The 288358-nt window shown below is 45.8% G+C and overlaps 1 protein-coding gene, 1 long non-coding RNA gene and 2 pseudogenes across 11 annotated transcripts; 1 reads left to right on the top strand and 3 right to left on the bottom strand.

The window, feature by feature from the left end:
• The first annotated feature begins 132307 nt into the window (after positions 1 to 132307).
• Positions 132308 to 262377, top strand: PPP2R5C (protein phosphatase 2 regulatory subunit B'gamma). 10 transcript variants are annotated; one of them, XM_067725331.1, is made up of 17 exons: positions 132308 to 132517; positions 133450 to 133515; positions 146312 to 146474; positions 209273 to 209472; positions 229278 to 229388; positions 230372 to 230464; positions 230553 to 230683; positions 235203 to 235262; positions 237054 to 237162; positions 238561 to 238614; positions 244455 to 244625; positions 246027 to 246154; positions 246832 to 246933; positions 248895 to 248967; positions 254239 to 254355; positions 257257 to 257328; positions 257438 to 258006. In XM_067725331.1, exons 1-16 carry the CDS (start codon positions 132482 to 132484, stop codon positions 257302 to 257304), a joined length of 1662 nt encoding a protein of 553 aa, XP_067581432.1. In that variant the 5' UTR covers positions 132308 to 132481; the 3' UTR covers positions 257305 to 257328; positions 257438 to 258006. The 10 variants fall into 10 exon arrangements, with proteins under 10 accessions (XP_067581432.1, XP_067581443.1, XP_067581422.1 ...); XM_067725342.1 differs by lacking the exon at positions 257257 to 257328; XM_067725321.1 differs by having other exon boundaries at positions 257257 to 258006.
• LOC137218479 (uncharacterized) lies at positions 138289 to 170309 on the bottom strand. The gene is made up of 5 exons (XR_010940714.1): positions 170192 to 170309; positions 147229 to 147331; positions 144858 to 145106; positions 143992 to 144190; positions 138289 to 139835 (listed from the first exon to the last, which is right to left on the bottom strand). It is a non-coding gene; the product is annotated as an uncharacterized lncRNA (long non-coding RNA).
• Positions 141008 to 143487, bottom strand: LOC137222264 (ATP synthase subunit g, mitochondrial pseudogene; annotated as a pseudogene).
• A 16549-nt stretch (positions 262378 to 278926) lies between the features above and the next one.
• On the bottom strand, positions 278927 to 279027 carry LOC137207343 (U6 spliceosomal RNA; annotated as a pseudogene).
• Positions 279028 to 288358: the final 9331 nt, after the last annotated feature.

Genomic DNA, 288358 nt, shown 5'->3' with positions numbered 1-288358 from the left:
AGACCCCTCACTCCCCAGCCCCTGCCTGCGCAGGGGATCTTCAGGGGACACGGATCCCACCGCCTCCCAGCTGCTCCCCACAGCTCAGGGTCCTCAGGAGCCCCTTGCCCCTCTGGGCCTCAGTTTCCCCAGCTGTGACACAGGAACAGTAGGCCTTGCCCTGCCCGAGGATGACCCAGGTTTGGGAGAGCCCTGTGGCCCCGCCAAGGGTGGCAGCCCCGCCCCTTGCTGCCAGACTCACCCTGGTGGAGGATCTCAGGGAAGGACGGAAAGCAGCAGGCGGGACCCAGGGCAGCCTCCTGGCTCCCTGGCCCTGGGACGATCAAGGGAGTTGGCTGGTTGCAGGAACAGGGCAGGTAGCCCGCTGGAGCAGGGGATACAGGAGAGCGCGGGATAGGGGGCCACCTGGGGGTCCTTGGAAGCCCTCCTCGAAGCTGTGCTGCTTCCTTGAGTTGGGGGAGGGCGGCACAGAGGTCACCACGGCGTTGACCCAGTGACTCCTGACAGGCAGGCGCCCCGGCGGGAAGCCCAGCTCTGCGGCTTATCTGCTGGACGTGCCCTTCCTCCCCTGTGCTGCGTCCCGTACCCTGGGGCAGTTACCCCCTGCCCGTGCCCATCACTGCGGGAACAGGATATGCTCTGTAGGCCTCAGCGGGGTGGTACCAGCAGCTCGATCCCAGGTGCTCACCCTGAGCCCGGTAGCCAAGTCTCCAGGGGCCTGAGAGGGAGGAGAGAGGAAGGGAGCAAGCGACTCTGTGCGCATTTTATGAACGAGGACACTGGGCCCCGAGGGGCAGCGACCCAGCAGGGCTGCCCCGGGACCAAGGTGACTAGAGATCTTCAAGCACCACGCATCTGCCTGCGGCCTCCTTGCTCAACTGAATCGTCGACGTGGCTCTGGAAGGGAACAGAGGCCATCTGAGGGCTGCCAGGGCCTCTGAAGTCCACGTCCTGCGGGGTCCTCCCACCACTTACGTCCTGCCTTAGGGCTGACCCTCCAGACACGGTGTCCTTCAGCCTGGTCTGTGGTATGCCAGTGGGACTGAACCCTGGGTGTCTGGCCTCATGGCAGGGGCAGGCCTGTGCAGAGAGAAGAAGGGGAAGGCGGGGAAGAGGGGAGGGAGGGAGGGGGGAAGAGAGGGGAGCGCACCCTATGCTGAGGGCCCTTGGGAGCGCCCTGAGGGCCAAGCCCAGAGCTGACCCCTCCCAGGACCTGCCCCAGTCATCCCCAAGACTCTGAGCTTTGTTCACACCAAACGCTTCCCCCAGTCCTCCCTTCCCTGGAGGATGGGGCTCAGCAGGGTGCTAATGGGCTTTAAGCCTTCCCTGGAAAGGCCTTGTCACTTTTTCTTCTCTTCATTCTAGAGGGCAGGGAGGCTCCCTATTAACCAGGGCAGGTGGGTCTGGGGCCTGGTGAGCAGAGGTTGCTCAGGCAGGAGCTGCAAGCCACACCTGTGACAAGTTCCTACCCAATGACTGCTGTGTCCTCTGCCCCCGGGGAGATGGGGGCAGAAACCTGTGCTCTGGGAACTAAGCACTCCAGGCCCACTGCCTGAGGTGAGCCAGGCCATCCATCCACCCATCCATCCATCCACACATCCATCCACACATCCCTCCATCCACCCACCCATCCATCCATGCATTGAATCAATAAATATTCTCTAAACACCTGCTCTTGCCAGACCATCTTGGCCCCAGCAGCTTCAGAGCACCAGGAACACACAGAGAAGTATTAACACGGTCCTTTACTGACAACAGACACATCAGCACATAATGATAACACAGGGCAATGCCTGCTGTAGGAGAGCTGTATATCCAGTGTAGGGGGATCTCAGGGGAAGAATTAAAAATACCACATAGGAATAGAGAAGGCTTACAAGAGAGGGAGAAACCAGGCTGGGCTTTGAAGGATGTATAGGAGTTCATCCAGTAGGCCAAATGGAACTGGACATTTGAAGTGGAAAAGTGTGAGGGATAATAAGAAAGGGCATGTTTGGTAAGTCTGGGTGGTAAGGCTGGGCATGGGGGGCGGTGGGGCAGGCAAGTCTTCAGCCACTGGGCCCAGATGGGGAAGGGCCTTTATCCTGGGCTGTCCCTGAAGTACAAGGTTCCACCGAGGAGTCTTTTAGAAGGAGTGGCCTGTGGAAAAGGCAATGTAAGCAGCTCTTCTCCCTCCCAGCCCATCAGAAATCCCATGTCTTACCTGCACTATGAGCTTCCAGCTACAATTTCTTCTGGGGAAAACAGCGGGTGGGGGAAATTGTGAAGAAGGAAGTTTGGGACTCTGGGTCAGGGGAGGGGGAGGGTGCTGGTAGACTGGGGTAGTACTGTGATCCTCTTAGGAGGACCCTGTCACCCGGCTCTGAGATCCAAGCCCCTGAGACCTGCCTAAAGAAGCTACAAATCACAAGTTCCAGATGTGGGGCCCTGCTGGCCACCCCACCCAACCTAGAGGTGTAAGCAAGACCTTCCCATATCCTGGACTCTTCGTCCACAGAGCCCTCTCCATTCACTCCTCCAGTGGCAAAGATCTCATACCTCCAAGGGCCCAGAGGCACATAGCCTCTTGGCTCATTCTTCACAGATAAGAGTTTTTCCTTTGGCTAAGTTAGGTCCGCTCCATAACTCTCCCACCCTCACCCCAGCCCTGGATCTTGTCCACATGGGCAATGGAGAACAAGTTGGATCAGCTTGTCCCTGAAGGTTTAAACACGTCTAGCTTTTCCAACCTCCCTTATTGACTTTCTGTCAGAAAGTCTCCCAATGACATGTCTAACATCTCTCTCCAATACCATGTTTAAAATCATTCACAGTGAAGTTACTGCTGTGGCTCTTATTTGAATCAGAAAATATAAACCCAAATTATCAGTCAAAGCATACATTCAGCGGAGAAGGTGAGAGAGTACATAACTGTATAGTTTTACTGCTTAAACTCACTGCAGGATTTGAGTCCCCAAATTCAAGACCACCCCTCCAGTGGTCTCTTTAAGTCATTTTAACTAGCTTTATTCTACAAACATAATGACCACAAGATCTGAAGTCCCAACCACGTACCAACATTCATCCGACAGGCAAACAAGAAAACATGAAAATAAGTATAAAGCTAAAGGGGAAAAGCAAGGTAGGTGATGATAGTGATTCCTTCTAACCTGAGTAAGGCCTGAAGGGCCATTTGAGGTGCCCCGGCTGCAGCTGGAACAACAGGGGCACAGGTCCAGGGTCGGGACAAGCTCAGCTGTCCCAGCAAAGAGGTAGTGAAGGTGGGAGCGGCGGCAGGGTGGGCAGAGGCTGCTGGAGAGGTAGAAAAAGTGGGTGTCCATTGGAGGTCAAAAGTGCACATCGGGCTTCCCTGGTGGCGCAGTGGTTGAGAGTCCGCCTGCCGATGCAGGGCACGCGGGTTCGTGCCCCGGTCCGGGAAGATCCCACATGCCGCGGAGCGGCTGGGCCCGTGAGCCATGGCCGCTGAGCCTGCGCGTCCGGAGCCTGTGCTCCACCACGGGAGAGGCCACAACAGTGAGAGGCCCACGTACCACAAAAAAAAAAAAAAAGTGCGCATCTCCAGAGCGGGCCTTCTCATTCTCGGAGCAGAGAAAATGGACTAAAGGCTGCTCTGGGTGGGGGATGGGCGCGCTGAGGTTTGCAGAAGGGATGTGTCTGCGGGCAGAGGACAGACACCAAGGCCTAAATCAAGACCCACCTCTTGACTGCTCTGGCTCACACATACAGGCTCAGGAGGCACCCCCAACCTCTACCTGGGGGTGCAGGGGGCCCAGAGGGTGCCTGGAGTTGAGCCCAGACTCCTCCCCTCAGCATGAAAATGGGGCGGTGGTGGGAAAGACCCTGGGGTGGGCCCTCGTCCTCCTATCTCTCAAAGGCGGTGGCCTGGAGCACCCCATGCCCGGCTTCCTCCACCCAAACCTCCTTGCTGCTGTTTAGTGCCCTGGGTCTCTGGTCCAGGTAGGACCTCACTGCTCTGGCTTGAGCACCCCACACTCCAGGCCCAGGAACTGTGGGATAGCTGTACTGGCCTCAGGTCTGGTCACCACCTCGTGGAACCGAGGTGGCCACGGCGCCTGGGACGCAGAGTCCTACATCCCCAGCCATGCCTGCTCCTTGGCCTCCAATCGCCCACTAAGTGCAAGTGACCCTTAGACAGCCCCCCAAAGGCCTCCCTACACTCTCCAATGCCTGCCTCGGGGACAGCAGCCCACCCTCCACCCCGAGCCCCTGGCCGCCCCTGGCTCCTGAGAACCATCCCAGCCTGTTCTCTTCGTGTCCCCCACCTGCCCTTCCACCCTCCTGACCAGCAGCTCCATCTGCCCAGTACTCTGAACCAGAGATGGGGGACAGCTCCCAACTTCTCCCCCAAACCTCGTGCCAAGTCACAAAGTCTCGCCTGTTCTACCTCCTTCATTAGACCTGAAGACAGCCTCTGTCGGACCACATCACCAGATCTTCTCCCACCCTGACTGTCCATCTTGTATTCATAACTAGCACTTTCACTTCACAGTGCACCTGCTCAAGAACCATCCATGGCTCCCTACTACTTAGAGGATCACATCCTCGCTCTTCAGCCTGCCTTTCTGGCTGTCTCTCTTATCACTGTTTCTCATGTATTTGTGAGAAACTTGACGTGCATATGACTCTTTCCACACATTTGGTCAGGCTGTTCCCACAGCCCAGAATGCCTGTACCACACCCTCGTCCCCAGCAAACTCCTATTTATTCTTCAGAACCCATCACCTCCAGATAGTCCTTCTCAATCCCCACCACCCCAAACCTCCCTCCTCGTGCTTCTCACAGGTCTTATGCATTCTGTTCTGACAGTTGTGTAAGTGCTTAGAAGCCTGTGATCACTATATAAATGGTAGCTATTATTGATCACTAATTTTTCCAGTGAGGTTTCCAGGGTTTTTCTTGTAGTCTTTGTATATTCTAGACATTAACCCCTGGTCAGTTTTAGATGTTGCAAGTATGCTCTTCGTCTGTCACTTGCCTGTTAAATTTGCCTGTGACACAGATGTCAGAATTATCAGATCAAGAAATAAAAATAACTATGTTCAATATGCTAAGAGTGCTGGCAGAAAAAGTAGACAAAATGCAATAATCGATAGATAATGTAAGCAGAGAGATGGAAACTCCAAGAAAGAATCAAAAGGAAATGCTAGTAATTGGAAACACAGTAACAGAAATGAAGAATGCCTCTGATGGACTCATCAGTAGATTGGATGTGGCCAAGGAAAGAATTAGTGAGCTTGGAAAATACGTCAATAGAAACTTTCCAAATTAAAATGCAAAGAGGAAAAGAATGAAACAAAGAGAGAACAAAACATCCAAGAACTGTGGAACAGTTTCAAAAGATGTAACATGCACATATTTGCAATAGCACAAGGAGAGAATGGAGAAGAAGAAATATTTGATGTAAGAATGGCTGGGAACTTTCCAAAATGAATGACAGATAGCAAACCACAGGTCTAAGAAGCTCAGAAAACACCAAGTAGGAAAAATACCCAAAAAATCTACACCTATGCATTTCATATTCAAGCTAGAGAAAAAGAGAAAATTTTGAAAGAAGCAATAGGAAAAAGACACCTTACCTAGAGAGGAAAAAAGGATTATAATTACATCGGATTTCTCTTCAGAAAGCAAGCAAGAATAGAGTGAAGTGAAATATTTAAGTGTTTAAAGAAAAGGCCCACCAACCAATATATACCTCTATCTCCAGAAAAACTATCCTTCAAAAATGAAGGAGAAACAAAAGCTTTCCAGACAAATAAAAATTGAAGGAATTCATCCTCAGACCTGCCTTGCAAAAAAAATATTAAAAGAAGTTCTTCAAAGAGAAGGAAAAACATATATAGGTCAGAAACTTGAACCTACATTTTTTTTTAAAAAAGGGAAAGTATCAGAGAAGGATTTTTAAAAGGTAAAATAAAATATTTTATTTTTCTTATTCATAATTAATCTGATAGATAAATGTTTATTTAAAGTAATAATAATAAAATCATATTTTATGCTAATAGCATATGAATAAGTGAAATTAATGCCAACAAATTTAAAAGATATAGGAGGGAGAAATTGGGAATACTCTGTTATAAGGTACTTTCCCTACATGTGAAGTAGTATGTTATTTGAACATGGACTTAATTTAGTTATAAATGTAAATTCCAAACTCTGGGGCTACCACTAAAATTGTTTTAAAGTATAATTGATACGCCTAAGAGAGGAGAGAAAATGGAACCATTAAAAAATGTTCAGTTGGGCTTCCCTGGTGGTGCAGTGGTTGAGAGTCCGCCTGTCGATGCAGGGGACACGGGTTCGTGCCCTGGTCCGGGAAGATCCCACGTGCCGTGGAGCGGCTGGGCTCGTGCGCCATGACCGCTGAGCCTGCGCGTCCGGAGCCTGTGCTCCGCAATGGGAGAGGCCACAACAGTGAGAGGCCAGAGTACCGCAAAAAAAAAAAAAAAAAAAAGAGTAGATTAAAGAAACAAGACCCAGCTGTATGGTAACAATAAGAAACCAACTATAAATATAATGACACATATAGATTAAAAACAAAGGAATGGAAAAAGATATACTATGCCAACACAAATCAAAAAAAAAAAGCTAAAATAGCTTCATTAATTTCAAGCAAAGCAGACTTCAGAGCAAGGAAAATTATCAGGGATAAAGAGGGACATTACATAATGATAAAGGGGTCAATCCTTCAAGAAGACATAATAATCCTTAATGTGTATGTACCTAACAATAGAACTTCAAAATACACAAAGCAGAAACTGATAGAACTACATGGAGAAACAGACAAATCCACTATTATAGTTGGAGACTTCAACACCACTCTTTCAGTAATCGATAGATGAAGCATGCAGAAAATCAGTAAGGATATCAATGACAGGAACAGAACTATCAATCAACTTGATCTAATTGACATTTCTAGAATATTCCAACAACAGCAGAATATACACTTGTCACAAGCTCACGTGAAACATTCACCAAGACAGACCACATTTGGAACCCTAAAATACACCTTAACAAATTTAAAAGAATAGAAGTCATACAAACTTTCATCTCAGGCCACAGTGGAATTAAACAAGAAATCAGTAATAGAAAGATAGCTGGAAAATCCAAAGATATTTGGAGGTTAAACAACACACATCTAAATAACACACGGGTCATGTAAGAAGTCTCAAGAGAAAATTTTAAATATTTTTAACTAAATGAAAGTGAAAATACAACTTTCAAAATTTGTGGGATGCAGTGAAAGTAAGGCTTAGAGAGAAATGTATAGCATTAAACGCATGCATTAAAAAAGAAACATCTAAAATCAATAATCTAAGCATTCATCTTAGGAAGCTTGAGAAAGAAGAACAATTGAAGCCTAAAACAAGCACAAGAAAAAATAATAGAAATTAGAGCAGAACTCAAACCAGGAAGCAAAAACAGGAAAACAGTAGAGAAAAATCAGCAAAACCAAAAGCTGGTTCTTTAGAAATATCAATAAAATTAATAAACCTCTAGCAAAGCTAACCAAGAAAAGGTGACAGAAGACACAAACTACTAATGTAAGAAATGAAAGAGAGTTAATCACAATTGATCCCCTGGACATTAAGAGGATAAGGATAATAAAGGAATACTAGAACAACTCTATGTCCATAAATGTGAAAACTTAGACGAAATGGACCAATTTCTTGAAAGACACATCTACTAAAATTCACATAAAGAGAGTAAGGTCGTCTAAATAGGCCTACTCTTATTTGTCAATTACATCCCAATAAAGTTGAAAAAATTAAGTAGGCCTATTCTATAGACTTGTCTATTAAAGAAATTGAATCAATAATTAATGATCTTCCAAAAAAAGAAAGCACCAGGCCCATATGATTTCACTGTTGAATTCTATCAAACAATTCTCTATGGTCTCTTCCAGAAAATGGAAGCAGAGGGAATGCTTCCTAATTCATCTATGAGGCCAGCATTATCTTAATAACAAAACCAAATAAATATATTATAAGAAAGGAAAATGACAGACCAATATGTCTCATGAACATAAATGTTAAAGTCATCAATAAAATATTATCTAATTGAATGCAATAATACACAAAAGAATTATATAACTTGACCAAGTGGTATTTACTCCAGGTATGCAATACTGGTTCAATTAACTGAAATCAATTGAAATTGAAAATCAATTAATGTAATCCACCACATCAACAGACTAAAGAAGAAAAATCATATGAACATACTAATTAATGCAGAAAAAACATCTGACAAAATCAAATACTCATTTGTGATTTTTAAAAATTCTCAGCAAACTAGGAATAGAGAGGAACTCTCTCAACTTGATAAAGAACATCTGTCAAAAAAAAGTTAACATCATACTTAAGAGTGAGAAACTGATGCTTTCTCTCTAAGATTAGGAACAAGGCAAGGATTTCCCTCTCACCACACCTATTCAACATCATACTGGCAGTTCCAACTATTGCTCTAAGAAAAGGAAATAAAAAATGTACAGACTGTGAAGGAAGAAATAAAACTGTCTTTGTTCATAGTTGACATGATTATCTATAAAGAAAACCGCAAAGAATTCACACACACACACACACACACACACCTGGAACTATAAGCAAATATAACAAGGTCAAAGGATACAATTTTAAAATACAAAAGTCATTTGCTTTCCTTATGAAAGCATAAGCAATTGGAATTTGAAATTAAAAACACAACATCATTTACAATGGCACCAAAAATGAAATACTTACGCGTAAATCTAACAAAATATGTTCAGGATCTATATGCAGAAAACTATAGAACTCTGATGAAGGAAATCAGAGAATATCTAAATAAATGGTGGATGTTCTGTGTTAAAGGATCAGAAGACTCAGTATTTTGAGATGCCAATTCTTCCCAACTTTATCTATTGAACCTACACAATCCAAATCAAAATCCTAGCAAGCTATTTTGTAGATATTGAAAAATTATTCTAAAGTTTATGTGAAAACACACCATAATGGAAAAGAATACGAAAAGAATATGTATATGTATGTAAAACTGAATCACTTTGCTGTACACCAGAAACTAGCACAAAACTGTAAATCAGCTATACTTCAGTAAAAAAATAAAGAAAAAGAACTTTGAATAAAGTTTATATGAAAACACAAAAGACCCAGAGTAACCAAAGCAATGCTGAAGAAGAACCAAGTTGGAGGACAGATACTACCTGACCTCAAGACATGCTATCCAGCTACATAATCAAGACAGCCTGGTGTTGGTGAAAGAAAAGACAAACACATCAATAGAATAGAATAGAGAGCCCAGAAACAGACTCACACAAATGTGATCAACTGACTTTTGACAGAAGAACAAAGGCAATACATTGGAGAAAGTATAGTCTTTCATCAAATGGTGCTAGAACAATCGAACAGTCAAATGTTTAAAAAAAAGAAGATAGAAATAGACTTTACACGTTTCACAAAAATTAACTCAAAATGTATTCTTGAAGATGGCACTTTATCTCTGGTTTTCCTCCCAAAACCCATAACTCCAGTATAATCATCAGGAAGACATCAGACAAATCCCAGTTAAGGAACATCCTACAAAATACCTGACCAGTACTCCTCAAAAGTACCAAGATCATCAAAAACAACAAAAGTCTGAGAAACTCTCATGGCCAATAAGAGCCTTAGGAGACATGAAAAGTAAGTGGGATAAGATTCTGGAACAGAAAGAGACATTGGGTAAAAACTAATGAGGTCTGAATGAACCATAGTCATTAGTTAATAATGATGTAATAATATTGGTTCATTAATTGTAATAGAATGAAAGAGGAAAGAGTGAGTAACCTCAAACTTACTCACTCTAGATTAATAGAAATTATCTCTGAAGGACAGAGAGAAATAGGATTGAAAAGAAATGAACCTTTCAGGGACCCATGGGGTGATTATCAAAAGGTCAAACCATAAATGTAATTGGAGTCACAAAAAGAGAGGGAAGAGAAAATAAGGAAGAATAAATAGTTAAAGAAATAATGCTCAAGATTTTCTTAATGTGGTGAAAGGCAAAAATTTAAGGATTCAAGAAGCTCAGCAGACCCCAAGCAGAATGAAAAAAAAAAAAGTGACTAAGCACACAATAGCTGAATTGCTGAAAACCAAAAATAAAGGAGAAAAATCATAAAAGCAGCCAGAGTAAACCACAATTATATACAGTAGAACAACGATTCAAATAACCACTGATTTCTCATCAGAAGCTACAGAGATGAGAAGACAGTAGAATAACACCTTTAAAATGCTGAAAGAAAAAAAATTTTCAACTCAGAACTCAGATATAAATCCAAATAAAATACCTTTCTAGATCATAAGTGAAATAAGAACATTTTCAGATCAAAGAAAGCTAATAGAATTCATATTTAACACACCTGCACTGCAAGAGAACTTTTAAAACGTTCTTTAGATTGAAGGAAAGTGATACTAAATGGAAACTTAGATCTTCAGGAAGAAATAAAGAGCCTCAAAAAATGATACATATCTGGTAAATATTTTTTTTTAAATCCTCTTATTTCTTAGAAGTAGATAAGACTTTTAAAAGCAAACCCCACTTTCCTGTGGGGTTTATGATACGTGTTGATATACTACATATAAAAACTATAACATAAGTGGAGTGGTGATGGTGGACATACATGGTTGCAAGATTTCTAGATTTTACATGAAGTGGTAAACTATTTACTCTAAGTAGGCTGTGAAAAGTTAAGAATGTACATTTTTTAACACCTAGCACAATTACTAAAATTTTTAAAAATATAAGAAGGTATAACTAAAAATATCAATAGATAAATTAAAATCAATCTCTAAAAGATATTCAAATTATCCAAAAGAAGACAGAAAAGAAAATCAGAGGAACCAAAAACAAAGGTGACAATCAGAAAACAGATAATAAAATGAGAGACATAAATGTACTAAACACTACAATTAAAGGCAGATATTGTCAGAATGGATAGAAAAGCAAGAGCCAACTGCAGGCTTCTACAAGTGATATTCTTTAAATATAAAGAAAACAGAGTGGTTGAAAGTAAATGGATGTGAATAGAGAGAGGTGGGAAAACTAGTAATTATAAGAAGACTGGAACCATTATATTAATATCAGGTAAAAGAGACCTCAAGACCAAGGGTTTTACTAGCGATAATTAAGACCAGTTCATAGAGATAAAAGGATCCATTCATTAGGAAGACATAACAAACATAAATGTGTATTCATATAATAGTAAAACTTTAAAATATATAAATCAAAAGATGAGAGAATTAAAAGTAGACAACTCTTTAATCATCATTAGATATTTTAAGTCCACTCTCTCAATAATTGATAGAATAATAGATTGAAAAACTAAGTTCATACATAAATGACATAGATGATCTGAACAGTACTATCAACCACATTGACCTAATTGATATTTATGCACTGCTACATCCAACCACTACATAGTCCGCATTCATTTCAAGGGCATTCACCAAGGTAAACCATATGCTGAGCTATAAAATGAGGTTCAATAAATTTAAAAGGACTGAAATCAGAGTATATCTGACAACAATGGAGTTAAATCCAATAACAGTACAATACCTAGGAAAGCCCCAAATGTTTTGGAATTAAACAACACATTTCTAAATAATCAACAGATCAAAGAAATCACAAGAACTGAATAATAGTGAAAACACAATATATCAAAATCTATGAGATGCAACTAAAACAGACCTTAGAGGCAAATCTATAGCTTTAAATGCTTGAAAAAAAAAGAGGAAAAAGATAAAATCAATGGCCTAAGGTTACACTCTAAGAAGCTATAAAAGGAAAGGCAAAGTAAAGTGAAGTGGAAGGAAAGCAATAATAAAAAAAATCAATAAAGTAGAAAAATATAGAGAAAATTAACAAGGTCAAAAGTTGGTTTGGGGCTTCCCTGGTGGCGCAGTGGTTGAGAGTCTGCCTGCCAATGCAGGGGACACGGGTTCGAGCCCTGGTCTGGGAGGGTCCCACGTGCCGTGGAGCGACTGGGCCCGTGAGCCACAATTACTGAGCCTGAGCGTCTGGAGCCTGTGTTCCACAGCAAGAGAGGCCGCGATAGCGAGAGGCCCACACACCGCGATGAAGAGTGGCCCCCGCTTGCCACAACTAGAGAAAGCCCTCGCACAGAAACGAAGACCCAACACAGCCATAAATAAACAAACAAATAAATAAATTAAAAAAAAAAAAAAGTTGGTTTGTTCTTTGAAAAGATGAACAAAATTGATAGGAAGACTGATCGCTACAAAGAGAGAAGATACAAATTACCAATACCGGAAATTAAAAAGAGATTATCACTACAGATCCTGCAGACAACTTTATGCCAACAAATTCAACAACTTAGATGAAATGGACAAATTCCTTGAAAAATGCAACTTACCAGGGCTCCCCTGGTGGCACAGTGGTTGGGAGTCCGCCTGCTGATGCAGGGGATGTGGGTTCCTGCCCCGGTCCGGGAAGATCCCACATGCCGCAGAGCGGTTGGGCCCGTGAGCCATGGCCACTGAGCCTGCGCGTCAGGAGCCTGTGCTCCACAATGGGAGAGGCCACAACAGTGAGAGGCCTGCGTACTGCAAAAAAAAAAAATAAATAAATGGTGCTGGGAAAACTGGACAGCTACATGTAAAAGAATGAATTAGATCACTCCCTAACACCATACACAAAAAATAAACTCAAAAATGGATTAAAGACCTAAATGTAAGGCCAGACACTATTAAACTCTTAGAGGAAAACATAGGCAGAACACTCTATGACATAAATCACAGCAAGATCCTTTTTGACCCACCTCCTAGAGAAATGGAAATAAAAACAAAAATAAACAAATGGGACCTAATGAAACTTAAAATCTTTTGCACAGCAAAGGAAACCATAAACAAGAAGAAAAGACAACCCTCAGAATGGGAGAAAAGATTTGCAAATGAAGCAACTGACAAAGCATTAACCTCCAAAATTTACAAGCAGCTCATGCAGCTCAATAACAAAAAGACAAACAACCCAAATCCAAAAATGGGCACAAGACCTAAATAGACATTTCTCCAAAGAAGATATACAGACTGCCAACAAACATATGAAAGGATGCTCAACATCACTAATCATTAGAGAAATGCAAATCAAAGCTACAATGAGGTATCACCTCATTCCAGTCAGAATGGCCATCATCAAAAAATCTACAAACAATAAATGCTGGAGAGGGTGTGGAGAAAAGGGAGCCCTCTTGCACTGTTGGTGGGAAGGTAAACTGATACAGCCACTATGGAGAACAGTATGGAGGTTCCTTAAAAAACTAAAAACAGAACTACCATACGACCCAGCAATCCCACTACTGGGCATATACCCTGAGGAAACCATAATTCAAAAAGAGTCATGTACCACAATGCTCATTGTAGCTCTATTTACAATAGCCAGGGCATGGAAGCAACCTAAGTGTCCATCGACAGATGAATGGTTAAAGAAGATGTGGCACTTATGTACAATGGAATATATCTCAGCCATAAACAGAAACAAAATTGAGTTATTTGTAGTGAGATGGATGGACCTAGAGTCTGTCATGCAGAGTGAAGTAAGTCAGAAACAGGAAAACAAATACCGTATGCTAACACATATGTATGGAATCAAAAAAAAAAAAATGGTTCTGAAGAACCTAGGGGCAGGACAGGAATAAAGACTCAGACCTACTAGAGAATGGACTTGAGGACATGGGGAGGGGGAAGGGTAAGCTGGGACGAAGTGAGAGAGCGGCATGGACATATATACGCTACCAAATGTAAAATAGATAGCTAGTGGGAAGCAGCCACATAGCACAGGGAGATCAGCTCGGTGCTTTGTGACCGCCTAGAGGGGTGGGATAGGGAGAGTGGGAGGGAGGGAGACGCAAGAGGGAAGAGACATGGGAACATATGTATATGTAAAGCTCATTCACTTTGTTATAAAGCAGAAACTCACACACCACTGTAAAGCAATTATACTCCAATAAAGATGTTAAAAAAAAAAAGAGAGAGAGAGACCCTTGGCTGCAAGCTGATGGGCCTGTTCTCTACCCCTTCGGGACCCCAGCATCCTCATGGGCACAGAGGGATAAGATCTCTGCCCTGCGGGATTTGAGAGGATCAGGGGAGTGGAAGCACAGCCTGTCTACTCCTGAGGACAGGGCACTCAGCCATCTGTATTATTCTTTCTCTTACCCTACTGTGTGCCAAAACCAGGGCACGCCTGAGAGAATCAGGCACAGCCCTCAGGCTGCTCCTGGGATGAAAATCAACCAGACAGTAACATGAAGTGTGAAAAACACTGGGGGCTCCACAGAGGGCCTCAGGCAGCCATGGAGGGCTTCTGGAAAGAAGTGACACCTGAGCTCTGTTTTCTTATAAATTAATATTTATTAGTCACGTGTGTCAGACACTGTACTACCCAAACCAGGTACATCACTTCATTCATGCCTCCCAGCACCTGTGAGGCAGGTACAATGATTATTACCCTCGCTTTACAGATGGGGAAGCTAGGGTTTGGGGAGGAGAAGTCCCTTGCCCTGGTCACACAGATGGCACGCTCAGAGCCAGGTAGAAGAAAGCGGGGCGGGGGTGGGGCGTTCCAGGTGGAGGGGACAGAGGGAATAGCAGTGTTGGAAGCAGGAAGAGGCTGGGTGCTCGTGGGGCAGTGCGGTGTGGGGACTCCAGGAAGTTTGGCCAGAGCATAAGTGAGCAGCAAAGTGTGGAGAGAGCAGGGGCTGGAGAAAGCGCAAGGGCCTTGAGGACCTGTCTGGTAACAAGGGCAGCAGGGAGCCACAGATGGCACTAGGCAGGGAGGCATCTGGTCAAATGGGTGGTTTAGAAGGATAGTTCTGGGCTGAGAGGGCAATAGATGCAGCCCCTAACCCCGCCCTGACCTCATCTCCTACCACTCTGTGTCCCCTCCACAGCCTCCTTGGCCTCTTCAGTGGTCCTCAAACTCACTAAGTAATACCTGCCTCAAGGCCTTTGCACTTCCCGTTCCTTGCCTGGAATGTTGTCTCCCGACACATTCACTCTGTTTAAACATCACCTCTTCGGCTCAGCTGGGACCTCCCTTCCCGTTATTCTCGGTCCCCCCCCCACTCCCCGATTTTCTTCATACTACTTAGTCCTCACATTGTATTAGGTAATGATTTGTTTGTTTGGTCAGTCACTGCTGCCTCCCTCTCTAGATGGTCAGTGCCCTGCGGTTATGGTCCTGACCTTATTCACGGCTGGAACCCCAGTGCCTAGAAGGGGCCTGGCAGAATATATGTTCGTTGAACGAATGAATGACAATTTCAGTTGATGTTCCTGGCACTTCCCCGCTCATAGCTTTCTTTCACATCCACGGTTTCCCTGGCTCACCCTCAGGAATGGGAGGCTCCGAGAGGGTGACATGCTTGTACAAAACCACACAGTTCAAGCTCTGTCCGTGAGTCTGTCTGAGCTCGCCCTCCTCCCCTCACGGGTTCAGGGTGTGTTTGGCAGACTCCTGTGGAGTAAGGAGAAACATCTCACACTGGAAGGAGGGAGGGAGGACCCACAGGTGCGATTCCAGGGACTCATGGCAGTAGGGCCTGAAAACTGCCAGGCTGGGGGTCCCACAGGCCTGAATTATTCACTGGGTCCCTGGGCAAGTCAGGTTTCCTCATCTGTAAAATGTACATTCCTGCAATAAGAACAAGAAGAAGACACGCACGTATCGCTATAGGGTCAAAAGCATAGGTTCTGGTGTTGGGCTGCCTAGTTCAAATTCCAGATCCCCACCTCCTGGCCGCATGACCCTGGGCAAGTTACATCACTACTCTGTGCCTCAGTGGTCTCGTTTCTAAAGTGGCCATAGCAGTTTCCACCTATCTGACTGGGCTGGTGGAGGGTTAAATGAATTAATACATCACAGCATAAGGCCTGGCCCATGATAAAAATTCAGAAGGTAGTAGTAGTAATAATCACAGTAATGATGGAGAGCACGTGGCCCTGTGTGAACTGAGCCAGATGACACCTGGCACTGACCCCTAGTCAGTTCCCGCTAACGCTTCAAGAATAACCAGCACGCAAATGCCAGCCAGAGAGCTGTACCCCCCACTCACTCCCTGACCTGCCCCTTCATCCTCATTGTCCTGACCAGCCGACCTCCCAGCCCACAGGTAAGCTGAGGCTTGTCTCCTCCATGGCTCAGAGTAGGAAGCAGGGTGGGAGGCAGGGGGACTCACCCAAGGTCACATATAGAGTGTCAGTGGGGGGCCAGGATTTATCCTCCTCAGAAGAGTCCCCTGCCCCCTGCCCAACTAGCTCTGGCTTCTCTATCATATGCTACTGTAACAGCCTAACCCTCACCTTGCAGATAAGTCATCACACCTGTGGTCATTTCTTTCCGGTCCGCCTTCCCTGCAAGAGCCAGAGCCGTTCATGCAAAATTCCCTGCACCTGGGCCTGAATCAGAGCTGGTTCTCAGTAAATATTTATTGAATAGATGAGTGGATGGATGGATGGATGGGTGGTTAGTGGATGAATAGATGGATGGATGAGAAGATGGGTGGATAGGTGGGTAAGTGGGTGGATGGATGGATGGATTTGTGGATGGATGGATGAATGAATGAGTAGATGGGTGGGTGGGCAGGTAAGTGGATGGATGGATTTGTGGATGGATGGATGAATGAATGAGTAGATGGGTGGGTGGGCAGGTAAGTGGATAGATGGGTAGATGAATGGTTGGATGGATAGATGAATGAGTGGATGGGTGGATGGTTAAGTGGATTGGTGGATGGATGCCTGGGTGGGTGGAAGGGTGGGTGGGTAGGTAGAGAGGCAGACTCCAGAGACAGTGCTCTCCCTGTCACGTCTCATTCTTTCACCATCATCTGAAACACAAGGAGGCTTTAATGGTCCCTGAGATCTAAAAGACACTCTAAAATCTTCTGAGCCAAATGTACCTGACCTCAACGGTCTTGGTCTCTCCATGTATGAAATAGTGAGAACACGCCCAGCCTGCCTACATTTCCAGATCCCCAGGATAAGCCAGTGAAAGGACAAGTATGGCAGCTCCTTGAAAACCGTGTGTGCTGCAAAGAGCTCGTCAGAAGGTACTGTCAGCTTTGGCAAGGGCACCAAGGGCACTGTTGTGACACGGGCCCTGCCAGGCCTGCGCTGGGAGCATGCGTTTGGGTGTGCCCTGCTGGCAGGCATGCTGGCAGAGGGAGCCAGCAGCCTTCAAGGCACTCGTGCTCTCTGACCCAGTAATGCCACATCTTGGAATGGACCCTAAGGAGGTAATCAAGGATTCCCACAGAGGAATCCTTACATACAAGGATGGTGGTTCTAGTATCATTGCAAAAGGGAAAGATCGTCTGGGTAACAGAACTCAGCCGGGCACAGCACTCCGGTGGAATACTATGCAGCTGAGCAAATGCAGGCGTTTGGAGACTGACCCTGTGACATGGGAGAATGCTTGTAATAAAACAGTGAAAAAAATCAAGATAGGAAAGTGCGTGTGGAGCTCTTCTCCGGGGGGGAAAGAGCCTGTCTTGGAGCATTTGCATGGAACAAGTCCCAGATGGACACATACCCAATGCCTGGTGATCTCTAGGTGGGGGAACTTCCTGGTAGTTTTCCATATTATCCGCATGGGGTCCAGACCAGAGGGGTGGCCTGGGTGGGCCTCCATCTCTGACCTTCTTTTCTTGGGGGCCAAGCAGGGAAGCCCCTGCCCTCCCAGAAGGGGGTGGGTGTCTAAGGTCAGGGGAGGGGGGAGAGATGTGGCCCCCTCTTCCCAGCAGCTCCTCTAGGAGCCTTGCTCTTTCAAACGTCAGGACGCAGAAGCCCTCCAGGACCTAGGCTGCTTCTAGGGACGGGATTACGGAGACTTGCTTCCTTGTCTACTTCGCTGTCTCTCTATCTATCTATCTATCTATCTATCTATCTATATATTTTTTTTTTTTTTTTTTTCTTTTTCAACCTTTCACATTTTCTACAATGCACAAGAACAACTTTGCTGACTGGGGAAGAAGCCAAGCCATGGTGAGCCAGCCAGGGGCGTTGGCTGGCTCTGCATCTGTCCAGACCCCCACTGCCCTCACGCCTCTGCCTGCACGGGGCCTGCTCCAACCTGCTGGGGCAGAAGCAAGAACCAGCGCTGGAGCCAACAGACAGTGTGGAGCTGGCTCCGGGGCTCTGCGCCGCACCGGCTGCAGGTCACGGAGCTCCTCTGGCCAAGACTCAGTTTCCCCATGTGTGCAGTAAGGACCCTCACACCCCCAACCCTCATTGGTAGGGTGGAAGGAAGGAATGAACCAGGGGTGGGGGAATGAACTGGGGAGGGCACATCCTTCCTGACTCTCCCAGGCCTGGGGGAGACGTTTCTTAAAACCCCCAGGCTAGCACGGGGGAGGAGGAGGGCACCGAAGGTTGGAGGAGGGGGGACAATGGCCCTGTCCCTGTGGGATTCCAGGTAGCTGAACGGTAACACCTCTGGGGTCTGACGCTTGGGGTCCTGGGGAAACTAGAGCGGGGTCAGCGGACCCACCCCCTCTCCCCTGAGTGCCGGAGCTGTAGAAGCCGGGGGAGCAGCTGATCCAGACAGAGACAGAGACGGGATCAGGACCCCCCGATCAGAACATGGTCCGTGCGTGAATCTCTGTAATTAACGCTCCGCTGTCTCAATTTATGAGAAAATATATGACATGTAATTGCCTTTGTATGTTGGACACTCATTAGGAGAATAATAAATGTTATTATTTATTAATATGGTAATGAATCATTCAGGTTTTTAAATTAAACATTAAACCGCTCACAAATTAAATGTAAATTATGGGGCCCGGCGTTGATGGAGAGGGCTCCCCGGGGAAGGGCCGCCCGGCGCTCCCTCCGCAGAAATGAGCCTCGTGGCCCTTTAATGAGGCGCGGGGGCTGGAGGCGGCGGGGTGACGCGAGGACATGGTCGGCTCGCGGGGACATCCTGCCCCCTGCCGGCCGCGCGAGGCGCCGCGCGAGCTGCCCATCCCCGGCGCCCCTGCCGCTCTTTCCAGAAGCAGTTAATCCGCTCTGGCAGACAGCCCCCCGAGTCACGCATGAATTCCGCGGCACAAATCTATTAGGAGTGGGGTGTTTGGTGCTGGAAAAGCCTGCTCCCCTAAGGGAAAAATACAGCTCCTGCTTGCGTCAGGCTGGGGCAGGGCTCCTTGCTGTGCGATCGGCACTAATCCCCGCTCCAGCACCGGGGAGAGGAAGGAGCTTCCCCACTTGACACGTGAGCAAAGTGAAGCTCAGAGATGTTAAGCGACTGGCTAAGGTCGCACAGCCAGAATCTGGTGGGCCCGGAATTCCAGCCCAGCTGTGCTGGGCGCCAAAGGCTGTTCTCTTCTCCTGCCGTGTGGTCTCGGTGGCATTTAGGTTCCCAGGCTGGCCTCCCAGTGCCTGTTCCAGGCACACAGACATGGTATAAATAGGGTAAGGTTATTATTTCCTGAGGGCTGACTCAGTGACAGGCATCCAGCCAGATACCACCTCAAATGCAGTAGGCACATTTCCCTCTGCCCATCTGACAGATGAGACGACCGAGGCACGGTAGGGCTTCGGTACTTGCCCAACTCAACAGCAAGGAAGTGGTTGTAGGAGTTAGAACCAAGTTTTGCCAAGTCCAGGGTCTGAGTCTGGTCTTGACCACTCCAAGGGCAGCCCAGGTTCTTCTGGTTCCCAGAAGAAGGAGGGAACACCCCCCCACCCATGCCCAAAACACGGGGCACGGGGTCAATGGCTGCACCTCTGGCAGACACCTGAATTAAAGAAAATGAATCATTATTGACTTAAGCCACGCGTGATGTGGGGCAGGGAGGTTGTTTCCACTCCTGCTGCAGAGTGCATCTTTGGGTTTAGGACTATTTCCCCAGGAAAGATTCCCAGAAGTCAAACTACTGAACCAAAAGTTGGGACAGTTTTAGGTTTGGGATGCATGCTGCTCAATTGCCTTCTAATAAGTGTGTCCCAACTTACACCCATTTGGGGAGGGCCTCCCACCCAGCCCCCAAGAGACAGCCTGTGACAGGTCCTGAAGCGCCCCCCTTCCTCTTCACCCAGTCTGGCGTGCTGGAAAAACCCAGCTTGTCTGTGATTCAGCTCCTCGGCTAGTCATCCCAGATCTTTAGGGATGGGCACTGCCCCTTGAATCAGCCGCCCCCCCACTCCCTCGGGGTCGGAGGTGGCCAGGCGCAGCCACGGGTGGTCCCTAATCCCCTCACCTTGTCCCGGCCTTGCTCGATGGGGAACCCCAGCCCAATGCCATGCTGCTCTTTGGTCCTTGGACACAGCCTCCTCCCCGTGTTGACCCTCCCCTGCGTCAAACTTCAGGATTCAGTACTTGGTGAGTACCTTCCCTCACCCCGTCAGACTCTGCCCCTCAATCAGGTTATTGTCATAGCAATGGCCATCGAGTCCTCATTATTCCCCGGGCCGGATCTAAGGCTTCATTACCCTAACACGTTACAGGTGAGGAGCCGGCCAAGTGGCCGAGCTGTGAGCTGACCCTAGGGTCATGCTCCATCCACTTGGGTCTCCGCTGCCTGCCCAGGCCAGGGCACAGATCCTCAGACATGCCCTGGCGGGGAGGCCCTCGAGCACACGCGAGGTTGGGTTCACTGCTGGAGCCCCATCACTCCTGCAGAGAGCTGGGGCTGGGACCGGAGCGGCAGTGTGCCTGCAGGGACTCATAGCTCCTCTCTGGACTGGCGGTGCCCAGACCCCGGGGTCTATCCCAGCTTCTTCCCACACAGCCTTCTGTCCCCCTGCCCCTGGGAGTCCAGGTCCCCAGTCTTGTCTCAGGCCCCTCTTGCCCCAGTATCTGCTCTGGGAAACAGTTTTCCTCAGCCTGATATGACTCCGTTCTCTGCCCTGCATCCCAGTCCTGCCTCCGCCTGCCTGGGCCCCCAGTCGCAGGAGGGGGACAGACAGAACGTTCCGTGTTATTGCTGTTATCTCTGGGGCCCTCAGACAGCAGCTAATTTGTTTCAATCTTGCCCCTCCCTGATTGATCAATGCTTTAACCAGAGCGTTGTGTTACACGACTTGTTCCCATGGCAACCATCAGATAAACGCAGGAATCTGATGTGTCTGTTTCCTGAGCCAGATCTCCTCCTAAGAGCTCAGGGGAACAAATCTCCTTTCATATCCGCTGTTTTCTGAAAGCACGCGATATTGTTCAGAACAACTCATTTTTTAAAAAATATTTTAAAAAAAGAACTTAACCAGGTTTCCCAACAGATATAAAGTTGTTTCATAAGGTGCATCATACTTAAGAAATATGAAATCAGATTTTTTAAAAAAACCTTTGACCAAGTTCGTCTTTCTTCTGAGACTCTCTCCTTAGGAAATAAGCTAAAATCTGCAAGCAGCCCTCTGCATAAAGATATCAGCCCCATCATTTATAAAGAGAAAAATTGAATACAACTTGGAAGTCCAGCAACAGAAGATTCCAATGAACTGTGGTTCACACACTTACAAGGATATTATTGAGAAGTTTAAAATGTTACCTGGAAGAGGGAAGCCTGTATCGAATGATGTGAAGTGAAAGAAACAGGATAAAAGCTGTCTGCCCAGGAGACCATAATGAACGTGAACAAACCTCAACTCTGTGGTGGAAAAAAACACTCACAGAAAAACACACACCAAAACGTTGACAGAACTGTTTCTTGTTGGTGGACCCGTACTCATTTTTCTCCTTATTCACTTATTCAACAGATATTCATGGGCCACCTGTTCGATGCACTGGGAGCACAGCAGTTATTGCTACTTCCTAATGTGTTTAATGAGGATGTGTTACTTTTTAACGGAAAAACAGTGTTTTTTGTTGTTTTCTTTTAAGCCAGGGTATATGTTTCATCCATCAGGCTGGCACGAAAATTATCTTTTCCATCCGCGAGGAGAGCTTGTGGGGGAACGCAGGCCCCCTGCTGGCAGAAGTAGGACTTACGCCTACCTATTTGGAGAGCAATTACCCGCTCCCCCAAGCACCATCTCCACTTCAAGTAATGTGAGCGTGAAGCACCCCCAAGTTGATATTTATTTCTCCCCTTGGAGGCCTGAGCCCCAACAAGCCCCCTCTGCAGAGGAGGAGAAGAAAGTGCTAGAAACCAGGCACCGCCCAGAGTGTATCCTGCATGTTTAATCTCAGGGTGGGGAGGCTGCAGGGGGAGATGGGTTTGGGCAGATTCTCAGGGGCTCCAGGCCACGTGCTTCCGCCTCTCTGGCCCCAGTTTCCTCCTGTTCACAAAGAGGGCAATGGCGCCTCCCTGGCAGGCTTCCTGTGAGGAATACAGGAGGTATGATGTGGGACATGCCTGCCACACAGGTACCCAACCCCCTCCCCTTCTCTTTTTTTTACAGCCAGCAACTACACCAGCCTGGCATTTTCTAGTTCTGATGTACAGGGTCTCAGGGAAAAGAGTTCCTTTTTATTCCCAAGGTTGCCCCCCTTTTCCTCCAGTCCCAGATCCCAGGTCCACCGGCTTCCACCCCAAGCCCCTCTCCGCTCAAACCCAGACAGCAGGGGTCACCCCAGGGCCCACTTTCATGCTAAGTTTGTTCAGTTGTTCCAAGGTATTTGAAAACTTATAAACCCTTTGCTTTAAAAAAAAAAAAAAAGCAAAGTCCCATCTTTAATGGGAATCCAATGTTTTCTTAATAGTGCTAACTCATCAGCTGGAAGAATTTTCCAGATTTGAATGAAGAGGAGAGAGTAAAAAAAAAAAATTTTTTTTTAATTAAAAAAAAGATCATTTCTGATGGAACAAGCATAATCCTGGCTAGATTCTGGATTTAGACCCAGGGAGAAATGGGGCAGGGAGACAGATTCTGGCTTCTGGGCCAATGCTCCACCCTAGAATTTGTAGGACAGCCTCCCGAGCCTGACTGCTTCGGGGTTGTGATTCAGCTGGTGTGAGCCTCAGAGGGGAACAGCGCGGGGGGGCTTGGAGGACGGTGGAGAGAGAAGATGGTTCCTTCCGAATTTTCCAAGTCTGTTCCACGTAACTGCATGTCAAGGATGAAACCCAGGCAGGTGGGAGGTGCCAGCTGATGCAAGGCAGCGGAATGGGAGTGTGGGTCCCTCTGCCCTTCCTGGAGGGCTCCGGCACCACCCATCCCGGGTCTTAAAGCCTTGCGTGCCCTTGCCCTCAGCAACTCCACCTCAAGGAACTGATCGCAAGAAATAAGTACAGACAGGCAGGACCACTTAGCTCCTCCAGTGTTTATTGCCGCAATCTTGTAAATGGTAAAGTGGACGAGCGCCTAACGTTCACAAGAGGGGCTGAGTTGAGCAAATCATGGTTCAGCCATACCCTGGAATATGAATAAAAATATTATCATAGATGGGTCCTTGAGAAGGTGGTCTCACTAAACTGTCCAGTGAGAAAAGCAGATTACAAAGTGCTATGGAATGTCGCCAGTCGTGTTCAACAGAATAGCAGAGACATCTAAAATCTATATCTAATTTAGGCATAGGAAAAAGTCTAGGAAGAAATACGCCAAAATGTTAATGGCGGTCCCCTTTGACTGACTTCTCTTTTTTAATTCTCTGCATTTTCTGATGTTTCCCACAACGAAGAAATGTATCTTTTTGTTTATTGCTGAGCATGGCCTGGGAGACAGACAGCCTGGGTCAAACCCTTCCTGTGTACCCTTGGACAAGTTACTTAACCTCTCTGTGCTTCAGTTTCCTCTCCTAAACAATGAGGACAGCACCCATCTCATGGACTTGCTGAGGTTAAAACAAAATGCTTAGCTCACTGCCTGGAAGATAATAAGAACCCAAAATGTTAGCTGTCATTATTCGCTTGTTTTTCTACATATAAACATGTCACCGTGCTGGGTACTGAGAATTCAGCAGAGACAGCTGAACTCCAGTAGAGAACAGACATTAAACCAACTCTCACACACGATTAAGTCACTGCATTAGGAGCAATGATTAATTCATTACAATGAGGAGCGATGCTGTACAGGCACTTCGAGAGCACTTACCAGGGGAACCTTGTTGAGGATTTTGATCATTATCTTAGGAGCAGTGGGAAGCCTGATATTGAAGGGTTTCAAGCAAGGCGGCGAGATCAGAAGTGTGTGGTTTAAAAACTCCCTGTGTCTTCCCCGTAGACTGAGAGGGACCCTGGAGAGGTGCCTTCTGAAAAGGCTCTGGAGGTGTGGCCCAGGGAGAGGATGCGTTCTGGATTCCTCAGGACCAAGGTAGAAGGAGCGAAGTGGAGAGACCCCAGGGCCCTTGAGGAGGTGGTGTCGGAAAAACCGGGACACAAACCTTGAGTGACGACTTCCGCGAGTGGCGTTTGTGTTGGGGGTGACCCCAGGCTTCTGACCTGATGAACTGCGTGGATGGTTCCCAGATAAAGGGGACAGCGGGGGAGGAACAGGTTTCAGGGCTGTGGAGTGCTGGGTTCGGGATACGCTGGGTTCGAGGTGGAGGCGTCCAAGGGGAGAGGTGCTGAAGGCAATTGCTTTGAACTCGGGATTCCACGAGAGGCCAGGCGCACTCACCACTGTAAAAGAGAGAAACCCCAGGTTCTGGGGATGGTGACGTGCCAGAGCCCCTAGGACCGCGATCCCAAGCCAGTTGGTCGGTAAGAGCCCACCGGGGCAGGTGTGGCCGGGAGGGGGCGCGGGTAGGGCCCCTCGGATGAGGCAGGTCAGGTTCCAGGTGCGCGGGTGCGGCGGCTCCAAGGGCTTCTCCCTCGGAGACTTCTAAGCCAAGGGGACTCACAGGGCAGCTCGACCCAGCTGGGTCCCTGCAGGTCCGGACCCCTCAGAGCAGGAGGCCTCCAAGGTGGGCATGTGGTCCTTATTCCACCTGGCCCGCGACGCTGTCTCCAAAGCCCCCATCCCCTGCGCGCCCGCGTTCACGCTGGGAATCCGCTTCTCTGCCCGCCCCGCCCCTCCCCTCCCCTCCCCCTCCCCTCTCACCCCTTCCCCCTCCCCTCCCACCCCTCCCCCTGCTCCAGGCACGGGGCCACTTGCTGCCCCTCAACCAGCCGCCCCCGCCGCCAAGCACACTCGCTCGTCAGGTCCTCTGCTCGGGCAGCTCCCTCCCCCAGGACGCGCTTCTCCCAGGGTCTCCCACGGCTCCCTCCAGTCTCATTCAGACCCTCCCAAGAGGCGGCCCCCTGTCCCCCACCCCCGCCCCGCCCCTGTGCGGTGCTGTACCCGTTCCTGTTTTCATCCCCTCCCTCTCTAGACCTACGCCCAGGAAGGCAGGGACTCCACCCGTTCGTTGCATCTCTATCGCGGAGGGACAGTGCCTGGGATATAGTAGGTGCTCAGTAAATGTTGGTGGACTAAACGGAACGTAGACACAGGGGGGAAACGGAGATGGAGAGAGAAGAAAGCTAGGAAGAAGGGAGCCCAGGAGGTTTTCATCTCTCCTCTCAGGGAGATGATGAGTAATTTTATGTTCTAACTTATAAGCTTCAGCGCTTTCCAAATTTTCTGCGGTGAACTGGCATTTCTGTTGGAGTCAAAAAAACATGAATTTTCAATCCCTTTTTTGAATATGTGTTGAATACCAACTGAATACGGGAGCGCTCTGGGGAGGGGACCAGCCAGCTCTAACTTTCCCAGGCGAGGGGCATCGTGTGAGGGCCTGGCCTGCGCCTCCCCTTGCTTGAAGGTGTTTGCCTGCCCCAGGGGCTCCTGGTCAGCCTCCAACACATCCTCCCCAGCCCGTGGGAGGAAGAAACAGGGCCCCTGTCACACCTGATCACAGGCGAGTCATGGGCATTTGCTTCAACTACCTGGGAACAGGCCTGAGCCCAGAAAATGCGAGGCCCCTTCCTCTTTCCTGGGAACGTGTTTATTTGTATCGTTGCTGTTGTCAATATGTGTGTGTCACACACATACACACACGAGGGACCGGCCTCTTCTCTCCTGGCTGCCCAGGGCCCAGCATGATGGCCGCTGGTGGGAAAGCAGTGTTGAGTGTAGCAGTTAAGAGTGTGGACTCTAGATCTGTACTATCGGCTGGTGACATCCAGCTGTGTCATGTCTGGGGACATCCCTTAACCTTCCAAGCCTTCTTTCCTTTAGATGGGGCTCATCCCCTATACCTCCCAGAGCGGTTATAGAAATTAAGCGGCAAGAGCCTGGTGCAGTGCTCGCATGCAGTAAGCGCTCAGTGTGCGCTAACTATTGTTGTTCTTGGTAAAGTTCTAGAACAAGGTGAATAAAATTGGATTAAGCGCTGACCATCCCTTCCCCAAAATTTCTGTTCTCGGGGCTTGTGTGACCTCACATTTTGGCCTGGCCAGTTTGGAAGTCACTGAGATAACCTGTGTCCTGTGGGAGGACATCTGACAGGCTGAGACAGCTCTGACAAGTTAATGAATTCTGCCGCGGTTACCCAAGGCGCACGGGGGGCCACGCGGCCCGCCTGTCTGGGTACTGACCTTTAAGGGTGAGCTTTTAATTCCCACCTATCATTCATGGTCTGATCGAATGTTCGGAAGATGAAACCTGTCTCAGAGAAGAGTGATCACTCACTCCCTTCTCGCCACCACACCAAAACACTGCCTCTCCTTTCTGAATCATTTTAAAACTTGACAAACCGTTTGGTTCTCTCACCAGCCCTGACTGTGAAAATTGCGGCGCTTTCTGACATAGCTGCTGCTGCTACGCGCCAGCCTGGCAGGGCTCCATCACCCACCAGAACCCACACCAGCCGTCACCCCAGGGAAGGGGAACTCCAGCCCCCTCTCTCCATACAAAGCTTGTACTTTAATCCCTTAATAATCTTCTCATTCAAGTTCCCATCTATCTACTGAACAAACATTAAGTTGGTTCACCTCAGTTCAGATGTCTTTGGCTACAAAGAATAGAAAACACCCTGACTCAAGCTTCAACAAAGAGAACGTGAATTATTTCATTTAACAATTCAGAGGTGGAGCAGGTTTCAGGGTGGGTTTATTCAGCAGCTCAGAACTGTCCTCACAGACCCAGGTGCTTTCCATCTCTCTGCTCTGTGTTCCCGTCTCTCCACCTTAGCGTGGGTTTCGTCTGCAAACTGGAACCAAGATGGCGGCTGCCACCCCAGTCATCAGAGTTGGACCTGACATCTCTTTCAGCAAGTCCTTTTCTTGAGGAGGAATCTAAGCTAGATTCAGTCTAGCCTAACTTCCTAATTCAGTCCTTATTATTCTGGCACCTAAGATTGTCTGTACAGCCCCTCCTCCAGAAAGTGCCCTACAGGCTACACCCAGTGGCATGACCCTGGCCTTCCCATCAATCCATCAGCAGGTCACATTGTGACAGTGGTCACCACCGTTTATCAGTGAAATTTTTGTTTTGCAAAGGTATGAAAATATTTCCTTTTCCTTTTGACTTGCTTTTTGTCCCCCCACTTTTTCATTCTATCATTGGAGGTCTATAGTATTTTTTCCTTATCTTGATGGTGATGAATCTTGGTATTAGGTGTTTCCAAATAAAGCATAATTGGCTTTGCCAATTTGCCTGATTGCTACTTCATTTATTTTTTAAAACTGATGTTTACAATGAGCCAAAGTCTGATCCTTAATGAAATTTCATAATGAATTATTACTTGGTTTTAGATATCAAGAAACAATGCTTACACGTTTAAAAAATAATAATTTAACATACTTTAAGTAAATCAGTTCATTAAACAGGACTGTGGGCATTTACAACGTGAGGAAATCTAGCTTTTCAAATGTATTTACGATGCATGTGTGTAGGTAATAGTCACACTTTGTGAATTTTTCAGAAATTTAATCCCAAATTAAATACAAATCAACATTTTAACACATCCTATTTTGTTTATCTCAAGCCTAAATTTATTTTAATTTTTATTTTTTTAAACGTTTAATAATGCAGACAGCCCTTTTTTAAAACCCCTGAAAAGTTGATCTTCAGAAGCTGCAAAGGCCTTGGGTCCTTAAGCATTTCATATCTAAATGGCTGTATTTTGCAGGTATTTATATTCCCTCCATAATTGACAGCTTTTTAATTAAAGCTGGAAAGTTATCACAGTCACAAGACAAGCAGTTATTCCCCTCAAAAGTCTAAGTCGTTAATTGGGCAACATAATGAGAATTGTTGCACATTGGGATTCGTGTGCCCTGACAATTATCCCCCCCTTGGCCTAAATGTCTTATTTGGCTGGAAGAAGTAGGAAGCAAGCCAAGCGGACCTTGCCAGCACCTCACCGCGCACCAGGCGTGTTGGGCAGAAAAAAAGCAGTGACCTTTTATCAGCATCCACAAGCATGAATTAAGGAACAAAGTTCTCTGCTGAGATCGATTGCCCTGGTCTCCGATGGAGCCCAAGGAGCTGGTTACAAGGTCGAGCAATTAAGAGCTAAAATCGAAATGACTCACATAATTGCAGAATTGCTCATTTTAACAGCCTGATTGGAAATTGTCAACACTGTGTCTGAGACTAGTGAAGCAAAGGAAATGGAAAAGGTGACATTTTCAAATAATGTTATTAGTAAACGAATTGACGACATGTCAGACGACACAGACGACTCCGACCCGGGGGTTTATTAAGTCCAAAAAAGTTTTCATTGCTGATGGATGAATCTGTATATTAATGCAGCACTAATTGGACTCAGTTAATGGCGTTAATTGGAAACCCTGAAGGAAAGAGACAGGGGAGACGCGATTGGCTCTTTGGAGTAGTCGCCAAACAAATTACTGGGAATGAAGCATTCAAACTGGTAAAATTAATACTTTGAGATGGAGAGCTCATTCTGGAGGCCCTGCTGTGTCGTGTACAGATGTGCTGGAATGATGAAGAGTGTCACAGCTCCACATCAAGAGTTGGTACTGGAAAACCCTGAGATTCAAGTCATGCACAGCATTCTTCACAGCCCCTTGTATCAAAAGTTTGCATGCAGATCTGACTTCCACACTAAATGACATGACCAAACGCGTGACTCTAATCAAATCCCAGCCGTGACAGTACTGTCTGTGTCAGTGTTATGTGTGTGTGGGGGGGGAGGGGGAATGGCATCAGAATACCAGGCTTGACTGTTCCATACCGAAGCAGCTATCCAAAGAATGAGATTTGTCAAGAGCTGAAGCACTAAGAGAGAAGATGGGGGTGGAAAAGTATAAATGACTCACTTAGCAGATTGCACTTGGCTTCAAAATAAAAATGGTGTACTTAACCTGACATCGTGGACACCTGAATGAACTTAATGGGAAACTGCAGGGATTATCAGGCCGAGCTGTCCTTCAACCATCCAGGCTATGAAAAGCAGATTCAAATGGGCAAGAACCCAGGGAATAGCCTACTCTCAAGCCTCTCCCGGGAAATCTACTAGAAGCCTGGTGGCAAGCATTAGATGTGTTTAATTACAGATCTGAGACTAACATAAAGACAGAGACCAGAGGGGAAGGATAACACACAAATGTTACGTGTCTGACAAAATAGAAAAAAAAAATGCAACTAAAAGTGGAAAGAGAAGGGAGAGAGAAAGGAGGACACAGAATAAACTCACTGATTGTCACATAAATGATAGACGGAAGACACAGGATGTCACTTCATGCTGACAGGCCAAATAATATTAGTTTGCACCGTCTGAAATGGCCGATATCTGACCATCTCTGACCTAGAGAAATGCCAATTCGGTATGACTCAAGCTAATTAAACATTGTAAAAGATACTAGAATAAAGACAGCCAATCAAACGAAAACATAGACTTCCCAACTTGCAAATGAAATGCAAAAACAAAAGCATGCTCAGATGGGGTTAAACCTTGAAAGACATTATGCAGAGTGAAACGAGGCAGACAGACATAAAAGGACACGTTCTGTATGATTCCATTTGTAAGAGGGACTGAGATTAGTCAAAGTCCCAGAGGCAGAAAGTCGACGAGAGGTTACCAGGGGCTGGAGAAGGGGGGTGGGGACAGAATTTCCATTCGGGGTAATGAAAAAGTTTTGGAAATACATAGGGATGGTTATTGCACAAAACCATATTGCACAATATTCACGCCACTGAATTGTACAAGTCAAAATGGTTAAAATGATAAATTGTACATTATATATATTTATCACAGGTTTTAAAAATGAATAATATAATATACCAAAAACCACTGAACTGCACACTTTAAATGGATAAATTGTATGGCATGTGAAATAGATCTCAATAAAACTGGTTACAAAAAGAAAAAGAAACATAATAAAGGAAGGTGTGCCTGAAAAATACGAACAAAGAAAACAGGACACAGAGAGAGAGACATAGAGTAAATGTAATACCACATGTACAGTAAATATTACATAAAATAATAGGCAGAGCGCGGGCCAGCCTATCAGTCACAGCAGTGAGTGTGAATAGGCTTGAGTCAACTGTTAAAAGAAAAAGATTTGCAAATCAGCTCACAGAGCTGCAAGCCATGACTCTAGAGAGAGTGATTTTAAAAGACTGGAAATCACAGGACGAGCAAATGGAAAAAATAAACAAGCAGGCGTTCAACCTGATGTTAGACAAGGTAGAATTCAGGCCAAAAAGCATTAAATGTGACAAAGGTGGTAGGTTATTAGGCCTGAGGGGATTTAACAGGAATACTATGCAACTAATAACACAGCAGCCACCTTTATAAAGAGAAGGCTACAGGACAGGGAAGAAAAAATGGACAATACTCACAGGAAGCTAAACACACTGCTCTTGGTCAAGTGAACAATAACTATAACAACAACAATAAACCAGGAAGGTTATAAAATAACTAAGCAATGTAATCAGTACGATAAGGGAGACCTTATGGTTTTGTATGAAATTTACAACACAATAAAAGAGAATATACCTCTTCTTAAACACATGGAGCATTCACCAAAACACACACACACACACACACACATTACATCACAATACTTTTTCATAAAGTAGAAATCACACAATTGAACTTTGTTGAATATAATGCATTAAAGGTGGAAATTAAAAACGAATTAAAAAAAAATTTTCTTCCTGCTTGGAAATTTAAAATCTCGCTCAAATAACTCTCAGGTGAAAGGCAAAACACAAATTGAAATTGCAGGATTTCTTTAAAAATAATGACAACACTACCTATCAGCATCTTGGGATGCTTTTAAGACAGTTATCAGAGGGAATTCCCTGGCAGTCCAGTGGTTAGGACTTGGAGCTTCCACTGCCAGGGACACGGGTTCAATCCCTCGTCGGGGAACTAAGATCCCACAAGCCACATGGCATAGCCAAAAAAAAAAAGGCGATTATCAGAGAAAATTCATGACTTCAAATATTTGTATCAAGCAATCTACAGAATTAATGCAATCCCTATCAAATTACCCATGACATTTTTCAGGACTAGAACAAATAATCCAAACATTTATATGGAAACATGAAAGACCCAGAATTGCCACAGCAATCCTGAGGAAAAAAAAAAAAGCAGGAGGCATAACTCTCCCAGACTTCAGACAGTATTACAAAGCTACAGTAATCAAAACAGTGTAGTATTGGGACTTCCCTGATGGCACAGTGGGTAAGACTCTGAGCTCCCAATGCAGGGGACCCAGATTTGGTCCCTGGTCAGGGAATTAGATTCCACATGCATGCCGCAACTAAGAGTTTGCATGCCACAACTAAGAAGCCCACCCACTGCAATTAAGACCCAGCGCAACCAAATAAATAAATAAAATAAAAATAATTTTTTAAATGCAACATAACAATAAAATAACATTAAAAACAAAAAACAGTGTGGTATTGGCACAAAAACAGACAGACGGATCAATGGAACAGAATAGAGAGCCCAGAAGTAAACCCACACACCCGGGGTCAATTAATCTTTGACAAAGGAGGCAAGAATATAAAATGGGAAAAAAGTCTCTTCAGCAAGTGGTGTCGGGAAAGTTGGACAGCTGCATGTAGATCAATGAAGTTAGAACACACCCTCACACCATGCACAAAAATAAACTCAAAATGGCTTAAAGACTTAAGCATAAGATATGATACCATAAAACTCCTAGAAGAGAGCTTACGCGAAACATTCTCTGACATGAATTGTTCCAACGTTTTCTTAGGTCAGTCTCCCAAGGCAATAGAAATAAAAACAAAAATAAACAAATGGGACCCTAATCAAACTTACAAGCTTTCGCACAGCAAAGGAAAGCATTAAAAAAAAAAAACAAAAAACAGTGAAAAGACAATCTAAGGAATGGGAGGAAATATTTGCAAATGATTTGAATGACAAGGGCTTAATCTCCAAAATATACAAGCAGCTCATACAACTCAACAACAACAAAGAAACACAACCAATTGAAAAATGGGCAGAAGACCTTAATAGACATTTCTCCAAAGAAGACATACAGATGGCTGGTAGGCACATGAAAAGATGCTCAACATCTTTAATTATTAGAGAAATGCAACTCAAAACTACAATGAGGTACCACCTCACACTGGTCAGAATAGCCATCAATGAAAGGTGTACAAAAAACAAATGCTGGAGAGGGTGTGGAGCAAAGGGAACCCTCCCACTGTTGGTGGGAATGTAAGTTGGTGCAGCCACTATGGAAAACAGTATAGAAGTTCCTCAGAAAACTAAAAATAGAATTAAAATATGATCCTGCAATCCCACTTCTGGGCATATATCTGGACAAAATTATAATTCAAAAAGACACATGCACCTCTATGTTCACAGCAGCACTATTCACAATAGCCAAGACATGGAAACAACCTAAATGTCCATCAACAGATGAATGGATAAAGAAGACGTGGTACATGTATATAATGGGATACTACTCAGCCATAAAAAGAATGAAATAATGCCATTTGCAGCAACATGGATGGACCTAGAAATTACCATACTAACTGAAGTAAGTCAGAAAGAGAAAGACAAATACCATATAATGTCACTTATATGTGGAATATAAAATATGACACAAATGAACTTATCTATAGAAATAGACTCACAGACATAGAGAAGAGACTTGTGGTTGCCAAGGGGGTGGGGGTGGGAGGGATGGATTAGAAGTTTGGGATTAGTAGATGCAAACTATTCCATATAGAATGGATAAACAACAAGGTCCTACTGTGTAGGAATAATATGCAATCTCCTGGGATAAACTATAATGGACAAGAATATTAAAAAAGAATGTACATATGTGTATAACTGAGTCACTCTGCTGTACAGCAGAAATTAACACAACATTGTAAATCGACTATATTTCAATTTTAAAAAGCAAATACTTATATCAATAAAAACAAAATAATGAAAATAAGTGAACTAAATTCCCAACTCAAAAGAACTAGAAGATGAACAACAAAGTAAACCAAAACATGCAGAATAAGGAAAAATGGAGATAAAAGCAGAGATTAATGAGGTAGCGGGGATGGAAATGATGCAGCCACTTTGGGAAAACACTCTGGAAGTTTCTCAGAAAAGCTAAACCCAGAGTTACCATTCAGCTGAACAATTCCACTCCTAGGAATCTACCCAAGAGAAATGAAAACATATGTCCACACAGAAACTTGGACATGGATGTTCATAGCAGCATTATCATAATAACCAAAAGGTAGAAACAGCCCAAATGCCCGTCAACTGGTGAATGGATAAACAAAATGTGGTCTAGCCACACAGTGAATACTATTTAGCCATTAAAAAGGAACAGAGTACTGCTGTATGCCGCCACTTTGATGAACCTCAAAAAACATTATGCTAAGTGAAAGAAGGCAGACACATTATTTGACTCCTTTTATATGATGTATCTGAAATAAACAAATGCATAGAGACAGAAAGCCAATTACCAGAGGAAGCAGGGAGGGCAGAATAGGAAATAATTACTTAATGAGTACAGGGGTGAGGAAAATTTTTTGAAACTAGAGAGAGGTGATTACACAACAAGGTGAACACCAAGTACTACTGAACTGTACATTTTTAAATGGTTAATTGTTCAGTATATGACTTGTACCTCAATTTTCAAAAAGAAAGAGAAAAACAGAAATTAATGAGGTCAAAAATAGAAAAGCCATAGAGCTAATAAATTAAAAATCTGATGTTTTGAAACAATTAACAAAATAGAGAAGCCTTTTGTTATCAAGTAAAAATAAAGTACATGTATACAAAATAAAAAACAGTAAGAAAGTAACACACATTCAAAAGAGGAGTTTCAAAAACATCATAATAGACTACTTTGCACAACTCTATGAAAATAAATGTGAAAACTTAGATGAAATCGATAGTTTTCTAGGAAAGTACAATTCACCAAAACTGATCTCAGCAAAGACAGGAAGTTTAAACAGCCTAATTTCACAAAAGAAATAGAGAAAATTATGGGGATCCACAAAAGAGGTAGGAAGAATAAAACAGAAACCAATGAAATCAGTCAGCTATAAGAGTAGAAACCTTAAATATATTTTTTAAGTGCTTAGATTTGCTCAGATTAAGGGAAAGTGAGGGAGAATAAGAATGCTCTGAATATACCTTTTTAAACTATTTTGACTTTTGAACCATGTTAATATATTATACATTTTAAAAAATAATTAAATCAACAAGATTTGGGGGAATACCCTGAAACTGAATACAAACAAATGGATATAACTGTGTATCAGTTTGATAACATAACCACATGGAAGAAAAAAGGAGTCATCCAAGTGCTTTCTGAACACGTCGCTCTGTCCTTGTAAGGATAAGAAGAGCTAAAAGGGATCCTGAACTTTACTGAAAAGTTTGTTGGTGGTGGTGGATTTGGGGCTGCAATTCAAACTATTTTCTGTGTATTATAGGATTGAGCAAAAAGTAAACAAAAAGGGATGTTATTGAAAACTAGGCTTCCTTGTAGGAGAAAGGAGATGCAAAAATGGAATAGGGGAGGATGTTGGGATAAAATTAGAAGTATCAGTATGAACTAATTTTTAAATATTTGCTTTTTAGGTCTCTGCACCAAACTGGCCTAGAAGTTGGTAACAGGCCTGGGGAAAGAAAAGTCAAAATTATTTGTGCCGGAAGACAAGGAAGCATTCAAAACTGATGGAGACGTCAAAATTTCACAAGAACCAGCTTGAAGAGGCTCCCACCAGACAAATTTGGGGAAATTTTATCCTCAGTGAGTATAATGCATTGAATTTTAAAAAGAAATGTTAAAACAGAAGGGAATTCCAGCTCCAGCCATAATAGGATGCCTTGTAGAGCTAATCCTCTCACTGATAACAACCGGAAAAGGTGGATAAAATATATGAAATAACCACGTGAAGGCATTGGAGAACAACCAAGGTAGACAGAATTTGAAAGATTATTCCCAGTGGGAGGAGAGAAGTACATGATGTGAATTCCACAAACATCCCCACTAGTTCCATAAGGGCATTTCTACTTCCAGATCCTGGGACACCAAGTCCAAGCAGAAAGCCTAAGACCTCATGAGTTGAGCACACAGAGGTTAGAGCTGCCAAGTCCCGTGAGACTCGAGGGATAAAGTTCTGAGGTGGAGAAGACCACGAAGAAGTAAACATAAAATCCTCGAGGGGAATCCAAATTCCCCTCAAGTCACTGTCCCACCTGGTGGTTGCTTAGCATGAGATGGAAAGAAACCGCGCCAAACCCATCCAGGAGGCTTAAGAGCTAAGCCACGATGCCCCAGCCCTGGAGGACAGTGGAGACAGAATCTGGAGTTCACACCTGGCAAGACTGAGGGGCTTTGGAAGACCCCCTGGGCTTTCAGGTGAGGCAGCAAAAGAAACACACCTTAGAGGTAAGGGTGGTGCTCCAGGAGTTTAGGACCACAGCCAGGGAGTACAGATTCTATACGAGGGGTAAGAGGAAAATTAAAGTAAGTCAGCCCCACTAGAGCTTGGTCTACCCAAAAGTTTGGCCAAAGCAAGCTCTTGAAACAGAAAGGGAATAAAAGAAGGAAGCTTGGAACATCAGGAAACAACATGAAAAACAAACAGTGAGTAAGTACAATAGAGTCTCCTTCTCTCTTGAGTTTTCTAAATTATGTCTGATAATAGAACCAAAAAGTAAAGCATTGCCTGATATAGATTTCTATGTACATAGGAGAAATACTTAAGACAATTCTATTAAAAATGCGGGAGCTAAAGGAACTCAAAGGGAGGAAGTTTTCTCTGTTTCACTCAGGCTGGTAAGATGTTGATACCCATAAGTCTTTGTGATGATGGAATAGTTCTATATCTCGATTGCAAGAGTGGTTAAATGAATCAACAAGCATAATAAAATGGCACAAAACTATACATACAGTTTGTACCAATGTCAGTTTCCTGCTCTTGCACTATAATTATATAAGATATAACTATTGGGGAAACTGAGTGAAGAGTACATGGGATCTCTGTGTGGTATATTTGCAACCTACAGTAAATCTATAATTATTTCAATATTAAAATTTTTTAAAGAAAAAGATGAAGGTGAACTAAAGACATTTTCAATTTTCAGAGAAACACAAGCTAGGAGGTTTTGTCACCAGCCGACCAGCGATACAAGAACTAGTAAGTGAGGCTTCCCTGGTGGCACAGTGGTTAAGAATACGCCTGCCAATGCAGGGGACTCGGGTTCGATCCCTGGTCAGGGAAGATCCCACATGCTGTGGAGCAACTAAGCCCATGCGCCACAACTACTGAGCCTGCTCTCTAGAGCCTGTGAGCCACAGCTACTGAACCTACGTGCCACAACTACTGAGCCTGTGTGCCACAACTAGAGCCTGTGATCTAGAGCCCGTGCTCTAGAGCCCGTGCTCCGCAGCAAGAGAAGCCACCACAATAAGAAGCCCACGCACCGCAACGAAGAGTAGCCCCTGCTCGCCGCAACTAGAGAAAGCCCGCGTGCAGCAATGAAGACCCAATGCAGCCAAAAATAAAAAAAAAAATTTTTTTAATTTAAAAAAGAACTAGTATGCAAGATTTTTTTTAAACAAAGAGAAGTAGCCCCAGATGGAAGCACAGCATTATGGGAAAGAATGGGAGAAATATAAGAAAAGGTAAATAAGTAGTTAAAAATATATTTACATTACTTTTCTGAATGCATGTTGACTGCTTAAAACAAAAATAGCAATGTACTCTGGGGTTATAAAAGAGAAGTAAAAATATATGGAAACGGGCTTCCCTGGTGGCGCAGTGGTTGAGAGTCCGCCTGCCGATGCAGGGGACACGGGTTAGTGCCCCGGTCCAGGAAGATCCCACATGCCGCGGAGCGGCTGGGCCCATGAGCCATGGCCACTGAGCCTGCGCGTCCGGAGCCTGTGCTCCGCAACGGGAGAGGCCACAGCAGTGAGAGGCCCGCGTACCACACACACACATACACACACACACACACACACACACACACACACAAATATATATATATATATATATATATGGAAACATTAAAATAAAGGGCAAAAGGGGATAAATGGAGCTAAACTTTTATAAGGTTCTTGCACCGTTTGGGAAGTGATGAAAGTACTAACTTAAGGTAGACTGTAATAAGTCAGGAATTCATACTGAAATCTCTAGTCCATGGAAACCACTAAACTGATATAAAAATACCTAACTAAATATCTAAATAGATCAAATATACAAATACTTGATTATTCCTAAAATAGGAAAGATCAGTTAAGGAACAAAAAACAGATGGAACATATAGAAAACATAGTAGGATGGCAGACTTAAACCCAACGACATCAGTTCATTTTGTTAAATGTAATGGAATAAACACTCCAATTAAAAGACGAAAATGGCAGACTGGAGGAACATCAAGACACACCTGTATGCTGTTTATCAGATATACACTTTACATATAAGGATAACTGATAGATACAGAAAGGTTGGCAGTGAAAGGATGGAAGAAGATATACTAACCAAAAGGAAGCTGGAATGACTATAACAGCACAAGGCAAGGTACATTTTAAGGCCAGAAGTATTCCTAGAAACAGAGAGAGTTAACCCATAATGATTAAAGTGTCAATTCAACAGGAAAACATAAAAAATCCTAAATGTGTATGCACCACATAATATAGCTTCAAAATATACAAAGCAAAAGTTGGCAGGAATAAAAAGAGAAATAAGTATCTGCAAACTTAACTGAAGATCTTTACACTCCTCTCAAAGACATTGACAGAACAAGCAGAGAGAAAAGTGAGTAAGTAGGAGAACAACATGATTAATAACCTAATTGACATACCTACACCACCACTTCCAGAAACTTCCAAATAAGTGTTCTTTTTAAAGGCACATGGAATATTTACCAAAACAGTCCATATATTGGGCCACAAATCAAATCTCAATCAGTTTTAAATGATTAAAATAATATGAAGTATGCTATCTCATTACAGTAAAATTAATCTAGATATCAATGACAGAAATATAACTGAAAACAATTAAATGTTTGGAAATTGAGCAATGCATTTCTAAATAACCCATGGATCAAAGAATAAATCACCATGAAAATTAGAAAATACTTTGAACTGAATAATAATAAAAGTGCGAGCACAAAACTTTTGGAATTCAGCTAAACCAGGGCTTAGAGGCTTTAAGTGTGTGTTTTAGAAAAGAAAAAAGATTGAAAAATCAATGATCTGAACTTCTCAAAAAATAATATCAAATTAAATCAAGAAAGTAAAAAAAGAAAATAAAATTCCAAAAGGAAGAGCTGAGATCAAAAAATATAAAACAGACATACAGTAGAGAAAATCAGCAAAGCCAAACATTGCTTTCTTGTATACATTAAAAGTTTAACCAGGGCTTCCCTGGTGGCGCAGTGGTTGAGAGTCCGCCTGCCAATGCAGGAGACATGGGTTCGTGCCCCGGTCCGGGAAGATCCCACATGCCGCGGAGCGGCTGGGCCCGTGAGCCATGGCCGCTGAGCCTGCGCGTCCGGAGCCTGTGCTCCGCAACGGGAGAGGCCACAACACTGACAGGCCCGCGTACCGCAAAAAAAAAAAAAAAAAAAAAGCTTAACCAACCCTTAGCAAGCCTGAGTTTCAAAAAGAGAGAGACACAAATAATGAATTAAAGAAATGAAAAGAGGGACACCGCTGTAGGTCCTACACACTTTAACAAGATAATAATAAAATATTGGAAATAACTTTACACAAATAAATTTGAAATTTTAGATTAAATGAATAAAATTACATAATATGAAAAACACAACATCAAAAATGGCCCAAGAAAAAATATAAAATTTGTATCTATTAAAGAAATTCTATCCATAATAAAAAACAAAACTTCCCACAAAGAAAACTCCAGTCAAGAGGTTCCACTCAAAAATTCTTCCAAATATTTAAGGAAGGAAAATACCAAAACTGCACAAACTTTTTAATAGAGAAAGAGGGAACATTTCCTGATTCATTTTTGAGGCAGCATAACCTTTGTACCAATATCTGAAAGGGACATTCAAGATGAAAAATTACAGGTCAATACCTCCCATGAACATACATCAAAAAATCCTGAAAGAAATATTAGCAACTCAAGAAAACTAGTGTATATTTTTTAAAAGGATAATATGTCAAGACCAAATGAGATTTATCCCAGGATTGCAAAGTTGGTTTAACATTCAAAAATTAAGCAATGCAATGTAATTCATTGCATTAACAGAAAAAAGTAGAAAACCATATAAACATCTCAATAGAAACACAAAAGGATTTGATAAAATCTGATACATCGGGCTTCCCTGGTGGCGCAGTGGTTGAGAGTCCGCCTGCCGATGCAGCGGACGCGGTTCGTGCCCCGGTCCCGGAAGACCCCACATGCCACAGAGCGGCTGGGCCCGTGAGCCATGGCCGCTGAGCCTACACGTCCGGAGTCTGTGCTCTGCAACGGGAGAGGCCACAACAGGGAGAAGTTCACGTACCGCAAAAAAAAAAAAAAAAAAAAAAAAATCTAATACATCTTTATGATTTTTTTAAAAAAACTCTAAGTAAACTAGAAATAGGAGGGGACTCCCTCAACCAGATAAAGTGTGTCTACAAAAAAAAAAAAAAAACCTATAGCTAACATCACTCTTACTGGTAAAATACTGAATATTTTCCCCCTATGTTTGGAAACAAGACCTGAATACTCACTGTTGCCACTTCCACTTAGTGTCATTCTGGAAAGCCCAGACAGTTGGCCCTAGATCAGAGCTGGAGGCTGGTAATGGGTTGAAGAAGGACACCCAAATATTATATATATAGCTCCAATTCCAAAGCAGTCTGTCAAGCACTTCTAGACAGAAGACCAACAAGTAGATGAAAGGTTTGAACAACATGGCAAACCAACCACATTGAATGGACGTTGACAGCACTCCACCAAAAAGCGGCAGAATATACATCCTTCTCAAGTGCACGTGGAGCATTCTCCAGAATAAACCACATGTTAGGCCATAAAACAAACCTCAATAAATCTAAAAAAAGTGAAATCATACAAAATATGTCCTTTGACTGTGATGGAATGAAACTGCAAGTCAATAAGAAAGAAATTTGGGAAACTTACAAATGTGGAAATTAAACAACATACTCCTAAATAACCAACAGGTCAAGGAAGAAATCACAGGAGAAATTCAAAAATTCTTTGAGATGAAAATAGAGACACGACATATCCAAATACATGGGAATCCACTAAAGCAGTGCTTAGAGGGAAATTTATAGTTACAAATCTATATTTAAAAAGAAGATGTCAAATAACCTTCTACCTTAAGACACTGGAAAAAGAAAAGCAAACTAAACCCAGAGCAAGCAGAATAAAAGGAAAAGATAAAGATTAGAGAAGACCTTAATGAAATAAAGGACAGAAAAACAATCAACAAAACTGAAAGTAGTTTCCTTGGAAAAATCAACAAAATTGACAAACCTTTAGACAGAGTGACCAAAGAAGAGAGAAGACTCAAATTACTAAAATCAGACATAAGAGAGAGGACATTACTACTGGCACCATAGAAATAAAAATGATCATAAAGGAATCCTATGAACAATTGTATGCCATTAAATTAGACAAGTTAGATTAAATGGAAATTTTTCTAAAAAGATACAAACTAACAAAATTGACTACAGAAGAAATTTTAAAACCTGACTCTACCTATAACAAGTTAAGAGCTTGCATTACTAACCAAAAAACTATCAACAAAGACAAGCCCAGGCCCAGATGGCTTTACTGGTGAATTCTACCTAATATTTAAAGAAGAATTAATACCAATTCTTTACAAACTCTTCCAAGAAAAAGAAGAAGAGAGAACACTTCTGACTCATTCTATAGGGTTACTATTACACAACAGTATACCAAAATCAAAGACATCTCAAGAAAACTACAGATTAATATCTCTTGTGAATATAGATGTAAAATACTGAATCCATCAGTATATAAAAAGGATTATATACCATAACCAAACTGAGTTTATCCCTGGAATACAAGGTTGGTTTAACATACGGAAATCAAGTAATACAATACACCATATCAATAGAATTTTTAAAACTACATGATCATCTCAATAAACAGAATAAAAGCATTTGACAAAATCCAACACCCTTTCATGATAAAAACATGATATAAACCAGGAACAGAAAAGAACATTCTTAATCTGATAAATGACAACTATGCAAAACCCACCTTTACTAATAGCATCACACTTCATGGTGAAAGACTAGATGTTTTCCCCTAAGATCAGGAATGAGACAAGGATATCTGCTCTCATCACTTCTATTCAACCTTGTACTGGACATTCTAGCCAGGGCAACTAGTCAAGAAACACAAATTAAAGGGATCCAGAATGCAAGAGAAGAAGTAAAACTATCTCTATTTATAGACAACATGATCTTGTATATAGAAAATCCTAAGGAACCACTAAAAAAACTATTAGAACTAATAAACAAGTTCAGCAAGTTTGTAGGAACCAATTGTATCTCTTGCAATGAACAACCCAAAAATGAAACTAAGAAAACAATTCCATTTACAATAGCATCTAAAATAATGAAATGCTTAGAATAAATTTGACCCCAAAAGTGCAAAATTTATAATCTGAAAACTATAAAACATAGATGGAAGACATTAAAGACAACCTAGGGGCTTCCCTGGTGGTACAGTGGTTAAGGACCCACCTGCCAATGCAGGGGACCAGGGGTTTGAGCCCTGGTCCGGGAAGATCCCACATGTGGCGGAGCAACTAAGCCCGTGTGCTGCAACTACTGAGCCTGTGCTCTAGAGCCCGCGAGCCACAACTACTGAAGCCCACGCGCTTAGAGCCTGTGCTCCACAACAAGAGAAGCCACCGCAATGAGAAGCCCGCACACTGCAACGAAGAGTAGCCCCCGCTTGCCACAACTAGAGAAAGCCCGCGCACAGCAGCAAAGACCCAACATAGCCAAAAATTAAAATTAAAAATAAAGACAATCTAAATAAATGTTCGTGGATCAGAAGACTTAATACTGTTAAGATGGCAATATTCCCAAAACTGATCTACAGATTCAATGAAATCTCTATCAGAACCTCAAGGCTTCTCTGTAAAAGCTAAGCTGATCTTAAAGTTCATAGGAAACCCAAGGGTCCCAGAATAGCCAAAACAATTGTTATAGAGAATTATGGGTAAGCATGTACTGCCTATCGGCAATTTAAAGATGCCTTTCTATTGTCTCTGGTTTCCATCATTTCTGTAGAGAACTCATACTTCAGTTTTACTCTTGCTCTTTGGAGGTCGTCCATCTTTTGTTCTCTGGCATCTTTTAATGTTTTTAACTTTATACTTGGTTTTTAGAAGTTTTGCTATGATTTGTCTAGGTGTAATTTTTTTCCCCTTTAAGATTTTCACAGCTTCATAAATCTGTAAATTCTTTCATCAGTTTTGGAAAAATGTTTAAGCAGTATCACTTCAAATATTACTTCTTTCCTGTTCTCTCTTCTGGGACTTCAGTTAAATTTATACCTTCCATTCTCTCTCACATACCTCTAATCCTCTTTCTGTATTTTCCTCTTTCTTTTCCTCTGCGTGCACATTCTATTAATCTGTTCACTAATTCATTAATCTTATCTTTTCCTTCATCTAATTCCTTGTTAAATCCTTCTAGTGAGTTCATTCATTTCAGATCCTGTATTTTTTGGTTCTAAATTTCCTGTTTGATTCTTTTTATGGATTCCAGTTCTGTCTTGAAACTCTCCACCTCTTCATGGGTTTTCTCAATCTTTCTTTCTGTTTCCTTGAGCACATTGATGATGATGATTCGTTTGAAGTCCATATCTGCTAACTCCACTATCTAGATCAACTTGGATTCTGTTTTTGTCCAGTTTTTGTGTTGGTTCCCAGTTTAGAACTACTGTAAATGTTTTCATCAATGTGTGTGTACGTGTGTTTAATAGGCTCTTATCTTTCTGATTTAAGGTAGAAGCTAAGATTATTGATTTGAGACTTTTCTTCTTTTCTAATTTATATGTTTACTACTAACGCCTTCCCCCTAAGTAGTGCTTTTATAGCATCCTACAAATCTAATATGCTTTCATATGCATTCAGTTCCCAACACTTTCCAATTTCTGTTTTGATTTCTTCTTTGATCTACAGATTATTTATAAGCTATTTATTTTTCAGTTATATGGGAATTTTTCAGAGATATTTCTGCTACTGATTTCTTATTAAGTTCCACTCTTATCAAAGCTCATATCTGATGACTTGAATCCTTCTAAATGTACTGAGATTTGTTTTATGGTTCACAATGTGGTCAATCTAGGTAAACATTCTGTGTGCATGTGAAAAATTTGTGTATTCTACTGTGGTTGGGTAGAGTGTTCTACAAATGTCAATTAGGTCAAGTGAATTGACAGTACTGTTCAAGTTTTCCGTATCCACACTGATTTTCTGTCTAATTGCTTTCATAAATCATTGAGGAAGAGGTGTTGAAATCTGAGTTTCATTGTATCTATTTGTTTTTGCAGTTCTATCAGATTTTGCTTCATGTATTTCAGATCTCTGTTATTAGCTGCATAAATGTTTAGGATTATGTCCTCTTGATGAATTGAAACTTTCCTCATTATGAAATGAGCTTCCTTATCCTTGGCAGTATCCTTCACTCTTTTTTTTTTAAATGAATTTATTTTATTTATTTATGTTTGGCCACCTTAGGTCTTCATTGCTGTGTGTGGGCTTTCTCTAGCTGTGGTGAGCAGGGGCTACTCTTTGTTGCAGTGCATGGGCTTCTCATTGATGTGGCTTCCCTTGTTGTGGAGCACGGGCTTCAGTAGTTGTGGCACACGGGCTCAGTAGTTGTGGCTCCTGGGCTGTAGAGCACAGGCTCAGTAGTTGTGGCATACAGGCTTAGTTGCTCCGCGGCATGTGGGATTTTCCCGGACCAGGGCTCCAATCCGTGTCCCCTTCACTGGCAGGCGCATTTTTAACCACCGCGCCCGCAGGGAAGCCCTCCTTCACTCTTAAATCCGCTTTGTCTTATATTGATTTAGTGACTCCAGCTTTTTTTGATTAGTGTTAGCATAGACACTACTTCCCATTCTTTTACTTTTAATCTATTTGTGGCTTTATATGTAAAGTAAACTTCTTACAGACAGAAAATAGTTGGCTCCTACTTTTTTATCCAATCTGACATCTCTGACTTTTAACTGGGTGTTTAGATCACTAACATTTAGTATGATTAGAGTTTTGATTAGGTTTAAGTTTATCTCGTTATTTGTTTTCTATTTGTTCCATCTGGTCTCTGTTCTTTTTATCCTCTTCTTCTGCCTTCTTTTGGATTTCTTGAGTATTTTTCATAATTCCATTTTATCTCCTTTTTTGACTTATTAGGTCTCTTTAGTATTTTATGGTTGCTTTAAATGTTACAGATACATCTTTACCTTACCACAATCTACCTTTAATGATATACCATTTCATGTATAAAATAAGAAACTTAATAGTATATTTCCGTTTCTCTGCTCATGAACTTTGGGCTATTGTGGTCATACATGTTTATCTTATAAATGTATAAAACCAAAAATATATGGTTATTATTTTTTAAGATTTAAATAATTTTTTAAATCTTACATATTTACGGATGGAGTTATCGTTTCAGTTACTATTCATTCCTTTTGTAGGTCTGCATTTCCATATGGTACCATTTTACTTCTGACATTTCCTTTAACATTTTCTGTAATACAATTATGCTGCTCATAAATTTTTTCAGCTTTTTTATTTTTGAAAAGGTCTTTATTACACCCTCATTTTTTTTTTTTTTTTTTTTTTTTTTTTTTTGCGGTACGCGGGCCTCTCACTGTTGTGGCCTCTCCCGTTGCGGAGCACAGGCTCCGGACGCGCGGGCTCAGCGGCCATGGCTCACGGGCCCAGCCGCTCCGCGGCATGTGGGATCTTCCCGGACCGGGGCACGAACCCGTGTCCCCTGCAGCAGCAGGTGGACTCTCAACCACTGCGCCTCCAGGGAAGCCCACACCCTCATTTTTGAAAGATATTTTCCCTAGATATAGAATTCTAGGGTTGTTTTCTTTTTTTCGTACTTACAGATGTTGCTCCACTGTCCCCTTGCTGTGATTGCTTCTGATGAGAAAGAAGCTTTGTTCCTCTGTACATAAAATGTCCTCTTTTCTCTGGTTGATTCTCTCTTTACCACTGGTTTTGAGCAATTTAATTATGATGTGCCTTAAGGTAGTTTTACTGAAGTCTCCTGTGCTTGCAGTTTGTTGAGTTTCTTAGGGGCTGTGAGTTTACAGTTTTCATCAAATTTGGAAACAACTTTAACTATTATTTTTTCAAATATTTTTTATATTCCCCCTCTCCCTCCTCTCCTTCCAGGATTCTAATTACCATATATTAGGTCACTTGAAATTGTCCTGCACCTCACATATGCTCTTTTCATTCTTTAATTCTCTTTTCTCTCTGTCTCTTTTCTTCTGCAATGTCCAAACTTCTGTGAGTACCATTCCGTGTATTTGTCATCTCACAGATTGTTGTTTCATCTATAGAAATTTGACCTGAGCCATTTATATCTTTTATGTCTGTACTTAACTTCTGAACAAATGGAATACAGTTATAATAACTGCTTTAATATGTCTGTCTGCTAATTCTAACATCTGTCTCAGTTCTGGGTTGGTTTCGATGGATCGATTTCTCTCTTCATTGTGGGCTGTATCTTTCTGCTTTTTTTCGTGCCTGGTAATTTTTGCTTGAATGACAGACACTGTGAATTTTACCTGATTGGGTGTTGATATTTTTATATTCCTATAAATATTTGTTCTGGGATGCTGTTAAGGTCCTCAGAAATATTTTGATCTTTTGGGTCTTCCTTTTAAAGATCTCTTAGGTAGGCTAGAGCAGTGCTTGATCTAGGATTAAATATTTCCCACTACTGAGGCAAAACCCTCCTGTGGACTCTACCCAATGCCCCATGAATCTCAAATTTTCCAATAAGGCTAGTTGGAACAGGCTCTATTCCCAGCCTGTGTGATCACTGAGGACTCTTACCTCTAATCTCTAGGTGGTTCTTTCCCTAGACTCAGGTAGCTTCTTACGCCTGCACTGATCACTATTGAGCTGAATACCTGAGGAAGACCCTATGCAGATCTCTAGGGGGTCTGTCTCGGTGCAGCTCTCTCCTCCCAGGTCTTCTGTCCTGCAAACACTAGGTGCCCTGTCCTCCACTGACTCTCAGCTCCATCTCCTCAACTCAGGAGTCCACCAAGCTTCACCTCCAAAATTATCAACGCATCAAGCTGGGGCGACAAGAGAGCTTTGCTCATTTATTCCTCATCCCTCAGGAATCGCTGCTTCTTGCTGCCTGATTCTCCGTGTCTTGAAGCCATTGTTTCATCTATTTTGTCCATTCTTTGGTTGACTCAGGTGATAGAGCATATCTGATCCTTATCTCCCCATGTTGGTTAGAAGCAGAAGTCTCTATTCGTTCATATACAATGCAATTACTGATATATTGGGGTTTAAATATACTAGTAATTACTGACATACTTGGGTTCTTTGCACTTGATCTATGTTCCTTTTTCTCTCTTTTACTATCTACTTTTGGATGAATTATTTTCTATTATTTCATTTTTTTACTCTGTGAGCTTAGAAATTATGCAGTCTTTTATATTCTTTCAGTTACCCTAGAGATTATAACATGCTTCCTGAACTTATCAAAGTCTAATATTAAATGCTGTTTTTATGAACAATACAAAAATCTTAGAACATTTAACTTTATCTCCCTTCTCACAAATTATAAGCCAATGTTGCCATGCATTTTCTATTCTATCCATATTTTTAACGCAACAAGATGTTACTGCTGTTCTATACTATTAAGACTGATTTATATTTACTTACATATTTACTGTTTTGTTGCTCTTTATACCTTCGTGTACCTCTCACCTTCCTTCTGAGGTTGTCCTTTGGCCTGAAGAATACCTTTTAGTATTTTCTTTAGTGTGGATCTCATGCCAGACTGTCTGTTTTTGTCTGCCTGAAAATATCTTTATTTAAACTTTAGTCTTTTTTTTAAATTGAAGTACAGTTGATTTACAATATTGTGTTAGTTTCAGGTTACCTTTAATCTTGAAGGATATTTTCTTTGCATAGAAAGCCCTAGTTCAGCAGCTGTTTTTCTTATAGCATTTTAAGTCTCTGGTTTCCTTTATTTCTGTTGAAAATTAGCTGTAAGCTTAAGCGCAAGGGGTGGGAGTCCAGGACCCCCAGAGGTAGGGATCTGGGACCCACCCCTTTGCTCTGGGTGGGGACCAGTGGCTTGGTGTAAGTGTAACCCAGAAGCATTCAGCCTTTTGCTGGTGAGGAAGTAAAATTCACGTTTTCCTCTTACTTCCCAGAACTGGATTCAGGTGACCATAGAGTTCTGGCGCCCCCTGATGCCCGGAAGAGGCAAACCTAAATCTCATAGAGAAAGACTTCCTCCCAAGTCTTAAAGTATTTCTTTCTTTTTTTTTTTTTTTGAAGTTTTGAATTTTATTTTATTTATTTTTTTATACAGCAGGTCCTTATTAGTTATCTACTTTATATATATTAGTGTATATATGTCGATCCCAATCTCCCAATTCATCCCACCACCACCACCCCTGCCACTTTCCCCCCTTGGTGTCCATACGTTTGTTCTCTACATCTGTCTCTATTTCTGCTCTGCAAACCGGTTCATCTGTACCATTTTTCTAGGTTCCACATATATGCGTTAATATATGATATTTGTTTTTCTCTTTCTGACTTACTTCACTCTGTATGACAGTCTCTAGATCCATCCACGTCTCTACAAATGACCCAATTTCGTTCCTTTTTTATGGCTGAGTAATATTCCATTGTATATATGTGCCACATCTTCTTTATCCATTCGTCTGTCGATGGGCATTTAGTTTGCTTCCATGACCTGGCTATTGTAAATAGTGCTGCAATGAACATTGGGGTGCATGTGTCTTTTTGAATTATGGTTTTCTCTGGGTATATTAAAGTACTTCCATAATGTGTCAAATACAAGGGCTGTTCCAGAAGAAGCCAACAAGGAGACAAGACAAAATATGTGGGAAAACAAGCCCACAGGCCCCCAGATATTGAAATTATTATACACAGATCTCAAAATAAATATGCATTCTTTGTTTAAGGAGGTAAAAGACAAGATTAAGAGTTTTGGCAGAGATCTGAAAACTGCAAAAAGAAAAAGAAAAAAAAAAAGAATTTTATCACGTGCTTCTTAAGACCTGTGCAGACTCTCTTGGCCTCACCCGTTCCAGAGTCTTTGGCCATTTGTTTGACTTCAGCTGTCAAGGCTGTAAGCGGTTCTAAGTGGGCCCACCTGACTCTATGCAGGTGCAGTGGGCAGCACGGCACCCACGCTGGGGTCGCTTGGCTTCTGCCCAGGTCTTCCCTGTTACCACCGAGGCATGGAAAAGCCCCAGGACTTGCTCCGCACTCATGTACGTGCAACACAGAAGTGCAGGGACTTAATGTTCCGTGGGGTGAACCACTGATGAACAGGACTTGGGAACTGACGGGTAAATGAACTATCCACGAGCCTCCTCCTGAAGAGCCTGTGCCACTCAGTCATTCTACAGCCTCTTGGAAGACGCTGTTATGAGAGAAAGTGACCCTCACGCTCACCCCCAGCCCTGTCTCTGTCGCGCCCCGGGTCACTCCACCTTTTCTCACTCCTGATTGACTGAGTTCACTCTCTAACAAACTAATAGCTCTAAGCCTCTGCTTTCTAGCTGTGTGTGTTTCCTGGGGCTGCCATAACAAAGCGCCACAAACCAGGGGACTTAAAACAACAGAAACCCATTGTCTCACGGTTCTGGAGGCGGAAGTCTGCAAGCAAGGTGTCAGCCAGGCTGTGCTCTCCCCACAGCCTCTAGGGGAGAATTTTTCCTGGCTCCCCCCAGTGTCTAGTGGCCCCAGGCATTCCTTGGCTGGTGGCAGCAACACCCCATCTCTACCTCCCTCTTCACATGGCCTCCCCCCCGTGTGTCTTCCCTCTGTGTCTGCCAGTCGCCATGTCCGCCAGTCTCCATGTCCAAATTTCCCCATTTTAAGACACCAGTCATACTGGATTAGGGCCCATGCTAATGACCTCATTTTAAATTGATTACTTCTGTTAGGACCTTATTTCCAATTAAGGTCATATTCTGAGGTGCTGAAGGTTAGGACTTCAATATAATATTTTGGGGGTACAATTCAACCCATATCGCTAGGGAACCCTGGCTATGATAAAAAAGAAATAAAATCTTCAGTAACTAAGTAATAATAGACAGCAAACCCATTTGATGGGCTCAAGAGCAAATTAGATTGAGCTAAAGATGAGTTGGAAGAGAATATCCAGAAAAAAGCACAGAGAGAGAAAAGAATGGAGGGGAAAAAAAAAGAAGAGATGCTAAGATCTCACTACTCCTATTTAACATAGTACTGGAAGTTCTAGCCAGAGCAATCAGGCAAGAAAAAGAAAAAAAGGCATCCAAATCGAAAAAGAAGTAAATTGTCTGTTTGAAGATAATATGATCTTATATATAGAAAATTCTAAAGAGTCTACTGAAAAACATTAGAACTAACAAACAAATTCCATAGATTTTCAGGATACAAAATCAACATACAGAAATCAGTTGCATTTCTATATACTAACAACGAAATATCTGAAAAAGAAAGAAAACAATCCCATTTACAATTTATAATGCATCAAAAAAAATAAAATACTTAGAAATAAATTTAACCAAGGAGGTGAAAAATCTTCACAATGAAAATCATAAAATTTTGATGAAAGAAATTGAAGGAGACACAAATAAATGGGAAAATACCCTGTGTTCATGGATGGAAAGAATTAATAGTGTTAAAATGTCCATTCTGGGGCTTCCCTGGTGGCACAGTGGTTAAGAATCCACCTGCCAATGCAGGGGACACAGGTTTGAGCCCTGGTCTGGGAAGGTCCCACATGCCATGGAGCAACTAAGCCCATGTGCCACAACTACTGAAGTTAACACACCCAGAGCCCGTGCTCCACAACAAAAGAAGCCACCACAATGAGAAGCCCACACACCGCAACAAAGAATAGCCCCTGCTCGCCGCAACTAGAGAAAGCCCAAGTGCAGCAACAAAGATCCAACGCGGCCAAAAAATAAATTAAAAAAACTTTTTAATAAAAAATAAATTAAATGTCTTGGGACTTCCCTGGTGGTCCAGTGGCTAAGGCTGCACACTCTCAATGCAGGGGGCCCGGGTTCGATCCCTGATCAGGGAACTAGATCCCACATGCCGCAACTAAAAAGATCGCACATGCCACAACGAAGACCCAGCGCAGCCAAACAAATAAATAAATAAAAATATTTTTTTAATGTCTAAATGATGGTATTAAAGCGTTCTCGGCCCAGAGGGCTTTACAAATTAGTGTTAGCTAACACTCACATAAGGATCAGTTCTACGTTAGTCAAAGTATGCCAAGTCTTAGAAAAAGAAATTTCCTCAATTCAGCTCATGAAGTTAACATATCCTTAATATAAAAGCTTTCTTAAGTTATTCTAAATGGAGAAGTGAAAATTTTTCATTTCTTAAGATAGATGGAAAAAATACATAAAACACTACAACATTAAATCAAATATGTACTAATACCCTATGATCAAGTAGTTTTTATTCCAAGAAAACAAGAATGTGTCAATATTAAGAAAACAATGGATAGGACTAATTAAAACAAGAAATTAGAGGATTAAAACTAAATTCGAGTAGAAGGAAACATCCTAAGCTTGATAGACTATTCACACAAAGCCAACAGCAAACATCTTATTAAACAGTGAAACTCTAAGGCTGTTCCTATAAATGTCAAGGAGAACAGGAGAATAGCTCAGTATCACCACTGTTATTCAATGTTGCTTTGGAGGTGGTAACTAAGTTACAAAACATGAAAACTAAAAGCAAATTTCTGCTTCTGGCATCACTTTGCAGAACAAATTCCTGAGGCATAGCTGATCTCACAAAAGACAGGAGAGGAAATAGCTATGACCTAGAACCTGAGCACCAGGTGACCAGGAGGGACAGGAGGGCTCTGAGGACAGATAGTGACAGTGTCCCTGGGGATGTGGAGTTAGCCAGTGGCAAGGAGCTCAGCTGAAAATGCTACAATGATGGCAGACCTTCAAGTGGGGTTAGTGATCCCAAACTGGTACCATCCCTTGGCTACTCACAAAAGATGAAACAAATCATCTCTGGAGGAAATTATCCCCCATTCAGATGGAAGACTCCTCTAGAAGAAGACCAAGCAATGAGTTCATAAGCAAAGGTCACCAAGCGTGTGAGGAGGCACGTGGGTGAGAATAGAAGGAAAAGCAAGCAGCACATCCAGACTCACAAAGATACTGGTGTTGGGCTTCCCTGGTGGCGCAGTGGTTGGGAGTCCGCCTGCCGATGCGGGGGACGCGGGTTCGTGCCTCGGTCTGGGAAGATCCCACATGCCGCGGAGCGGCTGGGCCCGTGAGCCATGGCCGCTGAGCCTGTGCGCCCGGAGCCTGTGCTCCGCGGCGGGAGAGGCCACAGCAGTGAGGGGCCCGTGTACGGCAAACAACAACAACAAAAAAAGATACTGGTGTTGGCATATCAGCATATAGAAAAATATGTGCAAAATGTTTAAAGGAATTAGGACATCATCACAACTAATCAAGAATAATTGGGGAAATATCAACATGAAGGATCAGGGAAAGGCTACAAGCGATGATACCTCAGTTACGGTGAACACACCAAGCATCCAGATCTTGGTTTCTAAACGCCGTTTCCCTCCACAGGGAACCTCCTTCAGGCAATAACTGATTTGTGGTCTGGCGTAGAGAATGATAAGATGAGGCTGGAACATCTGTGCTAAAATCAAGGAAAAGTTCGAAGATTATTAGATTCTTGCCAAGAGACACAGAAGCCAGCTTGACACGACACTAAATTAACATTTTTAGTGAATAAAAGTTTATGCATCCATTTTGACATTCAAAACGAGAGAGAGGGGGAAGAAAGGGAGGAAGCTTCTCCTCCCCAGAATGGCAGCCAATTCGGCTAGAAGAAGTAATAAGTTTAGGAAGTCACAACTTTGAAACCACCAATGACTGATTAATAGCTGATTCATTAATTGAGTTCATGGTAGTAATAACTGATTCAGGTGAGAGTCATCAGTGAATAACAAAACCACTAGGTGAAAGGCTGTTGAGTGAAGCAAACCTTATCATTGCCCGCAGACATTACATTTCGCCATGCTCCAGGTGACCTCCAAGTGCCATTTCTGCATCTCCACCCCAGGGCTTTCTGCCCACAGATGGGACAGGCCAGAAGCTCTGGTGCATTGAATTAGGCAGAATTCCCCAAAGAAAGAGAACCAATCAGCGACGGAGATAGAGATACAGAAATAGATACAAATACAAATATAAAAGGAGATTCATTACAGGAACTGGATGACACAATTGTGGAGCCAGAGAAGTACCACAACCTGCTGTCTGCAAGCTATAGACTCAGGAATTACTTGGACTATAATTCAGTCCGAGGCCAAAGACCAAAGAACCAGAAGAGCCTATGGTGTAAATGCCAGTTCGAGGACAGGAAAAGATGAGATGTGATAACCCAGCGCAAGCAGTGAGTCAGGACAAAAGGGGCAAATTCCTCCTTCCTCCGTGTTTTATTCTATTCCGATCTCAGCAGATTGGATGATGCCCACCCACAATGGGGAGTGTGATCTGCTTTACTGAGTCCCCAGTTCAAATGCTAATCTAATCCAGAGACACCTTCACAGGTATACCTGGAAACGTGTAATCTGGGCACCCCATGGCCAGTCAAGCTGACACTAAAATCAACCATCCAATGTATTAACAACTTTTGGGGCTTCCCTGGCGGCGCAGCGGTTGGGAGTCCGCCTGCTGATGCAGGGGACGCGGGTTCGTGCCCCAGTCCGGGAAGATCCCCCATGCCGCGGAGCGGCTGGGCCCGTGAGCCATGGCCGCTGAGCCTGCGCGTCTGGAGCCTGTGCTCCGCAACGGGAGCGGCCACGGCAGTGAGAGGCCCGCGTACCGCAAAAAAAAAAAATAAAAGAGCATCGTCAGTAATGGGACAAATTGCAGTTATGTGCTAGTGATAAGAGGAAACAGACAAACCCACATTGGGGGACATTCTACAAAATGACTGGTTTTAGTTTGCGACAGTATAAAGGTCATGAAATTAAGGGGGCACTGAAGAATTGCTGAAGACTAAAGGAGACCAAAAAGACATGGAAACTAAGTGCAACATGTGATTTTGGATTGGATCATTCTGTTCTATTAGTAAAAGTGTCCGAACTTGAGTGGGGTGTAAGGATTAGATGGCAATGATGTATCCATGATAGTTTCCTGATTTTAATTGTTGCATTGCAGTTATGTAGGAGAATGTCCTGAGTTTGTAGAAAATACGCACTGCAGTGCTAGGGGTGATGGAGCCTTATGAAAGCAACTGACTCTCGAATAGTGCCGAAAACATTTAGAATGTTCATATTGCACTATCAGCCCAGCACTAAACAAATGTCTGTCTGCTGGAGGGTGAATAAATCAGCTATGTTCTAATCACACAAGGTGATACTATGCGGCCACAAGGAAGAAGGAAATGCAACCACACACACAGGATGGATGAATCTCAAACCAGTGAAACTGAGAGAAGAAGCCAGACATAGACGAATAAATAGAAATGGTTCTATTTAAGTAAAGCCCAAACAGACAAAACTAATCTGTAGGGTTCAACATCTATAGAGAGGTCACCCTTGGGGCCGCGGGAGGTATTAATAGCAGAAGATGCGTAGGAAGGTCCTGGAGGGTTTGGTAATGTGATCTTTTTTGATCCATGTGTTGTTCATTTGGTGATAATTGATCAAGCTCTACATTTATGTACAGCTTTATGTATACTAGACTTCAACAAAAACTTTTTTATATAGGGGGTGACCTATATAATCTCTGAGTACTTCCGTTTAATGTGTAATGACTTCAAGAGAGGTGGCCTAATGTGATGGTTCAGGGCACACACTGTAGAGCTGGTCTCTTAGTCTGAAACCTCATTTCTGCCAATGTCTAGCCATTTGACCAGGGAAGAGCTTCTTAAACTCTGCATGTCTCACTTTTTTCATCCTGTGGGCTTTTTTAAACCACTTCAAATATTGTTTCAAAGATTAGGTTAGGTATCCTGAATGATACCTGGCGCAGGTTTATTCATTTGCTAAAATTTAGTTATTTCTATGACAAGTTTTGCATATTCTCAATAGGAAGGAAAGTGTCGTTCTTCCTGACTGCTCAGCAGCTGATCCAGGCAATACTCACGAGTTACCAGGCCATTCATTCCTTCACGAATACATCTTCATCATCTACTGTTTATCAGACACTGAACTAGGACTGGGAGGTCCACAACTGAACACGTCAAGCAACGTAAAAATTTTAACATTTCCATTCATCTTTTAAAAACAATTTTAATATACTTCTGAAGAGCTTGTGGTTCCAAGAAATGATAGTGGAAATCTTAAAAATTAATATTGAACTGTAACAAAATGCTATATATCAAGGCTCGTGCAAGACAAAAAAAGCAGTACTTAGAAATTTAAAAGCTTAAATGCATATATTAGTAACAAAGAAAGACTGTCCATTAATGAGCTGAGTGTCCACTTTAAGAAGATGAAAAGAAACTACAGAACAAATCTAAATAAAATAAGGGAAAATAATAAACATAAGAGATTAAATAAAAAAAGAGGGAAAAAGCCAAATTGGTTCTTTGAACAGGTTAATAACTAAGACAAATCTATGATGAAAACAATATGAAATAAAAAATGCACAAATTTTAAAAAGCTTCAAATGTAAAAAGGGCTATAGCCAAACTAAGTAAAAATGAAAAGCAGCATACCAAGATGAGTGGAATATAGTTAATGCCATGCTTAAAAGGAAACTTATAGCATTACATTTTTTATTTTAAAAAAAAGCTTTCAAGTCAATCATCTAAATCTCTGCCTTAAGAAATAAAAAAAAAAAGAAAAGCAAAACCAAAGTCAAAGCAAACAGAAGGCAGGAAATAATAAATATAAGAGCAGAAACCAATTAAGATGAAAACAGAAAAAAAGAGGGAAAATATCAATGAAACCAAAAGCTGATTCTTTGAAAAGATTTATAAAGTTGATATATCACTAGTCAGACTAACAAAGAATAAGGAATATAAAAGATACAAATTACCAGTATCAGAAATGAAAGAGGGGAAATTGCTACGCTCCCCACAGACATGATAAGAATAATAAAGGAACATAAAAACAACTCTCTGCAGATGAATTCAACAATTTAAGTAAAATAGACCAATTCCTTGAAATGATGCAATCTACCAAAACTCACTCAATGAGAAATGGATAACCGGAACAGTCTTATAGATATTAAAGAAGTTGAATTTGCAGTTTAAAATGTTCCAGCAAGGAAATATCAGGCCCCATTGTTTCACTGGCAAATTCTACTAAACATTTATGGAAGAAATAGCAAGGGTTCTACACAATCTCTTCCAGAAATTAGAAAAGGAAGGAACACTTCCACACTCATTGTATGAGGTGAGCCAGTATAAAAAAAGAAAAAGAAAAACAGACAAGGATGGTACAAGAAAGGAAAACTATAGGGCTTCCTTGGTGGTGTGGTGATTAAGAATCTGCCTGCCACTGCAGGGGACACAGGTTCAAGCCCTGGTCCAGGAAGATCCCGCATGCCACAGAGCAGCTAAGCCCATGCACCACAACTACTGAGCCTGCATGCCACAACTACTGAAGCCCACAAACCTAGAGCCCGTGCTCTGCAACAAGAGAAGCCACCGTAATGAGAAGATCACACACTGCAATGAAGAGTAGCCCCCGCTCACCACAACTAGAGAAAGCCCGCCTGCAGCAATGAAGACCCAATGCAGCCAAAAATAAATTAATTAAATAAATAATTTCTTTTTAAAAAAGGAAAACTATAAACCAATAGCCCTCATGAATACAGATACAAAAATCCATAATGAAATATTGGCAAATAGATTACAGCAATATACATTTTTAAAAATCACAACCAAGTCAGTTTTATCCAGAAGTATAAAGCTGGTTCACTATATGAAAATCAATCCACGTAACCCACCATATTAAGAGACTAAAGAAGAAAAATAACTTGACAAATTTCTATGACTGAAATCATTCAGAGTATGTCCTCCAACCACAATGGATTTAAATTAAAAATAAATTATGTAAAGAGAATTAGAAAATCTCCAACTATAAGTTAAACAATACATTTTAAAATAAGTTAAACAATACATTTTAAAATAATCCTTGAGTCAAAGGAGATATCAAAAGAGAAATTAGAAAATGTATTTGAACTACCTTATAATAAAGATAGTACATCTCCAAATTTGGGGAATACAGTTAAAGCAATACTTAGAAATAAATTTATAGCTTCATTGCATAAATTACAATTTTTAATTGGCTCAGAAGTAATTATTAAGTTTTAATCTCAAGAAAGCTGGAGGGAGAAAAACAAATAAAGTGAAGGAAAGTAGAAAATATAAGAAGAAATCAATGCAATAGAAAATTCACATATAATCAATAAAGCCAAAGTTGATTCTTTAGGAAAAAAATGAATAAAATTTTAAACCCTATCAAGAGTGATAAAAAAGAGGGAGAAGTCAAACTGTCAATATCAATAAATAAAAGGGGACAGCTACAGACCCTACAAATGTCAAAAAGAAAATGAACATCATGAAGAATGTACCAAGAAATTTGACAATTTTGATTAAATATACAAATTCTTCAAACAATTCACCTTATCAAACTGACAGAAAAGGAAAATTAATAATCTCAATAGTCCAAAAAAGAAATTGAATCCATCTAAACTTCTAACAAAGAAGATCCAGAACCATGTGGCTTCACTTGTGAATTCTTCCAAATGTCTAAGGAAAAACTGACACTAATATTACCCAATTTATTCTTAGGAATAGAAAAGGAGGAAACATTTCCCAGATCTTCATGAGGCCAGCATAATTTTTATAAAGACGTTACAGGAATTTTTTAAAATATATAGATCAGTTATTTTCATGAACAGAGATGTAAAAAATTTAAGTAAGATTTTAACAAATCAAATTCAGCGATAAATTTTAAAGGGTAATAAATAGCAATCAACCAGTAAGGGGTAATCTATAACAACCAATCAGTGTTTATTCCAAGAATACAAAAATGTCTCAACACTGGGGAAAAAAAGAGTAATTCACCACTTATGATAGTTAATTTCATGTATCAGTTTGACTGGTGTACAAGGTGCCCAGATATTTGGTGAAAACATTGTTGTGGGTTTGTCTGTGAGGGTGTTTCTGGGTGAGATTAACATTTGAATCAGTAGACTGAGTAAAGCAGGTTGCCCTCCCTAATGTGGATGGGTCCTCATCCAATCCAAATAAAACAAAAAGACTGAGTAAGAGAAAACTCCTCCCACTTGTTTGAGCTGTGACATTGGTCATTTCCAGCCTTTAGACTCTGACTGAAACATGAGCCTTTCTTGGGTCTTAAGGCTGCAGACTTTCAGACTGGAACTCATCACTGGCTTTCCTGGTCCTCCAGCCTTCAGACTCAGACTAGAACTAGACGTCATCTCTCCTGGCCCCCAGATTGCAAATGGCAGATCTTGGGACTTCTCAGCCTCCATAATCACGAGAGTCAATTCCTTATAATAAATCTCTTTCTGTATATACATCTTATTGCTTCTGTTTCTCTGGAGAACCTTGACTAATACACCACATTAACAGAAAAAAAAAAGAGAGAGAGAGAGAGAGAAAAAAAAATTCTATGATAAACTCAATAGAGGCAGAAAAAATACCTAACAAATCTAATGATAAAAACTCTTAGCACTCTAAGAATGGAATGAAACTTTCATAATCAGATTTTTAAAAAATCTATAAAAACCATCACACAAGTGGATAAAACATTGAAAGTTCCCCCCTAAATCAAGGACATGGTAAGGATGTCTACTACCACCACTTCTATTCAAATTGTACTACAGGTCCTACTCATTCAATAAGTCAGGGAAAATATGAGCAGCATCTAAATTGAAAAGGAAAATATAAAACGTCATTATTTGTGGATAACATAATTGTGTATTAGAAAACCCAGATGAACTACAGACAACTGATTTTAAGTATTAAGTAAATTTAGTACAAGGTCAATATCAAAAATCAATCGTAGGGACTTCCCTGATGACACAGTGGTTAAGAATCTGCCTGCCAATGCAGGGGACACGGGTTCGAGCCCTGGTCCAGGAAGATCCCACATGCCATGGAGCAACTAAGCCTGTGTGCCACAACTACGGAGCCTGCACTCTACACCCTGCATGCCTAGAGCCCGTGCTCCACAACTAGAGAAGCCACCATAATGAGAAGCCCGTGTACCACAACGAAGAGTAGCCCCAGCTCGCTGCAACTAGAGAAAGCCTGCGCTCAGCAACGAAGACGCAGCCCCCCCCCAAAAAAAACTCAATTGTATTTCTACCAGCAACAAACAGAACATGAGATGTTAGAAATGATATCATTTTTAAAAATTTTTAAACATAAAACTCCTAAGAATAAATATAGCAAAAGGTATACAAGATTTCTACAATGAAAGCAACAGAGCATTATCAAGAGAAATTGAAGACCTAAATAAATAGAAGAATATAACTGTTAATCATTAAAGATCAACATGTTCACCTTTTGGAAGTTTCAATTTTTTAATGTCAATTCTCATCAAAATAATCTAAAAGTTTAATACAATCACATTAAAATCCCAGAAGAAACCATTATTGGTGGAAAACGATAAGCTAGCTCTGGAATGTATATATGAAAATGCAAAGAGCCAAGAACAATCAAAGTGATATTGAAGAAGGAAGAGGAGGGGCAAGAAGGGGAAAGCAGAATAATTAGGACACGTGATGTTGGTACAAGGATAGAAAATAAACCAAAAAAGAAGAGTTTAGAAGTTGATTCACAACAAGGTGACCTAGAAGGACAATGGCACAGTGACACCAGATGATTCTTATCAAGGTGACCTAGAAGGGCAGTGGCAAGGTGACACCAGATGGTTTTTACCAAGGTGACCTAGAAGGGCAGTGGCACGGTGACACCAGATGGTTCTTATCAAGGTGACCTAGAAGGGCAGTGGCACAGTGACACCAGATGGTTCTTATCAAGGTGACCTAGAAGGGCTGTGGCACGGTGACACCAGATGGTTCTTACCAAGGTGACCTAGAAGGGCAGTGGCATGGTGACACCAGATGGTTCTTATCAAAGTGACCTAGAAGGGCAGTGGCACAGTGACACCAGATGGTTCTTATCAAGGTGACCTAGAAGGGCAGTGGCACAGTGACACCAGATGGTTCTTATCAAGGTGACCTAGAAGGGCTGTGGCACGGTGACACCAGATGGTTCTTACCAAGGTGACCTAGAAGGGCAGTGGCACAGTGACACCAGATGGTTCTTATCAAAGTGACCTAGAAGGGCAGTGGCACAGTGACACCAGATGGTTCTTATCAAGGTGACCTAGAAGGGCTGTGGCACAGTGACACTGGATGGCTTTTATCAAGGTGACCTAGAAGGGCAGTGGCACGGTGACACCAGATGGTTCTTACCAAGGTGACCTAGAAGGGCAGTGGCATGGTGACACCGGATGGTTCTTACCAAGGTGACCTAGAAGGGCTGTGGCAAGGTGACATGGGATGGCTCTTATCAAGGTGACCTAGAAGGGCAGTGGCACGGTGAAACTGGCTGGTTCTTGTCAACAAATGGTGCTGGGTTAACTGGATATTTATTGGGGGAAAATAATTATCTTTACCCCCAACTCCATCCATGCCCAGCAATGAAGTCCAGATGGATCACAGATTTAAATGTTAAAAGTAAACTAATAAAGTTTTGTTTGGTTTCGGTTTGTAATTTAATTGGTTCCTACATTTGCGATTGTGATTTTCTTCTTTCTGTTTTCTTTGGCTTTATTTTGCTTTTCTTTGTCTAGTTTCTTAATGTAGAAGCTTAGATTGTTTATTTGAGACCTGACTTTGCTTTTAATACAGGACTTTAAGGCTAGACGTGCTTAGAGGGAAATTTACAGTGGTAAAATGTCACAATGTCTACACAGTACTTTCAAATTGTTGCGGGGGTGTGTGTTTATACAAAAAGAGCCAAGAGAGCAGAAATGCAGCAACGTGGAAAAGGTTAACAATTATGAAGATTATGATGGATATCTAAGCATTCCATTCTTCTGTGGATTTGGAATTTTTTGTCCAGTCCCCAAACATAACCATGTGGCAAGCACACCTGTGCTCTGGGGCTGTGTGGTCTGTGCTCATTCATTCACTCAGAGAGCATCCAGAGCGTCCAGACCCGGGCTGGGCAGAGCAGAGAGGGTGGTGTGCCAAACGGGACCAACTTGGAACTGGGAGCGCAGACGGGCCTCAGACTCCATCCCCGGTGGTGAGATGGCTCGTGGCATCTCGCCTGCAGCTTCAGATGGTTCGTCCACGAGATCTACCCCACGGGCAAAACATGCCCTCCCAGGGACTGTAGGACCATCTGCAGCCCCAGAAAGCAGGGAGGAGCTGGGTCCTCATCCCACAGGGCCACCATCGTTCTCACGTCTCCTTTGGAGGCACTGGCCCTGCCCCTGCCCTCGGTCACCCTCCTGTCCCCAGTCCCCCAAGCACCACCGAGTGGGCTCGTCAGAAGCAGCACGGGCACTGCCTCCCTTCTGGTCTGGGATCGGGAAGGCAACAGGAACAGGGCGTCGAGAGAGGGACCAGCTCCTCACGCTGAGTCAGTGCGCTAGGGCAAGGCCTGGCTTCCTGTCCTGTCACCTCCTCTTCCTACGCCCGTTCCCCAGCAGGGCTCATCCCTGAGCAGGGCCAGATGGTGATGACGCCAGGATTTCTGCTCCTAACCGCCTACAGGAGGAACTGAATGATGCCGGAGGTTGAGACAGGAGGTTCCCAGCAAATAGGGAGAGGCAGGAGGGGGCAGTGGGACTAAAAGTTCAGGCCAAGGGCCAGAGGGCAGAGCACAAGAGGGAGTGGCCCCCTACTTCCCCTCCACCCCTGGTACCATAGTCCCCAGGGCCCTGTACTTGCTGCTGCACCACTTTACAACCCCCCAGACAGCCCTCCCCCTCCCCAGGACTCAGGCCAGCATCTCCAGGCCTCCTCCTCTCCTCCCTCCAACTTATCACCCGCCCCCGACCTCTGCCCTTCTCACCACCATCACACCTCTAGTCTGAAATCCAAAAGGTTCTGAGAATTAAGAACCGGTTCCTATGTTTGACACCAAAACTCATTTTTCAATAAAGCCGGACCTGGTGTGAATCTGTTCATAGATGTCACTGGTCCCATTTTGTGCAAAGAGTTGCACATTTGCACTGACGCTGGTACTGCCTGGACCTTACTGAGGGCGTTGTTACACTGTCCAGACAGGCGCTCTGGGGCCTCAGAATAAACCTGACTGATTGAAAGGGGGACCCCTTTACAGGAGGAACAATCTCATTTCATCCTGCCGGCCCTCTGGGTAGGTGCTACCTTATCCCCATTTCACAGAGGAGGAGACTGAGGCACAGGGTGACTGAGTCACTTGCCCAAGCTCATGGGGCTAATGTGCAGCCAGGCTGTGACCAGTCTGCCCCATTAGCCCCCCAGTCCTTTCACTCTATTCCGTTCTCTGGTGTCGGCGCCACAGGAGGGGTCATGGTCACATTTACCCCACACCTACTATGGGTTGCCCACTGGTTACACATGTTACACTTGAGGACCAAAAATCCCACTCACCCTGTCACATTTGGTCCCTCTGTCCTTCCAGGCCCTCCAGCCCCTTTCCCAGGACACTTATCATGGGCACCACCAGAGTACTTCTTTAAAAGTAGCAGTGGGTGCTGAGGGTGGTGTAGTCTATTTCCCTTCTGTCTGGTCTGGTTCAAGTTAGACACACACCTACCACCTAACCCAACCATCCCACATCTAGGCACTTACCAAGAGAAATAACAGTACATGTCCAAAGACTTGGACACATGTGCAAAGCAGCCTTATTCTAATAGCCTAAAACTGGAAACAGCTCCCAAGTGTCCCCCAAAGGGTGGATGAATAAACAAACTGTGATGTGCCTTTGATGTGTATTTGGCAGGGTTCTCCAGAGAAGCAGAACCAATAGGAGATGATCAATAGATGACAGATAATAGGAATTCGCTCACGCAATTACAGAGGTGGAAAAGTCCCACAATCTGTTCTATGTAAGCTGGAGACCAGGAAAGCTAGAATAATTCAATCTGAGTTTGAAGTCCTGAGGACCAGGGCAGCTGATGGTGTAAATCCCAGTTCAAGGGCAGGAGATGAGATGAGAAGTCCCAGCTCATCAGTGAGGCAGAAGAGCGGGGGTGATTTCCTCCTTCCTCCACCTTTTCTTGTATTCAGGTCCTCAGTGGCTTGGATGATGCCTCACCCTGATTGGGGAAACTGACCTACTTTACTGAGTCCATCTACTCAAATACTAATCTCATCCACAAACACCCTCACAGACCTATGCAGAAATAATGTGTAATCTGGGCACCCATGGTCAGTTAAATGAACCCATAAAATGAATCATCACATCACATAATTGAATACTACTCAGCAATAAAAGAGAAATAAAGGGAAACATAACACAGATGGATCCCAAAATCAGTATACAGAGTGGAGGAAGCCAGACAAAACTGAGTACACAGTCTAGGAACCGTGACTATAGAATGAAATGCATCTATGTGACAGCAGAGCAGTGGTTGCCTGAGAAATTCAAAACTATCTTGAGACAAATGAAAACAAAACCTACTAAAAGTTATGAGATTCAGCAAAAGCAGTCCTAAGAGGAAAGTTTATGATGATAAATGTCTACATTAAAAAAGAAGAAATATCTCAAATAAACAACCTAACTTTACTACTTAAGGCACCAGAAAAAGAAGAACAAACTAAGCCCAAAGTTAGCAGACAGAGAGCAATAATAAAGATTAGAGCAGGGCTTCCCTGGTGGCGCAGTGACTGAGAGTCTGACTGCCGATGCAGGGGACAGGGGTTCGTGCCCCGGTCCGGGAAGACCCCACATGCCACGGAGCGGCTGGGCCTGTGAGCCATGGCCGCTGAGCCTGCGCGTCCGGAGCCTGTGCTCTGCAACGGGAGAGGCCACAACAGTGACAGGCCCGCATATCACAAAAAAAAAAAAAAAAAAAAAGATTAGAGCAGAAATAAACAAAATAGAGAATAGAAAAAAATCAATGAAACTAAGAGTTGAGTTTTTTTAAAGCTAAATAAAATTGACAAACCCTTAGTTAGGCTAAGAAAAAAGAGAGGACTCAAATAAATAAAATCAGAAATGAAAGAGGAAACATTACAATGGATTCTACAGAAACGAAAAGGATCACAAGAGACTACCATGAACAATTATACACCAATAAATTGGATAACCTAGAAAAAAACAGATAAATTCCTAGAAACATATAACCTACCAAGAGTGAATCATGAAGAAATAGAAAGTCTAAGAGACCAATAAGAGATAAGGAGGTTAGTCAGTGATCAAAAAACTCCCAACAAAGAAAACTCAGGACGAGAATGGCTTCACTGGTGAATTCTAACAAATATTTAAAGAACTAATATCAATCCTTCTTAAACTCTTCCAAAAAACTGAAGCAGAAGTAACACTACCAAACACATTGAATGTAAATGGATTAAATGCCCCAACCAAAAGATACAGACTGGCTGAATGGATGCAAAAACAAGACCCATATATAGGCTGTCTACAAGAGACCCACTTCAGACCTAGGGACACATACAGACTGAAAGTGAAGGGATGGAAAAAGATATTCCATGCAAATGGAAATCAAAAGAAAGCTGGAGTAGCAATACTCGTATCAGATAAAATAGACTTTAAAATAAAGACTGTTACAAGAGATAAGGAGGGACACTACATAATGATCAAAGGATCAATCCAAGAACAAGATATAACAATTATAAATGTTTATGCACCCAACATGGGAGCACCTCAATACATAAGGCAAATGCTAACAACCATGAAAGGAGAAATTGACAGTAACACAATAAAAGTAGAGGACTTTAACACCCCACTTACACCAATGACAGATCATCCAAACAGAAATAGTTAAGGAAACACAAGCTTTAAATGACACAATAGACCAGACAGATCTAACTGATATTTATAGAACATTCCACCCAAAAGTGGCAGAATACACTTTCTTCTCAAGTGCACATGACACATTCACCAGGATAGATCACACCTTAGGTCACAAATCGAGCCTTGGAAAATTTAAGAAAATTGAAATTGTATCAAGCATCTTTTCTGACCACAGTGCTATGAGATTGGAAATCAATTACAGGAAAAAAAACCTGTAAAAAACACAAATACATGGAGGCTAAACAGTGCGCTACTAAAAAACCAAGAGAGCACTGAAGAAATCAAAGAAGAATTTAAAAAATACATAGAGACAATGAAAATATGACGACCCCAAATCTATGGGATACAGCAAAAGCAGTTCTAAGTGGGAAGTTTATAGCAATACAATCTCACATCAAGAAACATCTCAAATAAACAATCTAACCCTACACTTAAGACAACTAGAGAAAGAAGAACAAAGAAAACCCAAAGTCAGTAAAAGGAAAGAAATCATAAAGATCAGAGCAGAAATAAATGAAATAGAAACAAAGAAAACAATAGCAAAGATCAATAAAACTAAAAGCTGGTTCTTTGAGAAGATAAACAAAATTGATAAACCCTTAGCCAGACTCATCAAGAAAAAAGGGAGAAGACACAAATCAATAAAATTAGAAATGAGAAAGGAGGAATCACAACCGACAGTGCAGAAATACAAATACAAAGGATTATAAGAGACTACTACAAACAACTATATGGCAATAAAATGGACAACCACAAAGAAATGGACAAATTCTTAGAAAGGTAGAGTTTTCCAAGACTAAACTAGGAAGAATTAGAAAATATAAACAGACCTATCACAGTAATGAAATTGAGACCATAATTAAAAATCTTCCAACAAACAAAAGTCCAGGACCAGATGGCTTCACAGGCAAATTCTATCAAACATTTAGAGAAGAGCTAACACCGAACCTTCTCAAACTCTTCCAAAAAATTGCAGAGGAAGGAACACTCCCAAACTCATTCTATGAAGCCACCATCACCCTGACACTAAAATCAGAAAAAGTTATCACAGAAAAAGAAAATTATAGACCAATATCACTGATGAACATAGATGCAAAAATCCTGAACAAAATACTAGCAAACAGAATCCAACAGCACATTAAAAGGATCATACACCATGATCAAGTGGGGTTTATCCCAGGAATGCAAGGATTCTTCAATATATGCAAATCAATCAATGTGATACACCACATTAACAAATTAAGGAATAAAACCCATATGATCATCTCAATAGATGCAGGAAAATCTTTTGACAAAAGTCAACACCCATTTATGATAAAAACTCTCCAGAAAATGGGCATAGAGGGAACCTACCTGAACATAATAAAGGCCATATATGACAAACGCACAGCAAACATCATACTGTAGTGAAAAACTGAAAGCATTTCCACTAAGATCAGGAAGAAGACAAGGATGTCCACTCTCGCCACTCTTATTCAATGTAGTTTTGGAAGTCCTAGCCACAGCAATCAGAGAAGAAAAAGAAAGAAAAGGAATACAAATTGGAAAAGAAGAAGTAAAACTGTCACTGTTTGCAGATGGCATGATACTATACATAGAAAATCCTAAAGATGCTGCCAGAAAACTACTAGAAAAAATCAATGAATTTGGTAAGGTTGCAGGATACAAAATTAATGCACAGAAATCTCTGGCATTCCTATACACCAACAACGAAAAATCAGAAAGAGAAATTAAGGAAACACTCCCATTTACCATTGCAACAAAAAGAATAAAACACCTAGGAATAAACCTGCCTAAGGAGGTGAAAGACTTGTACTGAGAAAACTATAAAACACTGATGAAAGAAATCAAAGATGACATAAACAGATGGAGAAATATACCATGTTCTTGGATTGGAAGAATCAATATTGTAAAAATGACTATACTACTCAAAGCAATCTATAGATTCAATGCAATCCCTATCAAACTACCAATGGCATTATTCACAGAATTAGAACAAAAAATTTTACAGTTCGTATGGAAACACAAAAGATCCCGAATAGCCAAAGCAATCTTGAGAAAGAAAAACAGAGTTGGAGGAACCAGGCTCCTTGTCTTCAAACTATGCCACAAAGCTACAGTAATCAGGACAGTATGATACTGGCGCTAAAACAGAAATATAGATCAATGGTATGAGATAGAACACCCAGAGATAAACCCACGCACATATGGGCACATAATTTACAACAAAGGAGGCAAGAACATACAATGGAGAAAAGACAGCCTCTTCAATAAGTGGTGCTGGGAAAACTGGACAGCTACATGTAAAAGAATGAAATTAGAACACTCCCTAACACCATACACAAAAATAAACTCCAAATTGATTAAAGACTTAAATGTAAGACGAGGCACTATAAAACTCTTAGAGGAAAACATAGGAAAAACACACTTTGGCATAAACCACAGCAAGATCTTTTTTGACCCACCTCCTAGAGTAATGGAAATAAAAACAAAAATAAACAAATGGAACTTAATGAAACTTAAAAGCTTTTGCACAGCAAAGGAAACCATAAACAAGACAAAAAGACAACCCTCAAAATGGGAGAAAATATTTGCAAATGAAACAGCAGACAAAGGATTAATCTCCAAAATATACAAACAGCTCATGGAGCTCGATATCAAAAAAACAAACAATCCAGTTAAAAAATGTGTGGAAGGCCTAAATAGGCATTTCACCAAAGAAGATATACAGATGGCCAAGAGGCACATGAAAAGATGCTCAACATCACTAACTATTAGAGAAATGAAAATTAAAACTACAATGAGGTATCACCTCACGCCAGTCAGAATGGCCATTATCAAAAAATCTAAAAACAATAAATGCTGGAGAGGGTGTGGTGAAAAGGGAGCCCTCTTGCACTGTTCGTGGGAATGTAAATTGATGCAGCCACTATGGAGAACAGTATGGAGATACCTTAAAAAACTAAAAATAGAACTACCATACGACCCAACAGTCCCACTACTGGGCATATACCCTGAGGAAACCATAATTCAAAAAGAGACATGTACCAAAATGTTCATCGTAGCACTATTTACAATAGCCAGGACGTGGAACCAACCTAAATGTGCATCAACAGATGAATGGATAAAGATGATGTGGCACATATATGCAATGGAATATTACTCAGCCATAAAAAGAAATGAAACTGAGTTATTTGTAGTGAGGTGGATGGACCTAGAGTCTGTCATAAAAAGTAAGTCAGAAAGAGAAAAAACAAATACCGTATGCTAACACATATATATGGAATCTAAAAAAAAAAAAAGGTACTGATGAACCTAGTTACAAAGCAGGAATAAAGAGCTAGACATAGAAAATGGACTTGAGGACATGGGATGGGAGGGCAAAGCTGGGGTGAAGTGAGAGTAGCATCAACATATATACACTATTGAATGTAAAATAGTTAGCTAGTGGGAAGCAGCAGCATAGCACAGGGAGATCAGCTCGGTGCTTTGTGATGACCTAGAGGGGTGGGATAGAGAGGATGGGAGGGAGGTTCAAGAGGGAGGGGATATGGGGACATGTGTATGCATATGGCTGATTCACTTTGTTGTGCAACAGAAGCTAACACAGTACTGTGAAGCAATTATACTCCAATAAAGATCTATTTAAAAAATAATGTATATATACATATATATGTTTACATATATTTATATATATATTTAACTGAATCACTTTGCTGTACAGCAGTAATTGACACATTATAAATCAACTATATTTCAATTAAAAGATAAAAATTCTCAACAAAATAGGTGTAGAAGGAATTGACCTTAACATAATAAAAACTATGTATAAGAAGTCCACAGCTAACATCATACTCAACAGTGAAAAATTGAAAGTTTTTCCTCCAAGATCAGGAAGAAGGCAAAGATGCCCACTCTCACCACTTCTATTCAATATAGTAATGGACATTCTACCCAAAGCAATTAGGCAAGTGAAAAAAAATAAAAGGCATCCAAGTTGGAAAGGAAGAAGTATCTGTTTGCAGTTGACACAATCTTATATGTAGAAAACCCTAAAGACTCCACAAAAAGAAAAAAAAACTAATCTATGAATTCAGTAAAGTTGCAGGATACAAAATCAACAAGGAAAAATCTGTTGTGTCTCTATACACTAACAGTGAACTATCCAAAAAGGAAATTAAGAAAAGAATCCCATTTACAATAGCATCAAAAAGAATAAAATATTTAGAATAAACTTAACCAAGGAGGTGAAAGACTTGTACACTGAAAATTACAAGACTTTGATGAAAAACATTAAAGAGGACACAAAAAATAGGAAAGATATCTCATGTTCATGGATTAGAAGATTTAGTATTGTTAAAACATCCATATTACCCAAAGCTAAAATCCCAATGACAAAATCCCAATGACATTTTTTAATGAAATAGAAAAAACAATTCTAAAATTTATATGGAACCACAAAAGTCCCTGAATAGCCAAAGCAACCTTCAGGAGAAAACAAAGCTGAAGGCATGACACATCCTGATTTCAAAATATACTACAAAGCTACAGTAATTAAAACAAGATGGTACTGACATAAATCCAGACATAGAGACCAATGGATCAGAATAGAGAGTCCAGAAAAAAACCGATACATATACAGTCAACTGATCTTCAATAAGGGTGCCAAGGATACACAATGGGGAAAGAATAGTCTCTTCAACAAATGATATTGGGAATATTGGATATCCTCATGCAAAAGAATGATATTGTGATGCTTATCTTACACCATAGACAAAAATCAACTCAAAGTAAAGAGTTAAATATAAGACCTGAAACTGTAAAACTCCTAGAAGGAAACATAGGGGGAAAGCTTCATGACATTGGTCTGGCAATGATCTCGTGGATATGACACCAAAACCACAAGAAACAAAAGCAAAAATAGGACTACATCAAACTAAAAAGTAAAAAGCTTCTGAACAGAAAAGGAAACTATCAACAGAGTGAAAAGGCAAACTACAGAATAGGAGAAAATATTTGCAAACTATGTATCTGATAAGGGGTTAATATTCAAAATATATAAGGAACTCCTACAACTCAATAGCAAAGAAACAAGTAACCCAATTAAAGAATGGGTAAAAGACTTGAATAGACATTTCTCAAAAGAAGACATACAAATGGGCAACAGGTGCATGAAAAGATGCTCGACATCACTGATCATCAGAGAATGCAAATCAAAACCACAATGAGATGTCACTTCAGACCCATTCGAAAGGCTATTATCAAATTTTTAAAAAAGATAAGTGTTGGCAAGGGGAGAAATTCCAAGCCTTGTACACCGTTGGGAATGTAAAATGGTGTAGCTGCTATTGAAAACAGAACTAAAAAAATAAAAAACAGAACTACTATATTATCCAGCAATCTCATTTCTGGGCATATATCTAAAAGTACTGAAATCGGTATCTCAGAGACATCTGCATTTCCAAGTTCATTTGCAGCATTATTCTCAATAGCCAAGATATGGAAACAATCTAAATGACCATTGACAGATGAATGGATAAAGAAAATGTGTTACTAAGGTAGACTTCATGTTAAGTGAAATTTTTTAAAGAAAGGACCCCTCCCCTCCCACCAGCCACATGGTGGACCACGGACTGAGAGGGCAAGATGGAGTTGGTGAGGTTAGCGACAGGTAAGGTTTTGGGGGTCATAACCAGAGAACTGGAGGGCCCAGGAGATCCACCTAGTGTCACCCCATCCACCTCTGCCTCCACCCTGGCTCAGCCCCAGTCCCTCCCCTCTGGGAACAGCATCGTTCCTTCAGCCCATCTTCCCCCGTCCAAACCCACCATCCACACCCTCATCAGCCAGGAGAGTTGGCTCCATGTTCGAAAATGTCATGGGACTTCCCTGGTGGCACAGTGGTTAGGAATCTGCCTGCCAATGCAGGGGACACGGGTTTGAGCCCTGGTCTGGGAAGATCCCACATGCAACAGAGCAACCACGCCCGTGCACCACAATTACTGAGCCTGCGGTCTAGAGCCCGCGAGCCACAACTACTGAGCCCGCGTGCCACAACTATTGAAGCCTGTGAACCTAGGCCCCATGTTCAACAACAAGAGAAGCCACCACAATGAGAAGCCCACGCACCGCAATGAAGAGTAGCTCCCACTCGCAGCAACTAGAGAAAGCCCGCGCGCAGCAACGAAGACCCAACGCAGCCAAAAATTTTTTTAATTTTAAAAATTAAAAAAAAAATGTCGTGGATCCAGCTCTCTGACTAACTAGTCTTCCCAATGGCCTGGAAAATAAAGTCTCAAATCGCAGGGAGGGTGGACCTCGTGGTGAATAAGGAAAGAGCTACTGGCAGCCGTGTGGCATCTATGGGGCAGTGGGGGAGCCTGTCTGCCATGAGAGTCAGAGGGAGAGGAAGAAACCAGGACGCGGACATGCACTTGAATGCTGAATCAAGCCTCACCTGAAGGCAGTGCCTGAACCAGTGGAGTCCTTTTATTGTTTGAGTCCGTTTGAGGTGGTTTTCTATCACAACAGAGAGTTCTAACAGATATAACCCCTGCTAAAATACAAACTCCAAGAGGGCAGGACTGTGTCAGTCTTGGTGGTCCTGTAACTCTGGCACCTAAAACATAGTAGTTGCTAAATAAAAGTTGGTGGCATGGGAAGGTGCCCGGGAGGGAGGAGGGGTGAGGGAGGCCCATGGTGCTGGATAATGTGTGGGAAACGAGCTTGCCCACGTCCTGACACACCCCAAGGCCTGGCCCATCTCTGGCCACCCTGGAAACACTGCCCAGTGCCCTGACGCTGGCTTGATAACGGACATCCAGACATGTCGTCATAGTGGGAGCTTGTTAGGATTCACTTTTAAATTTTATTTTTCCCCAAGCAAGATACGCTAGACTCCTGCTACTCAGAATGGGAAGTACAGACTCTCAGGCCCCCGCCAGACCGCTTGAATCAGAATTGGCGTTTACCACAACGCCCGGGGCCAGTGGATCCCCGCGTACCTCAGGGTTTGAGGAACCCAGCCACACTGTACAGTTTGGGTTCTCCTTGGCCTGGGGAGTGGGGTGGCAGTTGGGTACCACCTGATCCTGCCCAGGGGCTCTGCGGCCCCATGGGCCCAGGCGTGTGTGGTGGGGCTCGGGGGCAGGTCTCAGGCTCCTTCCCTGACCTCCTACCCACCTAGCCCCTGGCCCCTGGGCTGTGGGGATCCCCACAGGGATCCCACACGTCAGGCTGAGACATCGGGAAGCCCGTCCCTGAACGGCCTCCCAGGGTGGGGACCCAGCGGCTGGGGGCCAGCCTGGCCCTGCCTGTGCCCTTCCCCCCTCCACTGCCCCTGCCCAGTTCAGTCCCCCAGAGCCCTGCCTCCTGGTGGGTCCCTGGCCTCTGCCCCCATCCCTTCCAGGCTGACCTGCTTCAGGCTGCCCAAGGGAATGTCCCTGTGAGCCCCTCCCTCCCCAGCTCTGAATCCATCAGTGGCTCCCATCATCCGGGAGAAGGCCCGGCCGCTCAGCCTGGCAGTCTGCAGCGGGCCGGCCTAGCCCCTGCGCTCGGCCCCGGGGCACCCCACCTCCTCTTGACTACTCTCTAGGAAGTGGCCGAGGGCACTCCTCGGGTCAGTGACCTCACACTGCTTCCCAGCAGCATGGAGACTTTGGGGCCCACCTGCCACCTACATACAGCACAGCACAGCCGGGTGCCTGCTCCAGGTTCAGGGGCACCGTCGGTGGAGTGACCTGTGTGGCAGCCCCATCAGGAGACCACACACACACACACACACACACACACACCCCACAGCCTGCAATTTCTCCCCTTAGACCAGCGGTCCCCAACCTCTCGGGGGAAGACAATTTTTTCCGCGGACGTGGCAGTGTGGGTGATGGTTCAGGCAGTAACGCGGCGATGGGGAGTGTTGGGGAGCGGCAGAGGACGCTTCTCTCTCTCCGTCGATCACCTCCTGCTCTGCGACTCGACTCCTAAAGGGCCGAGGACCAGTACCGGTCCGCGGCCTGGCGGTCGGGGACCCCTGCCTTAGACAGTCCCTCCTTTGTGTTAAATTCTCAGCCCCTTTAAAACGCAGCTCTCCTTGGGGGTAGCCACACATTCAGGCTGCCGTCTGCAAAGTTGGGGGCAGGAAACAAAGCAGGACACGCCCCCCAGGGGGACATAGGGAGGTCAGGGCCTCGCTGGGGTGGGCTTCCAGGTGGTCGCTGGTCCCCGGGCAGGAGAAGGCTGGTGGGATTTGGGGCCACGGTCAGGTTTCTAGGCACTGGGATTTGGGCCCCAAGGGTGGCTTGGGGTTGGGGAAGGTGGACCCCAGGAAGATGGTCCCAGATACCCCCCCCAGGGGAAAGCCAAAAGCATGTGTTGCCCCTGCCCTTACCATGGGTACCCAGAAGAAGGGCCGTTGGGATCTTGCCCTGGGACTCAAAGCAAGCTCTGGACAAGGGGGCAGATGCCTGAAGGGCCCCAGCTGCCCCGGGGGACAGCTACCATCCCAGGGAGCCATCTCTCTCAGCATCGTGGCCGCCAGCCACCTGGGCAGGAGGGGGGCATGTCAACCACTGAGGAATGGGTGTCAATGAGGGGCGACCTCCAGCCCGCTTGTGGGGTCACAGCCCCGACCCAGGACTGACTGTCACCCTCGGCCACTCTCTCTCTGCTCCCCGTCCGTCCTCCAGCCCAGACCCTCCATGTTCTTCTCTGCCCCACCCCAATCCCAGGGCTTTCTCTCTCCTTCCAGACCATTGGAGTGGCCCTTGCCTGACCTCCCTGGGACCCTACAATTCAGCCTAGACCTCCCCTGCTCCAGGGTCGGACCCCTGTCCCACGGGCAGGATCTGGAGGTCGGGAATGGAATCCTGGCCCCCATCAGCCTAGGGGTGTCCTCGTAGGACCAGAGGGACCCTATGGGCCTGGGATCCATGTGGAAATGTGGCTGCAGCAGACGGGGAGGGATCGTGAGGGAGGGAGGAGGGGCAGGACAAACTAGAGGGAGGGATATCTGGGTACCTGGGGAAATTGTGAGTCTGCGACCAATAAGGACCCCACTCACTCAGCAAATGTTCACTGACAACTCCTGGGTGCCAGGCCCTGGGCTGGGTGCTGGGGACACAGGGGTGGAGAGTGCCCTCAACGGGAAGGGACAGACCAGAACTCAGACTTTCCTTGAGGTCAGAAGGCCCAGAGGAGGGCTGCCCTCTAGGAAGATCAAGGAGGTCATCCTGGAGGAGGTGGCACCTGGTCAGCCCTCACAGGATGGGAGTGATTTAGCCATTATTATTATTGCTGTTGCTGTTTTTTGCCAGGCACCAGGCAAAGGGCTTCCTCTGCGTTGCTGTAACCGGTCCTCCTGATGACACTTAGTGGGTCACTGCCCCGTTTTGCCAAGGAGGACAGTTTGGCCTGTGCAGGACCACAGAGCATGGAGGTGGGTGATGGACCAGGTCGCCCACCGCTCCAGGGCCCAACGTGGGTGGGGCTTCAAGAATGATCTGCCCACCTGGCCCCCCTGGGAGCAGGAAGAGGGTATGTGGTCTGTAGAGTTTAAAAACAGTAACCAAACCAACTAAAAGTCTTTCCAGAGTCTGAACCTCGACATAAATACCCATCCAGCCCCACCGCAGCCCCCAGGCCACGCTGGATACAAAGGCCAGAGCAAAGACACTGTCTCCACCCTCAGTGACCTTCCTGGCGGTGACGGCATAGATTCTCCATGCCACCTCCTCACAAACTTCCCTTGCAAAACACAGGTGCCGAGTCTTCTAAGATCACGAATCAGCTTAAGTGCAGCCCTCGGCGGTGGGCGGTTGGGGTGGGGGGGGTCACAGCACAGGAGGCGGAGCCCAGTGGAGGCGCACACCCGGGTGAACCTGACCTCTCTGGTCCAATAGCCTCAGCACAGAATCGAGGGACGGTGCCGTCTGTAGGTCCTGAGGCCCCAGGGTCCTCGTGAGACACGAGGAAGCACCTGTGACGGAAGGCACGTGGACAAGAGCAGGGAAACGTTGGCTGTTACCACATGACAGCCACAGGGAATGTGGCACAAGGGTTCAGGCCTCATCGCCAGTCCGGTGGACACGGACAGGATGGTGGAAGGGAGTGGGACCCTAGCAACCACCCTCTGGGACCCCAACCGAGGGCTCCCACGCCTGTGCCCAGCGCTCCAACCCCCATGGAAGGCCCAGTGCTGGGCAGAGACCCAGGCCATCACCGTCCAGAGAGACACATGCATCAGGGCTCTGGCAGCCCCAGGCCCCCCCAAGCACCATCCATCTTCCCTCCAGAAACTAAAACCCACGTCCCCCGCTGTCTCCCCAGCACCCAGCGCAGGGCCTGGCACACAGTAGGACTGTTGCCCAGGACAGGGACGGGGGGTCGGGAACCCACAGGGGTAGCAACAGCTGGGTTTAGAAAGATCTGGAATGAGGGCCATCCCGGAGACCTGAGGCTGGATCTCACACACACACACACACACACACACACACACACACACACACACGGGGGGGGAGGGGTGGAACCATCTCTAAGGCTCCTTAACCACCTGCAGTCCCAGCCCAGCTGCTATACGGACCTGCTTTGTTAATCAGCCCTGTGAGGACCTCACCAAGGCATCAGGGACAGGAGTTAGTTCTCCAGAGTCCAGGACAGGGTGGGAGAGAAGAGGCCTGTCCAGTCAAATCCCTGAGGAGGCTGCCTCTTGCAGGGTCCAAGGGGTCGAAATGGATGAAGGAAGGCCAATGACCAGCAGCTGCTGGTGGGTCCACAGGCCGCAAGTGAAAAATTACCCACCTGTGCATAATATAGGGTGTAATGATAGACTTTGACCACCAGAGGGCGGGCAATGATCATCTTTGCTTTTAGTATCGCAAAAATTGCCACTTACTTATACAGCAGCAGAAAAGAAAGGTTTACACTTACTGATCATTCAGCACGTGCAAGGCACTATGCAAGTGCGTTTCTTTATTAACTCAGTCTTCACAACCACCCTATGAAGTACTGTAGCCATTTTACAGATGATGCATCCAAGACTCAGAGAGATTGAGTAACCTGCCAGAGGTCACACAGCAGTGACTCACAGATGTGGGATAAACCCAGGCCTTGTTTCCAGCGTCTGCACTCTGCACCCACTATACTGTTTCCCATTTGCCCTGTATGATTTTTCATGCATTCAAGTTCACGGTCTAGCAAATTCTCTCCCCGAGATGTCAAATTTTAACTTGAAATGTTAGGGGCAACACAAAGGAAGGTCCCTTGTGCCACAGGGCACACAGAACCCTCCAGGCTCCCTCTTCCCCAGCAGTCTTGCAGGTTCCTGACTGCAGGAAGGAGAGTTGTGGAGATCGAGGAACAGAGGCGGTGTGAGTCAGACAGAGGGCAGCAGGAACAAACACAGCAAGGTCCATTTGGGGACCAACACGTGGTTCCAAGGAGCTGGCCTGGGGCATGGCAGGAGCTGAAGAAGGTCGATCTGTGGCCGGCAAGGGGCCGCAGGGGGGAGCTATGGGAGTTTGAGGTTTTCCCTGCAGCCGTGGAGTGCTTATCTTGGCTCTTGACAAGAGCTGACTATTGCATTTTCAGGAATTTCTAAGACCGATTGTTACACACACATTGTTAAAAAGTAAGTTATATAACTTACAACTAAATTATATTAAAAACAAATATTCAAAACGTCACCTTGTTATTTTACTAAACTTCGCTCTGGTCTCTGCTCTCGAGGTCACTTCTATCTGTTTATCGGTAGAGTGGAGACAGCGTACAATTTACTACTGTGAGTCTCTTCCCCAACCCAGTTGAATAACTTCAGGTCGGTGGTTTGAAATTGGCCACGGTGAGTGTATTTACGCCAGTGAAATTGGCCAGCGTTACAAATCAGGGCTTTTTACCCAGAGAGTCAGTTGTTACACATTTACACAGTGAACCCCTGCCTGTAGCGGAGGGCACAGCGTGGTAAGAGCTGCACTTTGCAGAGATCTTGAGGTCAGGAGAACAAGAGACAACGTGCAAACAGGGAGCGCAGCAACAAAAGGATGCGCAGCTCAGCAAGTGGGACCCGGACACATTTGAAGTCCCAAGTACTTTCTGAGAGCCACTGGCTGACGTCCAGACACGGGAGATTAAGCCACCCCAAATCGGGTCCTCTGGCTGGGCTCCAAGGAGATAGTTCAGACAACTGGTTGGAGTTTTTTTGTTGCTGTTTTAAATTTTATTTATGTATTTATTTTTGGCTGCATTAGGTCCTCATAGCTGCGCGTGGGCTTTTCTCTAGTTGTGACGAGCGGGGGGCTTCTCTTGTTGCAGATCACGGGCTCTAGGCACGCCGGCTTCAGTAGTTGTGGCTCGCGGGCTCAGTATTTGTGGCGCACGGGCTTAGGCGCTCCACGGCATGTGGGATCTTCCCAGACCAGGGGTCGAACCCGTGTCCCCTGCATTGGCAGGCAGATTCTTAACTACTGCGCTACCAGGGAAGCCCCTGGTTGGAGTTTTAAACCCCCCAGCGGCAAGGGGAAGTTACCGCCCCACCTGCTCCGTGGTCCATCTGCTGCTTCAAATGCAGCCTGGGGAGGGCGCTCTAGGCGGTGCAGGCAGCAGCGCGTTCGTCTGGGGAGAGAGCACTGAGGGCCGTGACCGCTACCTTCCCCTGCCCAGATGTGGGCAGCTGTGCTGGTCAGCAGTTACAGGCGGAAGCCAAGGTCTCCGTTGCGCAAGGACACCTGCCAGGTGCCCACACTCGGACTGGGTGAGACCTGGACGGAGTCCCCACCCCCTTGGGCCAGGACAGCCCGGAGGGGAGCTGGAGCAAGGGTGGGGTCACTCCATCCCTCCTCCACCCCCTTCCCACCCCCACCCCCGTCCCGCATCCCGTGGGGAGGCTGGGCGCTGGACCTCTAGCTCCACTTCTGCCTCTTGGCTGTGGTGTGACTCCTCTCTCAGCTTCAGTTTCCTACTCTGTAAAATGGGAAGAGTGTCGTTTTTAAGGGTTATTTTTCTTGCCAGAAGGCGTTACCAGGGTATCTGAGATGCGTCGGGTGGCATTTGGTGGTGTCTGTCTGGGGGACCCCGTTATGCTTGGGTCCTGCTCCCTCAATCACCTTTGGCCTTTCTGGGAAGACACCCTTGGGAACAGTGGACAAACAGGACACAGAGAGCCCTTGGTCAGTGTCCAGCAGGGCCTCTGGGACAGCTGAGCTGGGGAACACCACTGGCCTGAAATCTGCAGATGGCCGTCGTGTGGAGCTGAGGGAATGACTGGGACACTCTGGGGGTATTTCTGGGGTGCAGGCAGGCAGTAGGGGGCAGTCACTGAGTCCACTTGTCCACTGCCCCGTGGAGACTGGCAGCAGCCAGAGAGGGCAGTCACCAGGGCTGGACATGACCCTCTTAAGGGAAGAGCAGAGATGTGGACAGGGCAGCAATGCCCCAACATTTGCCCCTTTTTTAAAAATAGACTTTATTTTCTACAGCAGTTTTAGGTTCACAGCAAAATTGAGCAGAAGGTACAGAGATTTCCCATATGCCCCCCACCCCCTCCCCACACGGCTTCCCCCATTATCAACATCCCCCCCCAGAGTGGCATGTTTGTTACAGTTAACGAACCTACACCCATACCTCATAATCACCCCAAATCTGCAGTTTACATCAGGGCTCACTCTTGGTGGTGTACATTCGATTGGTTTGGAAAGTTTATAATGATATGTACCCGCCATTATAGTATCATCCGGAGAATTTTCACTGCCCTACAGATCCCCTGTGCTCGCCTGTGCACCCCTTTCTCCCCACCCCAACCCATGGCAACCACAGATATTTTTACTTTCTCTACAGTTTTTTTCTTTTCCGGAATGTCCTATAGTTAGAATCATACAGGACGCAGCCTTTTCCGATTGGCTTCTTTCACTTAATAAGATAAAATCAAGTTCCTCCGTGTCTTTTCGTGGCTTCATAGATCATTTCTTTTTAGCGCTGAATAATATTCCATTGTCTGGATGGACCACAGTTTATTTGTCCATTCACCTCCTGAAAGTGAACGGACAGACTTGGCTGCTTCCAAGTTTGGGCAATTATGAATAAAGCTATTGTAAATATCCGTGTGCAGGTTTTTGTGTGGACGTGAGTTTTCAACTCCTTTGGGTAAAAACCAAGGAGCACAATTGCTGCATCGTATGATGAGAGTATGTTTAATTTTGTGAGAAACCACCAAACTCTTCCAAAGTGGCTGCACCGTTTTGCAGTCCCGCCAGCAGCGAGCGAGAGTTCCTGTCGCCCCGAACCCGCACCGGCGCTGGGTGTGGTCAGTGTTCTGGATTTTGGCCGTTCTACGAGGTGTGTGATGGTATCTTACTATTTAAATTTGTATTTCCCTGATAACATATGATATAAAGCAACTTTTCATAAGCTTATTTGCCATCTGTATATCTTCTTTGACAAGGTGTCTGTTAAGATCTTTGGCCCATTTTTATTTATTTTTAATATTTATTTTAGTTAGTTAGTTGCACTGGATCTTAGCTGCAGCCGGCAGGCTCCTTAGTTGTGGCATGCAAACTCTTAGCTGCGGCATGCGTGTGGGATCTAGTTCCCTGACCAGGGATTGAACCTGGGCCCCCTGCATTGGGACCGTGGGGTCCTAACCACTGCGCCACCAGGGAAGTTCCTGGCCCATTTTTAATTGGGTTGTTTGTTTTCTTATTTTGAGTTTTAAGAGTTCTTTGTATATTTTGGATAATAGTCCTTTACCATGTATATCTTTTGTAAATCTTTCTACCAGGTCTGTGACTTGTATTTTCATTCTCTTGAAAATGTCCTTTTGTGTGTGTGAAGTATATTTGCTTTGCAATTTTGTACTAGTTTCAGGTGTATAGAATTGTGATTCAGTATTTTTACAGATTATATTCCATTAAAAGTTATTACAGAACAATGACTATAATTCCCTGTGCTATACAATATGTCCTTGTTGCTTATCTATTTTATACATAGTAGTTTGTATCTCTTAATCCCATACCTTAATTTGCCCTTTCTGCCTTTCCTCTACCCACTGGTAACCACTAGTTATTTTCTGTATCTGTGGGTAGGTTTCTGTTTTGCATATACTTCATTTGTATTATTTTTTTGATTCCACATATAAGCGATACCATACAGTATTTGCCTCTCTGACTTATTTTACTAAGCGTAATACTTTCTAGGTCCATCCACGTTGCTGCAAATGGCAGAATTTCATTCTTTTTTATGGATGAGTAATATTCCTCTGTGTGTGTGTGTGTGTGTGTGTGTGTGTGTACACATATACATATGACATCTTTGTCTATTCGTCTGTTGACAGGCACTTGGGTAGGTTCCAAATCTAGCTATTGTAAATAATGCTGCTTTGAACATTTGGGTGCATGTATATTTCTTGATGCTGTCTTTTTTAATTTTAATGAAGTCCAACTTATCGATTATTTCTTTTATGGATCAACCCTTGGTGTTATATCTAAAAAGTCATCACCAAACTCAAGTTCATCTAGATTTTCTCATGTGTTGTCTTCTAGGATTTTTATAGTTTTGCATTCTACATTTAGGTTCATGATCCATTTTGAGTTAATTTTTGTGAGGAATGTAAGGTCTGTATCTAGATTCATTTTTTTGCATGTGAATGTCCAGTAGTTCCAGCACCATTTGTCAAAAAGACTATCTTTGACCCATTGTATTGCCTTTGCTCCTCTGTCAAAGATCAGCTGACTGTATTTATATGAGTCTATTTCTGGGCTCTCTATTCTGTTCTTTGATCTATTTATCTATTCTTTCATTAATACCACACTGTCTTGATTACTGTAACTTTATAGAAAGTCTCGAAGTTGGGTAGTGTCAGTCCTCTAACTTATTCTTCTTTTTCAATATTGCGTTGAGTATTCTGGGGTTTTTTGTTTTTTGCCTCTCCATATAAACTTTAAAATCTGTTTTTTAATATCCACAAGATAGTCTGCTGGGATTTTGATTGGGCTTTCATTGAATCCATAAATCAAGTTGGGAAGAATTGACGTCTTGCAATATCGAGTCTTCCTATCCATGAACATGGAATATCTCCCCATTTATTTACTTCTTTGATTTCTTTTATCAGAGTTTTGTAGTTTTCCTCATATAGATCTTGTACATATTTTGTTAATTATAAACCTAAGTATTTCATTTTGGTAGGGTGCTAATGTAAACAGTATTGTGTTTTTAATTTCAAACTTGTTCATCGCTGGTGTATAGGAAAGTGAGTGACTTTTGTATATTAACCTTGTATCCTACAACCTTGTTATAATCATTTATTCCATTTTTGGTCAATTCTTTCATATATTCTACATAGATAGTCATGTCATCTGCAAAGACATTTTTATTTCTTTCGTCCCAATCTATATACCCTTCACTTCCTCTTCTTGTCCTATTGCAGCATTAGCTAGGACTTCCAGTACAAATTGAAAAGGAGTGGTGAGAAGAGACATTCTTACTTGTTCCTTATGTTAGTGGGAGAGCTTCAAGTTTCTCACTATGAAGTATTATATTGGCTCTAGGTTTTTGTAGGTATTCTCTATTAAGTGGAGGAAGTTATCTCTCTGTTCCTAGTTATTACTAAGAGTTTTTATCATGAATGTGTGTTGGATTTTGTCCAATGATTTTTCTGCAAACACTGAAATGGTCATGTGATTTTTCTTCTTTAACCTGTTGATGTGATGGGTTATTTTAATTGATTTTCAAATGTTGAACCAGGCTTCCATACCTGTGATGAATCCCACTTGGTTGTGGGGTATAATTCTTTTTGTACATTGTTGGATTCAATTTGCTAATATTTTGTTAAGAATTTTTGAATCTATGTTTATGAGAAATATTGGTCTGTAGTTTTCTTTTCTTGTAATGTCTTTGTCTGGTTTGGGTATTAGGGTAATACTGTCCTCAAGGAATGGGACAGGAAGTATTCCCTCTGCTTCTATCTTCTGAAAGAGTTGTAGAGAATTGGTGTAATTTTTTCCTTAATATTTGGTAAGAGTCACCAGTGAACCCATCTGAGTTTGGTGTTTTCTGTTTTGGAAGGTTATTAATTATTGATTCAATTACTTTAATAGGTATAGTCTTATTCAGAATGTCTATTTTTCTTGTGTGAGTTTTGGCAGACTGTGTCTCTCAAGAAATGTGTCTATTTCATCTAGGTTATCAAATTCATGGTTCATAGTATTCCTTTGTTATCTTCTTAATGTCCATGGGATCTGTAGTGATGTCTCCTCATTCCTTTCTGATATTAGTAACTTGTATCCCCTCTCTTTTTTTCTTAGTTAGCCTGAGTAGAGGCTGAGCAATTGCATTGATCTTTTCAATGAACCAGCTTTTGACTTCATTGATTTTCTCTATTGATTTCCTGTTTTCAATTTCATTGATTTCTGCCCTAATGTTTATTATTTGACTGCATCCTACACATTTTGATAAGTTGTGCTTTCATTTTCATTTAGTTCAAAATATTTTTAACTTACCTTGAGATTCTTTCTTTGACCCATGTGTTATTTAGAATTGTGTTGTTTAATCTCCAAGTATTTGGGGACGTTACAGCTCTCTTTCTGTTATTTATTTCTAATTCAATTCCACTGTGGTCCAAGATCGGACCTTGTATGATTTCTATTATTATACATTTGTTAAGATGCATTTTATGGCCCAGAATGTGGTCTTTCTTGGTGAATATTCCATGTGAGCTTGAGAAGGATGTGTATTTTTCTGTTGTTGGATGAAGCAGTCTATAGGTGTTCATTATATCCAGGCAATTGATTGTGGTTGAATTCAACTACGTCCTTATTGATTTTTTGCCTGCTGAATCTGTCCATTTCTGATGGAAGGGTGTTGAAGTCTCCAACTATAATAGTGTATTCATCTATTTCTCCTTGTAATCCTATCAGTTTTGCCTCACATATTTTGACACTCTATTGTTAGGCACATACACATTAAGGATTGTTATGTCTTCTTGGAGAATTGATTCCTTTATTGTTATATAATGCCCCTCTTTATCCCTGATAAGTTCCCTTGCTCTGAAGTTTACTCTATCTGATATTAATATAACTACTCCTGCTTTCTTTTGATTATTTTCACCATGGGATATCCTTCTCCATCCATTTACTTTTTTTTTTTTTTGCGGTACACGGGCCTCTCACTTTTGTGGCCTCTCCAGTTGGGGAGCACAGGCTCCGGACGCGCAGGCTCAGCGGCCATGGCTCACGGGCCCAGCCACTCCGCAGCATGTAGGATCTTCCCGGACCGGGGCACGAACCCGTGTCCCCTGCACCAGCAGGCAGACTCTCAACCACTGTGCCACCAGGGAAGCCCCCATCCATTTACTTTTAATCCCTGTGTGTTTTTATATTTAAAGTGGATTTCTTGTAGACAACACATGGTTGGGTTTTGTTTTTGAAGCCACTCTGACAATCTCTGTCTTTTAATTGGTTCATTTAGACCACTGACATTCAAAGTGATTACAGATGTGGTTGGACTGATATCTACTATGTTTGTTACTATTTTCTATTTGTGCCCTTATTCTTTGTTCCTATTTTTGTCTCTCTACTCTTTTCTGTCTTTTTGTTGTTGTTTATTTGAGCCTTTTATATGATTCTATTTTCTCTCCTCACTTAGTGTATCAGTTGTACTCTTTTAAAACTATTTTTTGTGGTTGTCCTAACATATGCAATATATGTTTACAACTAATCCAAGTCCACTTTCAAATAACACTGTACCATTTCACAGGTAGTGCAAGTACCTATAATAACAAAATAATCGTAATTCCTCCTTCGCATCCCATGTACCGTTACTGTCATTTATTTTGTTTATACATAAGTACACATTATGTATCAAGTAAGATGAATTAAGAATTAGGTTGATTAAGAAAAATAAAAGGTTTTTATTTTACCTTCACTTTTCCTTCTCCTATGCTCTTCCTTTCTTTATGTAGATCCAGTTTCTGACCTATATTATTGTCCTTCTCTCTAAAGAGCTTCTTTTTACATTTCTTGCAAGGCAGGCCTACAGCAACAAATTCCCTCAGTTTTGCTTGTCTGAGAAAACCCTTACTTCTCCTTCACTTTAGAAGGATAATTTGGGGGAGCCCCTGGTAGCCTAGTGGTTAGGATTCCAGGTTTTCCCTGCCATGGCTGGGGTTCAATCCCTGCTTGAGGAACTAAGGTCCCGCATGCTGCCCCATGTGGCCAAAAAAAAAGGAAAAGAAGAACTCCACCTTCCTATCCATACCGCCTCCCATATTTACCCAAATTCCTTGGTATACTTCTGGAACCAATGAGATGAGCCCACTCCAAAGCCTCTGAAATGGATCAAAATAAGGGAACCCTTATCTTACCTCTAAGCCACAAGAGTGGCTGTACCCAGGCTTAACGCCCCCATTCTATTTCCCATTTGAATGATGCTTAGCCCTGGGGCCAGGCAAGCTGCTGGGAGAGTCAAGGGACAGCCCAACCCATAGGGTTCCAGTGCCAACATTATGCAAGATGAACCCCTGCGAAGCCCCTCCCATTAGTCAGTTACCATAAAGAAGCTGAAAAACAAAAATCCCCCACAGAAAGTAAAGTTCCAATGGAATGAAAGCACCCCATCTCCCGCCCCGCAAGCCGGCAGACTCAACGGTCAGGCTCCAAGTGTGGTGAGGCCAGTGGGGGGCTGGGGGGGGTTATCCTTCACTAATCAGGTGGGTCCCCAGCATCACTTCCACAGGAGGAATTAATCCAGCCTCGAGAGTCACACGCTCCCCACAGGTCCCCAAAGTGGCCAGGATGATAAGGACAGGCCCCCATACCCCAGATCAGCCCCCACAAAGACTGAGTCTCCCCTCTGCTCACCTCCCCCCACCCCCAGAGCAGGGGAGGGACTGGGCACACTTGGGCGGAAGCAGGGAGCCAGGAGGAGGGAATTCCTGGGCTCCTCGGCACCAAGATGCTGGTTGTTCTTAGTTTACAGCTTAAGCTGAAACTCAGAAAAAATCTCCCACCAGGATGCAAACTGTGGGCCTCTCTCTGCTTCACAGATTGTCAGAGGAGCCTCCTTCATACGGCTGTTTGTCCCGGAAAGCAGGATTCGATACATTCCTCACCACGATGGAGTGGTACCTCATGCCCAGGTTTACCTCAAGTCCTCTGGCTGGGGGTGTCTGCTGCTTTCGTGCCCCAGGGTCCATCCTCCCAGCACGTGGACCCCACTTTCCCTGGAGGAACGCCCCTCTCAGCCATGTCAGCTGTGAGGCCACCCCCAGAGTACAAGGCGGTGATGATGCAGGGATGACAACCCAGAACACACTGTTGGCTTGGGAGGAGAAGGGGCACAGGACCCTGGGCTTCAGTTTGTAAGAGCCTGAGAATCCCACTGACCTCCTGGAGCTCCAGTCATGTTGCACCTGAAGCCGGATCTAGACTTTTCCTGCTTTTGTGAACTGATAGATTGATTCCCTTTTCACTTAAGCAAGGCTGAGTCAGATTTTCTGCACATCCTACAACTAATGAAGCCTTCTTCCGCTTAGAGTCCTGGGCATTTAAGAATTCTTTGCTTTTATTTCCCCTTTGACACCCCCTGCCCCACACACAGTGTGTCACATACGTATATGCCCACAGTGGGAAAGTCTCCAAGGAAAGTTCTAGACCTCACGGTCCCTGCTCTGACCCTGCTCTGCCCTGGGCCTGGAGCTATTTGTTGCCGTCTCCTCTTCTAGAATATTCCTTAGTGGATGAGGCTGCTCCCAGGCAGGGTTCTCCCAGCTCCCCAAGCTCATCCCAGTTGGGAAGGGACCCTCTGTGTACTGGCCAGTCCCCACAGCCTGGTGGGTCCTCTGCTCCTGAACTTCCCTTGAATCTCCCAAGGGCAGCTGAAGCCTCCTCCCTCCAGCCCCCTCTTCTTCCTGCAGACCTGGGCTTCCCTGGTGTTCCTCACCCTCTGTCCCCAGGCCCCTGGGGTTCACTGCTCACCAGGTCTCCTTCTGCCCCTGTGCTTGCAGGGTGGACAGATGAGGTCTCATCCCTCTGTTCCCCATCCCTGCTTTGCCTGCAGGACCAACTCCTGTTTTTAAACTTAGACCAGGTCCCCCAAGGTTGATGTCCTACTCCCAGGGACAAGCACCTTCTGAGGCCTCTCCCCCTCTTACTTAGCTTCTCCACCCCCCATTCTACCCACCCCCACCCCCCACCTCTTGGTGCACCTGATCCAGAGCCCATGGGTTCCAGCTCTAGGCCTTTTGAACTCCCTTCTTATCTCCTGAGATGGTCCTCAGGCTCAGCTGAACACGAAGATGAAGGGTCAAAGCTGTCCTTTCCCTTTACCTGGTCATTAAACACACACCACCACTGTTGAGAGTGAGTGTAGAGGGGCAAAGGCAGAGGCCAGGACCCCAGAGATGTTGCTGCAGGGGCGGCGAGTCGTGGTCAGATTCTGGATCTATTTTGAAGGTGAGTCCAGTGGGTTTCCTGGTGGCTTCCACAAAGGATGTGTAAATAGAGAGGGGTGACTCGGGGTTTGGGCCTGAGCACGTGGAAGGGTGGGGCTGCCATCCATTGCCCTTCACTGTCACAGAGGTGGGGGCAGAAGACAGAGCTGAGTCTGGGGCTGAGATGTTTGCCACCTCATCAGCTACCCTGAGCAACAGCTGGGGGTGGGCGGGAGGTGCAAATCCGGGAGGTGTCGGCATGTGGATGAGACCTCCAAGGGGTGAGTGTAGATAAAGACAGGGAGTGAGGATGGGGAGAAGCTGAAAGTGCGTGCTGGGGACACAGCTCGATCCCTGGCTGGAGATGTGCACCAAACAGAAGGGAGGACTTAACTGGGGGGGGGGGGGTAATCTTGTGCCATCTGCACTTGGATTCCAAAAGCCCCAAATCTTGGGTGCCACAGACCACAGTCCTGGCGGAGAAAGGGGTGTGGGAATACAAATACAAGCGTTCCCACTCACCAAACAGCCCACACCTGAGTTCTGCGTGTATTCGAATGGGGTCTCCCTGACCCCATGATGTGACGTGGGCCCCCGCTGACAGTCTTTGCTCGACCACCTGAGGCTGCAGCGGAGGGCTGAGTGGGAGGGAAACGAAGATCTGCCCCAGTTCCCACAGGTGAAGTGGCCCGGCCACCTAGGGCCTGCCAATAGCCCTTGGGAGGGACAGCAACCCAGACGGAGCTGACACGTGGGAAAGGCCAGGCCAGCTCTCGGGGACCTGCGTCTCTTCCACCTGTCAGCACAGGACCAAGCGGGTGGAGAAGACTTGGGGCCTTTTATGCAATGACTGGACTGCTGACCACGCCCACCGCGAACTGCGGCGCCACCAGCCGCCCACCTCCGCCCGTGCAATCCGAATTTGTGCCCCCATGGGACGCACTGGGTAAGCGGTAGGCTCAGAGCTCCCTCACCCCACCCCACCCTGCTCCAACCCCAACCCAAACACCTCAGGCGGGACCCACACACAAGAGACAGAAGCAGAGCTGCTCTGGCTGAAAGGGTCGGGGGTTCAGAGCCCACCTGCTTAACCCTTACCTCACTGGGACCAGTAGGGGGGCACGCCCGCGAGAACACCGGGAGCCCACTCAATCCTTCAAACCGCGCTGAGAGGCCAGTGTCATAGCTGTGCAGAAGAGGAGACCGAGGTTCAGAGAGGACACAGGGCTCTGGAGTAGCACCCTTGTCAGTCTCCCACGTGGGGCCGGTTCTTCATGTGGTTTTCCTGCGCGTTCCTCCCCAGGCACAGGCTGTCTGTCTGGGAGACCTGGTTTCCTCTAATTATTTGTCATTTTACGTTCTATTTTGTTTAATTTTACATTCTATTTTATTTCATGTTATGTCTTATTATATTGCATTATATTATTTTGAGCACCAAGAACCTGGAGTCACATCCTGGGCCTACCTGCGGTCACTGCCCAGGTTGAGACACCAGGAGTGGGGCTGGGATAGGACCTCCCCGCCCCCACAGGTCAGCTCCTGCTGCCTCATAATGGGTCATCTAGTCACTGGATGGAAATATCATCAGAACCCGCCCCTGGGCCCCCAGGATGGGTGTAAAATAAAACAAATTTTTAAAATGTGTATGCAGCCAACCAAAAAGATGCCAGTGACTCAAAGGAAGCCGGACTCTCACATCCCCCAGGAAGTTGCGTTGGAGGCCAGTCGGCCCGGTGCTCCGGATGTCCACTGGCAAAGGAGGAAAAGCAGGCTCCCAGCACCCAGGAGATGCCCCGCTGGTTCTTGCTGACGTCTCCATGACCTGCCTCAGAGGGATGCCCAGAGGCCCTGACCTCCCCAGCCTCCCTCTTCCGGACTGATAGGCCTGGAATCCCATGTTCCCCAGGGCTGCCCGTCCATCCTCTGGCTCCACTGGGAAGACGTAGTGGCCTGGCCCCTGCCTGCCCTGGGAGCCCAGGCTGATCATCTGGTGGGCAGGCAGCCACCCACACTGGTCTGTCTGTGATGCAGGGGGAAAGGGAAAGGTCTTTGATTGAAATTCTCCTCCCCGTGAGGCTGACCTGGCCAGGCCATGGAGAATTTTAACACCACTCCTCCTCCTCGATCCCAGGTTTCACGCCCCCCTCCCCTTCGTGAAATGACATCCCTCGCTTCTCTTGTTGCCGCCATCCCCCTCCATGCCCTTTTGAGCATTTCCTGCACTGCTGCATCCCCCTGCCTTTGGGAGCTCACTTGACATTTCCAGAAGGAAGAAAGGAAGGGAGGAAGAGGGGGAGGGATGAATGGATGAAGGAACCGAGTAGAATGAAATCCACTCTGAGCGTGGTGTCCAGGGCCAGATGGGAGACACTTCTCTATCTGGTGAGGGGTGACAGCTGGGGGGTTGCACAGGGGAGCAGAAGCTGGGGCTTAGAAGAGGCTCAGCAAGTGTTTGCCAGAAGCTTCCGTCACGTGTGGGGTGGCCCTTCCTGCCACCTAGAGCGTCAAATGAACGGGGAGAGGCGCAGGGCTGGGGAGAGGGAACAGCTGTCCTCAGCACAGCCTCACCGTAGTCTCGCGCCCCATTTCCTTCAGGCTTCTTTGAACAAGTCCCTGAGAAGATGCTGGGGATCCCCAGGGGCCACTTGTGGGGATGAGAAGGTTCTGGTTTCGGGTTGGCTGCCTACCGCCTCCTGGGTAATCTTAGTAAGCCCCTTCCTCTCCCTGATGGTCCGGAACTGCACTGTCCTTGTGTGGCTCTGAGCTGAGCTGAGCTGTAAGTGCAACACACACCCTGGAAAGTAAAGACAGCGGGAAAAATAGAATGCAGAATATATCGTTGGTAAGTTTTATACTGATCGCATGTTGAAACGATGCTTCGGATGTGTTAGTTAAATCAAATATATATTAAAATTAGGGTTACCTGTTTCTTTTTACATTTTCAATGTGGCTACTAGAACATTTTAAATTACATATGTGGCTCTCATTCTATTTCTACTGAAGGTGCTGCTCTAGAGAATTCTAAGGCCTCTTGGTGTGAGTGCTATGATAACCCCCCATACACACACACAGCAAGGAGGATCTTGACCTTGTTTGCTGGTCGATTGATGAGTTGAGTAAGTGTGATATTAAGGTGGGGAGGTCCAGGCAGCCCGGGGAAGCAGGGGCTTCGGGAGGATGTTGCTTAGACAGGATGGGGAGGGGCTACTTGCCTTTCTTCCGGATCTTCCAGTTTCCCTGGGAGCTCCAGTGAGGGCTGGAGCAGAGAGAAGCCTTCTGTTCTGGAGAGCTTGCCACCCCCAATAGCGCCCACTCTTCTTCCAGGGGGTCAAACGATTTAACCTTCCGGAGGAGGTTCCCAAGAGGGTCACTTCCTTCCTCAAGTTCTAGAGCTGGGACGCTGCCAGCCACTCCAGGACTTGCACCCTGTCTGACCCACGGCCTGGCCGGTGCCAGCCTTACAGGGGCCGGAGGTCACCTCCTGTCAACCCTGGATTCATCCCAAAGGAGGCTGGTGGCTCATCTTGACGGATGCACGTCCCCAGGTCACAGTGACCCAAGGGTGGTGGCAGGAAGTGGAGCTCCCCCTGGGAAAAAGCCCAGTGCAGGGGTCAGGGGATCTGGGCTCGTGGAGGACTGGCTAGGGAGAGGACCCAGGCTCTTCCTCCCTCGGGTCAGCACAGTCCCCTCTAACCAGGTCACCGGGGCTCCATGCCTCCGCACAGGTGCTGGCGACAGCGTGCGTTCCCACGCAAATTTACTTCAAGGCTGTGGTCCTCTCTACCTTTTGAGCTCTGGAATACTGAATTTACAACAGGCTGGGTGGGACAGCGTGGTAACCCCCTTGCCACCCTCTGCATTCCCTCCCCCGCAGGTCCCCCCTGCTGGACCCGTCCCCCCATTCCTCCCACACCTGAGCCGTCCTCTTGTTCCCAAGATGCTGTTTCAGCTCAGCTCACGACTGTCCTGTTTGTCCCTCCACCTTCCAGAGCCCCCATCTGCCCCATGCCTCCCAGCTGTCCCACCATCCCTCCTTCCCAAATCCCCTGTGAGCGCTCCAGCTGCCCACCACCACCAGGCAGGCTCCCCCAAATGAGAAGCTACTCAAGACCCAGCCCTGGGGAGCCTCCCTCAGCTTCCAGAATGCCCGCCTCCCCCTGCCAACGCCTTGGCTGGCCTACAGGGAGTCTCTGTGCCAATTAGGAAAAGGCGCCCCTGGATGGTTGCAGGGGAGGGAGTGTGGCCTCCAGCAGCAGTTCCCACACCATCTGCAATCTGGTCTTCACTGGCCCTTCTTCCCTTTCCGACCGTGAGCTCTGCCAGGACAGTGACGGGTCTGCTGTGCTCACCACTGGGTCCTCAGGTGATCAATCAGTGCTGCTTCTGTGATGGAAGCGCCCGGGGGTGATGCCGCAGAAGAGGGGATGTGCAGGCGCCTGTGTGTGGACCAGCCTGGGAGGGGCTGGTGTGTGGCCGGGGTGAGGAGAGAAGCAGGGAAAGAAGGGGGCCCTTGGCAATGGGGGGATAGGTGGACAGCCACCTTGAGGTCCTGAGATGAGGTCCAGAGAGCACTGTTTGGACTGCGCAGAGCTGGGACCAGTGACCAGACAGTTCGATACAGATAAGTTAAAGACCGTGTTAGTTTCCTAGGGCTGCCATGACAAGTACCAGAAACTGAGGGCTATTATGGACTGAACTGTGTCCCCTGAAATTCACGTGGTGAAGCCCTTACCCCAGGAGCTCAGAAGGCGACTGTATTTGGAGACAGGGCCTTTAAAGAGGTGATTAAGGGGCTTCCCTGGTGGCGCAGTGGTTGAGAGTCTGCCTGCCAACGCAGGGGACACGGGTTCGTGCCCTGGTCCGGGAAGATCCCACATGCCGCGGAGCGGCTGGGCCCGTCAGCCATGGCCGCTGGGCCTGTGCGTCTGGAGCCTGTGCTCCACAACGGGATAGGCCACAACAGTGAGAGGCCTGCGTACGCAAAGAAAAAAAAGAAAGGAAGAGACACCAGAGATACCCTCTCTCTCTCCACGCACACACTGAAAAAGGTTACGTGAGGACACAGCAAGAGGGCGATGTCTGCGAGCTCGGAGGAGAAGTCTCACCAGAAACCAGCCCTGGAGGCACATTGACTTTGGACTTCCAGCCTCCAGAACTGTGAGAAAATAAAATGTTGTTGTTTAAGCCGCGCAGCCTGTGGGGTTTTGTTATGTTTTGTTTTATGGCAGACCGAGCAGACTAAAACACAGCCCATAACAAAGCCTTATCAATTAAATCATTTTGTTACAAGTGACAGGAACTCAAACTAAACCACTTTATTTTTTTAATATTTATTTTTTATTTATTTATTTTGTTTATTTATAATTACTTTTTTTTTTTTTTTTGGCTGCATCAGGTCTTAGCTGCAGCATGCGGGATCTTCGTTGAGGCATGCGAGATCTGTTGTTGTGGCACGTGGGCTTCTCTCTAGTTGTGGCGTATGGGTTTTCTCTCTCTAGTTGTGGCGAGGGCTCCAGAGTGTGTGGGCTCTGTAGTTGCAGCACACGGGCTCTCTCGTTGAGGCGCACGGGCTCAGTAGTTGTGGCACACGGGCTTAGTTGCCCCGCAGCATGTGGGATCTTAGTTCCCCGACCAGGGATCGAACCCGCATCCACTGCATTGGAAGGTGGATTCTTTACCACCGGACCACCGGTCAGAAAGAAACCACTTTAAACCACTTTAAACAAAAAGAAAATGTCTTAGGTCGATAACTGAACAGACCAAGACCCGAGTACCACAGGACCCAGGAGTTGTCCGGCTCTTTCTGTCCCTCTTTCTGCATCTGCCTCTCCTGGCTCCTGGCTCCTCGAAGTGGCTCTGTCCTGGGGTAACTTCTCACCAGCATGGGGGCTGAGGCCACGCCAGGTGAGCTCGGCGTCCCCTTCAGCAACTTCTGTGGAAGGCGAGCACCTCCTGCAGGAGGTCAAGGTGCAGAGGGGCTCAGACGCCAAGGCCACACTTGGCGTGGGGAGTGGGCAGCTCAAAAAAAAGAACCCCAAATGAACACAAAGGCACCCAGGAGCCAACTGAGAGAGCTCCCAATGGCCAAAGTTGGAACAAATTGGGCAAGAAAATAAATAACCTAGCGTTGGATTGTAACCCAAAGTAGAACATAAAGATCCATGAGTCCATATGGATACAAATAAATGATTGAATAAATAAATGTGGGGAAAGAAACAAATCTCCCATGCAGAAGAATTCCAGATAATTGACGTAGCTGCTCCACCCTCAAGGAGGCGGGGCACAGCTCCCCACTCCTCAAGTGTCAGCTTCACAGCGACTTCCTGCCAAAGACCACGGTGTGGGAAAGGGGGAGGACATTTATTTTTTTTTGTCAGGAGAAACCTGACAAACATTATCTCAGCCGGTTTATCAAGGTCCACGTCAACCAGGATGTTGATAGCATGTACCCTGGATACGACGTGATGGAAGTGAAACTTTACCTCCGTGGTTGTCCTTCCCCAGTCCCATAACACTTGTGTCATCATGAGAAAAACATCTAACAGTTGACAGATACCTTACAAAATAGCCAGTCATCCTCAAATGTCAAGGTCATAAAAACAAGGAAAGTCTAAGAAACTGTCACAGCCAAGAGGAACCTAGGTAGCCATGACAACTGAATGTAATGTAATGTCCTGGGAGGGATCTTGGAATGGGAAAAGGACATTAGGGAAAAACTAAGGGAATGTGAATAAAGTATGGAATTTGGTTAATAACAATATGTCAATATAAGCTCAATAATTGTGACAAATGTACCATGCTGATACAAGATGTCAAGAATAAGAGACACCATGTGGAGTTTACAAGAACTCTCTGGACGATCTTTTTAATAATCCTGTAACTGTAGAACTATCCTCAAATAAAAGGTTTATTTAAAAGTTTCAATAAAATGGGGACCAGTCGGGTTCTGTGATGGTTAATTTTCTGTGTCACCCTGACTAGCCAGGAGGTGTCCTGATTAAACGTTCTTTCCGGTGTGTCTGGGAGGGTGTTTCTGGATGAGATTACCACTTGAATCAGTGGACTCGGTCAAGCAGAGTTCCCTCCCCAGTGAGGGTTGGGCATCACCCAATCCGCAAAAATGACCTAAGAGTCTCCACGTGTGCCCTGAAGGAGATGGTCACGTTCCGGAGCTGCAGGGCTGGAACTGCTGAAACTCAAACAGCAGTTCATCCTGTGGTTGGCGGAATTACAAAGCAAATTGAACTCCCAGCCTCACAGGGCGTCTCCTTTCTGTTAAAGCGAGGGTGTTATCACTTTGCTGTACACTTGAAACGGACACAACATTGTTAATCAGCTATACTCCAATATAAAATTAAAAAGTTAAAAAAAAAGAAACAGAAAAACCACGAAGCCTTGTTAATATTGAATGTAGAGATGATTTACATAATTCTCTTAGACAACAATAGAAAATCATTCTATAATAATGTTAATATATTTGGATATTGTGCAGTCTTTATTTAAATAAAGATACATTCTTAAATGCTTTCGAAAAAAAATAAAGTGAGGGCGTTGACTGGGGGAGCATGAGGACGTGTGGAGAGACCCTGATGAGCTAGGAAAACTGAACCCCCAAATTCTTTTGAGTCTTCTCTACCAGTGGCAGGGTCTGCCCACCTTGTAGGGGTATTGGACTCTCCAGGCTAGAGGTAGCGAACTTTCCACCTCCATCTGAGGGGATGAAGCCTACATGCCTAGGAAACTACCAGCTGCCTGATTCCCCTCAGGACCCACCCCATCACCCCTCTTTGCTTCTAGACCTATAACTAGACTCTAGTCCCAATGGGACCCTAAAGATGGGGTACAAAGCGTGACTCATGAGGGGGTGAGCTGCGTTCCAAGAGAACTACGTGAGTTTCCTAATTTATAGACAGAAACCAGGAGCACGTGTGGGAATCGATACTAAGGGTGTGGGCTATGGGGGAAGGAATATAAGGTTGTTCAGGCTGAATTTTTTGACGTGGACTCACTACGCAGACATTCCGCATTTATGTAGCAGCTTAGAATGTTAGAAAGGGCTCTAATGGCTCCAACACGGACCAAAAGGTAGCCCAAACCTGAGGGAGTTAAACTATTCTTTGCTTGAATGTACAGAAAGGGACTCAAAGGCCTAGGCAGACTGGGAGGTTAGAGTGGCTTTATCATTTAAGATATACTCACCCACATGGGAGGGTCAGAAGACAGCTTTCACCGAGACTGTGAAGAATCAACGGGTGACAGGAGCCCCACCATCCTTGCAGGGCTCTGTGATTGTCCTTCTCTGTAGACCAGACCTCCCTGGGAACTGGGGTCACTAAGTTGGGAAATCTAAATGCAGTGGGAAGTGTTGGACCCAGGGTTGCCAGGGGCCAACGGCGGCACTCACCAGCCCCTGGCAAGGGGGGCGTGGGGACCACAGGGGACGCAGAGTCAAAGCCACGGTGAGAATGGTCTGACTCGCAAGACCTACAGGCTGGCGCAGAGATCATGACGTTCCTAGAAGGGAAACAGTCAGGAAGCCCTCGGTTCTTACTTGGTCTCTATCAGCAGAACATTTCTGGGTCAGTACTTCCCTGGTGGTCCGGTGGTTAAGACTCAGCGGTCCCAATACAGGGGGCACGGGTTCAATCCCTGGTCAGGGAAATAGATCCCACAGGCATGCTACAACTAAAGATCCCATGTGCCACAACGAAGACCCTGTGTGCTGCAACTAAGACCTTGGGCAACCAATAAACGAATGAATGAATGAATGAATGAATAAATAAAACATTTCCAGGTCAAGTGAATACACGTCTGACCACAATCATAAAAGCAGAGTTATGGCCCCTAAATGGATTCCCAGACTTGAGGCAGTTTACAGACCCAGGACCCCCTGAATGAAGGGGAGGCCATATCCCCGTGAGGAAGGACGCTGTGCACTACTGAAATGTAGCACGTTAGGCTTTCTCCCAGCCTTCCCCCAGGTAAATACACACTGGGAGAAGGGAATAATCAGACCTTTTGAGGACTACTGGACACTGGTTCTGGACTGATTCCAGGAGACCCCAAATGTCACCCTCCCATCAGAGGAGGGGCTTGCAGAGATCTGGTGGTCAATGGACCTTTAGCTCAAGTCTGTCTCACAGCGGGTCTCCAAGCCCATCCTGTGGTTAACTTCCAAGTCCATGCGTAATTGGAAAAGACACACTGAGCAGCAGGCAGAATCCCCATGTAGGTTCCCTGGCCTGTGGAGTGTGGGCTACGAGGGTGGGAAAGGCCAAGCGGAAGACACCAGAACCCCCTCTACCCAGGAAAACAGTGAACCCAAACCACCACCCATCCCTGGAGGGATGCGGAGATTGATGCCATCATCAAAGATTTGAAACATGCTGGGTGGTGATTCCCACCACATCCCATCCAGCTCACCTATTTGGCCTGTGAGAAGACAGAGGGATCTTTTTATATAGATATAAATTTATTTCTCTTGGCTGCATTGGATCTTCGTTGCTGCACACAGGCTTTCTCTAGTTGCAGCGAACATGGGCTCCTCTTTGTTGCAGTGCACAGGCTTCTCATTAAAGTGGCTTCTCTTGTTGTAGAGCACGGGCCCTAGGCGCAGGCTTCAGTAGTTGTGGCACATGGGCTCAGTAGTTGTGGCGCACGGGCTTAGCTGCTCCGTGGCACGTGGGATCTTCCCGGACCAGGGCTCGAACCCGTGTCCCCTGCATTGGCAGGCGGATTCTTAACCACTGCGCCACCAGGGAAGCCCCAGGACAGATGGATCTTGAGAACAGCAGTGGATTGTCGTTGGCTTAGCCGGGTAGTGACTCAGTCGCAGCTGCTGCACCAGATGTGGTTTCATTGCTTGAGCAAATTAACACCTCCCCGGGCACCTGGTGTGCAGCTGTGAACCTGGCAAATGCCTTTTCCTCCATTCCTGTCCCTGAGGTCTAGCAGAAGCCAGATGCTCTCAGCCGGCGAGGGCACACACACACCTGCACTGCCCGACCTCAGGGGTGGATCAGATCTCCCACCTGGGTCGTAATTTAGTTCACAGGGACATTGCCTGCTTTTCCTTCCACAGGACATCACACTGGTCCATTATATTGCTGACATTATGCTGATTGGACCTGGTGAGCAAGAAATAGCAACTTCTCTAGACTTATTGGTAAGACATGTGCATGTCAGAGGGTGGGAAGTCATTCCAAATAAAACTCGGGGCCTTCTACCTCAGTGAAATCTCTAGGGGTCCAGTGTGATGGGACATGCTGAGATATCCCTTCTAAGGTGAAGGACCAACGGTTGCATCCAACCCCTCCTGCAACCAAGAGAGAGGCACAATGCCTGTGGGCCTCTTGGGATTTTGAAGTCCACGTAGTCCTCATCTGGATGTACTGCTCTGGCTGATTCACCTAGTGACCCGGACTCTAGTTCTGAGTGGGACCCAGGACAAAAGAAGGCTCTGCAGCAGGTCCAGGCTGCCATCCGGGCTGCTCTGCCACGGGCCACATGATCCAGCAGACCCAGGGGCACCTCAAGTGCCAAAAGGTGATGCTGTTCGGTGCCTTTAGCAGGTCCTGTAGGTGAATTGCTGTGCAGGCCTTTAGGACTTTGGAGCAAGGTCCTGCTATCTTCCGCAGATAACTACTCTCCTTCTGAGAGACAGCTCTTGGCCTGCTGGGTCCTAGTGGATACTGAACGCTTGACCATGGGTCACCAAGTTACAGTGTCTTTCGAGCAGCCCATCATGAACTGGGTGACCCACCAAGCCATAAAGCTGGGCCTGCGTAGCAACACGCCATCACCAATTGGAAAGGATGTATAGGTGATCGGGTCTGAGCAGGCCCCCAAGACACAAGAAAGTTACGTGAAGAAGTAGCCCGCGTACCCACGGTCCCCACTCCTGCTACACTGCCTTCTCTTCCCAGCCCGCACCTGTGGCCCCATGGGGAGTTCCCTACCACCAGTTGACAGAAGGAGAGGAGAATCCAGCCTGGTTTACAGATGGGTCTGCACGAGATGCAGGCACCATCAGAAAGTGGGCAGCTGCAGCCCTGCAGCCCCTCTCTGGGACGCCCCTGAAGGACCGGGCAAAGGGAAATCCTTTCAGTGGGCAGAACTTCTGGCAGAGCACATGGCCGTGCACTTCGTTCGGAAGGAGAGATGGCCGGGTGTGTGATTATACACCAGTTCACGGGCTGTGGCCAGTGGCTTGGCTGATGGCCAGAGACTTGGAAGGAATAGGATTGGAAAATTGGCGACCAATTCGGGGAGGAGGTATAAGTGTAGTCCTCTGTGAACGGGCAAAAAGCATGCAAATATTTGTGCTTCCTGTGAATCTCACCAAAGGATGACTTCAGCAAAGGAGCATTTTAATAATCAGGTGATTATATTTTAATAATCAAACGGTGGTCTCTTTCCCCAGCCACCCCTGTCATCACCCAACAGGCTCATGGACAGAGTGGCCATGGTGGCAGGAAGGGAGGCTCTGCGTGGGCCCAGCAACATGGAGTTCACTCACCACAGCCAATCGGGCGACAGTCTGGCAGAGTGCCCAGTCCGCCAGCAGCAGAGACCAACACTGATCCCCTGATGTGGCAGCGTTCCCTGGGGCGATCAGCCAGCGGCTCCCTGTGGCAGGTTGACTACATTGACTCACTTTCACTGGGGAAGGGGCAGTGTTTTGTTCTTACTTGAATAGACGCTTACTCTGGATACGGAATTGCCTCCTTTGCATGCAATGGTTCTGCCAAAACTACCATTGATGGACTCACAGAAAGCCTCCACACAGCATTGCTTCTGATCAAGGAACTCACTTCACAGCAGAGAAGTGCAGCAGTGGGCCCAAGCTTATAGGATTCACTGCTCTTACCACGTTTCCCGCCGTCCTAAGACAGCTGGCTTGATAGTGGAGTGGAATGGCCCTTTAAAGACTTAATCACGGTGCAGTTAGGTAGCAGTATTTTACGGGGCTGGTGCAAGGTCTTCCACAAGGCTGTACACGCTCTGGGTCAGCATCTAATATGCAGAGCTCTTTCTCCGGTAGCCAGGATTCACAAGTCCAGGAATGAGGGTGTGGAAATGGGAATGGCATCTCCCACTATACCCCTAGTGATTCGCTAGCAAAATTTTGTTTCCTGATCCCACAGCTTTGTGACCTGCTGGCCTAAAGGTCTTACTTCCAGAGGGAGGAGTGCTTCCACCAGGAGGCACAATAATGATGCCACTGAACTGGAAGTTAAGACTGTCGCCCAGCCTTTTTGGGCCCCTCCTGCCTCTGAACCAACAGGCAAAGAAGGGAGTTATGGTGCTGGCTGGGGGATTGATCCTGACCTCAAGGGGAAATTGGACTCCCACTCCACAATTGAGGTGGGCAAGGGTATGTCTGGAACACAGGGGATCCCTTAGGGGGTCTCTGTGATTAGTGTTCACGGAAAACTGCAACAACCCCATCCAAGCAGGACTACCAACGGCCCAGACCCTTCAGGAATGAAGGTTTGGGTCACCCCACCATATAAAGAACCATGACCAGCTAAGGGGCTTACTGAAGGCAAAGAGAATACAGAACGGGTAATGGAAGCAGGTCATTATAAATACCAGCTGTGACCATGTGACCAGTTACAAAAACAAGGACTGTTACTGTCATGAGTATTTTCCCCTTCTTTTGCTGTGAATATGTGTGTGGGTTTTCGTTCCTCTCTGATTCCCTTATCATATATTATAAGATGTATTGACTTGGTGTCACAGTAGTGAAGTATTGTTCATTTTACATTATAGTATGTAAGTTACAGGGTATCAAGGAGAAGAGTGAGCATCACTCAAGGACGCTACCTCCTCTTCTGGGGAAGGAGTTGGTTTTTCTGTTGTATGCAGGATAGTTATATTGTGTTAGGCAGAATTATGACCTTGTTATTATTTATTTGGAGATAAAGTATGGTTTTAGGAGGTCTGTGTGGTGCCTGGTTGACAAAGAATGAACTTGTGATGGCTAATTCTGTGTCAACTTGACTGGCCCGGATTAAACATTATTTCCAATGGTGTCTGTGAGGGTGTTTCTGGATGAAATTAGTATTTGCATCAGTGGACTCGGTAAAGAAATTTGCCCTCTATAATGTGGAGGGTCATCATCCAGCCCATTGAGGGCCTGAATAGAACAAAAGGTGGGTGAAGGAGGTGTTTCTCCCTTTTCTTCGCCTGACTCACTGTTGAGCTGGGACATCCCTTGCCATCTCCTCCTGCCCTCAGACTGGGATTTACACTGTCAGCTCCCTGGTTCTCAGGTGTTTAGACTCGGACTGAATTGCACCACCAGCTCTCCAGCAGACTGTGGGACTCCCCAGCCTCCAAACCTGGGTGAGGCAAGTCCTCATAGTAAATCCCCTTTCATGTACATAAATATCCTATTGGGGCCAATTCTCTGGAGAATGCTGATACAGTTCCTTAAAGAAACGCTGGGCGCCCAGGAACTATGTACCTACACACAATCTCATACCTCACATCAAAATACACTCTGGATTCTGGATGGGCATAAAATTTTAAATGAAACCATAAAGTGCAGCTAATAGAAAATGGTGGTAAATATTTATATAATCTTAAAATAAAGAAGCTTTTCCTGAATATCACTTCAAAGGCAAAACCCATAAACGATAGCTTTTACTACATAAAATGTGATCTCTGTATGGCCAATAAGAAAAACATAATATAGATACTAATAAGAAAGCAAATAATTATCTCATATACATTGTATTCCAGGCACTGTTATGAGGACGTTATTAACTCATTCAATCCCTAAAACAAACCTAAGGAGTATTAATATCATCTCCAATTATAGATGTAAAATCAAAGGCTCTGGTATGTAAAGGAAGGTACCCGAAGTTACACAGTTAGGAAGTGGTGGGTCACTGTGACCAAGTCTGTGCTCTTAGCCACGAAAGAAGCACACGCCATAGACTGGGAAGGCTGAGAACATGATGTGAAACACAAACAGAAAGCAAAGATGCGTATCTTTACGGCAGTAACACACGTGGGCACTCTCACCCCTAAAAAAGAGACACACACCTGAATAGAAAAACAGGCAAATGAAGTAATAATTCAAAAAGGCAATCCACAAAGGAAGTAATTCAGCCAATGCCTTTTAGAAAAGATTCCACCCCCCAGTGATCCAAGTGGCAAATTCATACGAGGCACCTCTCCACCCTATCAAACGGGCTCTTTTTTTTTTTTTTGCGGTACGCGGGCCTCTCACTGTTGTGGTCTCTCCCGTTGCGGAGCACAGGTTCCAGACGCGCAGGCTCAGCGGCCATGGCTCACGGGCCCAGCCGCTTCGCGGCATGTGGGATCCCCCTGGACCGGGGCACGAACTCGTGTCCCCTGCATCGGCAGGCGGACTCTCAACCACTGCGCCACCAGGAAAGCCCAAACTGGCTCTTTTGAACTCGTCCCTATGGGGTGAGCATGGCCAGGAGGATTCTTTGGAAAGCAGAGTCTGAGATGGGATGTTTATTAGGGACTGGGCTTGGGATCGATACCTGTGGATGGGAGGGGAGGGAAGCTCAGGGCTCGGGGAGAGGGAAATTGCAAAGCAGACACAGTGGCGGCTCCCACAGGGTATGCGCGAGCTGGAATGGTCCCTGGAGAGTCGTCCTGAGGTGGGTGGAGTTGGCTGACGTTATAATCCCATGCTGATGTGTCATTGCATAAGGCTGCCCGAGAAGGGTCGGGACTTTGGGCAAGGTGGCTCTGCAGCTGAGCAATCCCTGCAGGACTGAGCTGAAGGCATTCCCAGCAGCTGGGGTGAAGGTCCTTCCAGGAAGAGGGATCTGTGTGACTCATCCCAAAGATACAGTAAAATGCATATTAAAAGTCAGTGAAAGATGCAGCCCGCTTCTCCAAACTCCATGAGAGAGTTTCAAAGGCAGCTCGAGTTCTCCATCATTCTTGTAAGACCTCCATGCCTCCCACCCCCCACCTCCAGCCTCTGCTGTCACATCCTTCCATGCCATCTGCTTTGGAGACCACCAGGATCTATCCTGCGTGCTTTGGAGACCACCAGACCCTGTATCCAATGATCTGCTGCCAGAACCGGTTCGTACCAGCTTACAAGAGCCGATTGTTCAGTTTTGGGGCCGGCATTCTGCAAGCCGGTTGTTAAACCATGGGTAATTTGAAACAAGCCATGGTGAGAGTACTTACACCACAGAAACGGGCAAATGCTACAAATCAAGCCAAAAGACAGTGTTTTCATCCCTGTTCTCCTCATCCACCAAAGAAGCCCAGGACTCCTGGGTCATCTCTTGGGGAGATGGGGCTGGATTAGGAGATGAGCACAACCTTATGGGAGCATCTCTCCTGTGCAAGTTCTCCCCATCTTCGTGGTCTGTGTCCAGACAGACCAGCTCTCGGTAGTGTCCTCCTCGTTCCTCATGTTTACTTTCAGATTATCCCTCCCACCTTCCCCAAACACTCCAGGTCCTGCCTGTGCTTATCTGCAAATCCCTGGTCCCTCTTACTTGTCCGAGAGATTTTCACTCATGGTTCATTTTCAGCCACTCTAAGCCTCTCCTGTCCTAATTCTTGGTGATCTGAAATCCACAGAGATGGTGTCTCCCTTGCTTGGCCTCCGCTCCTCCGACGATCTCATCTCCCACTCCTCCTTGACCTCTCCCACCCATGGTCATTCTCTCTGTCCAAGGCAGTGGCCGCAACGCCTGAAACACTGCTGGTCCAAAATGAGATGTGCTGTCAGTGTGACATACACACCAGATACACATCCAGATACAAAGATTTCAAAGACTTAGTACAGAAAAAAATGTAAAATATCTCACTAATAATTTTTTTAACATCTTTATTGGAGTACAATTGCTTTACAATGGTGTGTTAGTTTCTGCTGTATAACAAAGTGAATCAGCTATACATATACATATATCCCCATATCCCCTCCCTCTTGCATCTCCCTCCCTCCCACCCTCCCTATCCCACCCCTCTAGGTGGGCACAAAGCACCGAGCTGATCTCCCTGTGCTATGTGGCTGCTTCCCACTAGCTATCTATTTTACATTTGGTAGTGTATATATGTCCATGCCACTCTGTCACTTGGTCCCAGCTTACCCTTCCCCCTCCCCGTGTCCTCAAGTCCATTCTCTACGTCTGCGTCTTTATTCCTGTCCTGCCCCTAGGTTTTTCAGAACCTATTTTTTCTTAGATTCCATATATATGTGTTAGCATATGGTATTTGTTTTTCTCTTTCTGACTTACTTCACTCTGTATGACAGACTCTAGGTCCATCCACCTCACTACAAATAACTCAATTTTGTTTCTTTTTATGGCTGAGTAATATTCCATTGTATATATGTGCCACATCTTCTTTGTCCATTCATCTGTCGATGGACATTTAGGTTGCTTCCGTGTCCTGGCTATTGTAAATAGAGCTGCAATGAGCATTGTGGCACATGACTCATTTTGAATTATGGTTTCCTCAGGGTATATGCCCAGTAGTGGGACTGCTGGGTCGTATGGTAGTTCTATTTTTAGTTTTTTAAGGAACCTCCATACTGTTCTCCATAGTGGCTGTATCAATTTACATTCCCACCAGCAGTGCAGGAGTGTTCCCTTTTCTCCACACCCTCTCCAGCACATATTGTTTGTAGATTTTTTGATGATGGCCATTCTGACTGTTGTGAGGTGATACCTCATTGTAGCTTTGATTTTCATTTCTCTGATGATTAGTGACGTTGAGCATCCTTTCATATGTTTGTGGGCCATCTGTATATCTTCTTTGGAGAAATGTCTACTTAGGTCTTCTGCCCATTTTTGGATTGGGTTGTTTGTTTTTTTTGACATTGAGCTGCATGAGCTGCTTGTATATTTTGGAGATTAATCCTTTGTCAGTTGCTTCATTTGCAAATATTTTCTCCCATTCTGAGGGTTGTCTTTTTGTCTTGTTTATGTTTTCCTTTGCTGTGCAAAAGCTTTTAAGTTTCATTAGGTCCCATTTGTTTATTTTTGTTTTTATTTTCTCACTAGTAATTTTTTGAAGGCTCAATTAGTCTCAGATTTTAAAAATTTTTTCCACCTTTATTGAAGTATAACTGACAAATAAGAATTACATATATATATACATACAGTGTACAATGGGATGTTTTGATATATGTGCACATTGTGAAATTGTTACTAAAATCAAACTAATTAACACATCCACCACTCCACATAAATTTCGGGGGTTTGGGGGTGTGTGTGTGTGTGTGTGTGTGTGTGTGTGTGTGATGAGAACATTTAAAATCTACTCTCTTGGCAAATTTCAGGTACACAATATAGTATTATTAACTAAATCAGACTTATTCATCATGCATAACCAGAACTTTGTACCCTTCAACCAACATCTCCCCATTTACCCCATTCCACAGCCCCTGATAACCACCCTTTGCTCTCTGCTTCTATGAGTTTGACTTTCTTAGATTCCACATATAAGTGATATATTGCAGTATTTGTCTTTCTATGCCTGGCTTATTGCACCTAGCGTAATGTATTCCAGGTACATCCATGTTATCACAAATGACAGGATTTCCTTCTTTATATGGCTGAATTTTATATACATACATATATATATACGTAAACATATGTATATATATATGTATGTCACATTTTCTCTATCCATTTATCCTTTGATGGACACTTACACTGATTCCACATCTTGGCTATTGTGAATAATGCTGCAATGAACATGGAAATACAGATATCTCTTTGAGATACTGATTTCATTAAATTTAACTATATACCCAGAAGTGAGATTGCTGGATCACATGACAGCTCTATTCTTAATTTTTTGAGGAACCTTCATACCGTTTTCTACAGTGGCCATACCAATTTATGTTCCCACCAACAACGCATGCCAACAACTTTCATATCCACTGAGCTCTACAAGTCATTAGTTGTTCTCCCCACTTTTTAACTTCCCCTCCTCCCTTCCCCTCATACCCTCACTCCCCTTCCTCCCCAGCTGGCACTCAATGGGCCACCATTGCAGCTCCTGTCTCATGCAGATCTTCAGATCCCTCTCCTCCCTCTCACTTTACTGTATTTGCCTGGGAAAACCTTGAACTTGGTTAAGGATAACATCATGGCAGCACCTGTTAAGTTGAATGAGGATGAAGGAAAGCTTGCAAACATTGCGACTGGTCTCACTCAAGTACGCCCTCAGTGCAGACTGGCAATCCTACATGTCCACTCCATTCCCCCCAAAACCCCAACACCTCCTTCCCCATTGCAAGACTTTGCACTCAGCTGATGAACTTATTTCCTATTTCAGTGAGAAAGGGAAGCCATCCAAGGAGAACATCTAGCCAGCTGCCTGTCCTACCATACCCTGGCTGTGCCCTAAGCCCAACCCCCCACTTACGTACCAGCTACCCACACTTCAGCAACTTTCCACCAGCCCTCATTCCCCTCTCTATTGGATAACTCCCATTATTTCCCATTAAAACAAAACAAAAAAACTCTTGATTCCTCATTCCACTTCCCTCCTCTTTTCAGTAAGACTCTTTGAAAGTATCCATTTTTACTGTTTCCAATTCCTTTTCTCCCATTTTCTCTTGAATCCATTTCAATCAGGATTTTATCTCTTACCACCGCAGAGAAACGCTCCAGTGGCGCCTCTGTTTCACTTGGGATAAAAGCTAAGGTCCCTACAATGGCCCACAAGACCCTTCATGATCCCTACGTGAGCTGGTCTCCTATTATTGTGGCCCCTCAGCAGCCACCATTCCACGGAGCAGGCAGGGCAACTATTTTGCAGTCCAAACCAGGGAGAACCTGGAGAATAGGTGTAGACCAGAGGACCCCTTCTTCCTGGCTACCAAGAGGACCCAGACATCCTACAGCCCTCCCCTCAAACACCAGCTACAATCCCGAGTAGAGGAGTCAAGGATGGGAGCAGTAAGAGATCTGAGTGGTCAAGCACTTCAGCCTAAGAATGATGAATTTCTCAAAGAATTGTTTAAATTATTGTGAGACTAATGTTATTAGAATGGACTCCTGTTTTCCCCGCCTCTTATTACCCAGCAGATGGTACCTCTGAGGAAAGCTCAGATTAATTCAGTGGGAAAATAAAGAAGCTCTGTTTTCTTTGCACATCTGATGTATTGTGAGTGGTCTTGTGACCCTGCTACACGCACACATGTGCACAGAAAAAAGATGACAGAATACAGACCAAAACATTAACAGGGGTTACGGATGAATGATGACATGAGGAGTGATTTTTATTTTCTTCTTTATATTTTTCTTATTTTCTGATTTATTTTTCAATGAGTGTGAACTCATTTTATAACTGGAAGAGTATTTTCAACTTTAAAAGAAGGTGGAAACTTTCACTCCCAAATGAGATTGAGAAATAGAAACTGGATTTACCCTCCTGCTTGAAACAACCAAAATAAACTGGACCAAATATAAGAAATAAGAGTTCTAAACTCACTGGATTTCGGGCAACAAAACACAATAATCCTTGAGAATGTGAGAACAAATGAAGTGAACCCCACAATTACCCTAGCTTATTTCCTCTAGAGGGTTCCCAGGCCATGGCACAGAAAGGGGTACCCAGGTGGAACTTGGCATTCTTGTTGAGTTGAGAAAACAGAGTTGAGAGTCCAGGGAGACTAAGATGGCTAGAATTCTCAGGACAGAGTTTGAGAGAAGAGAGAGCTGCATAGAGACAGAAACCAGAGATCTGCAGAGAGTCCCCCTCAAGCATTCCGCAGGGAATTTTATCAGGACTTGCCTCTGAGAAAACAACCCAAGGCTGGGGGAAAAGCCATCTGAAAGGATTAGTGGTGACAGTGCCTGGCACTCACATAGGGCTAGGAATAGTGTCTGTTCCAACCAGCCAGACTGGAAACTTACAATTCATGGGACATTGGGTAAAGTACTCAGGAAGGACTTTCCCTCCTTGGGAAATAATTAGTCCTAAAATAAAAGCTACCATGGAACCCCTTAACATATCATAAAAGCAAGCCCAGAAAGGATCAAACTGTGTCTAAGCAACTTAACTGTATTCCAAAAGAAAGTTCAACAATATTTGTAGCAATACACGATATCTAGCACCCAACAAGATAAAATGGACAGCATCTGGCATCCAATCAAAAATTTCCAGACATGCAAAAAAGCCAGAAACCATAAAGAGGAGAATACTCAATTAATCAAAATCAACTCAGAACTGAGAAAGATGTTAGAATTAGCGGACAATTAAAACAGTTATTAAAACTGTATTCCATATGTTATACAGAGGCATGAAAGACATAAAAAAGACTCAATCAACTTTTTAGAGATGAAAACTATAATGCATGAAATGAAAGGAACATTGGGTGAAATTAACAGCAGATCGACCTTAAAAAAGAAAGATTAGTTCATTCAAAGACATAACAATAGAAACTATCCAAAATAAAACACAGAGGAAAAAAAAGTTTTAATGAAAAGAGCATCAGTGACCTATGGGACAACTTCTAGTGACCTAACATACATATAATTAAAGTCCCCAAAAGACGAGTTCAGAAAAATATTTAAATGGCCCCAAATCTTCCAAATTTCATGGTAACTATAACCCAGAAATCCAGAAATCTCAACAAATCTGAAGTCCAAAGAACATGATGAAAACTCTATCAAGACACATCATAATCAAATTACTGGTCAAGACCAGTAATAAGGAGAAAATCTTAAAAGCAACCAGAGGAAAACAAATACATCGTGTACAGAGGAACAAAAGTAAGAATGGCAGCAGACTTCTTGCCAGAGATAATTCATGCAAGAAGACAGTAGAGCAACATCTTTAAAGAACTGAAAGAAAGAACTGCCAGTCTAGAAGTCTACACCCAGAAAAATTAGATTTTTAATAAAGAAAAATAAAGATAATTTCAGACATACACACAAGCTTAAAGAATTTACTAGCAGATGCGCACTATAGGACATGTAAAAGGATGTCATTTATGCAGAAGGAAAATGATATCAGGTAAAAATATGGATCTACGGAAAGGAATGAAGAGCACAAATGTTAACTACATGGGTTCATAGTTAAGTTTTTTTGTATTCTTTAAATTTTTAAAAAATATAATTTATTATCTAAACAAAATCAAAATGATGTGTTGTAGGATTTTGTAACATATGTACAAATAAAATGTACGACAACGTAAAGGCCATGAGGGGAAATATAGTGATATATTATTATGTTTCTCATAATATACATGATATAACACCACATGAAGGTAAATGGTGATAAGTTAAATATGTACACTGTAAGCCAAAAACAGCCACTAAAATAACAAAACAAAGGCTTGTAGCCAAAAAATCAACCAAGGAATTAAAATGGAATTATAAAAGCAGAAACCAACCCTAATGGCACCTTGATCTTGAGTATCCAGCTTCCAGAACTGTGAGAAAATAAATTTCTGTTTTTAAGCCACCCAATCTGTGGTATCTTGTTATGGCAGCCTAAGCAGATTAATATACCCTTAAAACAGTACTTCGGGGGAAATGTATAACATTCGATGCCTAGACTGGAAAAGAAGAACAATTTTAAATTGATGCCTTCAGCATCCACTTTAATAACCAAAGAAAGAAGAGCAAATTTAACTTGAAAGAAAGGAAACCATATGGTTAAAATGGAAATCATTGAAATAGAAAACAGAAAAAAAACATAGATAAAATCGATGACAGGGCTTCCCTGGTGGCGCGTGGTTGAGAGTCCGCCTGCTGATGCAGGGGACACGGGTTCGTGCCCCGGGACGGGAAGATCCCACATGCCGCGGAGCGGCTGCGCCCGTGAGCCATGGCCACTGAGCCTGCGCGTTCGGAGCCTGTGCTCTGCAATGGGAGAGGCCACAACAGTGAGAGGCCCCGCGTACCGCAAAAAAAAAAAAAAAAAAAGTCAATGACACCAAAAGCTGTTCTTTGGGAAGATCAATAAAATGAATAAACCTCTCACCAGACTGATCAGGAAAAAAAAAAAGAAAGAAGATACAAATTACCAAAATCAGGAATGAGAGAGGCGATATCACCAAAGACTCCACAAATATTAAAAGGATAAAAAGGGAACGTTATGAACAACTTATACCCATAAATTAAACAATTGAGATTAAATGCACAAATTTCTTGATTGACACAAACTATCAAAGTTGTTTAGGATAGGATTCATTTAATTTAGAATTAACTAGAAATCCCTTTATTTGAATGCTGTCTATTGAAAGACTTCGATAATATAGATGCAAATATTTCTGTCTCATAAAGGAATATTTTTTGTTGTTGGATGACTTGGATCAGTCCCTCAATATTTATTTAATACCATCTACTTAGACACCGGATGTTTCCAAGAAATAAAAGATTAAACATCCTAAAAAAAAAAAGTTGTCTCAAAAAGAAATAGATAACCTGCATAGATTTGTCTATTATCTATCTATTATCTCTTCATTACCTTCATCTATTAAAGAAATACATTTATAGTGGCAAACCTTCCCTCAGGGGAAACTCCAGGCCCAGATGTCTTCACTGGTGAATTCTACCAAACATTTAAGAAAGGAACAATATTCATTCTACCAACTCTTCCAGAAAATTGAAAAAGAATATTTCCCAACTTATATGAGACCAGTATTATCTTGATACTAAAACTAAGATATTTAAAAAAAAAAAAAGGAAGAAAGGAAAGGAGGGAAGAAGGAAGAAAAGGGCAGACCATTACTTCTCAGGCATATGAACACAAAAATTCAAACAAAATTGTAGCAAATGGAACGAACGACGTACAAACAGGATGCTGAAAGTTGGATGAATCTCAAAATCATGATGCTGAGTGAAAGAAAGCAGACATAAAATACGTACACACTGCATGATTCCATTTGTATGCAATTCTAGGACATGCTATGTAATGTATAGTAACAGAAAAAAGATCAGTGGTTGCCTGGGGGTGTGGGCACCAGGGAAGCGGGAGGGAGGGCTCCGAACAGACACAGAAAACTCTGAGGGTGCCGGGTCTGTCTTATCTGGATTGTGGTGAAGATTTCACAGGTGGGTGTCTATGTCAAAACTTATTGTACACTTCAATTATGTGCAGTTAATGTAGTCGATTAAACCTCAGTAAAGCTGTTGTAAAAATAAGATGAAGAATCCCACACATGAGAAGTTGCTCTTCTCTTGTCCAAAACCTGCTTCCTGACTATCTGCTCTTGAAAGATGAAGCGCTGGACAGGCGGATGCTGAGACACCTGCACCATGCCCCACGGCCCCCTCCCACCCCCGGGATGCCTGCCTTCTGAGAAGTTCAGAGTTTCCAGAGAGATGGGGGTTGGAGCCGGGGAGCACACGGGCCCCAGCTGCAATTTGGTTTAATAAGCCAGAGTTGGGCTTCCCTGGTGGCGCAGTGGTTGGGAGTCCACCTGCCGATGCAGGGGACACGGGTTCGTGCCCCGGTCTGGGAGGATCCCACATGCCGCGGAGCGGCGGGGCCCGTGAGCCATGGCCGCTGAGCCTGCGCGTCCAGAGCCTGTGCTCTGCAATGGAAGAGGCCACGGCAGTGAGAGGCCTGCGTTCCGAAAAAAAAAAAAAAAAAAGCCAGAGTTACTTATTTCTAAGAGGCCCCAAGTGGGAGGCTGCCGTGCTTGGAGACACACCCTTTTCTCCTTACTCCCTGTGCCTTTTCATTCTGGAGCTCCTGATGGCTTTGCACTTCCTCCCAGACAGTGCTTTTGGTGTCCGTGCAAAAGAGCCCAAGCCTAGTCCTCGATGCTCTGAGCAATGGTTCAGGTCAGGGGTTCTCAGACTTTGGTGCACATCTGCCTTGAAGGCGGGGTGGCGGGGGCAGCCGTTGAATAAAAAGCTCCAGAGCAGACTCAGGAATTTCTGTTTTAACAAGACCCCCCGAAAGATTCTAACACCCACAACTGTTTGCCAACCCCTTGCATAGGGCCTGGGTGACAAAAAGAGTGATCACAGTATTCTCCCTGCGCGCAGTGTGGAAATACGCTCCACTTCCCCGAATTCTCCCGCAGAGGTGGCTCAGTGGAGGAGCCAGAGGAGGGCAAATGTCCAGCAAGAAAAGAAAGAATTGCTTTTCATGGAGGCGGGAATCACGGACCAGGGGTGTGGCCAGGGAAGCGTGGGAGGAAGATAGGCTTCCCGGCGCCAGTGGTGCCCTGCGGGGACCAGACAGCCACGGCCAGACCAGATGGATCCTGTTTCTACTTTCAGAAGGAAAAGAAGGCCCCCTGTCAATAGCAGAACCTGCCAATAACGTTTTCCCTGCCTTTCTCACTTAAATGATTTCAAGGGGTAGGAGGAGGGAACTAGAGGCAGGAAGGAATACCCTTTGCCCGCCTGCGAAAGCAAAAGACAGCAGCCTGGGAGGGATATGAGGGGAGTAGGATGGAGCCGTCCCCAAGAGGCAGCGACCTGCCAGAGGATCCCCATGATGGGGCAGGTGCCCTGGAGATACCGCGATGCTGTCAGCAGCCGGCCACCCTGCAGCAGGCACGCTGAGAGCAGAGGCCAGCTCGCTCTGCCCATCCTGCAGACGCAACTCCTTGGAAAGTGCCACATCCCTAGTTTAGACTTGGCCTGCTGTTCCCCATCAGACAGGAAGACTGGCGTGTCACAGAAATACCTTGGACTTTGCATTGGACAGGAGTTCAAATTCCAGTGTTACCATTTACAGGCTCAAAGGTCCATTTAAGGGGAAGCTAAACAGTTCACCTTTGGGGTCCCTGGCTCCCAAGGCCCTGGACCTCACTTTGTATTCGAAAATGTATTCTTTCCCTTCAAGGAACCACCCTAATTTAAAAGTTTTAGGACTCATAAAACTGGACCCACCCCTGAGAGGTGCCCAGGTCTAGGGCATGGGGATAATCATTACCATCTTGCAGGGTTGTCCTAGGGATTTAATGAGGTTGTGAGCAACGGCTGTGCACCCAGAAGGCACTGGAGCGCTGGTGCCTGGTGTCATTACAGAGCACATTGCATCACCCCTGACCACAAGGACCTGAGGCATTTGGATTTCTCTCTAAAACTTAGGGCTCTGGAGAGAAAATCATGTTGCCAGTACATCTTAGCAGCTTTTGGAAGCACAGAATTTCAATATTTAGACACTGCAGTTCTCTGATTGGTGTTGGGATTAAAGTAATAAAAACTCAGTCTGCAAAAGGAGGAGGATAGAAATCAGCAGATTTATTATTTCACAGTTGTTCCTCTCAGGTAAACACAACTAATAATATCTGCTTAACTAATTAATGAACACTGCATTGTCTTTGGGGCCTCGGGCTCCGCCGATGCTCTGCATGTCTACAGCACCCCACCCCGACCCATCTCAGAGCGCTTCGTTGATAATTAAGTGGGCGGATGTAATTATGCCTCTAATAGGCAGTAGTATGTGTGCATATTCAAGCATGTTATGTGCAAAAAACAGGGTGAAATCAACTGTGTTCATTCGGTCAGTTGCCTCCCGTAAGCATCGTTCATATCTCTTCCAGTTACTTATTGCCGTGAAATGAATCACCCCCAGAACTTAGTGGCTTAAGACAACAATAAGCATTTTCAATGAGTATTGTATCATCATCTCCCCCGGTTCTGGTGGCTGACTGGGCTCAGCTAGTGTTCTTGCTGGTGAGTTGCAGTTGGCATCTTGGGGTAGAGCCATCTGACGGCTTCCTCACTGACACAGTTGGGCTTGGTGCTGCCTGTCAGCTGGGATCTCAGCTGAGGGTGCTGCCAGGACACCCACACACAGCCTCCACATGTGCACTGGGCTTCCTTCTAGCATGGCAGCTGGGTGCTAAGTATAATGCAATGTCCTGAGAGAAAGTCTTTTTTTTTTTTTAATATTTATTTATTTATTTTTGGCTGTGTTGGGTCTTCGTTGCTGTGTGTGGGCTTTCTCTAGTTGCAGTGAGCGGGGGCTACTCTTTGTTGTGGTGTACGCTGGCTTCTCATTGTGGTGGCTTCTCTTGTTGCGGAGCACGGGCTCTAGGCACACGGGCTTCAGTAGTTGGGCTTGCGGGCTCTAGAGCGCAGGCTCAGTAGTTGTGGCGCATGGGCTTAGTTTCTCCGCTGCATGTAGGATCTTCCCGGACAAGGGATCGAACCCGTGTCCCCTGCATCGGCAGGTGGATTCTTAACCACTGCACCACCAGGGAAGTCCGAGAGAAAGTCTTTTATGACCTAGCCTCGGTGGTCACCCAGCATTACCCCCACCATAGTCACAGACCCACCCAGTTTCAAGGGGATGGAACATAAGTCCCACGTCTGGATGGGAGGAATGTCACCGTCACATTGTGAAAAAGGGAAACCTTGTTGGGACCACGCTGGAATGTGCAATCTGCCACACAAGCCTTCCGAGTACAAACAGTAAATCATTACATTTTCCTTCAATTTAGACTCTAGGGAGGCCTGCTAGATGATTCTTTGTGAATCTGGTTGTCATCGCTGTCTATATAAGGAACTTACAACTACAGCTAATGAGCATGCATTTCTTTGAATGATAATAATCTACAATTCTGACTCTGCACTGTTCAAATTTATCTTCTTCCCACGTTTCCCAGGGAGAGCAGCTCTGCCGTATCTCGGGGCATGTTTGCCACCACCCCCACCCCCCAGCCCTGGGTAGCTGTTGCTGCCCCTGAGGCCGGTAGATTTGCTCCGCGCAAGGCCTTCTCCGATCATACAGGTTACTGCTAGCTGGGGCGCCTCTGCGGGAGCATCTCTGCGGGAGCATGGGGCACAGCACACACCTGGGATTCAGTTACAGCAGCCCTGGGCCTTCGCCTATTTGACAGTCGAATCAGCAGAGGTGTGGGGAATTCCCTGGTGGCCCAGTGGCTAGGGCTCAGTGCTTTCACTGCCATGGGCGCGGGTTTGATCCCTGGTTGGGGAACTAAGATCCCGCAAGCCACGTGGTGAGGCCAAAAGAAAGAGAAAAAAAGTAGGAGGGCCTACAGGTGCTCTGTGGCCCCAAGGCCATTCTGCTTGGGCTGCAGCAGACATGGACAAGGAAGGCTGTCTGGGCAGCAGCGGGCAGGAGGCCTCTCCCAAGAGGCCTGGATGCTCCTCTGCACGCTGGGCACCCCCGGCTTGCTGAGCTGAGGCTGCCCTTCCTGGAGGGATGACTCACAGTTCAGGCCTCCCAGCACTCTCATCACACAGGAAAAGTCCTTTCTGCACCCCACTTGTCACCTCCAGAAAACCTCTCTCCACAATCCGGGTCTGCGACTTTGAACTCCTTGAGCCCTGCAGCACATGGGATTCAGGGAGTGACCCTTTCTCTCATAAGCCACACCACCTCCACCTGTGGCCTCCTAGTCAATCCCTCCCCACCTTCTCTCCCCTTTTATTGTAACAGCCCCGTTCCTCCCGCCCAACGCCCCACGGTCACACATTTTAGAACCCGAGCCAGGTCACCCCAACAATCTCGATTTCAGCATGAGCTTGTCCCAAAGCAAGGCAGGGAATTCCATGTGGACCCCACGGCTGGGCCTCCTCTCCATGAGGTCATGTTCCCTCCAGGCCCACCCTTCTCTCTGCTCTGCATTTCCACAGCCCTGACTGTCCCTCTACCTAGTCTGCGTGGAGGGGGATTTGGGGGACAGTGGGGAAAGCATGGGGTCCTGAAGCGAAAGGCTCTGATGTGGGCTCATCCTTGTCATGTGACCTGGGCAAGCTCTTCACTCTCTTTGCGCCCCCCAACCCCACCCCTGCTCACAGGGTAGCCGCTCCTGTTGTTAGAGGTTGAACTGTTTCCCCCCCAAGAAAGCCATGTTGGAGTCCTAAGCCCCAGGACCTGAGAGCGTGACCTATTTGGAGATCAGGCCTTTGCCGAGGTCCTCAAGTTAAAGTGAGGTGGTCGGGGTGGCCCCTAATTCCACATGTGTCCCATGTATGGGACACATACACACACGCACACACACACAGGGAACACAACATGAAGACACAGGGAGAGGATAACCGTCTACGGGCCAAGGAGGGAGGCCTGGCTTCCTTCCCTCGTGGCCCTCAGAGGAAGCAACCCTGCTGACATCTTTGTTGTTGTTGTTTTTTTAAAGATTTTTTTGATGTGGACCATTTTTAAAGTCTTTACTGAATTTGTTACAATATTGCTTCTGTCTTACGTTTCAGTTTTTGGGCCGCGAGGCATGGGATCTTAGCTCCCCCGCCAGGGAATCGAACCCGCACACCCTGCATTGGAAGGCGAAGTCTTAACCACTGGACCACCAGGGAAATTCCTGCTGCTGACGTCTTAAGACATCTTTCAGACTTGTAGCCTCCAGACCTGTGAGGCAATAACTCTGTTGCTTCAGCCTCCTGGTGTGTGGTCCTAGGACGGACACTAACACACCTGCCCGGTTGACTTCCCAAAGCGAGGTAACACACGGAGGTCCTGCGTGAAGTGTCGCTGACTCATTGAAACCATGAGCAATCATTGAGCGCCTATGGTGTGCCGGGAGCCACGCCTGAGTGCCAGGGGTCTGCGTGACCAACTCTTCTTAGGTCTTCGTTTGCTTCTTTACATGAGCAGCCCCCTTTTAAGTGGAATCAGTCTCAGACTCTTACAGTCCTCACAGCTCCTAGTTAACCATTAAGCACACAGTAGGCACCTCATAAATGCCTATCGAATTGATTCAGCTATGGATGTGTAATAGCTGCAAATTATTATTTTTTTTTTAAGGAAGATGTTGGGGGTAGGAGTTTATTAATTAATTTATTTATTTTTGCTGTGTTAGGTCTTCGTTTCTGTGTGAGGGCTTTCTCTAGTTGTGGCAAGCGGGGGCCGCTCTTCATCGCTGTGCGCGGGCCTCTCACTATTGCGGCCTCTCTTGCGGAGCACAGGCTCCAGACGCGCAGGCTCAGTAGTTGTGGCCCACGGGCCTAGCTGCTCTGCGGCATGTGGGATCTTCCCGGACCAGGGCACGAACCCGTGTCCCCTGCATTAGTAGGCAGACTCCCAACCACTGCGCCACCAGGGAAGCCCTGCAAATTATTTAATGTACAAGTCTGTGTGTGGGCATGCTGAATAGTTTATCGTCTTCAGCGACATCCAGAACAACTAATCATAGTTTAGGTCCAAAATGGCCTCATTGATTTCTCACCACGACAGGCCTGCCTTGTTCTGTGGGGCGTGGCATCTGAGCCCGAAGGGGCAGCATCTCCTTTGCTTTCATGGCCTCATCTCACCTTGCATGGGTACAGATCATGGCTTTGGAGGGTGTTTTGAAACGAGGTTACCTTTTCTGGGCATAGCCGACTGTAGGTAAAAGGCATTTCATGCGACGCATCGCACAGAATTTTTATTCTAATAACCCTGTAGGTCATTTAAAACTGGCCGAAGGAAGGAAGGAAGGGAACGGGAAAGGCGAGCAACACATCTGGGGTGAAAGCAGCCTCTGCAGCGTGTGGACATCGAGTGATGCTGGGCAGAAGGGTTTTCCGCACGACTCGGAGAATGCCAAGCGCATAAATTAGAATGCCACCTTTTCCCTTCAAAGAGTGAATAATTATAGATGCCAAGTGTCTCAGGGAAAATCTGCTGGGCATATGGCCCCTTTTTCCTTCGTGCCACTTTTCTTTGCTCCTCCAGGGTCCAAAGAAACCAGCATGAATTAGCAGCTGGCCACAGCATCCTGACCCATGAGAAATAAATGAGGACATGTTTTCAAGTTCAATCTAAAACGCATTTACTGATTGCCTAAAATGTGCCAGGTCCCGTGGGAATACAGGAAGGGTCCTTCACAAAAGGGGTGTATAATCTTGCCTGACAGTCCAGTTCCATGATCGTTTATTGAGTGATTACTGTATACCAGGCACTGTGCTCAGCTGGGGCTGGGGGGAGGGGTGGAGACTTCAAGACAGATGTGCCATGATTCCTGCCCCTAAGGAGACTGTAGAGTTATGGGGGAGAGCAACTCATAGTCACTATTTTCTCTTTCATTCTCATAGCAATCGATAAAGGAGGCACAATCACTACGCCCATTTTACAGATGGGGCAACTGAGGCATAGAGTTCAGTGGCTTCCCTGCAACGGGGGTTGGAAGTGGAGAAGGAGTGTGGACCTAGCCTTGCTCTCTGCACCAGGCTCAATGGTAATCCCAGCAGAAGAGACACGAGAGATCCCAGGTGAGAGATGAGCGGGATACACAGTTGAGCAGCCACCAAAAATGCACGAGAGGGGACTTCCCTGGTGGTCCAGGGGTTAAGACTTTGCCTCGCAATGCAGGGGGTGCGGGTTCGATCCCTGGTCAGGGAGCTAAGACCCCACATGCCTGGGGGCCAAAAAACCAAAACATAAAACAGAAGCAATATTGTAACAAATTCAATAAGGACTTTAAAAATGGTCCACATCAAAAAATCTTTAAAAAAGAAGAGGACAAAGAAAATGTTTCTCTAGGGGTGCTGAGACGGCGTCCTTGGAACCCAGAGGAGGGAGTGACTCCAGCAGGGAGACTGGGAGAGGCACCAGGGCTGGGGTGGACTTTGAGCTGAGTTTGCAAATCGAGGAGGACTTTACTAGGCAAGGAGGTCGGGGAAGCGCAGAGCAGGCGCGGGCTAGAGCAGAGGCAGGACTGTGTGGAGAGGGGGTGCCGGGAAGACACGAGGGAGGCAGAGGAAGCAGAGGCAGGGGCAGAGCTCAGAGGGCCCTGCTGGCATGCTGAGGAGTCAGATCTGTCTTGCTGGTGCCGTGGAAAGTCTGTAAGGAGGAACGTGACCTGATCCAGCCCGTATTTGAGGAAGGTCACCAACGGTGAGCAGAATTGACCAAGTCAGAAATAGTTGGACATCTGGGGGCCATTTAAAAGGCTACTGATGCTCCAACACCTTCTTATGGGGAGTAGATGACCAAACCAGGACACTGACCCAGGGAGGCTGGGGCTAGGCCCCCGGGGCCAGAAAGGTGGCAGATGTCCACCCAAGGCAGCCAGTGGCAGAAATATCCAGAGGAAGGGTCCAAGGCAAGGCTAACAGGGACCAAGAGTGAATCAAGGAATCCACATCTAACAGTCCAAAGACAAAAGGAGGAGACCCTGGGCAGAGCCAGAAGACAGGCAGAGCTGGGAGACCACCCTGGACAAGAACCCCACATGAGGGTGGAAGGTCTCTGCCTTGTGTTTACTTGTCCTCGGCAACAGTGGTGCAACCCGGCGTCCAGGAGAGAGAGAGAATAGGGACTCAAAGGAGGGAGGGGTGTGAAGAGGGTGGCAGTGACGCTGACACCAGGAAGGGAGATTAAACAGAAGGACCAATTTCCTGGGTAGGAGTACCCACAGAGCTATGCATAGGAGCAAGGTAAGGTACCAAGAAATTCAGTTATAAAACTGCAGGTTTCATTGTTCCCATTTGTGTCAATGAAAACAAAAATACATATATATATATATAATATATGCATATGCACAGAAAAAATGGAAAGATATACACAAAGCATGAACAACAACTGCCTTTAGAAGATGGGATTATAATTTGTTTTAACTCTTCTTTCTCTTATTTACCAGTATCTGCTAAAATCTGTGCAACAAATATTTTACTTTTGGAGTGAGTTAGATTTGCAAAACATGGAGAAAATGCAGACCTCTGTAACCAGGCCTACCCCACCATGCAGACACCTGTAACCAGGCCTACCCCACCATGCAGACACCTGTAACCAGGCCTACCCCACCTTGTCAAAGCTGAGTCAAACAGCAATCTGTGAAACGCAGTATTATCTTGCTGGTCGGTGTCATGTCAGTAGCAGAACGGCCCAAAGATAATGAGAACATGAGGTTATCCAGATCAGTACAAGCTGTAATTAATGATGGAGAAAACAGCCCAAGTCAAATGTACATCCAGCCAGGACCACTGTGAAAGCTGCCAACGAGCATTCTGGCTTCCTTTGCCCACCCCCACCCACGCCTCTATCCACCCTCATCCATCAGCTGGAGCAATCCTTTCAGGGTCTAAGTCAGATTGCATTGCCAATGTCTACTCATGCCTTAGGGCCTTTGCACCAGGTGGTCCTTAGGCTGCAAAGCTCTTTCCCAGTGTCTTACATGGCTGACTCCCTCATCGGGTCTAAGTTCAAATTTTAGCTTCTCAGAGAAGCCTTCCGTGATCATTGCAGCGAAAGTAGCCACCACCCACCCCTAACCGGGCGCTTGATGGAGTCTAACCTAGCTAGCACTGTCCATAGAACTTTCTGGGATGATGGGAATGTTCTGTATCTATGCTGTCCAATGTGGTAGTCCCTAGAGATATGTGGCTACTGCACACTTGAAATATGGCTAGGGTGGCTAAATAGTTGAATTTTATTTCATTTTAATTTAAATATAAATGTCCATGTGGCTAGTGGCTACTGTATTGGACCACATAGGCTAAAGCATGACTCACTTTGTTTTGGTTTTGGTTTTCTTCATACCCTATCAATAACCGAAATGACCTCACTCACCTGTTTGTCTACATATTCATTGTATGTCTTCCCCCATTAGGATGTAGGTTCTATAAGGGAAGGGGCTTGTTTATCCTCTTCACTGTTATAATCCCAACTCCAGATACACAGAGTAGGAGTGCCATAAGTGATGCACTATAATAGGAGAAAAGGTGGACTTTGAAGTTCATTATCTTTACTTTGATAGTTCGGTTAGATCTTGTATTGTACAGCTATTGCCCAATATGCTGCATAACAAAAACACCCCAAAACCTAGTGACTTAAACAGACATCGTTTCATCTCATAGATCTATGGGTTACCTGAGGGTTACAGGACGGTGAGCTGATCCATGCTGGGCTTGGTGGAGATCACTCCCACATCTGTGGCTGCTTGGGGTGGATAATGCAGGTAGAGTTTGCAGGGACCATGCACCTCCAAGAACCGGAAGCTGGCCCGGGCACCTTCTCCCCATGGTAATGGCAGAAGCACAGAGGCTAAGGGGAGCACTCAGGCTTGCTGAAGATTAGGCTTGGAACTGAAACACCTTCACTTCTGCCTCATTCTACGGGCTGATGCAAATCCATGGTCGAACCCAAAGTCACAAGGCAGGGAAGCACGCTCCACCCACAATAGGAGGGCCCTGCAACAGTCACATGGTAGAGGGTTTGGGTACAGGGAGGAGTGAAGAATTAGGACCATTAATGCAATCTGCCTGTATTACACGGTAGAGGGTTTGGGTACAGGGAGGAGGGAAGAATTAGGACCAGTAATGCAATCTACCTGTATTATTTTTGTAGCAGTTTGGGCTGCTGTAATAGAATCCCATAGATTGGGTGGCTTAAGCAACAAATGCTTGTTTCTCACGGTTTGGAAGCTGGGAAGTAAGTGCAAGATTAAGGCCCCAGGAGATCTGGTGTCTGGTGAGAACCTGCTACCTGGTTCATCGAGTCCTCAGAGACAGGAAGAGACAGAGAGAGGGGAAACAAGCTTTCTTGCATCTCTTATAAGGGCACCAAGACCATCATGGGGGCTCCACTCTCAGGACCTAGTTACCTCTCAACGACCCCATTTCCAGGCACCGTTATGCTGGGAATTAGAGCCTCCGCATATGAATTTGAGGGGGATACAAATATTCAGTCATAGCACTACCATTAGGGCTTTTGGCTGCCAGGACAGAAACTCAGTCAGACTAGCCTGAAGAATAGTCCACGGCAAGCTACACAGAGGACAGACTCACATGGAAAGCCAAGGACAGAGGCTCTGACGGGGCCTGGCCTCCGAGAACCGGGGCTAGAGGACAGGTGTAGTTCCAGGGTGGCTCTGACCTCTGCAGTCCTGACTGCTTCCAGCGTGCCTAGGGTTTTCCATTCCCTTTAGCAGCTGGCCTCCTTGGCCTCTAATCTCTGTATCTTTCCTCTTCCTTCTGTCCCTGGTAAGTTTGGCTTAAATGTGGCCAAAACAGCCTCCCCAGCTCCCCGTCCTTCCTGATGTTCCAGCCTCAGCCCCTTTGACTTTTTGCTGCATTCTCTCTGAATTTCTTAGATCAGATGGCCCAGCAAACCTTCTCACATCAAAACACACCCCAAATTGTCGCCCAGACCACAGATTGGCCCCCCTTATCTGAGTCCCCTACATCTGGGCCGATTCGCTGTGGCTACGGGATAATGTGGCAGCAAACGTGCCTGAGAACAAGGCAGCCCCACGAAGGGCCCAGCACTCACGGGTCAGCAGCACAGAGGCTTTGCTGGTGCCTTCATGAGGAGAGAAGCAACGGGGGTTCAAAAGGCCAAGAAAACGGTGGAGTGTTGGCCACTGGGTATCTGCTGTTCTTCCATTTGTCCTGAATCTTCTCCTTTGGGGAACCCTCCTTCCCTAATTCCATGTAACTCAGGGGACTACGGGCTGCCTGTCAAACACAGTTCCCATTCCCTTCCCCCGCAGCTCTCTAGAGAGTCTGCACCCCAAAAAGGAGCACCCCGGTGGAGGAGCCAGAGCTGCGTCCGGCAGAGAGTGACGCTCTGGGTGCTGCATCCGGCACCCAAGAGACTGCCCAGGGCTCCTGCTGTGGGGACCCAGGCCACCCTCGTTTCGTGTTTGTGTCCCCCAGGACCCTGCCAATAAACCTCCGTATTTCGCTCAAGTTAGCGTGGAGTGCCTCCTGTTGGTTGGAACCAAGGAATCAATATTGTGAGCGTGCTTGGACAGAGCTCATCAGGGATGAAAGAGGCAAAGCACACAGAGGGTTTTAAATGGTCTTATTTCTATCTTGGTGTGAATGGTTAGAAAGTCTTCTCATAGATCAGGTTTGCGTTAGGGTTATCTAAGCAGGAAAGAAAGGCACAGAGGGAGATTAGGTTCACCCAGAGAAAACTTCCTCTTGCTTCCTCAGTTTGACTCAGACCAGCATCTGGAGTCATCACTTAAAAGCTGAGGGTACTGGGACTTCCCTGGTGGTCCAGTAGTTAAGACTCTGCACTCCCAATGCAGGGGGCAGGGGTTCGATCCCTGGTCGGGGAAATAAGATGTCGCACAGCGTGGCCAAAAATAAAATAAATAAAGTAGTATCCTATTAAAAAAAAAAAAAGCTGATGGTACTGCTGTCTTCCAGTGTGTTACTCCAAGACAGACACGAGAATGCACAACCTCAAGCAAATCAAATGCACAACCTCAAGCAAATCAAACAACAAAAATGAGGAATGTACCATTTTTAAAAAGGGAAGGGGGAGTTGTACTCTTTAAAAATGTCAATATCAAAAAAAAGAGAAAAGAAAGATGGGCTTCCCTGGTGGCACAGTGGTTGAGAGTCCACCTGCCGATTCAGGGCACACGGGTTCGTGCCCCGGTCCGGGAGGATCTCACATGCCGTGGAGCAGCTGGGCCCGTGAGCCATGGCCGCTGGGCCTGCGCGTCCAGAGCCTGTGTTCTGCAGCGGGAGAGGCCACGACAGTGAGAGGCCCGCATACAGAAAAAAAAAAAAAAGAAAAAAAGAAAGAAAGAAAGGGCTGTAGAAATATTCTAGATTGAATATTCCAGATTGAAGAAGGCTAAAGAGACATGACAATTTTTTTGTTGTTTGTTTGTTTGTTTTGTTTCAATTTATTTTATTTATTTATTTATTTTTGGCTGCATTGGGTCTTCGTTGCTGCGCGTGGGTTTTCTCTAGCTGTGGCGAGCGGGGCTACTCTTCGTTGCGGTGTGCGGGCTTCTCATTGCGGTGGCTTCTCTTGTTGTGGAGCATGGGCTCTAGGCGCATGGGCTTCAGTAGTTGTGGCTCACAGGCTCAGTAGTTGTGGCTCGCGGGCTTAGTTGCTCCGTGGCATGTGGGATCTTCCCAGACCAGGGCTCGAACCCATGTCCCCTGCATTGGCAGGTGGATTCTTAACCACTGTGCCAACAGGGAAGCCCCGAGACATGACAATTTAATGCAATACCTGACCTTAGGTTGGATCCTATAGTGGAGGGGGAAAAAATGCTCTAGAAGGTATAATTAGGTCAACCAACAAAACTGGAATAAGGGAAGTAGATTACAATACTGTATCAATGTAAATTTATGCATTGTGCTTATGTAAGAGAATACCCTTGTTTTTAGGAAATACAAACTCTAGTATTAGGGAGAAAGACCATAATCTAAGCAACTTACTCTCAAATGGCTCAGACAAAAATTATGTCTGTAGATAGGTAGATAGATGATTGATAGATAGATAGATAGAACAAATGGGGTGAAATACTAACAATGAGTAAATCTGAGTATAGGGCATATAGATGTTCTTTATACCATTTTTATTTTTTCAACTTTTTATAATTTAGAAAATATTTACAAATACATATTTAAAGGAAAAAGCTGTTGAAATGGTTATAGAATGGCTTTGATAGATTAAAATATAGCTTGCTTTTAATATTTGTATCTTGCTTCCAATGGAAGTCACTGATTCACACACACACACACACACACACACACACACACAATTGGTTAAACGGCAGCTGATCGAATTGGTATTGTTGTGGAGTTCTTTAAGCACCTCCTAACCCCATGCCAGGCATGTTCATATATCATTTAAGCTCCACAACAGTCTAGAGGAATGGCTATGATCGTTTCCATTTTGCGTGTACATAGGAGGCCCAACTTCAGTATAAGCCACTGTCATGCCACGGTTCAGATGTGCTCCCACGGACTCATGCCCATGGCCTAAGGAAAGTAACAGTCAGAAACTCTTCTTCCCTAAAACCTTTGTGAGACCCCAAGAGCCCCAGGCAGAGAGGCAGCCCTGCTCTGAAACTGGGAAGCAGAGCAATGAAAAGAGAGGGTCTGAGTCCTCACCACCCCAGGCAGGACGAGGGCTCCGAGACCCCGCGGGCATCTGACACCTGGTGTGTATATGCTGTGGCTCGGAGTGCAGGTGCCTCCCAGGAAGCCTCTCAGGACTCAGGGGGCTCCAAGGGGAGGGGTGGGAGAGGACCGGCGGGTACCGGGTGGTACAGAGAGGGCAGGAACGACCACCTCCTCCACCACCACAGCAGCTCCCACCATGCAGCAGACACAGGACCGCAGCGTGATTCGTGAAGCCCGGTGCAAAATGAACATGAGGGGCCCCTTGTTCAAAAATATTAATAATTTCAAGAAGATAATGTCCGAGCATCAAACAAAGCCTGCGGCCTTCTGCATTTGGGCCCAGCCCAACCTCACAGGTCGCAGGCCTGTGAAGCCCTGACCAGACTCTGTCTTGGAACTTTATTTTACAAAGCCCTTTGGGGGGTGGGGCATCTTTATCTCCACTCAGTTGATGAGGAAGCTGAGCCCCGGGGCGATTAAGTGAACAAGACATAGCTGGTGCGGCTCAGTAAGGAGTGAATGGAAAATGAGTGAACTTGCTCAAGATACACAGACAGCAAGTGGCAGAACTGGGATTCATGCAGGACGCTCTGCATGGATTCTCCGTCCTGCCCAGGAATTCACAGCTGTAGACACCTCAACCTGGGAGCTAACCATGTGAGGGACCCATCTGTCATGAGTCCTAAATTTAATTTACTGTGAGTCAGAACTCATACCGTTATAAGCCTGCAGCACCTTCTATTAAATACCTGAAAGGGTGGCATATCCTCTTTGCCTTCTGAGTGTGGATTTGGTATCTGGAAACGCCAAAAGTCATTTTATGTCAAATGTGGTGAAGTTGAGAGTAATGTCTGGGTTTGCTTCTTTTTTTTTTTTTTTTTTCCCACTTTAAGAAGAAAACAAACTATGGCAAAAAAAAAAGTAAAGTCTCTAGAGTTCATTATTCCAAAAAAGATGTTTTATAAATCTTCTGAGAAAAGTACATAGCTATAAAAGGTACATACTCCTCCAAAGTGAAGGACTATTCTTCTGAAGGGGAAATTTTGGGGATGTAAAAATTGTAGCATTCATTCTAAAAGGCAGTCTCACTGAATCGGTAACCAAAACCTCTCAACAAAGAAAAGCCTAGGGCCAGATGGCTTCACTGGTGAATTCCACCAAACACTTAAAGAAGAATTAACACCAGTTCTCCTCAAACTCTTGCAAAAAATTGAAGAGAACAGAACACTTCCAAACTCATTGTATGAAATCAGCATGATACCAAACTAGACAAATACATTATAATGAAAGAAAGCAATAGACCATTATCTCTGATGAATATCGATGCAACAATCCTCAACCAACTACCAGCAAAAGGAATTCAATAGTACATTAAAAGACCATATACACCACAACCAACTGGGATTTATTCCTGGATTACAAAGATGGCTCAACATGTGAAAATCAATTGATGTAATACACCACTTAACAGAATATCGGGGAAAAAACACCTGATGATCTCAACTGACAAAGAAAAAGCATTTGACAAAATTTAACACCCCATCATGATAAAAATACTCAACAAGCTAAGAACAGAAGGAAACTACCTCACAATAATAATGGCTATGTATAAAAAGCCAACAGCTGACATTATACTCAATGGTGAAAAACTGAAAGGTTTTCCTCTAAGATCAGGAACAAGAAAAGAATGTCTACTTTCACCACTTCTATTCAACATAGTACTTGAAGTCCTAGCCAGAGCAAGTAAGTAAGAAAAAAAGGCATCAAAATTGGAAAGGAAGAAGTAAAATTACCTTTGTTTGTAGACAACATGATCTTATATGTAGAAAACCCTAACAATTCCCTTAAAAAAAAACTGTTAGAACTAATCAATGAATTCAGTAGTTGCAGGATACAAAAATCAACACACAAAAATCAGTTGCATTTCTATAGACTAACAATGAACAATCCAAAAAGGAAATTATGAAAACTATTCCATTTACAATAGCATCAAAAAGAATAAAATACTTTAGAATAAACTTAATCAAGGAGGTAAAAGACTTATACAGTAGAAACTACAAAACATTGTTGAAAGAAATAAGACACAAATATATTGAAAGACATCCTGTGTTCATGAATTGGAATGCATAATAGTGTGAAGACATCAAAACTACCCAAAGCAATCTGCAGACTTAATGCAATCCCTATCAAAATCCCAATGGCATATTTTGAAGAAATACAAAAATCCACCTTAAAATTCATATGGAATCTTAAGAAATCCTGAGCAATCCAAAGCAATCTTGAAAAAGGAGAACAAAGTTGGAGGTCTCACATGTCCTAATTTCAAAACATAGTACAAAGCTACAGTAATCAAAACATTATGGTACTGGCATAAAGACAGACATATTGAACAACGGGATAGAATAGAAAACCCAGAAATAACCCCTCGCATATATGGTCAAATGATTTTCAACAAGAGTGCCAAGACCATTCATGGGGGAAGGACAATCTCTTCAAGAAATGGTTGTGGGAAAACTATCCACACGCAAAAGAATGCAGTTGGACACTTACCTTACACCATATACAAAAATTAACTCAAAATGGATCAAAGATCTAAACATAAGAGAGCTAAAACTATAAAGCTCTCAGAATGAAACATACGAGAAAAGGTTCATGACACTGGATTTGTCAATAATCCCTTGAACATGACACCAAAAGCACAGGCAATAACAACAACAAAAAATGGATAAATTGGATTACACCAAAATTTAAAATTTCTGTGCATCAAACGACACAACAGAGTGAAAAGGCAACCTATAGAATGGGAGAAAATATTTTCAAATCATATCCATAAGGGGTTCATATCCAGAATATATAAGGAACTTCTACAACTCAACAACAAGAAAACAAACAACCCGATTGAAAAATGCCCTTGACTAGATATTTTTCCAAAGTGGATACACAAATAGCCAATAAGCATATGAAAAGATGCTGAGCATCACTAATAATTAGGGAAATTCAAATCAAAACCACAGTGGGATATCACCTCACACCAGTTAGGTTGCCTACTATCAAAAAGGAAAAAAACAAGTGCTGGTGAAGATGTGGAAAAATTGGAGCCCTTGTGCACTCTTGGTGCGAATATAAGATGGTGCAGCCTCTATGGTAAAAGTATGGCAGTTCCTCAAAACATTAAAAGTAGAATTACCATATGATCCAGAAAGTCCACATCTGGGTATATACCCAAAAGAATTGAAAGTAGGGTCTCAAAGAAATATTTACACACCCATGTTCATAAGAGCCTTATTCACAATAGCCAAGAGGTGGAAGCAATCCAAGTGCCCATCAAGGGATAAATGAATACACAAAACGTGGTATATCCATGCAGTGAACTATTATTCAGCTTATAAAGGAAGGAAGTGCCGGCACATACTACAACATGGATGAACCTTGAGGCTGTTATGCATAAAATGAGCCAGTCACGAAAGGACAACTACTGTGTGATTACACTTATATGAGGTAACCACAGTAGCCAAATTCATAGAAACAGAAAGTAGAACGGTGCTTGCCAGGGACTGGGGGGAGGGGAAAATGGGAAGTTGTTTCAGTTTTGCAAAAGGTGAAAAAACTCTGGATGTGAGTATACTTAAGAGTGCTGAACGGTAATTTTAAAACGGTTAACACAGTAAATTTTATGTTATGTGTATTTTACAATTAAAAAAGTTGTTTTGAAAGTCAGTCTCATTACCTCTCAGTTAAAACTTGGATCATGGTTCGTTCAGAAAGGCAGTCTTTTCAGGTCTCCCAAGACGGAGTCATTGCCTGTGAGGGAATTACCACGGTTTGTGCAGAAAGGCAGTCTTTTCAGGTCTCCCAGGACAGAGTCATTACCTAGAAGGGAATTTTGCTCACTAGACAAGGTGTTGCTCTCCTCTCTCTAAGGCACAGTTGAGGTTTTCTCTTTCTCTGTGTAAAGGGCAGAAAGATGGCAACAACGTGTGTGTGTGTGCGTGTGCGTGTGTGTGTGTGTAAGTACATTCAGCAAACTGTAGAGTTCTGTTCAGATGGAGAATTTCTTCTTAAACGAAGTCTGTAGACACAGTTTCGGCCCATTATCTCCTATGGTGCTCACAGTAACCATGGAGGGAGCAGGGCAGGTTGCATCATATCCATCCTACGTGGGTGTAGACCGTGGGTTCTCCATCTTGGCAGTGTTGACGTTTGGGGCAGGCGGATTCTTTTTTGTGGGGCTGCCCTGCTCACTGTGGGATGTTTAGCAGCATCCCTGACTTCTAACCACTAGATGCCAGTAGCACCCACCCCCCACCCAGTTGTGACAAGCAGAACTGTCTACAGACATTGCCAGATGTCCCCTGGGGGGCAGAATCACCCCCTTTTGAGAACCATTGGTTTAGAGGGTCTGAGCTCAGATCACATGGAGTCTACACATAAACCTGAGTCTTGTGATTCCAAGTCTCCCATTCCTCTGCAATACAAGGTTTGCCCACTTAAGGCCCCTCCAGAGCACCAGGCCCCCAAGCACACACACACACCCTTCTTTGCCCTGCTCCATGCCCTGGAACGGGACATCCAAGGAACACATCACTGGTTCCCTGGCCCTCTCCCGGCCTCCCTCCCTGCACACAGGGCTCTGACAGTGACTCTGGCAGGCTCTGGGAGCACCACGGCCTCCCTCTGCCCAGGCAGGCATAGGAATGGGGGCGGCTCCCAAGCCATCACCCCAGCCGTGCTTTGCTCTCTCTCAGTCCTTTGCTTGGCCCCTGCCTGCCTCAATACACAGATCCTTCATTCATTTACTTCTAGTTAGACCTTCTTGACAGGGCCATCTCTTTCCTCCCTGTTAAAGCCAGTAACCCCAAACTTAGGACAAGAGCTCAAATTCAGCACTGAGCACGCTGCAGCTACTCACCAACGCCTTGCCTTCCTGCAAGCGTTCTGTGCCCGTCACCCCTCCTCTCTCTGAAACCTCCTAATCCTGGGTCTCTAATGCTCTTACCGTGTTCTTCTCTCTCCACCTCCGGTTATTTCTGTCCTGTCTTATCTCCTCCACTGGACTTAGGGACTTAGGAGGAAAAAAGAAAGGGATTGTATTTACATGAAAATGAAATATTTTGTGTTGTTTGCCCATTTTTCTTCGATACCAGTTATGAAATTTATTAAAATATTTTTAGAACTTTTTATGACTTTCATAGATTGTTTTAGAGCAATCTACAAAACTTTAAGTTTTTAAAATCTTCATAAATATCTCACCTTTTGGCTTCCATGGGGAAAGTACTCCAGGCATGCCCTGCAGAATTGGGTGGTATTTATCCCCAGCTGGTGGGACCACCTGGCCCATGGCACTTATCAAAGCTCTTCAGGGGCTAAGTAAGAGGCTTTTCTTAGTCTAACGAATACTCTGGGTGCCCTTGGGCCTTAAGTTGGTGACTTTGGGGGGCTTCCTTGGATCCTCAGAACTGAAGAGCACCTCATATCAAATCATGGTCCCCTTGGTGGCAACCAAACGGAGTGCTCGTTATGTGCCAGGCTCTGTGGCCAGCACTCCACACAGATACTTCATTTTATTGTAATCTGACTGAAATTGATTCCCCGCCCCTCAACCCCAAATCTGCAGGCAAACTTGTAGTGCGTGAATAAATAGATCCAAATTCAACAAGAAATGAGTGTTTAATGACAGTTCTCTGGAAATGAAGGGAGGAAACGGTAAGGGAGTAAATGAGTTGAACTCCTAGGGTGGGGAAGGCCTGAGGGGTAGCCTTGAAGTTACTGTCCAGTCCAGGCCATGGGCAGCCCTTGCCAGGAGAGGGGAGGAGCACAGGCTGGGAGCCTAGTGGGCAGAGTAGAGGGCCTGTAAGCACACCCCAGGCTGAGGGGGAGACAACACGCAAAGAGAGGCAGTGGGAGGTTGTACAACAGTCTGAGACCATGAGCCAAACCACAGAAGCAGGGGGATCAGTCTCTTCAGCAAACACTAGGCCCTGGGAAACACAGAATGCCTGTGACGTGATCACTCCCCCAGGAAGCTCAGCTGAAAGCCCAAGTATGCGAGACCACCTCAACGCCCAGAGAGCCCAGAGGGGCAAGGACATGAGAAACTCAGGCTGGTGTCCAGAGAGCCGACAGAGGGAGCTCTGGGTCAGGGAGGCCAAAGCAGCAGCATGGCAGGCAGGACCAAGGCAGGCCAGCCTCAGAGGAGACGGCGAGGGTGAGGCCCCTGCGTCACAGACGACTCTGAAGGTGAGAGAGTGGGAAGCACTCCTGAGGGTGAGCGCACAAAGGGGCACCACGGCCGATCCCAGGTCGGAGCCATCTTCTCTCTGCCCTGCTTTTCTGCACCAGCCTACCCCCGCCCCCGCCCCGAGTGAGGCAGCAGGACTCTGCGGTCCTATGGCTGACGACTGCAGTGCAGCCAAAGACCTAAGTCCTCTGGGACCTCTCTGAGCCTGAGAGAGACCTCGGGGGCACAAATGAAGCAATCCACTGTACAGAGAAGCCGGATGTGGAAAAAGCATTTCTAGGTTACCAGGGGCCACCTCAGAGAAGTGTTCCAGAAGGGCCGGGGGTGTCTGAAGAAAAGGGCTTCTGTGGAGTATGGGCAGTGTCTTTATGAACGCAGAAGGTGGGGCATCTCAGGAGAGGTAACCTTCAGGCACACGTGCACACACTCACCACACACATGCACAGATGTTGAGTAGGAACGTGTGCGCAGCATCTCTACGGCCCTTTGACGGCCTATTTCGAATCCCTTCTTCTGAGAGCAGGAGCTGCATCTGCCTTTAGCGTTCCTGTAAACGCCACAGCAGCCAGGACACTGCACGGTCCCCCGGGTCCCCCGTGAACATTCTATAACTAACTGTTGGCTAACACTGGCTATGGGATGGCCCTCTCTAATGTGGACAAACGAAAACCAGTTCAGTGGCCATTAAGGAACACATGTGCCAGGTGATGGTGCTGATTCCAAGTTCTCTGGTAGCTATGGCGTCAAGGTCATTGGGTGGTAACTGGCAGCTTTTCTGGTATCTTGTCCTATACTTTCCCTCAAACTCAAACCGACCTGATAAATACGTACCCTGACATGCACGGACACTCTGAGTGTCAGATCTGCATCTCCATTTGCCAACTAAGACACCCCTGCTGGCATGTTGCAGATGCAACTCAAACTCAGCATGTCCCCAAACGGAAATCACATTCCCTCAAAAGCCTGCTTTCCACTCGTGGCCCTTCCTCGTCATGACGTTGCCCAAACTACAAACTCGAGCATCAGCCTTTTATCTTCGATTCTGGCTCTCCCACCTGAGCAAGTCGGCCTCCAGTGTATTTCTGATCCTTCCTCCTGTTATTGCCACAGAGATGCCTCGCTGGCAGGCATCTGGACCATAATTAGATCCTGGTTGTTCCCCTCCCCCAACATTCCTGCCACAGTGTCTTCTAAAGCACAATGCGCAAGTCACTCCCCAGCTTAGTATCCTTCAGTGACCCCGAACCAGAGTCAAAAACAAAGTCCAATTTCTCGCCAAGGAGTACTAGTCTTAATCGGAAGTCTTCGCTCCTTCACTCTCAACTCCGGCCATAACAGAATACTCCTGTGTTCTTTCACGCTTATGAGCCAGACCACTCTCACTCCAGACCTTGTAGACTTGTCATGTTGCACGTCACGCCTCGCGATTGCTGACTTTCTTGTTTCCACCCCAAGGACGTGGAGTGCTTGAGGACAAGGGTCGTGCCTTGTCTCCCCACAGAATCCCTTGCACTGGGCTTTGCACATAGAGGGCATCCAACAAATGTTTGTTGAATGAATGGATACTGGTGGCATAAACTTGTCTCAGGGAAGCCCCTGAGCCCCCTTAGAGCTCCATGGTCATAAACTAATAGTTTCAGAATTACCCTTTTTGATACAGACTTATACTGGGTTTATTAAATTGTCAGCATATATTTTATTTTAAAAATGAAAGGTTGAACTTCCCTGGTGGCGCAGTGGTTGAGAGTCCGCCTGCCGATGCAGGGGACGCGGGTTCGTGCCCCGGTCCGGGAAGATCCCACATGCCGCGGAGCGGCTGGGCCGGTGAGCCATGGCCGCTGGGCCTGCGCGTCCGGAGCCTGTGCTCCGCAACGGGAGAGGCCACAGCAGTGAGGGGCCCGCGTACCGCAAAAAAAAAAAAAAAGAAATGTTATTAACTAGAGGCATTGCTCTACCCCCCCGCCCCCCACTATTTTTCACTATTTGTTTTGGAGAAACTATTAACCCACTTAAAAGACTAATCAAAAACCGTTTCTTCTGCACAAACAGCTGTTTGAGCCTGTGCAGTTTACCTGAGGATATTCTTCTAAAAGCACACATTCAGACACCTGCAGGCACAACTCACTTTCAGGACCTCACACGACACTACTCACTTTAGATCTTTTTTTTCTTCTTTTAGCTTTCCCATGGCAGAGCCACACAGAATAATCAAACTGCTTTGCCTGGCGCCTTTCAGGAGTGAAAACTGGGGCCTAAGAGAACACAGTGGTTTCTAAGTGCCCAGTAAGACTCAGCACCTAATCATCACAGGTGAGACACCAATGCTTCCCGCATGTGAAATCCGCTCACTGTTGGGAGCCTTAACACCTAATGTATTTCTGCACTAGACACACTGTGGAAGTAGTGTATCCAACAGTTAGCCTTCTTTCCTTGGAAAACTCATCTCCCCAGAGCTATGAGCGAGGCGAAGGAAATCACGTGACTCCTGGTCATGATGCAGAGGTTTCCTCACATGGTTTATGATCAAACCAAAATAAAGAAGAAAATAAAATCCCATTGGCGAAGCTGGAGCCTGATCTGCGGGGCGGGGCCAACAAGGAGGAGGCGGGCCTCGGAGGGCGGGCTGGACATCGGGGGCGGGGCCGACGGAGGAGTAGGCGGGGCAGCCTCAGTAGGTAGGGCCTAGCGAGAGCCCGTGAAATCGCCGCTCGCGTGGCTGACTGGCCTCTTCAGCCGCTACCGGGCACTTTCGAGCTCGGCAAGCGCCGCGGCGGCGAGGGTACGAGGCCAGAGGTCGGCGTTCGCACCCCGCCGGCTGCAGAAGTTGTAGCCATCCGTTTCAAACGTGCCTGTTCCACGCCTCACTTGCCCCCTGCTCTCTCCGTCCCGAACCTCCACAGCGGTCCCCGGTCTGTCGCCTCAGTTTGCAGCTCCAGGTTCCCTCCCCCAACTCGGCTCGGCTCACCCAGCCGCCACCGCCCCCGCCGCTCCACCTGAGACCGACTCCAGCCGGAGCGCGGCGGGGGACATCGAGGCCGCGCAGGGGCGGGGATACAGGAGAGCGTTAGGGCACGTGAGGGTGCCTCGGCCAATGGCGGGGTGTCTGGAGGGCGGTGGGGCGGGGCCGGCGCGGGGGCGGTGCGGGCGGTGCAGGAGGTGCAGGGGCGGGACCGCGGACTAGGGGCGGGGCGCGGCAGAGGGCTGGGGAGCGAAGGGGGAGGGGGAGAGGAGGGCCGGGCCGGGCCGGGCCGGGCTGGGCCGGGGGAGGGGCGGAGAGACGCCGCCGCCGCCGCCGCCGCCGCCGCCGCCGCCGCCGCCGCCGCCGCCGCCGCCGCCGCCGCCGCCGCCGCCGCCGCCGCCGCCGCCGCCGCCGCCGCCGCGAGCCTGGGAAAGGAGAACCGTGAGCGAGCGAACGATTCAGTCCCCGGGCGGCGGCGGCGGCGGCGGCCGGGGAGGCGCGACGGCCGGGGCGGGGGAGCTGCTGCTGCGGGGGGCAGGTGGCGGGAGCGGCGGCGGTGGTCCGCACCAGCCATGCCGAATAAAAACAAGAAGGAGAAAGTGAGTCAGGTACCGCGCCGCTGGACTGGCCGGGCGGGGAGGGCAAGGAACCGCGCGGAGGGCGGCGGGGAACTGCCCGGGAGCGGGGCCCGGCGGGGCTCAGGGGTGCTGCGAGAGCGGGGGCGCTCTCTGCCCCCTCCCGGGGTGGGGGCCGGGGGCGGCGGGTCGCGCCGGGGCCGCGGAGCCCAGGCCGGGACGGGGGTCCTGATGGCCCTGGTGGCGGCCAAGGTGGGGGGCGGCGTGGGTGCCCGCCTCGGGGCAGCGCGCGCGGTGGGCGTGAGGGGGCAGGTGGGGCCGCGCAGGTGGTTGACCCAGCCTCGCAGACGCCTGGGCAGGGGCTCCAGGGGTGAGGGTGCAGGCGCCTATCAGGGACCCCCGGCCGGGGAGATGGGCAGCGAACGGACTCCGCTTAAGGCTTAGGAAGAATCGTCTGCCTTCCGGAGGGACGCTCTGGGGCTCTGAAATACTATTATTATCCTGGGTGGCGGCGGCGGCGATGCATGTGAGTGTGCTGCGTTTGCATTTGCGGGGGGGGGGTATGTTTTTGCTTCAGGTGGAGCTCTGTAGCGTTTCAGAATCACCCCAGAAATCCTCGCTCGCAGGGTTTAGGGTGGGAAGGAAAAAAAGGGATGTGGTGTGGATCTTTCAAGATGCTGAGAGCGCTGTATAAATGTGGGTTTACCTGTTTCTGCTTAAAGTTGTCAGTGCCACATAATGCAGACGAAGAACACAAGGAGAATCTGAATTTGGGTGGGTGGGTGTCGCATCACAATATTGTATCTCTAAACCATACGATGTAGAATTTCTTGATGGTATTGATTAAAACTATCAAAAGTCATTGTTAAATTGTATAACTATTTGTAAAACTGCATTTTGGTTTATCTGATGTTTAGCAGTCTAAAAATTGAGAAGCTTAATTGATTCTGCTTTATGTTTCCCAGGAATCGCCAAAAGCAGGGAAAAGTGGAAAAAGTTCAAAAGAAGGACAAGACATAATAGAATCAGAGGTAACTATTCTTAAATATTCACTTTACATTTTTTCATGAACACCTTTTAACTTAGGGTAGAAAAAATGAGGGTGAGAAAACCTAGGGTCTTCTAAAATGTTTCCCTGTATGAGATTTTTTTCTAGTGTCTTTCATAATCCTCCATTTTAGTTATTTGGGTTTGTATTATTCGCCTTTGGGGAAATATAAATGTTTTAATGAAAGTTGTGCGTAACTGTGCTGCTAGTATTTTTAAGTTCATCCCCCACCCCCCAAATCTCAAATCTAGCAGCCCTCCTGTGGAGACTGGTTTCAGGGGCTCTCTCATACTGGAGTTGTTCAAGTTCCTATTAGTTTTCCCATCCTCCCTCTTCCTTTACAAGGGGCCGGATCTGTCTCTCAGCAGCTCAGCCTCTTTCTCCTGTCACCCTTGCTTTCCTGGATGCAGTCTCTGCTGCTCGTGCCCTGTGCTTTTCTCTGTTGATGTCTGTTCCCCTTAGCCTCTTTCCCCAACAATGTTGGTATATTTTGGCTTATCTAGTTTTGCTATTTTTGTGCAATCTTCTATCATCTTTCACATTTTTTTCTTTGTAGTGGCCAATTCTGACCACTTTTGCTTCTTGCCTTTGGGCTCATTGAGGAAACAGCTGGGGTGCTCCATGAGGATTGTGTCTACCTGGTGGGATTGGGCTTTGATAGCATTTGCAGAGCCAGCACTTGGCTTTGCCTTTTCTTCCTTGTGACTAGTTGTTGAACTGGAGGACCTTGGGCTACGGGTCTAGGAGCTGCATGGACCCAGGCAGAGCTAATAGGCCCTTTTGAATCACTGGTAGCAGAGAAGCTGCTTAATTTGGTGTCATAGTTCTCCAGAGCTGGATTGTTGAAGTCCTTTGTCTTATCACAGATGACAGTAATTTATAAGTGTCAGACCCTTTCCTATAAGCCAAATTAGAGTAGAGTTCAGTTCTGTCTGGCAGATAAGACCATTATCTGCAGTAGCCTTTTTTTCTTTTTTTTTTTTAAGCCCCAGGTTATCTTTTCCTTATCATTTGGTACATTCTAAGCCTCCCTCCTCTTCAGGAGGTGGTTTATTCCAGCAAATCTGTTGCCCTCCCCAAAGCAAAAAACAGAAATCCGAAAGGTTCCTTAATTATCAATATTTTTGTGCCAGTCTTTCCCTGCCCTTTCTTTATAGCAGGCAGTCAAGCTTTACTGTGGCATTCTTGCATTTGACTTGATTACTTCCCTGTCACTCTTTTGACTAAATTGATTTAAATGAAATTTAGTTGCTGCGCAAGGGTGTATGCCTTTCCTTTTCCCTTTTTTGGTTTATTGATCTTGCATTAAAACTGCTTAGACTTCCTAGTGCTCCCCCGAACCTTTCTTGCTCACATACCTGTCTCTCACTGTTCGTGTCACACACACAAAAATCAGCGTGTATGTTTCATTTATTCCTGTTTTAGTGGAAAGAACCTGGCTGTAAGGATGGGAAAATGTTAAGTTTGAATCTGAAGAAAACCTCTCAGTAACTCAAAGATACCAAAGCCAATGATAAGTAAAATGTGTGTTTAAGGTGGATTGGGTTCTTAGATGGTCAGTTGCTTAAGAGTCTTGAGGTGTGGCCTGCAGTGTCTTGAGTGTGATGCCCCACTTGTCTTTTTGTATCTTTTCTAGCGCTACTGTCTAAGAGCTGGAGCTACAGAGCTTGAAATTACCACTGAAAAATACTGAAATGTTGGGCCCTTCACTACTTCCTCCTAAGGATCCCAGAGGCAACATGGCATATTAACATGACAGTTGGCAGATCACTGTGTATATTTCGCAGGCGCACAAATTGAGGCACTTCCGTTCCTTTGAACTTGGAGTTGACCATTGCTTTTCCATTGTCTCTCTCACCTCAGTGTTCCTCTCTGTTCTTCATTTCTAGTCCCACCCCCTTACCAAGTGTGATGGACTCACGCAGGTGAATTAGACCATTACACACACTCGCTTCCTCTACTGTCTGCTGATACTACTCTGAACTCGAATATTTTAACCTGAACCGTTCACATAGGTCTGCAGTCCCACGCTGCTTTTCAAACCTTTCTGATGTCACGTCACCTTCACAGTCAGCGTTGGTTCAGGTTACCCTGTGGACACCCCTCTGTTAGGATAGTTAGCATATCCAGGGCTGCCCAGCCCAAAAGGTGCAGAGTAGGTGCTCATCCGGGGCAGAGAAGTAATCCCAACAGAGAAAACGTTGAAGAACTTGGCCTATGGTTGACTTAAATAATACACCCCTTCAAATGTGGGGAAGGTCCTTACACAGAAGTCCTGGCCGGTGATAATCTGGCCTCACGGAAAACAAAGGAGCAGGTGGCTAACATTGCAGACCACTTTGTGGTTAGAACAGGGGGACATTTGATGGCGTGGGTTTTTAGCAAGAAGTCCTGCAGTAAAGGATAGAGTGCTTCAGCCAGGGGCTTAGTGAATAAAATGCTGACTCCTGATGGCCATAAACGATGGCACCTAACTTCTGTGGCCCTGTTTCCTCTTCCCTAAAACGACTTGGTGAGTTTCAGGTTTGGCCATTTTTAAGTTTATGGGATAGATTAGGCGTGACCTCTCTTGAAAGTTTTCCCTGCAAGATATCTGGCAGGATATGTCTTCCCATGTAACAGAATACCATTAAGAGTCGTAACTGCTGCTGCGCAACTTTTGTCTTTTGGTAGAAACTCCTATTCCTTGAACGATGTGTATTGGAACATCTTTCTTTGCTTTTTTTCTCTTTCCAATAGAATGTTTAATGTTTGATTTGCTTATCCATACGTGTCCTGGGAATCTGTTTCCGCCCAGTACATCCTGCTGGTTTATTTCATAGCACACTTTTAAGGAGTGAGGATGCAAATGGGCTCACAGGTAACTTGACCTTGGAAAACTGTGGAGATGGACAGAGGGAACTCATCTTTGAGCAGCTGTTCTCAGTGCAACACTCAAGTCTGTAGAAACATAGCTAGGCTCATTGGATGCACACTTAGAATCCTAGTAAATTGCTCAGAGATTCCTAAAGTCCATTTTAGGGGATCAGACCATGCAGCCGTGGGTTTTGATACCGTTATTTTAATTTGTGTACTGTGTCCAAAGTTACGTTTTAAAAAGTGTTCGCGCTTTTTGTAAAGTGATTCGTTGTAAGCACATTAAAGGTCGTTGTGTGTTTTTCTCCAGTTGTGTATCTTACTTATCCTGCTTCAGCTCAGTTTTGTTTGAAAGTCTCTACAGCAACTCTTACGTAATATCTGTTGCTGAAAGGAAAGCTGAACAATCCTCTCTCCAACTTGTTAGCTTATTTTGACCCCTTCCACCTTTAGTGGTAACTTTGCTTTCTCTTTATGACCTATCCGTTTACAGTCCCCTGGCCCCTTGCCCCCAGGGTTCCGGAGACAGGGAGCCAAGTCTTGCTGGGGTCTCATCGGTGTTGGAATTGTGTCTTAGAAATTTAAACTGAAATTTTAGAAATATTTACTAATTCATCTAGTAGTAACAGTAACACCCGTTACATGTTAATGGGAATAACGTTTTTATGAAAGACACCTTTCCATGAAACATTTTTTGACTCTCCAGTCATGTGACTCTGTAGCAGGCGTTTTAAGCTGAGTGAGTTGGAGGAGGACGAGGAAGTGGTTGTGTTGCTGTGTGGGTTTTCTGGGGAGGCGGCTGTGACTGTCCCCTCCCGAGAAGAGAGTCCCCGACTCCTGTCCCCAAACACCAAAAGCCTCTGTCTGGAGGCTGAATTCTGAGCTCAGGCTCTCACTGGGGGCCTCCCATGCCGCTTTTTCCATCGTTCTCTTCCCGACTTTTTCCAGTACAACCCTAAACTGGACTCCGGTGAAACGCAGAGAGGACTCAAAGGAATAGTACTTTAAGAACTTTTGTGGTGGGACTTCCCTGGCGGTCCAGTGGTTCACTCTGCGCTTCCACTGTGGGGGGTACAGGTTCGATCCCTGGTTGGGGAACTAATCCCGCATGCCACGCAGCCAAAAAAAAAAAAAAACTTTTTTGAAATTCTTACGTAATTATTTTATAGGAAATGGGAGTTCCCTGCTTTTAATTGCCATTCTTCCAATCAGTCCGCATCATCTTTGCTTAGAGCCACGGTGTTCAGGAAGGATGGCTCTGCAGAGAGGACAGTCCGCTGCTGACTGGAAGGACTTGGGGTCCGGAGGTGCCGTGAGCTCACTGTCCTCGGGGGAGTGAGGCTTCCCTGAGCCGCCCCCTCTTTGGCGCCCACTCCTGCCCTGCGCTACAAGCTGGATGCTTGGTAGGCCCTGAGTGTCTCCCACGGGTGACACCGCTGCCCTTGAGCGGCAGCCCACCCTCAGCACCATGGCCAGGTGTTCCCTGCGGGGCCGCCCTGTGATCCTGTGCATGTTCCCCGGCATCCTTGGTCAGCCCCACTAGATGCCAGTAGCTCCCCGTCCCCTCCAGTGGTGACAACCAAAAGTGCCTCTCGACGTTGCCCAGTGTCTCCTGGAGGGCAAAATGGCCCCGTGTTGCAACCACTGCTCTAGAAAGATCCCTCCACAGAGCACGTGCATTTGCTTGCAAATCATGCCTGCCACGTGTTCGTGAGAAGAGCAGTGCTGCTGAAACAAAAGGGACATCAAAACTCATGAGGGTCCCAAAGAGCTCTGATCTAGGTGGGCTGTAGCTTTCAGGTGTTTTTCATATTAGAAACTAAAATTGAAAATTTTTAAATATGCATTAATTCATCTAATAACACACCCATTACATGTTAATATAAATAGAGTCTTTTTTTTTTTTTCGGTACGCACTCACTGCTGCGGCCTCTCCCGTCGCGGAGCACAGGCTCCGGACGCACAGGCCCAGCGGCCATGGCTCACGGGCCCAGCCGCTCCGCGGCATGTGGGATCCTCCCGGACCGGGGCAAGAACCCGCGTCCCCTGCATTGGCAGGCGGACTCTCAACCACTGCGCCACCAGGGAAGCCCTAGAGTCTTTTTATGAGAAAACTATTTACAGAAGTTCACGGAAAAAATGGCATTGCTCTATATTTTTGCAAATCTCTTTAATGTCTGGCTTAATAAAAGACAGCTGGCCTCTCAGGTCTGCGCCTGCGTTCAGTCTGTTTTGATACCACATCTCTGGTAGCCTTGAAAAATCAACATAACAATGGTTATAAAGGCAAAGCGTGTCTTGGTGTTATCATAAAAATAGTAGATCCCAGAAGGGGCCTAAGGGACCCCACTTTGAGAACTGTTGTAGAATACTTTTTCCCATCCTCTTTCTTGTTTATCTGAATCCTTTCATCTTTTTAGCTCCAACTCAAGTTCATTTTTTCTAAAATTTAAAGGAAGGTTTTTCTCACCATCTTGGAGCGTATTTTTTCCATATTTTCAGTTTGAATAGCAGTCATTTGCTGCACCAACTATTTATTATGTATAGTGCCTTGGACAGCCTTTATTTCCCTGTGAGAGAGAGAGAAAGGTTTGTTTTGAGCGTCTCTCGTCCTGTGCAAGCACTGGTAAGATAAAGAGTATGCTATTGTCCTTACTCGTGAAGCACTGTTTTCTGTTACTTGTGAAGTGTCACATCTGTTGAGCTTGGACATTCAGGAGACTTGGGAGTAACTTGCCCCCGCCCCCCGCCCCAGTCAGTCACACGTGCAGCCGCTGAATAGATGGGACAAGATGGAGCACGTTCTTGTAAAGAGCCACCTGGAGCTTTGAGTGAGGAAATCAGATGTCTGAAAGCATCTAAGCAAACACAGGATCGCCATTAAATTGTGGAGTTCCTGAGTGCGTGTTGGATGTGGCGTGTGTGTAGCAGGTAAGCTGGCAGATAAGATCAGTCAGCATCCCTGTCCCTCTTAAATAAGAGCTCCGTTACATGATGTGTAATTCTAGAAAGAGTCCTTCAAGCGACTTACGTGAAATCACGTGAAGTGTTGCAGTTCGTGGAAGCAGCTGCGAGCGAATGCAAGCCTTGAGCCCTGCCCCACGGTGGTGGCGAGGTTTCCACCTGCGTGTGGGGAGCTGGGAGAGTCAGTCTGCACCAGCATGTCATGGGGACATTTTCCTAAGTCACAGGGAAAATTCCTCTGACAGATCACAACTCGAGAAAGTCTTCAGTGTTTCCTTGAATGTTGGGCACCTGCCCAGGTCAGGGAGTGATGCCATCTGGTTTGGCCCAGCATTTTGGTAACAGCCTTGCATCTTGCTGTCAGTCTGTCGTGTGGAGCGGAGACTCCCCGGGCCGTGCTTCTCCCTCAGGTTTGAGAACAGCTGATGCTGGGAAGGGCTGCTTCCCAAACGCCGGCGACAGTGTCATCTTCGTCTTCTCCACCTGGGGGAGTGAGAGAACCGGCCTAGAAATTTAACTCTCCAAGGGTGGGAGGAAGAAAATCTTTGTTAGTTGGAAGACTTTGCGTTTTCCTTTATCATAAGTGTTTTTTAAAGATGAACTTGAGCATGGCTCTAAAGGGGCGTTAGCTCCAACCTAAAGCTGGTTTTGCGCAGTGGGTACCTGGCGGCTCTGAGGTGCTGGACCTGCGCCATCCAAGAGGTTAGTTAGCCTTTAGCCACACGTGGCTGTCTAAGTTAATGAAAAATACATTACATTGAGAAATTCAGTTCCTTGGTCACACTAGCCACATTTCAAGTGCCCAGTGGCCACACGTGGCCAATGGCTCCCCTGCTGGACAGTAGATAGGGAGCATTTCCCACTTCACAGAAAGTTCTACTGGACAGAGCTGCCTTAGACCCTAGCAGTAGCTTCCAAAATAACTCTAATGTGAGCGCACTGAACTTAACTTTGTTAGCTATCACTCTTCTTAATATGAAATATCAAATTTAAGATTAAATTTAAGAGAAAAGACATAAATTGGGAAAAGAGAAGGAGATGGGTAAAATAGGGTAAAGAAACATGTGAGAAGGGGCTTTGGTGGTGAGGTGGGAAGGAGGCCCTGCTTACCACTTGGTCCAGGACCCGCCTACGTTCTAAAGACCCCACCGGAAACACAGAGGAGGCCACGCCAGTCCCCACAGGAGTGGACCCAGAGAGGCCCCAGGGAGACAGCCACCTTGTCTGCTTCTCGTCTTCGTCTTTCTTTTTAGACGTATATCTTTACGGCGGCGGCGGGGGTGCGGGGGGGGGGGGTGCGGGGGTCAGAACACACATGGTTTAAAAAAGAAAGTAGTGCGAAGTCTGTACTTTCCCATTTCACTTGATCCACTCTGAGCCCTGCATGACAGAGCAAACCTCTCTGGACTGTTCTGGTTTGGTCCGGATCGCACCGGAAGCAGTACGGTGTGGTCAGAGGGAGAGGATGGGCTCTGTAGTGGGAGGGAACATTCTCTCTCCCAGAGTCATCTTCCTCCCTTCATCTGGCCTTTCTCCTTCTCCCTCCCTTCCTCCCTCCCTCCCTCCCTCCCTTCCTTCCTTCCTTTCTTTCTTTCCTCCCTCCCTCCCTGACTTCATTCCCTTCTTCCTTCCTTCCTTTTTTTTTTTTGACACATTGCCTTATTTTATTCAAAAAACTGTCTGCTCATACATGGTCCAAGAACACCGAAATAATAAAGCAAATATAATCACATGTGAAAGATTGGTCTTCAAACATCATAGCCAATGATGCCACACATGCCTGTGATCGCTCCGGCATGAAACCACGTCCACACCTCAGTGGCCACCAAACCATTCAGCAGAGCTTCCTTAACTGTGAGCTGTTTGAAGCTACCAGTTTGAGCACCACTGACAATTTTTTTCAAGCTCTGAATAGCTGTAGGGATCTCAGCAGGGGTTGGAGGGACCAGCTCAACCTTGGCATAGTGCCAAAGTATGGCCAGTTGAGGCTTCAGGTAAGTCACAGCAGTGTCGACCTGCGCTAGGGCCTTTTCCGCGAGGTTACGGACAAACTGGGCTGTGGTTCTAGGACAGAAAGTCCGTTGTCCCGACTGGCCGGTTGAATGGGTCATTCTCTTTCACGTTGCAGGCTTCCCTTCAGTAGATTCACTCACTCATAGTCATCCAGCAGGTACGTTCTGAGGTCCTACTATGTGCTGAGCGCCATCGCAGGTGCTGGGGATTCAGCACGGGACACAGCAGGGCCCCTGCCCTCAAGCAGTATGCATTCGGTGAGTGCTGTGTGCACTCGTGTTTCCAATTTCTCCACATCCTCCCTAACACTTGTTTTCCTTTTTCTCTTTTTTTTAAAATTATAGCCACCCTAGTGGGTGTGAAGTCTTATGCCATCGTGGTTTTCATCTGCATTTTGCCTAATGGCTAAAGATCTTGAGCATCTTTTCATGTGCTTATTGGCCATTTGTATATCTTCAGAGAAATGTCTGTTCAAGTTCTTTGCCAGGTTTTTTTTTCCCCGGATGCACTGGGTCTTTGGTGCTGCGCACGGGCTTTCTCTAGTTGTGGCAAGTGGGGGCTACACTTCGTTGCAGTGCATGGGCTTCTCATTGCAGTGGCTTCTCTTGTTGCGGAGCATGGGCTCTAGGCGCGCGGGCTTCAGTAGTTGTGGCCCGCGGGCTCTAGAGCGCAGGCTCAGTAGCTGTGGCACACGGGCTTAGTTGCTCCACGGCATGTGGGATCTTCCCGCACCAGGGCTCAAACCTGTGTCCCCTGCATTGGCAGGCGGATTCTTAACCACTGCGCCACCAGGAAAGCCCCCTTTGCCAGTTTTTTAAATGGGTGTTTGTCTTTCTGTTGTTGGAGTTCTTAACGCAGGCATACCTTGTTTTATTGCACTTCACTGTGTTGTACTTTGCAGATACTGTTGTTTTTATAAATTGAAGGTTTCTGACAACCCTGTGCTGTCAGATGATGGTTGGCATTTTTTAGCAATAAAGTATTTTTAATTAAGGTGTGTACATTGTTTTAGACGTAATGCTATTGCACACTTAATAGACTACAGTGTAGTGTAAACATGACTTTTATATGCCCTAGGAAACCAAACACTTCACGTGACTGCTTCATTGTGATGTTTGCTTTATTGCCGTGGTCTGGAGCAGGACCTGGAATTCCTCCAGTATCTCTGATATTGCCTGTACATTCTGGGTACTAGACCCTTATTACAAAAGTCGCAGATATTTTCTCCCATTCCATGGATTGTCTTTTCACTTTCTTAATAAAAAGTGTCTTTTGTGTCTTTGTGTGTGTGTGTGTGTCTTTGATGCACAAAAGTTTTAAATTTGTATTAAGTCCAATTTATGTTTTTTCTTTTGTTGCTTGTGGTTCTGGCGTTATATCTAAGAACCGACTGTCAAATCCAAGGTCATGAAGATTTACCTCTGTATTCTCTTAAGAGTTTTATGGTTTTAGCTCTTAAATTTAGGTCGTGAATATGACTGGTCATTGATCTGTTTTGAGTTAATTTTTGTTTATAATTTTTGTTTATGTGTGAGGTAGGGATTCCCCCCCCCCCCATTTCATTCTTTTGCATGTGGTTACCCAGCTGTCCCAGCGTCATTGGTTGAAGAGACTGTTCTTTTCCCATTGAGTGGTCTTGGCTCTTAATTCTGTTCCATCCATCTATCTGCATGTCTGTCCTTACGCCAGTACCACACTGCTTTGATGGAAAGGCATGCCGCTATGGGGTTTCAGCTACTGGTTAGTGTGATACAGATAAAGCAGCCGTGGAGGGAGCGGGAGATGCGTTGAGTTCCGACTCCTCGCCTCGTTCATGTGGAATCGCCACCCGGGTGCCGCAGCCCCTTCACCGTTGGGCTTATTTCTAGTCGTTTTCCGTGCCACATCGGTGACTCGTCCCACCATCCGCCATCTGCGGGAGCCTGGGTTCCCAGAGACACCCCCCCCCCGCCCACGCGCCTCCGCTTCCGGGTCTTGACCTCCTGTCTAGACAACCAAAAGCCTTCTTGTGGGCCCTTCGGCTTCCACACCTGAGCCTGAGGGCCTTTTAAAAAGGGAAAGCTTTCTGTGTCATCGCCCAGCCCGAACGCTCTCCATGGCTTCCAGCTCCTTCAGATAGAGGGGGGCTTCCTAGCCTGGGCGCCTGGGGCCGCGTCGGCCTCGGCCTCACGCCGGCTGCACGCGGGCTCTCAGTGCGCGCGCGGGCGCGCACGCACGCACACATAGAGCTCCTCCCCTTCGGGTCCTCGCACGTCCTCAGAGCAACCCTCAGACTTCGCAGGCGCCTCAGCTACGGGTCCCTGTGCGGGGACGTCCCCTCGGGGTTGGCAGAGGGACGGAGTTACAGCCGAGGGGGCCAGGAGCGACGCCTGGGCAGCGGGGAGGGCCTCGCCAGGACCTGAGCGTGGAGAGCGGGCCGCCAGGCCCAGCCCGAGCAGGGAGGTGGTGACCGCGGTTGCGGGAGTTTGGAGACAGCCCTTAAGCTGGAGGGGGTGATGGAGCCAGGTTTTCTTTGCTAGACACTCACTCTGCCCGTCCCGTCCCGAGGAGAGCGCTCTGGAGGGAGGCCAGAGGGAGAGGCGGCAGGTGTTCGGGTAACTGTTGTCCCGGACGTTGGAAGCCTTACCTCAGCGTGCGCCCTGTGGTGGCTGTCGATACCCCTGGCCTCGGTCTGCTCCGTGTATTGGCCGGATCACCCAGTCCTAGTGCAAAAAGCTTCGTTTGGTAAGACGCACAGTCCATTCTCCTGTCTGGGTAGGAGCAGCGGTGTTGTTTTTGCTCATGTCTGTACCCAGCTGTTTGTCACGGTCATTATGTGCATGGCACTGGGTTCGGCATTACAGGAGAATAAAAAGGAAACGGACTTTAGTGTGCAGGACGTGTGTGTCTGTAACAACATTGGAAACGAGTACGTCTCCTAGGAGGGGCTGTTTGAGACTGTGGAGTAACCGCTAGGGCTTTCTGGGGGCATCTAGAGAAAGCTGTGCAGGATGGTTTTAACTTGGGGAATTCCGTGGAACAGGAGAGTTATGGACGGTGTTTGTAAGGAAGAAAGACCCATGCTTTCATGATTAGGTGGAAAGAACGACAGACATCGTGGTCAGAGCCCAAGAAAGCACATTTCGAGGACGGAGCTGTTGGCTGTAGGAGAAAAGGGAACCCAGGCCCTGGCTCACGGTTCAGAGTTCTGTCTGTGCGTGGCAGTATGGCTTCTTGGAAAACTCTTTCCAAATATCCTTAAGCACCTTATTAAAAAATAAAGCAGCTCTCACTTCTTAGTAAAAATCCCATTCAAGGATGAGAGCATATAGTTGGGGGCTCAAGTCAGTGTGTCTCTTTGGCGCTCTGTAATCGGAAGGGAATTGGCAGTGTCGTGTTTCTAGGACGAGTTTGGTGGGCTTTTTAAAAGAGCCTGTGTGCACGTACAGAGTCCATCCTTGAGCAGACAGGAGGGAGTGTGTTGCACAAAGAATCTTGACAGCGGACACTCACCTCTGTGGCTGTCAGCCGTCACTGCTGGGGCCGAGCACAGCCAAGCTCCACAGGGCTCCTGGGCAAGCTCGACCCGTTAGCCTGCACGGATGACAGGGGACCCCCGGCTCTGCTGCGTGTGCCCTCACACTCATCCACCGCCTCTGCTTGAGTGCTGGCAATGCTCCTCACCTTGCATGTCAACTGCGCGTCGTGGGACAGCCTAGTTGTCACGGAGCAGGCTGGAGATGAGCACACAGAATCTGGAGCCTGGAGACGAATGCAAGGAAAGGCTAGAAACAAGGGCATTTCCTGTTGCTCAAGAGGAAAGCGCCTTTCGGTAGCCTTTACTGGTTTTTGAGGGCTGAATGTGAGCAAACAGGGAAAGCTGTCATTTATAAGGTATTCAGCTATACTAGTTTCTTGTTGGTGCTGTACAAATGACCACAAGCTTAATGGCTTAAAAGAACACAAGCTCATTATCTTAGAGTTCTGGAGGTCAGAAGTCTGAAATGGGCTGAAATTAAGGTGTCAGCCTGGCCAGTCCTTTCTGGAGGCTCTAGAGGAGAATCGTTTTCTGGGCTTTTCCAGCTTCTAGAGGCCACCTGCACTCCTTGGCTCAGGGCCCCTTCCTCTGTCATCACAGCCAGCAGCGTAGCATCTTCCGTCCTCTGACCTCTGCTTCGTGGCCTCCTTGCCTTCTCTTGTCTCGCAAAGACCTGTGTGATTACGTGGGGCCCTTCCTGATGACCCAGGATCATCTGCCATCCCAGGATCCTTAACCTCATCACACCTGCCGAGTCCCTTTTGCCAAGTAAGGAAACATATTCATAGGATCCAGGAATTAGGATGTGAACATCTTTGGAGAGTCACTATCATCAACCTATAAGGAAGAAGTTTGAAAGAAGATACGGGAAATTAGGTATATCTGTGAAGTCTCTTGAAATGTAGCATTGGTAGGGGTGGGATGTAGCCTCAAACTCCAGCAACTATAAGGGGTTGAGTTGTTTACAGTAGCGTGAAGGAGACTATCCCAGAGCAAAACTTGCATTTTAAAAAATTTTTATTTATTTTATTTATTTATTTATGGCTGCGTTGGGTCTTCGTTGCTGCGTGCGAGCTTTCTTTAGTTACGGCGAGCAGGGGCTGCTCTTCGTTGCGGTACTCGGGCTTCTCATTGCGGTGGCTTCTCTTGTTGCGGAGCATGGGCTCTAGGCGCGCGGGCTTTCAGTGGTTGTGGCACATGGGCTCCGTAGTCGTGGCTCGTGGGCTTAGTTGCTCTGCGGCATGTGGGATCTTCCTGGACCAGGGCTGGAATCCGTGTACCCTGCGTTGGCAGGCGGACTCTTAACCACTGTGCCACCAGGGAAGTCCAAAACTTGCATTTTTATGTGTATTTTTTGCCTATGCTAATTGTGCTATAAAATACAACCATTTGACGTACTCATTTGTTTTTGTTTTCATTTTGGAAACAGATTCCCAGCAGGAAAAACAGCCTTGTTGCTGCCCCGTCTGCAGTATCTAGTAAAGTAAAAGTGCCAGCCCCTCAGCCCGTAGTGAAGAAAGACAAACGGCAAAATTCTTCCAGGTTTAGCGCCAGCAATAATAGAGAACTTCAAAAACTACCATCTTTAAAAGGTAATTTTTATTATTCATCTTTCAAAAGTTAAAAGTTTCCCCATTTAGGGGGAAAGAGTAACTTTTTGATAGTTTGCTAGTTTCTTGTACCTTTGCTGTGTTTAAATTCTGTAGGGTTATTTTTTCTTTATTCAGTTTTTTTAGATTGAATGTCACTAACTTAACCAACTAATATTTCAAATTCCAGAGCCATTTAAGATAAAAATGTAATCATGAGTACATTACAGGTACAAAACACTTAAAAAAAAACACACACATGCAGAGGAAAGACTTTAAATCTTTTCCTGTTAATTGTAATTAAGCTAGCCAATTTTCTTTTAAGTAATTCTCCTCTTTCATTTGCTTAGAGCTCCAGAAATTCAGAAAGGAGTAACTACAAGTGGAGTAATTGTAAAAACTGTGGTAGAAGCTCTTCATTATTCTGGTGTTGGGGAAGTGAGGGCTATAACCATAGTCCCCTATGGACTTGCTCCTTGTGAGTCATTTGGGGAGTACCTCTGCCCAGGGTTTCCTCCTTGAGACTAGTCAGGGAACAGTGCTCTTTGCTTCAAACGTCCCCCCAAACAGCACAGCCACCCCTTTGCGTCTGAGGGTGTTCAGCCCCTAAAAGTGCTCCTCTAGGAGATCTTGAAGTACATGAAACCTTATTGGGGAAATAGGGTAAGGACCCCAAAGTCAAATGTGAACCTCTGAACACTTCCACGTTTACTAAAATATAAGCCTAGTGTAATGAAACATCAGACAGTTTTCATACCTTCAATTCATAGCAGTGGGTCTTCTGCAGTCAATTTTCATCACATATGAGATTGGAGCAGGAAGCTTGTCATCTCTACAGGTGTATTCCAGCGCCTTCCGCACTGCAGGGCAGAGAGCCAGAGCTCAGTGCAGGTGTCCGGAATTGCTGGACAGGGGGAGGGGTAGATGGAGAGAGGAAGAGGTGGAGGGATGGAGTAGTGGATAGAGGGAGGGATTTATGGATTCACGGATGCATTTCTGGCCCCTCACTTGCTAGGAATCCAGGCTCTCCTCTCGCTGCATTTTACAGAGCTTGTATCTGGCGTATATTTGGTTTAGCTTTGTAGTAGATGACATGCATATAGGTCATTTTTGAGGAGTCTCCCCTCCCAGATAGTCCATACCTTTCTGATGCTGTTCATTCATTCATCAGATACTGTGTGGAACGCCTGGAAACCGGCCCTGCTCTCGGTTCGGGGGGACCAAGAGCCTGCTCTGCTGGGGCCAGCACCCTCGCCCACTGGCCTGCTGTCACTCCTCCCCAGTGCCCTGAGGAGGCCCAGCCGCAGCACTCAAATGTCTGGGGTGGAAAAGGCTTCCCATAGCTATTGCTGAGCCTCCAGGGTCCAGGCCCTGTCCCTAGTGCCCATCAGGGATGTGCTCTGCCAGGCAGAGCCTGTACTTACACTGTGCCCGGAAGGAGCACACCCACGTATCCAGAATTTCCCACTGGTCAAGGCGTGCCCCTCACTGGCCTTGTCTGGCGCATCTTTATGCATGTTAACGTGATTTTGTCTGGCTCAGACAAGAAAGGACCTGATTGGAATTACATTAAAGGTATATTAACTGGGGGAAGATTCATGTTTTATGATACTCTTTTTCCATCTAGGAACCTGGTGCATCACCTCCGTTTTTCGGGTCTTGTTTTCTGACTTTTTAGAAGGTTTTATGATCTTCTTGGGAGTCTTTACCTTTGCATTAAATTGATTCCTAAGTGCTTTATAGTTTTTGTCACTCTTGTGATGGGGTTATATTTTTTTCATTTCTACTTCTAGTTAGTCCTTACCAATCTAATGAAATGCTGTTGGTTTTTTAAATATTTTCTTATTCTGTCACCTTATCAAATTTTCTTATTGCTCTTAGTAATTTTTTACTAGCATCTGCATATATAGTCCTGTCATTTGTAACTAGATACTTTTCTCTCTCTTCCAATATTTATACCAACACATACTGGTGGTTTTAATTTTATTATGCCGTTAGCTAGGACCAGTAACACAGAGATAACAGAGGTGAGAGCAGGCCTCCCTGTTACCTCCCATTTTGGTGAAAGGCTTCAGCATTTCCTCGTTTCATGTGAAGGTGGCCCTTGGTTTCTGGTAAATCGCCTTCACCCAGCCTGCTCCTGCTCCATGGTTCACATTTGCTTGGCTCTTACCAGCACCACCCTGGCTGGTTGGTCTTGAGCTAGCACTGCTGCTGAATTTTATCAGGTGCCGTATGGTTTTTCTCCTTAAGATGTTAATTTAATAATTGCTGTGTTGATAGATTTTCTGGTTTTGAGCTATTCTTGCATTACTGAGATAAACCTCAATGTTGTCACAGTATGTTAATAACTTTTCTACGTGCTGGGTTCAGTTTATTAATTTTCATTAATCTGCTTTCATATCTACTGTGTGAAGCTGGGCCAGAGTTTTCTTCCTTTTTTGTACTACTGTATTTTGTCAGATCTAAAATGTGTTGATCCTGGCACTTCGTGATCTTTCCTGAGGATGGTCTGTCCGTTTTTATGCCACTCTCTCGTGCTGCCATCCGATGACAGGGATTGTAAAATGCACCCGATTTTAGCAAGAACCAAATGTGGAATAACAGATGCATCTTACAGTACCTGACATAGGGTGAAAAGGTTGCTTCAGAACTCAGCTGGGCCTAGTGCTTTGCTCGGCGATAAATCTGCAGATTCCTTCCACGTTAGGTCAGTTTAGAGTAGGTCACGTATTGAGTGGTACATTGTGTTCTTTAATGAATCTTTTAATTTCTTTTACCTCTGTGGTGGTGATGTCTCTTTATGAGTTCATTTATTCTTTTGATTATTTTGTTTTCAATATATTTCACTTCCACTTTTATCTTAATTACTTATCCTGTTTTGTTTTATTTTATTGTTTTCCTCATTTATTAAGTTAAATACAGAGTTCACTTAAAGCCATGTATTCCTCTGAGTATAACTTCAGCTCTATCCATAGATTTTCTTTTCTTTTTTTTTTTCAAATCATAGCCTTTTTTTAAGAGTTTTATTGAGGCATAATTTACATACTGAAAAATTCACTAACTGTAATTGGAAATTTTGATTATTTCAGTAAACATGTAGAGTTGTGCAACCATTACCACAATACAGTTTTAGAATATTTCCATCGCCCATCAAAAAAATTACCTTATGCCCATTTGCCATCAATCCCCACTCCTATCCCCAGCTCCAGGCAACCACTCATCTGTTTTCTGCCTCTAAATTTGCCTTTTCTGGACATTGCACATAAATGAAATTGGCAATATGTACTCTTTTACATTTGACTCTTAATATAATGTTTTTGAGGTTCCTCCACTTTGAATGGTTTCTTTCTAATGCTGAATAATATTCTCTATTATATGAATATCCTACATTTTATTTATCCATTCAACAATTGATGGATATTTGAGTTGTTTTTTTAGCTATTACGTATAACGCTGCTCTGAACATTTGAATACAAGTCTTTGTTTGAACATATATTTTCATCTTTCTTGGGTAGATACCCAGAAGGGGAACTGCTGGCTTGTGTGGTAAGTTTATGTTTAGCTTTTTAAAAAAACTGCTGAACTGTCTTCCAGACCATTTTAAGTTCCCACCAGCAATGTATGGGGTTCCGATATACCCACATTCTTGCTAACACTTGTCATCGTCTGTCTTTTTGATTATAGTCTTTCTTATGGATGTGTACTGGTATCTATCTCCTTATGGTTTTAATTTGCATTTCCCTACTGGCTACAGATATTAAGCATCTTTTCATGTACCTGTTAGCCATTTGTATACGTTGTGGGGTTTTTTTTGGCTGTGCTGCGTGGCGTGCGGGATCCAAGTTCCCCAGCCAGAGATCGAACCCGTGCCCCCTGCAGTGGAACCGTGGAGTCTTAACCACTGGAGCACCAGGGAAGTCCCTGTATATCTTTTTTGATGAAATGTCTATCAGATCTTTTGCCTGTTTTTAAATTGCCTATCTTCTTATTGCTGAATTATGCCAATTCTTTATGTAATCTGGATATGAGTCCTTTATCAGGTATATTATTTACAAATATTTTCTCCCAGTTTGTGTCTCGAATTTTTACACGCTTTAATAGCGTCTTTGAAGCCCCCAAATTTTGAATTTTGATGAGGTCCAATTTATTACATTTTTCTTTTATAGATCTTGCTTTTGATGTTGTATCCAAGAACTCTTTGCCTAACTAAGGGTCACAAAGGTTTTTTTCCTGTGTTTTCTTCTAGAAGTTTTCTAGTTTTAGTTCTTATACTTAGGTCTGCGATCCATTTCAAGTTAATTTTTTGTGTAATGTGAGGTAGAAGTCTAAATTCATCTTTTTGCACATGAATATCCAGTTGTTCCAGCACCATTTGTTGCAGAAGCTGTTTTTTCATGGAGTTTCCTTGGTATCCTTATCAAAAAACAATTGACCACAAACGTAAAGTTTAATTTCTGGACTCTCAGTGTTATCACATCAATCTATACGCCTGTTTTATGCCAGTACCACGCTATCTCATTGTGGTATCTCACTGTTGTTTTAATTTGCGCTTCTGTTATGAGGTCGGGGGCTTTTACAAATGTTTATCGGCCCTTTTCCGTTGGACTGCCATTTTCTTAATTTTTTTTAAAGAGTTTTTATTCTGGATATGAACTCTCTGTTGGTTATATATGTGTTGCAAATACTTTGTTCCACTGTAGTTTGGCTTTCATTTTAGCCATTCTGGTGAGCTGGTTTCAAAGTTAACTGATGATGAGTGAAGTTAAGCATCTCTTCGTAGGTTTATCGTCTGCTCAGATATATTATTTTGTGAAGTTCTGGTTTAAGTCTTTGGGCCCTTCTTTCTACTAGGTTGTAAGATTTTATAAAAAATAGATTTGTAGGAGTTCAGATATAGGTCCTTTGTAGATATGGGAATTGCACATTTTCTTCTACTCTTGTGTCTTGAATTTTCACTCTCAAAGGCGTTAGCACTTTGAGAGTACTTTGATCTGTTTAATATATCTTTGCTTTCCACAGAGTAGTGAAGATGTTATCTTATGTCTGTTTTCCTAAAACTTTCTTTGACCTTTCGGACTGGACTGTACAGTCTATGTAGAGTTAAGTTTTGTTTCTGCTGTGATGCTAGAGGTCACAATTCCTTTCCCGTGTGGCTCTCCGTCTGGCACAGCACCCTTGTCGAAAAGGTCACCCTTCACTCACTGTGGTGTTATCTTTGTTGTAAATAAAGTACCATCACTGTGCGGACCCGTTTCTGGGCTCTGTTTTGTTCCCCTGGCTGCCTGAGCTGTGTCGGGAGAACCACTAACACACCCTAGGAGGTCTTGGTGTCTGGTAGTGTAAGTCCTTCAGCTTTTTCTTCAGAATTGCCTTGGCTCTTTTCATTTCTGTATAGGTTTTAGAATCAGTCATTTGTCCAAGAAGTCCTGCCTTTTAGTGGGGAATGGTATTTCAAGACCACAGTCTGGGTGCTAGGATTCTCGTTGCTATTGGAATGGTCACTGTTCACAGGACTTTTTAGTAGACCAAATTAGAAAATAGGGTTTTTTCAGGATATAGCACATCAGGAGTTCATACTGATATTTTCCGCTCAAATGCAGGTTTGCAGGCATTTATTTAACTTCTGTCTTAAGTACCAGATAATTATTCATTTACTTCGTCCCACATTATACACAGTGTATTTTCAGAAAAATGATACCAACATTGTGACCAGTGTGACGACTGAAAGGTTAAAATTTTTGCATCTTTTCATTTCCTTCCCCCTCCGCCTTTTTTATAGTTTAACTGCCTTCATTCTCAGAGCACATAGTCATGACAAACTGTATTCTCTCCCTCCCGTCCCTGTTTACACTTGTTCTCCACGGGAATATACAGCTGGCGCTCACCACCAGTCTCTGTGCTGATACCCCTCATTATTTTGGTGTGAAGCGTCCTCTCTAGGACACTTTTATTTCAGACTTCAAAGAATGTCTGGATAGAAAGTCCTCGGTTCACGTTTTCTTTTCATGAGTATCTTAAGGATGTTCCTCCACTTCCGTCTGTAATAAAGCATTGCTGTCAGACTCTGATGTCAGTTTAATTTTCCTTATCTTACAAGTTACTTGGTCTGTTTGCTTTGATGCCTAAACAGGTTTTTCTCTTCTTTAAAGTCCAGTAATTTCGGAATATATCATTCTGGGTTGACTTTCCCACATACATGCTATGTTCTTTAAATGTGTACCAAATCTCTTTTTCTTGGATTATTATTTTGAGGATTTGTTCTGTTCCCTTGCTTTCGCTTACTCCTGTGGAGACTCCTATTGTATAAATATTGAATCTTCTTTGCCTGTTTTTATGTTTGTTGTCTCCCTCTGGGTTTTTATCATTCCTTTTTGATTTAATTTTTTTCTCTTTTTCATGTACTATTCCCTGTAGGGCATTTTATGTTGTGCTTATTTGCTCTTGTATTCTTTTCAGTTAATCTTCATTTCCGAAATTATTTTTTCCGTTTTTTAATTCTTTACAGAGTTATTACCTATTCCTGAGTTTTTCTGTTAATATTCATGTAGTCCTTTGACATTACGCTATTCCTTTAATGTCTTTTGTCTCATCCTGAACTGTTAGGCTGTAGTTTTCAGTGTCCTTGTGGGACGCCTCCCTGTCATCCTTTTACTGCTGCATAGGTGTCATTTAGTTCTTTTTCGCTTTCTCCTTATGAGAACTCCGTGTAGGACTTGACTTTGATCCCTCCTGATGCTCGCGTGTGTGTGAAATTAGAGAAGAGGAGCTTGGGCTCTAGAGCTCTAGCTTCGGTTATTTTTGTGAAACTTTCTAAAATGTGGTGGCTTACCTCCTGAGTGCCCTGATTTGGTTCTCTTCCCCTGCTAATGTTTGGACCTTCTTTTTCCATTTCCTCTCCTGCCCCTCTGCTGTTCAGTCTGGATTCTCTTCCCAGCAGTTTCTCACCAGTGTGACCTAGTTCTGGAAGAAAGCTACGGCTGCTGAATTTTGAGGGTTCCAAGGGCCCCTTCAGTCTTGGCTGCGGGCTCCTTGCCCTCATCCATTGTGGGGTACAGACCCCTTCTGCTTTCAGCCGCTGTTCTCAGGTGGGTTCACCCGGCTCTCTGGTTATCTCAGAGTTCTCAGCTCCAGAGGACGCCCGTCGTTCCTCTCTGCCGTCTTCCCCCAGACACTGATAGCACACGAGCCTGTGGCTGCTGGTGGGCTCTCCTATATGCTCACGTGTCTGTGGGGACACATTTTCACCTAATTTTGTTGTAGATGTTGGCTCTGAGTATTTGATTTTGCCTGCTTGGTTGCACTGTATGATTTTATGCAAGAATTTGGGGTGGTTAAAAAAACTCTGCCACAATTTTTTCAAAATATCTAAAACTTGGAAGCAACCAGGATGTCCTTCAGTAGGTGAATGGATAAACAAACCATGATACATCCAAAATATGGCATATTATTCAGCAATAAAAAGAAATGAGCTACCAGGCCATGAAAAGACCTTAAATGCACATTACTAAATGAAAAAAGCCAATCTGAAAAGGCTGCATCCTGTATGATTCTAACTACATGACATTCTGGAAAAGGCAGTGGAGACAATAAAAAGATCAGTGGTTGCCAGTGGTTGGGAGAATGGGGGGATGAATAGACAGAGCACAGGAGATTTTTAGGACAGTGGAACTCGCCATATGTTACCGTAATGGTGAATACACGGCACTTTACATTTGTCAAAACCCACAGAATGCACAAAGCGAACTGTAACGTAAACTGTGGTCTTTAGTTAATAGTAACGTATCAATATTGGCTCACCAGTTGTAAGAAATGTGCCACATTATTGCAAGATGTTAATAATAGGAGGAACTAGGGGAGGGTGGAGAGGGGTATGGGAACTCTGTACTTTACATTCAGCTTTTCTGTAAACCCAATAATTAAAGTCTATTAATTTTAAAAATGGCTGCCAGAGGCAGGGGGTGGGGAGGTAGGCGAAATGGCTGAAGGAAGTCAAATGGCACAAACTTGCAGTTAAAATAAGTAAGTCACGGGGACGTAATGCACAGCATGGTGACTATGGTTAATAATAGTGTATTGAATATTTGAAAGCCGCTACGAGAGTAGATATTCAAAGTTCCCATCACAAGAAAAAAAAATTTTGTAACTGTGTATGGTGATGGATATTAACTGTTAACTAGACTTACTGTGGTGATCGTTTTGCAGTATATACAAATATCAAATCATTATGTTGTACACCTGAAACGTATATAATGTTTTGTGTCAATCATACCTCAGAAAAGGAAGGCTGCCACTGCCATCTCTTCAGGCTCCCCCATCGTTGAGTATCTGACTCCCAATCTTTTTAAGTCCTCCATACAGTATTACTGTTTTATTCTGTTGATGACCATTTAGATTTATCTGCGTATTTATCATTTTATTCTTCATTCCTTTTTGCATCTCAGACTTTCCATCGGAGGTCAAAACCTTGTTTGAATACATCATTTAGAATTTTCTTTAATAAGAGTCTGCTGGTGGCAAACTGTTTATCGGGAAGATGTCTTCATTTGCCCTCATTCTTGAAAGATAATCACTGAATATCTAATCGTAGATTTTTGTGTTCCTTCAGTACATTGAAGATAAGTATTTCATTGCCTTTTGACTTGCATTAGTATTGAGAAGCCAAATTCATTCTTATTCTTTTTTTAAAACTTTATTTTAGTTATTTATTTTTGGCTGCGTTGGGTCTTCATTGCTGCGCACGGGCTTTCCTCTAGTTGCGGCGAGCTGGGGCTACACTTAGTTGGGTGCGCGGGCTTCTCATTGCAGTGGCTTCTCTTGTTGCAGAGCACGGGCTCCAGGCACGTGGGCTGCAATAGTTGTGGCGCGCGGGCTCAGTAGTTGTGGCTCGTGGGCTCTAGAGCGCAGGCTCAGTAGTTGTGGCGCATGGGCTTAGTTGCTCCGCAGCATGTGGGATCTTCCCGGACCAGGGCTTGAACCCGTGTCCCTTGCACTGGCAGGTGGATTCTTAACCACTGTGCCACCAGGGAAGTCCCCAAATTCATTCTTTTTGAAAGTATTGTTTGTAATTTCTGGCCACTTTTCTGATTTTGACTATGACATTGATTTTTTTCCAGTGATTCCATTGCCAGGGGTCCAAGTATAGATTTATTTTTTATCAGTCTTTTTTGCCATTCACTTTGAGTCTGTGGATTGTTATATTTCCTCAGTTGTAGAAAGTTCTCAGCCATTATTTCTTCAGTTGTTATCTCTGTTATTAGTTTCCTTTATTTTCCCCCTTTGGCTCTAATCAGATGTGTATTGGAATCTTTCGTTTACTATCTTTAAGATTGTATTTTTCAACCTTTTTGTGACTTACCGTGCTATATTCTTTTTTTATTTTTTAACATCTTTTTTTTTTTCTTGGTTGCATTGGGTCTTCATTGCTGCAGGTGGGCTTTCTCTAGTTGCGGCGAGCAGAGGCTACTCTTCGTTGCAGTGCACGGGTTTCTCATTGCGGTGGCTTCTCATTGCGGAGCATGGGCTCTAGGTGCACGGGCTTCAGTAGTTGTGGCACGTGGGCTCAGTAGTTATGGCTTGTGGCCTCTAGAGCACAGGCTCAGTAGTCGTGGCACACAGGCTTAGTTGCTCTGTGACATGTGGGATCTTCCTGGAGCAGGGCTCGAACTCGTGTCCCCTGCATTGGCAGGCGGATTCTTAACCACTGCGCCACCAGGGAAGTCCCCTCTTTTTTTTTTACATCTTTATTGGAGTATAATCTCTTTACAATGTTGTGTTAGTTTCTGCTGTACAACAAAGTGACTCAGCTATATGTATACATATATCCCTTTACCTCCTCCCTCTTGAACCTCCCTCCTACCCTCCCTATCCCATCCCCCTAGGTGGTCACAAAGCATTGAGCTGATCTCCCTGTGCTATGCAGCAGCTTCCCACTAGCCATCCATTTTACATTTGGTAGTGTGTATACATCAGTGCTACTCTCACTTCTTCCCAGCTTCCCCTTCCCCCCACCTCATGTCCTCAAGTCCGTTCTCTACATCTGTGTCTTTATTCCTGCCCTGCCACTAGGTTTAGCAGTGCCGTTGTTTTAGATTCCATATATATGCGTTAGCATACAGTATTTGTTTTTCTCTTTCTGACTTACTTCACTCTGTATGACAGACTCTAGGTCCATCCACCTCACTACACGTGCTGTATTCTTGATCAGAGTTTCACGTTATCCATGGTGAAGGACCAGTTTTCTTTTTAATTTTCAACCCACCATGGACTAGTACTTTCATAAAATAGAGTAAAAATAAGTTACTAGAAAAATGGAATATAAAATACAGCCACAAAGTTTTAAATTTCAGATATTCTTTTTTCATTTATGGAAGTTCTATTTTTAATCTGCTGTGTGACTTTTTAAAAGTATTTTCCTATTGCCTTGCAGAAACCATCAAATTTGTCATTTCTTTTAGTCAGCACAGCTGCTTTATAGTCTGTGTGAGATATTACCAACATCTGAAGTCCTTGTCACATTTTGCTCATGACGTCTTATTTCCTGTATACCTGACTCCTTTTTAGTGTATGCTGGTCACTGTACTCAAATGTCTGAAATAAATTGAAACCTAGGATAAAAGTATCGTCTTCAGCAGGGATTTGTTTTTGCTTCTGCCAGACAGCTGGGGTCACTACCAGCCTGAGAGTGCCATCAACCGCAGCACTAGTGTGTGACTTGTTAAATTAGCCAAGATGATTGTCCTGTAAAGTGTCCCCCTTATTCCCTATAGTTCCTGAAAATGGAAACCTTCTGTGGATAGAATATACCAGGGGTGGCGCTGTGTAACTCAGGAGACAGTTTCTTTATTGTGAGAGATGCATACTGTCTGATGACTAGCAAAAGTGATGCTAGATTTTACCGCTGTATTACAGTAAGGTGGTGACTGATTGATCTCTCCATTGTACAGTATTTCCCTTTGCAATTCAGAAGTACCAGTGATAATCTACAAGGTATATTTTGGCACCCTGCCAGTGTCTGTTCCCCATCAACCAATGGAAATCCTATTTCCATTAATGCTTTCAGTCAACTCAGGAGAAAGACACTAAAGGTATAAGATTTAGAAACAAAGAGGTGAGATTGCTTTTACATGCAGAGCTCATTAGATACCTGAAAACATCCAAAAAAATCAGCTGAAAAACTAGTGCAAACTATAAGATAATTCAGGAAGGAAGCAGGAGGTGAAAGCAAGATGCAGAAATCAACAACCTCCAAATAAACAATTAACAATTATTTAGAAGACATAATGGAAGAGGAGATCCCATTTACAATAATAGCACCAATAATGAAATATCTGGGCACACGCTTGCTAAGAAATGTGCAAAACCCACATGAGGGAAACTTAAAAACACCCCTAAAGGAAATGAAAGTGGCCTTGAACAACTACACACTACACTCTTAGAAAGGGGACTTGAACATCCTAAAGATGCCAGTCCTCTCTGGACATTTTAAAAATTTAATGGAATCACAACAAATATATACCAACAGCTTTTTTTTGCAATGAAATGAGCCAACTCAAAGTTCCTACTATTTGTAATAATATCATTATTGTTGTCAATCATTTTAATATGATATAGCAATAATTACATCAATGAAATTAGAAATAAAGATTTTCAGTGTAAGATGAAGATAAAACTATGAAAATTCAAGAAACAAGTGAAAACACTACAATGTTATGAATGCACAACTAAAATATATATATATATATATATTCTAGAATATATGTTTATGTTCTAGCTCCCTCCACTGAAAGTACCTAAAAGCAACAGCAGTCCAGTAGCAACGACCACCCACTAGTACCCTGATTTTGGTCTCTAATATCATTCCCCACTGAAAGGAATCAGGGTTCGTTGAAAAATGGCTGATTCCAAGTCTGGGGCAGGGAAGGTACAAACAAGCCTGGGGGGACATCTTACTGTGTCACAAATCAAGGAAACAAAAATAAATGAGGCCATGCCAAAAAATACACAGCAGCTAGTCCAAGTATCACACAATGGTTAAAATTATGCACCTGAACATAAAAAAGAGTATGGGGGCTTCCGTGGTGGCGCAGTGGTTAAGAACCCGCCTGCCGATGCAGGGGACATGGGTTCAAGCCCTGGTCCAGGAAGATCCCGCGTGCTGCAGAGCAACTAAGCCCATGGACCACAACTACTGAGCCTGCACTCTAGAGCCCGTGACCCACAACTACTGAGCCTGCGTGCCACAACTACTGAAGCCCGTGCACCTAGAGCCCGTGCTCCGCAACAAGAGAAGCCACCGCAATGAGAAGCCCACGCACCACAACGAAGAGCAGCGCCCGCTCGCCACAACTAGGGAAAGCCCACGTGCAGCAATGAAGGCCCAGCGCAGCCATAAATAAATAAATAAATAAATAAAATCTTAAAAAAAAGAGAAGAAAGTATGATTTTAGTAGATTAAAACACACTGACATCAATGAAACACATAATGATATTCAAAAAAGAGAAAGCCAAAAAAAATTTAGTTTTCACCATTTGAGGGAAACTTGTAACTGAAAGGCAAAGAATTAAGCTTACCCTCACTTTCCAGTAGGAGCTGTATGTCAGGATAACCAAATAGTTCTATTTGGCAAGAAATAGCTCTGCTTTTAGAAGAATGCCAGATTAAACGTTGAAATCTCTAGAGAAACTATTGACTCAGGCAAGGATTATCAAGTGGTGTCTAATGCTTTAATGGAAATAGGAGCATGATTTAAACACCGTTTATTATTCCCATGGTTTTCAGCTGCTGTAAACCGTACTTTAATGTAAGTCTTTTGTTGTTCACACTTTTGAACCTTTCCTTAAGCTGGAATCAAGGAAGGGAAGTACTGATCAAAGGCCACACGTTTTCAAGAACCCTTTAGATGTGCTGTCCAGAGAGGTTGCACCATGAACACTTCTGCCCAGGGCGCAGGAGGTGCCTGTCTGTCCCATTGCCCCTTTCTAGTACTGAGGCTATTTAAATGCTTAAGTCATTCATTAAGTGGAAAATAGTATTTCCTGTTTTTATTTTTTTAACGTTGAGGCTGAATGTAGTCTTCAGGCCCTGTTCGTTCAAAGGTTTCTCTGAGTTAGTCCTTTCTTTTAATATTTTCGGTCTGGAAGGTAGAAGTGTTAAATGAAGAGACCAGTTTTTTTAGGTGACTAATGAATCATGAACTTTGTTTCTTGAGGCCGTTCTCCTTGTTTTAGGAAAGAAAGGCCTAGGGAGAAGTCAAAGTTATAATGAAACAACTAGGGCCTAACGTTAACTGGAGACCCTGGGGCAGAAATTTAGAAATGCTCAGTGTTAGGCCATTTGGGAAAGAAGTTGTTACATTATTGTTCGGAGAACTTAACTGAATTTTTAAAAATTGGCTTTTGAGTGGCAGTTAAAAGTTTATATGTCTTGCCCTCCTTTTGTGCAAACACAATACTTAAACCTCATTCAAAGCAGTTTATTTTCTGATACAATTGAAAGTCTCGCCATACAAGTGATCATTTTTTACTGCTTAAAAATGAATTAGCATCTGTTTAGAGGAACTTTACCTCTTGCCCATTAATTGAAGAATAAAAATGGAATGTGAGAAGTTACCATAGTGCCTGTTCTAATTCTCATGGCTTCAGAAACTCAGCTTTCATCAGTCTTGTTTGTGCCACGTTTGATTCTGTGTCTTCTCTTGACTGCCCACAATAATGGAAGGAAACTTTCATCTTGGTGAGGCACGTGCCAGTTCACAGCAGATATTTACTGACCACCTGGGCTGTCTGGACTGTGGGGAGGTGGTCAGGACAGTGACAGTGACCAGAGGTGGCCCTTGCTCTGAGGGAGGCCGCAGACCCAATCCCAGACCCTTGTTCTGGCGGTAGCTGGGGAGCAGAGGTGCCATGGATGCTGCTCTTGTGAACAACTGAGAGCTGGTCTCGTGTCAGCCTGAGCCCAGCCTCGAGCCACAGCCTGGCCCTAGGGCGGCCTCCTGTCCGCTCTCGTCAGGCCACAGGCGTGGCTTTTACTCTAGGGTTGGTCTCAAGCCTCTGCCTGTCACACCCTGCAAGCCCCTTCTGGGAAGAACCCAGGGAGTTGGTTTCAACTGGCAGCTGTAATCTTACGTTTCATGTCTAGCTCAGGCCTTCCCCAGACCTCACCTGGATTTCTGCCGGCACCTTACATCACACACAGACGCACACACTTTGCTTGCGTGCCCTTGCCCACGCCCTGCTGGCTCTGCCTCCTCCAGTGTTTCCTGAGCCACCCTGGCTCAAGCCTGCCTTATCTTTTTTCCTAAATGGTGGTAAAATATACATAGCATAACATTTATCACTTCAACCATTCGCAAGTGTACCATTCAGTGGCGTTAAATAGATTCACATTCAGTGTGCCCATCACCACTGTCTATTCATCGTCCCCAACAAAAACTCTGTGCCTGTTAATACCTCCCTCTTCCCCTCCCCCAGCCCCTGGCACCTACCATTCTACTTCCTGTCTCTGTGACTTTGACTCCTCTAGGGACCTCCTACGAGTGGAATCATACAGAACTTCCTTCCTCATTTTTAAGGCTGCACAACATTCCATCGTGTGGAAGGAGCACCTTTTATCTGTTCAGCATGGTGGACACTGGGGTTGCAGAACACACCACACGCTGCTCTGTCTAAAGTGTCACTGAGGGCAGAGGCTGTTTTGGTGCCCAGTCTAGCATCTGCCACGGATCCCCGAGACACAGGTTTGCTGAAGGAATGAAAAGCCCTCTGGGCCCGTCTGCCTGTCCCTCCCACATCCTTCCATTTTCTCAGAACTGTTACGGGGCTGGAACCCCTCCCAGGCTCACGGCTCCCTGCGCCTTAGGTTCTTCTTTGTGGAGTGAGGTGTGTCGCTAATAGTCAACACGAAAGCACTTTGGCATGTCGCGTGTGCTCTGTGTGCTTTGTGTGGGCTCCCCGCCTTCTCAGAACAAGGAAGGGGGTGAGGACTTGCTTTGGCTTTAAAGGTTTTCCAGCCTAACTGTGGCAAGAACGAAAATAAGCAAAGGCCTCCCAACAGCACACTCGGGCCAGATTTTACACGGTCTACTCCGCTCGCCTCCGCTGGCCTTTCCTGGGATAAGCTCGTCCACCCTTTTAAACCACTCGCAGGACTCACTCAGATCAACAGGGCAGCGGGCGCCTGTCCCTTTGACCTTGCTGTTGGCAAGCAGAAGTGCCCTGGCAACCTTTGAACACAGCTGAATGCTAGGTATCTTTGATCTGCCTAAGGAAGAAGTCTATTTTAAACTGTAAGCGAAGCCAAATTTTTTAGGTCAGATATCCTACCCAACAAAATGTACATCACCCATGCCCGTGTAGTTTCCGGTTAAGTGTCTGCTCTGCCAGCAGTGTCAGTGCCTTGCAGTTATGACACCACAACTCTCTGGGCTCAAGACACAACCTTCTTTTTTTTGTTTGTTTGTTTGTTTGCGGTACGCGGGCCTCCCACTGCTGTGGCCTCTCCCACCGCGGAGCACAGGCTCCGGACGCGCAGGCTCAGCGGCCATGGCTCACGGGCCCAGCCGCTCCGCGGCATGTGGGATCTTCCCGGACCGGGGCACGAACCCGCGTCCCCCGCATCGGCAGGCGGACTCTCAACCACTGCGCCACCAGGGAAGCCCCCAAGACACAACCTTCTTTTAATGAAAGAAACTGTAAACCTTCTTCACTAAAATATGAGCATACTTAATTTGCCCGTAAAATTGCCCGGGGAGATGAAAATTAAAACCTTCAGCCGAATTTAGAAATGAAAATGTGAAAGTTTTATTCAGAAATGCTACCTACAAATGGCAGTTTGTTTTTAAATAAAAGCCCAAATAAAGTGACAGAGGAAGCAGAGAATAAAGAATAACTCCTTTTCAACCTTCATCTTTGTGCAGTACAGAGATGCTTGTGTTTGCGTCCTTGACGGGTGGACGCACTGAGAGCTGTGGTCTGTCTGCCCACTTTCGGTTCTGGAAGGAGCTCTGCACTGAGCCCAGAAGGGTGCCTTTCCTCCGAGTCAGCTCAAGCCCTTCAGAGCGGCAGGAAGGTTGTCATGGGAGAGTCCAGAAGCGTGGCTGGAGGGTGCCATGGGGGGCACGAGGGCTGGGCACAGACAGCAGTGGAGGGTGTGGTGGGAGCCTGGATGGGGGCTCTGCATGCAGGGGGTGGGACGTGTCGTTCTCCAGGTGGTTGGATGGCGTACCCCTCTTGGTTACGCGCCACGGGGATGGGGTATAAAGAGTGGTGAGGGAGTTTTGCAGGATCAGAACTGGGTGTTACTGCTTGATTCGGCCCTTCATTCAGTCAGTTTGATGGAACGCCTGCTGTGTGCCAGGCACTGTCCTGAGGCTGATGGGGAAGAGACCTGTGGCCCAGAGAGGGGAGAGGAAGACTTCCCAGAGGGGTTAGTCCAAGCAGAGACCCCGTCAGTGGCTCTGCGGCACCCTCACACTGCAGCCCCAGGGTCGAGACCCTGCTCTTCAAGTGCTACAGTGTCCACTGCTTCCAGCACCTTCCCTAGAATGGCTGGAGCAACGTGCGGTGGGATCCTCCTTCAGTGGCAGCTGCCCCCTCCTGAGCTCCCCGCTCCATCGGTGACGTTTGTGCCTTCTAAAAGCCCTGGCGGTGGGGTGATCACAGACAGCCCCTTTACAGGCGAGGAAAGAAGAACCAGCCTGGAGTTACTGAGGGCGGGCGGCCTCTCCCTGAGTAGGCGGTGAAGACTTATGCCCAAGCCAGTGATGGGGCTGCACGTGAGCCTCCTCCAGTGTGTTTGCTGAGTCCTTGTTTCATCCGTGAGGAAAGTACTCTGGCGGCTAATTGAACCTCGAGAGCTTAGATGAGCCTATTGATTCAGTGCAAACTTGCAGTAAAAATTTAAGGAGTCCGTAATGGATTCTTCAAGACGGGGAGTCAACATCCTGTAATTTGTTGGTTCAGTTTGTCATGCCTAGTTTAGGCTAATTTTGGTTTGTGTGTTTTTACATACTTGATCTCATTTATGCATCACCATAAATTTTTGCATCATATTTCCTGGGTTCCCATCACAGCCCTTTCTCTGTTCTTAGCCTGTGCCTGAGAGGCAGCATTCACTAAGGGATTCTCTCTGCTGTAACTTAATCTACATGTCTTTTTTAAAATTATTACTTTTAATTTTCATCAAAGTATTGTGTGCTTATTTTAGCAATACTGAACAATATAGAGAAGTTTCAGAAAGAAGAACTACCCATAACCATAACACTCCACGGTGACTACTGTTGATATTTTGAGAGTGTTCCTTTTTATGATCATACTATTTCTGAAAAATTATACACTGCCCTTCTCACGTATATTTTTACTTTACACATTCATAAATATTTTTGATGGATGTGTAATATTTCACTGTGTGGGATAATCCCTTTGACATTAAGGTTGTTTCTGGTATTTTAGAATCATAAATAAAAATGTGATGCTCTCAAAAAGAATAAAATACTTAGAATTAACATAGGAGGTGAAAGACTTGTATGCTGAAAACTACAAAACATTGCTGAAAGACATTAAAGAAGACACCAGTAAATGGAAAGCCAACGTGTGTTCATGGATTGGAAGACTTAATATCGTTAAAACATCAGTACTGCCCAAAGAGATCTTCAGATTCAATACAATCTCTGTCAAAATCCTAACAGTGTTTTTTTACGGAGATAGAAAAATTCATCCTAAAATTCACATGGAATCTCCAGGGACCCTGGATAACCAAAGCAATCTTGGAAATGAAGAACAAAATTCTTAATTTCCTGATTTCAAAACTTACTGCAAAGCTGCAGTAATCGAATCAGTGTGGTACTGGCATAAAGACAAACACATACACCAATAGAGTAGAAGAGAGCCAAGAAATAAACCGTCACAGGTATGGTCAAATGGTTTTCAACAAGGGTGCCACCCACTCTGGGAAAAGGACAGTCTGTTCAACAAATGGCGCTGGAAAAAGTGGATATCCACATGCAAAAGAATGAACTTGGACCCTTAGTTTACACCAAACACAAAAATTAACTCAAAGTGGATCAAAGACCTTATAGGAAAACATAGAGGAAAAGCTTCATGATGTTAGATTTATCAATGATTTTTTAGCTATGACACCAAAGCACAGGCACAAAAAGCAAAAGTAGATAAATTCGACCACATCAAAATTTAAAACTTCTGTGCAGCAAGGGACACAATCAACAAAGTGAAAAGGCAACCCACAAAATGGGAAGAACTATTCGGAGATCATCTATCTGATAAGGGATTAACGTCCAGAATTTATAAAGGACTCCTACAGCTCAACAAGAAAACAAGCCGTTTAAAAAAATGTGCAAAGGGTAACTTCCCTGGTGGCGCAGTGTTTAAGAATCCGCCTGCCAAATCCACCTGCCAATGCAGGGGACACGGGTTTGAGCCCTGGTCCGGGAAGATCCCACATGCCACGGAGCAACTAAGCCTGTGCGCCACAACTACTGAGCCTGCGCTCTAGAGCCCGCAAGCCGCAACTACCGAGCCCGCGTGCCTAGAGCCTGTGCTCCGCAGCAAGAGAAGCCACCACAGTGAGAAGCCGGCGCACCTCAATGAAGAGTAGCCCCTGCTCGCCGCAACTAGAGAAAGCCCGCAGGCAGCAATGAAGACCCAACGCAGCCAAAAAATAATTAATTAAAAATAATAATAATCCGCCTGCCAGTGCAGGGGACACGGATTTGATCCCTGGTCTGGGAAGATCCCACATGCCACAGAGCAACTAAGCCCATGAGCCACAACTCCTGAGCCCGCGTGCTGCAACTGCTGAAGCCCACGCGCGTAGAGCCCGTGCTCCACAACAAGAGAAGCCACCGCAATGAGAAGCCCGTGCACCGCAACGAAGAGTAGCCCCTGCTCGCCGCAACTAGAGAAAGCCCGCGTATAGCAACAAAGACCCAACGCAGCCAAAAAAAAAAAAAGTGCAAGGACTTGAATAGACATTTCTCCAAAGAAGATATACAAATGGACAGTAAGCACATGAAAACATGATTAACATCACTAATCATTAGGAAAATGCAAATCAAAACCGCAGTGAGATACCACTTAACACCCACTAGGATGGCTACTATCAAAAAACAGAAAATAGCAAGTGTTGGTGAGGATATGGAGAAATTGGAACCCTTGTGCACTGCTGGTGGGAATGTAAAATGATGCTGCCACTATGGAAAACAGCATGGCAGTTCCTCAAAAAACTAAAAATAGAATTACCATACTTTGCACTTTTGGGAATATACCCAAAAGAACTGGAAGCAGAGACTTAAATAGGTATTTATATATTCATATTACAGCAGCATTATTCACAATAGCCAAAAGGCAGAAATAGCCCAAGTGTCTATCAAGGCATGGATAGAACAAAATGTGGCATACCCCTATAATAGAATATTATCCAGTCTTAAAAAGGGAAGAAATTCTGACACGTGCTACTACATGGCCGAACCTTAAGGACACTTACGCTGAGTGAAGTAATTCAGTCACGGAAGGACAAAAACTGCATGATGCCATTTATATCAGGTACCCAGAGTAGTCACATTCATAGAGACAGAAAGTAGAACGATGGTGGCCAGGGGCTGAGAGGAAGAGGATGGGGAGGAAGTGTTTAATGGGGACAGATTGCCTGCTTGGCAAGATGAAACGAGTTCTGAGGATGGATGGTGGTTATGGTAGCACAACAATGTGAATGTACTTATGCCACTTAGAGCTGTACACTTAAAAATGATTAAGATGGTAAATTTTATATTATGTATACTTTAGCACAGTTTTTTTTGGTTTTTTTTTAAATTTATTTATTTATTTTTGGCTGCGTTTGGGTCTTCATTGCTGCGCGTGGGCTTTCTCTACTTGCAGCGAGCGGGGGCTACTCTTCGTTGCGGTGTGCAGGCTTCTCATTGCGGTGGCTTCTCTTGTTGTGGAGCAGGGGCTCTAGGCGCACGGGCTCAGTAGTTGTGGCACACGGGCTCAGTAGTTGTGGCTCGCGGGCTCTAGAGCACAGGCTCAGTAGTTGTGGCACACAGGCTTAGTTGCTCTGCGGCATGTGGGATCTTCCCAGACAAGGGCTCGAACCCGTGTCCCCTGCATTGGCGGGCGGATTCTTAACCACTGCGCCACCAGGGAAGTCTCAGCACAGTTTTTTAAATAAATATCTTTTAAAATGTGATGCTCACTCATGGCTACTGCATTTTTGGAATGGACTCCCAAAAGTTAAATTACATAAACAAAGGATCTTTACATATTGCCAAATTATTTTCCAAAAGGATCAGAATAATTTATAGATTTGTTGGCAAGGTTACAACATGCCTTTACCAGTATTAATTATAATTTTTTAAATTATTGCTGATTTGATAGGTGAAGAAATACTTTTTTCATATAATTATTGAGCGGTTATAGTTCTTTTGTAAACTGAATCATTTGAACACTGAGGTCTCAGCGTTTTTCTAATTAATCGCAGTATATTATTAACCTCTTGTAGTTATAGCATTTATACTTCCTTTTGATTTTTGGAGGGAACATACAGAAATTTGTAAATTTTTTAATGTGAGGAATATCCCCTCAAGGTTTGTCCAGTGTTTTTTAATCATCCTTTTCTGGCTTGAGAATTGATATACTCACTTCCCTTTTCTTCCCAAAGCTGTGGGGATTTGTGGGGGGTATGATTTGACTTTTTAAAAATTTAACTGTGTTTGTTTTTTTATTTAACCCGTCTCAGATTTTATTTTGGTAAGACTTAAATTGACTTCTGCCCACATATAGCCAACCAGTTGTCTGAATAATCTTCCCCTTTCCGTGGATTTGAGCTTCCTTCCTTATCCAAATATTACATTTGTACAACTACACTCACTGTTTTGGGAGCTGTTGCTGTCTGTTCCAAGACCTGTCTCTTAAGCCCACATCACTGTCCTTCGTTCATAAGCTTTATAGTTGGTAGGACCAGCCTTTCTCATGAGAAGTGTTCTCATTCTTCATGCTTTTAATTTTTCCAAGTGAACTTGAGAATTATTTTGTCAGATACCCAGAAAAATAAGGAGACTCCTCTGAATTTTGAATGGAATTGCTTTAAAACTATAAATCAATTTGGGGAAGTGTTAACATCAGCTTATTTATAGTACGTATGCTTCCAGTCCCGAAACACACCTTATCTTTATTTGTGCAAGTCTTTTTTTTTTCCTCCATATTATTTATCTGCTTGTTTGCTTATTTATATTTTAGAGTATGTTTCATGAGTGATTTCCAGATCACAGACTTTGAGTCCTTTAAAGAACTACTTTATATGCATAAGGCTGCAAAACAGCATGGGGGAAAATCACTAATAAAGTTGAGATCCTTTGATCTGAGATCATTAGGGAAAATACATCAACAAGTGTCTTCACTTTTTCTTTGACTTTAACCTGTATATTTTATACAAAGAGTCTAGGAGTCTTTCCATGTTATTTCTGCATTCCACTCAACAGCACAATCTTAGGACAGGCACATTTCCCCATCTCATCTCATATGAAGTATTAAACTGTTTGAGAACAGGTCCCTCTGTTTTTAAAGTAAGATCTACAGTAAGCATCTGCTTCCTGACCCCTCACAGAGCCCCCTGCAAGCCTCGATCCTTAATGCTGAGTTCATCTGGCACCATTTCCTGCGTGAGGAGGTGATAGTTCTGGGAGAGCCATCCTTGCGCATCTGGTGCACCCAGAGGGTCAGCAGCCAGAATCTCAATTCACAATACCTGACTGGGAGCACAGGCTGTGCAGACAGCAGAGGAGCCAGGCAGGTGGGAGGCCCATCACATGACACCCACTCCCCATTGCTTGTTATCATTTAATTCATGGCCAGCTTTGGAACCCAGCAGCTTCCTTCAGCTCTGTGGACGGGGGCAGGGGTAGGATTTGGTTTGCTTTCATTTATTTTCTTAATGGCTATTGATACACATAGTAAAACCTACCTTCTTACTAACGTAGGGGAACTTAATAAGCACCCCCAAACAATTGTAGCACTTCATTTGCTCATTGAAATGTGTGGAGTGCCAGCCCACAGATGTACTGCTAACCCCGGTCCATTTCAGGTGTTTCTTACTGTTATGTATTATGTTTAGAAACCAAAGGGCTTTTTGGTTCGTGTTCACAAGCTGGGAAAGGGGTGGGGGGGGGTGCGAGGGGCGTTGTGTGAGAATTTATAGAAAGAGAAGACATGGTTTGGACAAACTTAGTTGTGTGTGTGTGTGTGTGTGTGTGTGTGTGTGTGTGAAGGAGTGAGTAATTTTTTTCAGTTCTGCCTGGCAAAGAGGTTTTTCTCATAGCTTATTCATTTTCATTTGGAGCTAGTAATAGCACTTCTTTTTGTAGGGAATCATCTCTCCAGCACACACGTATACCCCCTCCCCAGGCCAGGATACTCCAATTCAGAAATGATGTCCTTCTTCTTCAGCTTTTCACATTAACCTTTTTTGAAGATAGGAAATTAAGATCTGAATAATAGCTTTTAATACTAGACCCATTTTAAAAAAAAGTGAAATATCTTTTTTTAATTAAAAAATTTAATTTAAACAAAACGTAAAAAATTAAATAAAAGTGGTATGTTGACATCTTTAAGGTACAAAAATAAACACTTGCATTCTATTTTATGACTTTAACTTTCACAGCCAGGTGGTATAAATAACTTTAACTTACAGCACTTTCTACCTATTAAATTTAAAGAAGCTTTCATTTTTCATATAATTTTTTAACTGAATTTTTCCAATAAAAAAATTAGATCCCGAAAAAGGTGTTTGAAGATTATTAATTCGTAACTTGGTAGTAGGAAAGGTTGAACAAGAGTCCAAACTGATGAATTGGGATTGTGTAATATTTGGATAGCCAATTTGCTTTAAAAAAAAACAAAACTAGGTTGCCAAAATACTAAATATGATACAGATATTTAAAGTAATTAGAATAGAAAATAGGAGGTGGCCAGGTGGGTATAAGGTACCAGTGAATTTGGGGTACCAGTTAGAGAAATGCTAAAATTTAAAGTTCATGTAGACACACATGCACACTTTTTTTTTTTTTTTTGTGGTAGCTCTCTCAGAATCATGTGTTTATAGTCTGGCCAGGGTTGTGGCCTCAGTCCTGCCCCTTAAGAAATGGGATCTTTGCCTAAAAGTTATTGAGAAATGAAGACTGCAGAAAGCCAAAAAATGTCCAGGCTTTTCATGCACACTGACAGCCAAACAGAATGCTCTTTCCATTTGCAGTTTTTTTAGTGTCATTTTAAGTTGCAGCTTCCGGCCAATCAGCGAGCCCCGTGCCTGCTGACATCACGAACCAGCCAGTTCCCTCCAGCTGCAGAGAGCTTCAGTTTGTCTTTTTTTTTTAAACTAAAATGGAGGCTGGTTTCTTGCCTTAAGGAGTACATTGCCTTTCCCGCTGAAGTCTAGATGTTGACATGTAATAAAGCGGGCAGCAGGATGGTGGTGGATGCGGCCAACTCCAATGGGCCTTTCCAGCCCGTGGCCCTTCTCCATATTCGAGGTAAGTTATTGTGTGTTTCACTGAAACGGAACCTTCTGTGGTTAGTTAATAAATGGCTATTGTGCTTCAGATAAGAAAAGCAGGAAGTCCTTTCTAGTAGAATTCACCCCGTTTTGCGGCAGACCTAACCAGAGGAGGCTGGGTGTGTCACTGCAATTTGGCATTTTACGAACTACTTACAGAATTTGAGTCTTGAGAGAGGCCTTGCATGCATAGTTCAAAGCTGGTTTTTCTGCTTTCTGCTCGCTCTCCCATCCCCCTTTCAGAGCCGTGCTGATGTCAAAGGATGTGAAGTCACTGCCCGGGGAAGGCATTGGGCGGGGGGTAGGAAGGAGAGGCGGGCGGCACGCCTGGCCAAGTTGTCCGTGCGCAGAGTTTCTGTTACATCTGTGTTGCTTAACACCCTGAAGGTTTCACCGGGACACACGTCTGAATTAACGATGAATTGCAGTCAGAAAATATGCAGAAATGATTAGAAAAGAACTTCTTTAAAAGGATTGTTTTCGTTCTTGCCCTGGAGCCTAAAAGAGAAATAGACTCGTGCTTTGAAATATTGGAATCCGTCGTGGGTCATAATTTCTGAGCTGTTAGCGTTTTTATTGAATAGTAGGAGATACTTTGCACTTAAATAGGCTTTGTATTGACATTTGCCTTTAAAATTTTAAATGGCAACAAGTTTTCGATGAGTGTATAGATCACTTTTAATAATTACAGTTTGCCACTTGTAGTTTATACGGAATTGGAGTTCAGAATTTAGCTTAAAACACAATTAGCATAGTAATTAATAATTATATTAAAATATAGGTATCAGGATAATCATATACTTTTTCTTAGCATTTAAAAGTATTTGTTATACAAATTTTTTGTTCATAATTGGGTGAAGTAGAAAATGGATGTTAAGCTTCATCATACCACTTTAAAATTTATACAGTATCACAGCTCTGTCCCTAACAGAGCAGTTCTGTCAGAATCTCCTTTAAGGACCCATGTCAAGGAAGGGTGGGGGCAGGATCTCTAGGTGACTAATAGTCTGTATGACTAAAATACCAGACAAGATTTTTCAGATCCTAGGGTGTTTGCAGATAAAGGAAATAAAACCACATGAATACCCAGTCTGTTGGAATAAAATGGGTGTTGCTTTTCTCTCCAAACCCTCTTGAAAGAAGCTGGTGGAAATTAATGTCCACAGTGACCAACCTGTAGGTCACATTGTTTTGTAGTGCACCCAGGAAAGAGCAAATGTTGACCACAGATGGCACTCAGGTATTTTAGTTGCAGGAGCCAAATGGGCAAAAACAAAATGTAATTGTGTTTCGATATAAGTTCTTAAATGGTGACTGACTAGCAAAAAGAAAATTTTATAGCATATAAAATGTGTATTTTGATACTTTTAAGGTATCTTCTTATAAATAACAGATTGTTTTAGTTTGAGTTTTCTGATTTCATTAAACATTTAATGTACTAGTCATTTTTTGAACTTTATTCTGAAATGGAATTGTTTGATTTTATATCTTATACCACATTGTTGTTGTTGTTTTTAATTCCAAGACTTTACTGTGACCAATTTGAATTTTTTTGCTGTTGGTTGAGTGGTTGGTTGCTGTCTAATTGTGAAGGGAAAAAGTAGTGAAGCGTATTAACCTAAAAGAGACTTGAGATTTTAAGAAGGGGTAACCTTTAGGGCCTAAAACTAACTTCTGGGTCAAACAGTGAACTAGCTAAAACTTGAATGCTTGATTTACTCATCAGGACTTTTTAGAGCAAGCATGTTAATGTGTGGTTTAGCAAAATTTATTTTGTTTGTATTGGCTTTTAGAGTCTTGATCAATTTAATATCCACTATGCATCTCCTCTGTATGTCCAGTGCTGAGAGTCCCCACCCCAGAGGAATGGATGGTTTAGTGGGAGACCCACACAGGGGCCCTGGTGCAGGAGGGGCACAGGAAGAGCTGACTCTGGGCAGGTGCTAGGACAGAGAGCAGGGGCTGATGTAATCGTGATGCTGGGAAGGGGAGGGGGCAACACTGAGGCTTACCACCAACTCAGGGTGCATTTAGAGAAGAAGGGTCTTCCGCACAGAGGTAAAGTCACCAGCCCAAGGTCACTCAGCCTGTAAGTGGTAGGGCCAGAGTCCAAACCAAGGCAGTTACACAAACCAAGGCAGTTGTTTTGTTTTGTTTAGAATCTTTTAAAAAAAATTTTTTTTGTTTTATTTTAAAAATAGAAATTTTGGCTGTTTGTAGAACCTTTTGCCACAGGATTACAATAGCGGGTTTTTCCCCAGTGTCTTATCAACATCCGTGCGTTTCAGTGGCCTCTGGTATATGACAGTTTTTGTGCCTAGGGTCCATTTCTTCATTCATTTTACAAATATTTGTCAAGTCGCTACCACCACGTGCCAAGCAGGAACCTAATTCGGAATATGAAGCAAGCCCTGTGGCCCAGCTTTCAGAGTTTACAGTCCCCTGGGTGGTGGGGCAGTCAAGTGAACAAATCAATCAATACGATCACTAAACTGATGAGTAGTCCCAGTCGGTTTGATATTTGTCTCCTATTACATAGTCTAGAGTTTGCAGTTAATATAGTGAATTAGCATATCCTAAAAAGTCCAAGTGTGACAGGAACATGTTGCTGAAAAGTCTAAACTTTTCTGTCTGTAGAAGGAGAAGGCGTCACCTGGAGGAACTTGATGGCTGTAAATTTAGCTTGATGACTTAAATCCTGTACTTCCAGGGCTGTCCGAGAGAACTGTCTGCGATGGTGGGAATGTCCTCGGTGCTGTCCACTACAGTGGCCCCTGGTCACATGTGACTGTTGAGCCCTTAAAACGTGGCTACTGCAACTGAGAAACTGAATTTTTAATTTTACTTCATTTTAGTTATTTTAAATTTAAATAGACATGTGTCTAGTGGCTGCTGTATTGGACAGCACAGTTCTAGACTGGGATCGAGAGACTTTTTCAGAAAAGGCTGGAAAGTAAATATTTTTGGCTGAGAAAGCAGCCATAGATAGGCATGACTGTGTTCCAGTAGAGCTTTATTTACAAAAGCAGGAGGCTGGCCAGATTTGGCCCGTGGGACATAGTTTGCCCACCCCTGTTCTAGACTATTCCTTGGATTTTAATTGCCTGTTAAGTATAGTAAAATACATTTCACTTCCAGAGCCAGGTTTAAGGCAAGAATAGCCAAGCCAAAAAAGATGTTAATGGCCAGAGAGGAAGAGAGCGACCTCCATCCTGTGCCAGCTGGCTTTTACTCTGGCCTCAAGCAAGTTGTTAACTGCTCCGATCTTGTAGTCGGTTGGTGAGTCCTGTCTCTGAAAGACTGAGGAGTAACCTCGGCCTGGTGGGGAGCTGGAGAGCAAACTATTCTCCGTGTAAACCCATTTTTCCTGGGGAATGGAAGTCTGATTATAGAAGAGTTTGTTTTCTCACAAGTGTTCCTGAGTCACCAATTCAATGAAAGTCTTTACCTTTCCAAAAAATTTAGAAAAGAACGAGCAGGGGGCAGTGCAGGGTGTCAGCCCGAAGGCTTCCTTTCCCGCTGCAGCCCATCTGGTGACTTAGCCAGCGCTGCTAAGCACACCTGCGCACATGCACGTGCACTTGCACGCGGGTTCCCAGGTGTGGGACACTCCTGCGTGATTAAAGTCAGTGAATGTTGTGAGGATGGATGCCTAGCACTGTCCTCATTCCCAGAACTAGGAAGGAAAAATGTCATTGACGACCAAAAACAAAGACCCCTCAAGAGCTCAAACCAGTGATGCTTTCTCTCCGAATAGTGTATCAGTCCAACTCAAGGTGTTTGCTGCACTAACATCTGTGTGTTGTGTAGCTGTCACTGTCTATGAGGCGGCTTTTTAGAAGTACACCTTTAAAGCTCCCTGGAATGAGCCTGTGTGAAGTTGTTTTCTCTTGTCATTCCTGCCAGTGAGGAAGGAAACCAGAGTAACAAATAACTCTCTGGGGGGTGCATGTCTGTGTTAAAGCCTGCACAACTTTTGTTAATTAGTCTTCCCGGAACTGATCATGACTCCTGCCTTGCAGCAAAAGCTAAACTCCTAGAATTTTTTCATTAAAAGATGTTAATTGTGTGGAAGAATGAGACAAAAGTAAAGAAGCAAGGTTAGTAGTCAAGAAAAGGGTGTGTGTTTTTGAATCTAGGGAAGGACCGTGTCTTCGAAGGCACAGAGGTTTGGGGTACGCCCTGCTCCATTTCCACACATCAGGTAGCACTGCAGGGTGGTTCTCCTCCTATCCGACGGCGGCCTGCCAGATGTGATGCGCTTTTGTGAACACTGCCCGACTTGTTCCTCCCAGCATTCCTGCCCGGGAGGTCGGCCGGATGCATCCTAGTCACTCCTCCCCAAGGTTACCAGGCTGTAAGGCCAAGTCCAGGGCCCCTGCCCCTGTGTCAGCTACATGTCCCCAAGCTGCTGCTGGTGGCCGTCCCAGAAGGAAAGGCAGCCACATATGTCATCTTCTGGTATTATCTTTTTGACCTTTTTTGGAGACGCAGCTAAAGCTGGCCTGCAGTCTTTGGGGAGGCTCTGGATTTCCAGGTGATAAGATGAGACAAAGCACCCTTCTGTCAGCCCAGCTCCTGGCCATGCAGAGCATCCCAGACCAGAGGCCGGAGCAAGGGGCCGGTGCAGGCAAGACCTCTGTCACCCACATCTGCTTCCAGACAAGGCCCACCTCACCTCCTCTTCCCTGTCAGATGGGAAAAGTACCACCAAGGATGCGGAGAACTCCAAAACTGGGGTAGTTTCTCTCACTAATGTACTCAAGGAAAAATCTTTCTTATTAATCTTGGAAAGACGTGGCTAAAGTGCACAAGGACAAACTACTACAGCAAGAAAAATCTGGTTTTGTTTCAGGCCCTTGAACTATTCATAAATCAGAAACCCCTCTAGTTAAAAAGAAAAGCTAAAGAGATGTAACAGTCAAATATAGTGAGTGAATCTGTATCAGATCTTTGTTCTAAAAACAAAACAAAGTAAAATCAAGCCTGCAGAAGACATTGGTCGAGTGCAGAGCGATGTGGGACGCTATGGAATTACTGTTAGTTTTAAAGGGATTGTGATTTGTAGGCACTGTCCTCATTCTTAGGAATTGCAGACGGAGGTATTTAGGGGTGAAGTATCATGATCTCTGCAACTTATTTCAAATAACAAGGAGAAAAATAAATGTAAAGCAAATATGCTAATATGTGAACAATTGGTGAATCTGGAGAAGTGGGTATACAGGTGTACACGTTGAATACAAGTATTCAGCTTCTGTGTAGGTTTAAACTTTTCCATAATGTTTGGGAGAAATGTCTTTAAAATGTTCTGCTTTAGAAAAAATGTGCAAAGCACATGTAATTACTTAGAAATTGTTTCCTAAATAGTGAGCAGTGGTCTTTTATATTCAAGTTTTGGCTTTTCCTGTGTTTTTCCTTTTACTCCATTGCTGACAAATTAGTGGCCAGTGAAATAATCAGGCGGTGAAATAATCAGGCGGGGGCTTGTTCATCCCAGGTGGGGTGAGGTTGAGACCCTGTAGCCCAGTGCCTTATTGGTGGCCTCCTGCAGCCAGCACGGTCCCCTTGTTGCTAACTTGTAGTGACTGCACAGACAGCTGCACCATCTTACCGAACGGTGTTTTGGGGACATACACCTTTTTTTGATGTTTATTGGCATTTTTATTGGACTTTTAAAGCATAACAGTTTATGGCACGCTCTTAGGTAAAAAACAAGGTTCCCTCTGAACTTGAGAGGCAGGGTGCTTAGTGGTTAAGGGCGGGGGGTCTGAAGCCACAAGGCTGGGTTCGGATCCCTGCTCCCACCCCACCACTGGTTAGCTGAGCTGTCTTGGGCAGGCTAACTCACTTCTCTGCTTGGAAATGGGAATGAAATGGGGATAAAAGGACCTACCTCTCTGTATTTTTATGAGGGTTAGTTAAATGAGTGCATACACACAAAACGCTTAAAATGGTGCCGGAGTGTTGTAAGACTATGGGAAGTGTTAGTGGTTGCTGTGGTTATCGTCTCTTTTCTAGGTCACTGTGGTAATTCAGAGCCCAGCATCTTAACCACAACTTATTTTATTTTTCCGCTGCTGTATTACCTGTATTTGTTCATCTTGAAGCTTATCTGTCTCTGTCTCTGTCTGCTCTCTCCCTCTCCCATTTACCAAGCCTCTCTTCTTGCAATTTGCTTGTCATTTCACCACCTGGAAGAAATCAGTATCATTGATGATCCTGGAGTGTGCACTGTGTTCTGCTTGTAGACTGTGTGTAAAATTACCTAGTAAGGTGATCCAAAGTCTCTCTAGTCAGAGTGTACTTACTGACCCCCTTTCAGACTTTTCACTCTCAGGGATCTAGTCTGCTAATAAGAAATCAGCATTTAATACATTCCTCTCCTCACCCCATTTTTAACTCTTTTGAAGAAAAGTGTTTTAGCATAAGATTCATAAGGAATTCTACTTTTAGAAGTTAGAGATTTTATCTGTGATTAGTCCCATATAGGGTGACTTCACTTGTCATTTCCCCTTAGTTGTATTTAAATGCAGATGTTGCTTTCTGATGCTTTAGCAACTGGACTTCCAAAAGTTTACTGTCAAATTGTCAAATCCCGTTACATTAAACTCCTGAATTCCTTTTTTGTGTTGGGATTTTTAAATGAAGAGATTATTTGGTGGGACTTCCCCGGCGGTCCAGTGGTTAAGGCTCTGCGCTTCCAATGCAGGGGGCACGGGTTTGATCCCTGGTCAGGGAACTAAGCTCCCACATGCTGCACGGTGTGGCCAAAAAAAAAAAAAAAAAAAGGTAGTATTTGAACTAAGTGGGATCCAGACTATAACCTTATACCTTATTGTTTCAAGTTTTAATATTGTGATATTTTTAATAGAGCTTGAGCTGTTTCACCTGTTTGATTAGGTTTTTCAGTCTCTGCTTTGTCGTCGATGTGTGTGAACTTCGTGTATTACATTTGGATTTTTATCTGCTGGTTGTGTTATTCACCAGCAATGTGTTCTAATTATGGTATTTTGACTTATAAAGTTATGAAAATAGTAATGTTTCACTCTAGGGAGCAAGCCTAGTTTTCCTAAATTGCTGGTCCTTTATTCTTGGTAGACTTCAAGGAGGAAGAAATGGGGCGGGGGTGGTCTGTGTATGTTTGCATTTGTAGATCATTTTGATACATATACAACTAGAAGTTGTTTTTTTCACCTTCAGGTAGTAGGCCGGGCTTCTCTAGGGGTGGTATATGATAACCTTGTTTTCACAGCTCTGAAGCTGTGGCGATATCCTCAGCATTTCCATAGGGCAGTGTTTGTAGGTGCGGTCATTGGGCCCCTGGAGTCCCTGAGACACTTCCAAGGGATCTGCAAGGTCAAAACTGTCTTTCCAAGACTGCGAAGGCCTTTTTTGCCTCTTTCACCGTGTGGCCGTTCGCCCTGATGGCGCAAAGGCAGTGGTGGGTAGAAGAGCTCCTTGCTTGGAGTACGCAGTGGTGTCCAGCTAGAAACCAGCGTGTGCTCCACCACGCCACACCGGTCGGACCTAAGCCCGTCCTTGATGAAGCATGAAACGTTAGGGCTGGTAAATCTCAGCCCTTGCGAACACACCTTTTAATAACATTTTGTGGGTGATGTGCAGAGTTCGCACAGAGCCCTCGGGCACGCTGCAGTGCGGTGGCAGTCTCTAGGAGCACTGCACGGTCGTGTGAGTTGCAGGCTGAACTAGCCACTGTTTTCAGGAACATCATTTTTATTCAATACTTGAAAGAACAAAAGACAGACAGATTGGGTTAGTAAGACCTGAATATTTGACGTTTGCTTTCTCGAAAAGGAATGAAGGCAGCCTGTCAATTCAGGGGAAACAGCAGTGACACTATTTGTTGCCCATGATAAAATTCAGACTTGCAAGCAAAAATCTGAATTTTGGAAAACGTGTATCCGCCAGCGTGAACCTGACAGCTCCTGGTGCTGACGGCTCCTGGTGATACTAACAAACAGGGCTTCTTGATGTGAACGGTGGAAGATCTGCATGACTGCATGCCATCACATTCAGTGATGCTGCAAACATGCATGGGCAGGAGACACATTGAAATTGCAGGACACATCTCAGGGTTTGAGGTCACTGAAACATCCATCAATATGGTTCCAGATTCCATGGTGCAACTGATCTTTAAGGAACTACCACTTACTGAATGTTAGCATAGAATCAAAGAAGAATATCGACAATTTTTTTTAAAAGCCATTGAAATACCTCCCGTTTTCAACTAAACATGTCTGTGAAGGCTGGGCTTCTTTTCATATACTTCAAGCAAAATACCATATCAAACAGATTGAATACAGAAGCAGAAATGCAGGTCTACCTGTCTTTTAAGCAAGGCTTTAAAGAAATAGGCAGAAATGTAAAACAGTGTCATTCTTCCTGCTGTTTTTTTAATGAAGTTATCCTCAAAATGATATTTATGTTAGCACGAAATGAGTCCATTCCTCTCATCTTAAATGAATTAATAAGTAAATGTTTTAAACATTCTCTAATCTGGTCATTATCAGTAGGTAGAACCCACGTGACCTAAGCTCTTCAGGGTCCTCCAGACTTTTTTAGAGGACATGATCCTGACACCAAAAAAACTGAAGACCCTTGGCCTAGGAGAGCTCTCTAGCATGAGCGGGATGTGACCCTGACCCTGTTTTTTACCAAGCCTCTGTATTTTTTCTCTTCCTACCTCAAAAAAAAACTTCCCAGATTAACTAGTCAGCTAGTAGTGTAAACAGGTCTCTCAGGCCACAGTGGGAGGTGATAACTCCACCCAGCGTGTGGGCAGTGGAGTCACCCCAGGACCCGGGGCCTCTCTTTTGGCCTTAGTCAGCTTCCGTTTATCTTTTTAAAAAAATCCATATGTGAATATAGCTACTTTGAAAATTTTTTTTAATTACGAATAAAACTAAAATTCTCCCTAGCTTTATCCCCAGAATCAGTCTCCTACCTTTCCTGGCATCTCAGAGCAAATTGTTTGGAGTTTGCTGTATATCATTCCACATCTCTGTCTGCGTGTGCGTATTTTCACATTAAATAATGTAAATATGGATTTATTTATTCACTGAAAGTATACAGTATTTTTTTTTTCCTTTTTTTTTTTGACACGCAGTGTTCCCGGACCAGGGATTGAATCCAGGCCCTCGGCAGTGAAAGCACAGAGTCCTAACCACTGGACCGCCAGGGAAGTCCCTGGTTTTCTATTTCTTAAGAAAAAAAGTTGACATGATAGCAGTTTTAGAAAACTAAACTTCTCACAAGGTCTTAGCATCTTGATAGCTTTCTAAAATAATTGCTGATGTTCAGAGCTAGTGTTACGTTATATTATCCTGAATTTGTACTATGTATACATACATTACGTAAACTCTTAAGTGCGGTCTTCCGCGTCTTCCTGCTAATTTGCTTTAAACTCTCTTGGTGGACATCTGGGAGGAGGCAGGAGCTAGAGGAGCACCTGCCCTGTGCCTGGGCCATCCCAGGGACCATCGCAGACACTTAATGCCCAGAGCCGGATGGGAAAGAAGCTCTGTGCTCGTTCTACAGACATCAAAAACGAATGTCCACGAGCAGACCTGACCAGATAGTGAGTGACAAGGCCTGAAGAAACCGTGCACTGTTTGACTAGAACTTGGACCACTTCTGCCACACCAAGCTGCAGGAAATGTGGACAGTTCTGTGTGCTTGAGGCCTGGTCCCGGGGAGACATCTCACTTGAGAGAACGTGGATGACCCTTCTTGCCTGCTGTTTAGAATATTTTACTAGATGTTGAAAACGTTGGGATTTTGTCAATTTAGTGACCCCCCCTCCCCTTCCCAAATTAGATCTAATCGTACCAGAATCGAGCTAGCGGACTCAAGGCGAAGGCCTAACAGTGTCGCTTACCGGGTCACTGGTGTCCTTGACTGTCTCCATACCTTCCTGAGTCTGCGAATGCATTATATTTTAAAATGCGTTTGATTAAATTACTTATTTTCAAGGGAATTGAAAGAAAGGAGCTTAGATTCAAATTCCAGCCTGCTGTCCCTGAGGACAAAAGTACAGGATAAAAATGAGCAGATTCCTCCTTTTCTCTTATCCTTAGTTAAGAGAAATGCTATGCTGGTAGAAAACTTGAGTGACTGTCCAATGAGTGAGGGTTTTTTTTAAGACTTTAATACAGATACTTTTTTCTTTGCAATAAAGTCACAAATGACATTATATTGAAGAGGTGTTATTAATCTTAAACAAAGGTTAACTTAAGTTTACACTTTAAGCCAAAGTTAAACTTGTGATGTCCTGAAATGTTTTGCTTGTCTTCTTCCTCTCTGCCTACTTCTTCCCCTTAAGCACTCCTTTCTTATTTTGTCTCATTTATTCTCCAGAGGAGGCCATCAGATATTTAAACTGACCTTTTCTAAGGCATGTAAACTTTCTTGGGTTGACTTTTCTTATTCAAATAGTACAGTATCAGTGCATATGAATTCTGGATTTTTCACTTCTAAGTGTTGTGCATCAGTTCAATGTAAACTTTCAAAATTTTAACCTTGAATTTTTGCGTTTAATTTGGTATGAGTTGCAATTATCAGTATCCAATTAAATAAAGGTAGACTGTCCTGCCTACGTAGATTAGGAAAATACCTTTTGGGGGGTATGCGTGTGCATATGCACGCACATGTGTTTCTGTAAAGCCAAATACCAACGTATAAAAAACAGTTCAGTCTCCAGTCTTGTTGTTTAGTATATAGGCTTAATCCTTTGCTTATTTGAGCCTTTCCTCTATTTTAAAAAAGGAGGAGAGCCTTTAAGTGAAATGTAAGCTAAACTTGGAGCCCCTAAAATAATTTTTAAAACTGTACATCATGTTAAAAATATAAAGGGGAGTTTAAGAAGCATATTTGGTAAAGTGTTCTTCGTCAGGAAACAGGGACTTATCAGCCAGTTAATAGCCTTGACTGTGACATCCAAAGTAACTGAAACACGCTGCCCAGGTAAATATTTATACCAGTTAGGAGTGTGCAGAAATGAGGCACAGCAGCCCAAGAGCCAATGCAGCTCAGGCGTCTGCCATCCCTGTGTGCTTCCTTGCATACTGTCTGGTACACCAAGCATTACCGTAATGCATTTCTTCCAGAGTTTTTCAAAATTGTGTGGCCTTAAGAGAGATTGTTTAGGAAGACCAGTTTCCTCGGAGCAGTTTGGTCCTCCCCGTCTGCAGCATGGCCGAATAGCCAAAGGAGGGTGGAGACGCTTGTCTGTCATTAGCGCCCAGGAACCTTTTTCATCTTCAGACCTCCTTGCAGGTGTTCATTAACCATCCTATTTCCTATGAGACAGCAAACAGGTATTATTAGTCCTATTTTTACGGCTGTGGAAGCCAAGGCAGAGAGGTTCCCGGACTTGCCTAAGGTCAGAAGGAAGAGCTGTTGGGTTTTCTGACTCACAACTCCGGGCTCACACCTCTCTGGATGTGCACAGGGCTGCTCTCACAGGCTCCTTTATCACAGAGATCTAGCCACGCAGTACTTTCTGCTCTCAGTTTTTCACAGCGGTGTAGAGTGCAGTGCAGCTGAAACCAGGTTAGTTGATCTTATGGTGTCATCTAGAAAAACAGGAGATGCAGATTCTGGGTCATGAAGGTAAGGCTGTACCTTGGGGGTTTGTGGGTACGGATGAAATTAAGTCAGTGGGGCCTAAAAGTGCACCCACTTGCCCCTTAGCGTAGCCTGGAAACTCCCGTTGAAGAAACATGGACTCGGGGACTGCTTTCCACTTCGTTTAAGGAACTTGTACATCCTGAAAGATTTACATTGAAGCTGCATTTTCAGCATAGCTAATGAGTATTTCAGTGCTGAACATAAACTTAGTACTGGTAAAGATTCCTCATGAGTAATTCTTTGAATTTAGAACAAAGTGAGATATATTGTTCTATTGGTAGTAATAGAATTTGGAGCTTTGGGGCTGTAAGGAGGAGAGACATTCTTTATCTGAAAACTGGCTGTTTTAGTTTAGGCATTTGTCCGAGGGGAGACAGTAGTAAAGACAACTACTTCTTGATGATGTATACAACTGAGGGGATGTTTACATTGTAGTTTATAAAAAGCCTGTGAACTCATGCTCCTGATTTTCATAAAGCCCTACGATACTCCGTGTGTGTGCTCTTGTTGACTTCAGTGTTGGTAGCGTAGCCGCGCTGCATCCTTTGTTGTGCCACATAAGGTTAAAAGTAAGACCAAAATTTTTAGTTAACTGAGTTTGCTTCAAAGGGAAGGAAAACTTTATGGAATATACCTAACAGAAAGGAGAACAAAATTTAGCTTTGACCTTTTGCCTTACGGCCACCTAAAGCTTTGTCTCATTCCCTTGACAAATATTTGTAAATCACCACCTTGGTGGTTGGCACTGTGCTGGGCGCTGAAGGTGATGTCTGTGCACCTTCAGACTGGCACCAAGGAGGAGGGAGCGGGCCTGGGGGCGGGGGCAGGCCTCCCAAGAGAAGTAATACTTGATAAGCTCACTGGTGGTCCCCGGTTCAGCGCACTGGGGAGTGTGTTGTGAATGGAGTGTGGCAATGTGGTGAGAGAAATGCTGGGAAAGGGTTTAGGTCAAGTAAGTAGCGTCTCTTTGTGGACTGATGAGTGGAGTACACGTCAGCGAGCAGTGGATGAGGAGGCCACTGCAGAGTGTGCCGCCCCCGCTGGTCCTCGCGCAGGGAGGGAGGGCCAGGCTACTTCTGTTACGGCTCCACGGTGAACCTCAAAGACAGGCGGGAAACTAAAAGTGATACCTTTGTTGGGGGGACGCCAGGGTTTTCACCGTGCGTGTGTGTGTGTGCGTGCGCGCGTGTGTGTTTGAACCCCGTAAACATAATACCTATTCAAAAACGTAAAAGAGAGGCAGAGCATTAAGAGTAGAGAGCATATGTGATTATTGATCTTCACGGTCAGAATCAGAGGGTACTGTCTTTCTATGTTTCTGTGCTGTGCTCTTAGTTAACTGGCTAGAACACAGTATGGAAAGGCCACGATCATGGATTTGGATTTGAGACGTGACCAGAGGTTACCTTTGCCGGTCCTTGCCCAGCCTGTTTACGTGCACACCCTCACTCGTGAGGGCAGCAGAGCATGGAATGCAGGAGGATCGGGCAACTCAGTCACCCTCCACACCCCAACCAGGGCCTCACTCAGATCATCTGGTTCTGATTGAACTGACCTTTCATTGTTGTGTTTCATTTTGTTGAATGAACCAGTTTTGCTGTGCTTCAGGTATTGTCACTCTGCGGTCAGCCCTCTTTCTTTCGTGTGTGTGAATGGTAAGGCTGCCAAAGCCAGATCTGCTGCAGACCCGAATTTCAGCGTCGTCTTCAGCAGAGTGTGTTTTCAGAAATTTCCAGGGCAGGAGGGGGAATTTAAGAAGGAAGTTGGGGAAGGTGAGGCCGAATGGCTTTGGGTTTCCTGGTGGCACAAGGGGAGGCCTCTGCAGAAGGTTGAGGGGCAGCGGTGACCTGGGACGTGTGAAGGGTGAGAGGGAGCTGACCGGACTGGTGAAGTGTGCTGCGGCCTGCAGGGCGCAGTCAAAGGTGGCAATCGTGATCATGATCCCTTAGTAGAGATATGCTTTGCAAACACTTTTTCCAAGTCTGTGGGTTGTCTTTTCACTTTCTTGATGGTACTGTTTGCAGCAAAAGAGTTTTTAACTTGGATGAAGTCCAGTTTATCTAATTTGTCTTTTGTTGCTTGTGTTTTTTGGTCTCTTATTTAAGAAATCATTGCCTAATCCAAAGATTTGCTATGTTTTCTTCTAAGGGTTTTATCATCTTATCTTAGCTCTTACATTTGGTCTCTGATCTATTTTGAGTTAGTTTTTGTATATGCTGTTAGGTAAGGGTCCACCTTTATTCTTTTGAATGTGGCTATTCAGTTTTCCCAGCACCATTTGTTGAAAAGACTGTTCTTTCCCCATTGAATGGACTTGGCGTGCTTGTTGAAAATCAATGGACCGTAAATGTGAGGGTTTATTTCTGGACTCTATTCTGTTCCATTGGTCTGTATGTCTGTACCACAGTCTTGATTACTGTAGCTTCATTGGAAGTTTTAAAATCAGGAAGTGGGAGTCCTCCAGCTTTGTTCTTCTTTTTCAAAATTGTTTTGTGTTCAGGATTCCTTGCATTTCCATGTAAATTTTAGGACAGTTTGTCAGCGCTCCTGGCCTCTCTCAGTAGCCTTGTCTGGGCTAGAATCGGTTAGATCAGGACAGTGCAGTTCACACTCTGCCTGGCAGTTCCTCTGACTGAGGGAGAACCGGCTGTTGTTGGAAGTCTGGGGCCATGGGACTGATATGGTCTAGTAAGAACCCCCAAAATGTTTAAGTTTCTGAAGTCTTGGGTTTTGTCACAGAAAGCTATTTGAATTTTGTATTCTGTTTCATAATTAATACTGTTTAATTTAAAGATGTTTAACATGATTTAATTGCTTTGTAAAACTGATATTCCAGGAAGGGTATCGTGTCTACCCCGTAATAAACATGCACCGCCCCCCTCGCACATGCCCAGACCGCATGCCCCAGTTTAAAAGGCCGAGTTGGGGGAAACCCGCCCATTAGAGCTTTTGTGTTTGTAAAGGTTGTTTCTTTGACCGTCTGCTGTCTAACCTCGCCAGACCCAGACCCCAGGCTGGCATCCGTCCACCTGGGTGAAGTGGAATTACCTGATTGTCAGTGTGTCGGTGTCTCTTGCAAAGCTGCCATCCTTTTCTGTTGATTCTTGAGGTGGATTTAGACCTGGTCAGTCTTGGCCATCAAAAAGATTCCTACAGGATGAAACCCGTTTCGTTCCCTAAGTTATCATTTTTTGGAAGATCAAGTTCTTGGCCAGGAGTGCACTACGTAGTTTATCTAGGTTCAGATGTGCCGAAGGTGACAGCCCAGGATCAGTCATTTCCAAATGCCTGCGCTGCTCTGGGGCAAGGCTTTTACCTGTCCAGGCAGAAATAAAGATGATATAGTGTGTGTCTCTCATAAAGCTAAGTTTATTCAACTTACAGGTCTATCTATTCTAGGATTGTCTTTTGTGGTATTAAAATATCTTTTATGATTTGTTTAAATGTTCCTATTTGTCAGTTAGGGTGGTAAGCCAATGTCAGTCTTTTAAGATTCCTTGTGAAATTTTACTGGTCTGTGAAATCTGAACCCCAGAGCATCATTTTAAGCCACAAATCCCAGATTTGTACCTTGTTTACATTTGGAATTACCACATAATAATTCAGACAATTTATGTAACTTAAAAGTCCATTTTCTATTTCCCTTATATGAAATGTCCAGAACAGGCAGATCCGTAGAGACGGAAAGCAGATTGGTGGTTGCCAGGGGCCGGGGGAAGAGAGACTGGAGGGGGACTATTTAAAGGGCGCGTGTGTTCTTCTAGGGTGATGAAAAAGTCTTGAAACTAGAGAAAGGGGTTAATTGCACAACATTGTGAACGCACTAAATGCTACTGAACTATGCACTTTAACATTGTTAATTGTAGGTTTTGTGTGAATTTCTCCTCAACTTTTTTAAAGCCATTTTATTCAATGTTGTAATTATATATGAGCCGGAAGGTGGGAGGGGGGTGTATCAGGTTATATGAATCCGGGTGAGCACAGGATATATGCTTACACACACAGGTATATATTATTAATTTGTATCTCTAAGCATAATCATTAGAAGCTCACTAGGTAGACAGACTTTCTGCTTTGGGACAGCAGAAAGGTTCGTGTTGATACTCCACTGAAACGCGAAGGTGTTCTTTATTCTCACCTCACAAACGATCCACATTCTCCAGCTTTTTGCAACCTTTCACCCTGGAAAGTTGAAGTTTTGAAATCACCTTCAGGAGAAATTGGAATAAAGTTCCTCTTGATGCTCTGTCTGGTGGCTCTGTCTTAGTGTTCACTGGGACGCCAGCCACCAGGCTGGAGGCAGTTGGCAGTGTTCTGTCCTGTAACCCTTGAAAGGGGACCGTGATTTGTCCTCCCCTGCCCCCAAAAGAGAATGGAGGGAAGGGAAAGACCCTACATTATTTTTAAGTGAGAAGAACCCTTATTATAAATTCTGAGTACAGCGTAGTAGTTGTTGTTGTTTTTTAGACTTTCTCTCCTTGATCGTTCCAGAAGGAAACGCACAGGAGGGAAACTCTGGGTTAGGGCCCCGCCTGGACTAGGGGTTCTGGGGCAATCTGAACGCTCACCACTGTTCAGGTTCCTTAGTTTCCTGAAGTAATTGAGCTTGTCACCTTGCCTTCATTTAAAATACTGATTGTGCTTTACTTTTAACAGTTTCAAGATCTCATAATAAATAGTCCACGAAGGTGGATTTGTTTTAAGGAAGGCGATTTTCCACCTAACTTTGACTTTATGTTTGTAAATGTTTTGAGTTTTGTCAGTGTTTAAATGGTTTTCCGTGCGTCAACCCTGACCGCAGAGGGACAGTCCCAAGCACGCTGGTCACATGGAGGAGGAATTCACACATGGCTCCACCACCGTCACCACCAGCCCCCCACCCTGTCACCCTTTCATGTTGCCTTCCAGTTGTGTTTCCCCACGAGCTGCTAGCCGCTCAGTCCCACTTTGTTGCTTGGCGGTTGTCGTCGGTGTTGTTTTCTGCTTTGCGGCATTGAAATTGTAATTGAAACTGAACACTGATGTAGCGTCCATGGTGACGAAAAAGAGAAGTTTCGGAAGCCGTTGCTGTTTTGTCCTCTGCTGCCACAGCTGATCGCTCAGCGTTCTGGCCTCGTAAGAACTAGAACTGAAATTAGGGCATGCATGGTGTTATCTAAACCTCAGATTCTGTGAGTATCATTTTGTAAAAAGAGTAGCATTTTTGTAATGAAAACATCTGCTTTGTGCAGGCCTATCGCCAAGGCAGAAGATCTTAATTAGATAGCGTCCTGACTCAATGGAAACCTGAAGTGTGAACCCTAAAAATGCCAACTGCTCTTCCACTCATTCTCCAAGGCTCCGAAGGGTGTTGTCCATAGGAGAGAGAAAATGTCTAAATCCGTTAATTCAGGTTCGTGTTATCAACTCATATTCTACCACCCCTGTAACATTTTACACCAGTGAAATCTTCAGTTGTCACAAGTGGAGCTGCATAGGATTTACGAGCTGTACGTTGCTTCCTCAAAATGAGAGCAGGGTTTCACTGAAACTAACGAAGGGCGATCTACCTCAGAACTGTAAACAGATTCTCAGTTGTGACTTTGAAGGTTCTGACCTGATTTGGTCCTGCTTTGAGGCTGACGACAGCTGAGGGTTAGCCCAGATCAGCGTAAATCAGAGCAGCCAAAAAGTCACCGGAGCTCGGGCTTCTGATGGGACGCCCCTGAAGGGAATGCTGTGCAGGCTCTGTGTGTGCGAAGCCTGTGTCTGATGAAATGGATCACTTCTAGCAAAAGGTGTTTAGTTGAAGTTTAACATAACTCTATTACTCTATTAAAAGAGACACACGTTTTCTGTCGAGTTAGGTCGAATTATATAGCTCTTCTATCAGATACTTGAGTTTAAAGGTGTAAATGGGTAATTCAAGTCCATAAAGCAAGAAACACAAGATAAGCAAGAGGCTCTGCCCTCAGGGAGTTTGTGGTCTGAGCATAATTAGAAGTAAACATCTGCTGGGGAAGCACAAATGAAAGCGGCCCTAGAGCTGCATGGGGCTGCAGGAAGAGAGGATGATGAGGTGCCAAGGGTGCATCTGCCAGCCGGCTGGGCTTTCCGCGGCCGGGATGGGCTGGGAGTGTGAGGGCGACCTGGCAGAGCAAAGCGCGGGAAGGTGAAGAAATGCAGGGGTGCAGGTGCAGGGGTCAGGGTTGGACACATAGCTATACTGGGGCCTTCTTGTAAATGTGTTCGCCCAGCACACGTTTCGGAGCACTTTTGTGTCATACCTGTCATACCAGGTGAGGAATATAAAGGTAAACAATCCAGGTGCATACAACTGCAAAGCCCTGTGATAGGGCGGTAGTGGCAGCTCTCCAGGGTGTGAGCAGCCCGCAGGAAGGGCACCTTGCTCAGCTTTGGTGGTGTTTGTCTTGTTTGTTTTACCACAAATGAAATAGGAGCCTTCTTGTTGGTGTCTATGATAGGTTAATGTGTAAGACGTGCTTGCATGTTTATATAAGACATTTTATTGTTTAAATTTTGGCTACTTCCAAAGAAGAATTTGATAAGGCCTAAAACATTAGAACATGTGCAACAGTATATTAAAGAAAAAAAGTTATTAAAAGACAGTTTGGAGGGCCAGTTCAACCTTTGAATGGAGCTATGTAACAGTTTCAGAAAAAAATTTATGCTACTGATGGCCCAATGGGCATAGCATCTTTTTTTTTTTTTTTTTGTGGTACGCGGGCCTCTCACTGTTGCGGCCCCTCCCGTTGCGGAGCACAGGCTCCGGACGCGCAGGCTCAGCGGCCATGGCTCACGGGCCCAGCCGCTCCGCGGCATGCGGGATCCTCCTGGACCGGGGCACGAACCAGTGTCCCCTGCATCGGCAGGCAGACTCTCAACCACTGCGCCACCAGGGAAGCCCCGATAGCATCTTTTTAAGCTTCCTTCTAGTTTGTGATGCTAAAACCAATGCAAAATGCACAAAGGAAGGTGCTTACCTTCCTGTTTGATTTGTGAGGTGGGACATGCCCACCTTATTGTAGTCATTTCCTTAAATAAATAGAAGAATTCGTCTGTTACTTACCCTGGTTAAAGTTGGGTTTAATTTGTCTGAAGACACTCTTATTTTAGCAGCAATATTATGATGTAGATTTGAAGGCAAAACCTAAAAGAACTAATTGATTGCCTGGGATAGATGGAGAGATTCTAACACCGGGTTCCTAAATAAGTCTTCTATTTATAGAACCAAAGACTGGAAGGGGGTCAGCAGAGGCTGAGAGGAACTGATCCCTCGGTAAGAATGTATGATAGGGCTTGAATGATCTTGCTTCTCATTCAGGACCGTAGAGGGTGACTCCAAACCATGCATCTTGCTGGGTGCTAAGAGTCAGCATAGAAGACTGTGAACCAGCCGCAAGAGGGTTTCTGTTTTGTTCTTTATGCGGTGGGCAGCCCAGGATGCCTCCAAGTATGGTCGGTATGCACTGCTGGTGGCACAAGAGATGATTTTGAGTGAACATTATTTTAAAAGTTATACATTGATGAATATAAAAATATGTAATTAGCATGTCAGATCCACAATTTCTTGGATTATTGTTGCTTAGGACAGGGCTTAGAAAAAAGGGTGTGTCCATTTAAATAAAAACACCAAGTAAACGATAGCACGACTGTGCACACATGTGGCAGGTATTGAGAAGGCGTTTGTGAACGCCTGAAGCACAGAAACCCTGGGATGGGCCCACTGAGTTCATTCCAAGAAGACTGTTCCAAAGAGCCCCCCAGTCTCCCGTTTGGTTCCAAGCACAGCAGCCCCAGTGGAGCCGGACTTGGAGCCTGTAAGGTCTGGGTTCCGGCAGCCCTCGGGGAAGGGCACAGCGGCACAGCTCACAGCTGTCTGTCCACTTCCGGCCGCGCTCTGGCCTTCCCTGCCCTCTTCCTCCACCTCCTAGCCTCACTGTCACTGCCTCTTTGTGCCCTCATTCACCGGGGAATTTCTCTGCATCTCTCTAAGCCTTTGCTCAGTGGTATAGCTCGAGTGAGTTACTTAACCTCCTGAGTAACTTTCCTCATTTGCAAATTGGGAATAGTAACATTTCTCAGTGGTGGGATAGTTGTGGGTACTCAATGAGAAGAGGGTGTGAGCGCCTACCACAGAGTCTGGAACGTACTAAAACCCGTCGTGTTAGCAGCCACGGTGAGTAGTTCTGCCCGGTTCTTCCCTTGTTTCCAAATTCATATCCCAACTACTGAAAGCTGATTATTGGTACTTCACTTTTCAGGGGAAGAGCTTTGACTTGGCCAAAACGTTTCCCTGGGATCAAGTTGTTTACTCTTGGCCCAGGCTGCCTGGGAGTGGGGTCTGGGTGTTAGAGAAACCTGCAGCCTGGGTCTGCCCCTGTGGCCGACAGTGGGCCTGCGCTGGGGTCTTCATTAGCCGGAGAGGCACTCAGCCCTGCTGGCGCCGAGGAGTCTTGGCCAGCTTGGTCTGACTGGAGCAGATGTTTTAAGAAGATGGGGTTACTGCAGGTCAGCGAGGAGATTCCTGGACTCTCGAAGTTTGGCACAAGTTGTTACAGGATCAGAAAGCTGCCTAAAAAGACTAATTTAATTATGTGGCGTGATAATCCTTCAGAAACTACCACCGTGGGTAACTAATCTTAAATTTTGCGTTCATTCCTGGCTCTGATCATCTAGCCCAAGGGACCCCTCCCTTACGTTCATTTGGTTTATTTTGAGAGGACACAGCGTGATGGAGTGAGAGGACCTGAGTTTGAGCTCCATCTCTGCTAGCTAACCATCAGGGCGACTGACTCTTCCAAAACAGATTTCTCACCAAATTGTCAGGGATCACGCAGCAAGGTGTTTGTACATGCGCTGTTGGGAACATCGAAGTACTGTAAGTACGTTTTTGTCTTGAACTTTCTCTCTAATGTGGCTCAGAGTGCTTCGGTTGTGACTTCCCATCTGCATCGAATCCAAAGTTTAAAATGGTCTGTTCCTCTGATTGACCAAATATGGTCCAGTCAGGACGGTTGTGTCACATGCAAAGGGTCACCTTGTCCGCCTGGCCAGAGTGCAGCGACTGACATAGCCCCCAGAAGCCTGTCTGTGGGACGGGAAAGCCCTTGTCTCCGTCCAGGCTTCCTCGTCTCTGTGCTCAGGCCGTGGAGGTTGTGTGTGAGGTTAGAAACGGTGACAGAGATACTGAGGCCAGTTTCAGGAGGAAGTGGTCTTTCCAATCTGGGCCCAAAACAGTCTTCTCAAAAAAGGAGAAGAAGAAAGATCATGACATTAAGTTAAATGTCACTTGATTAGGCATCTAAGTGCGGCTGTTGACGTCCCACAGGCCACCAGTAATTAATCTGAGAAAGTATTTCCCTCTCAAGTTGAGGTGGTGGTTCTAGTAGAAATTCCTTTCCCAGACTCACTGTCTCGTAGGTGAAACTTCAGAGCCCCATTGCCCGTCCTGGCATCCAGGTCTCTTAAAACTGTGAGGTCATATAATGCATGCTTAATGCCCAAGCTGCTGTCAAGTTGCTTAGGGGCATTTATACAAAGGATTTATGCATTAAGATACCAATTTGGTCTTATCGGGAATCTGGTTGGAGATTAGAGCAGTGACTCTTTATTGTATGCTGGGAAAAATCAGAAATTAACCCTCTAATACCCTCTCCTCTCCCAAAAAGCCACGAGAAAAAGTCCTCAAATTTTGGAAATTCACTTTCTTAAATACAGCTCACTTGTGAGCACATGATAAAAAGCCTCAGAGGAAGATTAGAAAGTCTGGCAGGATTTTCTGTTTTGCTTGCCTTTCTTGCCAGAGTCCTGGAGAAGGATTTTACTTTTAGGAGTGTGTTCAAAGCACATTCACAGTAAGCGGAAAATGCAGCCTCTGTCTTCAGGGTTTGGGGTCTCTGATTGCAGCCGGATTGATGGCCCCAGCGCTGTTGCTTTTGATGCGGCGAGCACAGCTCCTTGGCCGGGGCCATCTGAGGAAGACTGGCAGGTGCTGTGACAGCGATGTTCTGTGGCCGCGAGTGGGAAGAAGGGGGTGGGGTGGGGTGCCTCAGGGGCGGGCACTGGCTGAGAGCTGGTGGGCCAATTACACCAGGGAACCCTTGAGGGAGTGACTTGCAGCTTGGGGCACATTTTGCAGGTGGCTGAGTATTCAGGAGAATGCGGTAGAAGGAGGAGTGGGTGCTCTGGATGTTTAGTTGGTGGTGATGTTATTAGGTCAGACTTGGAGTTAAGGCAGAATCCCAGACGTCTGACGACTTGTTTAAAGGGTTCCTTTGTACATCCCACCCTCTCGTCTAGGATATGGGCTAATGGGGAACTTGGCCTATGTCAAAGTTATTTATATTAGGCACCACTGATTTTAATTCACAGTTTTTTTTTTTTTGAGGAGTTTTTAAGGTCTTAGAAATAATATTTTGTTAAGGTTTGCAGAGACTGGGTGACAGACACAGTCTTTATCTCGACCAGGAACATCAAGGCCTTGATTCTTCCTGTAAGGAGCAGGTAGCGTGTAGGGACCAGCCTGGGATATTTGAAAGGGCTCCTGGCCAACTGCATGGTACCAGTATGGACAGAAGTGTCCCCTCACAGGCATGCTCCTTGTTCCCACAGGCCTCTGAGAGGCTCTGAAGCCACACCGCCTGGGCTCAGACACCAGCCCTGTTGCTTCTGAGCCTTGTCACCCTTAACCTCTGTGCGGATCTGTTTCCTCATTTGTGTAACAGGATTCGTGGGCTTAGAGGAGTTATAATAATACCTGGCACATAGTAAGTACTCAGTAATGGTAAGCTATTAGTATTCCTTAAAAGAGTTAAAAGTGAAGATAGTATGGAAAATTAGCAAGATAAAATACAGTAGGAAATTAGATTTTCAAAAGTGTTTAAGGACATTTTTCAGTCCCCAAGCAAAAATAAACAGGATTAGACTTCCAGCAAAAAAGCATCTGAAATGCTCCACGCAGTTGAGGCCAGGAAGCTGGACAGGATTTCAGCTGAACTGTGGGCGGAGAGCTGGGGATGGAAGTCCCCTGACCTGCCCACGGAGAGAGAGTGGCAGCCAGGCCTGACTGCGGCCACGGGCAAAGCCTTCCCTTCTGGGCTGCCGACCTGCCAGCTTGAGACCAGAATCGCAGCTTCTAGGATCATGCACTCGCTTACAGCTGGTTTTATCATTACTGTAAACATGTCATTCTGTTATTTTGGAAAGTTATACTTCAAGGATTATATGTCAAGGGTCTGAAGATAGTTCTTTTCCAAAATACTATTTAAACTGAATAAATTTATTTAAATATAATCCAATGTTAAATGTCTGGCTGGGATATTGCATACGTTTTTCTAGACTAGCAAAATTTAAGGATTATTTCCATAATTTTTAAAGTTACATTTACCCTTATATGTATACTACTGTATATAACAAATTGAACAAACATGGTTCTTCTCACTTCTTCAAATCCTACAGTGAGATGGGTCATACATAAAAGGGTATTAAAAAGAAATGGGCTGCAAAGATATGTTAGGCAGATGCAAAAAAACCCGAGTCATAACACTAATAGTGGGCAAAGTTGAAATCAAGGCAAAATAAGATTCAGTGAGACAGGATTACTTCACCACCCCGAAGTGCACAGCGCACAGGATGGCAGAGCGACCGTGAACATACGCGATTTACCCAGGTGGTTCTGTGTCCAGAGCTAGAAGGACTGCAAGACAAAACTGATAAGGGGCTTCCCTGGTGGCGCAGTGGTTGAGAGTGCGCCTGCCGATGCAGGGGACGCGGGTTCGTGCCCCGGTACGGGGGGATCCCACATGCCGCGGAGCGGCTGGGCCCGTGAGCCATGGCCCCTGAGCCTGCGCGTCCGGAGCCTGTGCTCCGCAACGGGAGAGGCCACAACAGTGAGAGGCCCGCGTACCCCAAAAAAAACAAACAAAAACTGATAAGGCCGGGGTTGGGGCAGCGGGGGTGGAATGTGCCTGGATGGCCCTACCTGACCCAGATCAGGTGGTGACTACAGATTATCATGGTGAACCAGGGAGACTTCAGAAAACAAGTGCTCACAAGGTTTGTACATTTAACAAATAATAGTTCGCAGAGAAAACCTCTGCAGGGACTTCCCTGGTCGTCCAGTGGGTAAGACTCCGTGCTCCCAATGCAAGGGGCCCAGGTTCAGTCCCTGGTCAGGGAACTAGATCCGGCATGCCGCAACCTAACCTAAGACCCGGCGCAGCCTAAATAAATAAATATATAAAACAAAACAACAAAAAAAACACCTCTGCAATTTTCAACAAGTTGAAATAGGTAGAAACCATATTCTCTCATCATAATGCAATAAAAATGGGGATAAATGCAAAGGTAGAAACCAGGCCTCAGGGCAGAGAGGGCGTTTGTTGCTGCTGGCGTGGCCCTGTCTGGATCTCAGCACCACTGGCTGCTCCTTAGCGTCCGCATTTAAGCCCCGAGTGTCTCCATGGACAGGCCTCCCCCGCCTCATCTAACCCATCACTAGGGTTTCTTCTTTCCTAAAATCATTTTGTTTATGAGGTGTTGAGATTTTGGTTTTACTTGCTTGTCTCCCTCACTTGAGTGAAACCCATAAAAGCAGGCCCTTCCCTGCCTTTTGAAAGCTTCATCCTCAAATGAACAAGTTGGTAAAGGTAACAGCCGCGCTACTAGGACTGTTTATAAGCGCATCCCGTCTATTGTCTGTCATCGGCACTGTCATCATCCTCGCTGTACTCTTGGGAGGGCGAAGCACAGGCTCGACACACTGCCCAGGAATGAAGGACAGGGTTGGCCAGGCCAGCTGTCTCGGGCCTGGGCTCTCCTACCAGAGCCACGGTGCCTCCAGTGAGTGACTGAATGAAACAAGGTGACGGCTTACGGAGTTGATGTGTGACACGATTATTAAGTAAGGATGAGAGGAAATCACTTAAACGCTTAGAAAGAAAAGGACCAAGATAAATTAAAGAATTACTGTCTTCTCTAAAGACAGAAGCAGAAACAAATGAATCAGGAAACTGGGGGAAAAGGAATGAAACCCAAGAGCTGGTTTTGGAAGGAGGGCCACAGCAGCGAAAGGAGAAAGGAGAGGGGAGAGACGCTTCTAGCCAGCCTGGTGGGAAGGAGAGAATCGTGATGTTAACAGGCCAAGGAAAACAAATGGGAACATCTCAATAAACGTGAAGACGGCATTCTGTAAAATTCAACTTTCGTTCCCGATTTGTCGTTTTGTTTGCTCTTATTTTAACTTTCTGAAATAATTTCAAATTTACAGGTCGAAGAATGGCACAAAGAATTTTCTTTATCAAGTTTCACTCATTTGTCAACATTTTGCCACATTTGCTCTGCCGTTTCTCTCACGTGTGTATATTTATATTCAGTGACCTGGGGTGGGGGAGTCTCACCAGCCCCACCCCTCCTTCTGGGCCCTGGGTCCGGTTTTGCCTTGCTCCCCCAGGCGGCGACCTCTGGTGCAGGGCTCATCTCTTTGGTTTCTGTTATCTTTTCTTGTTGATCCTATAAATCCTCACTATTTTGTGAGCTTGTTGATGCCTTTTTATATATATATATATATATATATATATATATATATATACATATTTTTAAATTTTCATTTATTTTTGGCTGCGTTGGGTCTTCGTCGCTGTGCGCGGGCTTTCTCTAGTTGCGGCTAGCAGGGGCTACTCTTCCTTGTGGTGCGCGGGCTTCTCACTGCGGTGGCTCCTCTTGTTGTGGAGCGCGGGCTCTAGGCGCACGGGCTTCAGTAGTTGTGGCACGCGGGCTCACTAGTTGTGGCTCGCGGGCCCTAGAGCGCAGGCTCAGTAGTTGTGGCGCACGGGCTTAGTTGCTCCGCGGCATGTGGGATCTTCCCGGACCGGGGCACGAACCCGTGTCCCCTGCATCAGTGGGCGGACTCTCAACCACTGTGCCACCAGGGAAGCCCTTCACTGAACTTTTAGTGAGGTTTTAGAAGGAAGTAGAACTAGGTAAATGTGTTCCATCATTAATCATAAAGCATTTTTGGTCACGTTATTTAAAAAAAAAAAAAAACGCCATGAGAAGATTTATTCTTATTAGAAGGTTCGATTTGTTAAATTGTAGCACACGTGGACAGTGAAATTCCAAACAATTAAAGATATTTTGGTCTATTTATTGATCTACAGGACATTCTTGACAGAGGGTTGAGTAAGGTAAAAACAGGAGCGAATGAAGCATGGTCTTCAGTAGCTCAGTCATTCACATCAGCACATCTGTGTGCGTGGAGAGCACCCCCCGCCCCGGCAGGTGTGCACCAGAATGCCCACAGTGCTGCTCGCTGAGCTTGCCTTCCTTGTGTTGTTTGGATTTTATTTATCCTACGGTGAGCGTGTGTTATTTTTCTGAAACCAGAATTCTTCCGAAATGTGTAATACATGTTGACCAGTGGTCGGCTGCATGCAGAAAGGTTTCACGTGTAAGTTCAGGCCCTTGGTTTCTTATATGTTCCTCCCTATGGTGCCCGCTTATACGTGACCCATTCTAGAGACCTGTTGTATTTTCATCTTTCCGCCCTCTGGGAACTGCTGCCAGCACCCTGGTCTTTGAGAGAAGCACTCTCCCATAGTCTTACAGAGCCAGAAAGAACCTTATTTTTCAGACGCAGAAACTGTGGCCCAGAAATGCCAAGCAGCCGGTCCCAAACGGGGCACAGCAGTGTCTCCTGCCGCCCCGGTCTGCTTGCCGCTTTCCAGTTTAACTTGCCTCCTTACGCGTGTAAGCTTCAAGTAGCACCCCTGCCCCTCAGAAAACCCCAGCTCCACCGTAATCCTTTATAAACCTTCCAAATTTTAAGGATATTTTCCCACTCAAATCCCGTTACGCCACAAATTGATAGTCTAAAACGTCCATGAACTCATCGGGGAGATTGGCTCCTCCGTGACCCAGCAGGCACATGGGTCATAATTGGATTTGGGGTCCATTCAGCCCCTCTCGGCCAACAGTTAAGTCGCTGCCCTTGCGCCAACACTGTTCTGAGAACCAGAGCAGCAGGGCACGGCCGCGGTGCCCTGTTCGCCAGAACATCCGTGTAATCGCGTTACGCACAACCAGACACCGTCAGCCTGAGAGTCGTCCTTTGTTAGGTGCAGATCTAGTTGCTGAGCGCAGTGCATTAGTGGCCTGCCTGGAAATCCTGGAGAGGATGAAAAACGTTGCTTCCGTAACAGACATTTTTTAAGGGTAGGAGCATAAACAAGATTGAATGATAGAAGCTAACAAGTCACTGCATCTGATGAACAGAAACCAGAAACCAGCACCGTTTACTGAGGACGCACTCCATCTCAGGCATCACTCTAGCACGTCACGTCTGCTAATTCACAGCCACCCCACTGCGTAGTTACCCCCACTTCCCAGTTGAGGAAACCAAGGCCCAGAGGGATCAAGTATTCTGCCCAAGGTCACTAAGGTAGTTACAGGTGGAGCTGGAATTCCAGCCCACGTATTCTCACTTTCCACCCCAGTTCTTAATGCCTTTGTTCTACTGCTGCCTGGTGTCTCGGGGGCTTAATAAATATCTGCTAAGTGGAGGATTCAGAGTTAGAAACTAAGGGGGCAGCTGTGCCTAGTGATGACCTCAAGGTACCCCGAGCAGCAGTTGTCTTGATTTAACTATAAAACTTGGACCATAAAGAACTAGTCTTTGGAAGTACCTTGTTTTCCCAAATGGCACCAGCTCAGATCGCCAAATTCAACTGTGGCTCCAACACTGGAGGACAGGGACGGCTTGTCCAAAGGCCACGTCCTGCCCCAGGTCGGGCGAGTGCCCTCGGTGTCCAGACAGGCGCTTCCCCGGGGGTACGTTATGGTGTGCTCCTTTCTAATAAAGTCCTTCTGGTTTAAAATATAGAAAGCAGTCAAGAATAGAGGCTTCTCAGGGTCGAGAGAGGGAAGGGCCTGCCAGGGGGGACCAGGCAAGGCCGACAGGCAGACAGGGAGCAGATGCCCAGGCGGGCAAAGGACCGAGAGCTGGCGTCCTGTCTGAAAGGAGGGGCACCTCATCCTCCCCACCCGGCCATGCCTGTCCTGCCCCGAGACACGGAGGCTGCAGCTGCCTGTTGGAGCTCCTCGTGTGGCCCCTGCCTCCGCCTGCAGCTCTGCCCCTCGCCGTCCCCACAGGCGGGTCGGGCTCCTCTTCCCAGGTTCAGGAGCATCTCACGCGGTAGCCAGGCGGAGCCCTCCTTAGGCCAACAGGTTCTCCCCCTCGCCAAACCCTGCATGTCAAGAAGATAGGAACCAAGTAGCAGCAGCATCTCGATTTGCCATGTAATTTGGGATCAGCTATGCAGAAAAGGATCAGCTAAATGTCTTTCAACACATACCAGAACACAAGAGTGTTTCTTGTTTTAACTAATAATAAAAAAGTCACATACTTAGGTGGCATGTTTTTCTCCAAGGGCAAGTGAACCTTTCGGTCAACGCCTTGGATGACGCACTAAACGCATTAGGCTTTAACCCGAGAAGAACGCCCTGCGCAGGGGTGTCGAATCACTGCTCAGGAGCACCTGCGGTTGTGTCTTTGTCCCGTCGTTAGTTTTCGTGGCACATTCATCGAGCGCCTGTTGTGTGCTGAGCGTACCGCGGAGGTGGAGGATGCTGTGCCCGTCTTTATCTCCATGGTCCTCCCCAGATGAGGCCAAGTTCAGTGTCAGACATCAGAAAGCCCCTGGGGAGGGCTTCCGCTCCATGTCCCTGGAGGGGCGTGGGCCACCCCCGCCTTCAGAGTGCGCTGAGCCTTGGAGACGGGGCAGGGGCAGGGGGTATCGTTCTTCGTCACTGGCCGGTAACCTTACCATGACTGGCCTCTGAGCAGGGATTAGTTGATGGGCGGGTGAGCTGAAGACTGGAACCCAGCACAGGTAAACATCAGCACTAATTAATTAACACTAGACCTGGAGGGATGGGGTGCTGGGCATGTGAGGAGGTGAGGAGGCTGGCGGCTCCTGCGAGGGGGAGGGAGGCGTCCAGCACCGCTCTTTATCTGCTTCACCTCCCCAGAGGGTGGGCACACAACACACGTGCACACGGCCCCTGATTTCGTGGTTCCCAGCGTCCTGGTGCCTGTATCACTTTAGAGCCCTGATTCCCGGGCTCGTTCTCCACGGGACCTGGCACACGGGCCTTCAAGGCTTATTGCTTGCTGCAGCCCTGAGCCAGACATACGTGAAGAGCCCAGAATCCATCCTAAGAGAACTCGTTTCCAGAAAGAACCGCTCATATCTATTTGAGACACAGAGAAAGGAAGTAGAGAACACAAATAAAAACTGAAAAGACTCTATGTATTTTTTCAGGATATCCTTCTCACAACTCCACACTCTTCTATCTGCTGGTAAGCATATTAAACGTTCTGCAGCCTGCCTTTGGCCATCTCTTATTTGCGAAATGTAGTGAAAGCAGTTTTCCTGGAATGATGCCCGCCCTTGCACTTTAGGCAAGAGCTTCTCCATTGCCAGAGCTGTTGGTCGGCAGGCGCAGTGGTGGGGTGTGACGCTTCAGCAGGAATGCCAGCCTAAGTGAAGGATGAGGCGATACAACCAGAGGTGCTGGACGTTTACTGATTTGTACTAGTGGTGAGGGTCTGTCTAATTTGTTCCCAACAGGCATTCTAGAACTAGGTTCTTAAGCAGGAAATAGGGCCTTTGTCAACGCTGCTGGCGCTGTATCTTTGTGCTCCTAGGAATTCGAGCTGTCTTAATCTTTAACTGTCAGAGAGCCAAGGCTTTAATTCAGCAGACATCTGTGGAGTTCCTCCTGTGCGTCGCCTGTGCCAGGAGGTGGGGACACAGTCCTGAATGTCCATGTGTGTCCACTGTCTTACAGCTTAAGGAGCCTGAGGCTGAGAGTCCTGTCCTGACTTCACCATGTTCTTTATGGTGGGGTCTAGGCTAGAAATCAGTATGTTTCTTCCATGTGACTGCCCTCACTGAGAAGTTCACTTGCCGTAATTAAGAGCTTCTCTGAGGAAACCAGTCTCTCCTGGCCTTTATCTCACCTCAGTCTGACCCGCTGCTTCCGGCTCTCCTCGCCCCACATGCCTCCCCCACGCCGTCCCCAGTGAAACTGCCGGTTCTCAGGTGCAGAGAACAGGAGCGAACTAGACCTTGGCTTCAGACACCGCTTTCTGAAATGAAACTATCTGCCTTATAGATTTACGCTGTAGTTTCACAGTGTAGAAAGGGACGTTGGGCTGGGGGTCAGTGGTGGAAAGTCGCGAGGAAAGTGAATATTACCGCTTTCTCTGCAGATAAAGGCAGGCTGAAGAATGGCAGGAAAACCAGAAGGGAGGGAAGGTCTCAAAGGCTGGAGGGAGGAGTGCCCAGGTTTGTGGGGAAGCCAGTCGGCTGTGGGATTTACACGAGATCGGCTTGTCCTGGGTAGACTTCCACCGCAGACTCGGCCCGGGGGTCGTAGGTCTTTTCCCGTGGGAGGGAGGATGTAAGCTTAGTGAACGAGTGCAACAGAGCTGATAACCTACAGAATTGGGATTTGCAAAGGGAACGTTCACAGTGGATTTCAAGCTATGGTTGTCACCAGCAAAACTTGTTTAAAGTGAAAGTGGCGATGTAGAAGCTGCTGGGCAGTCTTGCGTCGCCAGATCTACGTCCAGATGAATAGAGCAGGCAGTGCTAACGCTTTGCCCGCGCACTGGGATGCCACCCACAAGGACTGGAGAAGGGCGACTCCAGCGCAAGCGAGGGCAGGAGGGAGGGAGGGCTTGGTGCTCTTGGTTATTTCTCTCCGAACAGCAGGTAGACAGTGCTCGACACTCTTAGCCAGACGAGCGCTCTGGCCCCTTTGCGGTACCAGCTGGTTACTAGCTCCTTGCGTTAGGTAGTACAGAGCGTGACACGGGGAGCACGTGGGCTGTATTTGAATGGAATAACATCCATCGAGAAACCTGACCAGAGGCTCAGTATGTGCGGTGAAGTCCCATCTGATCTAAGACACTGTGGATTGTAGGTCAGACCTAGTTTTAAGAACCACCAAGAAAGAAAGAGAAAACAGCAAGGGAAAGAGGAACTTGATCTGTGGGAGGTTAACGTAGAAAGTGTAAACATTAGAATGGTTGAACTGTGATAACTTGGCGTTGTGACACTGAGAAAGATTTATTGTAATTTTGAACATCATCAACCAAGTTAGGAACTGTTTGAGAAGATTAACTCAGTTTTGGAATTACGTAGGTGCCAAGGATCGGGGTAGAATTCGTTTCATCACATCATCTACATGAAGTGAGTGTTTCATTCAGTATGTTTATCATGCTTTCAAGTTGTAGAAGTTTGGATTTATGGAGTAAGAGATAATTGTTGCCAAAAATGATCCCTGCTAGGCCAGCACCCTGAGGAACCGTGCTTGGTGTCATGACTGCCTCGCGACAAGGCTGAGAAATTGGTTCCCAGACTGTTGCCTTCTCCTTTGAAGTAGATCTTCCTACTTCTGTCATCCTCATTTCAGTCCCCCGTGTCACTTCTGAAAAGATCTTTTTCCCAGGTCGCGTTGTGTCACTCACTCACCTGCTTAAAAACCCTCTGTGATCAAAGCGATCTACTCACAGTACTTCTCAGATTATTCTATCCAGATGCAGACCTCTGAGGGCCCCGAGTGCTGAGATGCCTGTCACAAGCGCCCAGGCCCCTGGACGAACTCGCTTTTGTCCTGAGTGTATATGGACTTTGCCCTCTACTCCGATGCATGTACCGTCATTTTAATACAAATGTGGTTTCAGTCATGGTGCCGCTCAGTTAAACTGCCTGAATCCCCTTCTTTCAGATCGCCTTCTTTATGTTGAGCAAAATTTGAGGTCCCAGTGTGTGCTTGACCAGTTCTAGACACTGAGGACAAAGTAATGAACAAGACAGAGTTCCTCCTCTATGAAAAATGTTTGACTAAAGATCCAGTGTGATTAATTTAGGGTTTGTAAAGTGTAATCTGTTATTCTCATTTAAGCCTCTGCCTTTCTGAGGAAAATTGGTTTTCCAGGAGAATTTGCCCTGTAACTTCAAGGCCCTCCGATTTGAGAAGTGGGCACCTGTAGATAAAGTCTTTGCAGCTGAGCGTGGCCCCGGTCCCTCCACAGTGAGCCTCAGCCTCCCTGAACTGATGTGGCTCCTGCCCTCCCTCCAAGGCCAAGCTCAAGTGCACCCCAGGAAACCCTTTCCTGCACCTGCACCCTGCCCCCCCACCCCCAGGCCCCATCACACCTCACACGTCAGTACACTTCTCATATGTTTTAGTTGTTATTTTCTTTTAGATCAAGTATCATGTTTAAATTTATCTCTGTGTTGTCATGCCTGGTACAGTGCCTGGCATGTGTATGTCGGATAAATTTTTTACTTAATTCCTTACGATACAGGCTCCACGTGTTCAAGGCTGGTGCCTGCTCTGCTTCATACCAGATGCTTTAGATCTGATAAGTCATACCACAATTTTTATATTATACATCTGGAGTCATAATTGCTGATCTTTTCTCTGAGAGGAAGAGGGAGAAACTTTATATAATTAGAAAAATTAGAGATCACTTAGATTTCATCTGGACTGGGAAATTTTTTCAATTAAAAAAAAAAGATATCCAGAGCTGAAATTCTTCCACACAAATACCGCATAGAGGGACGTTAGGAAATGTGCTGGGATCGTGTGTGTCCGTGTCCCAAGTAGATGGAGGTTAGTTTGGAGATTGTCGGTGTCTGTTCCCCTAAAGCTGTCATGGAGGACACGCCACGTATACCCGTGCCTGGAGTGTGCGTGCTGGGCGGCTCTGGGAGACCCAGGCGCCGGCTGCCGCGCTTGCCTCTTGGGAGGAGGGTCGGAGGCAGAGGGTGGCTGTGGAGGAAGGAGGCTCGTGTCTCACTGTGTGTTCTTGAGGGCCTTTTGCCGTAGGCACGGATCCTGGGCCTTTTTAATTTGTAATGTGACTCACAGCGCGTATAGAACAACTAAAGAGTGTCATGAATAATTACAAAGCGAATATTTCTGTAACCAGCACCCCTACCAGGCACCCCTACAGCTCCCGGAAGGTCCTGTATTCCCAGCGCACAGGCACATTTGTCTGCCTCTGTCCTTGGTGACGCCAGACCCCGCAGCCCTGCCCAGCAGTGTGAGACCTCCAGCCGAGCACAGCTCCTCCCAACACTTGTTTTCCTCAGACTTTTTGCCATTCTTTTGGGTGTCTTGTGATATCTCATTGTGGGTTTTTTTTTAATTTATTTTATATTTTTATTTTTGGCTGTGTTGGGTCTGAGTTGCTGCGCGCAGGCTTTCTCTAGTTGCAGCGAGTGGGGGCTACTCTTCGTTGAGGTGCGTGGGCTTCTCATTGCGGTGGCTTCTCTTTTTTTTTTTTTTTTTTGCGGTACACGGGCCTCTCACTGTTGTGGCCTCTCCCGTTGCGGGGCACAGGCTCCGGACGCGCAGGCCCAGCGGCATGGCTCATGGGCCCAGCCGCTCCGTGGCATGTGGGATCCTCCCGGACCGGGGCACGAACCCGTGTCCCCTCCTTCGGCAGGCGGACTCTCAACCACTGCGCCACCAGGGAAGCCCATGGTGGCATCTCTTGTTGCAGAACACGGGCTCTAGGCACGCGGGCTTCAGTAGCTGTGGCACATGGACTCTAGAGCGCAGGCTCAGTAGTTGTGGCGCACGGGCTTAGTTGCTCCGCGGCATGTGGGATCTTCCTGGCCAGGGATCAAACCATGTGCCCTGCATTGGCAGGCGGATTCTTAACCACTGTGCCACCAGGGAAGTCCCTCTCGTTGTGGTTTTAATTTGCATTCCTCTGGCCATAAATGAGTGACAGCCTTTCACGAGTGATTAGGCTTTGGGGTATATTCATGAAGTGCTTGGTTAAGACGTTTGCCTCCTTTTCTGTTGGTACTCTGAATATTTCTTACTGATTTATTGGAAATGCTTACATATTCTGGACATTAATTCATTGGCTATATGTATTCAAATAGTTCCCCCACTCTGTGGCTTGTCTGTTCATTCTTTGTGGTGTCTTGATGAAGAAAAATGTTTGATTTTGTATAGTTCAATATATCAGTCTTGTAATGATTACAGTTCTTAGGTCTTAAGAAGTCCTCTACCTCTTTCTCTCTATGAGATATTCTTTTGTATTATTTTCTAAAAGCATTAGAGTTTTGTCTTTCAGACTGAAGTCCTAACCCTCCAGGAACTTATTTTTTATTTTTGCATATAATGTGGTCCAATTTCTTCTTCTTTTCTTTCTCCTTTCTTCCTTCCTTTCTGTCCCAGCACCATATTTTCAAAGACTGATCTTTCGTCACTGTTCTGTAATCCAGTCTGTCCTAAATCAGTTATCCACGTCTGTACAGGCCTGTTCTGGGCTCTGTTCTCTGTGGCAGTACAGGGCTGGGCCATTGTCATTTATGAAGCTTCCCCGCTGAGTCTAGATTTCTGGAACAGCAAGTCCCCCCACCCTGCCGTTCTTCTCCAAGGGTCTTGGTTGGTGTTGACCCTTTGCTTTTCCACGTAATACCTTTTAGAAGTCACTTAGCACTTCACCGAATTCTCTGTTGGATGTGGATTGGGGTGGCACTGAGCCTACAGGTCAGCTCCTTAATCTGGGAAGCGTTATCTAGAGAGTCTGGGGGTAAGCATCGAACTGGGTGGGGAGCTATGGGTGGGGAGCTAGCAAGAGCTTCCCTCTGAGAGGGCACGGAGATGAGGGAGCCGCTCTCACCGCTTCCTTGCAGCGCGTTGCTCAGGCAGGGAAGAGAACAGTGTGGGCATTTCCAAGTGAGAGGGTGGCATACACAGAAAACTGAAGGGAGTTGCAGATATGCCGGTAGGATTAGTAAGAGTTGAGGTAGCTAGATACAAAAGTAATACCCCAAATCTGTTCTTTTCTAGATCACAGCAGCAGTTAGAAAATTCTTCAGTCTTTTTAAAGGTACACTTTACAGTAGCATCAGAACTTAATAAATACCTAAGAATAAATCTAAAAAATGATTTATTTTTTAGATTTACGTTTTTAGGAGAAAATTGTAAATTTTTATTGAAAGACACTTAAGGAAAAAAGTAATTGGAGAAATATTCCATGTTCATGGATTGAAAGATTCAATATTGCAGCGACTGCTGTTCTCCCCATATTGATAGGGGAAATTTGAAGGGCCGTGAATAGTCAAGACATGAAGCAGAGAAAGGGGAAGGAACTTAGTCTCACACATAGTAAGGCCCGTTGTAAGGCTCTGAGAGTCCGTGGTGTTGGTGCCCAGAGAAGCGATGGTGCAGCAGAAGGGCTCTCGTGTCCGCAGACACTTGATCCAGGACAGAGGAGACGCAGGAGTCCATGGGGAAATGGTCATTTCAAAAATGGTGCATGAATTTTACTTTCAAAAACAAAGTAATACCGCCGAACTGTTCTCGGTGGGGGAAACTTGCCATCTGCTAAGTGTTCTCGTATGCGAAATAGAACTAAGTGGATTAGTGCATATTAATGACGAATCCCAAATTTACTCCAAATTGTTAGTAGTTGGATTCAACTTTATTCCTGCTCACTTTGTACTAAGAATAAATACACTGGAAAGACAAGAGGACCCCAGAGCTGAAGGATTGGCTCTGTGCTTTTGGAGAGTTTGCACGCTGGTTTCAGTTTTGTGTGGTGTCTCTTGTCTGCAGGCTCAGGACAGGCACATGTTCGTAGACTCGTGGCCCCATACTATCAGGAAGGTGGCACAAGTGCTGGGAGGGTGGGGGGCGGGGAGCGGTGGACGCACGGGGGTCTCTGAAAGTCAATCTGCCTTAGCTGCTTAGCAGAGGAGTACATGAGTGAGCGCAAAGTGGTTCCCACCCTTACGGGCGTGCCTCTGAGGGCATCTCTCCAGGTGATGTTCTCTGGGCCTGTGGTCTGTGCAGCTCTGGCTTTTTGTCTCATTGGGGTTATGTTTATTTGAGAAAAGCCATCATCTCCGTGCTAGAAAGGCCTGTCTTTCTGTGACTGTCCTACTGAAAGTTGGTCCTTTTTGTATCTTGGAATGTTTCTCCTCACCACCAAGACGTGTCATGTGGAAGTGGGCTTGGCTTTTTTTTTTTTCCCCCCCATAGTTTTTCTACTCACAAATAGAGTTCACATGATGCCTCTTCACATACAGTGATAGTTTAGTGATGCAGCCTTATCATGTCCTATCCTACAATTTGGTGGTTAAAATTTATTGTCACGTCCATCGGTCCCTTCAGTAACTGAGGTGCCCAAATGCTCAAAACACCTGTGGAGTCAGCTGTGACATGCTCAGTCATTTAGGATTCACTTGGGAAGGCCTGCCCACTGCCCAGCAGTGGCCTCCAGACCCTTGATCAGACTTACCTGGCAGTAGAGTAGTCTCAAGCACACACCTCCAGTGCTCAATTCCTATATTAAATATCAGTGCATCTTACTTTGTTATTCTTTGCAGAAGAAAATATCAGTAGAAGTTCTACTGTCATCACCTTGGGTAGCCCCCAGGGCTCACCTCCACTTTGGAGGTCAGGGGTCAGTGGAGGTGTCCACTCCTTATAGCTTGGTCTGGCGTGCCACTGATGTGAGAACGCTGCCCTCCTCCACCGTGGGACCAGGAACACTCACAAAGCCAGAAATGGGGGCTGCCCCCCACTCTGGGTAACTTCATTAAACATCCCTTTGCATCATTTATTAATTACAGGCTTCCCTTTAGTAAGTATGTTTTTAGAAGGATGACCCGTTCTCACCTTCAGGTGCCATGGGTTGGAGTCTTTTCTCTGCTCCTCGCCCCCTGCAGGTTTTGCATGAGTATGTCCATGTGGTTTGCTCCTGGTATCATCAAGGATTTACCTTGAAATAATTGGGAAGTATCCCAAGTTCACATTAACAAATCAGTGAAAATAGTTTGGGGAAGGGGGGAGGGGGCGAAAAGATTTATACAAACATGAGGTACTTGTGATATTATTTGTGTAGAAGAATGTTACAGCGCTTAACGTGAAAAATAATAATAAAAGGATATATTAATTAACGTTAACAGTGTTCTCCAGCCAAAACGGTGATTGCCTCTTCCGTGTTCCTCTTTCTCTTAGGTCAGAGGACTCAGTGTGGTATTGGGCCTCTGGGTGGTGTCCTGGGACTTGTCCTGGGCAGCTGTCCTCTTCACACCCCTTTCTAGTTACAGAGCCCTGTCACGGGGTTCCTGACAGTGCCCACAGGCTACAGAATTTTGTCTCATATTATGCTATTTAGTTGGTATTCTCTTCCGGGCTTAAGACTGCTCATTAATATGTCCTGAAACAAGAATGTTGGTGTTATTAGTCCGTGTACAGTTTAAAATTAAAGTAAGCCAGTGTCACTCATGGGCAGAATTCAAAATCCATTCTTTTTTTAAAAAATCTGCTTCATAGGAGTAATTGTAAGAATTGGGTCAAATCCAGGGTCATGGTTTATTACCTAAGAGTCAGGCACTCTTGAATACCAAACACTGAAGTGTAATATACCAACAGTGTCAGTCCCAGTTAGTTTTTATCATTTGGTTCACATTACATGATAATCAGAACAGTAAAGTCAGATACAGGTTGTATTCTGTCATACCTTTTTTCTTCTTTCAAGATTAGCAGTGCTAACTTAATAGTTTTTAAAGAGCTTATTTTTTAATTATTACAAAAATAACTCACACTGTTAAAGAATCAGAATACATAAAGGTAAAAAAGCATATTCTTCTACCACCTCCACTCATTTTTATTCCCAGTGGTACAGTCCTGTTAACGCAGCAGAAAGCAAAGATTTTTAAAATATGGTGACCAATAAGAAGCTAAATTAACTTGCATTCAAAAACCATATGGAAATATTTGATAGGGGCTATGGATGCAGTATTTTTACAACTATATTCAACTTGATTGGTATAATATACTTTTTTTTAAACAGTGCAGTTGTAGATGTAACCAAATGAGGTGTTAAAAAATAAAAGAGGGCTTCCCTGGTGGCGCAGCGGTTGGGAGTCAGCCTGCCGATGCAGGGGACCCGGGTTCGTGCCCCGGTCCGGGAAGATCCCACATGCCACGGAGCAACTAAGCCCGTGCGCCACAACTGCTGAGCCCACGTGCCATAACTACTGAAGCCCGCGCGCTTGGAGCCGGTGCTCCGCAACAAGAGAAGCCACCGCAGTGAGAAGCCCGCGCACTGCAACGAAGGGTAGCCCCCGCTCACTGCAACTAGATAAAGCCCACGCGCAGCAACAAAGACCCAAAACACAGCCATAAATAAATAAATTAATTTTAAAAAACAAAAACCAGTGGACTCTCTTGCCCTTTGAATGGCTCTTTTGCCCTTGACTGATACTGTAACACCATTTATTGATCACGTGGAAAATACTGGTTCACTGAGTCGTGGAGATCTTTGGAGCCATTTTGCAGATCTTGGACACATTTTAGTCAATGTGTCTATAAACCCTATTCGTTAATATCACCACTGATCTCATTTTCCCTGAAAAAAGCTGTCAAGCTCACACTGGCAGATTGGAGTTTTCCAGACCTCCCAGAATTCTAGAAAGTCACACAGAGCTCCATCACTTTCCAGCCCTGCACTGACCCTCTATGCCTGTATCTCGTCTCTGTTATGTCATTGCAAAGATTACATTTTGTAAATATGTATAAAGCTTTTAATATGGCACCTGGCCCTGGTAAGCACTCCCTCAGTAATATTACCATTTGCGCTCTTTCTACATTGTTGACATCGTGTGTAATGTGCATTGACCGTAGCCCGCGTTGAGGAGGAGATGTGCTTTGTGTGGGGCACCAGGGTGGAGACCCTCACAGCGTGTGTGTGACAGCTCGTTTGGGAAGCTCCACACTGATGCCACTTGTTGTTTGCCAGCTGGCCGATGGACGGCCACCGTGCCCTTCCCCTGGAAGTCCAGAGCAACAGCAGACCTGAGGGAGCATCCTTCCTGTGACCTTTTCTTACCTTGCCTGTACCTGTTGCAGCTGTCACGCGGTGTGGGTGTCCGTGCTCCCCACACCGGGGCTGTGGTTTTTGCCTCTTGTTCCACTGCCCAGCACAGTACCAGCATGTGATCATTGGTGCTAGGTTATGTTTGTTGAATGAATGCATTTAGAAGGAATTTATTTTGAACAGTAACTCTGGACGTGGCTTCAGAGAGTTAAAAAGTATAGAAACTTTATCATACGAAGCATATGATCTGAGCAGTGACTAGCTGTTCTTTTTTCCTTTCATTTTCTTTAAGGAATGTTTAACCTCTATTCACCCCTACCCCATCTCTTTTTTTTTTTTTTTTTTGGCGGTACACAGGCCTCTCACCATTGTGGCCTCTCCGTTGCGGAGCACAGGCTCTGGACTCGCAGGCTCAGCGGCCATGGCTCACGGGCCCAGCCGCCCCGCAGCATGTGGGATCTTCCCGGACCGGGACATGATCCCGTGTCCCCTGCATCGGCAGGCAGACTCTCAACCACTGCGCCACCAGGGAAGCCCCATCTCTTGTTTCTTGAATCTCTATTAATTCGAAATAAAAATAGTAGAAAGCTTAAAAGTATTTCACAATAATTCTGGGTTAAGCATTTTTGCAGTCAATATACTTTGCTTTCTCCTTTTCAGATGTTCCTCCTGCTGATCAAGAGAAGCTTTTTATCCAGAAGTTACGTCAGTGTTGTGTCCTCTTTGACTTTGTTTCCGATCCACTAAGTGACCTAAAGTGGAAGGAAGTAAAACGAGCTGCTTTAAGTGAAATGGTAGAATATATCACCCATAATCGGAATGTGATCACAGAGCCTATTTACCCAGAAGTAGTCCATATGGTAAGTGATTACGGTTTAACCAGCGTGTCCCAAACCTGAGTTACAAACAGGACTCTGATATTCTTAGACTGTGCTAAGACATTTGAGCCTAACATGACACTTGCCACGAAAAAATGCTGCTGTTCAAAAATTTGTACTTGTACCTCGAAGAATGAAAGTCTTTGTAATATGTCCTGGATTACAGCGAGGGACCTTCTAGGGACGAAAGTGCCCTACATGTGTTAACTCATTTAATCCTCACAACTACCCTGTGGGGTAGAAATGTTAGAACTTTCATTTGTACTTACTGCCTTACCCTCTTTAAATCTTTTTTAAGATATATAACATTAATGTAATAGTGCTCATATATAATTTAGAAGTAAGCATGTTGTCCATACATGTACAGGAAAATTCTAATGATGGGGAGGAGTTAAGACAGTGGTGGGACCAAGCTGGTGTCAGGGCAGTCCACCCTGATGAGCTGAGATGCACCCAGCTCTTGTCATCCTGCAGTTAGTTCATCGTTGGTTTCATTCAGCCCCAAAATCTCAGTCTCCTGTTCCCGGGTCCTTTGCAGGTCCCATTGTGACCTCAGTCACTACCGCCTGGAAACATTTCATGTGATACCATTACTAAAACTCTTACGTTTGACACTGAACTCCAGTTTTCTCTTGAGCTTTTTTGAATTGTTGGTGTTTTGTCTGCTTTTGAAATAGTACTCCCCAGTTACTAGGGAATCCTCGTGGCTTAACATAAAATTTTAAATGCTGATTTCCATTGAACTCCTTAAGTTTCTGATTTTTTCCCCAAAGCTATATATTTCAAAATTGACTAGACTCGTTGACCTAAAATATGTTTCTTTCTTACGTTAGTGTGTTTGCTTTGGAAAAAGAAAGTCGGGTTCTTTTTGCATTCACAATCTGTTGTATCCAAAGTTGAGGTCAACCTGATTAATTTATTACTGTTAACTCTTACAGTTCAGAATTTACCAGCATGTAGTCAGCCTAGGACTGTGAGAGCCGTTTGGGTTCCTCCACCAGACTCCCACCAGAAGAACCGTCACAAGCATATACTGAGCAGTAAATCCCCAAAAACCTCACCCATTCAGACTAAGGAAAATTGCGGAATGTCTTTTTTTCCCTCTCGGTTTCAACTCTCAATTACTCTGGAAGGCCTCCCAAACCCCAGAATCACAAAGAAAAATCCCTAATACTTTCTCCTAACACTCTCATAATTCTGTTGTTCACAGTACATTTTGTAATCCTCCTGGAACTTTTTTTTTTTAACGGCTCAGGGTAGGGATATAACTTTGTCTTATAAAATGATGGAAAAATCATTAGTCCCTACATTGTGTGTTGAACATTCCATTTTCTCCGTCGATTTTAAATGCTGCTTTATTATATATTAAATTCATTCTCTTTTTGAATTACATGTACTAATATGTCATCTATTAAATTTATAAACACGTAAGTTTATTCTATATTAAATGACACGTATGGAAGGTTTTTCAGTTTCGACAGAGCCTCGGCTGCCTGCAGTCCCTGAGTCCCACTCTTAACCCAGGAGGGAGGAGTCTGCGGAGCCCAGTGAGGCGAGGCTTGGCGGGTTGGGGTCAGAGCCCTGCCCTTGCACCACGTCGGGCCTGCCTGCTTGAATCAGTCTCTCCCGTGCGTTTCACAGAGGCGGTGCGCATTACCAGAACCACCTAGGAGACCGGAAGCCCTTGAGACTTTTTTTAGATTAAATAATCATTACTCCTCATCTCCCTGTTAAAACCATGTCCTAATAGCCAGGTTCTCCTCCTGCCGTCTTAGCTTTGTTCCCCACCCGGAAATTCAAGCCATCTTCAGAGTATTGGCCACTTTATTGTGCCCCTAAAGCACGTAGCAGACACTTCCCGAGTATGCGCTGAGCACTTTTTCAGATGAGGAAGTAGAGTGGTGACCAAGGCTTCTGCCCTCCCAAGGCTCTGACCAGTAATATGTCATTTTAGGTTAAGGTAAGGCGGTGAAGAAGGTGAAACGGGGGAAGTAGGTAGAGTTACAGGACTGCCCATGAGGCGGGAAGAAGGTGCAGAGAGAAATCTGGTACAAGATGAGTTACACTGTCCCATGAAGATATGTGCACAAGAGGCGCTTTTCCGCGTCACTTGAGAGAACAGGGGACAGACCGTCCATTCTGTCCTCTGACTGAAGCGAGGGCAGGAGAGAGCACAGCCGTTCCCTTACCTCGAGCTTGAATGAGTGGTGTGGGGCAGAGAGGATTTCTGTTTTGTTTGCTGTTGTTTTGTTTTCTATAAAGACAGAAGGCATTGATGACAGATATGATGATGAAGAAGGCGTGTGGTGGGGATGGTACTTGGCAGTGGTTTCTAACCCTTTCAGGAGTAGCGAGTGGGTGCAGATTTCAAGCAGCCAATGGAAGGCCTCCACCCCAGGCAGTGCCTGGACCCAGCAGGGCAGGTGGAAAAAATGGGGGCCCCTTTGTAGTTCCCTCTGGACGCCCCTGGTGTGCGTACCACTGAAGTGGCACTCAGCCAACTTGCTTGAAGGATTGCCTGGTGTGTGTGTGTGTGTGTGTGTGTGTGTGTGTATTTTTGTTTTGTCATAGTTGTTTTTTGTTTCGTTTTGTTTTGGTTTTTTCAGCCGCGTCATGCGGCATGCAGGATCTTAGCTCCCCAACCAGGGATCGAACCCATGCCCCCTGCAGTGGAAATGTGGAGTCTTAACCACTCGACCACCAGGAAAGTCCCTGTCGTAGTATTTTTAAAGACGTTAATGCCCACTTACTGTGAAGAATCCAAAGCTCTACAGATGTTACACTTCTTACGCTTACTTCTTTTAAATATGTTGCCTATTAGACTGTGCTGCTGTATGTTTTTTAACAGAGTTGTTGAGAGGTAATTCACATATACAATCTGCCCCTTTAAAATGTACAAGTCGGTTGTCTTTAGTGTATTCACAGGACTGTGCAGGCATCATCACATCTAATCTTGTAACATTTTCATCCCCCTGAAAGAAATCCCATACCCATTAACCATTACTGCCATTCCTCCCTCACTCCCCACTCCCCACTCCCCACCCCTGGTAACTACTCATCTACTTTATGTCTCTATAGATTTGCCTAACCTGGATCTTTCTTAGAAATGGCATTATACACTATGTGGCCTTCTTTCATTTAGCGTAATGTTTTCAAGTTTCATCCATGTTGTAGCGTGTGTCAGAACTTCTTTTTATTGATAAATACTATTCCAGGGACTTCCCTGGTGGCACAGTGGTTAAGAATCCGCCTGCCAATGCCGGGGACATGGGTTCGAGCCCTGGTCCAGGAAGATCCCACATGCCACAGAGCAACTAAGCCCGTGCGCCACAACTACTGAGCCTGCGCCCTAGAGCCCATGAGCCACAACTACTGAGCCCGTGTGCCACAACTACTGCAGCCCGCGCGCCTAGACCCCGTGCTCCACAACAAGAGAAGCCACCGCAACGAGAAGCCCGCTCACCACAACGAAGAGTAGCCCCCGCTCGCCGCAACTAGAGAAAGCCTGCCCGCAGCAACGAAGACCCAACGCAGCCATAAATAAATAAATAAATTTTAAAAATAATAAATAAATAATGTTCCATTATATGAATATATACCACGTTTTATTTATCTATTCATCCATGGATGGACATTTGGGTTATTTCTGCTACTTAGCAGTTATGAATAATGCTACTGTGACCATTCACGTACAAGATTTTTGTGCATATATGTTTTCATTTCTCGAGTGTTCACCTAGGAGTGGAATTGCTGGTGACGTGTTAACACTATGTGTTTAGCGTTTTGGAGAGCTGCCAGACTGCTTTCCAAAGTGGCTGCACCATTTATTCCCACCAGCAGGGTATGAGGGTTCCAGTTTCTCCGCATTTTCAATACTTGTTACTATCTGTCTTTTTGACGGTAGCCATCCTAGTAGGTGTGAGGTAGGACCTCACTGTGGTTTTGATTTACGTTTCCCTCTTGGCTAATGATGTCCAGCATCTTTTCACGTGTGCTGTGTATTTTTATACATCATAGACAGTAGTCCTAGAAATTAACGGAACCTTATAGATCCTCTAGCCTGACTTTTATTTTCCAGATTTCAAAAACTTAGGTTCAGGGAGATGAGGATGAAAAGGAGAATTACTCAGGAAGGGAAACTCCTGGCATCTAAATTCTCAGGCCTAAATTACATAAACTCCATTATCTCTTAATTTCACTCATTTTTAAAATATAGTCAGCCATCTGTTTTTGTTTTTTTTCAATTGACTAATCTGTTTTTCAGGCATTGGCATTTCTCTCATAGTGAAAACACTGATAGCAAAATCCAGCCAATAGCGTAGCCACTTTTTTCACAGAACACCATTTTTACTTGAAGATTGACAAACAGGTTATTCAGACTTGGATATTTAGGGAGCATTTTCTCACAAAATAAAATAAGAATGTCACTTCAAGGAAAATAATTGACAGTGTTTGTTGCCAAAGATAAAATTTGAGCTTTCAGGCAAAATTTTGGATTTTGAAAGATTTGTATCCACCAGTGCAAGCTTCAGCTTCCGGGTGCTGCAAGCTCTCCTGCTGAGATTGGTGTCGTTATGAATGAATTAGATCTTTAATACACACGACAGAAGGAATGAGGCATGGTGATGCCTGCACAGTCCTGTGGGTATACTAAAAACAATTGAATTGTACACTTTAAAAGGGCGGATTGTGTTATATGTGAATTATCTCTCAATAACTCTGTTTTTAAAAAGCATAGCAGTCCAGTCCGATAGGCAATATATTTAAAATATATGAATACACATAATTCAGTGAGGCCAGTATTTTCTAAATGACCAAAACTGATGATCCCAAATCATTCATCGGCCAGAGGGCCGTTCAGAATGCAAGACACACCAGTGGATTTTCGTGAATTAGAGACCCCCTCATTGATAAGATTTATGATTCCACAGAATAGCTAACCTTTAGTAAACTACCACTTATCAAGTTTTGGTGTAGTATCAAAGAAGTCCACAATATCTAAAAGGGCTATTAAATACCCCTCCCTTTTCCAACTACATATCTGCTGGAGACAGTCTTCCTATATTTCAACCAAATTAACATTCTGAACATAGAAGCAGATGTAAGAATCCAGCTGTTTTTTATTAAACCAGACAGTAAAGAGATTTGCAGAGATGTGAAACAGTGCCACTCTTCTCACTGAATTTGTTTTGGGAAATACTTTTATTTAATATGAGTTGTTTTATGAAATAGCAAATGTTATGAAAAATTTATTTTTTATAAATTTATATTTATACTGACATAATGGGTTTGCTATTTTTTAATGAATGAATATTTTTAAAATTCCTCTGCTTTAATTTCTACTGCAGTCAATATCCATAGATATAACTTTCATAAACAAGAGTTCTTTGGGATCCTCAATCATTTTTAGGAGTTTAAAGGGGTCCTGAGGCCAAAAAGTGTGCGAACCACTCGTCTCAAAGAGCGCTGCTCCAAGGCCGCAGCACCAGCGCCACCTGGGAGCAGGTCAGAAACGGCGTTTCCTGGGTCGCAGCGCTTTGCTTACACGTGTTCTCCAGGTCATTCTGAATGGCCTTCCTGCCTTGCCCCCTGAGGTTAAGCCCTCACATACTACCTGTGACAACTCTTAACTCCCCCGGGCTGTCAGTTTCCAGAGAGAAAGGTTTGGGATGTCAGAGGCTCAGTAATGCTCACTCTGGAGTCTCCTGCCTGGACAAGGGCACTAAGACTAGTCTTAGTCACAGATGAAACCACCTGCAGGTCAGAAAAGGAATCGGTTAGATCAATGGTTGAATGAAGTGGATGGCTCAAAAGTGCTTCACGTCAAGATGGACCTCTCTAGAATTACCCACATCTTTGGTGCTGGATTACTCTGTAGCAGTCAGTGAATAAGATGTGGGGTGTGGGGCTTCCCTGGTCGCGCAGTGGTTAAGAATCCGCCTGACAATGCAAGGACACGGGTTCGAGCCCTGGGCCGGGAAGATCCCACATGCCGTGGAGCAACTAAGCCCGTGCGCCACAACTACTGAGCCTGCGCGCTAGAGCCCGCGAGCCACAGCTACTGGAGCCCACGTGCCACAACTACTGAAGCCCACGCACCTAGAGCCTGTGCTCCACAACAAGAGAAACCACCGCAGTGAGAAGCCCGTGCACCGCAACAAAGAGTAGCCCCTGCTCGCCACAACTAGAGAAAGCCCGCGTGCAGCAATGAAGACCCAATGCAGCCAAAAATTAATTAATTAATCAATTAAAAAAAAAAAGATGCAGAATGTGCCCTTACGCAGTCTACCCTTACCTTTCCGGGAGACTGTGTTCTAGAGGAATAGAGAGCAAACTGTTAATAGTAGCTGCCTTTAGATAGTGTGATTATGTGGATTTTCCCCTTTTATGAGTAAATTTTTATAATTTTAAAAAATTTTCATGATGATCATGTATCACATTTGCCATTATCAAAAATCAATAAATGCGTTTTTCTTTAAAAAAAAAAAAAAAAAACCTTGTCGTGTATAGTGTAATAGCAGTACTGTCCTTATCAGGACTCATGTTGGGTTTCCAGGGAAAATGAGTTCATCACGGTATTTTAATGCGTACTGCTTGTAAATGACTAGATAGTACCTTACAAGTTTTCTTTCATGCTTAGGGTTCAAGTCAACATTTTCTGTTAAGGTCAGAGGAGTTTTTCTTGGGTCCTGTGGGAGGTATCATGCCCAGATCCCCAGGATGATTGTCTCGTGTTTCATTTAAGGATTGATGTTGGACAGTCTCCTTCTACTGTTTTTATATCTGATGTTTACAGTGTGTACTGGAAAGTATTACTTGTTGTAAGGGTGAAGAAATGAGAGAGGAAAGGATGTTTTGAATTCAAGGAAGTATATTAACCAGTGAAGCTTCCGATAGTTCTTTCAGGTAATGATTTAAGTCACGCATTCCTCTTTTTGCTTAGTTGTTTCTGTTTTGCCAAAGTCACAGTAACGTGGGGTGAAGAAGCACTGCCATCATCGATGAGCTAAGGGGAGATTCAGGCATAAAGTGCTTTTTGAAAAACAGCGAATGATTTTTCTACTTCAGATACCCCGTGAGCCGTTTCTTGGAGATTTGTTCTTATTTTGAGAGAATTACCCTTTGTTTTGTTTGATGTTTTTATTAAGTGTGTGCTTATTTTAAATAAGTGAAATAAATGTAAAAAGAGAAAAAAAAGTTAATCTTTTTCCGTACTCCACCCCTCGCCAATTCTACCTAAACCCACCCCCACCTCCAACCGCCACCAACTTAATTTATATGTACTTTTTTTTCCAAAAGGCTAGTAAGCGATCTTCCCCGGTGGTCCAGTGGTTAAGACTGCACGCTCCCACTGCAGGGGGCACAGGTCCAATCTCTGGTTGGGGAACTAAGATCCCGCGTGCTGCACGGTGTGGCCTAAAAAAAAAAAAAAAAGGTTACTAAGAAACTTTTGGGGATGCTGGGTATATTTATTGTCTTGATTGTGTAATGGTTTCACAGATGGATGTAAATGTTAAATGTATCGAACTGTACACTTTACATACGGTAAGGTTATACCTCACTAAAGCTGGGGTTTTTTAAGCTCCTAAATTGATAGGTATTTCTGTTGGTCTAGGGGCACAGTGAAGGAATTACTAAGATATTAAGGGCATTGTGAATCAAGAAGGTTTGAGAACTTAGAGCCTAGAAAATATTTACTATCTTTCTGTAACGTTTTAAATTATTTTTAAATTTACATTCGGCAAGATTACGTTTTTAGTGAGGAGTTCTCTTGAGATTTGATAAATACGTGTAGTCATGTAACCACCGCCGCCACAGTCGATATAAAACAGTTTTATGACCCTCCAGAAAAGTTCTTCCTGCTACTCCTTTGAACTCAGACCTTCCCCTTATCCATTATCTCTGGCTACCACTAATCCGTCCTCTAGCTCTGTCATTTTGCCTCTTCCAGAATGTCATATAAATGGACTCAGAGAGTGTGTAGCCTTTTGAGTCTAGCTTCTTTAACTTAGCATAATCTGTTTGATATTCCTCCATGTTGTTGATGTATTAGTGGTTTGTTCCTTTTTCTCAGTAGTATCTCATTATATAGAGGTATCATGATTTGTCCACTCCCCAGTTGAGGAATATTTGAATTGTTTCCAGTTTTTAGCAATAACGCTGCTATAAATATTCATGTACAAGTTTTGGACATAGATTTTTGTTTGTTTTTTTTTTTGACTTGGGCGAGCACATAGGCGTGGGATTGCTGGGTCGTATGATTAAGTATTCATTTAACTTTCTAAGAAACTGCCAGACTGTTTTCCAAAGTAGATGTGCCGTTTTTTGCACTCCCGCCGGCCACGTGCGATAGTTCTGGTTGCTCCAATCCTTGTCAGCGTTTGGTGTCTTGAGTCCTTTTATCTCATTTTGACTTTAACTTGCATTTCCTTGATTAGTGATGCCGAGCATTCCTTCCTGTGTTCGTTTGTGTATCTTCCTTGGGGAAGTGTCTGTTCAGATCATTGGCCTGTTTTTTAATTGGGTTGTTTTCTTATTGAGTTTGAGCCTTGTTTACATATTCTGGATACAAATGCTTTGACAGATAAGTGATTTGCAAATGTTTCAGTGTGTGCCTTGTCTTTCTATTTTAACAGTGTCTTTTACAGAGTTTTTCATTTAGATGAAGTCTAATTGTTGATTTGTTTCCTTCATGGCTAGTGCTTTTGGTGTCATATATAAGAAGTCTTTGCCTAGCCCAAACTCAAAAAAATTTTCTCCTCAAGATTTTCTAGTTTTACATTTAAATCTATGATCCATTTTGTCAGTTTCGTTTCTTGGCCTATGGATGTCCAAGTGTTTGTTGAAAACCATTTGTTGAAAAGACTAACCATACTCCATTGAATTGCCTTTCCACCTTCATCAAAAATTAATTCACCATATTCGTGAGTCTGTTTCTGGACTCTGTATTCTGTTCCATTGATCTAGGGATCCTCTTGCTTATGCCATACCGTCTTCATTATTGTCACTTTATAGTAAATGTTGAGATCAAGTAATATGAACGTTCCAACCTTTTTATTCTTTTTCAAATTGTTTGGCTTTTCTAGTTATTTTATCTTTCCAAATAAATTTTAGAATCAGCTTGTCGTTATCTACAAAATAGCCTTCAGGGGTTTTAATTGGAATTGTATTGAATATATACATTTGGAGAGAATTGCTGTCTTAACAATATTGAACCTTTCAATCCGTGAACACAGTATATATCCCCATTTTGATCATCTTTGTTTATAGTTTTCAACATGTAGATCCCCTATGTATGTTTTTAGACTCATAAGTAAGTCTTTTATTTTTGGGTGCTACTGTAATTGGGGTTTTTTATTTTCTATCTCTAATTGTTTCTTGCAGTTGTATAAGGTGCTTCATATTATTCAGTGCATAAATATTAGTATTATTAGTTGAATTGACTCCTTTATAACTATAAAATGATCCTTTTATCATTGGTAATATTATTTTCTCCAAAACGTGCTTTGTATGCTATTAATATAGCCACTCCAGCACTCTCTTGACTAGTGCTAATGTGTATAATTTTCCTTCCTTTTATTTTTGACCAATTCGTATCTTTATATTTAAAGTGGGCTTATTGTAGACAGCATATAGTTGAGTCTTGCTCCTTTTTTTTTTTTTTTTTGCGGTACGTGGGCCTCTCACTGTTGTGGCCTCTCCCATTGCGGAGCACAGGCTCCGGACTCGCAGGCTCAGTGGCCATGGCTCACAAGACCAGCCGCTCCGTGGCATGTGGGATCTTCCCGGACCGGGGCACGAACCCGCGTCCCCTGCGTCGGCAGGCAGACTCTCAACCACTGTGCCACCAGGGAAGCCCAAGTCTTGTTCCTTAATCAAACAATCTCTGCCTTTTGGTTGAGGTACTCAAACCATTAACTTGCATTGTTAAGTACTGATGTTGGGTTTAAATCTACCATCTTGCTGTATTTTTTCTCTGTTTATCCCATCTGTTTTTTGTTCCCTTTTCCTCTTTTTCTGTTTTCTTTTGGATCAATTGAATACTTTTATAATTACAGTTTCTTTTGTTGGCTTTTTGACTATCACTCTTTATTGTTTGATCTCAATTATTTAGCTTTTCTAGAATGCATCTTTAACTTGTCACAGTCAGCCTTCAAGTGACAATACACCATGTAAATATCAGTTTACAGCAGTGTACTTCTATTTCTTCTCCACGAGTCTTCCTGCTATTGTCATTTTACTTCTTCATATGTTATAAACCCCACCGTATATTATTTTTAGAAAACAGTTCTATTTTAAAGAGATTTAAATAATTTTTTAAACTCTTTTATACTTAACCAGATAGTTATCATTTTCAGTGTTCTTCATTCGATATCCATCTGATATCACTTTCCTTCTGCTTGAAGGACTTTCTTTGATTTCTCTTGTAGCACAGATCTACCGGTGATTCATTCTTTTAGCATTTGTTCATCTGGAAAAGTCTTTCTTTTGCCTTTGATTTTTTTTTAACAGATCTTTATTGGTGTATAATTGCTTCACAACACTGTGTTAGTTTCTGTTGCACAACAAAGTGAATCAGCCATATGCATACACGTGTCCCCATATCCCCTCCCTCTTGAGCCTCCCTTCCACCCTCCCTATCCCACCCCTCTAGGTCATCGCAAAGCACCGAGCCGATCTCCCTGTGCTATGCGGCTGCTTCCCACCAGCCACCTATTTTACATTCGGTAGTGTATGTATGCTGATGCTACTCTTACTTCGCCCCAGCTTCCCCCTCCCACCCCATGTCCTCAAGTCCATTCTCTATGTCTACCTCTTTATCCCTGCCCTGCAGCTAGGTTCATCAGTACCACTTTTTTTTTTTTTTTTTTTTTTTTTAGTTTCCATATATGTGTGTTAGCATACGGTATTTGTTTTTCTCTTTATGACTTAGTTCACTCTGTGTGACAGACTCTAGGTCCATCCACCTCACTACAAATAACTCAATTTCGTTTCTTTTTATGGCTGAGTAATATTCCATTGTATATATGTGCTCATCTTTATCCATTCATCTGTCGAAGGATTGCCTTTGACTTTGAAAGATATGCAGGCATACCTCATTTTATTATGCTTCACTTTATTGCACTTCGCACATTTTGTGTTTTTCACAAATTAAAGGTTTGTGGCAACCCTGCATCAAGCCAGTCTGTTGGCACTGTTTTTCCAAAATCATTTGCTCACTTCCTGTCTCTGTGTCACATTTTGGTAATCCTCAAAATATTTCAAACCCTCCAACAGCAAAAGATTGACTCTCTGAAGGCTCAGATAATGGTTAGCATTTTTTAGCAATAAAGTATTTTTTTAACTAGGGTATGCACTTTTTTTTTTTGGACATAATGCTACTGCACACTTAATAGACTACAGTATAGTTTAAATATAACTTTTATAAGCACTGGGAAATCAAAAACTTTGTGTGACTAACTTCTCTCTGACATTCACTTTATTGCAGTGGTCTGGAGCTGAACCCACAATACCTCTGGTGGGTATAGAACAACAGGTCAAAGTTTAATCCTTTAAAAATTTTGCTCCACTCTCTTCTCGCTTGCATTATTTCTGGTAAGAAATCTGCTGCCATTCCTATCTCTGTTCCTCTGGACATAATGTATCTTTTTCTCCTCTGGCTACTTTTTAAGATTTTTTCTATTTTTCTTTTTAAGCAAGCAACTTGATTATGATGTGCTTTGGTGTAGTATCCTTCTTTTTCTTGTCTTTGGAGTTCATTTATAGTTTTTATGAAATTTAGGAAAGTATTTGGCCCTTATCTCTTCAAATATTTTTTTCTGTCTCCCACACCTTGTCCTTTAGAGGCTCCAGTGAAATGTGTCTTAGGCCTCATAGAGTTGTTCCACAGCTGACTTATGCTCTTTTTTTCTAAAGTCTTTTTTTTCTTTGTGTATTTCGTTTGGTGATTCCCTTTGCTGTCTTCAAGTTCAGTAACCTTTTCTGCAATGTCTCAGCTTTTGTTAATTTCCCTCCATAAATTTTTCTTCTCACGTTGTAGTCTTCATCTCATGTAGTTTATGTCTTTTCCATATCTTCATGTCTCCACCTAACTTTTTGAACACATAGAATACTATCTTAGCCTTATCTGTTAATTCTACCATTGTGTCAATTCCAGGTCAGTTCAGTTGATTGGTTTTCCTTCTTGTTATAAATGACATTTTTCATGCTGCTTTGCGTGTCTGGTCATTTTTTTATTGGACGTCTGACCATGTGGGTTTTGCCTTGATGAGTACTGCGTACTGATATGTTTCTAGTGATATCTGGGGATTTGTTTGGGATGCAGTTACTTGCAAACAGTTTGATCCTTTTGGTTCTTGCTTTTAAGATGTGTTAGGAAGGACTATAGTCATAATCACTCTATGGCTAATTATCCCCCACGACTGAGACAAGACCCTTCTGATTATGAGCCCAGTCCTCTGTGAATTAATGGATTTTTCCAGTCTCGTTGATGGGAACAGGAACTGCTCCGGCCCTGGGTGAATACTGGGTCTCTCTGGTCTTTTCAGGTGGTTCTTTTTGCAGCCTCCAGTAGTTTTCTCACCCCAGTGGGCTGTTCAGTCCACTTCTGAATAGTTCAGGAGGACCTCTGCAATCTCTGGAGTTCTCTCTGTGCAGCTCTCTCCTCTCTGGGACTTTGCCTTGCAGATTCTAACCACCTGTGTCTGCTGGACTTCACCCGGGTTCTTTCTCCCTGTGCTGCAACTTGGAAATTCTATCAAAGGAGAAAGCGGGGCATTTGTTCCCCATCTCTCAGAAATCTCTCTCTGTCTTGCACTATCTGAAATCCATGTCTTGCAAACCAGAATTCCATGTGTTTTTCCTTGGGTTTTTTGGTTGTTTCAGGAAGTAGGGCAAATCCCATTCCTGTTACTCTGTCTTGTCCAGAAGTATAAGTCTCTGCTTCGTTTATAATAGATACTCGATCAGTACTTAATTCCATCCACACAGGTGATCCAACAACGATTCTAAAAAACATACTAACCGAAGGTTATTTGCATAATTTATAATTTTGTAACTGTATGCATCTGGTCAGTGGTGGGGGGCCCACAGCAAGAAAACAGTTGGGTCTACATATATGACTAGGAAATAAGTACTTTAGCTCTGAAGCTTCCCTTCCCTTTTCAGTTCATTTCTATCGTGTAGAATGCAGAATGTGTAGTTTTGTTTTGTTTTTTAAATTTTATTTTATTTTTTATATTTATTTGGCTGTGCCGGGTCTTAGTTGCAGCGTGTGGTATCTTTTAGTTGCGGCATGCAGGATCTAATTCCCTGACCAGGGACCTAACCCGGGCTCCCTGCATTGGGAGCACAGAGTCTTAACCACCGGACCACCAGGGAAGAACGTTGATGGTAGAGTCTAGTTGGTGGCTATATCGTTAGTCACTATAAAATTCAACTGTTTTGCCTTGAGGTTTTTCATAACAAGATATTAGGGAATAAATCATTCAGAAGCCTTATGTAAAACTCACCTTTGGACCAGAGTAAACAACTTAAGAAAAACTTGCAGTTCCAATGTTGTGTTTAAATAGCACCAATTGAATTATAAGTATTACAGATGAGTGGTTATCTTTTGCAGGTAAATTTTCTATTCTTAAACTCACAAATAAAAGTAAAAAATAAACTCCTATGCATAATTATAAATGACTAGCATATTTTCATTTGAAGAAGATGCTGTTATACACTTAGTTGTGAAATGGTCATAAAATTTAAAAGTCCACTGTTGAAAACTTGAGAGTAAATTTCCTTTATTAAGTATTCTACAAAGATTTGTAGGTATTTATTTCTAGATCTTTAACTTTGATTGAGAGCATATTTTAGTGATTGTAAAAATAGCAGGCTGTTCAAAGTAAGGGTTTAGCTTGTAGTTCTTTTCTTCGGGCATCTATTTGGAGGTAAAGCTGCATTCTTTGAAAGCAGCTCTTGCCTTAGAGAAAGTGGCGGTGTGGATTCGTGGAGGAGGAGAGCCAGCTTCACTCACCTCTCGTGCGAGTGCTTGCTCTGTGCCAGGCGGTACCGTGGACCTTGGGAGGTGGTACCAGGAGGGAAGACATTAGGCCAAGAATTACCCGACCATCCGGTTATATTTGAGACAAAGATCGCAAAGGAAAGGGGCAGGATGATAGAAGAGCTTGAAATCAGGGACCCAACCGGGCCTTGGGTCGGGGGAGGCTCCCCTGACGAAAGTACACTGCAGCTGAGAGCTAAGGTTTAATCGGGAAGTTTTTAGGTAATTACTTGGTGTTGCAGTTAATAAGGTGACTGATAGGTGCTTTTCCCAAAGGATCCGCTTGCTCTCAGCAGGTCTTTGAGGATCTACTAGTTGCCGGGCGCTACGGCAGGTGATGGAGGGTCAGCAGTGAGTGAATCGTCAAGCGAACATTCCCCAGGATGATACCTGAATTCTGCTGTGAAACCAGATTGAACTAATTCTACAAGTGAGGAAGGGGACAGTTCTTCCCTTTAAGATTGCTACTAGGATTTTTACCATCCACGTAAAAAACGAGTTAGAGTTATATGTAAGATTGCTTTTAAAGTATAAATTGCTTTGTGGAGAAGTTACATCTTTGTGATGCAATGTCATCTCACACTGGAGAAGGGAAGGGTCCTCATTCGTTCGGGTATCCTTCAGTGCCTTTCTTAGGGTTTTCATGCTCTCATTGAAGCCTTGTAACTGGGTTACAAGGGGGTTGTGAGTCCCTAGGCCCTTGGTCAGTTTTGTGGCCTAGTACCTGGGGTCCTCCTATCGGTTATGTTTCCTCGTTGCCTGTTGTTGGTGGAGAAGATGTTGCTGTTAGGTTGGGGTTTTGGGTTTTTGTATGGGTGGCCCAGCTGTGATGGTCTGACTGTTGTCTCTGCTGGTTTTTCCAGTTATATCATTTGCAACCAAATGACGGCTTTCTATTTAAAATATAATGTGGAAGGACTCCCTACCTCCCCACCTCCAAAATGTATCTCTTAGCAATATGACCCTCAGAACCTGGCATTCCTGTTATAGGAGGAAGAGCTGTAATTTGGCCTTTGGTGGACTCACCTTTATAAACCCTATCACATGAATAAAACAAAATCAAAAGCATAGTAGAAAACCCTTGGGGCGTCCCTGGTGGTGCAGTGGTTAAGAATCTGCCTGCCAGTGCAGGGGGCACAGTTTCAATCCCTGGTCTGGGAAGATCCCACATGCCGCGGAGCAGCTAAGCCCGTGTGCCACAATTACTGAACCTGCGCTCTAGAGCCCACAAGCCGCAACTACTGAACCCTCATGTTGCAACTACTGAAGCCTGCGCGCCTAGAGCCCGTGCTCTGCAACAAGAGGAGCCACTGCAATGAGAAGCCCACTCACCGCAATGAAGAGGAGACCCCGCTCGCCGCAACTAGAGAAAGCCCGCGCACAGCAACGAAGACCAAACACGGCCCCACCCACCCCCCAAAAAGAAAACCTTTGTGGTTTTAAACAGAGAACTGGGGCTTCCCTGGTGGCACAGTGGTTGAGAGTCCGCCTGCCGATGCAAGGGACACGGGTTCGTGCCCCAGTCCGGGAACATCCCACATGCCGTGGAGCGGCTGGGCCCGTGAGCCATGGCCGCTGAGCCTGCATATCCGGAGCCTGTGCTCCGCAACGGGAGAGGCCACAACAGTGAGAGGCCCACGTACCGCCAAAAAAAAAACAAAACAAAAAAAACACATTTAAACAGAGAACTGAATAATCAACCTTTCTTTCCTTGCTGTCTCTGAAATTAGATTATCAGTGTTTCTTTTTGGAGCATATCCCTTCCTGTCTTAAACCTTTATATGTTCCACTGTACTGCAGTTGTGTCACAGCGTGAATATTTTATTACTTCGCCCACTGGTGATGAATATTACAGGTATAGAAAGGCTGCGTGTTATTGAATTGTGAGAACTTTGCATAAACACTTCTTGAGCAATTTTGGTTTGCGTTTATTCAATAAATTTAGCAACTGGGAGAAGAACATCTGCAGGATCATTTAAATACTGAAAGTAGAAAATGTCAAGAAAGCTGTAAAAGCAGGGGCTTCCTACCACCACGGTCAGTCCACACCACACGCGGGGGCTGCACGGGTCACATACATGCACGCGTGGTGACGTGTCTGTTTCCCATGCGCCCAGTGCAAAGAGAGGCTTTACCCTCTTTCAACAGGTGAGGAAACCAAAGCTTGAGCAGGCTTCTCAGTCTCGGGTCCTGGTCTGAGTGAGAAGAGGGCCTGGTGAGGCTGTGCCCTGAGGCCACACTGCCTCTCTCTGTGCAAGAGCTGATTCTAGCTCTGTGTCCAGGGATCACGGTGCACTCCGAATCGGTGTGTCTCAGCCGAGAGGTGGTGATGGATCTGCGCAGTCTGCATCAGATCTAAGACTTCTAGACCTACGGTAGAAACAGATTCCCTCTGGTTTCCATGGCGTGATGCTGACAACGATCGCCTTCTGTGGCTCTCAGACTACGCTCCACGTGTGCAGACAGCGTGCAGATGTCAACACCATGGCACTCCACTAACTTGACCCCTGAAGCTGCTGTGCTAAGAAAAGGTGGAGGGTTAGAAACCCATGGACAGCTCAAGGTGGCCTGATTTTTGCCTTCTGCTCTCTAATCTACATATTAGCTTTTAGTATCTTTAGCCTTCTCTAGAGGTGAGCATTAAATTAACGTGGTAGGAAAAGAGGGTAGAAATTACAGTGTGAGGTTTTTGTTGTTGTGTGAAAGATAGAACTTTTTATCCATTAGAGTTGGCCAGTAATAAAACTGCCTGGTTCGAGGGTGGTCATCCTCCCAGGACATGAAAAGGGGACTTTTGCATTCAAAGCAAGTTGGTCTATGGCCCCTTGCAGGCCCCTGACTCAGCACCTGGGATTCGGTGAATGTGTAGGTGTTGCGGACGGGCTGTAGCTGACTGAACACTGTGCAGTGGGACTTCAACTTTAGGCGGAATCATTAGCTGTACTACAGCAGGTCACTCAGGAATCTCAGCTGACCGGGTGGATCAGTCAGAGTCCTTCCAGAGAAACAGAACCAGCAGGATGGAGACAGACAGAGAGAGACAGAAAGAGGGATGGATGGGTGGATGGATGGGTGGGCGGGTGGGTGGATTTTTGAGGAACTGTCTTATGCCTTGTGGAGTCAGACGGGGCAAATCTGAACTCCGTGAGGCAGGCTCAGACGCGGCCATCCACAGTGGAATTACTTCTTCCTCAGGGAAACCAGTTTTGCTCTTAGAAGACTTTTCAACTGATTGGTTGAGGCCCACCCACGTTCTCCTTTACTTAAAGTCAGCTGATCTAGATGTGACCACAGTTACTAAACGCCAACACAGTGACACTCAGATTGCTGTCTGGTTGAATAATGGGTACTCTAAGGTGTCACACGGGTACGTTTTATTTTTTTCAGCCATCGCCTTTAATCACAATCTGTTATATCTCCCTTCCCTGCCCCTCTGGTTCCAGCTGTCGCACCTAGTTTATCGCTTCAATCCCCAACTCAGAACCTCATCTGTCCCCACCTTCCCCTTGGGCAGCCTGGCCGGCGAGGGACCTAAAGCGGGAGAGGAGGGGCCGAGGGCCACAGCGCCTGTGCCTGATGTCCTGCGGCAGCCTGGCCTCTGCCCGGGCGGCGGCCCCTCCCAGGGGGCATCTGTGCTCTGGAGAGCGTTGGGCTTCCTGAAAGACCCTCCCTGAGGGGCAGCCGTCCCCCTTTGTGCCCCAGCCTCCAGCCCCTGCCCGGGCGAGCTGACCACTGCTCTCTCCCCCCTGACCCCCGCGGCCCTCACGTGCAGCCTCCGAGGTGGCCCGTGTGTGTGCTCCCCTCTAAGCGCCCTGTGCCACGATGTCACAGGCACTCGGGCAAGTCTCCCAGAGAGGCAGCACGGCGGTGCCCACAGACACCTCTGCCCCCGGGGACGCGGCCTGGATCCACCGTCCCCACCCTGGTCTCTGGGTGACTCTTGGAGCCCCCGATCACTGGCTTTGAGGGAGAGGATTGGGAAGCCCCCCCAGGAGTGCTGCGCCCCCCTAGGAGTGCCGCACCCCACAGAGGCCTTGGGCTCCTTTCTGACCCTGTCCTCTCCGCACTCCGCAGCCAGGGGTGACAGGGCTGGTTCTGCTGCCCCCATCCCCACGCCGCAGGCCCGGAGGAGACGGTGGCTGGGCTCCCAGTGTCCCCTTCTTCTGTTCTGTGGGCTTTGGGATCGGGGGGCCTGGGGACCAGCGGTGGAGGACACGCCCCTTCTACCTGACAACATCTGTCCCAGCCTGTGTTCACCGGTCACTGTGGTTTGGGAGGCCTCTTGCTGGGCCGTGTGCACACACCCCATTCACCGGTTCCAGACCTCCTCCTCCTCTCTTTACTTACGTCAGAGGAGCATTACTCATATTTCTATTAAAAGATTTCTTTCATTCCTTGTTTCTGGCTTTTAGTTACTCGTTCCAGCCATTCTTTGTTGCTCCCATTCCTGGACTGTCTGCGTCTGCTCCTCTCGCACGACGCAGAGAGCAAACATTTGATGCTCGGCGCTTCTAGAGCCCAGGACTTGGGGAGTGTGTGTTTTTCTTCATGGAAAATGGTGTTGCAGGAAGACAGGATAAAACAAAACGGGTGCCGTGGAGTTTTAGCTTGGTCTTTACAAGACTGTTATCCGAACAGCCAGGTTTGCTCTGAACCCTCCGTAGAGACCCTCGCTGTTGTAGTGGAGTCGGATTCTATCTTGTGGGTCAGGTGTTTTGATTCTGTGCTTCTGGGCTTGGAAGGACGGAGGGCTTTTTTTGATCACTAGAGTCGAGCTCTGTGACCGGCATATGGCGTGTTCAGAGATTCGGTGAGGTAACATATTTAAACTGACTCCGAAAGAAACATAGGTTATAAATTGGCGATAGTGAAAAACTAGACTTCTACATTTATATCAGGAACCTGTCAATATATGTTGTGCTTTATTCATATTAACCATACAGGCAGTAAAATGTACCTGTGCCCCAAAGAATTGTGGATTTTGTGTAGAAAACATCTGTTGTAAATAAAACACGCTGATTTTTATGAAATGGAGATTGACTGGAGCCTGGGGTGTGGGAGAGTGGTGAGGGACAGTACAGGGTGGAGAGCAGAGCAGAGGGCCATGAGGCATGCAAGGGAATCGTCCAGACTTTGTGTGTCCCGTCCAGTCCCTGGGCACACGGACCAGGCTGTCCCATGACATGATGACTCCTCTCCTTGCTAACATTGCGGCCCTTTCCCTGGAAACGATCCTCTAGCCACCCACCTGGGAGTTACTCTGTCTTGACTTGCCGCTCTCATCACTGTCACTGCAGAGGACTTTGGCAGGGAAGCTGTTCACGACCTCCGGTGTGAAGCGGCCTCTGCCATTTTCTCACCGTTTTCACTTCTTTGATCTCTGCTGTTTCTTTCGTAACCTCACCCTTTTCTTACTAGCGCTTTGAACTTTTCTCCTTGCTCTGCACTTACTGGATATAACAAAGGCCTTAGGTGTCATCCCTGCCCATCAGCATCTGTTGGCACTGGTTATCTGAAAGGTCAGGCAGGAACCTTGGTGGCTGGCTGTCCACGGCCGTGGGTCTAGCTGTGGCTTTGACCCAGGCTCTCAGGACCCACACCACTTCCGAATTTTGAGAATAAGGACGAGCCAGATAACCATTGGAAGCAGTTATCATTAGAATTCCTTAAGATTGTTTTAAATGTTCTCTGTAAATATTTTTAATGTCCTGGTTATAATTATAGGATATGTGGATTTTAGTTTGCAGTTAACATGTTTCGAACATTACCACCTTCCTCCAACCCTACGGGAGCAGAATTTGACCCAGAGGAAGACGAGCCAACGTTAGAAGCAGCCTGGCCTCACCTGCAGGTACTGGATTCTGGGGGTGCACCAGACACAGAAGGGCGGGGGTCAGCGTGGGGTCGGGGGGGTTCTCCGAAGCAGGAGCCCTGGGCCTGGGCCTCTCCAGCTGGTCGCAGATGGACCTCTGCACTTCGGTGTCATAGACCCTGCAGACCTGTACGTGTGAGAGAAGTATTTTAGCAAAAGAGAGAACATTTAATGGCTCTTTGTTTGGACGCTCGGCAGAAACTACAAAGTGACAGAATTGCCAGTATATTTTCAGTGCAAGTGACCGTGGGATTGAGGGCGGAGGTCTTATGCGAACATTCCTCAGTGTGTGTGCCCGCTGTGCGCCCCGAGGCCCATCTGCTTGGCTGACGCCTTTTTTCTAACACGTTTTTAAGGAGAAAGATCGATTGGGCAGGGCGCATGCCCCCCTGCCCCGAGCTAGATCGGGAGGTCTGGGTCAGCTGAAGGAGGGGAGATGGGGAGGTGAAAAACCTGGGAAGGAGCTCGTTGGAGAACAGACAGGAAAGGCCATCTCGGTAGCAGAACGTCCCCTCCCACAGTGTCATGTGTAACCATTCGTGAAGGGGGAGGAACGTCCCGGCCCCGGGTGACTGTGTCTGTGACCTGCCCACCTAACACTCCCAGCTTCCTGTCCACCTGGCTTTCTGCTGGGACACTTGGAGGTGACAGGCTGCAAACCCCACAGCCCGGCTTATGGCTGCTGTGCACTGTGGTCTCTGAGCATTGGTGACAACAGCCATGGAAATCATTTGTGGAAATGCCATTTAAGGATGTAGTCTGTGGTTCTTAGCTAATAACTAAAACAATTACCATCATCCGTTATAATTAAGCCATGTGATTTGACATAAATCCTTTAGACATGTGCCCTTTTTTTTAAGGCTGATACTTGCAGACAAAGATTCAACTCATGGTGTATTTTTAATCTCCATTTAATAAAATCCCATGTTATTTGACTCACTGTGGTTTTTCTTTCCTCCTAGCTTGTTTATGAATTTTTCTTAAGATTTTTAGAGTCTCCAGATTTCCAACCTAATATAGCGAAGAAATATATTGATCAGAAGTTTGTATTGCAGGTAAGGTGCAAGTTAGCTGAAACTACAAACGCTGTAATCCACCGTTAGAGAGAATACCGCATCACTGAGTGTCTTTTTCTTCTTGAAGCTTTTAGAGCTCTTTGACAGTGAAGATCCTCGCGAGAGAGATTTTCTTAAAACTACCCTTCACCGAATCTATGGAAAATTCTTAGGCTTAAGAGCTTACATCAGAAAACAGATAAATAATATATTTTATAGGTAAGTCAGTGTGGGGGTGACATTTCCCTTTTGCATGTGACGCTCCTGTTCACACTCGATGTCCCACCTCGTCGTTGGCTGTAGCAAAGTGGCTGGGCAGCAGGAGCGGCCGTTCCTGAGCAGCGGGCTCGTCGTTGGCAGGTGGGCCCCATCTATACCTCCGCTTCTGCGCTGGGCAGGGCCGCCTTCCCTCTGTGCCTGCTTCCCTCCTTCCGCCCGCCCCCCCCCACACACCCGGTGTTTGTTCCGGCTTTTACCGTTAGGCCCGGTCACCCTGAACGTGGTTCCTTCTGTGTGGATGAATCGCTCCCTCCAGAGCCAGCGGTTTCCTCGCACCTGTGTGGTGCTCGTTCGTCCCCGCTGAGTCTCAGTGAAAGAGGGAAGGAGTGAGGAGTGAAGTGGGGAATCTTTGGAGACTCCTGCCGTGCACTGCTGGAAGCAGTGGCTGAGGCAGCGCGGTGTTCAGCGGTCGCAGCCTCCCCAGGCCTGCAGGACCACAGAGGCCTGGCTCTGTTTTAGTGGGGAGGACCCTGCCCCAGGGCTCCTGGAGGAATGTTCTGACAGTCCAGCTCAGTGTTCAGCCTGACCCCGTGACCCCTCACACAGCCTCCCTGTCGCCACCCCTCTGAGTCACAGAGTCTTAACGCCCCTCCATCTGCCGGCTCCTATGCCGACACGCTCCTTGGACAAGCGGGTGTAGGTCCTGGGCGAGCCCTCGGGTGCCCCTCAGGCTCTGGGCTCCTTCCACACCAGGGCCTCGCAGCCTCGCCTGATCCTCCTGGAACGTTCTCACGTTCCCTTCCACCAGCCCTTCTCCTCACCCGCCCAGGCTTCCGGAGACATCCCTCTGCCAGGGAGGCTCGCAGCTTGGCGGACGGTCCGGCCTCCTGGGAGGGCAGGCATCGAGCCAGCGCTTATCTCACAGCCCCAGCCCCAGCTTCCTACCTGGCTTCTGGGGGCTCCAGGTGAACGTTGATGGATGAAACCGTCAGTGTGGTTTCTTCTCTGTCCCTGGAATGCTCACTGCACGAGCAGTTGACTCCATGAGTTTTTAGGGGACAGCTTACCCCACGTGCCCCGCACTCCAGGATGCCGCAGGCAGTGAGGAGTCCTGGCAGTGACGGGCGGCCAGCCCCTGCTGTCCCTCGCCCTGCCTGCCTGCGGTCGCGAGGTCCAGCGCCCTCCTTATCTTCGCACGTGATGTGGCCTTTGGGTGTCGGAACCTCCAGCTTGCATGTGGCTTCCCTTCAGACTCCCTCCAAGCTCCCCACAGCCCGTTTATATGCTGGAGCCCAGGCTGAACACACCGGCTTAGGTGGTGGCATCGTGTTTCCTAAATGTTATATTCCTATTTTGTATTTCTTGGTGTCGTGTTTCCTTTTTAACAAGACTGTTCCTTGGCCGACGTACTTATCTGTCAAAACGTAGCATACACTATTTAACCAACAGCAGACAGGTAGGATTTCAGTTCCAGTCTTTTAGGCTAAAATGGAAGCTCTGCCTGAAGGTTTCTTCCCTGCTCACATAGGTTCTGTGCAGAATCACCAGTCAGTGCCTGCCTCATACCTTAAGGAACCCCGACTTAGTAACTGAACTACCTAACTAGGCTGTTGTTCAGAAGTTACGGAGTGCAGCTCGACTCTCGCTGAGCACTCAGTGCTGGAGTGTGTGGTGTCCTCGTTTTGTTTTCGGGAGTCTTTTCTGTAAAAACCGTTCCTGATGCGTCCGATCAGGAGGAAGCAGGTCCTGTGGATCCCGCAGCCGGCCTGACTCTCCACCTTCAGCACCGCCCCCTCCTCATTCCATGTGAGAAAAATTGCAGATGATCTCGAGAGCTGTATTCCGCTCATCTGCGTCCCACGGGGTGTAGCTGCGGCTGGTTAGACAGTATTTCAGGCGTGTTTGGTAGACCTTCCTGGAAGTGTTAGTGTGAGGTTCCTACTTACTTCTGTGGGTTCTCACTCCAGTCAGCATCTTCACAGGTGCGTTAAGCGCAGCTCTGGGTGAGGGATCGTGCCTGCTTGGCACACAGTGGAGCCTGAAGGTTGGGTGGCAGGTGGAGCCCGGGCTTCAGTTCTCTCTGCTGCCGAACAAACCCCTGCGGCTTGGGAGCTTAAATCAGCGTTTGCCATTGCTCTCATTCTGTGACCTGCCGGGCGGGGCTCCGTGAACGTGAGCGGGCAGCCCCGGGACCGAGTTCTGCAGTGGCTGCCCGTGCTCCTCAGGGCTTGGCCGGGGCCTGGTGCGCACCGGCCTCGTCCCTTTGTACCGGTCAGAGCCACTTAGGGAATTGAGGACAGCCCAGCTTCAAGGGGGAGTGACTTCCACCTCTGCGTGTGCGGCACAGAACACGTCCTCCAGGAGGGAGAGGAATAGATGGCGAGACTGTCCTTCACAGGCAGGTTCCAGCTCAGTTTGGGGAGAGTCCTAGTTCCTTTTGGCTGAAAGAGGGAGGCATACTGTAGCCTGCTCTGCATGGGCCCTTAGGGCTTCCCTCCTGTTTTGCACCCCACTTTCTTGTTTCCCTCTGGAAAAGAAAGAAGGGGAGCTACACTTACATTCTCTTTCCTGTACCTACTCCAAATCTACAAAATAGTCGGGAATGAAGAATTTACCGATGAGAATATAGCAGTGTTGATCTAGGAAAACAAAATGGCTTTTGGCTAAAGGCTGCCCTTATTTAAATGTTAGTACTGCTGGAGACAGATCACAAGTGGTGCCCAGGGGCTCGGCCACCTCCACATGCCGAGCACCCAGGCTTCAGGAGCCTCGCCCACCTGCTGCCTGCACAGCCCTCCAGGTGGAAACAGAGGAAGAGGGACTGAAGTTGGGTGGTTGCACTATTACTTTGTACATCTAAACTGTCTTAAGTATTTCAAATAAAACAGGTGAAGTGAAGGGAGCCTCAGGTGGAGTTTCACAAACAAACTAAAGCACCTCCCCGTGGAGACGCCCAGGGAGGCTGGGGCTCCCGTGAGGCCGGCTTCCCACCTCAGGGCAGGGGCAGTGGCGGGGCCGGCGTGTCTGAGGCCGACACGGGTGCCCCACGCGCAGCGCAGCCTGTCCCCTGCTGCCCTTGATCTGACCAGCCGGGCTGCCGGGGTCCATCACGGGTACTTTCCCGCCTCGGCTCCGTGCTGTGGCCGCATTTGTTTCCGTGTCACAGTGTTTTGCTGCTCACTGGTTCTGACCCCGGTCCCTGTGGTCTCAACTCCAATCTGTCTAAGCTGGTGTCTGAGCCTCCGTGTGCCTGCCTTGCCCGCCCGTCGCCCACCTTTGTTCTAGCCAAACGGGCTCTCTCCTCGCTCCGTGCCCCCCCTTTGAAAGATCTGTCAAAAACCAGAGACGTTAGACCCGCTCCTCAGGAGTACGTCACACGTTGTGGGCGTTTGACCTGTTCTGGACCTTAAGGTCACTCTTCCGTTTGTTTCAAACAGGGACAGTGAAAAATTTTAATCATCACAAACACTGATTTTCGGCCTAGAGCTGGCTCTAAACTAGTAGTTTTTGTCTGATAGGCAGGAACCTTTCTCAGACCCCAGACACCTCTCGCTTCAGGCGGAATTCGCTGTGTGTTGGTTTAGCCTGACGCCAGGTGACGCCTCTCACTTCAGGCGGAATTCGCTGTGTGTTGGTTTAGCCTGACGCCAGGTGCGCCAGGCTGTGGGGCAGGAGCAGCTTGTTTCTGAGGAGTCCTTGGAGAGAGAAGATGCTTTCCTGCTTCCTGTCCCTGTTCCCTCTCCCTGGGCCCAGTTTATTCAGCAGTCGTGTTTCAAGCACCGGTCAGATACCAGGCTCGGCCCTATAGCACCAGGGGCGACACGGTAACGATAAGTTGTCGTCCCCATCCTCAGGCTGGCACAGGGTGCAGGAGCTGCTGGGAGCCCCAGGGAGCGTGCGCGGGGGCCCCAGGGAGTGCTTTCTTGGGGCAGGTGAGTCGGGCTACTCAGATGGGTGTTTCAGAAGACGGCACTTGAAGCAGCACAGGGAAAGTGTGACGTGTCAGTGAGGAAGTAGGGGAGACGACCCCAGTGGTGAGGAAGTAACTTGTACCCTTTGCAGAGACTGTGCTAAATATTGGAGGCTTTAAATTGAGTAAGATGTCAACTTAGGCTGAAATGCAGCAAAAAATAAAATGGATTAAGTGATGGATAGAGATGTATGTGTGATAAAGCAAACAGCAAGTTGTTCGCTGTCAAATCTGGGTGGTTGAAATACAGGTGATCACTGTAAACATCTTTTCACTTTATGTCTGAAACTTTCAAAATGAAACGTTAGGGAGACATTTGAGCAAGCCCATGCCCTCTGCCCTCCAAGTGTCTGCATGTCCAGGCTTTGCGGAGTCTCTCTGGTAACACTTAGCAGAGCCCCCGGAACGGTTTTCACAAATAGATTTGCTTATTGTTGCCTGGCTACGTGGTTTTCTTCCTAAAAGCATTGTTTTCGTATTCAGAGGATTTTAGTCTTTTCCAGCCATTATTTCAGTGTCTAATTCTAAATGACAAATTGCTTTTTCTAGATTTATTTATGAAACAGAGCATCACAATGGCATAGCAGAATTACTGGAAATACTGGGAAGGTAAGTTGTCTCTTTGTTGTCGGTAGCGAAAGGCCTTAGATGGGATTTATGCCGAAATGATCCAGTTCATTGCATTCCACAGCCCCCTCCCCAAGGCAAGGCAATTTAAACCGTTCTCTAAAAGGACGTAAAGAAGCCTCACTTAATGGCCGGGGCTGGTGAGCTCTTGGATCAGAACTGAATGACACTAAATGACAAACCTCTCCCATCCCTATGGTTCCACACGTAGATTCTGTTTCATGTACCTCAGGAGCATCGCTATGGGAACACAATTTCAATTATTTCCTCAAGAGCAGTGTTAAAAATAGTCACATTAAGAAGGTTTATATTTGACACTTAGAAGAAAAATAGGTCATTTATTATACATTTGGGGTATCGAGTAAATGCTAACGTGTCGCTTTGATTTTATAAATTTTTCATATGTATACTTATAAAATAATTAACATTTCAAAATTTCATCGTCTTAATCCAGGTAGAGTTCTTGCTTGCTACCTTTTTTTTTTTTTTTTTTAATCAATGACCTATAGGTTTTCTGTCAGACCTCCTAACTCACTGATTCCCAGACAGAGTTCCTCAGGGTTCCACGGCTGAATAAGCTTGGAAGTGCTTCTTCCGCAGCACCTTACTTGGGGATTCAGTGTATGTTAGCAGCTAAAGGTTTTGAGGAGTCCTGCAGGGGAGAAGCTGTACTCGTGCTTCATCTAGCGATTCCCAGAACTATCTGAACACAGTAAGCTTTTCAAAGGAACACTGTTGTCATCTGGTAGATCTATGGTCCAGCCCTTCTGAAAACAACTCTCCTCGCTGTTTCAGATATAATGTAAAACAAATGACGGTCCTCGTGGAGAACTCTACACTGACATATTCCTGGGATTCTCTCTCCCAGCAGAGTGTAGTGAGTGCTTGAGTCGGTGCCCTTACTAGCTGTCCGGCCTTACTTAACCACTCTCGCCTCCCGTTTCCTTATCTATAAAATGGCAATATACTCATATTCACGTCTGAGGTTGTTGCAGGGCTGGGGTGAACTGAGTAAAGTGTCCAGAGAGCCTGCCACACCGCACGCAAGGGCCTCAGAGGTCCTCTCTTGTTCCCTCATTTGAACGCACACACCATCCTGGAGGCCACTTCAGGTTAACCCTGCCTGCAGCTCCCATGTGCCCCAGGCTCATGAAGGAGGGACCAATTTAGAAATCGCTTGAACTGCTTCGACAGCTCGCAGGAACTTATACCGCGTTATAATGCCAAATAGATAAAATACTTGATGTCACAAACAAAAGCTTCAGCTTGGAGGTTGAGAGCAGGGGACCCCCTTTCCTTGCGGAAGGGGACAGCTTTCTCGTTGATTTTGAAACAATGCCAGTTTGCACACTCAGACCCTGTTCTGCCAGCACTCGCGTGAGGCAGGGTCTCTCTGGGAAAGTGTGAATTCCTGAAGATGGTGAAGGCCGGAGGAACGTGCCGGTGTTCCACCCGAGCTACTACCCGGTCTTCATGCCCTGCCTAAGGAAGGAGGTTTTGCCCCCAGAGACCCCTGCTCTTCTGGGTAGCTCCCTGTACACTCAGAATTTTTAAATTGTCCTGTAGTTACAAGATAAAAGTGACGGTGCTTCCCTGAAGGTGTTTAATGATCTTTTAATTTCTGCTACTCTCCTCCCTCCTTTTTTCCGGCACACATGGTTGGCTTGCTGGTTTTCATGCTGAAAACAAAAACTGAAAGAAAAACAGAAAGATTATGTTTTTCAATCTGGAACTTGTAAATATTCAAACTTTGGATAAATTCTGTTTTCACAGTATAATTAATGGATTTGCCTTACCACTGAAAGAAGAGCACAAGATTTTCTTATTGAAGGTGTTATTACCTTTGCACAAAGTGAAGTCTCTGAGCGTCTACCATCCTCAGGTAAGGGCTCCTCCGTGACGTTGGTGGGCCCGGAGCTCGTCCGTCTCTGCTTGGACATCAGTGAACTCGGGATACTGAGCCCCAGCCTCTAACTGGGAGTGTTTTGTCTCGTATATCACAGCGTTGACTTGGGTGTCAGGGTGCTGGTGATGAGCGAAAGGATAAGGGAGTAAAGAGAGATTGCTTTTGAGAAAATCAGAAAAACCTCAGGAAAGGAGAATTTCAAAATTGGTTGTAAGCACTGAGAAGGGAGTGGCTCACGCGAGGAAGGGGTCAAGGAAGACCTCTCCGGAAGGCTTCCTGTGGTGGGATTGAAACCTAGCACCTCAAAGACAACGCCTCTCTGTCCACGGCCAGTAAAATGGCTTAAGAAAAAGTGGTTTGGGGACTTCCTGGCGGTCCAGTGGTTAGGGCTCCGTGCTTCCACTGCAGGGGGCATGGGTTCGATCCCTGGTCAGGGAGCTAAGATCCTGCATCCTGTGCAGCATGGCCAAAAAAAAGTATATATTTCTAAAAAGAAAGAAAGAAAAGGGTTTTTTTAAAAAACTGTGGGGTTTTTATAACTTTGAAAACTGAAAACCTGATCCATGAGTGGTTTCTATCTGGTTGGTCAGCTGCATTTCCCCAGGAAGTCTATGTTTTCCTTCACTCTTCCTATTCTAAGTTCCGTGCAGACAGAATGTAAGCTACACTGACTGCAGCGCAGAAGGTTCTGGGGAGACGCCCGCCGTCACTGTGGGTGCAGGGTGGGTGGTCCCCACGTCTGGGTCCAAGGACCAAGAACCCCCATTCTGCGGGACCTCCCTCGGGGAGTTTGCCTCATGGCATCAGAAGGTGTATCCTTAGACGGTTCTAATGACACTGGCTTCCTGGGAAATCTTTCACTTAGAGTTTTTTCCTCTGATTCCTATTGCCTGGTAATATCTTTACATCCAGCCAGTTTGTTACCGTGTTAGTTGTCCTGTATTAGAAATTAATAGTTTAGGAATTTAAGATGGAAACAGATTTTAATTTGCTTTTTCCCAGCAGTTAGATTACTTGTCCATTACAGTCTCCAAAAAGGGCACCAGAAAACTCCCACCAAACCTGGCCTGGCTTGTCGGTGTTGGTTTAAAAGACTGTCTCCTGGTTTATTTTAGTTTTCTGATGTTCCTTTTGCAGTTGATCTGTGTTGCACACTGATCCTGGGGTCCCTCCCTCAGAGCCCCTCCCAGAGCCTCCAGCGGGGCCACTGGACGGAGCCTGTGTCCACCCAGGAGAAGGGCTGTGGGGGACATTGCGGGCAGGGGACAGCACTGATCACATCCAGCCCTGTCTCCCCACAGGAAGATGTCTAACGGTGGTACAGCATTTCCATGTTAAAATGGAATATTAATACTTTTTCTCCTCTTACTGTAGCTGGCATACTGTGTAGTGCAGTTTTTAGAAAAGGACAGCACCCTCACTGAACCGGTAAGTACACCCTCTCTGGTCAGGGCCTTGTGATATAGTGTGTGTCTCTTAAGTGTCGGTATCGCAGTCTGGCTGCTTCCCCAAGACAGCTTCTTCATCTTAAGTTATAACACTAGTGAACACAAACTGATTTCATTCCTGTGTTACAAGTTTTCAAACTGTAGTGATTTTAATTACAAGTTCCCTTGTCGAAGTGATTGTTCCTGTAAGAAGATGGCCGTCTTCTCCCTCATTGCGTTTTACTCTGAACGGCGTCCTGCTAAGTCATGTGCGGTTTAATACTCCCACGTCGCTTGGTTGAACAGCATAGGTCACTGACTTCAGCCAGAGGCATTGTAGCAAGGGTTCAACATGCTTATTTATACTAAAGAGATTTTACTGTCTTGAAAATTCTTTCCAAGTTATGGTGTCACTGTTTTATGGTCATTGGATCATAAATGAACATTAGATTGCTACTGGTCAGTGTTTAGATTTCTAAGTTTCTTGGCATTTTATCTTTATTAAAAATAAAAAGGCTATTGTAACCAAGATTCACAAAGTCTGGTGTGTCAGGTGCCAGTTGAAGCATATGAATACACTTTTTTATCAGCTTTACTGAGATGTAATTCACATGCCATACAGCTCACCCACTTAAAATGTATGATTCATATGGTAGACCTAGGTTTTATATTTCTTGTGGACCCAATCAGGAATTAGGATATAGCCTAGAATATAGTCCTATACACATAATATATCCTTAGAAAATACTTAGTAGTAATTTGATAATTATTAGCATCATGATTTAAATTAGTAGATATAGTACAGGAACAAATTTTGTTCTGCATGTGACCTGCTTTTCATATGATGGTGTACAATTGCTTTTGTTTACTTCTCACCAACCATCTTGCACCTTGCAATTTGGAGTTTTAGTCCTCAGCATTAAAATGTTTTTGGTGTTTCTTCCTGTTCCAGGACAAAAATCAGAAAAATCAAAGGTATTTGTTTAATAACTTGCTGTACTTAAAAAAAAAAAGTATGATTCAATGGTTTTTGATATATTAGGTTATTAATTTTTTCAATTGTGGTAAAATATACTATATAACAAAATTTTCTGTTGTAAGTGTACCGTTCAGTGGCATTAGTTACATTCACACTGTTGTGCACCTGTCACCACTGTCTCTAAAACTTTATCATTGCCCCAAACAGAAACTCTGTCTTCATTAAATAGTAACTCCCCACTTACCCTCCACCCTCCCCCTGATAACCTCGAGTCTACTTTCTGTGAATTTGACTGCTCTAGATACCTTACGTAAGTGGAGTCATACAGGATTTGTCCTTCTGTAACTGGCTTATTTCACTCAGCGTAATTTGCTCAAGGTTCACCTATATTGTTGCGTGTGCCAGAAATTCACTCCTTGTTGTGGCTGAATAGTATTCCACTGTATGGCTAGACCACATTTTGTTTATTCATTTATCTATCAATGGAAGTTTGAGTTGTTTCCACATTTTGGCTGTTGTGAATAATACTACTATGAACATGTGTGTGCAGATCCCTGCTTTCAGTCACTTTGGGTATATACCCAGTAGTGGGATTGCTGAATCATATGGTAATTCTGTGTGGTTAGCTTTTTGAGGAAATGGCATACCATTTTCCACAGCAGCTGCACCATTTTGCATTCCCATCCGCGGTACACAAGGCTTCCAGTTAATCCACATCCTCGCCAACACTTGTTATTTTCCATTCTTTTTTATTATAACCATCCTAGTGAGCGTTTTTTGATTTGCATTTCCCCAATGACTAGTGACCTTGGGCATCTTTACACATGTGTGTTGGCCATTTGTGTTTCTTCTTTGGAGAAATATCTTTAAATTCATTGCCCATTTTTTAATTGGGTTGTTTTTACTATTGAGTAACAAAGCAAGAAGTATTAGATGCTAGTTTAAACATTTGAACATTCTTTTAAAAGTCACTATTGGACCAGAAAAGGTAAATATTGTAATTCCTGAGTCTTTCCTGTCCCTTTAGTGGTCTTTCACAGGTTTCTTGTGAAATTTTAATTTTTATAGTTAAAAAAAATAGAAATTCTTAATACTGTATTCTTGAATTAAACTGCTTCTGATCTCTCCTTTCTTTTTAAGCTTTTAAATTCTATGTGTAGCCTCCCCCATCGCACCCCAAAATTCAGGAAAAGCCCCTGGTCATATCCCTCAGCTGCTGCCTGTGGAGGTGATGGAGGCTGCCCTGCTCTGCAGCCCCTTTCAGAGTGACCCATCCCCGTACCCCATCCCTGGGGTCTCCTCGCGCCTCTGCCTCAACTCTGTCCAACATTCTGGAAGCCCCCAAGAAAATGTACCAAATCTTATCAGACTTCAGTATCACACAAAGTATTTACTCCAACTTAGGGTGAGGATGTGTTATTTTATGCTCCTACTAAACTGAAGACATGTTCAGATAGGGAAAGAAAAATGAGATGGCACTGATAATTTAAAAAGCCCTCTTTAATATTTTTCTTCAGTGGTGACACATCCTTATTCCTATCTGTGTTTGATGGTCTTCTCCAAACTGAAGTACCATGTGAAGAAACCCTAACACATACCCTGCCCTTTTCCGATTTCAAAAATAAGGAGAGAAAGAGTGTGCGGTTTTCTGCGATGATTTCTCTTGGTGCATGTTTCTCATACTCTCTAGTGGCGAAAGAATTCACCGAGTGTTACCCCACATTTCTCACGGCCTAAGGGTCCCCCCCCCCGAGCCCACTCCCTGCAGGTCCCGGTCCCCCGGCCCCGTCTGTCAGAGCCTGGTCCTAATCCTGCTCCAGCAAGACTCAGTGTGCGCATCCCACCCTCTTCTGTCTTCCACCTGAAAGTAATGTGAAAGCCGATAAAGTTTATAAATTCCCACGAATAACGCTAATACAGCTTCGCAGGAGTGAGGGCTTTTAACTGCGCTTGGCTACAAGGCAGGAGAGGATGTGCTGGCTTCGGTGGGGTCCTTCCGTCTTCAATGGTAGATAGAAAACCCTGACTCGGCACGAGCACAAAGCTACCTCAAGCCCCCTACGCCCAGTCCCCAATATTTCCACCCAGAACCACTTCATCTCTTGATCTCCTGCAGCAGAGGTAACATAATTGCTCTCTGGATTACAGAAGGCAGATGAATTTTCTGCACGTTAAAAATGTTCAGAGCCTCGCCTCAGTAAATTCCTTCCTTTGAAACTTCATGTATTATGACAACACAAAGCCCGTTTTGTCTTACTTCAGCATCGAAGGCATGTAGGTAATTAGATGAAGGTGTAAACTCTCACGAAGGTGCTGGGAAGGGCAGTCGGCACACGCGTGCGTCTCGTGGTCCTGCACCTGTGGCACCCCGAAGTCTGTGTGTGTCCAGGCTCAGGAATTTTTAAAGTCTGATCCGTTTAAAAGACGTTTGTTGCTCCTGTCTGTAACCTGTAACTACTATTTTTATTTGTAAACGTTGTACAGTGCCCAAGAGCTTTCTGGGCACGTCGAACACTTTTCCACCCACCTGTCTCTTGAGGCTGATTGAGTTTTACTCTGTGGCCTTTTTCCCTGGTGTTGCAGGACAGGAGAGGGGCTCCTTGGGACGCCAGGCTCGCCTGCCTTCCCTAGCCACCCCCTCCCCCCCGCCCCGGGAGCAGGCCGCCCATTGGGTTCCCCAGGAAGGCTCAATCCTGAAGTGCGCCCAGCCGCAAGCAGCCATTGTTGGCTCAGAGTAGCTTTCCCCGAGCGGACTCCCGCTCTGCAAGATGCAGGCACCCTCGGAAGCAGCTGAAACGTTGGGCATTGGCCATGGGTCATTCCAAATAGTGTGAAAAGCAAGCCCAGCCTACACCTCTGATTCCAGAAATAATACCTTTTCCAGAGACATCAAACAGCTAAATCAATTGTGTTCTGTAGTTCACAGCTTAATGTATTTCTCCTAATAAAATTCCATTTGCCAAATGACGAGGAATGGTGGATTTGTGACGTGATTTGCATCTGCTGTGTTCTTAAAAGTGATGCCAATACACAGTGTCTAGTAGGTACCCAAACACCTGTTAAATGGTTTTGAGCAAAAAGTAGGAAAATCATTAAATGATGCATTTTAAAAAATAATCTCTATTTTTTTTAATTAATTAATTTATTTTTTGGCTGTGTTGGGTCTTCGTTGCTGCTCGTGGGCTTTCTCTAGTCACGCTGAGCGGAGGCTACTCTGCGTTGCGGTGCGCAGGCTTCTCATGGCGGTGGCTTCTCTTGTTGCAGAGCACAGGCTCTAGGCACGTGGACTTCAGTAGTTGCAGCACGCGGGCTCAGTAGTTGTGGCTCGCGGGCTCTAGAGCGCAGGCTCAGTAGCTGTGGCACACGGGCTTAGTTGCTCCACGGCATGTGGGATCTTCCCGGACCAGGGCTCGAACCCGTGTCCCCTGCTTTGGCAGGCGGATTCTTAACCACTGCGCCACCAGGGAAGTCCAATAATCTCTCTTTAAAGACAGTCATGTCATAAATTTTTACGTCAGACTTCAAAACTAGGAGCACTTTTAGAGTAAATTTTGGAGTTTTATAAAGTGTAAAAATATAAAAGATTATCCAGGAGCCTGAAGGTCAAAAGCATAAGATAGAATCGTCCTAAACGAATGTTGTTGAAAAGCCCCTTGTTTTTAACCGCAGTGAGGACTCACAGGCTGGCCTGTGAGCACAGCTGGCATGATCTGCAGAGCCAGAAATGACTAGTGCATGGAAACCACCACCAATCTGGAAGCATGAGCATTTGCAGTGATGTTCACAGCAGTCCTGAGGCCGGGGGCCGGGATGACGGGTCCAGAGATCGCTGTGATAAGGCTAAACAGCTGCTTTAAGTAACCGGTTGCAGTTGTACAGTTAGGTGTGCAAGTATGTGTGTGTGCTTTACATATACGAACAAAGTGTTTTGGATCACTGTACTATTTTAGGTAGCTAAACTCTCAGGGGTATTGTTAATCTGCATTCCAAATCTGATATTTTGGGTGAAGAACCTTTACTGGTAGGAAGTTTGGGAACTGCAGGAACACGATAACAGAAAGGTTGCCCGGCAGAAGCTGCCTGTCTGATGGGCAGGGAACACAGTGCCCAGCACTCACCAACCGGGAGGCTGCTGCCGCCCGACGAGACGTGCCTCGCAGGGAGCAGCTTCATGGGCCTGCTCCGGGTGGGGCCCCAGCCAAGGCCAGGCTGCCGCCCATTCGCTGCGGCCAGCAACTTCTCAGGCACGTGCGTGGGTCTAGTAATAAAGTCTTCTCAGCAGCCCCAGGGCGAGGGTCTTCGTGCCCCCAGACTTTGATGAGGGCTGTGGGGCACCGAGGGGTGGGCACCCGCCCGTGGCCACACACAGAGGGCTTGCTAGCATCAGTGCTTGACATCTCTCTTTCCGATGTGTTTTAGCATGACTGAAAACACTGTGTACGCACACTGTGTATGTATGTCTGTGTACAAATATATATGAACAGTCAGTTAATTTGAGAGAGAAGCCAATTGTGCCTCTGTGTATATGTCTCCACACTAAGATATATATATGAATTCACATGCTCTGTGTTTCTCCACTGGTCTTGTTCTCTCTGAACTCTCCTACCTGCCTCTTTTTTTTTTTTTAAGGATCTGACTCTTACTGAGATGGTAGTTAATCAGAGTGGTTCACATAAATTAAAACTGTGATTCTGAAGTATATAAAATTAGACCTACCTCTCTAATTATAAAAAACCTACATTCTAGTTTACTGAATCACTGTTCCTTCTGCAAGGAAAAAAGCGCCACCTTGTCTTGTGGCTTTGCAGAGGGGGCGCCTTACTGAGGAAACAGGGCGTCACACTGTGTTGTCTCTTCCGTAGGTGGTGATGGCACTCCTCAAGTACTGGCCAAAGACTCACAGCCCAAAAGAAGTCATGTTCCTAAATGAACTAGAGGAGATTCTAGACGTCATTGAACCATCAGAGTTTGTGAAGATCATGGAGCCTCTCTTCCGGCAGTTAGCCAAGTGTGTCTCCAGTCCCCACTTTCAGGTATGCGGCCCGGAGACGGTGGGCTCGTGTCACTTCCCTTTGGAGCTGGTAGGTCGCGGTGTGGAGCTGGTCATGTTTTGCTTCTCGGGTAATTTGAAGGTAATATTCAAGCTTTTGCTTCAGTGAATTTCAGAGTAAGATCCTGAGACTTCAGCTCTACAAAATACACTCTAGCACCTCGTCCCCCCTCGTCACTGAAAACGTGTTTCTCCATAAGAGTAATTAAAGACAGCTTCTCTGTAAACGACCTCTGGCTCTCGGTTCACTGGGTTCCCAAACGCACACAACCTTATTCTCCACAACTTGAGCGGTCGATGCTCACGGAGAAGATAAAACTGTTTAGCTTTGCGTTCCCTCCCTCCATGAGCTCTTCATTTCTGACATATATGAGTTTGCGTCCCTTTACGCTTTAAAAAACAGTAATGGTTCTGATTCTTGTACCTTCCACATTCCTGTGTGAGAGGTGCCTCGGTCATGCCACTTCCCACTTTTCCTGATTTCCTCCTCACACCTTCCAAGCCCCTTTCAAAGGTCATCATCCCCAGTGGCTTTTCCAGCCTGTCTGCCTTCTTTTAACATATTGGGGACCCCATCCTTTTGTATCGTTGAGACGGTATTTGTTGTGAACTCATCGTGAACAGGGTAGAAATCTAGGCACAAAAGGAGCAAAGCCTCACAGTCACCAGGGAGTCGGCAGCCCAGCGGGAGAGGGGAGATGTGTCCGCACAGCTGACATCCATGTCTGCGTTGCCGGCGGTTTCAGAACTGGCCGCCTCGGTGGCCTCCGCCCCTCCCGTGTTCCCTTGCTGCCCTCCCTGCTGTCATCTCACATCCCCTCCCTCAAGTGCCTCTGCAGGGACAGGCTCCGCCACCACCCATTTTAAGCGGAAGCCATGTTTCCGCACACATGCCAGCACTCCCTCCCGTCCCCTGCTGCTGTTCGCCACACGACTTAACACTTCTAGCAAGTCAGACAATTCGCCCATCGTTTGTTTACCCCCATAGAACGTAAGCTCCACGAAAGCAAGGATTTCTGCCTCACCTGGTTCACTGCAGAATCCTCAGTGCCAGACGGCACTGCCCGTGGTGTAGACGCGTAATAGATGGGCGGTGGATGGCTGACGGATAGGTAAAATGAACTCGTTTGACTTGTCTCCTCGGCATCTAGCCCATGTCTAGCCGAAATGTTCACTGAACTCATGAAAAAATGAGTGACAGTGATCTTGACAGACAGGAAATCATCTGCCTCTCTGTTGAAGGCTCTTCAGGATTACCGTCTGTAGAGTATTTTAATTTGTAGAAATAATAATTTTCCAATCCAGTATAATTCATTTTGCTATTTACATATGTAATAGAGCACTTTGATCATCAAAAACAGCAGTCACGCCCTCCGTCTTTCAGGTGGCAGAGCGAGCGCTGTATTACTGGAATAACGAGTACATCATGAGTCTCATCAGTGACAATGCAGCCAAGATCCTGCCCATCATGTTTCCATCCTTGTACCGCAACTCAAAGACCCACTGGAACAAGTAAGAGAGAGCTGGCTGCCGTCAGATCCGGCCATTTTTAAAGTTTGCATATTTTGCTGATACTTCAATTGTGATTGAATCCAAGTCTGACTATCAGTTAAAACACAAGACGCTGACTTCTTTGTGGGCTGTGTCTTGGCCTTCCGTTCACGTCCTTATCCCCGTGCCGAGCCCACGTAGGGCGTATTGCCTCACTCCCCACCCCCCATCTCATCCCGGGTGGGGTCGGGAGCAGCATCTCCCGGGCCGCCTCTTAAGTTCCCTCCGGAACAGTTAAAGCTTGTCACAACCTCAGGACTCAGTCCCTGCAGGGACACAGTGGCCACCCCACACGCGGGGGCCCCAGAGCCCTGCTGGCACTCACCCTGGGGAGCCAGAGAGAAGAGCAGGTAACCTAAACACCACTAGGACTCTTGACATCTGCCCCTGCTTCTCTCCTTTGTTCTCTCACTTGCTGAGGATGAACAGACTGATTTACTCAGTGGTCATCTCCCGAGACCTTAGCAGTCAGTATGGATGCCATGTCATTTTCTCTGCTGAACTGGTACTTGTGAAATGTGGGCCATTGAAATGGGCTGATAAGTCGGGAGAGGAAACAGTCTGTGGTGGAGGAGGGAAGGGAGACAGATCAAAAGAGATGAAGCATTCTGAGTTTCAACACGAAGCTTTCGTTACAGGACGATACATGGCTTGATATACAACGCGCTGAAACTCTTCATGGAGATGAACCAAAAACTATTTGATGACTGCACCCAGCAGTTTAAAGCAGAGAAACTGAAGTAAGTTGCTCCTTTCAGAAGTTATTCTTTCAAGGATTTTTTTTTCCTTAATTCTAAAAAACCTCTCCCATTAGTTTGTCCTAAAAAGGTATTCTTCACTTTAAAGCAAAATCAGCCCTTTTGTACTTGAAAAGCAAATGAAAACTTTGTTATGATAACTTATTTTCAAAGAAAACATGTTTAAAGTTAGCTATTCTCTGGGAATTCCGTGGCAGTCCAGTGTTTGGACTCAGCACTTTCACTGCAGTGGCCCCAGGTTCAATCCCTGGTCAGAGAAGTAAGACCCTGCAAGCCACACAGTGCAGCCAGGAAAAAAAAAAAAAAGTTAGCTGTTCTCTCCGTTACACTACTAGTTTAATCATTGCAGAAAGTGCATGTATAGTCACGAATTTAACTTTCAGGGTCTTTGCTTTTCTCAGGGGACACTTAAAGGCAATAACGTGTAGTCATTTTTCATGTTTGTCAGGCAGGAATTTGAGCTGTATCCTGTAAGGTTTATATGAAAGAGCAGGAATCTTCATCCAGCATAGCTTTATTCTAATTTGTTGATCTCCATAAATTCGGGTGTTCTCTGGAATCTAGTGCCAGAGTCCCTCACAAAATCAGGGCCCTGCTCTCATGCTGTGAGGACTTCAGAACCCACATCTGTCCGGGGACAGGCTAGAACAGGGGTCCCCAACCCCGGTTAGGAACCAGGCCGCACAGCAGGAGGTGAGCAGAGGGCGAGAGGAGCTTCCTCTGCCACTCCCCATCGCTCCCCACCGCTCCCAGCCGCTCCCCATCGCTCCCCACTGCTCCCAGTCGCTCACATTCCCAGCTGAACGATCCCCTCCCCCACCCCGAAGTCCATGGGAAAATTGTCTTCCACGAATCCGGTCCCTGGTGCCAAAAATGTTGGGGACCGCTGTGCTAGATGACTCTGTCCCTAGGCTATGCTCGTAACAGTATGATTCATTAATTATCAAAACCACATCTTCAGAGTCAGGTGTGGACTGTGAGCAGATCTGATTCTTTGTCACTTGGAGCCAAGGTAGATAGACTTTGAATGAATGTAATTCAAATTACAGTACACATATAACAAAGTGCCACGTTCTTTCCTTAGACAGTATGCGTTTACCTGTGTGCAAGGCCCTGTTACGGGTTCTGGCAACATAGCAGCGAATGAGACAAACAAAAACCTCTGCCCTCACGGAGTTTACATTCTGGGTGGTGTGGAAAGAGAAAGACAGCAGAATACAAATGAGTAAGACATAGTGTGTGAGGGACAGTGACAAATGAAGCAGGAAGGGGCACAGGGAACCCGGCTGTGGGCTCTTTAAGCCTTCGGGCTGCCCAACCCATTCCTGCCTCAGCTGAACGCAGTGTCCAGGTGTGAAATACGTGAACATCGGGGCTTTTCTAACGGCGCATCCTCTTTCGTGGAGCATCCCATTTCTGAAAGGGACCTTAAAGATCATGTAGCACATTTACTAGATTAAAAAAAAAAAGAGTCGGTCCCATGACAAGTCATGTGCTGAAGGTCACGTGCCTTGTTGGTGTGGACGTACAGGCTGCGCCTCCGTAAGGACGTCTTCACCTGGTTCCTTCACACTAAGGTGTGGTCTCACTTTTCATGGGTATGTAAGCTTCTCACCAAAATCATACATGTCCTGTGATGAAGCGACAAAACAAGGGGAAGGAAGGAGACATAGATGTGCTTGTGCAAGTGTTTCTAAGAGCTTAAATTCTTAGACATGTTAAAATTTTGGTGTATTTATATTTTTAACTCTTTTCCTCTAAGCCCAGTTTCTTTTTTTTTCCCGTTATGTACCTTGTGGTCACCACTGTGACGTACATGGAATAATACCAGACAGTGACAAAGGGGAATAGGTGTTGTGTTGCTGGCCACGTTCCCCCTTAACATTTTCTCTCTTGAATTTGATTCTTTTCTCTAACACCGATGACATTTTGCTATTTTTCAGAGAGAAGCTAAAAATGAAAGAACGAGAAGAAGCATGGGTTAAAATAGAAAACCTAGCCAAAGCAAACCCCCAGGTACTAAAAAAGAGAGTAACATGAAAACGTCTAGGGTGTAACTTGAATGTTTTTATGAGATAGGAGTGTGGATTCATCGTGAGAGGGGAGGGAAATCAATTTCACTAACACTGTATATGAAAATATCTGCAATAAAAATACTTTTCAACTTTGTACAAGTACTTATTTTGCCCCACAAAGGTTTTTACCACAGAATTGACATTTTTTTTATTATTATGCTTTTAAAATAAGATACGAACCTTATGAATACACTGTGGTAAAAAGAAAGTCAGGATACAAGCTCTGTTTTGGGCCAAGATTGTAATTTGCTTTCTCAAATGTCATAGATGCTGTAGTTCAAACAATATTTTCCTTTCTTTTTAATATCAAATTAATTCTAAAGGAAAAGAAATTAGATTTGAAATAGATTTAAGTATGAAGTCAATGTCCTCTTTCCTAAAATGAGGTTTCTGCAGGCTGAGCCTTTCTTGTTAAAAGGTGACCGACTTCCGTCATCTTAGCCGCTAATCCTTTCTCCCATCCCAGCACGCCCTGGCAGGTGGGCGCCAATGACGTGTCTTCTGGAACTGCCAGCACTGAAGCAGTGTCCCCCCATGCATTACCTCGGGCTGACCCCCAGGGGCTGGGGGTTGGAGCCCTGTCCCAACAGACGTTCTTTCTGATGCTATGTGCCTGTCCGATTATCACTGAAAATCATTTGCCACACTAAGAATTCTCAGGCTGTCCTTAGCTCCCCAGAAAAGATTTTACTTTCTGAGGAAAGCTACTCGGCTGCCCCTAAAATCCTGAAAGGTTCAATACAGTGAACCAGATTACAAGCTATCTATTTATTTTCTTTGGTGAGAGGTATGCATAAATCATTATTATCTCAGTTGCTATGTGGGTTTTCAATCTCTCTGATGTTTAATAAAAAGTGATACATGAATACAGAGTTAATACCTAAATAACAACATACTGACTTGTATTTCCTCTGATAAAACTATAATCAAGACACAAACCATAGGAAAACTGAATGACATCCTTAAGTGTATGTCCTTGATGCCACCTGAAACAAGTAACTGGCGTTTTTCTAACCATTTTTATTCCATGCTCTTACACAGAAATGCTATTTTATGTGAAAATAGCATTTGAAACTGTGTAGTAGCTAATTTAGGTAGATAGCTATGGGTATGTACTTCTTTTTTTTTTTTTTTTTTTGCGGGACGCGGGCCTCTCACTGTTGGGGCCTCTCCCGTTGCGGAGCACAGGCTCTGGACGCGCAGGCTCAGCGGCCACGGCTCACGGGCCCAGCCGCTCCGCGGCATGTGGGCTCTTCCCGGAACGGGGCACGAACCCGTGTCCCCTGCATCGGCAGGCGGACTCTCAACCACTGCGCCACCAGGGAAGCCCCTGGGTATGTACTCTTAAGAATAGAATTTATGTTGAACGTGAGGTTAAAATACTGACTGACGTTTGTTGTAAGACACAGTAAAAGCATACGTCTGGGGCAGTGGGTGGATGGACCCTGCCCGACGGGGCCCAGGCCGTCTTACTTTGTCCAGACGGCCCCGTGCCGAGGGCAGATGGGTCCCAATCAGGGTCGTCAAGGACCCCGTCACACACACCCTTGAAATCAACACCCTTGGAAAACATGTAAACTATATACAGATCAGAGGGTCTGATTTTATTTATTTTACCTGGAAAATAGGAATAATCTCCTAGAAAATCGCATAAAGCCTTACATTACAAGCGAAGAGCTGGCTGTGACTGTTAGCAAAGGTGGTCTGGCCCCACTGCTGTGCTGTAGCAGATGTTCCTTCCAAAATATATATCGTCCTCATTTCTCTTTTTCTGAACTTTTCCTAAGTGTTCTTACATCACATTTTTATTCCTTTGGCTGCTCTGTTTTAAAATGTCTCGGGCCACAGCCTGAGTGCGGTGGGCTTTGCCTGCGCTCACCCCTGCATTGTGCTGTGGCGCTCTGACCTGAGCGCCGTCCTGCTCGCGTCTGCGTGTGAAAACCGTCCGTGACCACACCCCAGCAGGTCCTGTCCGCATGCTCCAGTCCACCGAGCAGTGTCTGAAACGGAAAGTACTTCGTGGGCTAATGTCTCCAAGTGGAAACGAGGGCCTTGGTACCCGCTGTTCACCCTCTCTCGAGTCCTTTCTAAATTGTAGTCGTTGCTTGCCATTTACAACAGCAGCAAAAAGTAAATCGTGTTGTGGGTAATACAGCTTGCGTGCCACTTCCGTAACGAAAACACGTAGGTGGGTTTTTGAAGCCCGATTCCCCATCTCAAATCTGCCGTTTTGAGAAATGATTTAATAGCTTCCTTATTTTAGGTGGGTTCCCAATCCCTCACTCTGTTCACTGGCGTGTACCTAGAAGTCTTCCTGATGCTGACCCTTGTGTTTTCACAGGCTAAGTCTTTCGTCTGCTTGGAGATGTGAAAGCAGGTCCCCGTTTAGGCCGGTTGGGATTTGGAAAGCTGTGGTCCTTCGGGATTTGAGTTGTGTCTGTTTTAGCAGTTGTGGCGGTTTAATTTTTTCATGTTATTTAATTTTTGTATTTAATGTTTAATGTGATTTAATTTTTTTTAAGTGAAGATTTTAATAGTGAAGATTTCTAACGTAGTGAGGATTTCTAACATAAATACGCTTTTCCTAGTCCACCAAAAGAGGCCATGTCACAGTTTCGCTCCTGTCTCCCTTTTGTGGGGATCATGTGAAATGAAGACAAGGCACTTCTGTGAATTTTAAGTGTGGCTCTGGCTCAGTGTTTCTGCCCCTTTGCAATGACAAGACGACGCCCTAGGAGGCCCAGGGCACAGAGTCTGGCTGCCTGCCTTTCCTTTGGGCGATGAGCCTCTCTGGGGAAACGGGCCTTCCTTACTTCACCTGTCAAGACCCTCAGCCTCGGGAAGGTTTTTACTCCTAGTGAGAACCCTCTGCCCCCGAGCCTGCTAGTGGCATCGGTTTCCCATAGGCATTTTGTGGCATCCTTGTGCGCACTCTCCCTTGCCCTGAGCCCCAGCAGGGCCTCGGAGCCCGCACTGCTCTAGGCACGGCCGCTGGCAGGGTCCGTGTAGAGCGCTGGTGTCCTCTTGGTGCGGCCGAAGCTGAAGATCCCGCACCACCGCCCGAGCACTGCAGTGTCTCCGCTCTGTCTGCCCCGCCCAGCTGAGCCCCAGGGGGCAAGGCGCCGTGCAGACCCCAGCTCCCTGCGCCCAGCAGGTCACCACCTCTCTGGGCAGATGGGTGCCAGCTGCGTGTCCCAAATGCGCTTTCCCAGGAAACAAAACTGAGAATGAGACACGGCCCCAGGTGTTAAGGAGGGGAGCCAGGATGGAAGCAAAGAGAATCCAGTCCGCGCGGTCGGATGATAGCACGCGCTGGGGGTTGTGCCGGCAATGCTGGCGAGAGGCCTGGTCGCGCCTTTAGAGACACGTAAAGGAAGGCTGGAGGGTAGGGTGGCCACGGCGAGGCGTCCCCGCGGCACCAGGACCTTAGCCCCCAAGAGTGCTGGGCGCCCTGGAGGCGGAGCCAGCCTCTTAGAGGCTCACCTAAGGGGCTTAACCAGCCGGGGACTCAAGGCAGGGGAAGGGGCGACTGGGAAACCGAGCTGCTCATAGACGGAGCGTCACTCATGGGGGAGGGTGGGTGTGATCTGTGTCAGGGACAGAGCTGGAGAGGGGGCAGGACCCGTGGGTTTTATGCCCAAAACAGTGTGCAGGTGTCACAGCGTCATCCAGAGCTAGTGGCCTCGGCAGGCTTGCGCTCAGGAAGCTCTTCCGGACACTCGGGGGCTCCTGGGGAAACATGTGGAGATGCCGCTGCTGGACGGGGCTGACGGGGGGGGCGGCAGGCATAGCGCGCCGCGGGGGCCTGGGTGCCCATCGGGTGGAGGAAACAGAGCCAAGGGTGTGACTCCCGCGAGGAAGCGGCGCATTTCCCAGGGTGGTGGAGAGGCTGGGCCAGGCAGCCACGGGGGCCGGTGGGGGGGGGGGGTCGGGGGGGCGCGGGCGAGGGTCGGCGAGACCCTCGGGGCGTGAGGAGGGGTACAGACTGTCTTCCCAGCAGTGACAGAGGAGCGGGGGGCGGCCGGCACCACAGGCAGGGAGGGGCAGCTTCAGGGATGATGGTGGCCCCCGCGTGGCCGCAGAGCGGTCACCCACAGCCTGGTGCCCGGCGTCCCGTCGGAGAGGCGAGGCCCAGAGCCGCGGGGGTGAGCCGAGGGGTCGGGGGCAGGAGGGGCTGCTGAGAGCTGAGCGGCCCTCTTGGTCGCTCGCACGCCTGGCAGGAGGGAGGTGGTGGGCCAGGCGGGTCGTAGGGGTGGGTGCCGCGGGGCCCCAGGCAGAGGGGCTCGCTGTGGCCAGGAGGGCACGAGCCGGGCACAGGGCGTGGGGGAAGGGGTGCGAGGCTGTGGCTCGGAACCCCAGCTCCCCCTTCACTGGCCTGGGGCCCCGCGGTTAGCGTAGGTACCTCAGCGTTCCCGTCAGCCAAGTGGGATCATAGCAGACACTTTACAGGCTGTGCTTGGAATAGCGCCCAGCTCGCGGCAGACGCAGAGAGAGTGGCCGCCAAATGCTGAGGACAGTCAGGGCCTTCCGTGTGCCTTAGCTCACCCGCGCCGTCACAGCCACCTCCAAAGTGATCTCATACCCACGTCCCACTCACAGAAACAAAGTCAGAAACCCGTCCTGCTCACAGCAGGGCCTGACTTGGCCCAGACCCTGAAGAGAGTGGAGTCCCAGGGCGCCCCGTGGGGAACAGGAGCGGAGCCAAGGGGACCCCACTGACACGTGGGCGTACCAGGCCTCCCGCAGGGCCGGCCACGGAGTTGCAGAGTGAGGTGCGAGCTGTGGGACCGATCGGGGTTGTGTTGTTTGGGAGGAGAGCAGAGAGGCTGTGAGTAAAAGGGTGTGATCGGTGATGGGGTTTAGGCGAGTCTGGAAAATGCCGAGATGGGCAGATAGAGGAGGGCAAGGCTGTGTGCAGAGGTTGGGGGCTGGAGGTTTCCACGGGAAGCTTCCCGTGACCAGATCCAGGCTCACGGGGAGTCAGCAGGCTGGAGGCTCCAGGGTGGGGCGTTGCCCAGCAAGGGGCTGGGACAGTCTGGAGTGAGGCGATGCCCGGGGCCCAGGCGCTGCAGGTGTGGGCCGGGCAGGGAGCGCCTCCCTGCACGTGGGCTCCCTTCAGGAGGGGCCGCGGGGGGTGGCCTGGGCCAGGAGCCCCGGAGCCGAGCCCTGAGCGCTGACCTGACCGAGAGTGACTCCGCGCTTTGCACTGCAGTACGCAGTGTGTAGTCAAGCGAGCACCATGAGCCTTCCGGTGGCAGTGGAGACAGATGGGCCTTTATTTGAAGATGTGCAGATGCTGAGAAAGACAGTGAACGCAGAGGCTCGCCAGGTAAAAGTGCACAGAGCTGCGCTGGGCGCGCTCCTTAGAGACTTGCTTAAGACGTGCCTGTGATCTTAGTGATGTGATAGACAGCAGTGCCTCCTGTGTATAAGCTAAAGTGAAAAATGCCATGGTGGTAGTCTTACAGGAAACCTTTCATCCGTATATCTGAGATCAAATTAGTAGAAACAGTTTTTAAGGATTAAGTATGTGCCTGAAATGTCTTTCTTCATTTACTTTAACAGTAATAATCCCAATTCTTCACTGCAGTCAGATGTTAACGAGAGCAAAGACTCAAAGGTTTGCGGTGATGTCTTCCCCCTCTGCGCCCTCTGCCCCCGTGCGACTTCTGCTCTGGCCCAGAGGCGCCCCTCTTACTTCTCCACAGTTACTGCCGGCCCCCGGGCCCCAGGACATCAGGCAGAGCCCTCATCCTCTCAACAGCAGGGTCGCGCTGCCTCGCAGGCCTGTGCCAGGGTCAGGGCTCTGTCAGGACCCTCACGCAATACCCACACTCAAGTGGTTTTGTTTCCGCTTTGTGGCGATGCATATATAGATCACCACCGATCCAAAGAAAGGCCCCTATCGCTAAATGGGGAACCTTTGCGATTTAGGCTTTAAAGAGGGTAGTGGGTGGAGTTCCCACGTATAAGGAGCCTCGCAGTTGCTGTAGGTCTCTGATTGTACCTCCTGTTCTCAATCCTTGCAGTTGATAAAGTGCTAACTGGATTTGGGGATATGGCCCTTTCTGACTCTGAAACTTTAATCCCCTTTGAGCTAAGAATTCCTAAAGACATCCAGCACTACAATTCTGAAAAGTAACAAGTTAGGCTAAAATTATACTGCATACTGAATGCAGATGGTTTCTAGATGATGGTGTCATTCTGAGCTCAGACAGAGAGGGGTTTTTTTTTAACCTACTTGTTTTTAACTCAAGTAAATTGTATTCCCCACCTGATCAGACAGGATCAGGCATCACCAAGAGCACAGGCTCTAGACCATGCAGACTGCACTGCCCAACACGGCAGCCCTGAGGCACACGTGACATGTGGCCGTCTGCACTGAGCCGTGCTGCAGCCCAAAACACACCCGGGAGCTCCCAGGCTTAGTGTGAGGGAAGGACCTAGAAGCGTCCCCTTCATAATTTTCTGTTACAACATGTTGAAATGATAGTCTTTTGGATCTACTGGGTTAAATTTTTAAAATATTATTAAAATAAATTTCATCAGTTGCTTTTCACGTTTTCGATGTGGCTACTAGGAAATCTGGGATTCCATGTGTGGCCGGCATCGTCTTCCGACCAGGCAGCGCCAGGCCAGTTGCCTTTCCCTTGGTGCTTCCAGAGTAAAGCACCTGCACTGGCCCGTCCTTGCCCCTTCCTGCCCGGCTAGTTCTTGGCCTTAGGTTAAGATACAAGCAGGTGGACGCAAACACGAAACATACAGTGCAAGAACAGCAGTAACTCGTTTTTTACTTCATCCAGTTGGATTCCATAATTTCCTCGCAATATTCTTAGCAGTGAACAGATTGAATAAAAAACGTGAAAATCCTTATCTTTCCCTCTTTCTCTGGGGTGTTAGTTTTCCTACTTCTTAATTTTTTTTTAAACTTGGAAAGGAATTTGAGGCCACCTCTTTGATTACCATTTTGATGTTTTGGCTTCAGGTGGGTTAAAAGACGTGAACACTGGCCTCGTTACTGAAGGCGGTCAGAGGAAATCAAAATCAGGGTCCCTGCTACCAGCAAGCCTGCCCGGGGTTTGTGACCACATATTAGTCTTTAGGTCACTCGGGCCGTACAACGTAGAAAAGGAAACTGATGTCTAACAAGCCAGTCTTTACACATTAAATATTTTTAGGGTTGGAGGATTTTTGTTTTTGGTAGGTACATCCTTGGACTTGATAATTAAAGCTAGGAAAAGAATAAACTATGCCCAAAATGTAATGAACGTATTACATAATTACGTAATCTATGGACCTGTGGTTTCTGATTTAGGGCCTACTCTGTAGGAGATGAAGGAACGCAAATTAAAATAGCATTCTCATCTTGAGTAAGACTACCTTTGAAAGTCAGCTCTAGTGTCTCCGTGGTGGCCGATCTTCCAGCGGCCCTTGGAGGAGGGCGTGTCTCCCTCCTTCCCTGCAGGAGTTATGAAGGAAGCAGCCTCTGTAGTCATCTCCTCATTAGTTGTGAGACACCACGTGTAGACAGGACATTGCTTGGAGAGCTCTTTCAGTTTGCTGGTTTGTTTTCATGACTTTTGAAATTAGACTGTATGACTGAGTTTTCTGTGTAATTGACATTCTTACAAAAATCATCCCCCTACCCATAACATTTAGATCTCTACAGATCACATTCCTGGGTTGGAAGACTCCATGCTATTAAGACGTCAGTTCTCCCCCAAAATTAACGCAATCCAGTCAGAATCCCAACAGGCACTTTTCTTTTTTTGAAAGACATAGACCAGTTAATTCTGAAATTCACATGGAAATGCAAAGGACCTAGAATAGCCGAAATAACTCTGAAAAAATAATAAAGTTGGAAGACTAACACGACCCAATTTCAAGACTTACTGTAGATTTCTATTGGTCAATTGAATTTCCCCCAAATATCAAAATAATCCCGCATTTCTTTGAAATGATTCGAATGTGGGCTCGGGATGCATGTGAGGGAAACGACAGTGTTGCCGGAGAACCGGGAGAGGAGACCCTAATGCTAATGGAATGTACTTGGTTGGAATTTTGTGGAGGAATTCAATTACCTATTTACCTGTCGGAACCATGATTTGGGTTTCTTTTGAGAAGATTGTGTAACCCTATATAGAACCTCCAAAATAAACTAGTAACGTTCATGTGAATGACATTTATATCAGAGACATTTAAAATGTTTTACAATTCTCATTTTTAACAGTCGGTCGGGAGGAAAGCAGTGTCAACCATGCAGTTAAGGAAGGTGTAGAAAGACGGAAGGTGGGAAGTGAAGGTATTCCTTACTCAGTACGTAGAAGTGTATTTAAGGCTTTTATATTTAGGAAAATCACTGACAATGTTATGTACATGAAGTATTTTCCCTTTTTTCCCTGTCATTCCAGCTTGTGATGGTGAAGACAAAGAAATCTGGTCCCTCGAGAGATTTTTGATGAGTTCTGTCCTAAATTCAGTAGTAAAACGTGCGCTCTTCTGTATGACCCACCCCGATGTCGTTTTCCCATTTACTGTATAGATTTAGCCTTTCAGCGTTGCCATTGTGCTGCAGACAGAGGCCGTTTCTCTCCGGCTCGCACCTCCGTAGGGGCGTCTGGGGCAGCGTGTCCGTCTGTCTTGTCTGCCCACCGTCAACAGCATGCTCGGCCCACACATCCCTCCACCAGTGTCACTCGTCTAGAGGGACCGTCTGCATGATGTCCCACTCTCCTGCCTCCCCTTTTTCTGATTTTTTTTTCCCGCCTTGTCGCTTGTGAAATTGCTCTCTGCTTTACACACTGGTTTTAAATGGCTATGCAGAAAGGCTCAGATGGGTCCATCACACTCTGTCCTTCCAGAAGCTTCCGGGGTCATGTTTGCCTTCTCAACTTGCATTTATTGGTTCCAGGCATTTTCTGTCAAAATGTTTCTTCTCTTTGGAATGCCTGTTGCAGCATTTATTAAATATTTCAAGTATGGGAAAGGCCTGATTTTGTTTTGCTTCGCTTCGCTTTGTTTTACAGCTCCACCTGGAATGGACATAAAATTCAGGTAGAATTTCCCTCTGAGTTTTGCATTGGTCGAAGGCAAACACGCTCCACAGATGAGACCACTCTTACAAGGACTGTGACCGTGACAGGCAGCCCCTCAGGGACGGAGGGGCCTCCACAGTCTCCTGACAGGCGGGGTTGTCCTGAAGGCATCTTACATTAGTTCCCAGGAGAAAAATACCAGAATTCCTGCCTTTGCCATAAATGAACGTTAATATTCAAATAACAGTTCTAGAAATAATCCTAAAATGATGTCATGGAAAATTCCTTACAAACCTTGATATTATTGAGGTTGTCAGATACAAGTTTGCAAAGAACCCTAAGAAACATTAGCTCTGCAAAAGTGTGCACTTTTCATACATGGCGTCTGCAAGGCCTTGGCTATTTCATTAACGCAAAGAGAATTACACTCTGCATGTCGTACCACCGATGTTGGCAAGCTGGGTGCTGTGAGGAGTGGTTAGGGATACGTTCTTTCTGTTGTCAAGTGATTGACTTAATACAGGTTTTCTTCTGGTAAGAGTTTGACCACCACCACAAACGTAACTTCTTCTCATTAAATATAATCTCCCCTTTGCTGGAGACACTAAACAGAAAGGAAGACGGAGTTCTGGTTAAAGTTCCTCACGTGCTGGCAGCTTCCTGGACGCTGTGTCTAGGTGATATAGGTGGCTCGTTGTTTTGTTTCAAAGATACTGCTATTGCTGCAATGGCCCTACTCCAAAACCGAATAACTTGTTTAACTATTATGCCTGGAAATGGACACTTTCGGTGTATAAACGCCCCATATCAGGGCCCCCCCGCCTTTCTTTGCAGACACAGATCTCTAAATCCCCATGCAAAAAGGGATTCATGTAGGGTTTTTTGTTTTGGGGTGTTTGTTTTTGTTTTGTTTTGTTGAGTAAAACCAAAATGTCCTAACTTTAGGAAAAAAATGGAATGGAGTGGGAGTCTTATATCTTACCCTTATTAGGAAATTTTATACAAATCATTAAATACAGTTTTTCTGAATTCTAGAGGGTTTTTCCCCCTACATGACCCATTTAATACCTCTCATTTTAAGTATCTTTTTTCAAATTTGATAGAAGTTTTAGACCTGTTATTTATTGGCTTCGAGTCCAGTTTAAGTATGTTATTCATTGTTTCTTTTTATTTACCTCCAAGGGAAATTTCAACTTCCTGAAATGCTTCTGGAAGGAACATAGCCATAAATTGACTTCGGTAACATTTTGTGAAATAGGAAGATTTTACCATTTACGGGATTTACTGAAACTGGTGAATTTGCAAAATAGCGGTACTCGATGCTCTGTACAAAACTACTCATTTTAGAAGACCACAATGCCAATATTATGCACGCCGTCCTTGGGTTACTTTTAATAAATGAGGCGTTCTTGGTTAATGAGGGTGATAAGAGACATCCCGCCCTTTGTGTGCTCCAAATCCCCAGGGAGGCGCTGAGTGTGGGCACCGCTGACTCAGGGCAGAGCGAGCACACTTCCGGGTCGCTGGGTCTGTAGCCAACGCCGTGCGTTTTTATTCCAGGCACAGAAGGACCTGAAGAAGGACCGGCCCCTGGTGCGCCGCAAGTCCGAGCTGCCCCAGGACCTGCACACCAAGAGCGCCCTGGAGGCCCACGGCCGTGCTGACGAGCTGGTCCCCCAGGACGGGCGCTAGCCCCGACGCCGTGCGCGCGCCAGCCCCGCTCCGGTCTGTAGAAAGTACACGCTCTGTGTGCCATGCAAATCAGTTACACTCAAGTCAAAGCTTTCTCCAACCCCGTTCCGTAGGCAATAACATCCTTCCGCCTCAGCTCGAGACTAGGAGTTCAAACAATGGTGACCACCCAGGGCCACATGCCGCCCATGGTGTCCCCTGCACGGTCCCAAGTAAGCCGGTTTTCCAAAATCAGAGCTAAGGAAAGCACCCTAGTCATCATCTTCACGTTCTCCCCAAATGGAATTCGCGATCATTTAAGATAGGTGGTCCAATGGTAACATCAGTGTTTTTCAAATCAAAGGAGCACTTTAAACAAGTATTACCTATTTTTAAGACTTTACAACCCTTGAGATTGTTTCCACGTGATTGTTAATGCCAGCAGTTTCTTTCTGGGGTTTTTTGGGTTGTTTTTGTTTTTTAATCTCATTGAAGTGGTTCCTTGCTGTCATCGTTCCAACACCGCTCAACTGGGAAAGTGACACGACAGTCCCCGGCCGCTGTCTTTTCCTAAGGTCCTGCTTTACTTTGACCAATGCCACGCGTACCACGTCCTGCTGCTTCTGCGTATCGCTAAAGCCATATTTCCAAGTCTGCGGTCCAGGACCAGGATCCGGGAGTGAGCACGTAGGAGAAATTTGTTTTAAAAAGAGCTTTCTCTTGACTGGAATTGGAATTTTAAAGTGATGTGTTCGTGTTTTACTCTTTGCAGAATGATTTCTCTCTGCTTACACGTTGTTGCCCTTGAACAAGGCTCTTCAATTAATAAAATTATATTCTCTGAGAATTCCACATTTTGTAGAAAATTAGGACGAGATCATTTTGAGTGAGGCCAGCTCTCGGGCCTGATGCAGGCCACCGCTGCCTTTGGGCAAAAGTAGCAGGAACAGCGCCGTGGGCAGGCACCCCCCTCCCCGCAGTGTGGCCCTGAGGGCTTCGTGGAGGCGGCAGCAGCGATGGCTTCCAAGGAGTCTCTTTCTGTTGAAAAGAGCGCGCGTAATAGACGCCTCATAAGGAAAATACAGCGTCTTGAGTTTTCCTCGGTCTTCAGTGCTGCTGAATATTTCAGGCTTCCTTGCATGGATTCAGCTTTTTGTTTGTCATGGAACAGCACGAGGAGAAAAATCTTTAAACTTAACGCTTTGTTCTTTATTTCTCTCCGGGTGGCCAGTATTTTGACTTACTTATCCTGCTTGAAAGCTATCTGAGATGCGTACTGCTGCTCTAAACCAGTGATTCTAGTTTCTTCTGTCTCTGGCATAAGATTCTATAACTTGATGTTAAATGTCTTGATGCATCAAAGGTAAAACGTGGCTTCTTTCAGGATCTGTTTTTCAGTTGAGGTCTTGGGAATCCACTCAGACGTTGTGAGAAGCAGACGTGGTTCCCTGTGCAGCTGTGGTACCTGCTGCCCGTTGGTTTCACTTAAACCCTTTGATGATGTTTATTTCCTTGTTTCCTGTAGGAAAATCATTTGGAGGGAGGGGATTTCTGGTGTTCCAAGCAAGTGCTAAATTAGAAGCTGCCCCGGCTGAAAGGGGAGAAGCCCTCTTCGTGAGCAGGAAGTATCCATCCACTTCACCATGATGAAATTTATCCTTTAAAAAAAGTTTAGATGCCTTCTCCTTTTGAGGGAAAAAGGGTGCTTTTTATTGTATAAAGCAGCGTCTTATGTATTTTGATAAACCATTGTTTGAACTTCCGTCTTTAGCTGATAGATTCTCAGATATACTTGGTTTGGATGTTCTCAGTTATGTTTGTGACAGAGGTTTCTGGGAAGCCTCTCCTCTTGCCCTAGGGAAAAAGCAGAATACCAGTGTTTGGGTGATGTGGAAAGCTCAACGGATAAGAACATCTTTTTGTCTAGGTTTTACTTCTGCTCTTTATTGAAGACAAACATTCACCAAAAAGGGAGGAAAAAAAAAAAGTTTTGAGAGAAACTAATTTTCTTTGACAAGAGTATTATTTAATATTTTGGCCTATGAAAGTTTTCCTAGTTAGTACTCAGATTCCCTGTGCTAATTGTTCAACTGACATATTATTACATAGATACACTGTTTATTCTGTACCAAACTGATTTCAGAAGTACTACATTGAAAATAAACTGGTGACTGTTTTTCTTCATAAAGTTCTGCGTTTGGCATCTTCACTCTTTCTGAAATGTATCTGTACATCAGAAATGTCACTATTCCGAGTGTCTTTTTAGTGCAGCTTTAGTATGGCTTCCTTTTAATATTGTACATACATTGTACCTTTGTTTTATGGTAATGAGTAATAAAAATGTCGACTTCATATTTTGTACAAAATGTCCTATGTACAGAATAAAAAAAGTTCATAGAAACAGCAAAAATAGGTAAGTGGCACAATTATTTTTCTTTAGAAAATATCTGTAACTTTATGCTTTAGTGAAATGTTAAGTACCTACGTATTTTTTAACATTTTGTAATTCAAAACTTTTTGTTTTGACATTGTTTATGAAGAGAAACTTCATACACTTGCCATTTAATATGCTCTTTTATCTAATTTTAAAAAAAACTCTACAAATGGTGTATTATATGGACTAAATAAAGAACATGTGAATTTTACTGCTCATCATGACGCTAAATTTAGCCATGGTGTTGGGCAAGCCGGTTCCGATCTCTGTCCGGCGACAGTTAGGGGCAGGGCAGCCCCGCCAGGGATACCGGCTGGAGTCCCTCGCTCAACACTGGCTGGGCGCCCACGCTGCCGTCCATCACAGCCACGTCTTTGCTGAGCCTTCTGTAAGGTCATTTTTCTACTTTTCTAATGGGAAAAAGTAGAGATGACCTTTTAACGACCACCTCTTGTTTTGTGAGTAGGCAAATGTGAATCAGAATGCTGTTTATAGAAATGGAATTATTTGAGCCCTAACCATGATGTTTAAAATTATTCTTGAAGAGACACTGAAGTCTGGAGAACAGAGTCGTGTGGCTAAGAATATGAGTTTGGGATCCTAGCTGATCCACCCCCTTCTTACTGGGGGCCTTGCTGTCCTCACCGGTGCTGTTACCGAAAGGTCGCTGGGGGTAGGCCCAGTCCCGTCACTGCAATGACCTCGGCCTCCCAGCAGGTGGGCTGTGACCCAAGCCCCTCAGTTCCTTTATCTGCCAAACGGTCCCTGTGACTCCCCCCACCCCAGGACAGAAGTGCAGAAGTCGCCCTTGGAGCTGGGGTGTCTAGGAAGGGGAGGTGTCTAGGTAACCAGTCGTCTCGGTTATCAGTCTGGCAAGGTAAGGGCCCAGGCAAAGTCTCCAGGGTGGGATTCTCTGGCAAAAGAGACTTCCTGACTTCACTCACTCGTTCATAACACGATGAACAGGCCCCCTGCCCAAACCAAGAAGCAATCCAGTAACCGTAACTTAATCTACGTCCCTCACGAGCTTTCTTCTCCAGCCTGGAGACCGGCATGACTTCATACCATAGCAAGTTGCTTCATGGGTGATGAGACCCAGGTCCCTGGAGGCTCAGCGAGCGTAAAAGCCACGTCTCCCAATTCCTGGCCCCTTGCTCATGCCGACATGATTTGAGACCCCAGATCTTCTCCACCTAAGGTGACGCTGGGACCGTGTCGGATCTCTGATGGCTGTGCACGGGTTCCCGCCGCCAGTCTGCACACACCAGTGCCGGGCATGATAAAGGGCTCCCCCGTACTCAAGACGAAAGGGCAACGAGCCGGTTCCCTTCCATTAAAGCACTATCTATCCTTTAACTGACATGCTTTTCCTCCACTCTTGGCATTAAACCTTCAGGAAATGGCAAACACAGGACTTCCCTGCTGGCGCAGTGGTAAAGAATCCGCCTGCCAACACGGGACACGGGTTCGATCCCTGGTCCGGGAAGATCCCACATGCCGCGGAGCAACTAAGCCCGTGTGCCACGACTACTGAGCCTGCGCTCTAGAGCCCGCGAGCCACAACTACTGAAGCCCGCGCGCCTAGAGCCCGTGCTCCGCAACAAGAGAAGCCATCGCAATGAGAAGCCCGCGCACCACAACGAAGAGCAGCCCCCGCTCGCTGCAACTAGAGAAAGCGCAGGCGCAGTAACAAAGACCCAACGCGGCCAAAAATAAATAAAATTAATTAATTAATTTTAAAATTAAAAAAATTTTTAAATGGCAAACATAAATAGCAGTTTCTTAGTAATTCCCTACTTGAAAACAGTTGGCAGTACCGTGGGCCACCCTCCACCCCCCGGAAAAAATAATATGGCAACAGTGCAGATCCGCCTCCTGACCTGTGGAATCTGGAATTCTGGGAACCCCTGGTCTAGTTCAAAACCCTTGTTTTACAGAAAATGAAATAGACCCAGAGACAGGAAAGCCCGGAACTAGTGGGCGTTGGCACCCGGTCCATCGTACATATTTAATGGAATCTCAGAGTTGGGTGCTTGTGGGTCATCCTTTATGTTGCCTGCCACTTGCATTCTTTCTAGGTTGTGAATTTTTTAAATATCTCTAGGAAAATGAAAGATTTACTTGAGATAGGCAACAAGCTTCATATGGAAATGTTTTTACTTTAACAAGTAAAAATTTAGGTATTTCCTGAATAGAAAAAAATGCCATATTAAAATCCAAGTTTCTCAGAACATTTGAGGAAAGCTTTTTGGAGTCATCCGTGCATTGTACAGGATGTACCAGAAATGCTCAGTCATTTATAACCACACATTTTCTATTTGAAAAAAAAAAGTACCTTTATTTTTCACCCGTTGCTCTTGCAAAACTTGAGTATAATAAATTAAAATCAAACACAGGCCCCCTAGAGTGAAGACTTGACCCAGGTGAAGATAGTGGAGAGAATTCCAATCAACAGATGTCTGTGCGCATGTGGGCGCTGGGCCCTCAGGGTGCCTGGGACGGTCTTGACACCCACACATAGAGGGGCCGGCGCTGGCAGGACGGGCCACACCTGCCTGCCACCTCCCAGCCACGACCCTGCCCTCTTCTTCATCCCAGGGATTGGTGCTGTCACCCCTGCTGGTCAAGCCCGGAACACAGCCTGGATTCTCCCTCCACTAGGGATTCTTAAATCGGGATTCTTAAATCCCAGAGACCGCGCCTCCCAGGTACATCTCTGTCCATCTGCCTTGCCCCGGCTTCCAGCATCCCCCAGACAATGTGACGGCTTTCTCTACAGAGCATCTTAAACGGTGACCATGTCACCCTCTTGCTTAAAACACTTGAGTGCCTTCACATGACACTTAAAGGAAGCCTGAACTCCTCGCCATGGAGGTAAGAATCTCTGCTCTGACTCCTGCTGACCTCTGCAACCCGTGTTCGATGTGTTCCATCAGTGGCCTCCATGTCTCACCCGATGATGACCTCTTTCCCACTGCAGGGCCTTTGCACAGGCTGTCATGCCCATCCCATCCCCCAAAGTGGCCTGGCTGGCTTCTTTTTATCCCACCAGTCTAAACGGCAATGTTTTCTCTGAAAGAGTCCTTCTCTGACCACCCTATCGAGCTGGACACCCCCGTTACCCTCAGCCCACCCCTCTCCTGCAGAGCCCTGATACAATTTGTAATTCTATTTGTTTCTTAGTTAGGTGCCTCCACCGTCAGACAGGGACCTCATCTGCTTTTGCATCGTGTGTCCCCAGTGCCCAGCTCTGCCCCGGGTGCAGACTTTGCTCACTTTGTCAGGCGAATGAAGATGCAGAATGCTGGGATGCCCGCCGGGGAGGGACTGGACCCCTGAAAGAGGCAGGCCATTGCGGAGTCTCGCTGACTGCTCATCCCGTCACGGGGTTTACGGGATGTGCCAGACAGTAATGGTGGTGATGAGCTTCACAGACATCCTGCTTCTGCGGAGAGATGCCCAACAAGTCAGGATCACGACAGGCAGAGGGCGGGGCGCTGCAGGGGACGTCTCATTGGGCTCCGCTCAGTGAGGGTGGAGAATGTTCCAAGCAAAGGGATGTGTACAGAGACCCAGCGATGGGGGAGGCCTGAAGTTTTGCTGGCGCTACACCGTCACCAGAGGGACCAGGGAAAGCGGCCGAGGAATGAGGCTGCAGACGTCGGCAAGGGCCAGCTCGCTGCGGAATGTGGACCTTAGCCGATAGGTGGGGGGGCACGTAAGCCCCTCAAATTGAATGAGCTGGGGAGAGTGGGGGTCCCGTGCAGAAGAGCGAGGACCGGTCGGGAGGAGCCAGAGCCGCCTCAGGGTGCGAAGTTTCTGCTACCGCTGGGACTCGGGGCGTCTGGCCGTGGGGACCAGGCGGAAAGCCCCTGCGTTCCCAACGCCCGCGTGTCAAGGAGTCGGGCCGCGATGGCAAGGGAAGGAAGGCTGGTGGCCGGAGAAGGCTGTGCAGGGTCCCTCTGCACAGAGGGTGGACGGGGTGTCCACATGCTCTCCCACCACCCCAGCGCCAAGCTAGGGGGCAGCCCGGGGACAGAGACTCAGAGGATGCGTGGCCTGCCCTGTTCTTAGCAGGAGCAAAGCTCGTGCCTCACCCGGGTGGCGGGGATCCAAACACTGCTCTCATCCTTCACCCACCCCTGCCCGCCCACACCCTTGACCAGACGCAGGAGGCACACAGGAAAGAGAAGCAGCAAGGTGACCCGAGCTCAGTTGGGTGGCGCTGAATGGTGATGCCATTCGACCTCACGCATTTGGTCCATTCCCTCCACACACGTCTTTGTTGTATTCTGAGCAGGATGGCGCTATCCTCGAGCACCTCCCCTTGGGCAGAAGAGAATGAATTGAAGACGTAACTAACTAGCCCAGCTGCCTGGGGCCCGGAGGCAGGTGGGGTCGGGAAGGGTCTCCGGAGGGCTTGGCCATCGGGGGAGGCTGCTGACCTCGGAGAGAGAACCGCTGGGCATGGTGGGAAGCAGGACGGAAGGTGAGGACGTGGACAGGGGACGTCTCAGCATCTTGATGGAGACACTTTGGGGTTTAGGAAACCAGAAAACAGGCCCTGCTGCAGGGGGGCTGCTCAAGTGTGTTTGTGCATCAAAGGGAATAAGCCCATCGTGGGGTCTGTGAAGGCGACAGGGGCCTGGAACCCAGAGCACAAGTGCAGGGCTTGGTCTTCAACAGGAACAAGGACAGATTATCCATTGTAACAGAAGGAAGGCAGGGAGGGAGGAATTCATGTAGATGCATAGATTTGCGGCGGGTAGATGAGCGAGTTGCCCTCTGATCCCCTCAATGTTCAGTGAATTCTGAATGTCCAAAGAGGCTGTACTGAAAGTGAAACCGGTGGTGTGATTCTCTCTGGCCACATGGGAGGCCCAGGGTAGGGCGGCAGACCTTCCACCCTCCCACCACCTGCTCGCCCCTCCTCCGGGATGAGGTTTTGCGATTTACCATTAATTCTCCCTGAAACCGGCTCTTGCGAGGACGCTACAGGTGATGACCCAGAATTCACAAGAGGTAGCTGGCCTTTCTCTCACTATAAAGGAGGAAAAAGAATCTGTTTCCTCTGACGGTGCCTCCCTGGGGTTGCATCCCCCTAAGCTTTGAAGAGACATCAAACAGGTGATTACCCCGTAATGCCCCCCGAGGGCAGCTGGGACAGATGCCAGAGGGCCCCATCCACTCATGGCAGCTTTCTAGCTCACCCTCCAAAGCTGGGCTCCAGGGAGGAAGGCGACTTGTAGCCTTCACACTGGGCTGCGATTCCAGCTCCATCCCCCTCTGTGCTCTCATCTGTGAAATGCAGATAATGATTCAGTCCTTCTAGGTGTTTGGGAGGATTAAAGAAATGATCATTTAAAGTGGGCAGAGGGGGCTTCCCTGGTGGCGCAGTGGTTGAGAGTCTGCCTGCCAATGCAGGGGACACAGGTTCGTGCCCCGGTCCGGGAGGATCCCGCATGCCGCGGAGCGGCTGGGCCTGTGAGCCATGGCCGCTGGGCCTGCGCATCCGGAGCCTGTGCTCCGCAACGGGAGAGGCCACAACAGTGAGAGGCCCACGTACCACAAAAAAATAAATAAACAAAAAATAAATAAAGTGGGCAGAGGAAGCTCAGCAGACGGCACCTGCTGTAATTGTTATTGTTATGTGTCCTCACCCCGTTTCACAGTGAGAAAACAAGGGCTCCCGAGGGAACGGGGGGGCGGGGGGGGTGCTCATCCACAGAAAAGTCAGCCACCCTGGTGGGAGGAGCTGGTCACCATGGACCAAGAAGGAAATTCACACCGCAGTGGGGAGGCTGGGAGGAAATAGCATTTATGTTTATTGTGATGGCTATGCAAACTTGTACAACTCTTTAGAAGGGCAGTTGGGTAATGTTTAAAATATTAAATATTAAAACTATTTTAAATGTCATGCCTTTGACACTGCAAATCTGCTTCTAGGAATTTAGCCACTGAGACTGTTCATGGTAGCCTTATTCTCCATAGTGAAAAGTGGTAGAAGCCAGAGAATGTATTAAATAAATACAGGTGCATCCTGAGAACTTAGAGCTCCTGGCACATAATGGCTCCATCCAAACCCCGGCACTGAGACGATCAAACTCTAGCCTGGTTCTAGCAGCAGGAGGCTGTGTCCCTAGGATGACCCCAGCCCCCCATTAAAATGCCTGCCTGAGAAAGCCCAAGGCTGCCAGGAGAATTTCCCATTTGTTCCAGCCAACCCCTGACCACAGGCCCGGACCTGCCTTCCTCAGAGCATTTACGAAGAAGGGCTTACAGTTATGAACCTTGCTCGGTCCCTTTTGAGGTGTATGTGTACCTTCCACAGCTCAGGGGTGTCTTTCTCAACGACCTGAAAGCCACTCCCTTGAAATGGACTCATCAGGAAGCATAGGGCTTTTATGGAGGGTAGAATTCTGACAGGTAATTATCGGCTAGCAGACACAGCCAGCCCAGTCTCATCTACACTGACCCACCATTGGTGATTTTTCACTTGAGCACCACTGCCCACACCCCTCCCTACTCCCTCATCCTCCCTTTAAAACACCAGTCACCTCTGAGGGACTTCCCTGGCGGTCCAGTGGTTAGGACGCGGCGGTCTCACTGCCAGGGGCCCGGGTTAGATCCATGGTCGGGGAACTAAGATCCTGTAAGCCACGCAGCATGGCCAAAAAAAATATATGCAATAAAAAAAATTTTTTAATAAAAATGGGCATAAATCAACTATACTCTATTAAACACTGGTCACCTCTGCACAAATCAGAACAGAACTCAGCTCTTTCCCCTGCTGCCTGTAATGACTGAATAATATCTATTTTCACCACTTTAACTAATGTTGTCTATATTTATCTTCGACCATCCATAGAATGGAATAGTACGTAAACTTTAAAGAAGGTTTTACGTGGGGACTTCCCTGGTGGTCCAGTGGTTAAGACTCTGCGCTCCCAATGCAGAGGACCCAGGAACTAGATCCTGCATGCCGCAACTAAAGATCCTGCATGCGTCAGTGAGGATCCCAAGTGCTGCAACTAAGACCCAGGGCAGCCAAATAAATAAATATTAAAAAAAAAAAAAAAGAAGCTTCTATGTGGAGAAGCACTTAAGAGTAGTGCCTGGAACACATTAAATGTATTAACTATTATTATGGAGATTAACATTTTTTATCTGTTGGGAAAAAGAATGCATTATGGGTGTATACATATATAAAAATGTATTGAGCCACAGACTTAAGATTAGTATATTTTATGCTTTCAACTGTTCCATAAAAGTTTTAAAAAATGGAGACTGTGGGGCTTCCCTGGTGGCGCAGTGGTTAGGAATCTGCCTGCCAATGCAGGGGACACGGGTTCCAGCCCTGGTCCAGGAAGATCCCACGTGCCACGGAGCAACTAAACCCGTGTGCCACAACTACTGAGCCTGCGCTCTAGAGCCTGTGAGCCACAACTACTGAAGCCCGTGTGCCTAGAGCCCGTGCTCCGCAACAAGAGAAACCACCGCAATGAGAAGCCGGCGCACTGCAACGAAGAGTAGCCCCCGCTTGCCACAACTAGAGAAAACCTGTGCACAGCAAGGAAGACCCAGCACAGCCAAAAATAAATAAAATAAAATAAATAAATTTTTTTTAAAAATGGAGACTGTATTAAAACTATATGTTCTTACATGGAAAGTTATTCAAAATATATGTTTAGATGAAACAAGCAAGTTCCAAAACAGTTTGCTTAACAGAATCATATTCTATGCATACACATATATAATATCCCCAAACAGAATATATCATATACTATATATAATGTCAGTATGTGCAAAAAATAAATATTTCAAGAGCTTATATATTTCTGGAATATGTGCACTAATTTTACAAGTGTACATTCCTGTTCCAGGTTGCAACACTTGGAATCAGCCAGGTCCTGATGCGAGACGCTCAGGCCGTTACACTGACACGCAGTCTCCCTCCTCACCACCAGAGGGCCGCCAGGAGCACCCGCCGGATCGCACCGCCGCCTCCCAGCATATGAGAGGCCTGCCTTGAGCCTCCTCACGCTCAGGTATTTTTACATAATCGCTGGTCAGATTGTACTGTAGACTGGACACTCTGTGCTTCTTGACGCGTTCTCCCTGCATCACACATTCTGAAAGCCTTTAAATGGAAAAAACAAACATTAACTCGGTTATGTTTCTCCAGCCTAACAGTCATGGGTTCTTCAAAGCTAGAATAGGAGAAAGAATGAAAGTAATTTTTTTTTTTGATTGAAGTGCAGTTGATTTACAATGTTGTGCTCGTTTCTGCTCTACAGCAAAGTGATTCGGTTATACATATACATACCTTCTTTTTTATATTCTTTTCCATTATGGTTTATCTCAGGATATTGAATACAGTTCCCTGTGCTATACAGTAGGCCCTTGTTGTTTCTCCATTCTGTATGTAATAGTTTGCATTTGCGAATCCCAAACTCCCAGTCCGTCCCTCCCCCACCTGGAAGTAATTCTTACTGAGCACCTACCACATGCTGGACTGTCCCGCTGCTGCACACAGCATCTTATCAAATTCTCACAACAATTAGGTTGGTGGCATTAATCCCCATTTTTCAGATGAGAACACTGAGATTCTGAGGGATTAGGTGATTTACCCAAGCTCACCAGCTAGTCACTGGTAGAATCTGAATCCCTGCAAGCCAGCAGGGTCCTAAGATTTTGCTTTACCCTCTATAAAGTCCCCACTTGTCTCCAAATTTATGAGTGAAGAAAATAAATCCAGGGTGTGTTGGTGGGAGACCTCAATCAGAACTCAAGTGTCCAGATACCCAGAACGTGCCCTTGCTAATGTGCCCTCTGCCTTCAAGTTTGGTATGCGCCCGGCTGTGACCAGTGCAGAAACACGAAGGCCTGGCATTGCTCTCTGACTTGCCATGTGGTTCAAAATTCAAAAAGAAAAACAGTAAAAAAAAAAAAAAAAACAACTTTCCTTCCTCTCCTCTCTGCCCTCTCTGCCCTACACCATCCACTCACCCAGTTCCACTCCCTGGAGGCAAACTTGCTTGTTTTTCCAGAGATTATTTTATATGTATGCAAATCAATGTTGTAGTTGGTTTTTTCTGAATTGCAGTTCCCTGGCTACGGTATCCCCGAAAACCCAGAGACAGTGTCACCTATATTACTAACTATCCCCATATCACAAAGACAAAACCTGAGCCCTTGGGAGCTGGAGTGAACTGCCCAAGGTCCCACAGCAGGACAACTGAGGGTCTGAATCTAAGGATGGCTCTGACCTGGGCAGGCCCCTGGGTCCTGCTCTTCCCAGTTTCCCTTTTGTGTTTGTGTCACTCTCTCCCGCCTCCCTTCCTTCTCTCTCCCTGCTGTAATCACTTACAAACCCTCACCTCCCTGAAGTGTTGCTAAATTCGAATCACAGGTGGGAGGACCTTAAAGGTGGAGTCCAGCCCTCACACTTTACAGATGGGCAAACTGAGGCCCAGGAAGGCTCCTGCACATGTCGGATTCTACATCCAGCCCTTGCTCAGCCGTTCCCTTTCCCGCCTCCATCTGCCCAACTCCCTCCTGCTCTTGCATCCCTCACATAAACAGCCAGCCAGCTCTTCATGTGAGAGCACCCCTGGTTTTGCATCTTCCAAAAACACGCATCTCATCAGTCTACACCTTCCTAGCAACCCTCCAAGGGTCAAAACGCTGGCCCTACGCCTTCTCTTCTCTCCTCTTCTCCTGTGACAGGCTGGAATCTTACCCGTGCCGTTCCCCCCTCACCCTGACTCGGTTATTAGCTATTTATCCTTCAGTCTCAGCTCTCCCTGGTGACCAGTCCAGAGGCGCTCACGGCTTTTCCCTCAGCCCCAACCTCCCTGTGTCTCCCGGAGACCATGAGCTCAGCGGGAACAGTGCCTGGGCCTGTCTTGTTCACCACTGTGTCTCCAGTGTCTGGCGCTGTGCTCCACCCCTCCACTCGCTAGTTCACAGGCTCCATCATGGTTTGATGGAAGGATGAATGAATGAACGATCCGGCAGAGAGAAGAGCCTGATCCCACCAGGGAGGTGTGCAAGCAAAAGCTGTGCGCGGTGATACCAAGTGTTCCTGTGAAGTAGATTGAGGAGTGTGCGGAGGGTAATTGGGAGAAGTAAAGTTGGAATATTCTCTTCCCTCTAATAAGCATCTGAGGACATCTGTGCCAGGCCCCGTGCTGACAAAGAGCCCACAGACGAACTAAGTGGGGCCCTGTTAGTCCTGTGAGGGTTCTCAGCACCTAAGTCTGATGAGAGCCCCTCCGCCCCCACCAATCCCCAGGGGCTCCTACACAGCCTATTCTGCATGTACCTGGAAGCGGATCACAGCCTCCGGAACCCCAGTCAAGGACCACAGCTTAAGTATCCCTACTCTAGGTGGAACGAGAAAAATCAAATGAGTGCTTGGAGCGCGAGCCACGCCAAGACAGCAGTGAGGACGGAACCCAGCGCTTCGGAGACGGTTGCGGGGACAAGGCCTTAGGGCCAGGGAAGGAACAGCGATGGAAGGCCCTTGGACCCATTTTAAGAAACTTATCCTATTATCCAGAAACTGGGATCCGGGCAAACTTCCCGCGCCCAGAAGGGTCCTAATCTCCGGCTCGGAAAGATGACGCAAGCAGCGCGCGAGTACATGCCAAAATACGACTGCCCCGCCCCCGCCGGTGCATTGTGGGGGGTTAAAGGCACCAACCGGATACAGGTCTCGCGAGCGAGCGAGATTCCCGCGGATGACAGAGATTGGGTGGGGAGGAAAGGCGAGGCTTCTACTCTCCGAACAAGAGTCCCGCCCCCCGGCTGGGATGGGCCAATCCCAAGGCCTCCCGCTCCTGGCCCTGCGGATTGGTCCGAGGGCTCAGATGGTTAAGTGGGCCATGGGGCGCTGGACCGAGCCGAGTCCCGGGCACTTGACCGAGGCGGCGACGGTGTCTTTGTACAGGGGTGAAGGGCCGGAGAGACCTAGAGTCAGAAGCTCGCGGGCTACCGGCCGGTCTCGGCCTCCGCACGCGGCCGTGGGCAAGTCGAGTTCGAACACTTGCTGAATAAAGAACCCGCCTTAAAGGTGATCTGGCCCTCAGTTCCCTCGCCTGTGACATGGGTACAGTGTTGCCGGGAGAACAGGGTTGCCTCAGGTCTAGGTGAGGCGGGGTGAGTGGAATGCCTGCCAAGTAAGAAGCGGGGCGAAGTCCTGGCTGGACGCAGCGGCCCGGGGAAACGGGCACCCTGTTCATCTGCCCAGAAAGCTGGCCGTGGATCACGTGTTGAGCCGAGCAGCGCCCCCTGTCCTCGAATGGCTTCAGGGACCAGTCGTAGACAGTGGGTATGTGGCGGGCCTGCACCCTCTAGGTGCGAACCACTTGACTTTGTTGTCTTAACTAGATCTTTCCAACAGCGGTGCGGGGTCAGTGTCGTAGATGGGGAGACTTTGCCGAGGCCGCACAGCCTGGAGTGAAGGAGCCAGGGTTGGACCCAGGCATCAACCTGCTCAACCCGCAGGCCTTCCAGCAGTGGCTCCTGCACCCCGAGGGGGCCTGTGCAGCGCCTCCAGAAGGGACTCGGCCCTCGTTCATGAGACCCACTTGTCACTCGTGTCCCCTCTGCTTCCATCATCAGCCTCAGTGTCTGGAAAACCTTTACAGGCCTGTGGTGTTCTGGGAGCATAATTAGGATGCTGGAGCCACGGCCCAGAGTTGCAAGTTTCACTGTACAGGATGGGGCCTGCCCCTGAGCAGTCTAGGCATGGCCACATCGGGATCCTTTTCCCCAGAACCAAAGGCACCCACCGCCCGTTAGGATGTCTGGCCCTCAAGAGGAGGGGCTCTCTGACACATGAGATCATCACAACGGACCCTGCTTCACTTTCTGTTATTAGACTATATTAAGAAAAAGAAAAGGGACTTCCCTGACAGTCCAGTGATTAAGACTCCGAGCTTCCACTGCAGGGGCACAGGTTCGATCCCTGGTCGGGGAACGAAGATCCCGCATGCCCCGCAACGTGTCAATCAATCAATCAGTTTTAGATTTACTGAAAAGTTAAGAGTAGGGAGTGCCCTTATTACAGCCTCCCACATACACACATAGACGGGCACACACACCATTTCCTTTATTGTTAACATCTTGCATTAGTTGTACATTTGCTACAATTGATGAGATGATATTGATACATTATTATTAACTAGAGTCCATAGTTTGTTCAGAGTTTCTTAGTTTTTCCCCAGTGTGTTTCTTCTGTGTCAGGATCCCATCAAGGATACTGTGTCACATGTAACTGTCCACCTCACTTTCTCATTCTGAAGGTGCTGTATTGAGAGAGGTTAAAGAAGCACGTAACTGCTTAACTTGTTCTTGGCTTTAAGTCTGAGAAAATGCTAGGGAAGAGGCTGCTGCTGGGGGCTGCGTTTTGGTGTTGTGTCTGGCGGGTGCCAGCCAAGTGGGGCACTGGGTCCTGGGGGAGGGCGGGGCCCTGAGGAGGGGCTTCCCTCCAGAGCGACCCTTCTCAGAGCGGCCCCTCGGGTTGGGGTGATGGGAAGTTATGTTTAGAGGATTGAAAATTTCTGTTTGGGGTGATGAAAACATTCTAGACATGGATAGTGGTGACGGTTACACAAATTTGCTTAATACCACTGATTGTACACTTTACAATGCTTAAGTTTTGGGCTTCCCTGGTGGCGCAGTGGTTGGGAGCCCGCCTGCCGATGCGGGGGACGCGGGTTCATGCCCCGGTCCGGGAGGATCCCACATGCCGCGGAGCGGCTGGGCCCGTGAGCCATGGCCGCTGAGCCTTTGCGTCCGAAGCCTGTGCTCCGCAGTGGGAGAGACCACAACAGTGAGAGGCCCGCGTACCGCAAAAAAAAAAAGAGCTTCCTGTGAGTGGCTAGCTGTGCTGGCCACTTTGTCTCATGTATTCCTCTCATAGCTCCAGGGGCAGTTGCACTCATTAGCCTCATTTAAATAAGGAGAACTTGGCACAGAGAGGTTAAGAGACTCACCCAAGGTCACACAGCTGGTAGTGGCAGCGCCAGGATCCTACCAGAACCAGGACTTTCTCACCACCCACTGCCGTGCCAGCCAAGCATTCCAAACCCCTCCAAAGCCAGCTTAGTAACAGGAGAAAGGTGTCCCTCAACAGGCTTGCACGTGAGGCTGGTGGGTGACTGTGGAATCCTCTGTCTGGTCAAAGTGAGGACTAATCAACTATTGGTGGGAAGCGCTGGTTGCCTGCTTTTGCAAAAAGCTGCAGTGGTGACCCTTGGTTATTAAACACATGGGTCTGTGTTCTGCAGCAGTGTTCTCCAGGTATCACCTGTAAATCTCCAGCCCCACACTGGCTGGGTTTTGACGTTGCACCAAGAATTCCATAGCCAAGGAATTTAAGAAACTACACCTCCCCTGCCCCGCAGAGACTCACAAGGCCTTCTAGAGGCTCTGAAAAGTCCTGTCCAGAAGAAACTCGTTAAGCTTTGTCTAACGTAGTGATTCCCAACCTTATGTGACCCCAGAGGCCCATTTTCAATGCACGACCAGCCCCCAGCCTCCAGGTTGCCGTGCACAGCTGCCCGGGCGATACTGGGAAACGTGCTGCTTCTAAGCAAGGGGTCTCACATCTTCACTTCGTGGAAGAGGAGCAGACGTGCAAGGAGGTTAAATGGCTTAACCACGGCCCCTCCTTGCTCAACTTAGGAAGTAAATATGAAATTGTTTAGGTTACAGAAACAGCAGTTGTCAAACTTACAAGAAGGCTGACTGGCAGTGCAGGGGGATTCCAGCATCTACTGGGATCAGGGAAATAGTACATGTTTTCTGATGAAACCCTTTAGATCCTACCACTTTCAGGGCAAAATGGGGGTTTTGTCTTGTCAATAAAATCGTGGAAGTGTCCCATCTCTGCCCCCATGGTGAAAAGGGATCATTGCACTGAGGTTCAGCAAAGTCCCAACCTAGCAGGACACTGCCCTGTGCTTTACACCTCACCAGATAGGGAATTCCACTGAAAATGTGGGAGCACCCCATCAAACGTTTCCATCCTTTGGAGTAAAGAAGGAGATTCTTTCTTCAAAGTGAACACTCAGATGCTTAACCCTGTGAGCAGAGTTTTGGATGGCTATGCAGTTGTTCTAGGCCAGTGATCACTGTTTTACAGATGAAAAGTGGAGGTGGGCGCCAGGGGACACTTGGGAGAGGGAGGGAGCATTGGCAGCCCCCCTGTGCTTGGTGCCACAGTGGAGACTGGAAAAAAGACAGTCCACGCGCTCCTGGTGGTTAGAAGCCTCTAGACACAGGCAGTCTCTGAGTCTGAACTCCTCCTCTGCCTCTTGCTACCTGTGAGACCTTAAGCAGGTTACTTCTGCCTTCGGCTCTATTACCCCGTCTTCAAACTGCGGTGATAATAAGCTACCTTGTTAAGATTGTGGGTGTCGGATAAAGCCGTTAGATCGGGCCAGCTCGTGGCGGTAGCACAGCCGTGATTATCGCAAGCATGACTCTCCGGCCACAAACGTGTGTGCAGGAAGTTCCACTGGCTCCGTTTTCTATAACAGCCTAATTTCTGACCCCAGTTCCCATTCCACGATTCCACGGGCTGGCGCATCACAGAAGTCAGTTCCAGAGTTCTGCCCCTTCCTAAGTCAGGACTCCCACAGGGACAGGGCCTGGGGAGGGGAGAGTGGGGACCTGTTGGCCACTCATCATTTATCCACAGCGGTACTGCAGGCTTCGGGTCCCATGCCGCAATGCTGTCCCCAGCCTCGAGGACCACTTTGGCCAGCCTGCCTGGGGTCCTACCACCTGGGTGCACAGCCTGCATTGCTCTCTGGGGGCTGGTGGGCAGCAGGCCCGGGACCTTGTCACCTGCCTTCCCACTGCAGCCCAGGGAATCTTCCCACGGCCCAGGATACCTCATCGCCCCCTACTTCTCCAGGACACTTTGCCCACAAGGGAGACTCCAGTTCTTCTTTCCTTTTCCTTACATCCTTGTTTTCCTAGGGGCTAGGACTTCTGGGAAAAATCAAAGTCTGAAAGACCCACAGACACCTTCTGCTTTTAATCCTACGGCAAGGGACCCAGGCCAGCTCCTGCTTGCAGGGGGAGAAGGCGCAGGAAGACAGAGGGAAAGTGGCAGTGTAGGTGGTCCCTACTTTGCACAGTTCCGATGTGCACAGATTTTAATTACTGTGGTCTAGTTAAATAACGCCAAATATCAGTTATAGTTAATATAGATAATATTATATAGTTATAATATAACTATATAATATTGTAAACATTAATATATATAATTATTATATATATTATTTATATAATAATTATATATTATATAATGATATATAATATATTATAATAATATATAATAAAACTAATATATAGAGTATATATTATAATTATAATAAAACTAATATATATATTATAATTATAATATAATTATATTATAATTATATATAATAATTATAATATAATATAATAAAACTAATATATTATATAGTTATAATATAACTATATAATATTATAAATATTAATATATAATATATTATTTATTTTATATATTATATATATAATATATTATAATAATATATAATAAAACTAATATAATATAGTTAATAATATAGTCAAATATCAGTTACCTCGATGCATTAACGTGAGTAACTGCGTCAAGTACTAACTGTGCTGCAAGCTATTCAGTCTGCAAATCACCAGCAGGTGCACCTCAGACCCACAACCCATCATGGCGCTACTTTCAAAGTCGGTCAGGGCTTCCCTGGTGGCGCAGTGGTTAAGAATCCGCTTGCCAATGTAGGGGCATGGGTTCAAGCCCTGGTCTAGGAAGATCCCACATGCCGCGGAGCAACTAAGCCTGTGTGCCACAGCTACTGAGTCTGCGCTCTAGAGCCCGTGAGCCACAACTACTGAGCTGGCAAGCCACAACTACTGAAGCCCACGAGCCTAGAGCCCGTGCTCTGCAACAAGAGAAGCCACTGCAATGAGAAGCCCACGTACCACAATAAAGAGTAGGCCCCCACTTGCCTACTCTATTTGCCTACTCGCAACTACAGAAAGCCTGCACACAACAACGAAGACCCAACACGGCCAAAAAATTAAAAAATAAATAAATAAAAATTTAAAAAATAAAAGTTGTTGGTCACCACACACCTGCTACTTAGTTCCTACACAGCCAGCAAAGTGTGTAGTTGTGTTGCCTTCTGTGATAAACCCACTTAATGTCTTACAAAAATGCATCATTGACACAGGGAATTGGCCAAAAGGTGGAAGTGCAGGAAGGGTGCCAAAAACACTAATAAAGCTGGCAGTGCAACTGGAGTGAAGGGTGACGGTCCTAGAAGGAAAGGAGGACAAGGGAGGGTTGGGGTGCAGGCTCTGCCACTGCTCCAGGGCTGGAGGTGTGTGGCTGAGGGACCTGGGGAGGGACAAGAAGGAGGAAGATGCCGAGGAAGTGGTGCTGGCAAAAACCTTCGCGGTAAAGGAACTCAGAGACGTGTCAAATCACTCAACCTGCAAAGGTCACGTTGGAGGCTGGTCCAGACCTAGAAAAGACGATGACGGTTCACCATGGCAGAGAAAAGATGCTCATTCCATATCCGAAGTTATACAATGAGAAGAAGGCAAGCACTGCCCAAACTACTCCTGATCAGTTTTTTTTCTTAAAATTGTGGTTAAATACACATACTATAAAATCTGCCACCCCGTCCACTTCCAAGTGTACAGTTCTGTGGTATTAAGTACACTCACACTGTTGTAAAGATTCAGAGCACTTCATGAATTTGTGTCCCCCTTGTGCAGGATCGTGCTCACCTTCTCTGTATCCTTCCAGTTTTTAGAAAATAAATTTATTTATTTTTGGCTGCATTGGGTCTTCGTTGCTGCGCACAGGCTTTCTCTAATTGCGCCAAGTGGGGGCTACTCTTCGTTGTGGTGCGCAGGCTTCTCGTTGCGGTGGCTTCTCTTGTTGCAGAACACGGGCTCTAGGTGCACGGGCTTCGGTACTTGTGGCTCACAGGCTCTAGAGCGCAGGCTCAGTAGTTGTAGCACGTGGGCTCAGTAGTTGTGGCTCTTGGGCTCTAGAGTGCCCAACAGACAGTGCTCCAGATAGAAGCTGTCCCATCTGCCCGGGTCTCAGAATAAGAGCACATGCAGCAAAGTCACAGCCAACCCCAGATAGACATGGAGCTGGGGCAAGAAATGTTCTAGCCACTGAGGTTTGACTGTCTTTTGTCCCTGCAGTATAACCCAGCCTCTCATGATTGATACAGTTACCCTTACTTTCCCTGAGGTTGTATGTTGGAGTTTGCTCTACTGGGTTCTGTGACTACAAGTGCAGAGATCACTTCAAAAACCTTCCCCTGGGTTCTCTAAAAAAAAAACTAAAAATAGAGCTACCATATGATCCAGCAATCCCACTCCTGGGCATATATCCAGAGAAAAACATACTTTGAAAAGATACATGCACCCCCTATGTTCATAGCAGCACTATTCACAATAGCCAAAACATGGAAGCAACCTAAATGTCCATCGACAGGTGAATGGATAAAGAAGATGTGGTACATATATACAATGGGATACTACTCAGCCATAAAAAAGAATGAAATAATGCCATTTGCAGCAACATGGATGGACCTAGAGAATATCATATTAAGTGAAGTAAGTCAGACAGGGAAAGATAAATATCATATGATATCACTTATATGTGGACTCTTAAAAATTGATACGAATGAACTTATTTACAAAATGGAAACAGACTCACAGACATAGAAAACAAACTTATGGTTACCAGAGGGGAAAGGGGGGTAGCGGGAGGGATAAATTAGGAGTTTGGGATTAACACATACACACTACTATATATAAAATAGATAATCAACAAAGACCTACTGTAAGGCACAGGGAACTCTACTCAGTATTCTGTAATAACCTATATGGGAAAAGAATCTGAAAAACAATGGATATATGTATATGTATATATATAAATGAATCACTTTGCTGTACACCTGAAACTAACACAACATTGTAAATCAACTATATGCCAATATAATGTGAAATTTTTAAAAAACAAAAAACCCCCAAAGCCTCCACCTGGTCATAATGTTTCTTGCTGATACAAACAGATGGAACAGAAAGAGAGGGCACGGAGCAGAAACTTATGTTTGAGGGAGCACAAATCACCATTCAGGAAGTCCCAGGAAACCAACAAAAGAGCTAGCCTTGCGCTAGACGTCCCTCAGCTTGTGGTCCAGCAGATTCTTCATGAGGGGCAGAAAGCGAAATCTTACCACCTGCACCTGAAATTTCTGCTGTAGGTGTCAGAGGTCCCAGAAGATGAAGCTCGCTCTGCCGGTCCCTCACATTTAATGACCAGACGGTATTCCATGTCAATATCAGAGTGAATCCCGGAATGCTGCATGAGGACACTGAAAGCAGCATGTCGCAATGGCACTCATAAAAGATTTGCTAAAAGCTCATATCTTTGTGCCCCATCAGACACACAGGTCTTTCGCCCATTCTATTTTGCGGAGGACACAGTGACAGACTTGCAGTGGGGTGATCTATCCCACAGCCACAGGAAGTCTCAGACAACTTCGTTTTCTGCAGAAGGAGACCTAGCTGCCTTCCGTCCCATAGTCTTAAAGCTTCCATGATGCAGGATTCGGTGTGCCGGTCAAATTATTAAGCTGTCTCTGGAACAGTGGTGCATTCATTCCCTAGGGCTGCTGTAATAAATTACCACACGCTGGGTGGTTAGAACAGTAGAAATTTGCTCTCACGCAGTTCTGAAGGCTGGACATCCACAATCCAGGTGTTGGTAGGGCTGGCTCCTTCTGGAGACTCTGAGGGAAGATCTGCTCCAGGCCTCTCTACCGGCTCCTGGTGGCGGCTGACAACCCTTGGCTTGTGGACGAATCGCTCCAATCTCTGCCTCTGTCGTCACACATTGTTCGTCCTGTGTGTGTCTGTGTGTCTGGGTCCAAATTTCCCTTTTTCTTATAAGGACACCAGTCATTGGATTTAGGGCCCATGCTAATCCAAAATGACCTCATCTTAATTGCATCTGCAAAGACCCTATTTCCAAGTAAGGTCACATTCACAGGTTCCAGGGGTCAGGACTTCAACGTGTCTTCTGGGGGACGTAATCCAACCTCTCAAATCCCCAGATATCCCATCAAGTAACTCTTCATGAAGATGCATTGAGAACTTTATATTTGTGTCTCCTCTTCCCAAAGTCTTGAGGAAATGAAGGAATGCATTGTGGGTTTGGAAGGAGATGAGCTCCAAACACCTGGGATGACTTAGAGCGGCGATCAACACGTGCGTGTGACGTGAGGGACATCATAGAAATAAGCTGTGACCGTGTCTTTACAAATCGGCTTTGATGTGTTTGTAGCTAACACCTGCTGAGTAATACTGGTTGTTTTTTTTTTTTTTTTTTTTTTGGCTGCGCTGTGTGGCATGAAGGATCTTAGTTCCCCGACCAGGGATCAAACCCATGCCCCCTGCATTGGAAGCGCAGAGTCTTAACCGCTGGACTGCCAGAGAAGTCCCACTTTTTTTTTTTTTTTTTAACTTCTGTTCTTTTAGAATCAGCCTGTAATTCACCTGAAGGGAACAGAATTACTCTGTTTATTTCCTCAGGCCTCAAAGATTCCCTCCTCACCCACAGTGAGCAAAGACGCAGTTCCAGCCACTGGCCCACTCTAAGGTTCAGTGTTAACCAGAGCAAGCCCTGGACCTCATGGAATCACGTTCTAGGTGGGGACTTAGACCCTAAGCAAGAAGCACAAATATGTGTCATGCAGGGAAACGTGCTCTGGAGGAAAATGAAGCAATAAACAAAGGGGTAAGCAGTGGTGGTGTTATTTTGAAGGCCCCTCTGAAGGGTCACGCTTGAGCAGAGGTCTGGCGCAGAGAAGGAGCAAGCTCCTTAGGACCCTGGAGGGAGAGCATTCTTTTTATTTTTTATTTTTTAAAAATTTTTATTGGGCTTCCCCGGTGGCGCACTGGTTGAGAGTCCGCCTGCCGACGCAGGGGACACGGGTTCGTGCCCCGGTCCGGGAAGATCCCACATGCCGCGGAGCGGCTGGGCCCGTGAGCCATGGCCGCTGAGCCTGCGCGTCCGGAGCCTGTGCTCCGCAGTGGGAGAGGCCACAACAGTGAGAGGCCCGCGTACCATGCAAAAAAAAAAAAAAATTTATTGAAATATAGCTGATTTACAGTGTTGTGTTAGTTTCAGGTGTACAGCAAAGTGATTCATATATTTTTTTCAGATTCTTTTCCATTATAGGTTATTACAAGATATTGAATATAGTTTCTCGTGTTATACAGTAAGACCTTGTTGTTTATCTATTTTATATAAAGTAGCGTGTATCAGTTAATCCCAAACTCCTATCTTATCCCTCCCCCCCACCCCCCTTTCCCTACTGGTAACCATAAGTTTGTTTTCTATGTCTGTGAGTCTTTCTGTTAGGAAGAGCATTTTAGAAAGAGGGGAAGACCCTTAGGCTGGGACTGGCAGTGCAGGTGGAGAAGAGATGCCCGATTTGGGAGGCGTCTGGGGAGAGTGGCAGGGTTTGCTGCTGGACCAGACGGAGATGTGAGGGGCTGGGAGTTTTTTCAGAGACACCAAGGAACACCCTGAGCACCTGGGTGAGGCAGGCAGTGTTTCCTGGGATGGGGAGCTCTGGGGGTGTCGGGGAGGGGAATCAAGGGTTCACTTCTGGGCAAAGAACAGGTGGGACAAATAGAAAACAAATAGCAAGATGGTGACTTCACCCAGCCATATCTCTAACCCCACACCACCCCGCAAATAAAGGGCAGAGATTGTCAGGATTTTTTTTAAAGCAAGAGCCAACTATAAGAAACCCACTTTAAATATTGGGTTGGCCAAAAAGTGCCTTCGGTTTTCAAATAAAAATAGAAGACACGTCTTTCATTTTCACCGAGAACTTTATTGAACAAAGTAGTCACACTTTTGTTCCACTGCCTTCTGCCATTTTTCAGGCAACTTCATAATTCCATCTTCCCCAAACTTTTTATCTTCTTGATAAAAGGTACTGTTCCGAGTACCTTTTACAGTCTTCCAGGGAATTGAAATTTTTTTTCCATTAAGAGAATTTTGTAAAGACCGAAATAAATGGAAATCTGAAGGTGCAATGTCTGGTGAATACGGCGGATGAATCAGAACTTCCCAGCCAAGCTGTAACAGTTTTTGCCTGGTCATCAAAGAAACATGCAGTCTTGTGTTATCCTGATGGAAGATTATGCGTTCTCTGTTGACTAATTCTGGACGTTTCTCGTCAAGTGCCGCTTTCAGTTGGTCTAACTGGGAGCAGTGCTTGTTGGAATTAGTCGTTTGGTTTTCTGGAAGAAGCTCACAATAGAGGACTCCCTTCCAATCCCACCATGTACACAACATCACCTTCTTTGGATGAAGACCGGCCTTTGGTGTGGTTGGTGGTGGTTCATTTCGCTTGCCCCACGATCTCTTCTGTTCCACATTATTGTACCGTATCCACTTTTCACCACCCGTCACAATTTGTTTTAAAAACGGAACATTTTCCTTACGTTTCAGTAGAGAATCGCATGGGGAAATATGGTCAAGAAGGTTTTTTTCGCTTAACTTATGTGGAACCCAAACATCAAAGCGATGAACATAACCAAGCTGGTGCAAATGATTTTCAGTGCTTGACTTGGATATTTTGAGTATGTCAGCCATGTATAACGTTGGTTGCTCTCAATTAATGTCTTGATTTGATCGCTGTCAACTTCAACTGGTCTACCCGACCATGGAGCATCGTCCAGCGAGAAATCTCCAGCACGAACCTTCGCACACCACTTCTCACACGTTGGATCAGTCACAGCACCTTCTCCATACACTGCACAAATCTTTTTTTTGCATTTCAGTTGCATTTTTACCTTTCCTGAAATAATAAAGCATAATATGCTGAAAATGTTGCTTTTTTTCTTCCATATTAAAATGGCTGCACAGAAATTCACCAATTTTGATACTTTTTTTTAAATGCACGCTGATGTGACAGCTGTCACGTACAATCTAACAAAATTGTTTCGAATGAAGTTAAAGACAACTAAGTGCTACTAGAGCCAGCTTACGGAAAAAACCGAATGAACATTTTGGGCAACCCAGTATAAAGGCACAGATGGGGTAAAAGCGAAGGATGGAAAAGACATCACACTAACACTGATCCAGAGAAAGCCAGAGAGACCGTGCTCATATCAGATGAAGTAAATTTCAGAGCAAATAATGCTACCAGGAATAAAGTGGGGCGTTTCACTGTGATCCAGGGGTCGATTCATGAAAAGGACACGACAATGCTTTATGTATCTAATAATAGAGCTTCAAAATACAGGAAGCAAAAACAGACTGAACTGCGTGGAGAGAGACAATTGCACAGTTATAAGCCAAAAGTTCAACACCTCTTTCAATAGGTAGAACAAGTAGCACGGATATAGGTCTTAACACTTTCAGCCAAGTTGGCCTGATTGGCATTTTCTAGAACACTCCACCCAACAACAGCAGATGTGACTTCTAAGGTTGGGACTCATCGGTGTGCAGACGTACTGAGTGTCACAGGGCTGGGAGGGAGTGTTGACAGCACACACAAGCCGCGCAGTGTCAATGGCGTCCAAGGGCCGAGCAAGAGAAGGGCCCAGAACTGGTCACTGGATTTGCCCACGTGGAGGCCATTGGTGACCTTGACAACAGCACTTGCGGGGGGGGGGGGGTTGGTCTGGGTGAGAGGCAGTCCCCACCTATGCTCATTTTCAAGGAGTTTTCCTGAAGAAGTCAGCAAAGCATGAGAAGTGCTGGCAGGAAGGTGTGGCAAGGGTTTCTCGAAAGAAGGGATGCATTGGAGCAGCTTGGACGTGGCCAGGAAGAACCCAGGAGGGAGAGAGGGAACGTTTGAGGGCGAGGGCAGGATTTCAGAGACGATGTCCATGAGAGGTGGTGGGGCCCAGCGTCCCCAGGGAGCGGTGGCCGTGGCTGGGGACACAGACAGTTCTCAGGTAAGAGAAGAGGCTGGGTACCTCCAGAGGAGCGGCCAGGGCAGCGGAGGCGTCCCGGGGGGCTTGCGCGCAGGAGAGAGACTGAACTGTCTGCATTAGAGGCAATCTCCTCTAACTTTATCATTGGGCGGTGGGATGCAGGCTGGACCACGGGCTGGCATTTCCCTCTGGTCACCGCCATTGCTCGCTTTGCGACCCTGGACGAGTCACCCGGGTGACCTTGGGAAGGTGAACCTGGAGGCGTCCCCGGGACGGATGGGGCAGCAGGCTGGGAGGAGGCCTAGGAGCGACAGGAAAAGATTCCGGGGTGCGCGTCCTCCGCGGCGCCACTAGAGGGCGCCAAGCGACCGCTCTGTTCCTTAGCGGCGCTTCCCACCCCCACCCGCCCGCCCCCCAGCCGCGTTCAGCCCGGCTCAAAGTCGCCAGGAGCCCGGGGTGATTCCAGACTCACCCAGAGGCTCATCAGACAAGGAACCGAGACAGAAAAGGGGGGGATGCCAGGACGACCTTCATCAGAAAGTGTCCTGTAGCCCGGTGAGCGATAGGTGGGTGGAGTCCCGCGCTGGCGACGGAATGACGCTGCCTGGTTTCGAGCAGCTGGGAAGGTCAAAATCCAAAATATGCTCTGTGGACCGGCCGCCGCTGCCACCCGGCACCGCGTTCCCGAGACGTGAGGCGTTGCTTTCACAGCCATTAACCAAGCACCCACGTTGCGCCAGGCCCTGCTGGTGCTGGGAATGAGCCCATGGAATGAATGAATGAATGAGTGAGTGAGTGAATGGGCGAACCCAATGTGGAATTTCGAGGGGGGAGAGGGGAATGCCAGACGCAGAGCCTGAAGGTGCTGGGCCAGCCGGACTTCCGCTGAGGGCTCAGTGTGGCCCAGGGTTGGGAGAGGGAGAGGGAGAGGGAAGATGGGGATGAGAAGGAGCCCTCAGCTTGGATTTGAGGGGCCATCCAGTGCAGTACTTGAAGGAGAAGGGCGGGGAATGGACATGTGGACAGTTCATCACCAACTTCTGATAAAATACATGTGGCCCAGCAGCCACTACCATCCCCCATCAACTTAGAAAGAATTCTCTCTCGCCAGCACCCACTGCCTACTGCCAACTGAAAGCAGCCTCTACTATGAACAAGAGAAAGCGGAGATGCCACACAGAGTTTGCGGTGGGAGAGGCCAGGTTTGGGTGGAGGGTCCCCCCCAACACACACAGAGTCAGCTCGGGGCAGAGTCCTGCCCCAGGAGGCCAAGGGAGCATCTCACAAAAATATCCCCTTCCCTGTCAGCTGGGGGCAGTCTAGCCAGCCCCCAGGATAAGGAATTTAGAGTGCTGGGCACCCTCTGTAAGCCGTCAGTCAACATAGACCATTCTTCTTACGATGTATTTATTCAACACAGCAAACATCTTTAGAAAACAGAAATGCAGGCACATTTGATCAATGTACGGATCCTTGTAGACTGATGGTTCAGGTTCCTCTGATTTCCATTCTCTTAGAAACAACAAACACGTTTAATTTTGAGCCTATCTCACATATAGGGCTGCACCTCCGGAGCCTGCTGCCCTGTTGCCCAGGCTCGGAGCCAGATTGCAGATGTTTGAGTCCCTTGGATGCCCAAATGGCTGCGTCTCCTGGGTGGTGCTGACTCACGGTGCAGGCTGCAAGCAGCCGCTCTCCATCTGCCAGTTTGCTGCTGGGTTTCTGGGGCTCCAATGGTGTGTGGTCAATTCAGAGTTCACTAACCTGCACCTAACAGATTTTCTTCCATCCCTGTTCCTACCCCAAAGGACATGGGGCAGGGGGCAGCCCTTAGCAGAGTGCCTGGTATTGAGTGAGCTCTCAGTGTTAGTTGTTGGTGGCGTTACTATTATTCATTACCATTATGATCATAGCACAAACTCATTGCAGTGCTTTGTATTTTTCCAGGAAGTTTATTTAGATCTGCTCGGGCATATGATATAAGACTGGACTAGTGTGAAATAAGTCAGACAGAGAAAGACAAATATCATATGATATCACTTATATGTGGAATCTTCAAAAATGATACAAATGAACTTATTTACAAAACAGAAATAGACTCACAGACAGAAAACAAACTAATGGTAAGCAACAAGGACCTACTGTATAGCACAGGGAACTACACTCAATATCTTATAATAGGGATTTCCCTGGTGGTGCAGTGGTTAAGAATCCGCCTGCCAATGCAGGGGACACAGGTTCGAGCCCTGGTCGGGGAAGATCCCACATGCCGCGGAGCAACTAAGCCCGTGCGCCACAACTGCTGAGCCTGCACTCTAGAGCCTGCAAACCACAACTACTGAGCCCATGTGCCACAACTACTGAGCCTACGCACCTAGAGCCCGTGCTCCGCAGCAACAGAAGCCACTGCAATGAGAAGCCTGCGCACCGCAACGAAGACCCAATGCAACCAAAAATAAATTAATTAATTAATTAAAAAAAATCTTAACCTATAACGGAAAAGAATCTGAAACAGATATATATATATATATATCACTTTACTGTACACTTGAAACTAACACAACATTGTACATTAACTATACTTCAATTTTAAAAATTCCACAGAAAAAGAAGAGTGGACTGATGGAAGGCAGGAGGAGGATGGGATATTAATCTGTCCCCTCTGCCATGAGCTTCTTAAAGACAAGAATCATCTCATTAGTCTTCATGTTCCAGCAGTTCCTGGGGCTTGGCACTGGGTAACTGAACAAGAATAGGCATACTGCGTGTTTTGCAGTTTTCCAAAGATGATTTGGGGAAATCAAATCATCCCATCATCGTTCTACCAATCAGGATTCAGCTCTCTGACTGTGCACTTTGATATAAAAATAGCACCTTTGGCTTCCCTTCCTCCACCCAACTTAAGAAGCGAGTGATGAGTTTGAACTTTCAAAAGCCAATTACTGCTCCTTATAATAACTGTCATTTCTAAACCAAGAATGTGGGCAGCCTCCATTCTGGCCCTTATGTCATCTCGGTGTACTGGAGGAGGTCCAGGCAAATGGGAGCTGGGGGGAAACTTATTGGGCAGGCACGGCAGTCCCTGCCTTGTGTGGACCCAGATGCTGAGGCCATCGGAACGACAGCGTCAGCCCCGGCTGCTGTTCTAGGTGGATGCTTGTAGGACCACTCCCCCGTGG

The sequence above is a fragment of the Pseudorca crassidens genome, chromosome 1 (assembly GCF_039906515.1).
Source record: "Pseudorca crassidens isolate mPseCra1 chromosome 1, mPseCra1.hap1, whole genome shotgun sequence".
Taxonomy (NCBI): Eukaryota; Metazoa; Chordata; class Mammalia; order Artiodactyla; family Delphinidae; genus Pseudorca; species Pseudorca crassidens.
The sequence above is the reverse complement of the archived record's forward strand: the minus strand, read 5'-3'. Positions and strand labels throughout refer to the sequence as shown.

Bases quoted from the DNA above. Each gene is read 5' to 3' on its own strand.
- PPP2R5C (XM_067725302.1), top strand. From the start codon at position 132,482: ATGCCGAATAAAAACAAGAAGGAGAAAGTGAGTCAG. The intron at 238,615-244,454 runs GTAAGTACACCC...TCTCTTCCGTAG, and splicing joins ACAGCACCCTCACTGAACCG to GTGGTGATGGCACTCCTCAA. The intron at 244,626-246,026 runs GTATGCGGCCCG...TCCGTCTTTCAG, and splicing joins TCTCCAGTCCCCACTTTCAG to GTGGCAGAGCGAGCGCTGTA.